We start from the raw sequence: 208133 nt of genomic DNA, 5'->3' as shown, positions 1-208133 counted from the left end.
ATTAGGGAGGGATGCCTTCAAAAAAAAAGTTACCTTATCTCAAGCCTATAAAGACAAATCCAAACAATTTGGCATTCAAAGTCCTCTACCAGCTAGTTTCTCCTTATCTATTTAGCAAGTGAATTTATTTACTATAGTGAACGTAGGCCTTTGTTCAAATTATTCACCTTCCTTGAAGGCATTTCCCCTTCTTTCTCTACTTTTTATAGTCATAAAGTTGTTTTTTCAGTCCTGTCTGACTCTCCATGACCCAGTTGGGATTTTGCAAAGATACCAGAATGGTTTGCAATTTCCTTCTCCCCTTCATTTTACAGATGAGGAACTGAGACAAACTGGGTTAAGTGACTTGTCTAGGGGTCACACAACTAGTAATTGTCTGAAGCTAGATTTGAATTCATGAACCTGATTCCAAGCCCGGTGCTCTATGCGCTTTGACACCTAACTTACTCCACTAGTCCAAATCATATACTTCTTTCCAGGCCCAGAAAAAATTTCACTTCAAAGTGACAAAGCATAAAGCTAGAAAGGAATTTAAGAGATTTTTTAATACAACCTCTTCCAGAGACCACAGAGAGCCCCACCTTCAAGAGTTCTGGTTGAATTTTTAATCTGTACCTCACAATCTAGCAGCTTTGTGACCGACTGCATATTTGTGTTTGATACCTGCTTTAGCGTTACAATGTGCCCATTGACTGGGCTCCTCCACGAATACTTCTCCAACCTCATCATGTCCCTTTACTCCCTAACATGTCCTCAAATAGTCTTCCTTAACATCTCTTGCAAAAATCTTGCTTTAATATAAAGTGAAGTTTTACACAAAATCTTATTGCTCCCATCACTTGATATGGGATACTCTCGCTTGGTTTCAAAACCTCAGTCAAAGCTCATCATACAGAAAGCTTGACTCGTTCCCTATTACTTGGAACACTTTTACTATATGTATGCTCAGCTCTAACCTAATGTAAATGCCATTTTATATTGCTCACAGTACCTATATAAATGAGAGTTATTGCATCATACGATGCTTTACAATTCTCAGAAATATGACTGTGCAAATTTGTATATTGCTTTATGGGTTACAAAATGCTTTCTGCAGAACAACAACCAGATGAATTTAGGTAATTTAATAAGCACTATCTTCATTTTAATAGAACCATAGAATTAAAGTGCAAATTTGTATATTGCTTTAAGGGTTACAAAATACTTTCCTCAGAACGACAACCAGATGAGTTTAGGTAATTTAATAAGCACTGTCTTCATTTTAGTAGAACCATAGAATTAAAGTTGAAAGACCTTAGTGACCATCTAATTCAACTCTCCAGCCCTCCCTCACCCCCCTTCCCAAGACCCCACTACGACATACCTAACAAGTGGTCACCAAACCTTTTAGACAGGAACCCATTAACACATCCGGTAGTCTATTTTACTTTTGGACAGCTTTACTCACTAGGCCATTGAATGACATTAGGCCTCTTTGAAACTCCCACCTATTTTGAGGACAAAAGAACAAATCTAATCCCTGTTCCACATACTTCCATTTCTTAAGAAACAGTTATCTTGTACCCTTCTCTTTACCTACCCTTAGTCTTCTCTAGGCTAAAGTGAGTACCTCCTAAAGCAGCCCATTTCATTTGTTAGATACCTAAGTCTAGAAGTTTTCTTTGACATCAAGCCTAAATTTCCTTCAACCAGTCCTTGAATGGGTATGGACACAATGCCCTTCACCAGCTTGGCTGCCCTCTTCTGGTTGTTTTCCAGCTATTCAATGTCTTTTTCAAATTATGGTACCCAAAATGAATACATCACTCCAGATGTGTTCTGACCAAGGAAAAGTACAAAGGGGCTACTATCTCCTTGTTCTTGGAATACTATATATCTCAATGCAATTGAAGATTAATTGGCTTTTTTGGCTACCATATTAAACTGTTGACTCATATTGGTCTTACAATCTTGTGTGGAGAACCTGTGGCCTCAAGGCCATACATGGCCCTCCAGGTCTTCAAGGGTGGCCCTTTGACCAAATCCGAACTTCATGCCTCAAGGCCACAGGTTCCCCATCCCTGGTACTAAGACTCCCAGATCTTTTTCAAATTACTGTCTAACCACACTTCCTCCATCTTTTTTGAATGTAAATATAATTCCCTATTGAATTTAATCTTAGACTCAGTGTAATGTTTTAGCCTATCAAGTTCTTTTTTGGATCCTGTTTTCCAATGTTAGCAATGCCTCAAAGTTTTGTGTCTTCTGTAAATTTGATAAGAATTCCAGCTAGGCCTTTATACGTGTCCTTGATAAAAATCTTTAGTAGCAGAAATTCTGGCACAGATCCCTGTGCTTTCTTTTTTTGTTTCTTTTTTACATTTTATAGATGAAGAAAGAGACTTAGAGAGGTACAGTGATGCCCAAAATCACCCAGCTTGTAAATATTAGGGTCAAGATTCAAACCCAGGTCTTCCTGACTCAAAGTCCAGGGCTACAATGAACATTTCCCCAAGCTGCCTCCCCAAATTATAGATGACACAAATAGCAGTGAAGATTTGCACATGCTTTACATACGTTCCCTTATTTTCTGCTCACAACAATCCTGTGAAGTTCCTAGTATAATTGTCTCCCCTCTTCTCTAGCTCTCTAGTTACACTCATGGCCTTGTTTCATGACTGTTAGTTTTTCTCCAAGGTGATTGTAAGCTCCTTGAGAACTGGGATTATATTTCCGTACCCCATTAAAAAAAGAGGAGCCCCTGAACTTATGGGGTTTACAACATAGTTAAGGAGCTAAAATATAGTAAAAATTCAAGTGATCAAGCCCTCACTTATGATGTAGTCACTTTGAAATGAATTTTTTTGTGCCTGGAAAAAATTATATGATTTGGACTGGTGGAGAAAGAAGGGGAAATCACTTCAAGGAAGGTGAATAACTTGAACAAAGGCATGGGTTCAGTAAAGTAAGGAAATTCACCAGCTAACTAGATAAGGGACTAGCCAGTGGAGGACTTTGAACGCCAGATTAAAAAGTTTGTATTTGGGGCAGCTAGGTGGTGCAGTGAGTAGAGCACCAGCCCTAGAATCAGGAGGACCTGAATTCAAATCCGGCCTCAGACACTTGACACACTTACTAGCTGTGTGACCTTGGGCAAGTCACTTAACCCCAATCGCCCTGCCTTTCCCCCCTCCAAACCCCGCCCCCCCAAAAAAAGAAAAAAAAGTTTGTATTTGACTTTATTGGCTGGAGATAAGGCAACTATTTTTGATGGCATCCCACTCCTATCCTTGAAAAGAAAAAACAACTGGAGTAAGCGTAATTCAAGGTATTAAAAAATATAAATATTTCATTTATATTGTTATGTTAAGAACAAGGAGCATAAAACTCAAGTGTAAAACAAATATACTTAAATTCTGTATTATGATTAGATTAAGGGAATGGGGATAAAAAGGGAAAATGGAAAGATGGGTGAAAGGCAAGAATAAAAAAAGTCAAATGGAAACGCTGATATAGGCTGGCAAAAACAAATGCAGAGACTTTCATGGTACACGGTGGTCACTTTTCAATTTATTTTTTGTACTATCATCATATAACAAAGGAAATAAATCATCTCTCATTATATTCAGATCAAATGAAGGTAAGGAAAGGGCAGGAACTCACCTACATGCCAGAGGTTGGTCATTAAGGGTGTGTGTGTGTGTGTGTGTGTGTGTGTGTGTGTGTGTGTAGCAAGGAAAAGAAACAAGGAAAATGTGTGTATGTGAGAGACAAAATAACATGTAACAGCCATTGACAAAAATCACTTTTTAAACTGTGAAGCAATATATAAATGAACTGTTACTGTTTTGAAAAGAGAATCAACAGGTGAGTGGTTGTGGGGATTAAAAGAGTCAAAGACTTCAGGGCAAATAGTCAATTATTTATTTTTTTTTTTACACTGATTTTGACATAGCTCTGCTGCACCTCTAGCTTTTAGAGGAGAAAATGATGAAAATCCGTTTCAGACCAGATTAATGGCATGGAATGTTTTCTTTTGTCAGGCTTCCTCCATATTATCATTTTATTTTAATTACAGGTATATCATCATGTATTTTAATTACAGGTATATGTATGTATATTACAGATATATGTATACAGGTTATATATATGCACATACACATATATGTGTGTATATATATATGTATATACACACACATACATACACCTGTGTATTTATACCAAATGTATACTAGGGTTTGGGGCATTTGGGAAGTAGAATTCCTGGATTATTGTCTTAGTTTGGTATTTTTCCTCCAAAAATGAAATTCTGAATTCATAAATTCAATGAATATGCCTTCAATTTTAGATTGTAGTAATAATCCCAGGAGTGCAGAGGGGATAAATTGGAAGCCTTCAACATCTCGATGTTAAATATTACTACAAGGATACCAGGTAAAGGTGAGGCAGCTAGGTGGTGCAGGGGACACTGCATGGCACTTAAGAGTCAGGAGGACCTGAGTTCAGATTTGACCTCAAACACTAACTAGTTACATGACCCTGGGCAAGTTGCTAAACTATTACCTGCCTCAGTTTCCTCATCTGTAAAATGTGGATAGTAATAGCACCTACATTCTAGAGTCATTGTGAGAATAAAAATAAGATGTTTGTAAAGCAATTTTAAAAGCACTATATAAATCCTAGCTATTATTATTAAAGGTGTGACAGGTAGATACAAGGTACTACACCATGACTGTTAGAACTAGGAAGAGCCTTGGAGATCATGTAATGTAACCTCCTTCATTTTATGAATGAGAAATCTAGACCCAAGAAGGTTAAGGCACTTGACTAAGATCACACTCAGTGGTAGAGCTGAAAATTAGAATCCCGTTGTTTTGCTCTTAGAGCCAGCTCCACTCCAAGATTCCAGCTGTTGCTTCACCAGCCAGGAGGCAACGAGGTTACTTTTAACTCATGGAGATAAGGAAGAGAGCTTTTACCTTGCCCAGAGAAAGAAGAGCTCATTCTCATCTTCACAGTTTCTTATATTAATTTCAGAGAAGGATGGGATCAAGAGTCGCTACGGTACTATGACCATATTTTTTAGGGTTCACATTAGTATAGTGCGATGAGCACAGAGTGTCTTTTCTTAAAATATATGAAAATATGAAACTAAAAAAATTGATGGTGATTAGTCAGTAATCAATAGCCGATAAATGCCAGGCACTGTGCTAAGCACTGATGATACAAATGAGAAACATGGGCCCTGCTTTCAATCTAATGGAGGAAGACAATGTACAGAAGGAAGCTGAAAAATTTAGGGTGTGGGAAGTGGGGCATAGGGTACCTGATGGAAAGGGAGGCTTGGTAGTTCACTGCTCTGCCTCCTATCAGAGGGGAGACTCAACTCAGTGTGCTGAGGAGGTGTAAAGAATTAAAGAGGAATCAATCCCTATAATGAGGAGATTTCAGGTGATGAGTTTATCCAGGCAGAGGCATGATTCATCATTTACTTTACGACTCATTTATGATTATTCATCTTATAAGAATTTACCACAAAATTCCTTTACATATTAAGATTCTCTCATGCATTTTAGGTGATCCCATTTCTCCAAATTCATTTTTCCTCTAGCTTTTCAGGATCACAGTTATTGCATAAAGGGTTACCTATATAATACTTAGGATCACAGATTTAGAGCTGAAAGGAGCCCTGAAGTGCAAGGTCATTGTTTTACAAATAAGGAAACTGAGATCCAGAGAGATGAAATAACTTGTCCCAAGGTCACATCGGTAGAGATGAGATTTAGACCTGAGACTTTTTGGTCTATATCTAGAACCCTTTTCCAATGAACTACATTTTTCGGTTTGTTTTAAACTACCCTATGGATATTTTCATTAATAAATTAAGTCAGTATTATGTAGTAGCAAGAACACTACTGATTTTTCAGATGTACAATCCAAATCCAGTCCAACACAATAAGCATCTGTGAAGGTCATAAAGGTCCTTTGTTAAGGACACTGGGTGAGGCACAATGCTAGGTGATAAGGATAGAAAAGCAAAATAAAAAGCAATCCCTGATCTCGCGTTTACATTCTAATGGGGAGAAAGGCAGAAACACATAAACAGGTAAGTATATACATCATAGTTTTAGGAGGAAGAACTAGAAATTACGATGAGGAAAGGGTTCCTATAGGAAGTAGTACTGTGGCATACTGGAGAGAGTACAGAGTTGGATTCAGGGAACCCTGAGTTCAAGTTTCATCTCAGACACTTACTGGCTGTATGACCCTGAGCAAGTCACCTAATTTCTCTATGCTTTAGTTTCCTAACAGCAAATGATTTCAATTTGTCTGAAATGTGGCGTGAAAGAAGAGTAGGTTGCAATGTTCCTGAAGATATGGGAGTCAGATTGTAAAGGGAATTAAATGACAAGTTATTCGTATTTTATTCTAGAGGCTATAGGGAGACACTGAAGGCTCTTCAGCAAGGAGACTTGGTCCATAGGATCATAGATTTAGAACCAGAAGGGGCCTTCGAATCCATCTAGTTCCTTCCCTTCATTTTGCAGATGAGGAAACTGAGGTCCAGAAAGGTTAAATGACATGCCCAAGGTCACACAAGTTGTAAGTGACAGACAGGATCTGAACTCAAATACTCAAGACTCCAAAGCCAGTGTTCTTTCTACTTCTCCAGAATTGTGCTTTATAGGAAGGTTGTTTTGGAAACTTGGGTAGTATGGCTTTGAGATGGGAGAAATTGGAAATTAGGGAGTCAAACTAAGCTACTTATTGCAGGAAGAGGTAATGAAGCCTTGAACTAGGGTGTTGGTTGTGTGAGTGGAGAGAAGGGGATGATTTGATAGATATTGTAGAGGTAGAATTGACATGGATTGGTTAGGGGTAGGTGAGAGAAGAGGGAAAAATCAGATGACTTAGATTTCAACTGGGTAAGAAGGATGATGGTACCTTCAACAGTAGGGTTCAAAAGCAAGAGCAGGAACATTGGTAGAACACAGCTTAGAGCCTAGGTCTGCTGAGAACAGGGCACTTCCTTCTATGGTGTGCTGCAATCCCAGAACCTTAATTCAGATCCAATTTAACAGGTCCCTTCTGAGGGCCACACAATCTGCTATCAAGGCCTTTCTGAACAAACATGATATTCAGGCCCCTAATCAGAAAAGGTACCCAAAGGAGAGTTACCTTGAGTCTGGAAATTAATTTTCTGCAGCCTTTTCCAAGGTGGACTGGGCAGTGGATTGCTGCCCTCCAGTGGCAGAGAAGGTGTGTAGGCAGCACCATTTGAGGGAAGAAATTAGGGATGCAACCACAGCCATTGTTCTAACTTTGACGGGCACTCAGGGTAAACAATACCCCACCCCCAAGAACCCCACAGATGGCCTCCTTTCTCCCATTTGCCCTACCCTACTGAATCTGAAGATGATGGTAATCATGAAGTTATATTTCATATAAGTAGGTTTAGGCCATTTGGTGATGTGATAGATCAAGGCATTAAAGGGTATATCTATACGGCAAAAGAAAGATTAGGACAGAGGTGGTGGAGTATTCAAAGGAGGATTTTAGGCCTCTGGGGAGAATTAATGTACCCAGGCAAATAAAGTCACACTTCCTAAATGGGAGAATGGAAGGAAGAAAACCATTGAAGAGAGTTAATAATCACACACCATACAATGTAGTTACCAATATAAATAATTTTTTTTACTAATCAAAAAAGCAGCTTCTATTCCAGGCATTCAGTGATTAGCCAGGCAGCAGCTTGATTAGACATCTAGGTTCAGTCAGTCAGCAGGGATCAGACATCATCTCAGCTTTCCTCAGTATGGCACTGCATGCCACTGATATGAAGATTCCAAGGGCCTTCTTTCCTCATGGAGCAGCAAGGCAGGCAGTGACCACTCAGCAAGTTGGCTGTGGTATGAATCTCCACTGTAACTGACCTTGGCTTAATGCACTGACGACCTGTCAAGGCATGCTGTTCTCCTCAGGTTCCAAAGGCAGTTTACAGATTGCTATCTGAACAGTGAGACACTAGGTTGTTTCTCTCCAGGCAAACCCTGTTACTCAATGTTGTCATAGACTCGAATCACATCCTCATAGCTATTAAGTGCTTCAATTAGCTGGGCAGCTGCCTCCATGTCCCCATCTGACAGCTTCACCTTCACGTTAGGGATGAATTCTAGGACACAGGACACAGAACACAAGCCCAGGGAGTCCAATTTTGTCCTCACTTCATGAAGTGAGGGGATATCACATATAAACTGGAAAAAGCAATATGCCAGAAATTAGATTTAGATCAATCAACATCTTATACCATAAATCATAAGAAGCTCAAAATGGAAACATGACCAGAATATCAAAAGTCATAACTTTAAAAAACAATTCTAACTATGCCCAAAGAGCTATAAAACCATGCATACCCTTTGACCCAGAAATACCAATACTAGGTCTATATCCCAAAGACAGAAAAGGCAAAAAAGGACCTATATGTATAAAAATATTTATAGCAGTTCTTTTAGTGGTGGCAAAGAATTGGAAATTGATGGGATACCCCTCAATGGGGGAATGGCTGAACAAGTTGTGGTATATGATTGTGATGGAATACTACTGTGCTATAAGAAATGATGAGCAAGATGCTCTCAGTAAAACCTAAAAAAACTTACATGATGCAAAGTGAAATGAGCAGAACCAGGGGAACATTGTACACAGAAACAGCAATACAATGACCCAAGACAACTCTGAAGGAGTTATGATGAAAGATGCTACTCATCTCCAGAGAAAGAACTGGTGGAGTCAGAATGCAGATCAAAGCATACTTTTTAAAATTCTTTCACAACATGACTAACATGTAAACATGTTTTGCATGACTACATGTATAACACATCAAACTGCTTGCCTTCTCAACGAGGGGGGAGGGAAGAGAGAATTTGGAACTCAAAATTTCAAGAAGAATGTTAAAAATTGTTTTTATATGTAATAAGGGAAAAAGTAAAATGTTAAGTAAATATAGGAACAGTAACAACAACAAAAAACCTCCCAACAACCCTAGAAGTAATTCAGGTAACTTTCATAGCTATAGCTAAGGGCAAGGGATTTTTATTTATATCTTTGGTTATTATACTGACTAGACTTCCCCCTTTGTATCTATACTCTACCAATTCCAGAGAACCTCCTTTAGAATAAGGAATTTTTTTAAAGGAAGATTTTTGTTTCTATTTTTTTGTATTTATTATTTAATTTTTCCCCAATTACATGTAAAAACAATTTTTAACATTTCTTTTTAAAACTTTGCGTTCCAAATTCTCTCCCTTACCGCGCCACCCCCCCCCCCCCCGCCCCGCAATGAAAAGGCAAGCAATTCCATAGAGGTTATATATGTGTAGTCATGCAAAACATCTCCATAATAATCACATGAAAAAAAAACATAGACCAAAAAAACTGAAGAAAAATAAAGTTTAAAAAAAGTACTTTTCAATCTGTATTTAGACATCAGCTCTTTCTCTGGGGATGGACAGCATTTTTCATCCTAAGTACTTCAGAGTTGTCATGGATCATTGTACTGCTGAGAATAACTGTCGTTCATAGCTGATCCTCTTATAATATTGCTGTTACTTTGTACCCGGTACATTTCACTTTGCATCAGCCCATGCAAGTCTTTCCAGGTTTTTCTGAGAGCATCCTGCTCATCATTTCTTATAGTACAATAGTATTCCATCATAATTACATACCACAACTTGTTCAGCCATTGCTCAACTGATGTGCATCTCCTCAGTTTCTAATTCTTTACTCCCAGAAAAGAGCTGCTATAAATATTTTTGTACATATAGGTCCTTTTCCTTTTTGTTTTTTAATCTCTTTTGGGATACAGACCTAGTAGTGGTATTGCTATGGCATAGTTTCGAATTGCTCTATAGAATGGTTTAATCAATTCACAACTCTGACAACAGTACATTAATGTCTCACTTTTCCCACATCACCTCCAACATTTGTCATTTACCTTTTCTGTCCTATTAGCTGATCTAATAGGTATTTTACCTTTTCTGTCCTATTAGCTGATCTAATAGGTATAAGGTAGTACCTCAGAATTGTTTTAATTTGCATTTCTCCAATAAATATTATGTTAGAATATTTTTTCATATGGCTATAGATAGCTTTAATTGCTTCATCTGAAAACTGATTATATCTTTTGATCATTTATCAATTGGGGAATGACTCTTATTTTTATAAATTTGACACAGTTCTCTATGTTAGAGAAAGGAGGACTTTATCAGAGAAACTTGCTTCAAAATTTTTTTTTCACAGTTACTATTGCTAACTGTATTTCCCTCCATCCACATTTATTCTATTCTCTCTCTCTCCTTTCACCCTGAACCTCCTCAAAAGTATTTTGCTTCTGACTACTCCTTCCCCCAACCTGCCCTTCTTTCTATCACTACCCTCCCCCCCTTCTCTTATCCCCTTCCCCTTCTATTTTCCTGTAGGGTAACATAGATTTCTATACCCCACTGCCTGTGTATCTTATTTCCCAGTTACATGTAAAAACAATTTTTAACATTCATTTTTAAAACTCTTAGTTCCAAATTCTCTCCCTTCCTCCCTCCCCACCCCTCTGGAAATTTTTTTTAAGGGAAAAGAAAGAAGATGGGAAAATACAGCAAAACTGATCAAACTATCAAAAAAAATCTGATGTTATATGCAATGCTCCACACACAACCTCTGCAAAAGGAGGTGGAGGAAAGAAGGAGGTGCCTTCTCATATCTCTTCTTTGCAGTCAAGGTTGTTTATAATCTTGCAATATTCTATTTCTTTTTTTGTGTGTTTTTTTTGGCAGGGCAATTGGGGTTAAGTAAGCAATATTCTATTTCTATAGTTTTACAATTGTTTTTTCCATTTCTGTTGTTGTAGCCAATGTTTATGTTGTCTTCCTGGCTCTGCTTACTTCACTCTGCATTATTTCATATAAATCTTTACATGTTCTTCTGTATTCATCTTGTTTGCCATTTCTTACAGGACAATAATATTCCATTACATTTATGTACCACAATTTGTTCAGCTATTCCTCAATTAATGGGCATCCATTTTGTTTCCAGTTATTTGCTATTTTGAAGAGTGACATTACAAATATTTTGGCAAATAAGGATTTTTTTTTTGTCAATGATCTCCTTAGAATATAAACCTAACAGTGGAATATCTGAGTCAAAGGGTTTGGGCATTTTTGTCACTTTATTCTCCAATTCATAACTCCATGAACAATACATCACAAAAGATAAAATAGATAACTTTGACTACATGAAATTGAAAAGCTTTAGAACTAACAAAATCAACGCAACTAGGATAAGGAAGTGATAAACTGGAAAAAAATTCCATCAAATATCTTTGATAAGTGTCTAATTTCCAAAATTTATAAGTAATTAATAGAAATATATGACCAAGAACCATTGCTCAATAAGTGATCAAAGGGTATAAACAAATAGTTCTCAAAAGGAAAATTACAAACTATGGATAAGCATATGAAAGATTCCAAATCTCCAAATAATAACAGAAGCTTAAAGTAAGATTTCTCTGAGGTTCCACTCAAAGATGACAAAAAATGGGAAGAGTTAATGATGAAGGAACTGTGGAAAGGCAGGCACACATTTAATATATTGCTGGTGGAGCTATGAATATCCAACCCTTTCTGAAAGAAATCTGGGATTACATTAAGAAAGTGATTAAAATGTTTATGCTTGTTGGCCCATATATCCCACTACTATGCATATGGCCAAGGACGTTAAAGGCAGAAAGAAAGGTCTCATATATACCAACATATTCAGAGCAGTACTTATTGTACTAGCAAAAAGCTGGAAACAAAGGAAATGCCCATTGACTGAGGAATGGTTAAGCAAATGTGGTACACAAATGTAATATTATTGCACAGTAAGAACGAAGGAATATGAAGAATTCAAATAAGATGGATTTATATAAACTTGTACAGAGGGGAGAAAACCAACAAAACAATATATACAACGACTACAACAACATAAATGCAAAGAAAGACAGAAACCACTAAACTGAATGTCTTGTAATTACAATGACCAAGCTTGACCAGAAGAAGTAGGAAAATGTGCCACTATCTTTTCTTTGAAGAGGTGAGGTGCATGCATAAGGAATGACATTATACATTGCTTGCCTCAGTCAACCTGTTGATTTTGCTGAACTCCTTTTTTTCTTCTCCCCTCACCCCTTTTTAGTCTTTGTTCCAAGGGATGCCTTGCTGGTACATAATCAGAAATGAAGGAGATGTAAAATCAAAAAATACCAATAAAAATTTAAAAATTGTTGTTTAAAATAGAAATGAGTGCTAGAGATACAAAAGCCAACTTTATCTAATAACATCCAAGTTATTGTAGGGGCAATGGGAAATGACAAAATGTGTTTTAAGCCTCCTGGAAGTCAGGCAGAATGGGTTATAGAAAAACGATAGCTGCTAGGAAACTGGTCCTAGAGCTCATTATGAGGCAAAGATATAGGTGATCCTTTCAGAGACAAGCAGCTAGATGTAGGGTCCATTTTATCGCCCTAACATTTTATAACAGTCCAGCAGCAAGAATGAAAATAAGGATTTTTTAAAAGGTTAAGTGGAAAATGCCAAATATAGAAACAGATATATTTTTACTATAGCACTTTAAAAAGTGTAATAATACAATCTATATAATGGTATGTACGCATAATGGAATGATAAATTACCAGAAAGGGGTACAAAGGTCCTTACCAACTCTTATGTTTTGATTTTATTTTGTGTTAAAGTTGCAGAAATATGTATTCTCATTCAGTATAAGGACAAACTCCCTAACAATGAGAGGTGTCCAAAAGTTGAACAGGCTGCCACATCAGCTTGTAGTTTCTTATCACTGGAGGTCTTCAAGTAAAAACTGATAACTTACCAAGGACTTTGTAGAGAGGATACCTACTCTGGGAGGATAACCTCTGAGGTCCCTTCCAACTTAAAGTATATGATTCTAGGATCCTCATACAATGTGGGAAGAGGGGAGCCTCTAGACCATATATAATTTAGAGCAAAGCCTATAAGAGTAACATAGCAAAAGATCGAAAAATAATAATAGATATGATAATAATAATAATAGATTTTTTAAAATGCTGTACCAAAAAGTTTTTTTAAAAAAAGGCATATGTTGAACTAATTTTCCAGAATCTTTTCTGGAAGTCTTTTCAAAAGAAGCAACTTAGCATTTCTCCTTCAAACTTACTTTAAGCATATGTTTCTCATCATCATTCTCAGATTCCTGTACATCTTCAGCTCCAGCCTCGAATGCCAACTCTAGGGCTCGCTCCAGATTCACGGTCTTCTTCTCTTTGTCTTCTGTGCCAACCATGACAACCCCCTTTTTGTCAAAGGAGTACCTAGCCCCATCAGTCATCACTCCCCTGTATGAGAACAAAGAGGGGTCCATAATCACTGCTTTAGGTCACTAAGTATCCATAAAATGCCCTCCATTGACCTCACCTCGCCCCACCAAAAGCCATGAAGTGGTTCTTTACCAGAGGAAAACAAGGAAGCCACTACCAAGCAGGATAATAATCCTAGAGTAGGGGTGGGAAACCTGAGGCCTTGAGGTCACATGTGGCCTTCTAGGTCCTCAAGTACAGCCCTTTGACTGAAACCAAACTTCACAGAACAAATCCCCTCAAAAAAAGGATTCGCTCTGTAAAACTTGGACTTAGTCAAAGGGCCACACTTGAGGACCTAGAGGGCAACATGTGGCCTCAAAGCCGAAGGTTCCCCACTCCTGTCCTAGAGTTTCTCTTCAAAATCACTTCAATATTTTTCCCCCTTATCCTAACTGCTTGTTTTCATCTCAGACTGGGGTTTGCAGGATGAAGAGAGACATCTTTCTACAATCCCTCCAGAAATTCTGTATAATCTATTCCCCGAGTACTTTGTTTCAAGATCAGGATACTTTATTATTGGGGATTGAAAAAGAACTTGAGACAAACTAAATGAAAAAGACTTTCCGAAGCCTCTAGTCAGGAAATCAAAAGTAGAAAGGTGTTGGACCCTAGGCTCCAAGAAGGCCTAGGGGGATCGAAACTGAAACAGTAACAGACACTGCTTGAACTGAGATAAGTTCCCTCAGAACTAGCATTGCTAGAGAAAGCAAACAACTTTCCCAGGAGAGAATCAGAAATTAGGCTCCAGGCTCCTCCATCTACCACCACTCTAACCCCACTCCCACCCCCACCCCCCCCGCCCAACCAAGTCCGACCACACACCCGTTTTTGTTCAGGATGTGCTTGATGGCTGCATGGCACCTGGAACCGCTGTCAGAAAGTACCTCAATCAGTAGAGAAGAGCCTCCGGGGCCTCGTCCTTCATAGAGAAGATAGATGTCCTTGTTCTTCTGCAACAAGTAATAACAAAAGAGCTGGGATTTATCCATCATATCCTCATCCACTCCATACTATATCTAACTTGGGCTGGAGCCTGGGTCCTCAAAACTTGAAATTATTTCTAACATTTATGGACAAGGCCTTAGTGACCCTTCATCTCACCTATGATCAAGTATGGTTGGGGTGAGTAGCTAGAGGTCCTTTTCCCAAGCTGGAATATTTGTTTCTGTGTTCTTTGTGCTGCTTCAGAGATCACCAAGCATCAAAAATCTGCAGTCTCTCCTTCCTTAAGGCTATCAATGGCCTAAGAGCTGCAGGGCTAGTGGAGGCACACTACAAAATCCACTTAAAGGTTTGGCATACAAGAGCCCTGTTGCTGCTTAAGAAAGAAAGCACAAAGGACCTCTGCATTCCTCAGAGTAGACATTCTGGCATAAAACATGCTTAGTGACTGTCTTTCAATCCTACCCAAAAAAACCTGTTTCCTGGGGATTCCCTTCCTTTGCTGGCTCCACTGTATTGCTTTTTGGTAGCTGCTTTAATATATCTAAAATTTCTCTGACATCCTAATCTCCCAGCTTCCTCACTGTTTACTGACTTCCCAGAATCCTACAGAACAGACACTTCCTCTCCAGTTGGGAGTACTCCTTTCTAACTCTCTTTCTCCCCCGGTCCTAGGCCCAGCTGTTGTACTAAATGACAAGGTGATGGCTTTTCTCAGTGATTTTAAGAATTCAACTTCTGGTTCTTCTTCACCCTCGCTTGTGACATATCCCTGTGATGGATGATTTGCGGTCAAGTTTCTCCCCAGTACATTTCGTTCTAGTGCAAACCCACTGTTTCTCATCTCTGCTATAATCTCTGAGGGGTGCATCGATGGCCCTGACCCATCACTGGAAACTGAACTTACATTGATTCCAGAAAGACCAAACAAAGGACACTCTCTATCAGTGTTGACGCGACCCCATTTGTGACACTTAATGCATCTCACATTCTGCACCTGAATACCAAATGGCTGGTCTCTGAAATTCATGTCATCCTTTGCATATTTTTCTCATGGGGCTCCTTTCTGCCATTCGAATTTGTATTCAGTCTCTCCTTTTGCATCTTCTTGCTCTTTGTTTTCTTTTTTAGCTCCTGGTGGGACCTCACACATAAAATTAAGGACATTCTTTACACATTCATCACCCACAAGCAACCTGTTATCGTGGGATTCTTGTTCCTTAAGGTATTGTTGCATTAATTCCTCATTTCTTCTTATCATATGATATTTTCTGTTCAGCCATTCATACTTTCTTGATGTTGGACTTGGATGCTGGATGAAGTTAGCAAATGATTTCCCCATGTTTGAGCTGAACGCAGAGATCGGGCAGCTCCCAACATCAACAACCTTCCACTATTGAACCGGAACTTGGTAGTGGCTTTTCTCATAACGAGTCACCAAGAATGTATGCTGGCATCTCCCAATCTTACCCTCAACCCACTATATTGCAGGCTCCCATACTATCTATGCTGGACTTCCCTAACTACTCTTTTCCTGCTCCCTCTGGGGAATAACGGAGTTAAGGACCTTCAGGAATGGTTAGAGATTGGAACAATGAAGATCTGGGTAGAATATAAACTAAGTACCATAACTACTGCAGTTCAAAGCTGTTAGCCTAAGGGGCAGTCTTTTTCCAAGACAATATAAGGAGCTTCCTTTAAGCATCCAAACCCAAGTGGTGCAAGAAATAGCAGAGAAGGTAAGGTAAATAGAAGGTAAGTACCTCACTTTTCAGTGCTGCCTCAATAGTTGACTTTGGCATGTTCTTGCTTCGACACAATTTCAGGAGGTTGGCCAGATTGCTGTTTAACTCGGGGTTGGGGCCTCCTTCTGTGGAAGAAGACAGATGTAAGTGAGATTATGGTTTCTCTCATTCTTGGTTTCCCTCACATCTAAAAACCACATATAGTTAAAATGGGCTAAAAAGGTTTTTTCTTCTTTTCCCAATAACTTCTTTGATTAATATCCAGGTAGGCTAAAACAGCCTTATAGCAGCTGGCTTCATATCTAAAAATCCTTACACATTCTCCTTGTTAACTGTGGATAAATTAGGAAACATGACACTTTCATATTCTTATCCCCTCAATAAAGTACTGCACTTAAAGATCCCAAAGCATAGATCTGAAAGTAGAGAGAGCAGAAAACAGAACCCAGAGTGGGGTGGGGAGGAGGAAGAGGAAGAGGAAGGGGAAGGGGAAGGGGAAGACTCTCTAACACATGTCAGACAGGGAAATTTTTTTTAAACAAAAAGGGAAAACAAGGAAGCCATATTTGGAGCCGCCATCACACTGTCCCAACTCCAATGTGGATTCGGAGGACTGCAGTATCCTACCCCCTTCTCCAACCCTCCTGAGATCTTAGCTGGCTATATAGGATATACCAAAATATATCTTTTTAGAGAGGACACTTTAGTCTCATGTGTGGTTTCCTTTTCCCATACCCAGTGTAGACACCGGGTTGCCACACATCATTCATTTTAGAACAATTTGCCACAAAATGAAGTAACTGAAATGGGGTAAGAGAAGCAACTGATCAAGATTCCTCATTTTCAAACTCCTTGAACTTATGGGGCCCTCATTCTTTTTTTTTTTCTTTCTGGCAGGGCAATTGGGGTTAAGTGACTTGCCCAAGGTCACACAGCTAGTAAATGTGTCAAGTGTCTGGGGCTGGATTTGAACTCAGGTGCTCCTGACTCCAGGGCCAGTGCTCTACTCACTGTGCCACCTAGCTGCCCCCCCTCGGGGGCCTCATTCTAATTGCTGCAGTAGGAGACCCTAATTTAACAGAACCATTTTCCATGGAAAACAAGGGTAAAAACTCACAAAAGTCAAGAAAGTTAGTTCATAGAATTTAAACAAACTTCACCTCTAGAAAGCAGAGTACACGGGTATGTTTATGATACAAAGGGGAGGAAGTCTGGAAGGAGGGAACAATACTAAATGAGACCAACTAAGCTAAAAGGATTTTACTGTTTTTAGAGGGAAGAAATGAAGAGGAATTTCAAACTGGAGAAAGATATCAATCCCAACTAAGTTTCAGGAAGGTGAATATGTGCTAGTAAGTTTAGAAGAGAGATAAGGATTGAGATGGATTAGAAGTTATGATGATAAAATGAACACCATGAAAAGTAAGATCAGAATTACATCAAGTACCTTTCATAGCTATAGCTAGGAGGAGAGATCTTAATTTTTAAAAAAGGGAACTGAGCCAATCACAAAAGATAAAGTAGATAATTTTGATTACATGAAATCAAAAAACTTTTGCACTAATAAAATCAATACAACTAGGACAAGGAAATGGTCAATTAGGAAAAAAATTTCTGTATCAAGTATCTCAGATAGAGGTTTAACCTCCAAGATTAATAGGGAACAAATACAAATATATAAGACCAAAAAGAACCATTCCTCAATGGATATGCGGCCAAAAGAATATGAACGAAGTTTTCAAATGGAGAATTGAAAGCTATTAACTATATGAAAGACTGTTCCAAATCACTAATAGTGAGACAAATGAATACTAAAATAACTCTGGGATTTCACCTTACATGCAAACAAATTAGCAAAGATGACAAAAGATTAGCATAGCTGATGTTGGGACAAGCACAACAATATAATGTTGGTGGAGCTATGATTTGCTTTAACTGTTCTGGAATGCAACTTGGAATTACGGTAAGAAAGTGACTGTCCAATCCTTTTGACCCAGATACTCAACCCTTGGCATATATCCTAAGGGGGTCAGAGGTCCTATATAGTCCACAGCAATGCTTTTTGTAGTAGTAAAGGATTGGAAACAAAGTAAATGTCCTTCAGCTGGGGAATGGCTTAAATAATTGATAATGGAATGATTGTGGAGTAAGAAATGAGGACTATAGGGGCAGCTAGGTGGTGCAGTGAGTAGAGAACCAGCCCTGGAGTCAGGAGGATCTGAGTTCAAATCTGACCTCAGACACTTGACACACTTATTAGCTGTGTGACCTTGGGCAAGTCACTTAACTCCAAATGCCCTGCCTCCCTCCCTGAAAAAAACCCCAACCAACCAAACAAAAAAAACCAACCAAACAAAAAAAATGAGGAATATAAAACATTCAGAAAAGCACAGAAAAACATATACGAATTCATACAGAATGAAATAAAAAGAACCAGGAAAACAATATGCACAACGACTATTACTGACAGTATAATAGAAAAAAATGAAACTTAATGCTGTGTAATTATAATGACCAAAAAACTTTGCCCTAGAGAGTTGCATTAAATGCACACGTAGGGCTTGTGGGTATAGAATACTGCATTTACTGTCTGACTCAGTAGATGGGTTCTTTTGCTATAGAACTCTTTCCCTCCTTTCTTAATTCTTTGTTCCAACGAAGCTGGTTAAGGGTAGGGGTTGGGGGAGGAGGTAGAGAGACATTCAGGAACGAGGGTAACATAAAACAAAAGCTAAAATCCCACATTCTACAGTAAGCCTTCTCCATCCCCCTTAATTCTAGCGCCTTCCTTCTGTTGATTATGTCCGATGTATCCTGTATATATAGCTTATCTGTCGTTTGCACTTTGTCTTCCCCATTAAAGACTGTGACCTCCCAGAGCGCAGAGATTGTCTTCTGTCTATCTCTGTATCTCCAGCGTTGAGCACATTGCCTGGCACATAGTAGACGATTAATAAATGTTTACTGACTAAAGATGACCATTTAAAAAGAAGACAAGGAAACGAAGTTCCTCAACAGATATAAACCACAGAAAAGATGTCATACTGACGGGTGGGGCAGTTTGGGTGGGTGTGGAAAAGAGGAGGAAAAAGGGAAAACCCTTGGAAATCTGTGGGCTAAAGCGCGGGGTCGGTCCCTGTCATCCATGCAACGTCGCCCTGTCCCGCTGAGCTAGGTGGGTGGCCAAGGCGAGGTCCCGAAGGAGCAGCGGAGCTCGGGTTCAGTCCACCTTCTCCCCTCCTTCCCCGCCCCCGCCCCAAGCCGATCCCACTCTCACCTTTGACAGCAAAACGGATGAGCCTCGAGAGCTTGGTGAAGACCTGGCTCCTGGCCGTGTCCTTGGGGCCCTTAACGTGCCTGACTTTGGACCACTTGTTGTGCCCGGCCGGGTTCGCCGCGGACAAGCGGAGGGCCCGGCTCGGCCCTGGCCAGAAAGGCGGGGTCGAGGGCCCGACCTGCAGCGTCTGCCCCCACCCGGCCGGCCCAACGGTCGCGAGAGGCCTCAGACTGCGGACAGCAGCTCCCCAAAGACCGGCCGCCGCCATCAGCCCCGCCTGCCCCTCAGGGACGCCCCGAGCCCCGGCCTCCAGACCCCCTCCCCACCGGCACTCGTCAAGGAACGCCGCCGCCCGCGACTTTGACCTGAGTCCTTCCCTGAAACTCATCCGTCCGCTTCCTCAGTACTGCAAACTTTGGTTCCTACGTCAGAGAGTTCCTGTCTCTGAACCTGAGGGGGCGCTCTGCTTAGGTAGAAGTTAAGCTTGTGTGCCCATAGTAAGCGCTTAATAAATGATTTTTTCCCATTCATTCATTCACTTGTTCGTTCGTCTATCACTAATTCTTCCTCCCAAACTGTACTCCCCTATAATATTTTATTGGAAAAAGAACAAGATCCTAATAATAGACTTTTTCTAGAACCTCATAGTTGAGAGAAGCCTTGGAGATCGTCTAGTTCACAAGTCAAATTTTTGTCATGAACCTCTCTGGCTGTCTGGTGAAGCCAATGGGCCTCTTCTCGGAATAATGCTTTCAAATGCATAAAATAAAACAATTACAAAGGAAACCAATTATATTGAAATACAGAAATAAATTTAAAAAAATTTCATGGGCCCTAAGAACCCTTGACCACTTTGTAAGCCTTTTAATATTTAAGAATTATAGTCTACTTAACATCTAGCACCAGTGCCTGAATACATGTCTTTTTAAGTGCTTGTTGATTAGTGCGTTTGTCTTACATTACTGTCATTTCAACCACAATCCCCTAAAAATTTAATTTTCCAAAGAAATATACACTAAAGATGCATATCTTATTTGATCCTACTACTGCTCCATCTTTGCCATAAGAGATAGGTATGTTTCATTATCTGTTCTCCAGTACACTTGATTACCCAGTTACATTTACTTTTGGTGATCTTTTAAAAAAACTTTTTAATTAGCAAGCTTTTTCTTTTCCTCTTCCTTTTTCTTCCTCCCACTTCCCTAAAACTTACTGGGGGAAAAATTTTTAAAAATATGCAAAGTGAAGCAAAACAAATTCCTGTATTAACTACATTCAAAACTGCTTGTCTCATTCAGTATTTTGAGCCAATTACCACCGTCAGGAGCTGGATAGGCATGCGCAAAGGTCTTCTGGAATCATAATTGGTTGGTTGCATTGATTGGAGTTGTCTTTCAAAGTTATGTCTTTAGAATATATTATATAAATCGTTTTGATTCTGCTCACTTCACTCTGTATCATTTGTGTTCCAACTGTGAAGAGAAACTCTCCAGGTAGTCATTTCTTACAGCACAGTGGTGTTCTAAAACCCTTTGTTTGCAGTTCTTTACTACTACTACTACAAAAAAAAGCTGCTATATTTTTGTACATATGGGTTGTTTTCCTCTATATCTTGTTAAGATATGTCTAGGAATTATGTAGCTGATTCAAAAAGAATATGGTTTAGTGACTTTTTAGGCACAGTTCCAAATTGAGGCTGTCTGGACCAATTCACCAAGATGCATTAGTGTGCCTGTTTCTCCAAAATTCAGTTCCACCAACAGTGTAATAGTATGCCTATTTTCCTGAAGCCCTTCCATGCCATTTGCCATTTCCCCTTTTGTCATCTGTGCCAATCTGTTGGATGTGAAGTGGAACCTCAGTTATTTTAGTTTGAATTTCTCTAGCTATTAGTGATTCGGAGAATTTTTTTTTCACGTGGCTGTTGATAGTCAGAATTTCTTCCTTTGTAAACTATTCGTATCCTTTGACGGGTTACCAATGGGAAAGATTTTTGTTGTTGCACTTGGTTCTATTCCCTACAGCTTCAGTTCATATCAATCTTATCATATTTCTTTGAATCCTTTAGTCATTACTTATTGCATAGTAGTACTTCATTATATTCCTGTATCATGGGTTTTTTTCCTTTGCTTTTTAGCCACTCTCCAAATAATGGGTATACTCGTTTGGTTGCTAGTTTTTTACTACCACAGAGTACTGCTATATTTTGGTTATCTATTGCCATTTATTTCTGTCTTTGACTTCCTTGGGGTATGCCCCATAGTGGGATCAAAGGGCAGCTTAGTCACTGACCAATGACAGTCCAGTCCTTTGAGCATAGGCATATTTGCTCTTCCTGTCAGTAATACAGAGCATATACAGTATCTCCTTCCCGGTTTCAAGCCTGAAGATATGGAAGCTTGATAAGACTATTTCAGGCCTTAAGTGACTTTGAGGATTGGTTGCTATATGGGGACAAGTGACTGGGCCAGAATTCACATTCAAAAGAACTGATATACACTTAACCCCAATTGCCCTGCCAAAAACCAAACCAACAAAAAAACCAAAAGAATGTATATATCCTTTCCTTGGCCCTTTTTGCTTTTCCTTCCTTGCAGGAAGAGAACTGTTGTGAGCCTCCAGGTGAGTGGAAAGGCAGTGACTTTGGCTGCCTTGCTTCCCCACCTGGCCACCACGTGTCTCTGATCCCATGGTGCATTTTTGGTGTTTTCATTCTTTCCTGATCTCGTGGGAAGGAGTATCCAGAGATGTGGGTATCCAGTCAAACAGTGAGACCTGCAGATCCATCAAAGCCAAGGTTGCACCAATAACTGAAGTCTGAATAGCCGGCAAACCCAGTGCAGAGTCAGCCAATGGGTGACTTGTTCACCAAGCCTATCAGTGGATTGACCCAAGTCCTATAAGGAGCTAGACCAGCTGAGGAAGGCGTAACTCATCTATATTGGGCTATAACACACCAAGAAATAAAGCTGGCAAGAACCCCTCAAAAGGGAGAAAATGACTCCAAGGCCCTAGAGATACTCCTTGGTCATGTATGGTCCCTATGTGGATGACTCAATTTCTTTATGCTTTCATGTTAAGGGTCATTCTCTCCAGAGATCTAGTATTTGCAGATGGGGAGAATGGACCCTGGTTTGGGGCTGTCTGTACTTGGATACGCCACATCCTCAGTAACTATCCCTTTGTAAAAGCTAATTGATAGCAAGCGGTTAATCAATATTGGGAAGAACATACTAGATATATTAGAAACTTCAATACCTGAGGGTTACCCCTATAATCTTAGGGTGGATAAGTTGCCCAATACGGGTACCCAATGGGGCAGTATGAATTGGGGTTGAGAATCTGGCCCAGAGGCACTGCTGTATTTGCCCAGTCGCAAACTGATATCCAGGACAGCTAGTTCACTTCAGTCCCACCAAAAATGTGCACCAGTATGTCTGTCTGCCTCCAACATTGAGTTTCCATCTTCAGTCATTTTTGACAATTCGCATGTGAAAACAAATGCCAAATTTGCTTTAATTTGCATTTCATGAATTACTGATATTGTGCAAAAATTAAATGTGGTCATTTAAAGTTTGTAATTCTTTTGAAAGCTGTTTATATCTTTTGTTCATTTATTTTTTGGCAAATGGCTCTTGATGCCATATATCTGTTAGTTCCCTATAATAATAGCTATAGTTCTGTGTGTCAGGCACTCAGTAGAGTGCTTTACAATTAATTTATTTGATCCTCACAACCACCCTTGGAGGCAGGTGCTATTATCCCCATTTTATAAATGAGGAAGCTGAGGCCAACAGAGGTGATTTGTCCAAGGTCACACAGCTGGGGAGTGTCTGAGGCTGGGTTAGTCTGTTCCTGAGTCCTGGCCCAACTCGAAACATTGCATCACCTAGCTGCACCATCCACCCTGCCCAGTGATTGTATTTTTAAAAAATTTATCTTGTGTGTGTATGTACATGTTGACTTCTCCAATCGAATGTAGGCTTCTTGGGGGGAGGGAGAATTTTATTTTTGTCATTGCATCTTCATTGTCTAATATAGTGCTAATAGGTACTTAATAAAAGCTTGTTGATTGACTCATTTCCTTTGTGAAGCATTCATCCCTGAGAAAGCTCTTATCTTCTGATACCTGTTCGTTTTTTCTTAGTCAGCTTTTGACTCAGTAACTGCTGATATTTCTATAGTGTCCTTGCTGAAAACAGCCAATCCTTTCCTTTCTTAAGGACAGTTCTCTGTTCTCTCAAACCAGCAGGGTTGGATGAAGGCTCTTTCCCTCAGAGAGGAAGGCTGACCAGCTGGGACACTGTTTAGGAGAAATGTAGACAGGCCTACTCTCCTTCAGTAGCCCCACTCTTACGGCTCTGCTTTCTTCTCTGCAACTGACTTCTTCAGTTCCTAGGCTAGCCCGGGGGTGGGGGTGGGGGTGTTTTGGAAGAAGTTGGGAGAGATGATTACTATGAGAGGGGCTTTGATAAGCCTTCGCAATTGGGTCTCTTTACCTTTCTCTTGCTCCTTTAGGTTGTTTCCTGCTGTACTGTATTAGTTCTAATCAGCACTAAATTTCTGATCTCTTCCCTTCTCTTATGAACCAGCTTCTATACTCTTCCACAGATAACCCTCTCCCACCTCCTACCCCTTTCTTGAGTCTGATACGATTAATGAGTCACACCTCTACCTAGTAGTAGAGGTCCCCTTGTAGCACTGCAACTGATTTAACTCCAAAAGTCAGGTCTTTAAAACTTGCCCCAGCCATGTTGGTCAAAGGACTAATCTAGGGGGCTCTGGGCTATGGGAGAGGTATGAAGCATCCAGAGCAATGGGTCTGACACCCCCCTGCCTGAGATTGAGAATCTCTTTAGTACATTACCAAGGGGTTAACCTCAAAAGATGTTAACTAAAATTGGAGAAGGAGAGGGGCAGAAGTGACAGGCTGGTGATTTGGTCTGCAGAGTGACTGTGTGGCAGATTTTCACTTCCCATCATTACTAAGTTTTCTGTATTTGAGGTGCTCTTTTTAGTATTTTATTATTTGGTGGGGTGAGGGTAGAGCTCTTCCTAGAGATACTATCCTCCAGCATCTTCATAGCATTCCTCCAAAAACTTTCATTGTACAGAAGAAGAAATAGAGGCATAAAGGAACTAGGTCCTATCACAGAGGTGGTCATTTAGCTAGCCTTCAGAAGCAGAAAGTCTGTTAGTGGGTTTTCTGCAATAAAATTAGGATAATAAAATTTGCCCCCCTTAATTCACAGCCAATGAGGAAACAAAATAAGCATAAAGGAATTAATCACAGAATTTTACAGTTGAGACTCAGCAGTCATGTAGTGGTCCAACCCATACCTAAAATAATCCCACTACAACATACCCAACAAATGATCATCCAGACTTTCCAAAGAGTGAGACCAGTATGTCCTCAGACAGTTCATTCTACTTAAAGATCAATCCAATTGCTAGGAAAATTTCCCCTTTATCAAGCCTAAATTCACTTCTTTGCAACTTTCACTAATTCCTCCTGGTTACACCTAATGATGCTGAACAAATCTAATTCCTCTTCTACTTGAGAGCACTTCTATACTATACTATTCTAGACAGCTACCACGTCCTCCTTGAGGCTTCTCTTCTGTGGGCTATACATCTGTAATTCCTTCAACTCATCCTCATAAGATGAGCTTAAGGACCATCGCCACCTTTGCATTGTTCATGAGCTTATCAACCTTCTTCTCAAATTTTGCTATCTAGAATTGAATACAATACTCCACACGTGGTCTAAGGCAGAGTACCAAGGAACTATCAACTTCTCGATCCTGGAAGTATGCCTCTCAATGAAGTCCAAGAGGGCATTAACTTTTTTGGATGCTTTATCACATTACTAACTCATACTAAAGTTACAGCCCAATAAAATACTCAAATCTTTTTAAACTGCTCTCATCACATTTGTGCACTATTTTACCCAAATATAAGACTTCTTAATTTACTCCTATCAAATTTCAATTTACTAGATTGGGTGGAATGTTTTGTGCTAAAGTGCGATATAATGGAAACAATGCTGAACTTGGTTGGAGTCACAAGAAATGAGTTTTATATTATTATTTTTTATATTGTTTATTTAACAGCTCTACCCCTGACTACCTATGTGACTTCGGTTAAGTAACTGAACTTCTTTGAGCTTCAGCTTCATCTGTAAAATGAGGGATTAGGTCTAGCTAGAACCTCTAAGGTCTCATCCAGTTCAAGATCCGTGATCTTGCTAGATCCTGACTTGGTCACCCACTGTATTGATATAATTAGATAGCCAGAATCTTTCTTTATATTTCTCTGGCTTCTTCCGAGAATGATTTACTCAACAAATGAATGAAAGCAGACATAGGAAGTGTTTTGAAAGAAAATGTTTCAAAATGTTGGGGTTTTTTAAAAAAAGAAAACCAGAAGACACACTCAGAAAAGGAGGGAAGGAGAGAAGATGAATGGAGCAAAACAGGAGAAACAAAAAACAACCTAACAAACAAAATGCCAACACACTATCAGGTTTAGGAGCCAGTCTGGGTGAAGAGGCTTACAGATCACAAATGTAGACTTTGCCCTAGCTTCTTCCTATTTACTAGGCCCACTGAAGAACAGGTATGAATTGCTAAGGAGAGACTATGACACTCTGGGTAGCAGCATCTTGGCCAGTATGCCTAAAGTAGGAGTTTGCAGAGGAACATGCTGAAGCAGCTTGAAACGGCTCAGAAGAGCCAACTGTTCAACTTTTAGTATGAGGATTTACACTTCAGAAATCAGCAAACCTAACAAATTAAGGGCTTGGTTTTTCTTTTTGACGCTGACCATCTAGACTTAAGAAAGTGATGGAGAAAAATGTTAATAATTAAAATTAACCTTAAAAGTGTGACGTGCATACATTTCGTTTTCTGGAGAACCAGTTGTTGAGATAACATAGCCACATCCCTGGTATGCAGGACATCAGAATGTGAAGTCAAAGATCTGACGTGCTCTTCAGCCTTCAGTGTTCACTTGTCAGTCAACCAGAGATTGTTACTTGCATCTTTAATAGCGGAATGAGGCACACTTGCATCCTATAGATGAGAGTAGTATTTGGGAGAATAGACAATTTTGCAAAGGCTTCCTTGGCTACCTGGAAAGGAGTTCAGACTGACTTACGCCACAGGTTTTCCCGGGAAGAATAAATAGGTAAATTCAAACATTAAAATCACTGTTGTTGGTAGCCCCTGGCTCTTTTACCCAAGCAATAGACATCTACTTAGGAGGTTCAATGATATGTTTAGTATCTCTACTTCTCATAGTAAATCTATGTAATGTATAATAACATTTTCTTTTTGAGCCATGCAGCACAATGGGGAAGGAGGAAAGAGAAGCATCTTGATGGGAAATGAGACACAAGCTCTACTAAGACAAATTTTGGAAATTTGTTTGCAATAAAATTTCATGTGTGGGCTTCATAACAAGGAGTTTTGTTCTATTTATGAAATACTGTATAAGAAACCATAGTCCTACCCTAGAGGCATTGGAATGTAGGGAAGAAGACATTGACTATAGTTATTAACGATTCTACTAAAAAGGTGGATCAAATTTTCTACTTCTACCTACCTTTAGTGATAAAATACTTCTTTTCATCAGGAGCCCTACATTCTCAGCACGTGTGTGTGATTTCCATTTCCATCTTTATCTCTACATTAGCTATCCCTTTCAGTTTTGTGTTGAGTGCAAATTTGATAAAATGTATCTTCTATACTAATTTATCCAAGTCATTGATGTAAACAGTCTAGTAGCATAGGGCCCAGACTACTCTAAATCCCACCATTCAACGAATTCTGAATCCATCTAAATTTACCATCATCCATTCACCACTTTTTAAAATTTCACTGTCCAGTTATATGAGACTCCATGCCGTCTTGGGGAGGGAGGGGGGAGGGAGGGGAGAAAAACTGGAACTCAAAACTATGTAGAACCGTGTGTGGTAAACTAAAAATAAATAAAGAAATTTATTAAAAAAAAAAATTTCACTGTCATTCTCTTCTTTATGTCACTATGACTTTCCACTGACTCTTAAGAGAACTTTTCCTTGTAAAAACCTATCAACAAATTGGCCACGTCTGAAAATGTCTTATTTCACAATTCTAGTCCACCATCTCTCTGGCAAGAGGCAGCACAATTATCCTTCTGAAGTTATTAGTTCACATATCTCCAACTTTTCCATTAAAAACCCTGACTTTATCAAAAGCTTTGCTATATAATCTGGGTAAACTACACTTATATCTACCAACATAACCCTTTAGAAAAAAAGGAATTAAGTTTAGTCTGGCATGATTGCTCTTGAAGTCTCTTTGTGATCACCACTTCTTTTTCTAAGTGTTCTTTTTAGTAATGATATCTTTAGTAACATGTTTAGAATTCTGCTAGAAAACTAACTTAAGCTCACTCTTTTCCTTTTGAAACTTAGGGCATTTAGCCCATCTCTATTCTAGCAGCATCTCTCCTGTCCTCCATGACCTTTTGAATAACACTAACAATAGCTTAGAATTCACATCCACACGTCCTTTAAATACTCAAGGATGTAGTTCAGCTTGGCCAACTAACTTGACTTCATCACACTTTGAATAGGCACTCTCTTACTAGATCCTTACTTACCCTGGGTATCAAGCCCTTATAAGCCAGTTTTCTGGTCCAAAGATCTCTGTCCTTGGCAGAGAAAAAAGAAGCAAAATTAAAATTGAGCAGCTCAGTTTTCTCTGTTACCAGTTACCTCATCTACCTTCTACATTATCACTTTCTTTCCCCTGCCACTACTGCCATAGTGCCATTACACTGTTTGTATTCATCCTCTGCGATTTGTTCTTGTCTTCATCTTCTGTATGTATTTCTTTCAAGTCTAAGTTGAGTTCTCAGTGTGCCCACATCAGTCTCTTCAAACGAGGTCCATTTTTACCTCATCAGAATGGTTTCCTTTGTCTCTTCAGAATTTCATTCTTGAGAGTTTCCTATCCCTCCTGGGTTGACTTCCCCTGTAATCAATCAATAAGCATTTTAATTATGGGAACCTACCTAGTCCTTAGAACCTTTTGAAATTTGTTCTCCCAGAATCTAGATGCGATGTCAGACTTCACTTCCCCTATAATGTTCTCATCATTTTCCAGCAACCAGTTTCTCCTTACTAGTAAGAATCACATTCAGAACAGAATTTCCCGATTGATTCTTTCATCTTCCTTTTCCTTTCTTCCATATTTTTTGAGACTGGGTCTCCCTTTCTCACCCAGGCTGGAGATGCAAGGGCTACTCCCATTACAAGGGCCTTATCTCATTATTGATCAGCACGGGATGTTTGACCTGCTCTATTTCTGACCATGGCTGTTTCACCCCTCCTCAGACAACCTGATAGCCCTCCCACTCCTGGGGACTCACCATACTGAAACCGGATCTAGTGTGGACATCCCACTGTAGTTCAGAACTCTTGAGCTCAAGTGATCCACCAGCCTCAGTCTCCCTGGTAGCAGGGATTACAAGCACCATCATGCCTATTTCCTCCACCTTATGAAGGATAAAATTATCATTAAGGCAAGTCTAGAAGTTATACACTGTTTCCTCTCCACCATGCTTTCTCCCTCTGATTCCTAGAAATTTACACCTAAGAATATCTTAGTAAGAGCAATGAGAGAGAGCTAGTATAGCCATTGATATTTTACAAAAACCAGAGAATAGTTCTGTTTCCTTTCCACAGTGTCTCTCAATCCCTTTTTTCATTTAAGGAAATAGAGCCTGGGGGAGATTTACTTAAGAATTAAAATGAGTTTCTAACCAAAAGTTAAATGACATTTGAACTGAGAGTTCCAGGCAAAGTAGTTAAGTTCAGAGAGTTTAGCATTCAGCAGTTAACAGAAAAAATCAGAAGAGAAGCAATTAAAAAGTTCTCTGGCTAAATCTGATCTCAACCATTAATTGAGAGGAATGTGATGCGAAGATCGTAGAAACTAATATGTTGGCTGAAAATGCTAATTGTAGACAATGACAACCCTCCTGCTTGCCAATCATAGCACTTCCAGTAAACCCATATCAGAGCTGCAGGTGGCTCTTGAGATAGTACCTCAACAAGGGACTATAGTTGAGGGGCAAGAGAAAGCTTAAAGAACAAGCACACAGAGCAGACTGAAAGAGCTATAGCCTCTTCTCAGCAGGGGAGGGGCTTGTTTACCACAGCACTCCCAGTTCCAAAGCCTAGGGACGGTGGAAGTGTATGAAAAAGACATAAGCACAGCATTATTAATGGAAGTTGTTTGAGGGTACTAGGAGACGCAGAAAATGGCGAGGGTTAATGAACAGCTGAAATAGAAAGCAACATCTAGTGTGGAACAACAAAGAGCAAACATCTGGCAGAAAAGAGCATCTGGCAGAGAAGATCCAGCTTTTCAGTACTGGAGGTGTGAGTTGCCCTCATTACACCCCCTCACATCTGAATGCCATGGAGTGGGGTGGTTTTTTAGGCATTAGTGAGAGCTCAGAGGTCAAATTTGCCCCCCTGCTTTAGGACCCCTAATTCATCTTGTTTGTATGCCTAAACTTGGTGAATCTGTGTATAGCATAGGTACATTAGGCCCTTGTTTTACTAAAAGTTCCTTTTTTGTATTCTGTCTGTGAAAAAATGAGAAGAAATGAAAGCATACATAAAGACAAGCTATTATTACAATGGCTAAACCTCTATCAGTTCTGGGGGAAAGTCAGCCGGGGCAGGTCACGGGGGACCAAGAGACCACCATTTAAGGGGCTTTCACAGAATAATATATAAAACTTCCATTTAAGGAGGTTTCCACAACAGGGTCTTAGGGAAACTTACCTTACTTTGGCCATTCTACTCATTTAATTGGCTACAAAATGCTATGAATGAGTTCCCTCTCCTTAAGTCCTTACTCACAAACCCTACACAGCACATACCCCACACAGGCTTATTCCCACAAGGCTTGCTGGAAAGAGCCCATTATTCAGCAGTTGCTCCCCAATTATGCCTACCAGCTTCAGGTGTCCTCTTAATTCAGCAATGCTCTCCAGCTCCATCTTTTAGACAGAAAGGCATTTTTATTTAAGGTACATAAAGTTAATTCATATTTGTACTGGGGCAGTTGTAGTCACTGTAGGGAAAGTCAGATGTGAGCATAAAGGTGTAGATATATGCTTATATTACTGTCACAGATAAAGAAAGATGGACTGCCCAGTTCCATCCATAATCAGAAAATGGATAATCCCCCACCCCTTAACATTTTGCTTTCAACTTTATTAGCACCAATGGCCAAAACTGTATGCCTATCAGAAAAGAAACATCCTTAAAAATCATAATCTAGCAACATTTAGATGTGCTCAAGAAAGGTATGAAGTCAAAGAAGGCCCATCAAAGGACAACATTATCACAAGGATAAAGAGAAATTAACTTGGAAGGGCAGTCTCTAGGAATGTGTTTGGCTTTGTCTTATTTAACATTTTTATCAAAGGCTTAAATAAAGGCATAGCTTACCAAATTTAGAGATGAAATAAAGCTTATAAATATAGTTAACACCCTGGAGCCCAAGGATCATGATTCAAAAAGCCCTTGACAAACTAGAATATTGGGTCAAATCTAGTAACATGGAATATTGGGTCAAATCTAGTAACATGAAACTCAATAGGGATAAATGTAAAGTCCTACACTGGGTTTAAAATTTTTGCTTTTGCCAGGGTGGTGGCATATGCCTTTAAATCCTTTCTCCTGGAGGAGGCTGAGCATCCAAATTAAGTCCAGCACCTATATAGTGAGCCCCTAGGAGTGGGGAGCCAGCAGGCTGCCTAAGCAATGGCTTGGGTCAAAAACAGCCGGTCAAAGCTTTTATGTCAATCAGTTATGAGTGGCCCTCACTACAAGCCCGGACAAGGCAAGAAGACCTAGTTTCAAAAAAAAAAAATTACTTCAAGTACAAAATGGGTAAGGCATATTAGGCAGAAGTATGTATGAAAAAGAAAATCTGTGGTTTTAGTGGACTACAATGTATTAACAGTGTGATGTGGCAACTAAAAAGGCTAATAATCTTGGGCTACACTGAGAGGAATAGTTTCTAGGAATAAGGAATTATAGTCCCCCCCATACTGTAGCATTTGATAGAGCTGGGAAGGTCCTCTTCTGGACTTGTAATTCTTAATTACATCACCATATCCAATCTATTAGAGCAGATTATTGCCAGGTCTAGAAGACTGAGACCTAATACAAACTTGCCCCCTCAGACTAAGGCTTCATGAGTTAGTAATCTCCCAAAGAATGGCTTCAGTGTCAAAGAAAGAGAGCTTGAATGCAGGTATGAATTGATCACAAGAAGAAATGCAATTAATCTACAAATGTTCAAGTTTTATTACAAAGTATGAAAGGCAGATAATACTGTACTTCTTACAGAGGCGGCTGAAACTTAGAATAAAAAGGTTAGAAATCTGAATAACCTACTGAAGATACAGAAAATTATAAAGTTAGAGGTGTAACACTGCACTGTAAGTTACCTTCAAAACTGCCTAAAATGTATGGAACTTCAGTAATGTGGTTCCACTGTGGAGTGTTAAAATTGGTTATCACAAAATTCTATATATGATCAATTCCTGTAAAAAAATAATGTATTGGTAAATGAACATTATAGGGGGAGATGAAGCAAACTTCCTTTCTACCTGACCACAGGGTGCCACAAAACTACACTATAGTTTAAACTGTAAAATATAAACACATAAAAAAAGTATGCAGACAAACTAGACTAAAAGGGAGAGAAGTCCAGTCACTATTGCTTAGCCTACTTTAGAGAACAGGAAATCTGCATCTTCTGTGAAGAGGTTTGTACAGTCATGCTCCATATTCACTCTGGGAAAATGGAAAGGATCATCTCACAAAAGGGTTATATGGCAGAAAAGGATACAAGGAAACCAAAGTAAATGTCTCCTCGACTAAAATAATTCAAAGCTTCAGCTCAGCAATTTCAATCAATATACTTTACATGCTAGCAACTCAAGCAGAAAAGTTCCTTTTAAATAATGTATCATGAGTTCATATTCACCAGGTTTTCCCAAAGGATGTTCTATTCATCACTTCCGTTTTGCCCACTATAACAGCTTTTCTCTTTGTTTTTTAGTGTCTTCTCATTCTGGTGTCATGCATCAGTCTAAGCCTCTCTCTCAGAGGTCACCTGTATGTTTTCTTATTTAAAGACCACACCCAGGAAACAACCTAAAGGCCCATAATCCCTTCCCTTGTGGCTGCAATGACCAACCATCAAACTTTATAGCAGCTAGGGGAAAAGGGAAAGTATGGGGATATAGGGAGGCTGATCAAGCAAAGGATATCATTGGGTTATTTTCACCGCAGAAAGACAACAATTTGGACTGGTCACAGTCAGCTAAGGAGGTAGCTGGGCAAGGGAAGGCAAACAGCCTCTTGTGTTTCACTGACTATTGTTCAAAACAGGCTTTCTCCTGGGGAAAATCCACTTTTAAGTACCTACCCCCTCAACACTCCCCTCCCCCCAATACCAAAGAGTCAATGCAGAGAAGATCAGCTCTGCTTTCTAAACTTTCTCCAAAGGTCCTTCAAATTAGACATCCCTAGAAAAAGATGCCACATGCTATACTTTCAAAGTAACAGGGCAGAAGACTAAAGGGGAAGTGGTATTAGACTGGTGTCTCCAGTGTGTGCTTAACACTACAATGACCACTCGTTAATTCATCTCTTCCCAGACAAACAAGGAAGAAGTTATTAAGTGAACACAGAAATTCAAAGTTTAAGTTAAAATAGAGGATCCTAGAGAAGGAAACGGTATATATGTACAGGGAAGGGTTGACAGCGGAAGGGCTAGAAAGGAAGACATGAATCATGCAACAGTGTGCAATCTCTCCTCCCCATGACAGAGGGAAGCCATGGTTTGGGGAAAAGTAAATAGAAGTTTACCCACTAAATGTCACCTCTAAGTCAGCATATTCTACCCAAAGGCAAGGCTCCCAAAAGCTAAAGGTCAGTGAAGACTGACTAGAACAGTAGGAGTGGAATACTCATCACCTCCATCTAAACATGAAAATATCTGGAGGATAAAAAAAAAACTCACCGAACACCTGAAAACTTGTCCATTCTAGCCATTTTTTCCCTTAAATTCCCCTCATATCAACATACACACACACACACACAAACACACACACACACACATGTATTCTGGCAGTCTCTAATACTCTGAAGACCCCTTACAATAATTAAAACAACCACAATTTCTGGGACTATTCTACTCTGTTCCTTCCTAAGGTCTGTTCCCAAGCCCTTTGAAAACTAAGAATTTAATGGAACAAATTGCCACCAAGACAGGACATATATATCCCTTGAAGCCCTATGCTTGAAGGAAAGTTACTCTGAATAAAAATGATTAGATTCTCTACCTAATTTCTAAACTAGTAGAAACATTCAAAAACCTTTAAAGATTTGTGTTTGTTTCTATTCACTACCTGCTTCTCTTGCCAGATCTGAGAACTTTGTACAGTAACGGACCAGGAGTAACATAAAAAAACCTCAGCTCAGAGCTGATTTCATTCCTTATCATAACAATCTAGAAGGATTAGACTTCAGACAACATATTTCAAAACTGGGTGAGCCCAAAGCTAACTAGCTCATTTTTCCCAGTTGACAACTATCAACTTGTGTGGCCAAATGAAGTCAATATGAATTTGTTTATTCTGATATTGCAGAAAGCCAGTCTTTCTCATTGTCTTTCCTAAGAACAAAACATTGGCCTAATCCTGTTCATAGAACATGTTAACTAAAAAAATAAGAAATAGTATTTCTAAGATTAGAGGTTATAAAAAGTCCTAGATTTTACTAGCAATAGCATCAGATCTTTGAGACCATGATGTACTACAACAATGCAGTGGAAAATCTAGGGGGAAGTAGAGTAAAAACTTGAACATGTAAGAGTGCAAACCTACTGAGCTAAGCTAACTTTAGACCCTGGAGGTGTCATTAAATAAATTCTAGAGTTTCTGTTGTACAGATACACAAAGGAGTAGAGAAAAAAAAAATCAGCCGTTGAAGGAAAGGTCCAACTTGATTGAGTTAGGAGGGAAACACGAGGATAGGATGTAATTGAGGGACCTACTGATTTTGGCAGGGTGGGGTGATGTAAAGCTTTAAATTTGAATTGCAAAGTCAAAGCAGATTTCTGGAGGTCAGGAAGAGCAAATCCATCTACCTAGTTACAATATCTGTGACTTGTATCTTTCCCAGGTAGTTTAATATTGGCTGCTGTCAGGAGTTCATTGGGAAATCTGATGGAAGACATTTTGAAAACAGAGTTAACAGGCTGTATGGAAAAGGTTGCTTGGATTCCAGCAAAAATAGCATCACCACTGTTAGAGTAAGGTTTGGTCTACTTACTGGCTGATAATTGCTTCATAGAACTGAATAAAGGGATTGAGATGAGGCACAGGAAAAGTGATGAAACTTTTTTAGTCTGTACCAGGCTCTAACTGAAATTAATCCACACTAGGGATACACAGCTTTTAGGCAAACAGTGGCTTTCCACACTGCCAAAAATAAATAAAATAGTGCTTTAAGGCCTACCCTCCCTGGCAAAAAGTCTCTGACCTTTACGTTTTGCTTATTTGGAAAAAAAAAAAGGATGTTCTCATTATTATACAGGATGTTCCAAAAGTCTTCATGCGTTTCTAAGATACTGAAGCTTTTTAAATGAACTAAGTCTTTTGGGACACTGTATTTTGGGGATAGGAGAGAAGGGATAGAAAAAGAGAGAAGAAAAGTGTTCTTCTGAACAGAAGGGAAGGAAACCAGACCTGAGAGAGGCATGTTTGTAAAGCCAAGAGAGACTCCCAAATACCAGCCAAATGGTGGTACACTGTAGCAAGAAGGAACCTGGGGTGGTGTAGAAATAGTGGGCCACAATGGTAGGAAGACTAGAAGGACTGCTAAAATGGAATAATGATATCCTGGGTTTGGCGCAAGAATGAGTATGGAGGACAGAATATCAATTAAAAAAATAGTTCTTGGCTTTAAAAAGTGTAACCACCTTTGTTCAAATATATTCCTTGTTATTCACTTTTAACCTGTGTTTCTTTTGGCTTCTAGTTACCACCAAATCTTCTCATCAACAATTCTAGGTATAAGTTGAGGTAGGGTAAGGAATCTTAATCCAGAGCTCAGCTAAGTCAGGTACCTTCTTTCCTTGTATTTAGCACAATCACGCAGCAGACACCTGCAACACTGGGTTCCATTTTAGTCACATTCCCATTGGAAGGTACTGACTACCTCCAAGACTGGGCAACACAAAGCAAACAAGATCAATCAGAATTCAAGGTCTTAAGTAAAATCTGACTTCCTCCTCATCATTATCATCACCATCAAAATATTACAAGTTAGATGTAAAGAGGATTTTGGAAAGAATTGTTTATCCCAAACTCAGGTGATCTGAACACAAACCTAGGAATGAATGTGGAAGAGAATTTTATGTATAAGGAGCCAGAAAATCAGGAATTAAATATGACCTTAGGGAGAGTAGTACTGTACAATTCCCAGAACTCAAAGGAATCTTTCTTTTAACAAGTCTATCTGTAGTAAAGAAAATCAACTATGCCCTTTACATTATATCCACAACTGCCTCTGAATATGAAGGTTCTATCAAGAGTCTCTAAATGTCCTATAGAGCAAAGTGAGCTGTTTAATTTTTTCAGTAGCAAATGATGACAGAAAAGCAGGAGTGAACGAGAACTCAAAAGTTCAAATACTGACTGCTATTTCCAGACGGCAGTCTGTGGGTAACTCCTCAAACTCTTCTCTGAAGTTCTCCAAAACTGTAAAACAAATCCATCCTCCCCCCTCCCCCCGGAATCTTTCAACAGGAGAGTCCCACATAATCCTCATTCTGTGGTACAAACTCCATGACTAGAAACCAATACTTGCAGCTTACAAACCATAATACTTCCCAGATGCTCAGTAGGGTGGGGGAGGATACTGGTGTCTAAGATTCTACTAACTACTGATTTTCTTAGTGGATTGGGACTTCAAGTGAAGTGTGGATTAACTAATTAGACTATCTCTCATAGAAGACCTTATTAATGGATTAAAGTGCAGGACCATGTTATTTTCAATAAGGAACTTCATCTCCTGTAGGATTCAGTCTCCAAAGCTGCCAACACAGCACATTATATGCCACATTAAATTAAACGGAAAGAAAGAATTAAGTCTGACTTAAGAGATTATTCTTGTCAATCAAACAAGATAGAAAATGGAAAGCTTTGGGGTATGTATCCCAGCAGGAAACAACATTATGACACTATTGGAATTCATGGAATTTTCCAAACTGGAAATCTACCTTGAACTTAGTTTTTCTTTTTTTTGTTGTTGTTGTTTTACTGACAACATTCCCCTGACAGCAGAGGTGTCAAACACACGGCCTAGATGGCTTAGATGGCCTAGATGGCCCAAACCAAATTAAAATGTAATTGAGAAATATCTAACAAATAAAAATACAACAAAACACAGATAACATTACATTTTAAAACTACATACACACTGTCCATACACACAGCCCACAGGGATCCTTATGCAGATCAGTAGCCCCTATTTCTATTTAAATTTGACACCACTGCCTTAGGGGCTGGGCTCCGACAGACAGCCTATCTGCCCAAGCCCTAGTACCATTTTCTTAGGTACCAGGTAAGACAGCATGAAGGTACTACTTCAATTTGGAACACAAAACCTCATGTCATCTTTTTTGGAGGCAGGTATCCCTTGCTTGGGCAGAACCAAGTTAAGACAAAGGTGTGACAAATCAGATCAATAAGTTCATTCAGGCCAGATTCATATAGCTCAGGCAATAACCCAACAAAGGATGGAAGCTGTCCAATAAGCTCAGCAGACCAGGCCCAGTTGTGGACCCTGCAAGGCAGAGGGCAGAGCAGAAACAGAAAGGACTCAATAACAAAGGAAGAATTAGGAAGAGAAAATTCATTTCATAAAAACTCAGTCAACAGATTAAAAAAAATACAAACTTGAAATGTATTAAAGACAGCAAATGACAAAAGGAGAGACTCCTTCAAAAATCGATATTTTCTTTCCATTTAAGAGCTAACAAGTGAACTGGATTTGCTGCTTCAGGCAGCTGACAGATACAGATATATGCAGTAGATTAACACAAACACAGCTAGTGCTTATAATGCTCATTAACACAACAGCTGACAAACAAATATACAGAAATTTTTAATCGAGAAAACAAGGGAGAATAGGGGAGAAGAAGAAACCCAACCTCAGAGGCCAAGGAGGCTCCACACATCACTGTGTTCTGAGTCCAGCACAGGCAACGGGGAGACTGGCAAGAAACTCCTAGAGCAGCTTCTGGGAACAGTGGATGCAAAGCAACAAAAGACATACTGGCCACTGGAAACTTGTTCTTACTTTGGGGATAGGGATAGGGCAGAAAACATAGCTCCTGCCTCTTCGGCATGGACTCCCAACAGCATTAAACTCTCAGTATCTCCAGACAGTTGTTGTAGCAGATGGCTATCCAGTCAGGCTGAGTTGATGCCCACTGTACATTGTTGATTTCACCTTCTGCCGTGTAGGCTAAGATAGGGTCCTCAATGGCTCGGGGCATTTGCTGGATATCCCAGATGAGAGCCTGATGGTCATCCGCTAAGACAAGTAAAAACAATAAACTGGGTCAAAACTCAGGCAAGACACAAAGATATTATAGCCATCATTTCCCAAAGAATTAGAATGGGTTCCTTCCAGACCAATTTCAGGAACTCAAGGCAAAGACATTAGTATCAAGCTCCTTCTCAGAAAAGACCTATGAACTTCAGAGCTACTGGCTTCCTAAATTTCACCAGAGCATATCAAATTGGGAAACTTGTTTAGATCCAAGGATGACCTAAGAAAACTCTAACTAAAACTTTAACTAAAGTGCTAACTGTAGCTAATACTGAACTTTTTGCCAAGGCAGTGAGTGTGACAGATTTACCTCTTTGAGTATAAGAAAAATCTGAGGGCTCTAAAATATAATAGTTGGATTTTTTCGCAACAACAGACTAAATATTTCTGTCAGTCAAGCAAATTTTTTATTATTCTTATCTCACCAAAGGACCATACTGACAAGTTGCTCCAAGGGGTAAAGGCCCATAGATTTGAAAGAGAAAAGCTCCCTTCCCAGTCACAGTAAAGAAGAGACATTCCTTGGGACCTTTTATTCTCCAAGAATACTCTCTACCTCCCTACCTCATTCCAATTTTTTTTTTTATAAAAGATACAACTACTGTAGACAACTCAAATCATTTGCTACCTAATTTTGAAGCCAAAAGTTAAAACACAAATCCTTTAGTGAGAGCAAAAAAATTGCTCCTAAGGATGTAAAGGAAAAGATTACTGAAACGCAGTCAAGCTCTAAGAAACTGAAAAACCCAGTGACAGTTCTGGAGAATAGACAAAGAAAAATACTTTCCTTCTCTGAATAGGAAGGCAAGAGCCCACCAGGGCAGTCTGTTTTCTACACTGTCAGACTCAGTCACTATATCAGGTATTTTTGCTTAATTATTTTCTTTGGGTTCATTTTGGCAGAGGGAGTATTTCTGGAAATATATAAAAACAAATGGAAGCAATACATTTCAATTGCTCCTATGCCCTGTATGGTTCACATAAATACGAGCTAACATTCTCTTAGAAGCTAGTAACAGAGGGGGACAAAGTTTAATGAACTTTCTCATTGCTGAAAATTCCACATAAAACATTACAGTAACCTCTGTTACTTGGTAACTGAAGTGATGAGTTCTCTACTACTGATGAGGAGAGACTATGTCAGAAAGGAAAATGATGGGCAAAAAAAATCCAGAAGTTAAAACTCCTGTATTCTGTAGTCAATATGTCCCCCCAAACAACTCATTGGTAAGCTAAAAAGTTAGCATTTTTAAAAAGGTCATCCTTCTGGCTTGGTAAATACCAAAGTAAGAATTAAAAAGTGTATTCTACTACCCATCTAAGTGTATTCTGGACCACAGTTAACATTCAGAGCTCCACAGTGGGTCAAACCTAAGGAGATACTTTAGTTTGGTAGGGTCCCAAGTCAGTTCTTACATAGCCCCAAAGGAACCTCTTTCCTACCCTGACAGATGTGAAGGCCCAGGACAAAATACCTGCTACCTGCGTGGACTTGGGCAAGTGACTAACCTTTCTGGGCCTCAGTTTCCTACACTATGAAATGAGAGTGCTAGACTAGATGCCCCTGAAGTCTCTATCAATTCTAAATCTATGTTCTTATATTACATGCTGAAGTGGTTCACTCTAAATGTATGACTCTGAAAAGAAGGCTTAGCCCCATTTTACAAGTGAGAGGAAAGTCCTGGTTAAGTCACTTTATGTAACTTATGTGACTGAAACTCACTGTTTTACTAGAAAGATTACAGTTCCAAGGGAAAGAAAGACAGAAACTCTCTCTTGCCCCATCTTGCTTTCTCCCTATACGCTTACCTGCAGTACAGATGTGGCAAGATGAATGTGGGGCCCAGGCAATGCCATTGACACATGCTCGGTGGTTGTTTAACCTGGCAACAGGAGTGCAGGGAACTCGTACATCCAAAATTACCACCTGTAGGAAAGGGCAAATAAATGATAGCATTAAGTTCAGTGTGAGGAAGAAATAATATAGAATACAAAAGGAAGTATTTCTTTTTAAAACATTTTTTCTACATATTTTTCTATATATATTTAAAAGATACTAAGTGTTTATGGGCTTCTAACCACTTAAAAAGGCTTCCAGAAGTGGCTGGAATGACAAGGGAAGAAGCACTGAGCAGGGGAAACAAGCAGCATACAGTTCATACAGTTTTCACTTCATGTAAATTCACATTATGCAAATTCAACTTTATGTAAAGAATTCAGAAGGAAACTCACATTCCAAAATAAATCTCCATTATCTTTACCATACAGTGCTGTGTGTGCTCTCTCTCTCTGTTCCTGCTGAGTGCTCCATGGCCTCCTACCAGCCCCCCCCCAAATAAAACCAAACCCGCCCCCCCACCCCAAAAAACCAAAAGCCCCTCAAAAAACAAACTTCCAAGTGAAAGCAGAACAGATGCATGGAGAGACTACCTCTGGATTGGTACCTTGGTTTGAGACCTTTAGTGCAGAGAGAACAGACCTTTGCCCCACTCCACCCACCTGCCCAAGTGTCTGGCCCCTGCATGTCTGTCTGTGTCTATCCCTGGCCTCTGCATGTTGCCCATTTTCTCCTGCCTGTGTCCATTTCTGGTTCCTATGTGTCCATCCCCTGTGATGACATCAACATTGTGCTATACACAGCTGTTACTGCTTTATCTCATCCCTATCTGTAACTCATTTCTTTTTTCAAAGGAAAGGATGCAGAAAGGAATGGTCATGTCTTTTTCAGCTGGGCGAACAAAGAAGAAGGTGCCTGGATTAAAAAAAAGAAAAATCTTTCCCAAGTGACCACAAGCGTACTTATCAGAATTATAGTGGAGGACTAGAAGTAGTATTTTTTGGCTGTAATTTCTAGTCTACAAAACCAAGGGGCAATGGATTACATTCTGAGAAGAATGTAAAATGAATTAGTGGAACAGAACCTCTGCCAACCTAACAGACTTAGTAAGTTTCCACAAGGAAGAAGAACTCACCTCCATTCCATCCATGGCCATTGTGGCTAGATAGTTAGGGTCCTGCTTGTTCCAGCAGAGACGCAGCAGGGGGTGATGCTGTGGGTCTTCATAAATGATGGTACTGTGTTCCAGGTGGCGGAGATCAAACATCCGCACAGAACCATCTGCACCCACTGAAGCAAACATGTCCCTGCCGCCCCCGGCCCGACTAAATGCAATGTCATAGACCTGCTCAGGGATAAGAAAAAACTGTCAGAATCAAGACTAGCTCTCTTTTTCTTCCAGCAGGGAAATCTGTAATCTCCAGGTCATCCAAGTACCAGTGAATCAATTCTGCTAGACTTTAACACAATAGAGGTAAACACAGTGGCAAATGGAGAGTGTGAAATAAGCTCTCCTGCTGTATGAGACACAGAGCCTAAGACTAATGACAGTCTACAGGCCACAGACCATTCCACTAGCACATTCCTTCCTACCTCCCCCCTCAACCAAGGGCAGAGAGTCTGCTCTCCTATGTAGCAGAAACATTTTAAGCATTATTCTTCATACTTGGAACATAGTGGAAGCTAGGGCACGTAACCAATCTCTGCCTTGCTGTTAGATTAACAAGCTTATACTATCTGAGAACTAAAATCCCTTAATGGGTCTCACTTGTTTGGGCTCAGAAAAATAGTCCCAGAGAGTCTATGACTAAAATATCAGTAACAATATAAATACTGAGGATCACAGAATGAGATGTCATCAGCTTAACAGCAGAAAAATTGAAAAATGAGAGTAATGAAGACTAATAACCATCCTACTTCTCCTGTGAAATCTCTAAGAAAGAATCATTAATATGGAGGTGAAAGAAGCAGGTTCAAATCATCATTTTATTTTTTAGGTATTTCTATATTTGCAAATGTATTTAAGCATTTCATCTTTTCCTATGACACAGAATCCTTTATTTTAAATTATGTCCATTATTCTTATTTTATGCTTATTCCACTTCCTGGAGGTGGAGGGGAGGGGGAGCACCTGAGTGATATCCTTAGAAAACATTAAGAAGTCAGAAGCATTAGTAACCTGAATCAGGAAAAGCTTCATCAGTCATTGGTTTAGCACTTAATAGTCATCTCTGCTATGTACATGAGCTGAGAGTTGGAAGTTGTCTCTAAGATCAGGAATAGGAAATTAGTGGGTGGCCCAAAAGAGAGTACATATGGACTTTGAAATAAGAAGAAACAAAGAATCTTCTTATGGTTATCTAGAAGACCTGATGTGATGCATATAGACCAAGGGTAAAAGGTTGCAACTCACCCACCACAGAGGCCACATGGCCACTTGAGGGAACAAAGCCAACATGCTAACTTAGAACGATGCTATGAAGAAGTTTAGCTTTGCTAAAGGGTAGAACTGGCCTAAATAAGTAGATTGTGAATGTGATTCAGACAAACCAAAAAAGAAAGCAACATAGCACAAGGGTTAAAAATTTCAGGTGTCCTAAGCCAGATAACCCCCAAAAAGTGTGAATACATATCCAAAGCCAATAAAGGATGGCCTAAGGTACAGGACAGGAATCTTTGGGAACACATCGCGCAGTGTCATAATTAAGGAAGCCAAGAGGAAAATGAGCAAAAGCCAGGAAAGATGAGGAGTTAAAGTACAGCTTAAAGCCACAATGTGGGGAGATCTTATGTCTTTTAGTTAAAATTAGGAAACGGATACTCAGAGGAACTGAGGATGCTACCATACCTGGAAATAGGCTCTGGGAAGAAATGAGGATATCTGATCTGAAATTTCAGTTGGTGCTAACCTAAACTATCCTGGACTAAAAGTTTGCAGATCCCTTTCATCCAGCCAGACAGAAATAAGGGATAAGATCTTTGACACTGCACGAATCACACAGATCTTTAGCTAGATTACAGGTTCTCACCCTTTTTTGTGTTGTAACAGCTAGCATTTATATAGTACTTTAAGATTTCCAAGTGCTTTACCAATATTGTCCCATTTTATCCTTTCAACAACTCTGTGAAGTAGGTGCTATTATTATCTCCATTGTACAGATGAGAAAACTAGGGTGGATGAGAGGTTAAGTGACTTGCCGAGGGTCAAACAGCTACTAAGTGTCTGAGGCGGGATTTGAACTCAGATCTTCCTGACTCCAAGTCCTGCACTCTATCCACTGTACAATCTAGTTACCATGACTCCAAGTCCTGCACTCTATCCACTGTACAATCTAGTTACCATGGACTGTTTTGGTAGTTTGGTGAACCCATGGATTCTTCAGCATAATGTTATTACATGCATAAAGTAAAATGCACCATACAAAGGAAATCAACTTTACTGAAATACAGTTATCAAAATATTTTGAAAGTCAGCTTATGGACTCCAGGTTCAGAACTTCTGGGCTAGCTGTTAAAGACAGGATAAGGACTGGATCTAGAATTCACTGGTATGAACAAGTCCTAGGTGAGGGAATTCCCTGGACTAATGCAGGCTGACAACTTCTCTGCAACTTCTATGTCTTAGGAAATTGCCAAGGGCACTGGGAAGTTAAGTGACTTGCCAGAATCACAGTCAGTAAGTGTCAGAGGTAAGACTTGAACTTGGGTCTCCTGAGATCTGGGGAGTCCCACTGTTCACTTTCCCACATTCCTTTCAGATGTTAAAAGTTAGGGATTATAAATGTGCACTCTATAAACTAGCTCTATTTTTGTATATATGTATTTTTAGTTTGCTTTGCCTTTACTTCCTAGTATAATACTTGTAAAAAAACTTTGTCCCAGCTCCACGAAAAGGAAAACACTGATTTTACAACAATTTAATCGGGATGGAGGTCATGGGATTCAGTGTGCCACTAAAAGTTTGAAGTAGATGTGATGGCAGCAAAGAGAGCAGTTTCAGAGTCTGTGGAAAGTGAGAGGAGCTGAGATGTTAACAGCGGAAAGAACTAGAAAGGAAATCTAGGAAATAGCTGTGGAAGAGCATGGAGCAAAAAGAGGAGGAGGGAGGAGACCAGAAATGCAGCACTGAGTACAACTATGTCATCCAGGAGAGGAAGAAACAGCCAGCTACATTCCAAAATGTTAGAGGAAGAGGAATAGCTAAGGAAGTTATAAAATCAGCTATCAATTATGAGAACTGCAAAATTACTGAAATAGTCGTTAATGCTAACAGTTCAGCATCTGGATAAAATACACTAGCTAGTAGGAGAATGCAAACGCAGAAGCTCTAGATTACGACACATGATGGCGCTCATCCCAAGTGTTCGCCTAAGGCCAATGGCAAGAGAAGCTTGGTCCACTGTAAGTTACTTCAACACTGTGTTTGCCACAGTCACAAGAGAAGACCTTCCAGTACAGGCATCAGCCCTGTGACTAGCTGGGAAGCACTTTCACAAAGATCCAGTTGGTAAGACAGAGCCCCAAAACCAAGACAGGAAGAGACTCAAAGTTCCCTGATTTTAGCACAGGGGAAAAATAACAGCCCAAAAACTACCAGGAGGCTCAGATCATTTTCTGCAGAGCAGCTGTGCTCTAGTGTAGCTTATTCTAGACCAGCATTCCAAAGAGATCACTGCTATTGCTACATGATCAAGATAAAGAAACCTTTGCCCAGAGGCCCAGGACCTTCTCCTCAGTCTTCTCAGCTGGGCAGACTTCTTTCATTTAACCCCTGGGTAACCTGATAAAAGTTGAATCATCTTATAACAAAAATCCTACTATTAGAAGTCAGAGAGAGGTATGGACCAGGGGAAAGAACAATGCATTCGAAATCGAAGACGACTTCCAGCTCATCCACTTACATGACCTCAGGTAAGTCATATCACTTTTGTGAGCCTCTCATTTCCACATCTGTAAAATGAGGGGGACAGAGTCCATAATCTCTAAGGTCCTTCCAACTCTTTCGATTAACTACAGAAAAATGAAAGGCTGGCCTTTTATTAGTAGTCAACCCCCCACAGTAACCAACAACCTAAAGTCTCTGCTCCAAGATTTAAAGCACAGCTCTTCAGAAGAGACATTTAACACCATCTTTTGGCAGCTTAAGATAAAATGAGAAAGAAGAGCAAATGCTGTATAAGGAAATCAGAGAAGGCAAGTGAGTATTCACAAGAGTAAACATTTAAGATAGCCTCTAAACTAACACAGAAAAATGCTTGGATGTAAACAATTACATTTGTCAAAAAGCGTTATCCATGTCTCTACTCATATTGACACAGAAATGTCAAAATGGATTTAAGTCTGAATAGGAATGACAATAGCTATTAAGTAAACAGAATATCTATAAAAACTTATCTAGAACGAAAAAAAAATTAATGGTTAAGGCTGGTCTGCCAGAAAATTATTTTTTGTCCAAATACCAGGTTTCACTAAGTTGATTATTTCTATACCAAAGTTGCTGAAGAATGCTGCTTACAATAATGTTTTAGTCATAAGAGGTCCCCAACCTGACTTTAACATAACAAAAAAAGCCAGTCTCAAAAAAAAGTTACAACTTCCTGCTTAAAGCAGCTACTTCAAAAGTTGTAGTTTTTTTGGTTAATACGTTTAAGAAATTTATCTGTGGGACAAAGTGCCAAGGCCCCTCTATATAGGACTACAGAAATGAGGGTTGGGGGAGCATAAATGAGACTTTCCTATAATTTACTACAAAAAGGGTCAAAGTGAAAGAACAATGCTGGGGATGAGATGTTATTCTATATATGCAGTGATGGGAAAGAGGAAAGGGATATGCTCACTGTATTCAATAGTGTTTTTCTGGTTTAAATTAAATGAGTTTTTTGGTTGGTGGATATATTTATATTTTACATTAAATGTTTCCAAACTATTTTTTGATTTACCATTAAGAGCAAAGGTTGATAAAGTATGCCCAGTCCCTGCACCTGCTTTCCTATGGCTTATGAACTAAGAATCTGTACATTTTTAAAGAAAGTTTTATTATATTATAAAATGTAAAAACCATTCTTAGCTCTTAGGTTATATAAAAAAGGGAGGGCTCTGATCAAGAGCAATAAAATGAATCTTTTTTTAAAATGGGTCAACTTATTTTCAATTGAATCACGAAGGTAAAGAGTATAATATAATTCCCACAAGATGTAAAACACAGTGGAAGAAGTTTGACATGCACAACAAAGCAAATACAAAGCTACAGAGAACAGAAAAAAGAAAGACAATTATCACCTCTTTGTCATGTGCTATCAGCTGAGTCTTCACATGGCCAGATACTAGATTCACTCTCCCTAGAACCTGACCAGTCTCCAGACCCCAGATAGTGCAGGTTGTATCAATGCTTGAGGTACCTGAAACAACCAATAGAAATGAGCTACTTGAAGTGAGACTATTTCATTCCAAGTTTTCTTTTCTTTACCTGATTAGCCTTGTAACAGCATTCATTCAAATATTTCTTGAGCTCCTCCTCAGTACAAATTAATTTGCTAGGCACTGAGAGGGATAAAGTATAATACAGTACATGATAAAAATACCAACTCTCATTTATATAGCACTTTAAAGTTTGCAAAACACTTTTCTCACAATCACTCTGAGTAAGATGTTGCAAGTATTTTTGGACCAGACCTGTGAATTCATTGGCATAAGGAGCTTCCAGTGAAAGGAAACTCTCTACCAATATAGATCAAACTACCTTATTATCCCTAGCAGCTAGGTAGGTGGTATAGTGGATAGAGTGCTGGCCTGGAGTCAGGAAGCCCTGAGTTCAAATCTCACCTCAGAAAGTTACTAGCTGTGTGACCCTGGCCAAGTTCTTAACTTCTGCCTGCTTCAGTGTCCTCAACTCTAAAATATGTTTAATAATGTCACCTACTTCACAAGCTCGTTTTGATGATCAAATGAGAAAATATAGCATAGTATCTTAGCTGCTCATCCTCCTATTGCTATACTGTAAAGGACTTAGCAGTGTCTGGCACACAGTAGGTGGTTATAGGTACTTGCACTTAGCAGAATGGCTGGCACATAGTAAGTAGTTATAGGTGCTTTCCCTCCCCGGTACTGAGGTGCATCTCAGGCCCACAGTTAGAAAGAGGATTGGTTTTACAATTCAGAACCCAAGTTCCTCCTTTTCCTGTCACAGGTGCTATAACATCTTCCTTCTCTTACCTAAGAGATAAGGATCTACCTCATTCCAGTCAAAGGAGGTCAAGGGAGCACAGAAGTCAGAGTTCTTGTTATTGTTTAGCAAACACTCTAGTCTGGTCTCTGTTTCACCAACCTGCAGGCAATAGAAAAAATTGCTAATAATAACCATTCACAGTGTCACTTAACAGATGTGTTAATTTTTTTAATTAAGTTTTTTTAAAATGAAAATTCACCTTTCTGTTCCACTTTCCTTCTCCCACCCCCACTGAGAAAGCAAGAAAAACAAAAACCCTGTTACAAGTCATGCATAGTCAAGCAAAACAAATCCCTACATTGATGTCAAAAAAAAAAAAAAAGAAAGAAAGAAAGAAAAAGAAGAAATTTCTAAATCTGCACTGTGAGTCCACCACCTCTATATCAAGAAATGGGAGAGCACATTTTCTCAAATCCTCTGGAATCACAGTGGGTCACAATGTTGATTGGAGTTGCTATATCTGTCAAGGTTATTTGTCTTTACAATATTTTTGTTATTCATAGAGTTCTATAAACTTTATATCTCACTAATAAACAACATGGAAAAATACGTCAAAGAAGGCAGTAATAAAACCCAAAGCTCCCAAGTCTCTTTCCAAAAAGCTTCCTCTTTCTCAGTTTACCTAACGACTACTTAATCTTTTAAAATCCTATCCCCAATTTCCTCTAGAACAGTAAGAGGTGAAAAGATTTTCCCATAATCCCCAAACCAAAAATATCCTGCCTGTAACTCATCTACTTAGTTGCCCTCTCTGCTGTTCTGATGGCACAAGCTCTGGTAGGTGTGATTCTATGCTGTGTATATACACTAAAAGAGACATAGTATTTTGTTAAACTTACTAAAATCAATTTGGTGGTAAAGAGGAATAAAGAGCTCCAGACACACAAATATATTGAAGATTTTTACACAGTAACTGTCATTTTTATACAAGGTTACTCAAATCTGTAATTGTCACAGCTATATAAAACCAACACTTCAGATAGTGGAGTCTAGATTGCTTAGAAATCTCCTTGCCTTCTAATTTTTACCCTAAGTCATATTATGTGAACAGAGAGTCTTTGTTTCTCTGTTCACAGGAACACTAGGGAAGCTACACAAAGACTTAGATAGTACTAGAAATGTATGTGTAAAATAAATTTAAAATAAACCTTTAATTTGAATTTTGAAACTTCCTGGGCTAGAGAAACTAAGCTATTCATTTATTTCAGGTTATACTGACAAAGAAAACTGACAGCCTCATATCTATGGGAAACCATGTTGCTGTAATGTCCAATAGGCTAGCTGTTAATCAACACCATACTTACCCTCCACACACGGAGATAGTCACCACTGGTTGCCAACAGATCTGGGTAGACTCCTTTCGTGTCAGGGATCCACATCAACTTTGTGGTGGGGTAAGGATGGTCAAAAGTATTTCTGCAAATAAATTCGGAACTCTCCTCATCTAAACCTACAAGTTGGACCTGGAATACACAAAATTGAATAATATAATAATGTATTTGAATAATATAATAATGTTGGTTTTTTTCCCCATGAAGTAAATCAGTCAGATGATGGTAGAGGACTGATATAAGAAATCACTGGTCAGTGACAGAGGTCCTGACAACCTTACTACTAATCGAGACTTGTAGAGAAAGTTATCTGTTATACAGATATCTATATAGTTTTACAGATGTTTCTTTTAAAATGGAGCTTTTTATCCATCATTCCATTTAAAGTTGAAAGTGGACAGTGAAGGTAAGAAATGAGAAATTGCCTCTGGTTTTGGTTACTTACTTTTCCTTGGAATGGATTTTGGTCACCACTCATTTACATGCTTATCTGTCAACCACTAAATTGGCTCCAGAGGGTTCTGTGACTTTGAACTGCTGAGAAACTGGTGTTTTACTGACCCTGTCCAATGGAATGGTGGTACTTCTTAGTAAGCAGCTATTAGGAGACCGTAAGTCCTTACTCTACAAATGTTTTTGTTCTTAATTTCCTTTCTTCCCTCTAAAACTCCTATCAACTGAGCCACAAAAACATTGTTCTTTCTCCCCATTTCCAATTTTGTATTCATTTGGTGAGCTCAGGTAGGACCAAATCCAATCAAAACAAAAAATATTTATTGAGTTCTTACAGTGGGGGGAATGGGGATACAAAGATGTCTAAGACCCAGTTCCTGTCCTCAAAGACTTTGTAACTGAAAAGCTATAACAGTGAAGTTAAATAATGATAAAACATTTAAATCACACAGTTCAATAAAAGGGAAGAGTTGTCACAAGGAACGATACAGGCTTGACTGCCAAATGATAAAAGCAGTGAGTTTCAAAGACGTAGAGGTCACTTTAGAATGGGTGATCAAGAAGAGTAATTATTTCTTGATTCTTTAGATTGCAGGAAAGACTTCAGAGGTCACTTAGCTCAACCCATCTCTCCTCCAGTCACCCCCAATTTAAAGATGAAGAAAGAGAGGGAAAGTGACTTGGCCAAGATCAAACAGGTCGTAATGTAACAGTAATGTAAGAAGAGAGTCCTGATGCCAAAACTAACTGTTCTCTCTATTATAAGGAAGTATGATTTGGATAGGAGGACATAAAAGAGGAAGGTTCTGAAAGTAGGTGGAACAACATGTACAAAAGTAGATATGGAAAAATTCAAAATGTATTGAAGGTGAATAAACCTGTCTGGAAGATATTTCATGTAAGAGATACAGCTGGATAGGCAGGCTAGGGCCAGACTGTAGGGGCCTTGAATGCCAAGTTAAGGAGTCCAGACTTTACCTAGAGTCAAGTTGAATCAACAAGTATTTACATTAAGTGCTCACTATGTTCAGAGCACTGTGAAGCCACCAAAGATTATTTTAATCTCCTCAAGGGATATGACCAAAGACAGGTTTTTGGAATATTATTCTGCAGTGGCATGCAGAATGAATTGGAAGGGGAGACACTAAAGGAAAGTAAAGCATTCAGATTATTATAATAGTCCAGAAATAAGGTAATAAGGGCATGAACTAGGAACTCAGTAGTGGGAATATAAAGAGATACTGAAAAAGAAAAATTGTCAAGATCTGATGAACCAAAGAACCAAATCAGTATCCTCTGTAATAAAACAGGAAAAAATTCATACCTAATATAGAGAAAATAAAAATGAAGCAGGGGAAGTAGGGAAGCAAGGGCTCAGGCAGAGCAGGGGCAGGACTCAGCTGGTCCTCAGACACAGATTTAATGGACATACAAGTTTCTAGCACTAAGTCACGATACCAGTTTCACAGGTTGGCACCAGTACAAAGAGAACAGTGTGGGGGAAAAAAAGTTTATAAAGCAAATGCTCAATTCCAGCAAATATTTTTTTTTAAATCAATTTCAACAAGGACTAGTTTCTTAGCAATATATCAAAGAGATACATCAATAGCTCCCCATTTCAAATTCCTTAGTCTGGCATTCAAGGCTTTCCACAAATAATCTCAGTCTCATCTCCCACTCCAGCTTCAGTCAAGTTGATCTTCTAACTGCTCCCCTTCAAAGCATTCTCCTTTTCACCATCTCAACATATTTTCATGATTATTGTATCTGAACTTATCTAAATTCTACTCATCCTTTAAGCTCAAGTCTAACCTTTTCTATTTAAATATTCCAAAAATACGACAGCAGGTAACTCTCCCTACTGAACCCATAATATTGAAATATTTGGTAATTATTTGGTAATTTGGTAATTAATCATATACTATTTTGTGAAGTCTCTTGGAGTCATTTCCCCCTCTCCCCCCATATTTGTGACTTGTCTTCCTAACTTTATAATAAGCTCCTTGAGAGGAACGAAAACATCTTTTTTGGGTTGTTTCTATCATCTATTGCACCTAGCAAGTACTCTGAAAATAACTGTTATTTTATACTTGGAAAAGTCCTCTAGGCATTTAGCTGCTTCATCAGGAGAGAATTAATTGCTTCATGTACTGGATAATTTAAGAACTAAGAAATCCTTTAAATTTGGAAAAGGCTGAGGAAATTGAAGTTTCAATTTGGTAGGATCAACACGTGGAGCTTAAATATTCCACCTGAATTTACTGCTTTTATACAAATTTTCTTTACAAACGCTGACTTAAGGCCCAGGATTAACTGGATCATACTTTTAGTTCCTCCTATTCATTGGTTAGCTAGCCTGTTTTTCATTTGGTACCTAAAGAGTAAGAAACAGTAAAAAGAAAAAAAAAAAAAGACATCTTGAGACAAGACAATGAAAGCCACATGGCACTTCCTAAGATATTTGGGAACCAGTCCATTGAACGGGGAAGATGAAGAATACCTAGAACACTCTAAAATTGGGGAAAAAGATGACACTATAAGAGAATGTCATAAATGATGAGTTTGGAAATTGTACTGACTCCCTGGCACTTTTTGCTCATTGGTTGTTCTCCATGGCTGGAATGCACTCTCTCCTCCCCTTTGCTTCCTAGAATCCCTTAGTTTCCCTCAAGATTCTCAGGCACTACTTTCTACATAAGCCTTTCCTGCTCACACCAAATAAACAGGCCCTCTCTGCCAAGCTTACCATATATCTGGTTTGTATGTAATTGTACACACCTACATATGTCCAGGTTTTCTCTTTCATTGGATTGTAAGCTCCCTGCAGTTAGGGACTGTTTTACCTTTATCTTTGTATCCTCATCACTTCATAGCTGGATTACTGGCAAATAATTAGTAATAAAATTTGTGTCCTATAGAGTTTTATAAATGTTGAATAACGGTCGGGAAGATCTGGGTTCATGTTCAGTCTTTGACACTGGCTGAACGACCCTGGGCCAGTAACATGATCTCTCAGGGCTCCAGGGAGAGAGACTCACATCTTTAAGGGCAGAGAGGAGTTTGTCACCGGGGAGGTCCCTCTACCGGAGAAATCTCTAGTACGGTTCTTCTAACCACCCATCTAAAAGACCTTGTCTCCCTTTCTCAGAAAAGCAACCAATCCACAGCACATAGAAGAGAACTGAGGTTGCCCTCAACAAAACAAACTCAAATAAACATCAGTTTACTTTGAAGAGAATGTTTGCAAAAATGAACAGTATAACAGCCAGTTTCCCACAAGAGAATGACCTTGATTTTCAAAGGATTTTCAAAGTCTTGACTTTGAAAAAGACAGAAAATTCTCAAGGAAATCTAAAACACATTAACCTTTGCCCCAGGTTTAGCCCTTAGACTTTTGTAGCAAGAGGAAAGTGTGTCACAGCTGGAAGCCTGGGAGAAGCTGGCAATTCCACTGTAGACTAACTACAAACACATTTGCAAGGGACTAGTAGGAGTTAAAGCACATTCATTCAGCTCTATCCAAATAAAACCCAGACTAGTGAACTCCCTGTGACCAATACTTCCCAGGAAGCAGGAATCTTCCCAGACAGCTATGTCCCTGCCCCCAAAACACTCCAGGAGTATGAAAATTTTACATGTGACCCTGGAGATTTTTGTTCTCATTCCCAGAACCCTAAAGCATCCAAGAGCAGAATAGCAGGTCTTACAAAGGAGATTCAAACAATGTTAACTTCTAAGGGTTTATCAGAATAACTAAAGGTGAAGATACCACAGAGACAAGAAAAACAAACAAAAAGGATTAAAAAGTTCAATAACCCAAACAAAGACTGCACCTCTGTACAACATATTCAGTAATCAGCTCCCCTGGATTCAATAGCCATCTTTACGCAAACGATTCTTGGATCTAACCTCTTTCCTTACCTCCAGTTTTGCATCCCCAACTGCCTATTTGAGATCTCCAACGGATGTCTCATGGACATCTTAAACTCAGTAACTCTTAAACTTAATTCATCTTTCCTTCAAACCCTACTCTCTTTCTAACTTCCCTATTAGAGTACCATCATGCTCCAGTCACCCAGGCTGGCAACCTGGGTGTCATCCTCTATGCCTCACACTCACTTCCCATATCCAATCTATTGCCCAAGCACTGTCGATTTTTACCTTAACATTTCTCTTATGTGTTTCTTTCTCTGCTCTGATAATGGCACCACCCTGATGGCAAGCCCCCATCATCTCATACCTGGACTACTGTAATAACCTTCTAGTTGATCTTCCTCCCCCAACTGTATCTCCACGCCAGTCCATCTGACTCCAATCATGACAAATTCAGGTTTGATCATGTCACTTTTCTATTCAATAAACTCTAGCAGCTCCTTATCACTTCTTGGATCAAATATAAAAATCCTGTGTTTGGCTTTTAAAGCCCTTCATAATCTGATCCCTTCTTAGACCTTTCCAGTCTTTTAAAAACTATTTCCTACTATCTACTCCATGGCCCAGTGACACTGGTATACTTGTTCTTACTCCATTTTCCAACATCCCATGTTTGGAACTCTCTCCCCCCTTTCAAGTAGTCTCACCTTCTGCAAGAAGCTTTTCCCAGTTCTCCTTAATGTTAGTGCCTTCCCTATATACTTATGTCCAATTTATTCTGTATATATTGTTCCTGTACATAATTGCTGTATGTTCTCTCTCCCGCAAGACTGAACTCCTTGAATGTAAGGTCTGGTTTTTGCCTTTCTTTGGGTCCCCAGCACTTACAACAGTACCTGGCACAAAGTAGATACTTAAAAATGCTTCTTGACTCGATTTGACATTAAAGAAAATTAAGGTCTTTTCTAGAAAAGTTCAAGTCAGATCCCACAATTTTCCCACATAAAAGAGGACCTTGATATAAGGCATGAGGGATTTCTCTTATTAGTAATAATAATGGTGATGATGATAGCTAGCATTTGTAAGACACATGATTATACGGCACACATATCATTTGACTATTTATAGCTAGAAGGTGTCTAAGGCAGTATTTGAACTCGGGTCTTACTGACTTCTAAGTCTAGCGATCTACTACACCACCTTTGTTTCCTGAGAATTCTGACTTTGTAGGTACCTCCTGAATTGTGGATGCTTCTTAAAAATTTACTAAGGCTTCACATTCTCTGAAGCTAGAATAAGGAAACAGATGTAGGTGGTTTGATGACAGATAGTTGCCTACCCTCACAGGGACAGGTTATGTTCTACTCCCTCTTACCTGCTGAAGCTTCAAATGATTTTAGAGTCTAAGGATGGATGTCAGAAACCTGACATTTTTCATGTGCAACAAATTAAAGCAGAGCAAAACAGATTAGTAAATCCATTAGAGTAAGTGAAACTTGTTCAATTAGAATCCTTTGCAAACTTCTTAAGACAGAGACTGGAAATAAGTACCTACACATATATTACACATTCTGCCTTACAAAATATAAATTATAAATTCTGCCCCATTTTGGCAAATCTTCCTAATACAACACACTTTAAACTTTGCTTTTGCTTGCCTTAAGAGGATCAATCAGCATTTATCAAACAGCACCTATTATGTGCTAAGTGCCCAGGGCAAAGACAAAACTGAAGCAATCCCAGCACTTGAGGATTTAGCCAGGAAGTATGGAGGCTGGGACGTTGGGTGGGCTTCTACAATCACCTTATGGGAGGACATGAAGTAGAGCTGCACAACATTATCGGGTATGAACTGATCACAATTTATATCAATGGAAAGACTCCCCACATCAAGGAGATCACAGATCCTTATAAATATTTGAGACATCGATGGAGAAATTACACTTGAGCTACTTGACTCCAGGGGGCAGACTGAAGACCAATGGAAGCAAGTTGCAAAAAGGCGGACATCAGGAAAAACTTTCGTACAGTTAGAGCTGTCTAAAGAAGGGGTAGGTTTAATTAAATCCATCAAATATTTATTAAGTGTCTCCTGTGTTACAGGCCTGGAAGTCAATGCTGGGACTATGAAGCCAAAACAAAACAGTGCCTTCCATCAAGAAACTTTACTTCTACTGGAAATCTTCAGGCAAAGACTGTGTATCTACTAGTCAGGCATATTGCAGAAGGGATTTATGAAGCATTTATAGGCCTACTATGTGCCAGGCTAAGAGCTTTTACAAATATCAGACCAGGCTTTTTAGGCCTGATATCTTCTCATTTCCTGAGCGAATTCCTGTTATAGGAGACAAATGGAACAAATGCAAGGAGTATCATGTAGGAAAACAATAAGACCACTAGTGTGGCTAGACCAACAGTGTGGGTGAAGAGAAGTCTATGTAATAAGGTTGGAAAAATAAGATGAAGCCAAGTTGTAAATAGCTTTAAATATCCAATAGAGTAGTTTTTTATTCCAGAGGCATGAGGGAATCACCTGACTTTACCGAGTAGAACGGTGACTGGGTTGTATCTATGCTTTAGGAAAATCACTCTGGCAGTTGGGTGAAGGATAGTTTAGAATGGAGATAGACTGTTGGGAGGACCAATGAGGAGGCTACTAAAATAATCCAGGAGAGTGATGAAAAGGACCTGAACAATGGTGATAGCTGAATGGAAAGAACAGAGGAAGCGAGGTAGAAATGTTGTTGAGGTAGAAATTACAAGATTTGACAACTAACTTGATATGTGGGGTGAGAGTGAGTAGTCAAGACTAAGACTAGGATTGTGAACTTGAGTTACAAGGATAATGGTCCCCTTGACAAAAACAGAGAAGTGTGGAAGGTTCTACTTGTTAAATTTGAGATGTCTAAGAATGATTAACCTGATGAACAGAAGGACTCTTGCATTTGACTCAGATCTCACTATAAAATGGATGCCATCAACATAGTAAGCTCCATATTTGCAAGTGATGAAAAAATGGAAGTCCACAGTGGTTCCACAGACACAAGGCTTTTCTTTTCCTCCATCTCCAGCCTCCAAATGTCCCAATTTCCTCCTGTTCCCTCTTTTTTCTAGTCAGTTAAGCAAATATATAGTTTATCTATTTGAGGGCTCACATTAAATTAACAATATCTTTCCACGTCCTCAAAGAAAGGAAGTTCTTGGAAACATCTAATCCTTTTTTTTTTTTTTTTTACTAAATTACATTATTTGTAATTAAAATTTTTAAAAGCACTAAAGAAATTCATAGTTTGCCAAGCTATTACTTAGTATAAAGTAATTATTAAAAGTTTAAAACTAAAACAACCTGGCATTAGCACACCAGGATCCACCCTGTCTTCAGAGGTTAAAAAACCAAACCAAAACCAAACAAAACAACACGAAAAAAGGCACATGATACTGACACAAAGACACCTCCTTCCACTAAATTTACTTTCTCAGAAATAACTATTTATTTTAGTACTCTCGCCTCAGCTAAATACTCTCTAATCCTCACAATTCTGCAATATAGTATCATTTTTCAAATATTTCATGTCTATACAAAGATGTATTTCATTCTTACCCAAACAGATTTTAGTAAGTTTAAATACTGAAATCAGGATGTCAAAGTGTTCACTTAGTGCTCACTGCTCCTCAATTTTTAAACCAAGAAAACACTCTCGAAAGAAAAAATTTATTTTCATAAGTACATGAAATCTGAGGCACCTTGGGGCCACCCAAGCTATGCTTTTTATCTATGGGATTCCAAGGTCAAATTTATGCCAACAGAACTGTGCTATATTAAATCTATTTGGAAGTAACTACATCTTCATCCACAACATTCTAAGTAGACATTCCGGACAAGAGCTGTGAAGTATCAACTAGAAGCGAGATCAGGACAGTGCTAGGGGCAGTATATAGAAGATACCAACAAAATTTTAATCAATTTTATCATCTCTGCTTCTATCTTTACGCTGTTGTTCTTCTTCCCTTGCTCTCTCCTCCTTCTGCAATCCAATTTTTGTTCAGTCTAACATTATACATCCTTTGATCTGTCTCCAGATCCATGTTCTTCTCTATAAACTTTATTTCACAATTATTTAATATTCCAGAAGAGTGGAAAAAAAGGCTTCCAAAACAAAAAATTTCCATAAAAACAATTTTTTATTTATTTAAAAATGTGTACACATATTAGATATTAGTTTGAGGAATAATTAATGTTTGTCTAATGACCAAAAATTGACTTAAAAATGTGATGTCTGGATGTGGTAAATTTCTCAAAGTTTCATTTTTCTTTTTCCTAAACTGACTGTGCAGATTTAAGACACTCAATCCAATTCAACAAACATACATTTCTTAACAGCCTATTATGAGCACAGCATCACGCTAAATGGTAAGGGAGATACAAGGTGTGCGTGTGTGTGTACATGCACATATATATGTATATACATACACATACAATGTGTATGTATATACATAAAAATGACCATAATATCAAACAGCATAGGACATAAAAAATGTACAAAGTGCTAAGTGAAGTCAAACGTAAGTATCTCAACTATATTTTCTTGCAAACTAGAAAAAGAATATCTCTCTCTATCCTGTTAACGGGATTCCAGTTTGATCATACACAATGCTAACATGTAGGTTCTTAAATACATAAATTATAAATATATCCCAAAGAAATTAAAATAGATATAACCTAAATTCAGTGGGGGGATTCCAGAATATAACTATTACATTTAAGACATCTTTTAAAAACCTCTTTTCACTCTCTTCTAGCAGAGAATCACTCTAATTTTCACTACTGTCACGAACTCTAACTCAAAACCTCAACTATAAAATTATGAGACTAATCATGAGCTTCAAAATCTTACTGACTTAACTGTGGAATTGACCAGACTATCTAGAGATGTGTCAGCTACCACAGTGGCAAAAAGCACCCCTCCAATGCACTTTGGATGATTCTACTCAGGAATAAATTTCAGCACATCACACCTCTGTCCTGGCTCAGAGGCTCTGGTAGTGTTACCTTATGGCATGCCAGACAATATTAAAGATTCATTTCTTGCTCAAATCACAGTATATCTGTCCACATGAACAAAGGTAAACTGGGGGAAAAAAAAACAAAGAAATTAGAAGTTTACCCACAGGCCCCTGGGGCATATTATTCCTCTTTCCTCAGTCAACCATAGGAGGAACTGTTATAAGAACCATCATGTTTGTAACCTAAAATTTGGCTCCATCTTCCACTGACTTTCCAGGGAAATCTTTCTAAGTTTATCATAATAAAGTCCCAAACACCTGAAAAAGGCCCAAATGTACTAAAAGACTTTCACCAGAGAAATTTTTAAAACTCAAATATATGCATACTTGCTCGCCAATTTCTCAGCAAGTGTCTAAATGCATGGAACACCATAAAGATCAAGGTGAAACGCTCAAATATTAGGAAATAAAATATCATAAAGCAGAGTAAAAAAACAACAACAAAACTATGTGCTGCATATGTAAAGTATTTGTTCATTAAAATCCTTAAGAGGTAACAGGTAACTATACAACAAAAGACAAAAGCTTAACTAGATTCACTGTCACATTTTTTGTTATAAAAGCCTTGGTTCACAAACCACAACACCTCTCACCTCAACTTTTCTTTTAAATTTTTAACTATAAAATTAATATTTAAAAAAAAATCATACATAAAGTCATAAAATCCAAATCACCTCAGCATTTCAGAAATCTCTAAAAATCCTAAACTTGGAAGTTCATGGAAAATGGATGTTTTTCTATACTGAGAGAAAATAAAACTCAATTACCTTATTAAAAATGCCTTAAAATATAATTATAGAGCATCCTTTTTGGGATACCACTCTGGAGGATTGTAACAACTCCTAAATTCCAGAGTACTTTGTGAGTCTGTTACTCCTAAAAACTAGAGTTCATGAGCCCCCACTCAGGAACTTCCTTTTAACAGTCAGTCAGTAGACAAAATTAGATCAAAGGCATTTACTATAGCTACCAAATAGTCACTCCCCTAGTAAACCTAAGACAATCTCCCCCACAAATACAGTCTTTTGAGGAAGTATGGGCACAAATTCAGAATATATGATAATTAAGGCACACAAGATAGAGAACACAGATGGCAAAGGCAACTCAATCTTAAGGTATTACAGGGCCTGAAGTTATTTTGTCTCCTTGTATGTGTACGCTGATGCTTCCCATGGATTTGATTTTCTCAGTGGCTTGACTCAATTGCCAGGCCTATTTTTCTCCCTCTAATGAGTTGTTTCTTGTTGCCTCTATCTTTATAGAGAGTGGGTACCTCTATTCCCTATCTTTAGTGGTTACCTATGTGTGGGTCAGAGACCACTACTTTGGAATTTAATAAATACATGTTGAGTTATTCAAGCTCCTATCACTGCCTTTGCACTAAACAGACATCAGACACAAGAGATAATATTTACAGCAAGTCCAAAAAGTCTTAGTGAAGGCTTAAGTTCTAAACACTATCTTAAGCTTTAATACCTTAATCAGAACTTAATCTATAAGCTATTAGAGCTTAACACTTCACTAAGACTTTTGGGACGCCCTATATAAACTTAGGCTAATATCAAGTACAGAATGAATTTCACCCTTCTCTGCCTAGACAAGACCCTCTTCAGGAAGCAATTACGTTAAAAGGTTACCTTTGCCCTGTCATCTATCATGTTTCCTTTGTGATCAGGAGAGTAATTTCCTAAAGTTGTTTTCTATTTTCATTTTTTGCACATGATTAAAGAGACATTTTCTAAATGAAAAGAACTAGGAATTGATGCCTCAACAATCTGGGTCCTACATTCAAGTGTATCATGTCTCTACATTATACTTGACCTTAGTATGCTGGTCTCAGTTTCCTTATCTGAGACAACACTTTCCTTCAAAGAGATTTGTAAAGATAAAGATCTAAAAATCTCAAAGCTCAAAATCCCTTGTCAATATTTTTCTTACATTCACTCCTACAATGGATCTAGTTTCAGCATAAAAGATATTGGTCTAATTTAGGATCAGCAAAAGAGTTATCAAATTCATTCTTTTTCCAAAATCACAATTCAATGTAGTCTCATAAGAAATAAAGTTGCACTAAGCAGAGGAGAAGTACTATCACTCTAATGCAATTAATGTTTCTGAAAAGTTGTATGTAAACTGATTTTTTTCCCCTGACAAATCAAGTAATATCAAGTGGTGAGAGCTCAACTTTTAAAGAAACCCTGTGTAAAATCTTTTATAAAGCAAACTGAAGCCCAGAAAAGTTTGCCCAAAGGCATAAAGGTCTCCTTCTTAGGACAACATCCAGTAAAGTTGGTATTTGAGGGACTCCCCAGAGGTTGACTTTCATACAGTCATATAAAGCAGCCGAACAAGGTTTACCATCTACTACATCATGTGGCCATTCTAGGTAACACTATTTTTTACATCTTGTTTCCCTGAAATCATGTTGTAAAGCCAGGCCAATGTCTTTCACCAACAAGACAACAAAAGTTTTTAGTTAACCAGCTAAGTCATGCTCAATCAGAACTTTTCATAGGATAAAGGATCTGAAGGTTGCCTTAAAGGTATTTCTTTTTTCTACTGATGTATGAAACTCTCCTTTTTCATTAAAAAAAAAGCCTAAAATTTACACTATAACTGCAAATGAAAATCTTTTCATAGTATATATGGATTCCACTAGCAATGAACCTTTTTTTCAAAAAAGGTATAATGGTATAAAGCCTAAGGCAAAAGGAAGAGTAACTTTAATCAGCAAACAATAGCTAGTTTGTGGCTGAAGATCCTGGGTCTACTACCAAGCCTCAGTTTCTGCACCTGTTAAATAAGGTATTATATTATCTAAAGTCTCTCTAGGCTAATATTCAATAATTTTAAATCCCCCCCCGAAAGGGATGTGGGTAATTAGCTAGAAGTTTCACAAGTGAGGAGTCTTGAATAGCTTCATATAATAGAAATACTGAACCCTGCTCCTGCCAGTCGAACTGGAAGGCAATTCGTCAAGTAGCACTAAAATGAAAAAAAAAAAAAAAAAAGATTACTGTGCAATAGCCTTAGAATAGAATCAACAGGAGTAAGCGGTGAATTTCTAACTGAAGCAAATATTGTATTGACTCTGTGATCTGTGATTTCCATTACACAAACACTAAGAGTCAGACAGGCACAAAAGACAAAGTCCAAGACAAAACAATCCCTGGTCTCATGAAGCTTACCTTCTATTTGGAAGGGACTCAACATGTACACTGACCAAAATTCATGAAGGTAAGGAGTCTGAGATAAGGCTGGAAACAACTTCTGGGTAGAGCCATACTGTGAAGAACCTCAAATGCCAGGCTGAGGAAAGCCTCTTCTACCTGAGACACAACGATCGAGGAGACACTGAAGGTTTTAAGGAAGGCAGTGCTTTGGGAAGATGATGTTGGCAGTTGTCTGGACGATGGATTGGAGGAAAGACTGGAAGCAGGGAGACCATCAGGATGCTATTACACTAGCCCAGGCAAGAGGTGATCAGGGTCTGAACTAGGCTGGTGGCCTTATGAGTTTAAAAGAGATACATGAAACTGATGATGTGGAGATGAAATCTGCAAAGGAGGACTGGATAGGAGAAATAAAATATGTCTTCAGAGGTTTTAAGTTACAAACATAGTGTGATTAGATTCACAGTGGTGCCTTCAAGAGAAAAAGGTTGATAACAAGTTTTCTTTTGATCAAAATAATATACTTCAAAGCTTAAAAAAATTTACAAAGCACTGAACTCATATTATCTTACTTTGTGAGTTAAATACTACAGGTATTATCTACTCCCATGAGCCTCAGTTTCCCCATCTATAAAATGGTATAGGATATAGAGAGCTAGTCTTGAAACCAGGAAGATGGGTTCCAGTACTGCCTCTGACACACTAACTAGCTGTGTGACCATGGGCAAGTCATTTAGCTTGTCATGCCCCAGAGAACTCTCAGGTTATAAATTACAGATGACTTGCTAATCTGCTTCCGTGGAAAGAGTTTCCATAATGGACCATAAATCACAGAAATAGACCAAAAAATCTGATGGGAGTAAATGACCTCATGATTACACAACTACCAAGTATTAGAGGCAGAATATTTATTCTCAGGTTTCCCCTAAGAACTCTTTTTAATTACACCACACTTTGACCAGTTGAGCTTGATATGCCTGTAGAATATATGGGAAAGTTGCTGACACGAAGTGGTTCAGAGGAAAAGTTAGGTCTGCATAGTTGTATGAATCTTCTTAATCAAGAAAACACTTGAAGCCATAGAAGCACGGCCATCACGAAGAAAATATAGCTTAGAGACAATGTTACAGGATAGGGGTAGATACCTAAGCCAAGAAGAGCAGAGTTGGATGATGATCTAGCAAAAGAGACTGAGAAGTAAACAAAGTAAAAGAGCAATGTTTAAGTGCTCTGAACAAGGGGAAGAGTTAAAGTCAAAAATATACACAGGACAAGGAGTGAGAAAAGGTCAATCAAAAGTTACCCTGGAGAGAACACTGGGGTCATTAATAAGTCAGATTACAGTAGGATGGTGAAGAAACTAAGGTAAGGAATGTGGAGGGTCCTTCCTAGCCTTTCCACAATGAAAGCAAAATGTATGTGTGCGTATACACTGTGTTCCAAAAGTTGAATTGCACGTGTGTGCATGACTGATACTCGTCTCTTGCCCAGCAACCATCAGTGGGTACAGCAGCAACTCGTCTTTGACCTGTGACTTCACTGGTTCGGAGAACTCTGATGTACAGAGAGACTCCCCCCTCAGATGCTACAGATACATACGGCCTGGGGCACGGAGAGGTTGAGAGCCTTGCCCACGAGCTCGTGAAGCTCCCTCCACTGATGCTGCTCTGATTTACAGCCTTTCGGAGGGAGCTACGTGGGGCACTTTAAGATTAAGTGACTTGCCCTTGACCACACGGCAGTAGGCCGGGAATGGAACACCGTTTTCCCACTGTCTCTCTCTATTCACTCCTCCCCTTCGCAGAGCACTTATTAAGAGGTCGTTGCAATAAAGGCTCACCTCCCTGAGGCTCCTCTTCTACAGAGACGTTGAGGAGGGAGCCCCTAGTGACATCCAGAGTGGAGGAAGCCAGAGAGGGAGTAAGTGGCCTTTACACAAAGCAAGTAATTTTACACGGTCTTGTTCGAATCGCACAATAACAACGAGAAGTGGCTACTACAGATATCATCCCCGGTTTACAAAGAGGAAAGGAAGGTGGGGAACTCAGGAGAGGCGGAAAACTGAGTTAGGAAAACAGGAAGAAGTGGGAAACTGAGAAAGGAGAAGAAAACTCAAGGAGAGACAACGTAAATCAGCTCGTTTTTCATTCTCGAACACAGCTCCCCGCCCCTCCCCGCCCACTTCCCAGCCACCTTCCCCAGGGGACCCCCGGGGCAGTCCCAGGGAAGGGGGACCCCCACGGCGCGGCAGGGGTGCGAGGCTCGAGGGGAGGTGCCAGCGCCGGTCAGTTCCCTTCCCTCCCCTCCCCTCCCCCAACCCCTAGGTCTCGCGGCGCCGGGCCCCGCCCCCACCTTGTTGTTGTACTCCTCCACAAAACTGCCCAGCGCCAGACGGAAGCGCTTGTCGGGCCGCACGCTCCAGTTCATGGCGTAGACCGTCCATGGTGCCTCATACTTGTAGATCTCCTTCCGCTTTCCGTGCAGGGACATGGCGGCGGCAGCAGGGCCGCCCTCCGGGCCCGAAAAGCCGGAGCGGAGGACAGAGGCCGGGCCGGACCCAGCCGAGAGACTCCAGCGGGTGGTCTGGGGTGGGGGGCGGGGTGGGGATGGGGGTTGGGAGGTGGGACGGGAGGGCGGAGGGTGGGGTCAGCAGGGACCGGTAGCGGGGGGGGGAGGGGGAGAGCCCCGCAGCTACAGACAACGGCTGTGGTGCCCGACCCCCAGTTTCAAACCTGAGGCACTGACAACAACCACCTTCCGTTTGGGACGCTCCCCCGCCCTCAAGGAGCGGAAACCACGCGACCCTGTAATAGCAGTAGCCGTTGGCGGTCTCACACGTCGTTTAGAACGGTCCTTTACTTCTATTGGCTGTTAGTCTCATCGTTCCCGAGGTTCTTCTTCCCATTGGGTATACTCTTTGTCATTCCACCGAGTCTCTCCGCCTCCTTGGAGGAAGGGGGGGGGAAACAGAATTCCCTGAAAATCCATTGGCTGATGGAGATGTCAATCAAAGAGATCCCCGAGCCTTCCCGGCTAGACTGGAGGGGGGTGGGGTCGGAGGTAGATGGACCAGCGTTCTCGAGACGTGCTAGTGCGGTTTAGATCTCCACGCTCGAGCGGACACAGAGACCTGTTCTCGGGAGAGGGGTCTCTAAGTGACTTTGACCTTCTGTGTCTCTCTCTACCAGTAGACGGCAGGTTCTGATATGGAGTCACCGACGGTGTACCACGCGCAGATCTCCGCTACTTTTGTCTCACTCACACTGCCTCCTTCTTTTTTAGGGCATGTGTGCCCTCCTCCCCGCCCCCGCCCCCGCCCCTTCCATTGCACATCTATTCCCTCTTTGCACAGCATTTCCCAGCCCTCGAAGACGTTCTGCTTCCGTGAGCATGACAGGTCAGCATTGTGTATTCTGGAAATGGTTGGAGAAGCTTAGTTGGGACCATATCCATTGTCTGAAAAATAAGGGATAGATTAAATAATTGGTATGGGAATATTGGACATGTATGGGAATTACCTCTGCCCATCAAATAGTAATCACAAGCTGTCGGTAACTTACAGTTTCGGAGAACTTAAGCTCGGGGAGCTTAACTGCCTTGTCTATCTGTGGTCACACTGCTAACAAGTATCAGACTCTAAGGTCTCAGTTTCTTCCTCTGTAAAATCGAGGCAGGGGAGGGAGCACGGAAATAAGTATATAGCACCTACTGTGTGCCAGGCACTGTGCTTAGAGCTTTACAAATATTAGGTCATTTGATCCGCTCAATAACCCTGCAAGGTACGTGTTATATCCATTTTACAATTGAGGAAACCGAGGCAAACAGACTTGCCCAGGATGACCCAGCTAGTGTTTGAGGCTTCATTCTAACTCAGTCCTTTTTGAGTACAAGCCCAATCCACTTTGCTATCTAGCTTTTGGGCGGGGGAGGGGCGGGGGCGGGGGGGGGGCGGGGAGGAGGAACCACTCAGAGAAAGGGGAGGGGATGGGCAAGGTCAAGGTTTCATAACCTGGGGTCCGCCGGGAACTTTTTTTTTTCCTTTGAGACTTTGATAGAAGTATTTCAATATAATTGGTTTACTTTGTAATTTTCCTCTTTGTGCATTTAAAAACATTTTTCTTAGAAGTAATCCATAGTCTTCCCCAGGCTGCCAAAGGCATCGGTGCACAAAAAGCATTAAGAACCCCGTGGGCTTGTCTGCAAAGGCCTAAGTCTTGTGACTTTTGGCTTTAACAAATGATTCACAGTTGGATTCCCTTGAAAATGACAACACCCTTTGTCCTGAATCTGTTTATTTGATAAAGAGATTTGGGGTGGGTTAAGATGGGGATTGACCCAGAGTGTTAGAAGCCAATGCTAATAGAAGACCAATCAAGAGACGAGACAAGGTACCTCTGAAAGGACGTGCTTAATAGCACTTATTAACTGTGACATGATGGGCAAATTACTTACCTCTCCTTGAACCTGAGGTAATTCTAAGAGGCTGTAAAGTTATTGAGAGCTTATAATTGCCATTGATGGGAGGCTTCCCTTACCAGTGAATTCACAGGTCTCGCAGTCTATTGACCCTTTTTTGTATAAAGATGAGACAGACTGAAATTGTGTGCGCTTTCTTAATTTTAGTTCAAACGTGATGATGCAGAAATACCTTGCCTCTTTTATTTTAAAATAAAAATTTCATTATGAACTTGATAGCCATCCAGCACGAACATTTCCATTTACAAATGACAAAAAACAGTTGTGTATGATACCGAATCTACCATGTAAAGCTTGTCTTTTTTAAAGTATACACAGACTTTAGCATGGTAGTATCAAAACTGCCCCTGTCGTTTGAGTCCTCTTTTGAATTTCGTTCTGTGTACTTTTTACATATTTCATTGAAGTTTTTCTTCCTTCCTATCCTTTTTTCCTTCTTTCTTGCCTCAACATACTCCCAACATCCCCCACCCAAAAAGCTATCCTTTGTAATAAATAAGTGTATCCCATCAAAATAAATGAGTGATATTGATTCTGTCTGAAGATATCTCATTTTGTACATATAGTCCATCACCTGTCTACCAGAAAGTGCTGAAGACATGCTTCATTATTAATTTTCTGGAATAAGATTGGCCCCTGCATTATCACAGTTCTTAAAGTCTTTTAAAATTATTGTCCTTTACACTGTTAAAATTATTTTTTAATTATTAAGATTATAAGAGCATAATAGTCAAAGTAGGGTTTCACTTTAAAATTTGTGTTTGTTTCTTCACTAAACCTCAGCAAAAGCACAGCAAGACAATAGGCAAAATGTCTAGTGTGACCTTTTCCATTATACCTATACCTCTTTTTTCCATTAGAAGTCATGATTCATCTCTTCATATATCAAAAGCCTTGGTCTCTTAGGTTTACATCCAAGTTATTAGACACACAATTTATTAACAGGATGATAAATAATAATATGGATACAAATGATTACTTATATTATTTTAGCTCTTAGAAAGATCACCTCTAACAACTCTTTCAGCGGAAGATCTTGCTTCATACCTTGCGAATAAACTTGGGACTACCTCTTTGCATTGCCCCTTGACATCATACCCTCCCTGTCTCTTCCTTTATTCCAGTTTCTGATAATTAGGCAGTTCTCATCACCAATGCCAACCTTGCCCCTATCTCTTCCTGTCTTCTCCGGCAGATTGCCCCCATTATCATCCCCTTCCTCTCTCTAATCTTTCATTTCTCCCTCCCAATAACAATTGGTTACTTCCCTGCTGCTCATATCCTTCTTGTATGCTCATTCTTGAAAAACCCTCAACTAGACCCTGCCATACCCTATCATCATCCTTTATCTCTCCTCCCTTCCACAACCAGACTCTGAAAAAGTTGTCTGCGTCTCCATTTTCTCTTTTCTCACATGCTGGTCAAACCTTTGCAGATTAGTTTCCTACTTTATCTTTCAAATGAAATTCTCCATTCCAAGTTGCCGATGATCTTAATGGCCAAACCCAGCGGACACTTCTCCATCCTTATTCTTTGTGCCTTTTCTGCAGCATTCAACTCTATAGGATGACCCTTTCTTCCCCCTCTGTGTTTCGTGACTTTTTTACTATTGTAATCCTCTTACCTGCCTGACATGAAACAGCCTTTTTCCATAGCCTCTTCTAGAGCACAATTCATGTCATGCCCTCTAATTCTGGAGATTATCCACATAACTGTCCTGGACCCTCTTTTCTTTCTTTCTCTATACTCTTAAAAATTAATTTATGGAATAAAATAAGCATTTCTGTAACATAGCATAATAAAATACTGCACATGAAACTGATAGTCTATTATATACAACTTGCTATTCCTTTTAAATATGATAACTATATAAATTTCTTTTTCTCTATACTCTTTCACTTGGTGACCTCATCTACTCCTACAGATGTAATGTTTTTAGTTAAAATTTTATTGACATCTTTTGTTTTTATGTTATCTACATAACATATGATTCATCTCTTCATATATCAAAAGCCTTGGTCTCTTAGGTTTACATCCACTCCCCACACCCTCAATATCTGGTTGGTGAGAGCCATCCCCTATAATAACGAAGAAGAAAAAAAGAGGAAAAAAATTCAACAAAACTAACCAGCATTTCAGAAACGTTTGACATTATAAAATGTTACACACTCTGTTGAAGGTTTAATTGTCATCTCTATCCTAGTCTGTCTCCTGGACTACAGTCTTGCATCATCAACTGACTGTTGACCATTTCACAATGGATGTCCTCTGGCCACCTCAAACTGAACATGTCTATACTCATTTTCTTTTCTCCCTAAACCCACCTGTCTTCTGAGCTTCCCTGTTTCTGTCAAGGGCACCATCATCCATCCTTCCAGTATATCAATTTATTAACCTTGGTGTTGGCCTTGACCGCTCTCACTCATCCCTCTTATCCAATAAGCTGCCACATTTTGTCATTTCTTTCTCCACAATACTCTACAGCCTAGCCAAACTGTCCTTCTTATGGATACATGGTATATTATCTCCCTTCCCTAGAAATGCCCTCCTTTCTCATCTCAGCCTGTTGAAGTTCCTGGTTTCCTTCAAGACCCATCTCACACTGCAACTTCTGCATAAAGCCATTCCTGATCATCCTGATTCCTAGTGTCTTCTCTCACAAGGCTACCCCTTACCAGGTGTGAATATACCTATAAATTTGCATGTTGTTCTCCACCCCCATGCCACTTTTAGAATGCAAACTTCTTTAATAAAAGGGACTATGCCACTTTTGTTTTTATATCTCCAGCATCTAGCACAGTGCCTGGCACATAGTAGGCACTTTATGAATGGGATTGATTTCCTGTTCCTCTGCCAGTACTGAAGGAAACTTAGTGTGTGTGGGGGGGAGGGGAAGGGTGGAGAAGGTGAGGGAGTTGAGGAGGGAGAGAAATCCCCAAAAGAGAAAATTCTGCAAGAGCCTCATTCCTACACAGAATTTATGTTTCCCCAATCTCCTAGTCTTTGGAAGGAATGTATGAGTTAAATTATTTTAATATATTATATTATATAATCTTAATTTTAGTACCCTAGATGGGCCAGCTAGGTAGTGAAGTGAGTAGAGCACCCGCCCTGGAGTCAGGAGGACCTGAGTTCAAGTCCAGCCTCAGACACTTGACACACTAGCTGTGTGACCTTGGGCAAGTCACTTAACCCCAATTGCCCTGCCTTCCCCCCTCAAAAAAATTTAGTACCCTAGAGACAGAGCTCTAGTTGCTCCAACCCTAGTTACAGCATCGCTGTACAACTAGATGGTTCTTTTCCCTACGATGCGACTGCCCATCATATGAATCTATTACTACCTATCTAAGCTTACCCTTCCCTCCACACTCTTGGGTTTTTTTTTTAAGATGATCACAACTGATATAACTGTGGGGCTGAGTGGGTGACTAAGCTGGACCACTGACAGCTATATCACACATACAACCCAGTATGAGTTTTGATGGATTTATTAGCTGGCTGAATGCCACAACTTCCCCAAAGGGGCCCAAGTGGCATTGCAGATCTATTAGATAAGTCACTTTGGGACAAATATCAGAGGAGTGGAAGCTATGCCTTTCCAGGGAAGTGATAACCACAGAAGGCAGCCTGAGTTTTCTAACCAGAGACACTTTTTTTCTTGGTAGAAGTCGCTCAGAACATGTACAATTAGTTCTAGTTGTGGGGGAAGGGTGGTGACCTTGTCCCTCTTTCTAGATTCTGGATATCTATCAGTGAGGACCAGAGATCTTTTCTCTTCATCCCAGTGATCCTCAAAAGCCTGGCCCTGAGCAACTAGGTGGTTCTTTTCTCTATCACGTGGCAATGTCTTTCTTTCCCCACACTGCAGGAAGACTATCCTTCTACGATAGCATGATTTATGAAGATGGCCATGGAAAATCTAGGAAAGATGTTGAGTGCCTGCCTTACTGTCATGAGGCAAAGTTTCTTTGGGGTCATCTTAGAGGGTACTTGGAAGCTATTATTCTAGGGAAAATGTCTTTAGAGACCAAATACGTACATATACACACACAGAGCAAGGGTTTCAGTTGTTGTGGGAATCAGTGAGTCAGATTCCTAGATAGACTAGTCGTGTTGCTGAGACAAATCTGAGTGGTACTTCTGGGAAGTCTAGCTCTTTGGGGGAGGGTCAGAGGTATTCAAGGAGTGAGGGGAAGTGAGGACAACATCTGAATCCCTATACTCAATGCAATTCCAGAGGGAGTGGCCAAGGGGACAGAAGTTGGTCAGGATGCAGCTGCTTGTAAGAGAAGGTCAGGATGTCATTTGATGCCACCAGAAAATAAATATCACTGGATGAAGATTCTCTTCATTTCTGGATATATTTTTCCAGGTCACTGTAGCTTGGAGTCTGGAAAGGGGGGAGAAAGAAAGTGTGAATGGTAGGTGTCCTTCAGGCCATTTTAAGGAACAACAGGATTGGGTCTTCTTGCTTTTGAAAGGACTTCCTGCTCCTACTTAAAGATGTCTCTCAGAAATCCATGTCTCCACATTCAATCCACATTACAGATGGCAAGAGTTGGCAGAAGTGTCAAGAGATAATCTGGTAAAAACCCTTTATCTTTATTTTTAAAATGAATTTTTTCCCCAATAAACAAAAATACCTTTTTTTTTCTCCCACTCCTTTCTACTGACTAAAAAAAAGGAAAACAAAACCCTTGTAACAATTATGCATAATCAGGCAAAATAAATTCTAGCTTTGGCCATATCTACCAAAAATGTCTCATTTTGCACCCTGAGTCCATCACAGCTCTTTGAAGAGGTGGGTGGCTGGTTTCATCACTGATAAAATCCTCCATCTTTAGGCTAGAGAATGTTAAACTAAGAATTCTTAACCTCAATTTTGTAACACTTCAGGATTTCTCTAATTATTTCAAAGACTATTATAAAATTCCCTCTTCTCCCATGAGTTATGAGGAACTTTTATTTAAAAATAAATATGTATAACACCCTCCTTACCTTACCAGACCTCTAAGTCTTTTCCTGCCCTAGGAAGTAGGAAGAAATATATCAATGTATAAATCAAGGTTTCAGTCTTTGTTGACCTCAAAACCCCAACTTATCCCAAATTGTTTCCTATTAAGTGAAATGCCTGTCCAGTCACTGGACACACAAGATACCTGAGGTGACCTCTCCCTGCCCCAACCCTATATTCAAAAGACAAGAAAAATACATTAATAGACACAACTTGGAAGACATCTAGGACCTTTTCCTGTGAGATCGTGTTTGTTTCCTCAATCTCCCAGAATTAAAAAGTTCATTTAATGAAGTGTTAGAAAGTCTTATTTCCACAGTCCTGCCTCTTTCCTATTCATATATACTGGCTCAAGGAAGCCTCTGCATGAGTGGGAGGCTGGGTATTCCTCAGCAGCTTCCTTCCACCCACCCTCCAGCTGCTCTGTCCTTGCTGTTCTAACAATAGGACTTTTACATGGGGAAGAATATGTTACAGAAGCAAACCCACGAGATGGAATAGAGGTGTGCCAAATGAGACAAACTTTTTTAGACATGGCCGACGTGTTGATGTGTTTTGCTTAACTATATTTAGTTGTTCTAAGGGAAGGTCTTCTATGGGAGAGTGTGTGTGTGTGCCCATGAATTAGTGGGTAGTGAAAGAAATGAAATAAAAGAACATCAATAAAATACTTAAAACATACAAGAAAACGAACAATAGGTCAGACAGAGATACAAATGGGGAAGTTTCATTACCACCTCATTTAAAAATAAACCTGTAACATAATCAGAACAAGTTAGTGGTTTCATATACAACCTTTTTTTTTCTGTATTCAATTCTGTCAGCTCCTTGCCAACAAGGTCTGTCTTTTGCTTTTCTTGTAATCTCAGCATTTAACACAGTGCTGGGCACATAGTAGGTACTTACTAAATAGTAGTTGACTGACTATTGAAATATTGTTTATTGATGATCGTTAGTTTCATAATGAATAAATACAAAAAAGAAGAAAGAATCCAGTAAAAAATTGGGAAATGCTGATTTGCGTCCTGGAGATATTCAGGTTTTGATCTCTTTTGCTAAAGCATGTCCTAGAAGTATTCAATTTAGAGAATCTTTGGTCTTCTACTACGTGTTTTGTTAACACCCTAAACCATCTCCCCTGGACCTCTTTTTAACACTCTCTGCCTTGAAGAGGTTTGTTGTTCAGTCATTTCTGACCCTTTGTGACACCATTTGGGGTTTTCTTGGTGAAGATACTGGAGTGGTTTGCTATTTCCTTCTCCAGGTCATTTTATAGATGAGGCAGCTGAGGCAAACAGGGTTAAAGAACTTTCCCAGGGTCACACAGTTAGTAAAATATCTGAGGATGGATTTGAATGGAAGTCTTCCTCACTTGAGGCCCAGCGCTCCATCCACTGGGTCACCTAGAAGAGGGTATCTCTATGCTAATAGGCTGCTGGTTCTATTGGGGTGGGGGCAGAGAAAGGAGCTAAGGGGAAGTTAACCTTGGAGCTGGGAGAGGCAAGAGTCCTATCAAGTCTGCCACGGATGAAGATAAGGACTTATCAATAGCAAAAGACTTATCTGACAGGCTTCCCCAACAGCCTACATTAGTAACTGATGTTTAATAAGGTAGGACTTGAGGTGAGCAAAGTGCCAAGGGGCTGCTGAACTCAGTAATTCCTACAATTTGACACTGCACTAATAGATCTTTTTGTTAATAATCTGTAACTTCCCACCTGGACTAGGATTTGAACTGTCCTCAACTTCATTTGTTACCTTGTGAAAGGAGTCATCTACCTAGGATAAACTCCTCTTTCCTAAAAACACTGGTGTATGTGTGTGTGTGTGTATGTGTGTGTGTGTGTGTGTGTGTGTGTGTGTGTGTGTGTGTGTGTGGGGTGGGACTTAACTTCTTGACATATGACCCCAGGGGTATTTACCTTGTCCTCTGGCTCTCTAGTCTACAGACATTTGCTCCTCAGATGATCTGAGATTTACTCCTTCTTCCATCCCCCACCATGGAATATCACTGGTTCCTCACTGGCAAGTCCCACCTCTGGCTCCAGTTCGGGGTTCCCATATTCCTCAGTGGAAAAGAATAAGAAGTCCTGAGTTTCTCTGGCCACAGTGACCAGCATCCAAGCTCTGGGACCCTGAACTAGTTGAGAAATGTTCTTTGCAACCCCTTCTGAATAATACTTGAGCTCCTGAGCTCTTGCCCTAGTTATTATATTAGTAGAATCTAGGACAGAGGGTAGAGCAAGAATCAATGTCCTGGCCCTAGTTGTTTTTGGCTGCATGTATATTAGTGTCACTGTAAATGGATCCTGATCGTGAGAGATCGGTGTCTGTGCTGCCAAGGTCACTGAGGAGGGGAAAAGCTCTGCTCTGCTTACCTGTCCAGGGGGTGTGGCATCCTCTCTAGACAAAGAACCCTGCAGCTTCATGGGACCAGGGCTCTGAACACCACCACCAGCAGCGACAGTAGCAAGAGGAGGAGGAGGAAACAAGTCCACGGACTCTGAGGCTGGAGAGACAGGGTCATAGGCAGGGGGCCCTTGGGACAAATGGCGGTGCAGAAGCCTCAGGATGATGCTGAGATCTGAAGACATCTGAGATTCTAGCCTACCGGAGAGATCCTGGAGGTCAGGGTTGGATGGAGACACCAGGGAGCAAAGCAGATTGGGGAGGATGGCTCTCTCTTCTCTGCCTTGAAGGCTATTCATGACAGAGTTTTGCCTCTTACCCTCTTCTCACTACTTTGCTATGCCTTCAGCAGAAACCAACAAGCTGGACCTGCTTTTACTCCATCAAAGGCTGTGAGGCTGACCATTCTCCTGGCCCACTTTGGGGCTCTACTGAGTAAAATCATTTAGCTAATTATATTTTAAGGCGTTTGGGTTGGGAAATAGGCAAAGGAGAGGTATATACATTTAAGCCATAATCTCTACTCCCTCCCCACCTGAGAGTGGGACTCTGTCCTTAGAGCCACCTTGGGCTTCAATGGACCATGATATTTTTAGCCCAACTGCTGCATTTAACCCATACCTGCTCTTCCCTGGTTCCTCTTTTTGTTTTGTTGTCTGAAGCTACTGGGGTCTAAGGGCAGGACTGTCTTGTTGGCTTTTATATTGATAGCACTTGGCAGAGCACAGGTGCATGAATGTATGTACCTAGCTATTATTCTGTTTAATCCAAGGGTTCTTAACCCAATATCCGTAGACTCCTTAGATTTCAGGGGATCAGGGAACTCGGGAAAAAAATGACAGCTTTATTTTTACTAACTTTTTGTTTTCTTCGTAAGCCTACATATTTTGTTTTTATTTTTTAAATATTTATTTAATTTAAATTTAATTTCATTTAAAAGCATTCTATGATTGGGTCTCAAGGTTTTCCAGACTCAGGAATCCATGACAAAAAAAGGTTAAAACCCATTATTTAATCTATATATCTACACAATCGCATAGTTCTAATAGCTAGGAAATGTAATAACATATAAAAGATTGCTGCACTGGGAGGGACTAGATGCCTTCTGAAGTCCCATTTTCGAGTCAATAAAGTGGTCGTTAATCCACCAGCCTTGCTGTGTCCCTAATTGACCAATAGGAGGAGCTCTTGAAGCACCAATTCCAAGGCCTGCCTTTGAACCTCTTGCTCCTCCCCACTCAAAACGTCTCGAAGCCAGCATCTCACCTGTTCAGCTGGGTCCTGAGACACTCCAACCTGGAGCCCAGATCTCTGGGCCAGCCATCCTGGCCTCCATCCTGGGGACTGTGCACCAGGGGCGTGTGCTGGGAAGGCATCCGATGGGGAGCTGCAGGACGGTCGGCCCAGAATTCAAAGACGTCTTGGGTGCCTGGGAGCCTGGCTCTGGCTGTAAATGAGGAGAGGAAGCCAGGGGAGGGAAGGAGGCAGGGTCTGGCTTGATCTGACGCATCAAGGCCAGTTTCTGCCTATCTAACCATCTTCCTTTTTCCTCCATTTTCCTCCCTCCCCTGCCATGATAGAGCCAGTCTGGGGGAGGGGAGAAGAGCTACTCACCTGAGTACTTCCGGCTACTGCTGCCTGCTTGAGCGTGGGAATCAGCTTTGGGACTGATGAGGTTAAAGCTGGCCGAGGAGAACTCTTCCTGGGAGCGAGGGTGGACCCTGGGTCTGGGGGAGTTGGAAGGGCTGGGAGGTCTGGTCTCAGGCTCACTGCTTAGGGAGCTGGTCAAGGAACTGCTACAGAACTCATCCCGTGGGGCCTTGGCAGGGGACCCCTGCAGGTGGGTCAGAGGTGACTTCCGCAATGATTTCATGCCATCCAGCCCTGGAGAGATACCTAGAGAGGAAGGGGTTAAGGGAGAGGGCCATGGAGGTCCAAAGGAAATAAAAGATTCGAAAATATACTTATTTCCAAAGTGAGTTTCCAACCCAGAGGGAAAAGGTTTCCCCACCTTTACCCCAGGGTTGTTATTAATGGAAAATAAGAATTAGGGGTTGAGGGACCAGGCTTTTAGAGGCCCTTCCTCATGCTGGTTCCTTCAGGGTCAGGAGCATGAAGGAACAGAGATTCTCATTCACTAAGGGAGAGAGAACCTTGCCGATATCTGTTCAGTGTAACCCTCCCCCAAAAGAGAGAATGAGGTTGAAAAACTCCTGGGAAGGGGAAGGGACTGGGGAACAGTACTGAGAGAGGCTGGGGGTTGGGAGAAGGGAGGGACTGGCTCTGCTTACCAAGCTTGCAACGTTTTAGAACAGATTGAGGAGGCCTGGCCCAGTGGTAGGGGACCTCCTGGTCCTGGCTGGGTGGTGATCGGGAAATCCTGTCTACCTTGGGGGAACAAGAGCTTTGTGTAACAGGTAGCCAGGTCACTTCCTCTCTGAAGTCTTCCCTGATTGCACTCCCACTGCCTTGTTAGGGTTCTTGAGGTTCTCCAGTTTCCTTGCAATTACCTGTCTTTGTATGTTTCATTCCCCTACCCCTTCCCCTAACTTCCGGTGCAGTGCACTTGAGGGCAGGGATTGTCTACCTTTTGTCTTTGTACCCCTAACTCTGATTACAATGCCTTATACATAGTACTCAATAAATGTTTCGATTATGCTCATTCCCTTCCTGTTCCTTTCATGATTCCCATCAGAAACTGATTCTAAGCGGGAGAGATAGAGTTCAGGGGCAGCTAGGTGGTGCAGTGAAGACCTGAGTTCAAATGTGACCTCAGACACTTGACACACTAGTTGTGTGACCTTGGGCAAGTCACTTAACCCCAATGCCCTGCCTTCCTCCCTCCAAAAAACAACAACAACAACAACAAAAAACCCAAAGAGATATAGAGTTCAGAAGCCAAGAGTAGTGATTTCCAAAATGGAGGACCCTAACTCGAACTCAAGTGTCTAAACCAGTGAGAGGGTGGGAAGATAGATCTCTCCTTCACCTCCCCTCAATAATCAGTCAAAGATCTTATCTCCAACACAACCACACTGTCCCCTCTATACACCAGTGTGAACCTTGAGTATTCTAAGCAGGGGTATGCTAGTAAACGTTTAACAACTAGCTCTCCTTAAAAATGGTATGTCGTGACACCGCTTCTAAATATGCCAGACACACTTTTAAATTTAATCAGAATTATTATGGGAAGGAAACAAACATTCGCATAACACCTTCTATGTGCCGGGCCTTTGCTAAGGGATTTCACAAATATTATCTCATTTGACCTTAAAACAACCTTGCAAGGTATTATCCCTATTTTACAGTTGAGGAAACTGAGGCAAATAGAAGTTAAGTGACTTGTAAGGGTCACATGGTTAGCAAGCTTCCTTTGGAGACCTCTGTGATATGTGTCATGGGATCCTGGGTCTCTCATCTCTATCTAATAGTCTTTCTGATGATTTACTGAAAAATTCAGCTCTTTATAGAGAGCCTCTTGCAGAGACAGGAAACTCTGCTGGGCTCAGGGCTTTTAAGGACTTTAGAGAGGAATGCTAGTTCTAGCCTGTTTCTTCTCTTACTCTGACTGGGAGAACAGATCTAGTAGCATATGAGATCTTGAAGGTGGTGGCTGGTGGGGCACTAGTTTTCATAGCAATGGACAAGGAAGTCTAGTTTCCATACCAAGGGCAACATCAGGACTGGTCAAGCCAGTGGGCTGGAGAGGCCCTACAATCAACATTCCACCCTGGCATGTGTCTTAGGGTGCTCGCTACCCCAGAGCTGACCATTCTCCCAGGCAGCTGGGTCCAGAAGTATGGTTCTTACCAAGTGTCTGGTATGTATATATATATACATATGTATGTATGTATACATACATATGTATATGTTTATCGATCTATCTATCTATCTATCCAGCTTTTGTGACTATAGAGCTGGCAATGGGTCTGGGCTTGATGTCACCAGACATGGTTTTGAAGAAAGCCAGACAAGAATTTCAACATGGGGAGGTGGGGCGGTTGGGAGGTTGGTGGCAGAGTGGAGAACAGTCAAGCCCTCCAGGATGCAAACTCATAAAGAAGGCCCTGTCTCATTAGCACTGGCAGGTAGCCAGTCCAGAGGTATGAGAGCCAAATTCTCCCAACCTTTTGGTTCTAAAAGATTTGAGAGTGTGTGTTTGGGGGAGAGGGGTGGGCAGCAGAGAAAACAGGAAGGAACTGAATCCCTTAGAAGCAGTGTTACTATCCCTCAATCACACAGCTAGAGATAGAAGTAGAAACTGAACTCAGGGGTCCCGGCACCACCACTACTTTGCCAGAATGCCAAATAGCCAGTGGAGGAGGTTCCCCCTAGCTCCACCAATAGGACTTTATGGTAGGGACCTTAGGGATCATCTAGCTTAGGGGTCCTTAATCGTTTTATGTCTTAGATCCCTTTGGCAACCTTTTCAGAATAGGGGGTTGGTTTTTTTTTTGTGGTTTTTTGTTGTTTGTTTTTGAGGCAGGTGGGGTTAAGAGACTTGCCCAGGGATACACAGGTAGTATTTAGGCCAGATTTGAACTGAGGTCCTCCTGACTGCAGGGCTGGTGCTCTATTCGCTGGACCACCAAGCTGCACTCATAAAAAGTTTTTAAGTTAAAAAAAACTTTTAAAACGTTTTAAAAACTTTTAAAAAGTTAAAAAAACTTAAAAAAGTTTTAAAAGATGCATATGATTACAAAGGAAGCTGATTATATTAAAATACAATTATCCAAGTGTGTGTATATATATATGTATATATATACATATATATATATATATATTTTAAAACAGGTTTGTGGACCCCAGGTTTAGAATCCCAGATCTAGTCCAGCTTCCTCATTTTACAGATGAGGAAGTGAAGGTCCAGGAAGGAATTAGAGGACAGTGGTTCATATATCTGCTTATGCATAGGCCTGATATTTAGGGACCCCCCTTATACTATATTAAATTTGCTCTCATCTGCACCATAAAACCCATGTGAATTTCTTCTTGGCCAATTCAGAATGTGTGAGCATTCAGACCCATTGATAACTGCTTGGCAAGTCTCTGAATGCCTGGGCTTTAGTTTTCTCATCTCTAAAACGCATGGGGTGTGCTAGAATTGAAGCTTCTTAAACCATGGGTCTCAACCGGTTGTGACCCAAAGTTTAAGAAGTGCTGAGGGGGCAGCTAGGTGGCATAGTCAGTAGACCACAGGCCTTGGAGTCAGGAGGACCTGAGTTCAAATCCAGCCTCAGACACTTGACACACTTACTAGCTGTGTGACCTTGGGCAAGTCACTTAACCCCAATTGCCTTGCCTTCCCCCCTCCAAAAAAAAAAAAAGAAGTGCTGAAGGGGTCAGGGAGTGGAAAAAAGTTTAGAAGACCCCTCAGATCCCTTTCAGTTCAAGATATATGATCATAAGAAGTGATTAGTCTCAAGTCACACAAGAAGTAAGTAACAGGGCCAGGATTTGAATGCATATCAGATTCAGTGTCCTTTCCACTATATTTCATGGCTTTCACACTGGACTGAATTTTCTTATCCTCTTGGACCCCCGGGGTCGTGGGGGTGGGGTGTCACTTTTCGGAAGCCCTAGCTTGGGAGTTTTTAGTGTGCCATAACAGCATTAGTGGCCATGTGAACCACACCATCTCAAACACTTGGTGGCTCCTAAACCAAACCAGAGAAACTCAGGCTCTCTGACATTATCTCCCCCTTTTAAGCCCCTGCTTGGTAGGTAGATGGTCATCAACAAAGATCTTCTGAGATGAGTGCTCTAGGCCCATTTCAAAGGTGGTAGGTGGGCTATGGGAGGGGTAAACAGCCTGCCTGATGTGGTACCCATAACGAGGGTGGGGATACTAAAGTTTTGGTACAGCGTTAATTTAGGGACTACTGATAACATTTATTCTCTTTCAGCAGGTAGAAACAACTGAGCTTACTTAGTACTTGGCTAGCAAGAATTTTAAGTTAATATAGAAGGCTACCAGAATGTACCCCTGCCCTACTTCCTCATTTGGTAGGGGTTTCCCTTGAAATCATCTCATGTTACTCCACGGTCTTTGTGTTTCTTCCCCTCCCCCCCCCGCCCCCACTCACTCCTCTCCACCCCACTGATGCACGGGTTTCTATTCACCATATGTAGCTGGGTCTTAAAGTCTGAGGCCTTTCCTCCTGCCATACTCAAGTGCATTTGTCTTAAAAAGTTGACTTGAATGTGTGTTTCATGCTTCTTGTCCCTGGACACTTTTTTGTAGTGTTTGTTCTGGATGATGGAATTGTTAGTTAGGGGGATTGTCCTGATGGGGCTGCTATGCTGACGCGCTTTCTTAATGCCCCTGCCTTGTGGTGTGCCTCCTGGGCAGTCCCCTTGACTCACATCATGCAGGTTGAAGGTGATTTCCAGTTTGCTCCAAAAGCTCTCAGAGAAGGCAGGATACATTTCTAGCACCTCCAGCAGGTCTTCCCGTTGGATCTTGTGCAAGTCACAGTAGGTCAGTGCCCGCACATCTGCATTGGACTTTCCTGGCTGGGTGTAGAGGCTGATGGGCTCCCCAAAGATGTCATTCTTCCCTGCTGGGCCGAGGTAAAAACACATGCTTGTGGGTAGGGACCTGGTGTAGGTGCTTCCACTTGCAAGATGTCACCCCCAGAGATAGATGGCCCTTCAAGTTATAAGCATTTCTTCCCAGATTTCCCTCCCAGGCCCTCTAACTTTTGATCCACCTTCTCCCAGGATTGCTTCTAGACTGGGGGACTTGGCCCAGGCCCAGTATTGCTCTCTTGGAGTGAATTCTGAGGAAATGCTGGCTGACTAGGGGGAAGATGCTTCTAAGCCCTCAGGGATCATAGAATCCTGAACACTTAGGGACAGAGCCTGTATCCCTCCTTTTTTCTCACCATGCATCCTTGTGTTGGCCCCTGGCTGCCCATAGTCCCTCAGTGAAGCCACCTGGACAATTCCCAACAATTCAAATTCCAACCCTTCAGTCCTATCAAGACCTACTCTTCTGTGTTCTCAGGGGTCTGCTCTTGGGGAAAATGGGTTGTAATAGACCCTCAACCCTTAAGGAATGGGTGATTAATGGTGAAAATTCCAGGTCCTGGGGCAGACCAATGGAGGAGCTATTTGGGGGGACAGGGAGGCCTTAGGAATCTACCAACTGTTCCCTCCTTGCATAGGCCTGGTGATTGAGAATACTCCTTATATCATATCAAATTTGCTCTTAGTTTCAAAATAGAATTATAGAATGATGGATTTAATGCTAAAAGGAACCCAGGAGGTCATCTAGTTCAACCTAGAGGAGGAAACAGAAACCCCAAAGAGAGAGGCAACTTGCTAAGAATCCACTATGGATTATTGTTTACCAATTCAGAATGTGTGAACATTCAAACACTGCCCAACCCCTTGGCTCCCTGTGCCTTTCCCACCCTAAGCCCAGTTTGCTATATCCTGTTCATTTCCTTCTTTCTTCTACTTAGGGGTCTAGAACAATCAACCTGCTCCAGGCCAGAACTGGTAGTACGTGAGTGAAAAATAGCGGTGGTAGTAAAGGGCCTGCTTCTTAATTTAAATGTCTGCGCATTTATTCCTCTTGAAAGAAAGCAGGGGTTCTAGGCTCGTTGTTGGGGTGAGCCCTGTGGGAGCAAGTTTCTGGCTTCATTAGCGCTCCCTCTTTTTCACACCTCCAGGGAACTTTGAGGGGATTCCTGCATTGAGCTGGAGGCTGGAACAAATGCTGTCTAAAGTCCCTCCTAACCTGGAAGATCCTGAATAAATTATTTTAAGGTACTATTTTAGGGTATTTAAATAAATGCTTTGGTTTAAATTGTTCCATATTTTGTGTTTGGACACATCATAGCCAGCATGTATATAATACTTTGAGGTTTGCAAAGCATTACCTCTATTATCCCATTTCTCATAACAAGCCTAGGATGTAGGTACTATTATTATTTTGCAGATAGGAAGTTGAGGCTGAGAGGTATAAAGTGCCTTATTCAGGGTCACACAACGAGTAAGTATCTGAGGTTGGATTTGACCTCAGGTCTTCCTGTTTCCAGCCCAGTGCTCTATCCACTGGGCCACCTAACTGCCCTATATATATATGTGAGTAGTCTTTCTCTCTACCTGATTTGTAAGTTTTCCTGTAGCAAAGAACTATGATATGTATAATATATGTATACACATAATACAATCACGAATATATAATACAGCCATATAAACATAATACAGTCAAGTATACATGTAGTCATACATACAGGCACACATACATACAGTCAGGCAACACAAGACAGTCATGCATGAATACATACAACCATGCATATATCATACAGTCATACCTACATACAAACAGTCATGAATACATAATACAGTCAGACATACATACAGTTATAGATGCATATAGGCATACAGCCAGGCATACATGCAGTCATAGATGCATACAGGCATACGGTCAGGCATAATACAGCCAAGCATATGTACGTGCATATACAATATAGTCACGAATATATAATACAGTCAGGTATATACCCAGTCATGCACACACATGCATAAATTTACACAGTCATACATGTACACACATAGTCATGCATACATATAGTCACACATACACATATAGTCAGGCACACATGCATAGTCATGCATACATAATATAGTCAGATACACATACAGTCATACATACACAACAGAGTCATGGAAAGAGTCATACATACATACATACGTACATACTTATAAACATATGAAAATGTGGTACAGGGGAAAAGGCACTGATTTGGGTTCAAAGCCTGCCTCTGCTGCTTACCCATGTGATTTTGGGAAAGGCACTTCACTTCCCCAAGCCCCAGTATACTCATTTGCTTAAAATGTGGGCATTGGATCATATGGCCTCTGAAGACCCTTCCTACTCTATATCAATGGTTTTCTGATCCTACATCTTCTTTATTTCCCTGCTTCCGTCCCTCCCCTCCCATTTCCAGTCCAGTGGAAAGAACACTGGACAGACAAGGAGTCAGGAATCTTGGTTCTAGTCTTGGCTCTCAAACAAGAAGAACTGTGTGACTGCTTAAGGCACTTCACCTCTCACCTTCCTTAACTGTTAAAAAAAACAAAAACAAAAGCCTTGAAACCTTCAGGGATCTGTGATTGCATCAGCGTGATCCCTTCCTCCATCAGTACGGACCACAACCCTTATGTGCCTCAGCCGATGGTCTTTGTAAGTGGCTGTGACCAAAAAACCCCCTATTTCTGGGCAACTAAACTTCTGGGGATGATCTTTCTCACTGGGAAAAAATATAATACTTTAAAGCACTCTATGAACAGGACCTGCGATTATGTGGGCAGCCTGGCAGAGTGATACAGTATGCTATTTGAGGTGAGGAAGAAGATCTGGACTCAAATCCCATCTTGGACATATACTATATACTGGGTTCAAATCCTATCTCTGACATATACTTGACTTGGGGGCAAGCTTCTTGTGTGACCTTGGACAAGTGACTTAACCTTTCTGAGTCTGTTAAATAACTGTCCTAGGACTTGCCTGTTAAGTCATAAATGCTGCCATTTGGTAGAGTACCATAGTGGTAGCATTTATGACTTAACAGGTAAGTCCTAGGAGAGTTCCCAATATTGACAAAGTCCCAGATTATTTGTGTATTGTTTTTATGCACAGTTTACTTACATATATATGTATATATGTGTATATATATATGCAGCATAATGTAATGGATAGAGAAGCCATAGAGCATGAGCTGACTGTGAATATAGGAACCCCTTCTGAGACATCTCCAACAAATGGACTTCTACCCTTTGTGTGAAGAGGGAGGACCCCCTAACTTCCGTCCCATTTTAGGGTTGGCTCTGATTTTGGGGAATTTTTCCCTTATGAAATCTGCAATTCCCACCCATTGTTTCTAGTTCTGGCCTCTCAGCCAAGCTAAACAAATCCAATTTCTCTTTCATATAATAGATCTTCAAATACTTGAAGATAGTTATCACATTCATACTTTCCTTCTCTCCCCACTCTTTTCTATTTTAGGCTAAACACTCCCAGTTCCCTCTATTAATCCTTATATGATATGATTTCAAGGATTTCAACCATGACGGGGGAAACCGCCCAATAAGACTCGTCTCTTCTCAGAGGAAGCCCCAACATTTTTGACATATGTGATGCTGCCCCGAATGACAGAGAGTTCTGGCCAGACATAGGCATGGGGCAGATGCCAGGACATGTTCTCTAGGAATGCAAGACCACACTGGGGGGGGGGTGGGAGACTAAAAGGGGCCACTCTTTCTCTTGGCCCACTGAGTTCCCTGTCTTGGGCTGCCTGGCCCACCCCACCTAGAATGGCCACAACAATGTCCTCACGCAGAATCTCAATGGAGCCTCTGGAAATGAAGTAGAGTGTGGTCAGCACATCCCCATAATGCACCAGTGTGTCCCCTGGAGGTGCATGTGTGGTCTTGAACCTCATGGCCAAGGCGCGAAGGCAGCCCTTGCTGGCACCCTGGAAAGCCTGGCAGTGTTGCAGCAGAGAACGGTTCAGATGCAAGCATATGTCGGCCTGCAAGCACTCAGGAAAACCCTTCAGCACCTGTGGAATAGGGTAAAGGGGGGCAGGGGAACAGGATCAGGGGTGACAGAAAAAGTGGGGTTAGGAAGGAGAGCCTGGTCTTTAGGGAAAAGTTCCCAGGAATGGATTTGGGCAATTTTTGGGGTCACTGCCGATCAGAGGAAGTCGTCAGTCCTGAGGGAACCCTAGGGAACGGTACATCAGTTTTAGAGTTTGGAGTGTTTTGGGGAAGAGACTAAACCAGAGCCCTCAAGAAAGGGAGGAGAGGGAAAGAAATTAGAAAAAAGAGGGAAGGGTAGTAGAAATCTCCAGGATTCCTTGGTCAAACTCTGAGCTTTATAGGCACCTACTACCCTCTACTTCCATCCCTGGGGGAAAAAAGGGCAAAAATATTAGGAATAGACACAGAATGGGAATTTTTTTTGTTGGAAGGGCTCTTCATGACCCCATTTGGGGCTTTCTTGGCAAAGATACTAGAGTGATTTGCCATTTTCTTCTCCACCTTATCTTGCAGCTGAGGAAACTGAGGCAAACAGTCACTTGCCCAGGGTCACACAGCTAGTAAGTGTCTGAGGCCAGATTTGAACTCAGGAAGATGAATCTTCCTAACTTCAAGCCCAGCACTCTATCTACTGCACCACCTAGCTGCCCCCAAACTGTGGAGTATCTTATCATAACTAGGAGCAAAGAAGAAATAGGAATAGTTCTCTCCCTCACACCTTAACTCCAGCTACTCACTTGCCTTCTCTTCTATCATATTCACTCATTCATTCATTTATTATGGACCTACTGTGTGTGCAGAACACTATAGAAGGTACCAGGGATGTGGGAGTGATATAAAGTTAAGATCTTAACACCTCACTCCTCTACCTCCTCCTCACTCACATTCATTTACTCATTCAAAGGAAGAAAACGCTTTGCCTATCTTAAAGAGCTAAGTGGCTGCCTTTTTTGCCCTTAATTAAATAGAATCAAAACATTTCAGACTTGCTAGCAAGTCCCCACTATGGTATTTCAAGGCATGTGACTCTAAAAGGAACCTCCCTTCTCTTTTAACTATAAAATCTACCATCATCAGTGCTAGCCTCTTTGCACCTTCTCTCAACTCCTAATCTTTAAATTTGATCAACAAAGAAAATGACCATTGGTGAAATAATTAGCTTGAGGTCATAGAGGTAATTAATAGCAGAGGTGATATTTGAACTCAGGTCCTTTGACTCCAAATCCATGAAGTATCTAAGACAGAGGACTCTGATGATGATGGTAATGCTTGATAGATCTCCTCCTTGCAGGGTACCTGCCCGGGTTTGGGGAGTAAAGAGATTATATCTTTAAACTTTCAAAAAGGAGAGTTCAAAGATTCTATTCTGCCTAAAGGAGGAAAGAAACTCTCAGAGATATGGGATACATCTCTAGTTACTAGACTGTCACAAAAAATGCTGTAAGCAAAATCTAGAGCCCTGGCTCCTGGGCTATGGCTTTTGCCGTAGTACTGTTATTTTTGTACCCACCAAGCTCTCCAAGAAAGTCCAAGTTGAAATTTCCTCAGTTCCCTTTGGTAAGTCATGGCTGGGCTGACTGGGCCATAAGCATAGCACTAAACAGGGTCAACATGTGGATTTGGTCAGAGCACACTACCAATATAGATAAGTAATGTAACTTATGGTCTCAGGGAGTTGTACTGAGAGGTGAATTGCCCACGGTCACACAGCCAGTATGTCAGAGGAAGGACTAGAACCCAGGTTTTCCTAAGGCCAGCTCTCGACTACATACCTCTCACTACGTCCATATCATAAATAAAACCCAACCTTCGATAATTTTCAAGGTGAAGAAAAATTTTCTTCCAGAGGGTAATAGTTTTTTTGGCGTGTTTTTATTTTCATACCAAGGCTCCTGGTTCAGCGAATGAACCATCATGTCTTAGTAGTACCGTCAAGGAGCATGAACAAACAAAAAACCATTTGAACAGATGGCTCAAGAAAAAATACTCAGTGTGTGCTTACTAATTGTTTTCACCTCATTTAGTTTAGACATTATCTGAAGCTTGTTTTTTTTTAGCTATCACCATTATATTATATACAGTCAGTATACCTTGCCCCACACCCCCACCTGAATACTTCCTTCACTTTCCTACCTTCTTACTGTACCTCGCTGTGTCCAGCTTCCCAACTTACCGCATTCATATCGATACCATTTGTGTAGGACCAAGCATGCTGAAAATACTCCTCAAGGCGCTGACGTAGTGGATTGGGGATCTGGTGGAATCGGATGAACTCCTTGACCCGAAGCATCTGGGTATGATAGCGAGCAGTACCCGAGTAGAGCCTCTGAATGATAGCGGACACGTTGCCAAAGATACTGGCATACATGAGGGCTGAGGGGAGAAGCAGAGGGTGAGCTCCCGATACTCAGCGGCCTCAACAGCCTGGGTTGTGGGGGGTCGAGGGTAAGCTCCTAGACCCACTGAAGCACTCTTCCTTCAGGCCCTCTGCAACTTCAAACAACTCCTCCATGGCAGCACCATAACTAGTTCATTTTGCACCCAAGGCAAAGAATATAATTTTGCCAACAGTTTGCCTCCGTAACCTAAAGGCATGTCTTACTTGGGACAAGTGTAGACTTTTTATCGGGAAGTGTTTTCCAACCCTTCTCTATTCTAGTGCCTTCCCTCTGTTAGTTATTTCCCATTACTTTGCTTTGTTTCTCTCTCCCCATTAGATTGTAAGCTCCTAAAAGGCAGGAATTGTTTTTTGCCTCTTTATGTATTCCTAGCAGAATTGAAATGGCTCAAAGGAAGTGCAGGATGCACAAATTTAGAGAATCTACCCCAAATATGCACTTGGACTATTTGTGCCCAACCTGTGGTAGACCCTTCTGAGCTTGTGTTGGTCTGATCAGCCACAGTCCGACACGTTGAAACTTGACTGTAGAGCACAGTGATGCCATTTTGGTCCTCTTCAATGAAGGACAATAACCACCATCACCATATCCCTAGCACTTAGGACGGTGCCTGGTACATAGTAGGCACTTTAAAAATGTTGTTTACTTGATTGATTTTTTTCTTTATTTTGTATGTTCCTCATCTTTGGGCATCTGAGACAAGTGCCTAAAGCCCTTGTAACAGTCTTGTTGCTCAGGTTTTCTGAGGCTATTTTTTTTAGGTTCCCAAAGAGTTTCCTTGGAGCCAGGTACCTTCAGGGCTCCATTCTTCCCAGGTTCCCACGGAGACTGAGGAACAAAAAGTCAGGGACTACTTTCAACCACTTTGGTGAAACAAAAGACCCTATGGATTCCTTAATGTAAGTTTCACTTCCACTTGTGACCTTTTAGCCCTCCAAAAATAACAAACAGAAAAAACCCTACCTTCCCCATAGCACACTAACTTTCCAATTCACTTGGAAAGTTTTTTGGCTGAAAATCACTATGAGTAATTGGTATTTCCTCTTCCTTCTCCTGTCCTCTCTCCTGGGATCTCCTGGTCTAGAAATACTTTGATTCAAGGAAAAAGGAAAACAAAAGGGGGAAAAATATTTTCTTCCGATTGTGTACATTTTGTTCTTAGCCTATTCAAAATCTCTTTTCCTGAAATTTTATCTTCAACTCTGCCAAACATGATATTGTAAATAAACCAAATTATACACAATAAGTTACAGGTGCTACATTTACAATTCAGGATTAGGGGTGGTGGTGGTGGTGGTGGTGGTGGTGGTGATGATGGTAGGGGTGGTGGTGGTGGTGGTGGTTGTGGTCGTGGAGGAACCAACAAACAAAATGATTTTTAAATATTTAAAGGGCACAAACAAAAAGTATTGAGAGATCACATGATATAGTGGACAGAAGGTTAGTCTTTGAGCTGGGAAGACCTAGATTCAAGCCCTATGTCAGTTATCTATTACCTGTTTGATTATGGACAAGTCCCTTACTTCTTGGAGTACTGATCAATTCTCTAAGACTTTAAGTTAAAGGTGAGTTGCTGATTTATATTGGTGGAAGTTATTTCTACATGCATCATATCAGAGGTCCAGACCAAAAAAATACATATACTTCAGTTCCCCCTTGTCCAACTTCCAATTCCCTCCCATATTTGTTGTTCCCCCTTCATTTGGGAAATGCTTTCATCTCTATCCCAGAAAACAGCACACCTTGAGTAGTACTTGGTAATATCTCACAGACCAGTTGGAGGCTTCCTGCCCCTTCTTAACCCTCATCATATGACTGCCAGGGAAATTTTTCCTACTCTCAGGTCACCTTGGTCAGAATAAAAGATCCCACAGAACACCCAGGACTATCATTTCAAACCCAAATAACCACAAAAGAAGAACTTGCCTGAATCAGTGGGAAGAATGAAGCTTTTTTTTTATGAGGACTCCATCTCAGAAACAAAGATATGGACACTGACATACTACCAGGGACCAGTTTCAAGGCTTTGCCTAACCACCATTGTGAGAACCATCCCCAAGGGAGTAAGTGGGGAGAGGGTGAGCAGAGAACAGGGAGGAACAGGAGGGAGGAAGTCTTTCCCCCACTGGGAGCCCTCACTCACAGCCAATGAGCATGACACAGATGGAGAAGATCTTCTCGGGGTTGGTGTTGGGGGATACGTTGCCGAAGCCCACGCTGGTGAGACTGCTGAAGGTGAAATAGAGAGCTGTGACATACTTGTCTTTGATGGAGGGGCCTGAACCGAGGTCACTGTCATTGTAGCGCTTGCCAATCTGGTCTCCCAGGTTGTCAAGCCATCCAATCTTGTGTTCCAGGTAGGGGCGCTCCACATTGCCAATAGCATACCAGATGCAGGCCAGCCAGTGGGCGATGAGGGCAAAGGTGCACATGAGGAGGAAGAGCACAGCTGCGCCATACTCTGAGTAGCGGTCTAGCTTCCGGGCCACTCGCACCAACCGCAGCAGCCTTGCTGTCTTTAGAAGCCCAATCAGTGTTGTAGTCTGGGGTAAAGGTAAAGGTGAAAGATAAAGGGGCTTGCTAAAGGCATTGGGCAAGCATCCCAGAGCAACAATACCTCAGTGCAATCACTCATTTCCTCCTTCACCCACTCACTCAATCGATTTCAACAACACATTGTTCAAACACCCGGTATATTTGCAAAGCCCTGTTTAGGGCATAGGGGATCCAGAGATGAAAACTGACCCAGTCTTTGTGCTCAAGTGTCTTACAATCTACTAGAGATAATAACATATCTACACAAATAAATAGGATACTAGGTAGAATATGATATGGGGATAAGGAAAGCTAGGAAAAGTGCCAAGAGAAATTTGAGGATGCAAAGGGAAGGGAGGGGAGGCGATCATAGACAGGTTGATGGAGGAGGTGAGAGATGAGTCAGGCCTTAAAGGAAGAGAGGTGGCATTCCACAGATGGAATTGGGCAGGAGAGTCTATCCTAGACAGAGGGACCTTCTTAACCAATGGACTGGGACGGGAGAGAGCAGGATGAGACTGAGGGATGGAGAGTATTTCACTGTGACTAGAATGTAGGCAATGTGAAGGGGAATGATGTGAGACAAGGCTGGACTGGTAGGTGGGAGCTAGACTGTGAAACACCTGAATGATGGGATAAGGAGTTTAAACTTTAGTTCATTAATTCATTTGCTGATTCATTCATTCACTCACTTATTCACTCGTTCAATAGCTGCCATCCACTGACTCAGTAAAGAAGAATTCAAGTGGCATATTTTATATACTCAACCCTGTACTAAGCTCATGGGAGGACATGAAAGAAGTAGAAGGCGGGGAAGGGAAAGGGAAGAGAACAAGCATTTATTAAGTGCCTACTATGTGCCAGTCACTGTACCAAGTGCTTTACAAATATTATCTCATTTGACAACCCTGGCAGGTAGGTGCTTATTAGTCTTCCCATTTTATGGTTGAGAAAACTGAGGCAGGCAGAGATTAAGTAACTTGCCCAGGGTCACTCGGCTCATAAGTGTCCGAGGTCAGATTTGATCTCAGATCTTCCAGGCCCCGAACGGGTCGAGGCCCAGCACCACCTAGCTGATATATCTTGTGGTCGTTGTTCAGTCGTTCAGTCATGTCTGACGCTCTGTTACCCTATATGGGGTTTTCTTAGCAAGTGGGTTAAGGTTAACAGAGATTAAATGAATTGCCCAGGGTCACACAGCCAGATTGTATCTGAAGCCAGATTTGAACTCAGGTCTTCCTGATTCCAGGCCCAGAGCCACCTAGCTGCCTCAGCTGCTGTATCTACCATTGAGGAAATTATAATCTAGTTGGGAGGAGATGAAACAGAAATGATAGAAAGTATTTCTTTTCAATCTTTTCAGTCTTAACCGATTCTTTGTGACCCCATGTGGGGTTTTCTTGGCAAAGATACTAGAGTGGTTTGCCATTTCCTTCTCCAGATAGAAACTATAAGAAAAGTTATAATGCAATAGGTGAGGCTGTAGATAATAATGTAAGCACTTACGTTAGTGCTGGGATGTAGCAAGACATAATAAATTAGAGGGGAAGACTTGAACTCCTGTATTCAAATCCTGCCTCAGACACTTATAGCTGTAAGGCCACATAAGCAAGACTCTTTACTTTGATGAGGTTCAGTCAAACATCTAAGACTCATCGACCAGGTTCTAGCTACGTTGTGATCCGAACAGCTTACACATAACTATGTTAGGGCTTAAGGGGCATAGGGTAGAAGTTTAATCAGAGTGGGGTAGTTTGGGAACACTTTTCAGAGGAAGTGAATTCAAAACTTACATTTTTCCTTCCTAGGTCATAGAGCGAGTGTGGTTTAAGAGGCTGAGAGCTGGGATGGTGGAAAACTAAGGGCCTTGCACCTTCTATATCCTGGAAATAGGAGCTTGGGGAAGGGGTGGGGGAGGGCAGGATAGAATTCTGGTCCCCTGCGCCTGCTGGAAACCTGCTGTTTGCCCTACCCCTGGAAGGAGGAGCACAGTCTTATAAAAATTGTTGTCAGTAGTACTGAAGCTGTCTGCAATAACTCCTAAGGAAAACAAAAAAGGGTATTGTTTAAATTATGTATGTTATGGATAATGTGCATGAGTTTTGTATGATGGGTATCGTATTTCTTGCCTTCTCAATTGGTGGGGGTGGGGAGTGGTAGGAGGGAGAGAACTTGAAACTGAGAATAACAATTAAAAATAAAATTTAAAAAAATGAACTATATGTGTTAGGGACAAGTGGAGGATCTTGCTCTAGGATCGGTGAGAATGACTAGTCAGCTCCATTTTGATTCTGTGTTGTCTTCTGAGGACAATGATCTTAGAACTGGGAAAGGATAGAATAAAAATGTTTAGCATGAGTGGAAGACTAAGATAAATGGGGAGGTGATTGGGAAACACCAATTTGAGATGTGTTTTTTAAAATTTTTTTTAACTTTCAAAAAAGTTTAGAAACCTGAGGCAACTCATAGATATGACTGATGAACTTTGAAACAGTTTGGGGAGCGAGAGAGTTGCTGAAAGACTGGAGAAAGGCAAATTTCCTAATTTTTGGAAAAAGGAAGAGGTTGTATGCTGCAAATTATAGACCAAGAATGCTGACTTCTGTGCCTGGAAAAATTAACCTGGGGTTAAGAAGGATTCTTAACTCAGGGTCTGTACTTGATTTTTAAGATATTTTGATAATATTATTGGTATTCTTTGTAATCTTTGGTATTTTATTTAATGCATTTAAAAACATTATTCTGAGAAGGGGTCCATAGACTTTACCAGACTACCAAAGGGGTCCAGGACACAAAAAGGTTAAGTATTCATGTTTTAGAATATATTATTAAGCGAATATGGGAGTATGGGAACAGGGGAGCACTTAGGGGCAGCCAGGTGGTGCAGTGGATAGAACACCAGGCCTGTAGTCAGGAAGACCTGAGTTCAGATCTGGCCTCAGACACTTACTAGCTACGTGACCCTAAGCAAGTCACTTAAGCTCGGTTTACCTCAATCCACTGGAGAAGGAAACGGCAAACCACTCCAGTGACTTTGCCCAAGAAAACAACAAAAAGGGGTCACAAAGAGTAGGACGCAACTGAAATGACTCATCAGCAACCACGACAACAAGCATTTGAAAGAGTTTCTCAGGCCATGTTTATGAATAAGATGGAAAGATACGAGAGCAGTTAAGTGGTTTCTTTTTTAAGCTGGGTGAATGACTGGACCCATATGGTCAACAATGAGCACATACGAACTTAGAGGGAGGTCTTAGTAGTGTGTCAGGGATCTATTCTTGACCTGTGCTTTTCAGTATTTTTATCAATAACTTGGATGAGTACACATACGCTTGTTGAATTTGTGGATGATGCAAAGTTTAGAGGGAAAGTTGACATATTGTCTGGATGACAGTGCCTGGTACATAGTAGGTGCTTAATAAATGCTTATAGATTGTTTGACAGATTCTAGGTCCAAAAAAGATTTTGACAAGCTAATATCATGAGCCAAATAAAATTTGGAAGGCAGCAGAGTATTACGAAAACTGTGCTTGATTGGAAGTTCATGTCCCCCCTTTGCCACTTATGGTCTATGTGAAATTCATTTCACATCCTTTGGTCTTAGTTTCCTTTTCTGAGAAATTAAGGGACTGGACTAGGTAGCCTCTGAGGTCCCTTCTAGCACTAAATCTATGATCATATGAATAAGATGAAATTTAATGGGGATAAATGCAAAGTACTGGCCTGAGTCCTTAAGTACTTTGTCCACTGGCCTAGAATCTGAAAACTATAGTTAATTGGCTTTGGAAAAGGTATAGAATCCTGCCAAATGTGGATTAACAACACTAAGCAACACGTGGGTGACAAAAAAAGGACCCTTAGAGATGTCTAGAGTGTTTGAAAGAAGGCATCATATTGTAGTGGAGAGGATATTAGATGAGAAATCAGGAGACCAGCACAGAAACTATGCTATTTACTTGCTTTATGAATTCATTTTCTGGACCTCAGTTCTCCTGTTTATAAAATGGGAATATTTTATGATCTCTAAGATACTTTATCAATTTAATATTTTATGAGCAGATTATGGAGGAAACCCTACGGAGGAAACCCTAGGAACATAATAGATGTGTCTCATGACAGCCAAGGGAGGTTGGTAACCTGGTATCTTTCCTGGGGCAGGTATCTCTCACCTCATCGGAACCAGTGTGGAAGATGAGAAGATCAAAGGGAATCGCAGCCACCATGTCGATGAGAAACCAGCCCTTGAAATAGTGCACAGCGATCTTGCCTGGGTGGCTGACCACTTCATCATTGGAATTGACATAAGTGGTTCGGAAGTTGATGACAATGTCCACGATGAACATAATATCCACGATGAGCTCCACCACGGTGAGGGGGTTACAGGAGTAGCCACAGTTCCAGTGTCTGGACTCCTCTTGATCATTGAGTAGGAAGGCAGCTGAATAGGGGGTGAAGACAGCTGTGTAGATGACCAAAAGCAGGATCAGCCAGTCCCACACAGCTTTGAAGGGACTGTAATGCAGGATGGTCCATCGGTGAATTCGGGGAGCCTGTAGCTTGTACTCAGGAAGCACATCCGCACCCAGGGACAAGACCTATGTGGGAAGAACAAAGGAACAGGGTCTGGATTGGAGTGGGTTCAATGAATGGCCTCTGTGGCAGAGAGGAAATCTATGAAAGGTGAGCGTGAGGAGAGAAAGCACGGGAAGGGAAGGAGTCTGTGAAGGGTAAGTGTGACGGGACAAAATCTAGGAGAGGATGGAGTCTAAGAGGAGTGAGTATTAGTGAGGAGCAAATGTGAAGGACGGGGTTGGTGAGTGGTGAGTGTGAAGGAATAATGATGATAATAGCATTTATGTGGTGCTTTAAATTTTGCAAAGTGCTTTCCAAATATTATTGCATTTTATCTTCTCAACAACCCCAGAAGGTAGGAGGTATTATTAGTCCCATTTTACAGGTGAGGAAACTGAGGCAGGCAGCATTGAAATGATTTGCCCAGGATCACATAGTAAATATCTGAGTCCAGATTTGAACTCAGGTCTTCCTAACTCCAGGTCCAGTGTTCTATCCACTGGACAGGGTCTATAAGAGACGAGGGAAGGAATCTCTGTCGGAGGATGGATATTAAAAGGAGTGAATATTAGTGTGGGGTTAATTCGAAGGGATGGTGTCTGTGAGGGATGAGGTCGATGTCGGGATAAGTCAATGAGGGGTTAAGTAGGTAGGGATAGGATCAGTGAGGCTTTAGTGTGAGGGTGGTCCTTTTGCTACACCCAGCCTTCTACCCAGATGAGTTAGAAGCAGAATTCAGTTGTGCCATCCCTTAAGAAAAGCTGACCTTTTCAATACCAAACTGATTTTAATAAACACAGATGAATGTTCACATTTATAAAAGGAGGCGTTGCTTTACAGGATTCACTAGACAGCTCCTTTAAATAGAGCATTTTAAATCAGGTGTGATAGATAGAAATTCAGTCTTCACCCTACTTTTCATAAACACTTCTGCTCTGTAAAGCAAGTCACTTAATCCATATGGATCAGCCTGTTAAAGTCATCCCACATATGCACGTATGTATGTACCTATGTGGGTGTGTGTTCGTGCACACATCAAATCTGAGCTTCATTCCTCTGCTCCCCACCTCTCATATTTCCCCCACCCCCGCCATCTCTTTCACAGCCCACACAAATCTGATGGAGAGAAATGGAAAAGACAGTTAGGATCAGGGAGTCAAACAGCGGGGGCTTGCCCTAGCTCTCCAAGCCAAGAAAGCTAGACAATGAACTACATGATGGTGGGCAAAGTGGCAGCTAGGGACAAACAATAGTTAGAGAGATGATGGTGATGCGTAGAATAATCCAGCTATAGGTACAGTCATTCAAGGAGAGGGGCAGCCTGTGCTCCAGACAGTCTGACCCTAGATTCCATGGAAGGTTGGGAGGGAAAATAGATCCCAGTAGAGGGACACCATATTTGTGGGCTATTGGGGATGGTGGATTACTATGTGGTGATGAGGGCCGGCATAGCCCGAAAGCTGAAGTATGGCTTTACAGGGGTGGAAGTTGCCAAGCTAAGGAAGCACAATGATTGGGGAAGAAGCATGCCCCTTTGGATGTCAACACCCTGTGCAAAGATCCCATTCGTGCTGTTATAGTTTTGGTTCTGAGGAAGGAACCAAACTTATTTATTTTTGTATCTCCCTTAGCACTATAACCAGAATTCTGAACAGGGCAGGCACTCAAAAAGTGACAGATAAATGAATGAATAAATGAATGAACAAAGAAGTAGCATCCCTAAAGAGGAAAAGAGAATGGTATTAGCTAACCAAAAGAAATGCCAGGGAAGAACGTGGAACTTATCTACCCTCCTGGGGAGAGGACAGAATAAGCTACCAGGACATTGCATTTAGTACTGTCCTTGGAGTCTAGATTCCAAGGTCCCTTTGTGACCTTAGTAACTAAACCCCATTGGATGGAGATCCAAAATAGACCTGCTTCATGCTAAATCCTGCCTTATATAAAATGGCACCTTCTTTATGTCCTATACCATGAGATGCTGGTGTAATAAGAAAACTGGTAATAATAAGCCTGGCATTTCATAGAATCACAGTATGTCAGAGCTGGGAGGCACCTTAGAACTCATGTAGTCCTACCCTTTCATTTTACAGAAGAAGAAACTGAGGCACAGAGACTTTAATCCAATTCTCTCCTTTTACAGATAAGGAAACTGAAGGGAAATGATTCCATAATGCTCAGAGAATCATGTTACCTGAAGTAGTACATTCAAGGTCAAAATGCCCAGAGAGGATTACCTGACATGAGTCAGAAATGGCCCCAACACACTGGGGCTCAGGAAGGAAGGGCAGGAATGAGAAACTCTGCCATGAAATATGCCTGAAAATTAGGTCCTTTGTCTCCCAAAGGTTCCCTTGATCACTCAGGTGCTGCCCCTAAAGCATAGATCCAACCATTTTACACGTACCCTGTGGGTTCCCCCTTGCTCCCCCTCTTGATGGCTCACTTTTACCTGCAGGATCAAATATAAAATCCTCTATTTGGATTTTAAAGCCCTTTATAAACTGACTCCTTCTTGCCCTTCCAGTCTTCTAACACCTTCCTCTCCTCCATGGATCCAGTGAAGTTAGCCTCCTTGCAGTTTCTTATTGTAAGACACTCCATCTCTCACCTCCGTGAATTTTCCTAGGCTGTGCCCCATGCCTGGAATGCTCTCCCTCTTTATCTTTGTCTCTTACCTACCCTGGCTATCTTCAGATCCCAGCTAAAATCTTACCTTCTGGGAGAAGTGTTCTTCTCCATCCCCTTTAATGCTAATACCTTCCCTCTTTTGCTCATCTCCAATTTCTCCTGTATCTTGTTTGCACACAGTTGTTTGCATGTTGTTTCCTCATGATGTTGTGGGCTCCTTTAGAGCAGGAACTCTCTTGTCCTGTGCCTTTTTTATATCTCCAGCATTTATCACAATGCCTGACACATGATAGGCACCGAATAAGTGCTTGTCAACTTGACTTGATTTGCACCCCCATTCCCTGAAGCCATCAGCATGCTCACGTCTGCCTTTGCCCTGATTGTTTGTAGAGCTGACAACCTGGAATTTTGCTCTAAAGAGAAATATTTTCCTCCCCCCAATTTCCACCCCCAACCTACTGGAGTAGGCATGTGCTCTGCTCACCCCATCTGGGCATCTTCCTAGCACTTGTTCTTTAAGCGTCACTGAGTGCTGAGTGCTTCTCCCTCCGTCCCACCTCAGCATGAGATGGGGGCAGTGGAAAGTGAAAGAGAGAGATTTGGTGGGTGTGAGGAATAGGGCTAAAGAGATGTGGGACTAGAAGAGAGCATCATGGTGTAGACATGGAACTAGGCTCTGGATGGATGGATACAGGGAAGGAACTGATTTTTCCACTGCCTGACATGGTGGCCTCCAGAGTTAGATGGGAGGAGCCCCAGGATGGGAAAGAAACAAAAAAGTCCTCATGCCCAGAGCAAGAGCTCATCAACATTTATCTAATCACCCCTGTCATCTCTCTCATCCACCAGTGACCCTTCATCCACAGAGAGGCGGCCACTGCCAACAGCACCAATGATGGAAGTAACCCTGTTGCCTAGCAACTGAGGGTGATCAACCTGGTTTGGGGGGGTTTGTCATTCATCCTTCATTCTCAAAGAGGACCAATGATATCAGGTGGGTGATGTCTTGACTTGCAAGTGAATTGGATTTAAGTGATACAGAGCTGTGCAAGGTCATCAGACTTACCCTCTCCTACCCTAGTTCCCCCTCTCTGGGAGTTAGGAGAGAAGTGAGAGTCCCACCTGCTGATTGTTGCATACAGCCCCTTAGCTATTGGGTCATGGGGAGGAGAGGGGAAATTACTTGCCTGGGTCATAGGGTCCTAGAACACAGGTCTATCTAACTTGACCAAATAGCAAAGGGGCAGGATTAGGGCAATTTCCAAGGGTGGGGAGCAGAAGGCATTCCAACATAGATTCAGTTTAGTAGAAAATGTCAAGTTGTCCTGAAAAGTAGCTGGATGGTACATGCTTCATCTTATCACCCCTCTGCCCCACTGGCTTCCAACTCTGAAGTCAGACATTTCCTATCCTAGAGCACCATGATGCTGGGGAGAGAAAGTGAGACTTGCCAGTAAGAAATAGCTTCAGATCCTGATTCCAGCACGCATGAGCCACTTAACCATGACAAGCTGTGAAATATCCCCAAAATATCCTCAGTTTCCTCGTCCAAACTTCTTGATGGAAAGGATGATTTCATTTCCCATGTATTCTCAGCACCTAGCATAGTGCTTGGTACACAGCAAGTGCATAATAAGTGCTTGTTGACTGATCTGTAAAATTTGGATAATCGTACTTGCACGACCTATCCCACAGGGTTGTCGTGAGGAAAGTTAGAGCAGTGAATGTGGGATTTGGAGCCAGAAGACCTGGGCTTACATCTGGTTCTGCCTCTTACTGTTTGTATGAACTTGGGCAAGCCCCTTGTCATCTCTGAGTCTCAGCTTCCTCATCTACAAAGTGAGAAGGTTGGCTTCAGCTACCTCCCAACTCCAAATCTACGATCCCACGATCTGAAAGTTGGTAAATTATTAGAGGTAGGGCCTGGAGTCAGGAAGATCTGAGTTCAAATCTGGCCTGACACTTAGTAACTGTGTGACCCTGGGCAAGTCACTTCACCTCTGTTTGCCTCAGTTTCCTCATCTGTAAAATGGGGATAATAATAGCACCTACCTTCTAGGATCAACTGAGATAATCATTGTAAAATGTTGAGTACAGTGGCTGGCATACAGTAGGTGCTATATAAATGTCATCATTATGATTTATTATGACTATTATCTTCTCAGCACTCATTTGGAATTGCACTTGGCAGCCTCTAAGGTCTCTTCCAGCTCTAAATCGATGATCCTATTCTTTCCCAAAGACAAAGAGGATGGATCCAAGTTTGAAATCCGGGGGAAAAGGGGAGGCAGTTAAGGAGAGAACCCTGCCATTCCTTCCTCACCCTATTCCCCATTTCTCTTCTTACTTTCCCTGTTCCATCTCTTAGCTTCATCCTCACTCATTTCCATTGGAGGTGACAAGACGGTATCCCCTGGTCCCCTATATGATTCATTGTTTTCTCTATTCCTGAGAATAGCTCTTTCCTGGTAGTGGCCATGGCTGGCAGCCACCACCTTCTACTACCTTCCGACAGCCAAATGTTCCCTCCCATTTGATAACCTATTTGCTACCATCCTCTCCTTTTCCTTGTTCATCCCACTACCTCTGAAACCCAGAGATCAGGGTACTGGTGGTGGCCATATCCTGGAAGAGGGGCAGAAATTAAAATGTGGAGGCTTCAGATGAAGTTAACCCAAACTGGGTTAGTCCTGCAGAGTGTTCTCAGGAATAGAAACCCAGAAGATTGTCAGGGTGAATAAGGAAATGGCTCTTCTCCTCATCCCCCCTACCTTCATTCACACATACCATAGACTTATCCTATGTGAGACGATACTCTTCCCTTGGGGCCAGAGTTGAACATAGAACTGAGAACTGTCATGGGGATATTGGCTCAGCTGTCAAGATCAGTCCCTTGTGGGATTACTAGCATGGTACAATAGCCTTTGAGATACTTGAGACTGTCTCACATAATTACTGAATAGCCTGCAGAATCATGACTCCCCAGTTCCCCTTGATACAGACCATAGGCTGCAGTGGACTATAAATTGTTGTCACCAACATGTTGATTTGTTTTGCTTAACTTCTTTGTTACATGGAAGGGTTCTATTAGTGTGGTAGGTCAGGGATGGATGGTGTTGGGAAATGACAGCAGTGTGGACAAAAGAATTAATAAAAAAGAAAAAAAAGAGTGAAGAAAAGAAGACACTGCTCCCGGGTAACCCTTGGTATGCCAGCCCTTTCTCCCCTCCCCTTGGCCAGAGCATGAGTTGCTATGTAGATGCTTTACCTGGAATCCAGGGTGGGTTCTTTCATGTTTGCCCCCTCCCCCACCATCCTCTCCGACAAAGCCCAGACAATGCCTGCCCAGGCTGGCTCCATTACCTGAGTGACCTTCTCTGTGACGTTCTGGGTGCGTTCAACCACTTTGTGTGGGGCGATGATCTCGATCTCAGTGGTAGAACTGGATGGGTGCTTCTCCAGGTTAAACTCCACAAAGTTAAGTGTGAACTGGGGAATTTGGCTGATCGTGCGATATTTGAGCTGGTCGGCCTCAGTTGAAGAGCTTCTTCTACTTAGCTTGCCCCGGGAGCACTCTGAAAGCATTGTATCCATTAGAGCAGGCAATTTCATGGCCAGAAGGGCAGGGCCAGGAGGCTAAGATTCTCTACCCCTTTCCCCACCCCTACAAAAGAAGTTTGCTGGGGAATTTTGCTAGGGGGCTATCTGAGTTCAAGGGCATGGTAGAGTAGGGAAGTGGGACTGCCATGTGCAACATGGGCAGAACAAGGTCACAGGGTGAAGTCATCCCTGGTGTGTAGTGGTACCTCTGCCTCAGACATTCATCTTCCCCTTTACCTCCTCCCCTTGGCTATCTCACCAGAGTTTAGGAAGCCCTGGGACAATAAGTGCCGGGTCAGACTTCGGCTACTGCTCTTGGCCAGGAGCTGCGCCAGATCCTCAAAGTTGAGAATGTACATGATGACGGCTCCTTCTTCATTCTTTATGGGCACCACATCCACCAGGCAGCGGAAGCATGAAGCTGTGGACAACCAAGGAATACAAAGAAGCTGAGGTTACCAGTCCAGCTAGGCCTCCTAAACTTTGAAGCCAGATTCCCAACACAGGGGTTATCCCGGCCTCTGCCCTGCAGTGTGACAGAAAAAGCCAGCTCAGCTTCAGAACTGACATGGCCAGTAGTGGGAGCTCAGGAAGGTGGCTGAGCAAGGCACTCTGATCTCTCTGAGATTCTGGTCCTAACAAAGTCCTAAGGATGGGGATTGGAGAAAAGCAAGGGAACTTCCTTCCTCTCTTTACTCACTTACAAAAGAAGTTGACTTGGGGAATTTGGTCTGAGACAAGTTCAAGAGAGTAAGTAGAGCAGAGAAACAAGGCTATCATCTACAATATACATCCTACAGTCTGAAGTCTCTCAAGGATTGTGGGATCCTGGGCAGAATCCAGGGCCTGGAAGGATGGAAGGTGTATGTTGGGGGTAGGGCTGGGCCCCAGCTCCATGGGTAGTGACAGAGAGAGCCGCTAAGCTGGTCATTAGGGGGCTGAAGTGGCATCAGGGCTTGGGGGGACTGTGCTCAGCTCCAGTGGCTCAGAGCTTAATCTTCAAGGTTTGTTTCTGTTTTAATTAAAATTGAACAGATGGGGATTAGATTAATGCAGTTGGGTGGTTGGGGCAGGGGGAGATTTAGAGTCCCCTGGAACCTCTGGCTGTCCTTTGCTCTTCTCTGTCTCTGTCCTTTCCTTCATTTTCCACCCAAGCATCTCTCTAACCTCTTATCTTGGGTGGTATGCTCTGGAGGTACATATGTCACATTCCTGCTCAAAAATTTTCAAGGGCTCTCTCCTTTGCCTACAAGAGTGCAGATCCCTTATTCCGGCATTCAAGCCCCTCTACAATCTGCCTCTGGCCTACTTTTCCAGCTGTGTCCCTACCACTCCCTCTAACATACACAACAATTCATTTCACAGTTCTAGAGAGTTCCTATCCTCATGGGTCTACACATACCTTTATATAGAGTGGAAAAAGACCTTAGAAATCACCTAGCCTCATCCTCTTATTTTGAAGATGAAGAAACTGAGGCCCAGAGAGGTGTAGTTAAAGCTGAAGACCATATAGGTTGTAAGTAGCAAAGCTCGAACTCAAACTCTGGTCCTCTGACACTCAAACCAGGGCTCTATATCTTAGTATTTCAATGGATCAGCTCTCTTGTCTTCATGAGTACTCCCTTCAACTATATAGATTGCAGCCCCTTCTGTGCAACTATGTCCTCCCATAAAGCCTACACCAGGGTCCACCCAAAGTGCTGGAAGCCTCTAGGCCCTACCTTCTCAATTTATCTTCTTATATCTCTCCTCCCATTCACAACTACACTCTCACAAAAAGCCACCTCCACACATTACTTCCTTCCACTTCCTCTCTTCTCATTTGTTTCCTGACCTTTTGTACTTACTAAGTGCCAGGCATTGTGTTAAACGTTGAGGTTACAAATATAAGCCAAAGGAAGGACAGCCCCTTCCCTCAAAAAGCTTACATTTTAATGGGGGGAAGAAAACATAAAAGGGTGCTGAAAAATGAGAGGTGGGAGAGTAGAGAAGGTGAGCAAGGTGGCAAAATGTGGTGAATGAGAAGCACAGCTGGAGTGGGAATGGAGCATGGCTGGCAGGGCCCATTCCTAAAATGGAGGCCTCCAGAAGGAACTCAGCAATGGGGGAAGAGGATGGCATAGCAGAAGTACATTCCATGTGAAGGCATCCAGCGGCTGAGGAGCATTCCAGGGTAAGAAGGCAGCCGAGTCCTGATAGTGAAATGAGGGAGATCAGAAGGTAAGGCTTCCAAGGCCTCATCACTCAACTGATGCTGCTTTCTCCAAAGTTACCAGCGATTCCTTGGTTGTCAAAATCTGATAGTATTTTCTCAGTCCGTGACACCTCTGCGGTGTCTGATGCTATCGACCACCCTTTCCTCTCTCGGATACCCTCTCTTCTCTGGGTTTTTATGACACTGCTTTCTTGGCCATCTTTCTAATTTTCTGATTATTCCTCAGTTTTCTTTGCTGAATCACCATCCTCTCTATCATGCTCCTTAACTGTGACTGTCCTCCAAAGCTCCGCCCCTGTGCCCTCTCCCACTTGGTGATTTTATCAATGCTTCATTAGCTCTTATGGGATGAATGATCACCTCTGCACAGATAGGAGGCAAGTAGGTGGTAGAATCAATAGTGCCAGGCTTGGAGTCAGGAGGATCCAAGTTCAAATCTGGCCTCAAACATTTATCAGTTGGGTGACCCTGGGCAAGTCACTTAACCTCTGTTTGCCTCATTTTCCTCATCTGTAAAATGAGCTGGAGAAGGAAATGGTGAACTACTCCAGATCTTTGTAAAGAAAACTCCAGATGGGGTCACAAGGCATTGGACATGACTGCAACAACACAAAAACAATAATGTACAGATGATTTCTAATCTATATGTCCAACCCTAGTTTCTCTCCTGAGCTCCTGTCACCTATATTCAACTTTCTATTGGGTATTTCAAACGAGATGTCACATAGGCACCTCAAACTCATCACATCCCAAACAGAATTAATGATTTTCACCTCCCACCACCCCCAAACCCATTTGTCTTCTCAACCCCCCTATTTCTTTTGGGGGTGCTACCATCCTTTCCAGTCACCCAGGTTCCCAAACTTGATGTCATCCTTGACTCCTCACTCTACTTCACTCCACATATCCAGTCAGTTGCTAAACCTTGTTGCTCCTACCTCTACAACATCTCTCACCACTGTCCCCTTCTCTCTACTCATGTGGCAACCACTCTAGTTCAGATTCTCTTCACCTTTCTCCTGGACTACTGCCATAGCCTTTTAATTGGTCCCCTTGCCGCAAGTCTCTCTTGTCTATAATTTATATTCACCTAGCTCCCAAGGGGATTTTCCTAAAGTGCAGAACTGATCAAATCATTCCAGCACTCAATAAACTTCAGTGGCCCCCTACGTCCTCTAAGATTAAATACAATTTTATTATATTGTTTAACCCTTTTGCTATATGGTTTACTATATTTATTTTATGATAATATATATTATATTTATTTATTAGATCATTTAATCCTTAAAGCCTTTTACAACCTGGCCCCAACCTCAGTTTCCCACTTTATCATACATCATTCCCTTTTCTGCACTTTATTGTCCAGTCAGATTATTCTTGTTGCTGTTCCTCACACACAACTCTTCTCCGGTCAACCTGCCTTTCCACTGGATGGATCCCGTGCCCGGAATAGACTCCTCTCCTCTCTGCTCTTAGAATATCCGTTTCCTTCAAAATTCTGCGCGTGCGTTGCCTTCTACATGAAGCCTTTTCCTCATCTGTTCATCAAGAATTTGCCTTGTACTTATTGCATATATACCTATGTATGTTCGTGGTGTACAATAGAATGATAGAACACAAGCCTCCTTGATGGAATGTAAGCTTCTTGAGGGCATTTCTGTCTGTATTTCCCTCCTAACATCCGTGTACCCATGTACCTGGCACATGGTAGGTGCTTCCTAAAACTAGGGGCAGCTAGGTGGCCCCATAGTGCATAGAGAGCCAGCCCTGGAGTCAGGAAGACCCAAGTTCACATCTGGCCTTAGACACTTACTGGCTGTGTGACCCTGGGAAAGTCACTTAACCTCTATTTGCCTCAGTTTCCTCAACTGTAAGATAAAGACGATAACACCAACTACCTCAAGGTTGTAAGGATCAAAGGAGATAATATTTATGAAGTACCTAGCACAGTACCTGGGACATAGTTGGCACTTAATAAATGCTTCTTTCCTCTTTGTGTTCCCAGGAGCCATAGTGTCTGTAAGACTTGGCATCTCTCTAGTGCACACTCCTGCCATGACCTCAAGACACATTGGGCCACTTGGTTACATACAACTAATGTCTAAGGCAGGATTTGAACTCAGGTTTTCCTGACTCCAGGTTCAGTGCTCTATCCTTTGTGCCAGCTTTCTTCTTCCATCCCCAGCTCCCTGGTTCTGGCCAGTATAACTTCTACACATAGCCCAGTGCCTGATTGTGGGGTCTTCACATAGGACAAGCATTTCTTACAACTCAACCCACTTCTCCTTGTATCCTCCCCTACCCTTTCTGCCTGAGCTATATGGCCCTAAGGTATGAGGATGTGGTGCCCACTTGACTATAGAAATCCTCCACTGCATTTGGCTAATAAAATCAGCTATAGTACAGCTTAGTGGAACCATGCCTAGGGTCTGGCAGGAATGGCCAAGCTGCATGGATTTGAGCCATTCTTCTGAGATGCCTTGGTTTCTCCCCTTTTTACTTAGCCTCAGCCCATGGGCACTTGACCAAAGGAAGGGCAGATCCTAGTCCTCAGTTCCTTAGAGCCAACAGCAATGGGGACTCGGAGGTAGAGGGCAGGGCTGGTAGAGAGACAAGATGTATCTGCACTGTGCAGCTAAGCAAACCCAACAGAACAAACCCTTTCCTTTTCTCTCCTCCACTCCCCTTCATCTGACTCCTGTGAGCAATAATCCCTAAGGGCAGATTCCAGACTCCAAAGCCCCAGGTACTCATTCACCAGCTGCTGGGCTTGGCCCCACAGGGAGACATTCACACAAAAGAGCTCAGAGGCAGAATTTTCAGGTCTAAGTCAAAGGGGGCCACTTGCTGCCAGCTCCCTTGATAGCCCAGATCTCTGGGCCTGCCTTGTCTCCCCCGCAACTGGCCTTAGGATAAGCTTTCTGTGCCTACTTACAGTAATTTCATGGAACAGGAGCTGGACAGAGTCAGAACCTTTAAGAAAGTAACTCCCTGCCTCTGTATCATGGTTTCCCTATATGAAAATATGGCTTCCGAGGTCCCTTCTAAATTCTAAACCCCTAAAATTCTGTGATGAAGTTTCTTTTCTATTTTGATGGTCTCTGCTTCTGTGACACCCATTTCTTCAGACACTGAACAACCCGTAGCCAGGGTTAGAATTTTGCCTCTTTCTAAGACCTGTGATTCTGTCCCTTTCTAGTTAAGACAGTGTCAGTTGGGACTGCTTCCTAAGCTTGGGGTCCACAGGAAAAGGTGGAGGACCCTGCCCCAATAAGGAGGTGGTGGTGGAGAGAAGGTGGTTAACTCTATGGCAGTCCTCTTCCCTGGAGTGAGTCTCCTGTGTCTCTGTTGGTGAGTTATAGAATCTGAGAACATTAGCAGAAAGGGACATGAGGCCATTCTGTCACACCCCCTCTCCATTACCCATCTTACATGTGAAGAGACTCAGGCCAGAGAGGTGAAGCAGCTTTTACCTAGGAAAGGCAGCCTGGAATGGGGGGAAAGAGCAATGGTCGGGTTCAAGTTTTATTAATAAACTGGGTGACCTTGGACAAATCATGGCTCTTTCCTGAATTTTAGTTTAATCATCTGTAAAATGAGAGTGTGATTAGATAAAGGAGTTAATTAGTGTGTGAATTAGAATTCAGGCTTCCTGGACCCCAGGTCAGCGCTTTCCTCTCTGTGTTGTTTCTATAATACTCACTCATCAGCAGCAGATGGCAACACAAGCAAGTCCAGGGAGTATATAAATCCTACAGCATTCAACACTGCTCCCACCCCTCACCCCCCACCCCCGCCATTCCCCAACACCTAAGTGGTTCCTGAGAAATGCTCAAACCCAGTACACACAGAATGTATAACTATACGGACACATAGTCACACATATTCACTCCCATAAAGAGTTGCCCAAACAGACCTAGACCCCCAGTTGTATGAATCCGTATCCCAATAGGAAACAGACATGATCGGGATAGAGGGAGAGAGGGAACTTTATTCCAAACTCCTATGATGTTACTTTATCCATGTTTCACACCCCAGACTAACAAGCAACATGGAATTATAGCATATCTGAGCTATAAATAATTGTCCCCTTCATTTTTACAGGAGAGGAAACTGAGACCCAGAGAGAGGAAGGGACATAGTCTATAAGTAGCAGTCGGGATTCAAATACAGTATCTCCAGTATTCTTTCTATTACACCGCACTATCTCCATTTGACTCAAAGTCTGTTATTGCCACATTGGGCTGATCTTTGTCTCAGTTTTCCCAACTATGAAATTAAGCGGCCATCCACTTTAGCTGCAAGTCTTGGTAGCCCCAAGAAGGGACTTAGAGAGCCCTTAGCCCCTCGTCCCTCTCCATTTACCTGGCCTTATTCTTAGCCCTACTCTTGTTTCTCTGTCTGTTCCTGTTTCTCTCCCCAATTTTGGAATAACTCTCCAGGGGATATGGAACTAGCCCCTGACTTCTGCCCCTTCCATCCTCTAATGGGCAGGGGCTCCTTTCTCTTCAATCTAGAGTCAAAAAAATGGCTATCTCAAACCCATTTGCTCAAGCGCTTTCTTCTGTGCCTGCACATCTTCTGTTTTCTCTCTTCCTCTTGTCTTTCTCAGTTCCCTTTTTTCCCCTTTTCCCTCTGCCCCTCCCCTCTGTTGCTCACACCTTTTCCTCGTCCTCGCTCTGTTTTTCCCCCACCCACCTCACTCTGTCTCTCACCCTCTCCTCTCTCAGCCACCTTCCCAACTCTGTGCGAAATGCTCAGAGGTGGAGAAGGTAATAGAAAAACAGAAAAATTGCCACCTAGAAGATGGATTCTTCCCATCCTCCCCCACCTTTGACTTCCTCTGCCAGCTGTGGTACTGGGAGTATGTATTGGACAAAGTATTCTCTAGTATGAGGAGGGAGCCCCTGACTTTGAGAGGGAGATGGTTCTCTCAGAAAAGGACCCTGGTGTTTTTCCTTCCAGATACTCTGTGCCAAGCTAGTCTAGGCCAGGCTGACTGTACTTCCCCTTCTTCCTTCAGGGTTGTTCTGGGATTGTAGGCTCAGTCCATTCTTCTTAAAAGCACCTGGGCAATACAAACCTCTCTCTCTTCCAAATGGAGCTATGACTAATGAGCCTGAAATCTTAGCAGCCATCTGAGTTCTCCCTCTTCCTCCCTACGCCAGGAACAATGTTCTGTCTTCAGCATTGAAGTCCTACACTAGAGGATGACAGTACCCAAAATGCCTTAAAGTCAATAATTTACTCATAGAAGCTTAGGTCTGGAAGGGACCATAGAAGTCATTTTGTCTGACCTCCTCATTTTATAGATAAGGACTCTGAGGCCCAGAAAGAAGATTTCTTCAAGGTTATACAGGAAGTTCTAGAGATTGAGGATTAGAACCCTGACTCCAAGTCTAGTACAATTCTTATTGCAACTCATGAACATCTGAGACCAAATCTTTATCAATGTTTTTAAGATCCTCTAGCCCAAGAGCAAACCTCCCCTCTCTACCTCAGCCTTTCCATTTAGTCTATGACGGTGGTCATAATGGCCATGTCTTTGCTATGACCTTACCCCTTGGGCAGGCCCCAATCTGGACTTGTATCCTGTGGTGCACTGAGTCTTCTGGCAGAGGGGAGGCTTCTGAAGCCACAAACTTCCCTATACCAGGCATGTCTCGAGTAACAGAATTTATTGCCTTGAGTGGGAAAGATCATCTGGTAAGCCTGATTTCTCCCAGATTCCTCTTCTTTCCCCTTACTCTCATCCGGACACCTCTTACCTCCTGGCTTTCTCTCTCTCAATTACTCCACCAGCTTTTCATTAACCCTTTGAGCTTGACATTTTTCTTTTTGTTTCCCTGGGACTGGAAAAGACATGGCCACAGAAGGGTCTCTGAACTTTATCCTCATGCCAAGCTTTGTCAAACTGCCATCTCCTACTGCTTTTCTATGTTACATGGATAAATTTCTGGTTTGAGCCAAGAAAATGGATTGAGGACAAGGAAGGTAAGGATGGAATGCTTTGACCTTGCCTAAGCACTGGTGGAGGGTTCCTAGGAGAAAGGGCTGGCTGATCCCAACTCTTTCCAACAGAACCCCTTTGCATCTATTCCTTCTTCCATCCCCATACCACTCCGTGTCTCCCCACTCTCTATAGGGTTCCTCACTAGTCCTAGAGAGGGCCAAGTGCATGATAAGAGGAGAAGTCTAGGTTTAAAAGGAAAAGGCTGGAGACTAGATTTCCTGAGTCCAATTTTTGGCTTACTGTGTGACCTTTCTTTTACCTTCTGGGTCTTATTTTTTCTAGCTAAACAATGGGAAAGGCAACAAGGTTCTCTGGGAATTGTCAAGGGAACATTCATTTATCTGAAGCCCTAGGGAATGGGGCAGAAAAAAGAGGTTTGTTAATGGTAAATTAGTGTTCTAAACAGCATCATTTTTTCCTATCCCTAGGGTTCCTAGGGTCAAGCTATGAGGAGACATATGGAGGCAAGGTACTGGGGAAGAACACTTTGAACCATCACTATGATGGGGCAATAAATAAAAGGTAAAAGAAGATAGGCTGTATATGAATATGGTAGAAAAAGACCATGTGATCAGAGTAGACCATAAAGAGAATATTAGCTAGCAGAGCCTCAAAACTTTCCCCCTGGGTAATGCTCTAGACTCCATATCATAAACACTTAACTCAGAGCTAGACATCAAGATGCTTCAAGGATTAAAAAATGGAAGAGATCACTACGAGAACTGTGGGGCAGGAAAAGGTTTCGTAGGTACCCAGTTGTATGAGTAGTCGCCTCTTTCCACACCTGGAAAGTCTCCAGAATACCTGGAATGGATTTGGTACACATCTACCTTGAGGCAGAATGGTTAAGATGATATTGGATGTCTTTCTTCCCTCCCTGTTTCAATATTTCCTCAACTTCTTCCAGGTCAGGCTGAGTAGTCTTAGCTGAAAGCCACCATAATCTGTGGGAACATTCTAATTTTATGGAAACATTTATTTCTCACTGCCCTGGGATCTTTCTCATTTCTCTGAGACTCTTTTCATTCCCCCAAGACCCTTTTCACGTCCTCTTCTCCCTTCTTCCTTCCAATCCATGCCAGCTGTTCATTAAGGCAGCAAAAAGCAACTATTCAATCTGAGTCTTATATTTGGGAAAAACGGGCTTCTTATACATGGAGCATAAGTTTATATCATGTCCATAACTTATATTACATATATGGGCCATAGGATTTTATACCTATTATCCAATACACAAAAAACCCCAAAATTTTTCATCAGCAGAAAGAGGAAGTTCAGAGTCCCTTCCTTGAACACATTCCTTAGCCCCAACATATTTCTCCTATGTGCTCTACAGAAGAGGGATTGTGGTATAGTAGAAAGAATACAAGATTAGGAATCAAGAACCCTCAGTTCTAGTCCTGATTCACTATGTTTTCTTGAATGAGCCATTTCCCCTCTCTAGGCCTGTTTTCTCCCCTATAAGACAAGGGAGGTAACCTGGGACTATATGATCTTTAAGGTTCCCTTAAGGTCTGATAGTCTATTCTTCTAAGCTTTGACTCACTCTCAACTCCAACGGGGTAGCTGGGTCCAGGTAGGTGACTAATAGGGTGTGTCATGAAGAGTCTGACTCCCCTCTCCTATGCTGACCTTCTGTCCAAACTTCCTCTATCCCTTCTTGAAGTGCTGACCCCCCCCTTTTTACAGTAATCCACTTTGGGGGCTCTCTGGATCTTAGGGCAAGCAAAAATTAGTCCCCATAACCCTGTTGTGGAAAAGAAGGAAGGGTAAGGTTCTTGCTGGAGTCCCTGGCTTAAGAGTTGAAGCCCATCCCTATTTTATATGGCACCTTCCCAGTAATCCTAGGACACTGGGGATATGATGGAACTTCCAGTTCAGGATCCTAAATTTAGAGCTGAAATGGACCTTACAGACCATCTAGTCCAATTCCCTTACATTACAGGTGAAGAACCAAATCTGAGAGAGTTTTAAGTAACTTGCCCAAGGTCACACAGGTGGTAACTGAGGTGTGATTTGAAGCCAGGTCCTCTCACTAAATCCAGTACAGTTCCTGTCACATCAAACCCAGCTTCTCCTTCCCTCTGCCTGTCTGCACTTACTGAAGCTCTAGGACTGGTGGAGGAGAAGATGAGTGACCTGAGTTCCCTAATCCCTGCCCACGCAGAGGGAGATCAGGGAAAGTTAATTTCTATCCCAGCTGTCTGACATCTGGGGCTGATAGTGTCTGAGGAGAGCAGGCACTTCCTAGGCTTGTCAGTCAGTGGGTTAAAGTTTGATAGGTTGGGAAGTAAAGGCTAGCACCACAAAGAGCCCTGGGATACAGACCTTGAGTACTAGGCAGTCAAGCCCAAATCAGACCAGATGCTTGTGTAAGGTCTGGCCCCATTTCTGACCATGAGGTCTTTCAGCTCTACAGGAGTAGGAAATATATCCATAGATGGCTTGTAGGTTTTTTTTAAGAGCTTGAAAGGACCTTAAAGATCATCTAGCTCAACCCTCTGATTTAGAAGAGGAAGAAACTGAGTCCCATAGAAGGGAAGTAATTTTTCCACTGCCAATTAACTAGAAAGTAGCACAGCTGGGACTTGAACCCAGGTTTTCCAATTCTACATCCAGAGCTTTTTCCACTGTATCTCTATATCCCACAGAATTCATCATCTGGCTGACCCTAGATCTGTGCTCCAAGTCCTCCAACTTGAACATTGATTACCTGGCCCCATCACCCTAAACTCAGTGAAATCTAGAACTGGAGAGAGCCTTAGAGATGATCTAGTTTAATGCTCTCATTTTTACAGAACAGGAACTGAGGTTCAGCATGACCCTACCCTTTCCTCTTCTCCCCTTCACTCCAACCAGAGCCCTGACCTTACCATCTTTTCTGTAATAGAGGATCTCCAGCTTGCATTCCTCAGCACCCAGCAGAGCCTGTGCCAGTTGGGACACAGCACTTGGTAGGGTGTCAGGGCCAGTGAGGAAGTCACAGGTACAGGGTCGCTGCATCACTTCCACTCGGGAATAGCCGAAGAGCTGGCAAAACCCGTCATTGCAATAAATGATGGCGCAGTTCTCTATCTGGGCGTTGGCGATCAGGAACTTTCGACCTAAGAAGTAGGAAGAGGTCAGTGGTTGGGATTGAGGTTGGGGTTAATAAATGGAACATGGGCAAGGGAGTGGAGGATCAAAAATGGGGGGTTTGTGGGTATCAGCCAGGTTGGAATCAATAGGTAGTGAAGAGAAATAAGTGTCAGGGACTGATAGAAAGAGGGTGGGGAGCAGGAATGAAGAGTTTGTTAGGGAAGAGGAATGTGGAAGCGATAGGCTCCCTCAGAGGGGCTGATTCACAACAGGTTCTGAGAAAAGAAGAAAGCGGACGGGGACAGGACAAAGGTACTGTTCTTGTGCATGATGCCTGCTGAATAATAAATATTTGTTGAATTGAATTATAACAGATTAAATTTTGTTCAATGGAAAAAACAAAAAACAAAACACCAATTGAGCAGAGAAAGGAGAGTCCTGTTTATTTACTCTCCACACCTGGGGAAAGAGCTTAGGGATGATAGTGCATAGAGAAACAGGATAGGTTGCTGGTAGGTTGATGTGGGGGTTTCAGGAACCTGAAACAGGAAGCATCCCACCTGTGCCCCCTCCCACTCAGTTGGAAGAGTTGTAGAGAGCACCCCAGAACACAGAACAATCCTCTCCTGCTCTCCTCTTTTCACTGTTCTTCATCTTTTGGAACTTTCCCAGACTCTTTATCCTTTTTGATTCTTCCGGACCCCAAACCCTCCACCCTTCCAGAAGACCCATCTACCCTCGCAGGTTCACCTATTCTCACACACTTACTCTGGCCCTCGAATTTTCGAATGATTGTGTCCAAGTAAGTATTCTGGGGCGCCACATGCCCCCTTCGAATCGGCATCCTTTGACTGCATGGGCCCAGGAGCCCGGAATCCCGATCCTTCGACCCGTGGCTCTCAGACCGGCTGCTAGCTTTGCAGATTCCCGGAGTTTGGTGGATGCCGTCTCCGAGGGGAGAGCTCTCCCCACGCCCGTCAAGGCGCAGGGGAGCTGCGGGCTTTAACCTCCACCCGCAGCTCCCCTGAGATCCCTCTGGGTTAGTCCCACTTTACTACCCACACCAGAGGCTGAAGACGGAGAGGATACCAAGACCCCGGGAGCTGTCCCTATCACGGTGCTGAAAGGAGGAGCTTGGGTGGGAGAAGGGGCAGGATTTGTGGGCGGGGCTTTTTGGTGGGAGGCTATCGGGAAAGGGTTCAGGGTATGTATGTATTTCCTTCCCAGCCCCGCCCCATTAAGCATAATGCTTTTATGGTCCTTCTGGATCTGTGTCGACCAGTCTCTGATACTTCACCTCTCAGGACAGGTTTTTGAGCAAAATGGAGAAAGATAGGTTGGGGAAGGACCAGTAGCTCACAGAACCTTTGAATGTCAGAGTTGAAAGGGATCTTAGAGATAATCTAGTCTTCTCTCTTCATTTCAAAAGAAAGGAAATAGGCCTAGAAAATGATTTGCCCATGGTCAAACAACAGTCAGTAGTGAAGTTGGAATTGTAATAATAGTTCATCTAGTGCTTTTCTTCACAGCAACCCTGTATTTGTAAGTTAGTTTCTGTATCTATAAAATGATGTTGGTGGATTAAATGGTCTCTAAAGTTTCTTGTAGCTTGAAATTCTAGAGGTAGAGGGTGAGGTCCTTCCTCCTTTGTCCAGCAGCATTTCACCATCTAAGCTATGATCCTCTCCCACAAACCTACCCTTTGTTGAATACCTTGGGATTATTTGGGTGAAAGATGGAGTTCAATACATGCAAACAGAGCAAAGAGAGAGACAAAAGATTCAGATTATAGATAGTCCTGGGACTTCCATCCAACCCCCTCATTTTACAAACATGGAAATTAAATCTCAGAGAGATTGAGTGACTACTCACACAGGTGCCAAGTGGCAAAGCCAAAAATTAAATCCATGTTCATTGATTCTAAATTCAGTACTCTCACCACTTCTCCCAAAGGAACTTACATTCTTATTATATCAAAGCAAGAATAACATCAAATTAGCCTATGAAAAAGGCAAAATAATTTTTTAAAAAATTCAACAGACTGAAAACATAAGTGTTGAAGTATAAAGAAATTGTCAGAAGAGAGTAAGATTAATCTGAAAAAGATTTTTAGAAGCAATCAGTTTTTAGCACGGTAAAGTTTTGAGGGGAGATAAAAGATTCGGGGGTGGGCAGGCAAAAGGGGAATTTCTTGTGATGGGAATTACCCTAAGCAAAGGCATAGATACAAATGATGATGTTGTGGGCAGGCAATAGCAAGAAGATTGTTTAAAAAATGGAGGTGCTGGTCTGGAGAATTGGAGGTGATAATGGAGAGATAAAGGGTCACTTAATGGAGGATCCTGAATGTCAGTGTGACAGTTGTGCAATGTATATGCCACACTGGAGGCCATCTCCACTTATCCTGATCTAGTTCTTGTCACTGGACCCAGATGGCTCCAGGAGGAGAAAGTGAGACTGCTGACTTTGCACAGCCCTCCCTTACTTAAATCCAATTCAATTGCAAGTCATGGCGTCTCCTTCCTGATGTCATAATCCTCTTTGAGAATGAAGGACAAACAACAACATGTTGCCCCGCCATGAAACACTTAGGGCATTGTCATAGGAGCACTGCAGTACTGAGTGGTCCAAATTAGCTACTGTGCTGCCTTCCTTAACCCTATAGAAAGGCCCTGTGTGTTCTGCTAATTAGTCATAGAATGCAGTGTATGTAAATTCTTTACCAGGTAGTGCTCTCCTTGAGCTACCAGCCCAGTAGCCCCTTCAGTTCATTTTTGGTGAATGCATGTTAGTCTCCCAAGAGGCCCCCCATTGGCCACTAGAGAGCACTGAGCCTGCAATCACTTCTACTCACCTTGTTCCCTCCCTCTCTTTGTCTCCTTGCCCCCCTCCCCCGCATTTTCACAGCATTAAGTGGAATGCTAGCCAACTAAGTCATATAAACTAGGGGATTATTTGAAATATTTGCTTTCAATGATTAAAATGGGAAATTGATGGTTGTAACCCCATCTTACACCTGGAATCTTTTACCAAATTACCTCCCACATTTACATAAACAGTAGTCACATGGTTTATTGAGCAAAACACACATAAAAGGGAATATGTTAAGTACTCTTACACAAAGCCCCACAATCATCTCTTTTTTTTCCAGTTCCCTTTTTTCTTTTTTTTTAATTAATAAATTTATTTTTTATTTTTAGTTTACAACACTCAGTTCCACAAGTTTTTGGGTTCCAAATTTTTTCTCCCTCCCACTCCTCCCCTCACCCCCCCCAAGATGGCATGTAATCCAATGTAGGTTCTACATATACCTTTATACTGAACTTATTTGCATCATAGTCCAATTGTAATGAGGAATTATAACCAATGGAATGAATCATGAGAAAGGACAAATGAAACCAAGAAAGAAGGAAAAAGAAAGAAGAAAAGGAGAGAGCAAAAAGTTTGCCTCAATCTATATTCAGACTCCATAATTCTTTCTCTGTCTGTGCATAGCTTTTCCCATCATGAGTCTTTTGGAACTGCCTTTGAACCTTGCCTTGATGAGAGGAGTCAAGTCTATCAAAGTTAGTACTTTCAGAAACAGTGTGTCTGTAATCATGTATAATGATCTCCTGGTTCTGCTCCCCTCACTCAGCATCAGTTTGTATAAGTCATTCCAGGTTATAATGAATGTCTGCTCCTCATTCCTTATAGCACAATAGTATTCCATTACAACAATCATCTCTTGAAACTCCTCCCATATAGCCTCCTGCATCTTTGAGATTCTGGGGAAACAGACCCAAACTACAGGTCATGGAAACGATTAAGGAAGGGATTGCATGTCCGGGACCTTTTTTGGGGTCAGGGACTATACCAAAAGCAAGCAAGAGAAGCACAGTGGTAAAGAGCTGTCCTCCCCTCCATCTCAACAGTGCATAAGATTTTCAATAGCTGCCAGTTCTTGCTTTTCTAATTCAATCATTCAAAAAGCATTTATTAAGCACCTACTAAATACCAGGCACTGTGCTAAGTGCTAAGATTCTCCCAGACCTATATGCCTATGTACCAGGCACTGTGCTAAGTGCTAAGATTCTCCTAGACCTATATGCTTTTGCACAGATTACTTCCCTGTTCCCTCTCTGTCTTAGAGAAGATTGGGGCAATTTTACTTATTTTCGTCTCAGGATTCCGCTTCCCTTTGTGGGAATATTTCAGCTCACAACAGTTATGAAATAGTGCTGCAGAAACACCCACTACATCAGACTGCATTTAGAGTTGATATTATTAACAATAGGGAAGTATTGATTCTTAAGATAGGAAATAAAGTGATGAAGGGGGTGTTTGGGGAAAGACTATAGCAGCAATGGTGAGAGGGAAAGGAGGCAAGGATCCTCACATGTAAAGTGGGGTGGAGAGAGAATGGGCTAAATTATTTCTAAGGTCCCAACTCTAATAGTCTATCTATAAGACCAGATAGGCTTGCAGAAGTACAAGTTTGAAGGAATGAAGCTCTGGACTAGGGAAGCTAACTGGGAATGGAAAGTGAAGGGAAGGAGAGTAAGGAGTCTTTGGGAAGCCATAGACAAATATAGAGGAGTGGTATCCAACTCATGAGGATGGAATCACTAATTCATACATCTAGTTCCCTGTAGGATACATACTGACTATTTTAAAATGTAGTATTATCTAGGTTTTTTTAAAAAAATTATTTATTTTTAGTTTACAACATTCAGTTCTGCAAGCTTTTGAGTTTTAAATTTTCTCCCCCTCCGCCCTCCCCCTTCCCCAAGACATCATACAACCTGATATAGGCTTTACATATACATTCATATTAAACATATTTTCACATTAGTGAATTAGAAGAATTATAACCAATGGAATGAACCATGAAAAAGAAGGGACGTAACAAGACAAAAAAAGAGCAAATAGTATGCTTCAGTCTGCATTCAGATTCTGTAATTCTTTCTCTGGATGTGGATAGCATTTTCCATCACGAGCCTTTTGGAGTTGCCTTAGAACCTTGCATTGCTGAGAAGAGCCAAGTCTATCAAAGTCATCACACAATGTGGCTGTAACTGTGTACAATGTTCCCCTGGTTCTGCTCCCCCTCACTCAGCATCAGTTCATATAAGTCTTTCCAGGTTTTTCTGAAGTCTGTCTGCTCATCATTTCTCATAGCACAATATTCCATTCCATTCCTACACTACAACTTGTTCAGTATCTATGTTTTATTGTATTTTTATTTTAAATGTTTCTCAATTACGTTTTAATCTGGTTCAGCCCATGCTTGGGAGTGTGTTGGGCATCATGTAGCCTGCTAGTCACGTGTTTGTCACCTCTGATATAGAGAGCTACTTCACTCTGATTCAATCTCTGGACCTCAGTCCCTTTTCTTCTGCTGCCCACCCTCTTCCTCGTTGATAGGACAAATCATAGGAGCATAAGATTTAGAGCTGCAAAGGACCTCAGATATCAGATATCATATAGTCTAACCCACCTCATTTTGCAGACGAAGAAACTGAAGACTTGAAAGGTAAAATGACTTGCCAGAGGTAAAGAGGTAATAAAAACAGAGCCAAGATTCAAACTCAGGTCCTTTGACTCTGAACTTCAGTTCTTTTCAAATTACACTAGTAACAAGATGGTAGAAAAAATGTTTCTGGTGGACCTCAACCCCGTATCCCCTATTCCTGAAGTTCTCAAAGTGTGGTCCAAGAAACCCTGGGTTCCTGAGGCCTTTCCAGGACTTCTACAAGGTCAAAACTATTTTCATAATAATACTAAGACATATTTATATGACCCATATGAACAAAAGCTCTTTGTGGGGTTCTCAAGAATTTTTTGATAATGTAAATGAATCCTGAGACCAAAAATTTTGAGAACCTCTGCCTCCTTTGGGGAGGCATTCAGTCCTTTGGGACTGTTATTATCTGGTGACTGACAACCCAGTCCCTCTTCTTCCTAAGGGAAGGTATTGTGGTGGGGGGGTGGGGTGGGGGGGTGGGGCTAGGGGAAGGAGAAGCCATGGGAGGGGAGAGTGTAGAACCAAAGGTGAACAGATGCTGTCACTTACCTTTCTGTATGTCTGTTGTTAGAGAGGAGCAAAGTGGAGGGAATCTCACCTCCCATTCTGTCCTTGCATCAGCCACTAGGGATGAGGGTCAGAAGTGTATCTGACCCTTCACTTTTATACCGTAAATGACAGCTTCCTGTTATCCTGCCACTGTCCCTGTATTCTTAAACAGTAACAGTTAGCACTGTACCTCTTCAGGAGCCTGGCAAGACCCAGAGCCCTTCCATGCTTCCTAGCTATATGACCACATCTCCCGGCCTCAGTTTCCTCACCTGGAAAATGGGGGCACTAACGGCACCTATGCTTAGAGTCGCTGCTGTTGTTCAGTCCTTTCAGTCGCATCCTGTTCTTCCTGACCCCATCTGGGCTTCTCTTGGCAGAGATACTGGAAGGGTCTGCCATTTCCTTCTCCAGCTCACTTTACCAATGAGGAAACTGAGGCAAACAGGGTTCAGTGACTTGCCCAGGGTCCCATAGGTAGGAAGGCCAGGTTTGAACTTAAGAAGATGAGTCTTCCTTAACTCTAGGCTCCGCGCTTTATTGCCTGTACCACCTAGCTGCCCTGTTAGAATTGTGATGAAGATCAAATGATCTTATATATGTATATGTATACATATATATATATATATATATATATATATATATATCACTTGCAAACATTAAAGTGCTGTATAAATGCGAGTTACTAACTATATCATCATCGTATGCATATGTATCATCATCATCATCTTCATCATCGCCATCATCATCATCACCATCGTCATCATCCCTTTTTACCCAGAGACTCAAGAAACTCAGAGTAGCTCCTCCTGAAGACAAATGGGCGGGTGTGAGGGCAGAATGAAGTTTCATTTTTCTGTTTTGTTTGTTTTCTGTTTCATTTTTCTGCTTCGCAAAGGATGTCTGTGTTTGGAAGCATAGGGGATAGGTCAGGGGTTAGGACCACAGTGTCCTAGCAGAAAGAAGAAGCCATCCTAAGGGTCTCCAGATTCTTGAAGGTAAGTTTCCTTTTTGATTTTCTCAGCATGATATAGGAAGGTAGTAGGAAAAAGACTAGTCTGCTCCCGAGGAACATCTCCAAAGAACTTCCCTTTTAAGCTTCCTAAATGCCTTCATGAACTTCACCTCCCCTTCTTCTCCAATCCACACCTCCTCCTCCCCCCCACCCCGCCCCCACTCCCAATCTCCCTCACCTCAGGAAATTTTTATAAAAAGCCAGGAAAGATATTTACTTATCTTTCACTTTCCAGGACAACAGGGAATGTGTATGGGGGCCAGAGGAGGGGTGGGGAAGGTGTGCTTATCAGAGCCATCTCTTGACAGAAATGCCCACTCTATTTAAATATTAAGTAAGTCATTTATTATTTGGGCCTTGGGCCTAATTTCCTAGGCCTCCCCTGGTTTGGGTTTGGCTCTTTAATACTCAGAGGTCTGGGAGTTTGGAAGTTGAAAGGGACATGAACCCTACACATATATCTGGGTAAGACCTAACATGGAATTCTGCTATATTGCAGGGGCTTTCAAGCCAGGAAAAAGGAAAGGATATCTTTGGTGAGTGTACTATGACATTTATAATGCATGCAAATGTTAAATCAATAAAGTAAATGATATATTTACTTTTTTTTTAATAGAGGGCTATCAGCAATGTCCTTCCTGAGCTAGAACTACCCTCCTTCTCTCCCCTCCAGCCAATTTCCTGGGGTTCAAGAGAATACAAAGTATGACTGACTTGAAGACCCAAACCCTAGGGATTTGGAGGGTAGATGAGGTTGGGAGGTGGATAGAGCCATCAGGGGACTAGAACAGAGGTATCTGAGCTCCCGAAGAAGACTGGGGAGATAAAGCTTGGGGCCCCAGGCACATTTGAACACGCACACAAGCACACACAGTATCACAGTCATACACGTGCACATAGCTATATTGAGTCTCATATACACCCAGTCATATCTATCAGTCACTCACACACAAAATGGCACACACGGTCATGGGCCCCATAGTAATACATGAGCACACATAATCATAGCCATCCATAATCACCACTATACCCAGAGCTATACAGTCACAAATATAGATACAGCTATACAATCTGAAGTCAACCTCTACTCTTGGTCTTATATCTGCCTTCTCCCTGCCTCCCACCCCCTCCCCGCCAGTTTATCCTTTCACCTCTGACCTCCCCCCACCCAAATATAAATACAATCTGCATCACTGGGGCAACCCTTTGTTCCTGGTGTCTAAGATGAAGTCCTCTATGTTCTGTTTTGAACATTATAGAAATTGATCTCCCAGGGTTTCTTGGAACTGAGGATGAAGACATAGACAGATAGCATCAAAACAGATAGCAGTAGAAACAGAGTCAGGCTGAAGAGTAGGTACTGGCTCTTGATGACATTCTGGATCGTCATGGGGACTCCCAGAAATGTGCCTTCTTTGTATGTATCAGGCATGTTGCCCTCGGATAGAACCTTATAGAGTAGACCTACTATAATCAGGAATAGGACTAGACATAGGATCAGCAGTATCCACTGCCCAGCCATGGCATTAATGTTGTCTGTTTTCAGGGACAGGAAGCTCACTCTTCTTTTCCCTAGGGAAAACACAGCAAAGCCAGGATAAGTACTAAGGAAAAATCAACCCCTTCTCCCTCCTGCTCTAATTAGCCTCTGTGGGACATGGATGGGTTATAGCATGGGAGAGTTTCTGAGTACCTCTTAGGATACTTGCTGAAGGAGGATGCTATGGTCAGCAACTCCCCCAAGAATTTCTGCTTTCATTAGACTTATAGCTATTCAGCACCCATTCTTTATATGTATAAATATATACATATGTGTGTATACAAATATAAATAGATATTCTGATTTCATAATGGAACCAATCTATTGTATATGTGTATATATAATATTTGAATATACAGAATATGTTTTATTTAATATATAAATATATACTAAATATAGTAGTATATAGATAAATACTTATATATGTATCGTATGTGTATATGTATATATAAATAAATGTTCTAGTTTCAGACTGGTACCAACCTATTGTGCATGCATATGTATATATGTAAATGTATAAATATATTAAATACAAGAATATTTTAATTCATAAAGCATATTTATGTGTATTTAATACACAGTATGTATTAACTATAGAAACATTTAGTAGATAAAATATTTATATGTATTATATATGTATGCATGTGTATATATACCTATGTATATTTATGCATATTATATACATATTGTGTATGCATGTTGTTGTTCAGTCACGTCCAACTCTTTGTGACCCCATTTGGGCTTTTCTTGGCAAAGATATTGGAGTGGTTTGCCATTTTCTTCTCCAGCTCATTTTACAGATGTGGAAACTGAAATTATCAGGGCTAACTGACTTGCCTAGGGTCACATAACTAATAAGTGTCTGACATCATATTTGAACTCAGGATGATGAGTCTTCCTGAATACAGACCCAGCATTCTATCGATGGCATCCCCTAGTTGCCCCAGTGTATATGTAAATATATGTACGTAAACATATATTATGGAGTTGGAATTTGGTTGAGAATTGAAGCCCAAAATTAGGAGCAGGGTCTTGGCTGGGGCAAAGCCAAGCTGGAGTAGGATGATTTAGGTGGTAGAGTAGATAGCATGCTGGACCCAGAGTCAGGAAGATTCACTTTCCTAATTTCAAGTCAAACCTCAGACGCTAGCTGTGTGACCCTGGGCAAGTCACTTAACCTCTGTTTGCTTAAATTTCCTCATCGGTAAAAATGGAGATAATAGCACCTACTTCCCAGGGTTGTTGTGAGGACCCAATATGATAATATTTGTAAAATGCTTAGAACAGTGCCTGTCAAATAATAGGTACTATCTAAATGTTAACTAGTAGCGGTAGCAGTAGTAGTACCAATGGTAGTTTAGTAGTTGTAGCTATAGCAGCAGCAGTGGTAGTAGCAGTAGAAGTGGTAATAGTAGGAGCAGTAATTAATAGTAGTCATTGTAGTAACAGTAGTAGTACCACTATCAGAGATGCAGCAGCTAAACTCAGGCCAGCCCAGGACTTCTTCCTGACGCACATTCTCAGCAATGAGCCAGTCCAGGAGGGGCTTAAAGTACTTCATGAGGGGTTTTGCTGACATGTTATACTGCCCGGTGATCATCTTCATTGCTTCTGGCCATGGCTTGCTGAATCCAAGTTTCATGACATCCCTGGGGTGGAAGAGCCTTGTCATCAGTAAGGCCAGGGTGAGCAGCATGCACCCCACGCCACTTCACACCCTGCCCCGGATAGTCCTGGCCCCCAGCTTGCCAATGTCTCCTTTCCCCACCTCCCTGACTCTGACTCTGTCACCTGGTCTCCCCCTGAACCAAGGGGAGTGTCTAGCTCTCTGGACTGGAGGGTGGGAGGAAGAATGAGGAGGAGGAGGAGGCATAAAAGAACTGTTATCCTCATGACCAACATATTGCTGGGTGGAGTGAGTGGCAGAGTGTCCTTTTACCTTAGTAAATATGTGAAACCTTTCTTGAGCCCCTCAACTGCTTTTACTCATCTCAAACTATCTTATCTTTAACTACATTATATTTATTCTTCATCTCTATATTTTTTGAATATATACTTATCTAGGTACTCATTTTCTCCCTCCCCTACGCCAGAATGTAATCTCTTTAAGAGTAGATATTGGTTCATTCTTTGTATTTTTATCCTCATCCCTTAATAAGCATGGGCTTAATAAGTGTTTGTTGACTGATTGAATTAATTCCAAAAACACTTAAAGGGGCAGCTAGGTGGTGCAGTGAATAGAGCACCGGCCCTGGAGTCGGGAGGACCTGAGTTCAAATTCGGCCTCAGACACTTGACACACTTACTAATTGTGTGACCTTGGGCAAGTCACTTAACCCCAATTGCCCTGCCTTTTCCCCTCCAGAGAAAATAATCCTAAAACAAAAACACTTAAAAAGTGCTTAGAATATGTAAGGTCCTAGGCTCAGATTTCTTCATGTATAAGAGTTCACAAGGACAACAAAAGAAACTTTAACGTTTTTTTTTTTCCTGCACCCACCCTGACGACTCTCAATGTACAATCATCCCTTCCTTCTGCATCAAGACTTTGCCCATCAAGGTTTTGATATATTGCAGGTTGGCATAAGAAATTAAATGGGAATATTTTGGGAGTCTTGCAGAAGCTACAGACAACATGCGAAAGCCAGCAGATGACACAGAAAAAGTATTTTTACTTAACATTACTTAACATTTACTTAACATATAGCCTATGAGCCATATTTTACAATAAGGTTACTATGGACACCCCATGAAAGAAAAAGAAAAATTCAGACTTCTTCTCTGTAGAGCAGGGAAGGCCAAAATTTTTACTCGGATTTTCCAGATCACAGAGGAGCATGTGCCCTTAACCCCTGTGATGTAGAAGGGATAACTGTACTTCCACGACAGCCCCAGGCAGGATGTAAATTTAACATTGGGAATCCTTTCTATTGTTGGAAGTAGAATTGACAGATATGAAATGTCCTTCTCAGCTTGACTCTTATTAATAGGAAAGAATTCATTGAGGATCAAAACAATTATTTTCAAGATTAATTTGCAAGATGGTATGGTGGGGAGAGTCCTGGACTTGAAGTCGAGAATTCTAGGCCTTTGTTCCAGCTACTAGCTGCTAGGTGACTTTGCTCGAGTCACTCTCCCTTTGGGAGCCTTTGCTTCCTCATTTATAAAACGAGGGATTTTCCAGCCATAAAAAGATTCTATAATTCTGTGCCACTTTTAAAATTCTATGGTCTGAAGGGAAAAGAGGCAAATTAGTAAAGGAAGAAATATTAGTAACCTTAGGCAAGAGAAATTTGCCAGAATTAGGTAGGTAAGATGGGAGATAATTTGTTTGAAGAGAGCCTTTAAAGAGGTGCTTTGGCCTACTGAATCAAATGTGTTATGATCAATAAGTACAGAAGTATCTTGTATTATTGATGTCTTTCATCATTATCATTATCATGCCATCATTACTATCATACCATCAATTGAATGAGGGCAAAAGTGTGGTCTCCTATAGAATAGGACTTGTGAAAGTTTGCCTGTTCTTTACCACCATTACTGAGGACTTCCACGATCATGGTGATTATCATAAAACTGCAAAATTCCTTTAATCCCTTCTCCCAGAAACATATTTAATACTAAATATTTATTTAAAAAATTTATTTGAAATATTTATTTGAAATATTTAATACTAATATTTTGCTATTGCAATTAGATGGCTGCCAAATAAGGGAATGCGAGTATTTGGAGTCAGAGGACTTGAGTTCAAAACTTCCTGACAGTTACTACTGCATGACCTTGGACAAGTCACATAGGCTCTCTAGGCCCTACGTTCCTTTAGATCTATAATCCTATAATTGTAATCTCTGAGGAATTAAAAAGGGGTTTATCACACAGAGGGCAAGGAGAGATACTTAGCAGACAGAGCAATTGACAACATATAACAAATAAGGAACTTATTTGAAGAAGACTTAGAGTAAGGTGGTCATGAGAGAAACATATGATCCAAAAAGATGGGATGGTAAGTATGAGGTCTAACAAGTGAGCAGCCTGAGTACCTCACTGGTGTCTTCCAGATGTCAAGAGAAAGAGAGGAAGGCCCCCAGGTTGTCGGGTGGACCCACTGTGGCAAATTTATGGAAGAACATGAACAAGATGATGAGAAGTCACAGAGAGGTTGGAGGGAATTTCCAGGTCTATAGGATTACATACCCCTTCTTGAATTTTAAATGTTTAAGGGAGTAAGGACCCAATGGGAATAAGAAGGTAGGCAGTCCAAGTATCAGTCTCCTTATTTGGTAAATAGAGAAAATGAGTCTCTGAGACAATATATGACTCACTCACATCCACCTGCCTTATAAGTATCAAAGTTAGAACTTGAGTCCAGATCAATTCCAGTGATCCTTCCTTTTTTTCTTTTTAAAAATATCTTCATTGCTATTATTTTTGGTTACATCTGAGTTCCAAGCTGCTTCCCTCCCAACCTCCCAGCCCCACACTGGAGAAGGCAATATTTAACACAAATATATATGTTAGACTATACAATACATAGTCCTACAAGTCAGTTCTTTCTCTGGAGGTGGCTAGCATCTTCCTTCCTAGGTCCTTTGTGGTTGATTGGATGTTCACATAACTCAGAATAGTATAGTCATTCACATTTACTCTTTGAACAATATTGCTGTCCATGTATATAATATTCTCTTGGGTTTGCTCATTTTTGCTCTTCTTTATTTCTCGCAAGTCTTTCTACGTTTTCCTAAAAATCAACCTGCTGATCTTTTCCTACAGCATAGTAGTCTTCCATCATAAGCATATACCACACCTTATTCAGCCATCCTTTCAATTTCCAGTTCTTCTAATGTGCCACAAGAAGCACAGGGGACTAAGAAAACTAGCTGTTCAAAGATAAAGTCCTGCAGGACCACAAATAACCTACAGGAAAGGCCAGAAGGTCTCCACAGGCCAAGCTAACTAAACTTATACTGTTTAGTGCTTAACTCACTCAACAGTGAATTAAGGACAAATGGAAAAAGACAAAAAAGTTCAGAAATGAGGCTCAATCCTTAAAGGAATGACTTGATTGTCTAGGGACAAGCATAGAGATGCCTGCCAGCACTAGAAAGAAGATGCAATAGGACACTTTGTGACATAAAATATAGAAAATTATTTAAATATAATTTATTATTATTTAAATATATTTGATAAAACAGAAGCCACGAACTTCAACCTTCCGATAGGCAGAGAGAGCTCATTTTTTTTCTATAGTACTTCAAGGTTTGTCAGATGCCTCATAGACATTAGCTCATTTGTTCCTCACAACCAATGTGTGAGGTGCTGCTAGTATTATCCCTGTTTTACACCCTCCCTGGCTGCTGATTTATCAGTAAGAGAAACATACTTGGTAACAGTGAAAAGGCAGAGCAAAAATACTGTTTTCTTTATTTCTGTAATGTCAGAGAAGCTCAGCTGGGAACTGTTGGTTAGAACAAGCAAAAATAGGGTGATAAGGATGGAAAAAGAGTAGAGGATGATGAAATAATGAACTCAGGCATCATCCATTGGTCCTGGGGTTTGAGTCTACTGAGCCCGGAAATAATGATAGACTGTTGGAGGGGGAAGAAGCCTTTGATACAATCTGGTCTAAACTGTTCATTTTAGAGAGAAGAAACTGAGGTGCAGAGAAGGAAAGAGAATTCAATTGCATCTAATAAACATGTTTAGTAAGTACTTGCTACTTTCAAGGTGCTGGTGCTGGAGATGCAAACACACACAAAAAATAATTATAGCTAGCATTTATATATTTATATAGCACGTTACAAATATTATATCCTTTATGTATCATTTATTTATATCATTATATTATCGAAACAACCACAAGAGATACGTGATATTATTATCTCTATTTTGTGGATAAGAAATTGAGGCTAGAAGACTTGCCTAGGGTCACACAGTTAGTAAGTTTTTACGGCAGGATTTGAACTCAACTCTTCCTGATACCAGGGTTGGTGCTGTAACCACTGTGCCACCTAGCTGCCTCTAACAATCAAAACGGTCTCTGCCTTCAAGGGTCTTGCATTCTACTCGGGAGGTGGGATACAACATGTACACAAATACGTAAGGATAATACAAAATAAATTGTGGGAGAGATACAGACAATAGACAGAGCTGAACACACTAAAATCGGAGGTATTAGGGAGGCTTTACAGCGGAGGTAACATGACTTGAACTTTCAAAGAAGACAAGTTTTTTGATAGGAGGAGTTGTGTGTTGTTCAGTCATTTTAGTCATGTCTGACTCTTTGTGACCTCATCCGGGGTTTTCTTGGCAGAAGTACTAGAGTAGTTTGCCACTTCCTTCTTCAGCTCATTTTACAGATGAGGAAATGGAGGCAAACAGGGTTAAGTGACTTGTCCAGGGTCGCTCAGCTAGTAAGTATCTAAGACTGGATTTGAATTCAGTTCTTTCTGACTCCAGGCCAGGTGCTCTACCCACTACACCACCTAGGGTCTCAGACTAGCTGTGTGACCCTGGGCAAGGCAACCCCATTTGCCTCAGTTTTCTCATCTGTAAAATGAACCAGAGAAGGAAATGGCAAACCATTCTAGTATCTTTGCCAAGAAAACCCCAAATAGGGTCATGAAGAGTCAGAGTTAAGCAGGGAGTGCATTTTAGGCATGGGGGATAGCCTATGAGTGCACAGAGGTAGGAGATGGAAGTGTTGCATTCAGGGAACAGCCTATTTTGGCTGAGATACAGAGTTCATGAAGCAGAGTAATAGGAAACATGATGGAACCACATTGTAAAGGGGTTTAAGAAGTTTGTGTTCAATCCTTGAAGCATCGGGGAGCCTTCGAAGGTTTTTGAGTGACATCATTAGACTTGTGCCTTAGGAAAATTGTTTTGGAAGCTTCTTGGACAAAGAATTTGAAAAGAGAAATAGAAATAGGGAGATCAATTGTAAGAGAAGAGGTCCAGGGAGAAGAGGATGTCTGCAAGTGAGGTTAAAGTGGTACTATCAACAAAATATGGTAATTGATTGGACGTGAGGAGGAAGAGTCAAGTAGGACTCTGAGAATGCAAATATGGGTGACTGGAAGGATAGTGGACCTGGACGGGGTGATCTAGACACACTCAGTGAACTTCAGAGGAGGAAGGTGATGGTGACGGAAAGGAAATCTGGAGGTGTCAAAGAGGAGCAAAGACCTAGTGTGTTTTGGGTGGGGGGCATAAGAGAAACAACAAACACTAGAGAGATCCAGAGTCTTACAGAGAAAGTACAAATCCTTTGAATAGGAGGACGAAGGGAATAAACATTTATAAAGCACCTACTATGTGCCAGGCACTCTACAAATATTGTCTCATTTGAGCCTCACAACAACTCTAGGAGGTAGGTGCTATTATAATCCTCACTTACATTTGAAGAAGCTGAGAGAGACAGAGGTTAGATGACTTGCCTGAGGTCACGCAGCTGGTTAAGTGTCTGAGGCCATATTTGAATTTAGGTCTTCCTCACTCCACCCCAGTGCTCTATTCACTATACCACATCAGTTAGAGCAAAGAAAGAGTATGAAAAGAAAATGCCATCCGTCTACAGAGAAAGAACGGATGGCGAATGAATACAGATTGAAGAATACTTAAAAAAACTGCATTATTCTTTTTTTTTTTGGTCTGTGTTTTCTTTTGCAACATGCCTAATATGGAAATGTTTTGTATGACTGCACCTTTATAATCTATATCAAATTGCTTGCCTTCCCCAGAGGGAAGGAAAGAATTTTTGGAACTTAAAATTAAAAAAAAACCAAAATTTTTTTGTTTTCATGTAATTAAGAATAAAATAAAATAAAATAAAAATGGAAAAAAATAAAAAAGAAAGAGTATAAAAGGTAGAGATCTAGGATGAAGGGGAGTTTGTAATGATAAAGCAGAGCTCCAGACCAGTGAAAAGGAAAGGCAGAGCGGCGAGTTTGAGCAGGATAAACAGGGATCAGTAACAAAAGATATTCTTCACCTTGGGAGATGGCAACTTTGAATCAAAGAGACTGGGGGATCAAGAGATCTGAATTTACTAACCTTAAGATTAGGGAAGTACTAGTACTAGAAAATACTAGCCTTCCTCCCTTCCTGCCATAAGGGAGGATAGTTTTAGTTTAATGTTTACTCTCAAACATCAGACACTTGTCCAAGGTCATGCAGTTAGTCAAGGATTCCCAGAACAGAACTCTTTTTCATTCATTCTTGATAACCCACGTGAAGCAAGCTAGACTTTGTCATCAAATTGCAGATGACACAATTAGGCATGGTTACTACCACCACTATGCCCTCATGATAAGAATGAAATTCAAAGCCACCTTTATAAATTGGGAAAAAGAAATTTTTTACCCAAAGCAAGAGAAAATTCAATAGCAATAAGATAGTAAGTAGTAAGTAGTAAGATCAGTAATTAAGAATAACAAAAAAATTCAACTCTGAAATAACAGGATGGGAGAGCTTGGGTTAGGGACAAACAAAACAGAAGAGAATCTGAAGATTGTCATTGACCAGGAACTAACTATACTCAATTTCCTTTTTTTTTCACCCCTAAAATTTCCTTGTGAAGAAAAGGTGGTGGTATGATTTTAGGGTATATTAAAAGGTGTTTTACATGCAAATACCATTTAGGGAGATAGGGAAGGACCCTGCTCTGGCATCCAGTAGACCTGAGTTTATGTCCTAACTATACCAATTAGCTGCTCAAGGTGATGACTAATGAGTGATAATGTGATTTCCCTCACCCTGTTGACTCAGTTTCCTGGACTACAAGATGAGAAGTTGGACTAGATACTCTGAAGGGCCCTTTCAGTTCACATCCGATGGTTCTTGGGAGATTACAAGGTGAATAAATTCCTTCCACCAGCCCAAGGTTGGGACAGCTCTTTCAGAGAATGTCTTGGAGCTTCTTGAGGATCAATATAGGCAGGTGGTCACACTCACCCTAGGAGTTTCCCTGCCTCTTGGGAGTTGTAGATGTTACATTTGTGCAAGGGACCTGTGTGGCCTGAGGCTCGACACAGGGCCTCATGGAACTGGAACTGGATCACAAAGCTGATAAAGTACCTAAGCAGAGGAGAGAGAAGAAGGTGGGGAAAAGGTAAGAAGGAGCTCTGGAGACTGGGACCAGCCTGAAGCTGCCTTGGAAAACTCCTCGGGGATTGAGTAGGCCTGGAAACTCCATCATGGCCTCCATTTAACCCAGGCCCATCAGAAGTGTCTGGGTAAGCTTCTTAGGCCTGCTGCCTCTAGTTTGGGCTACACCTCTATGGGGCCCTCTGGCTCCAGGACCAGCCTGGCCTGAGAAGTAGTGAGGAAGTATGGGGAATTTTCCCTAGCTAGTATATTGAAGAAGCTGCTCCTCTTTCCCTGAGGCGAGATGACGTTGGCCTTAATGAATAATCACCTTTCTGAAGCTTGATAACTAGCTTTGAATGTGATATCCTTTTGTGGTTCTGGTTGCTTTATACAATGTCTTTTTCTGGTGCAGACATTGTCCCCTCCTCTGATTCTTGGTCACATATTTTTCCTCTACCTCCCTGACCTCTTCCCAGCAGCAAAGAAAGGCTTGGCAAAATTCCGAAGCAGGAAAAGCCATTTTTAGTTTACTTCAGGGTTTCTTCTTGAGCCCCTTTCCTGTTTTGGGGCCCATCTGATGCCCTCAGCTCTCTGCCCATCTAAGGGGAAATTGGATCTCAGCGACAGGATTTAGTTGCAAGGGGCAGATGAGGTTCCATGGAGGACCTCTCCCAGAAGGCATTTGCATCCAATAGAAAAAGTGGGAACTTGGGGTAGCTAGGTGGCACAGTGAATAGAGCACTGGCCCTGGAGTCAGGAGGACCTGAGTTCAAATCTGGCCTCAGACACTTGACATATGTACTAGCTGTGTGACCTTGGGCAAGTCACTTAACCCCAATTACCCTGCCAAAAAGAAAAAGTGGGAAGTGGCAGTCCTGGTATCCTTGAACCACATGGGAGTTTGCCTAATCAAAAGGTTTGATTTATGGGCACTGTGTGCAGTGCCCAAAACCTTACCTGATATAAGGTACATTGCCAGGAATGTGGAACTTAGAACCTGGGTCAAAGTCTTCCTCTGACCTTGGCACTGGTGGGCATAGTCCCTGATATTTTAACCTGGCAAGGGACAATATGACAAATGATCATGTTGACAGCAGCAACTTTTGACTTTGCAAAGTAATTTCTTATCTATTGTTTCATTTTTAAATTTTTTTTCAATGTTATGCTTCCATTGGTATAGAGAATTCCTTATTGGGAAAATTCCATTCTCAATGAAGATCAACTATAGCTCTACAATTTATAGAGCCAGAGAACTAAAAGATCACTCAGGACGCTGAAAAGTTAATAATAACAAGACCTAGCACTTACAGAATGCTTTAAGGTTTGCAAAACACTTTACATACTTTATCTCATTTGATCATCACAATGACAACCCTGTGAGGTAGGTGCTGTGACTGTCGTTTTATAGATGAAGAAATTGGGACTAAGAAAAGTTAAGTAACTCACCGAGGGTCACATAGCCAGTGTGTGTCAGAAGTGGCATGTGAACATTTTCCTGTGAGTCTTTATCTCTATTCACTGCCCTCTTTATTATTTCATCTGATCCCCCAAACAGTAGGTATTATTCTCCCCCACCTAACAGATGGGAATACTGAGGCGTGAGGAACTCTCCCAGGGTTGGTGGCAGAAACAGAGGTAGAATCCTGATTATCCCAACTTAGCAATCAAGGATCTTTCAGTTGGAGTAACCTAGAGGTTACATAGGATCATATATTTAGAGTGGAAGAGGATGCCCATTCCCCTCCTTTTATACCTGAGGAATCCAAAGCCTAGGCATGGGAAATAATTCATTTAAAATCACATAGGTGAGGGGCAGCTAGGTGGCCCACTGGCCCTGAAGTCAGGAGGACCTGGCACTTACTAGCAGTGTGACCCTGGGCAAGTCACTTAAAGCCAGTTGCTTCAAAAAAAATCACATAAAGGCAGAACCAGAATTTGAACCCAGTTCCTTTGACTCCAAATCTAATGCTCTTTCCAGTAGATCAAGTGTAGGGGGAGGTGTGTGGTGGGCAGAGAAAAAAGGGACATAGGAGGCCACGTTCTGAAATGAATGCATAATATTTGCTGCCTTATTGCTGATGTTAATGTTTTATATTCAATTATAAAATACAAGCTAATAATAAAAACTCACATTTATATAACTAACAACTTATAATGACATAAACTTGAAGGTTTCCAAGTAGAAGCTTTGGAGCTTAGTGGATCATTTTCTCAAAATGTGGTCCAGGGACTTTCCAGGGTCCCCAAGAACCTTTGAGGGAGTCTGTGAGGTCAAAACTATTTTCATAACAATACCAAGACATTTTAACGCCTAATATGGTAAGCATTAATAGATATAATCCACATAAACAAAAATTCTTGTGGGGGGGAACCCTTAATAATTTTTTAAAGTGTAAAAGTGTCCTGAGATAAAAAAGTTTCAGAATTGTCTGCTTAGTAGATAGAATGCTGGATTTGGAATCAGAAAGACCACCCAAAGCTCACTTCTGACACTTACTAGCTGGCTAACAAGTGATTTAATCTCTGTTCCTCAGGGAACTCCCTAAAACTTAGCCATTAAATCATAGAAAGTTCAGTCTACAGGTAGATCTATACCAGGAGTTCCCTGAGCTGAAGAAATCATAGTTTTTTTTTTGTTTTTTTTGTTTGTTTTTACTATGTGTCTTGTTTACAAAATGCTTTCTCTCTCCTGCCCCCAATAAACCTATGTGATTGATAGTACGAGATCGATTGTACAGATGAGGAAACTGAGGTTCAGAGAGGTTTAAGTGTATCTCTCCAACCTCATCTGCCACTAACACACTACCCCTTCCCTCCCAAACCTTCTGCTCTAGCCAAAGTGATTTATTCAATAGTGCACCTTGAACTTTCTTACCCCTATACCCTTGCTTCGATCATTTCCCATTTGGAACGCCCTCAGTGCAGCTAATATCAGAGCCAGCTCTCTGGATTCCCACCAAATGCAGTGTTTTTCCCATTCCACTCATATCAATTGTATTATTTTTGTGGTTTGAAGACTTAAGGAAGGTAGGGACATATTCTCTTTGGCTTACTATTTGTCCACGGTTGGAACATGGCCCTAGAGCCTGCTACTTAGGCCAGGCCTTACTGGCAGAATAACTTGGGATGGCATGGGAAGAAATTTCAGGTGCCCTTCAGATGAGTGCTGATGGCCAAGGAATAGCAGAACAGATTTAATGGGCCATGAGTCCTCTGTTGCCACAGGCCATCTCTTCCTTATATTGTTGCATAGTCTAACAGACAGCCTTAGGCAGAAAATGGGGCCCTATTCATGCAGAAGGGTCCCAGTGCAGACTGGATTCTTAGAAGGAGGCTCGGGGTAGCTAGGTGGCACAGTGAGGAGAGCACTGATCCTGGAGTCAGGAGGACCTGAGTTCAAATCCAGACTCAGACACTCAACACACTTACTAGCTGTGTGACTTTGGGCAAGTCACTTAACCCCAATTCCTTTGTTTTCCACCCTCCAAAAAAAAAACAAACAAAGAGGGTCACAAGGCAAGACTTGGACAACAAATAGAGAAGAACAGTAGGAAATGGAAGGAGCCTCAGAAACCATTGAGTCTAACCCCTTCATTTATAGGTGAGGAAAATGAGATCCACTAAAATGAAATGATTTGCCCAAAGTTACACCGTTGGTGCAGAGAATAAAAATCACAGGGTCAGGAAGACCTGAGTTCAAATTCTGCCTTAAACACTTAACTGGCTGTGTGACCCTGGGCAAGTCACTTAGCCTCTCTCTACTTCAATTTCTTCAACTATAAAAAGGAGATTAGAATAGCACCTAACTTGTATTAGGACTACTCCGGACTGAGAATGGGGGCACACCAGTCAGTAGTATTAAGGCAATCGACCATACCCCCGAGGAAACCTTGAGAGGCTTCTCTATCACCACCCCCACAGGAGAAGCCCCTGAGGTACAAAAAGTCAAAATAGTGCCAGACCTCAGGCTCCACCATTCTTGATTGTAAAATTCCTTGCTGATTCGGCCATCAAAGACCTTCCATCGAAACTGCTCCACCAGGTAGCTGAAGGGGATGAAGGCAATCTTATCCAATGCTATGCTCATAAGGAAATTGATCTCGCTTTCTGTAGGTAGAGAGCAGAGCTTAGACATTTTAGCAGCTCTATAAGTCTTAGAACCTTTCCTCCTCCAGTCATAGGACCACAAACTGTTAGTGTCAAAAGGGACAGCTCGATATCATCTTTGTCTTCTAGTTTCTCCTTTCAGTACTTTGACTTTTCAGAGAGGCATTGAGAGCTCAAATGCCCTAGCAGGGACTCCCAGATCAAGTGTCTGAGCTGCCATACCCTATCTAACATCTCACCTTCTACAGGAAGCCTTCCCTAACTCTTCTTACTTCTCTTACTTTCCCTCTTTTAATTATTCCCTACATATCCTGTATATAGCTTGCATATGTGTGTGTGTATGTATGTGTGTGTATGTATACATTATATATTACATATATAGATATGTAGAGAGATACATATATGTGTGCATATCTATCTATCTTTACATGTTGTCTCTCTCCATTAGGTTGTAAGCTCCTTGAGGGTAGAAATTGTCTTTTGCCTCCTTTTGTGTCCCCAGTGGTTAGTATCGTGTATACACATAGTAGGAACTTGATTGAAAGATTGATCTCCCTTTGCCCATCTAGGAAGCCTTTGAGTCCATCTTGTCTTCCACCCAAGACCCACAGCCTCCATTCTCCACAAGCTTCCCTTCCCAGACCTCCTCCTGAGGAGCCATCCCACCCACAAGCTCCAGTCACCGTAGTCCTCTACTTCATTGACCAGCAACTCTGAGTTGTGAAGGTACATGGGGGTGGAGACGGAGAGGCCCACCACATCCCCTATTGCCTCATGGAAGCCTGGGTTGGCACCTTCTCGTAGTACTAAGGGCAGATTCTTGTACTGCATGAAATATTGGATATGGCCCATCTCATGGAAGACGGTCATTAGATCTTCCATGTCCACCTTGGTGCACTGCTTCACCCTGAGGCAAAAGGGAAAGGGAGAGAGGAAAGTAAGCATTAAATTGGAGATGAGGGAGGCCAAGGAAATCTTTCTCATATAAAGAAAGTTAGAATGGCTAGGATTGATTAGACCATAGAAGAGAAGTACTGGATTTGTAATCAGGAGATCTGAGTTGGAATCTTGACTTTGAGTTTTACCACCCAGGTGACTTGAGTGAATTTATTCCCAGTAAGGGATGGAACCAAAAGGCTTTAAAGCCTCTTCCAGCTATAAGTCTTAAATGTAAGTGAGTAACTTCATTGTTCCCTTTAAGACTTTGTTGTTGTTGTTGAGTCATTTTCAGTCATGTCCAACTCTTCATGACCCCATTTGGAGTTTTCTTGGCAAAGATACTGAAGTAGTTGCAATTTCCTTCTCCAGCTCATTTTCCAGGAACTGAGGTTGAGTAACTTGCCCAGGGTCACACAGCTAGTAAGTGTCTGAAGCTGGATTTGAATTCAGGTCTTCCTGACTCCAGGCCTGGCATTCTATCCACTGCATCACCTTCCTGCCCCAAAAAGCATTTTTTGTTATTCATTTGCTTTTGACTCTTTGTGACCCCATTTGAGGTTTTCTTGGCAAAGATAACTGAAATGGTTTGCTGTTTCCTTATCCAGCTCATTTTGCAGACTAGAAGACTGAGGCAAACAGAGTTAAGTGACTTGTCTAAGGTCACCCAGCTATTGAGTGTCTGAGGCCGGATTTAAACTCAGGAAGATGAGTCTTCCTGATTCCAGAATCCACTGTACCACCTAGAGACTTGAGCTCTACTCACCCTTTAAGATCTAGCTCAAGCCCTCCTCCTCCATGAAGCCTCCTATGAATAGTCCAAGCCAGGGATCCCTCTCTCCTCTAATCTCGTGGCATTCACTATGCCTCTAAACTCATGGCACTCATCTGACAATTCACCACATACTGTCTTGTAATGCCTCTTAAATGAATAACTGCAGTGGCAAAGACTTTCATGTCCTTATATCTCACTTCCTCAAATTGGCTGTAAACTCAATGATCATATCTTACACTTCTTTGTATTCTCCACTGGGCTCTGCACACAGTTAATGCTAAAAAGTGTTTCTTGCATTCACTTAATCTATGGAGAGTTTTTATGAGGGGAATGCCAATTAGTTCCCCCTGGAATGGCAATGCCTTGACAAAAGTAAATGACGTTTTATTAAAGCAGGAGAGATTTCCATTCTTCAGAGAGAAAAGCTTCTCACTCGTCAAGATACTAAAATGTTAGGTTGGAACCTAATAAATGCTAAAGGACTAAATAAAGACGTGGAGTCTCTGTCCCTGATGTCACATAATCATAGATTATTAAGGCTGGGAGATATGGTAGAGCTCACCCAGCCTATTTTTTATGTTATAGATGGGAAAATGAGGTTTCAAAAGGGGAAGTGACTTGCTTAAGGTCACAGGGTGAACTAGAACCCAAATCTCTTGACTATAAGCCCAATGTTTTTGCCTCTGCACTGAACTGCCTTTCATTGTTTAGATGATTGAATTCAATTATCAAAAAGATGAGAGAGATAGAGAGAGACAAAGAAATAGAAAGAGAGAAAGAGACAGAGAGAGAGAGAGAAAAAGAGACAGAGAGAGAGAGGCGGGGGGGACAAAGAGAGAGAGAGAGACAGAGAGACGGGGGGGGGGAGGTGAAAGAGAGAAAAAGAAAGAGGAACAGAGAGAAAGAGACAAAGAGAGACAGAGAGAGAGAGGCAGAGAGAGACAGAGACCTTTCTGATGCCAGAACCAGGCTGGCACACACATCACTGTTCTTTAACCTCTAAGTACCACCCTCTTTCATGAGCACCTGAAGTCCTTGCCGTTGTAGAAGTCCCAGGCAGAGGCTTGGCATGCCACATCTCTTCTGTCCCATGGCTTCTCCAGCATTGATTTGAGCCAGAATTCAGGGAGAACAGGGAGCAGCCCCAGAGACTGGAAGAATTTGTCTGCCTCCTCAAACATCTTATACGGTGTCCAACGCTACAAGGCCAAGAAGGGAATATAGATTACTGCTCTCTCCGGCTTGCCAGGGCAACAAGGAACTCATTCCCTCCTCCATTCACTGGGATCGGCTAGAAAAGGGGGAGTGTGAGAGGTAACATAATAGAGTTAGAGATCAAAGCAGGGGGGACAAGGTCAGATTAGATACTGACCTGGCTCTTCATGGCCATGGTGGCATCCATTTTGGTGGATGAAGGAAAAGGTATGACGAGGTCAATGATGTTGGTCCAGGACTGAGCCCACATGTTCCCTAGGAGGTGCAGAAGCAGGGCCAAAGATAACACGGAAGGGGAAAGGAAGGAAATAAGAAGGAATGGGAAGAGAAATGTGTTTCTATTTACCCTGAGGGAAAGAAAAGGAGCACAAGGTCCTTTCTCTCCCCCACTGCTACCCATTCCTTCTGGTCACTCTTACCTGGTCTTTTTTTCTTTCTTTCTTTTTCTTTGAAATATTTTATTTTTTTCCAATTACAGGTAAAAAATTTTTAAATTTTTTCCCTCCCCTCCCTCCTCATTAAGAAGACAAGCAACATAATATAGATTACACATGTACAGGCATGAAAAACATATTTCCATGTTAGTCATGTTGTGAAAGAAAACACAGAACCCCAAAAAAACACCCAAGAAAAATAAAGAAACTTTTAAAAAAAGGTATGTTTTGACCTGCATCCAGACTCCACCAGTTCTTTCTCTGGAGATGGATAACATTTTTCATTGTTAAGTCCTTTGTAATTGTCTTGGATCAACATATTGGTGAGAATAGCTAAGACATTCACAGTTGATCATTGTACAATATTGCTGTTACTGTGTATGATGTTCTCCTGGTTCTGCTCACTTCACTTTGCATCAGTTCATTTAAGTCTTTCCAGGTTTTTCTGAAACCATCCTGCTCATCATTTCTCATAGCACAATAGTATTCCATCACAATCATACCATAACTTGTTCAGCCATTCCCCAATTGATGGGCATCCCCTCAGTTTCCATTACCTGGTCTTTCTGACCCTCCTCACCACCAGTTCTGATCCCCAAGATCTGATATAGGATCAGAGAATATCAGAGCTGGAAGGATCCTTAGAGTCATTTACCAGGAGTCCTTAGCTTGGGGTCCAGGAACTTGTTTTAAAAAATATTTTTCTAACTGTATTTCAATATAATTGGTTTCATTTGTAATCCTATGTATTTTATTTTATGTGTTTAAAAGCATCATTCTGAAAAGGGGCCCATAAGCTTCGCCAGATTCCTAGAGGGGTACATGAGACAAAAATGTTTTATGTTAGAACCTCTGATCTAGTACAACTCCTTCATTTTAAAGATGGGGAAACTGAGGTACAGATAAGTGACTTGCCCAAGGTCACAAATGGAGTAAGTAATGGAGTCAGATTTCAAACCCAGAATCATTGATGTCAAATCCAGTATTCTTTTCACTATACCACACTGTTTATCTTCTCTCTCATAACCTCCATTTATTCATCAGGCTTAGGCCCTCGTTCCTGTTATTCTCCATCCCAGTATCCTGGCAGCACTCCCTCTCTTTTCAAATTCCTCTGACTCCTTCAGATTCTTTTGCTCTTGCTCCTATCCTCAACTTACCCAATAGGTGGGCAGGAATGGGGCCTTTTAGGTTAATGTATTGAGACCCATAGTAATTGTAAAGAGCTCGGCGCACATAAGCATGAAGGTTTAGGTAGAGTGGCTCCATTTCATAGTAGAGCTGCTCAAGGTCTTTCTCCAAGGTGGGTGACTCATATACTGCTCTCCATGAGGCCCCTGTATCTGTGTGACCTGGGATGGAAAAGATGCGAAGAGAAAAAGGAAGCTCAGGTCAAAAGTTCCTGACATTTCCTCTAGGCTTCTACCTTCCATCTTCCCAGCTCCAGCATGTGCCAGTGGGAAGAGAACAGCATTAGAAATCAGTAGAGTTAGATTATAATCCTACACTGCTAACTAGCTGTATAACCTTGGTCTAGTAATTTAATCTCTCACAGGCTAGGTTACTCATATGAAAAATCGGGACAACTGCCCTGATGACCTCACAGGATTGCTGTAACTGTAGGTGATGAGTACGTAGGTAATGTAGGTAATATGACCTAAATAATGTCCCTCATGAATATGAAGTGGAGGTGATGAATAGATTTCAGGGATTAGATCTGGTAGAAAGAGTGTCTGAAGAACTCTGGAGAGAGGGTCACAATATTATACAGGAGGCAGCAACAACAAACATTCCAAAGAAATAGAAGAGCAAGAAAGCAAAATGGCTGTCCAATGTGGATTTACAAATAGCTGAAGAAAGAAGGAAAGTAAAAGGGAAAGGAGGAAAAAAACATACTTAACTGAATGCAGAATTCCAGAGAATAGCAAGGAAAGATAAGGTAACTTTCTTAAATGAACAATGCAAAGAAATAGAAGAAAACAATAGAATGGGAAAGACAAGAGACGTCTTCAAGAAAATTAGAGAGATTAAGGGAAAGTTTCATGATAAAAAACCAAAATGATAGATTTAACAGAAGCAGAAGAGCTTAAAATACACAAAAGAATTATACAAGAAAGATGTTAACATCACTGATAACCAATAACCACAATGGTATGGTTACTGATCTGGAGCCAGATGTCTTGGAGAATGCAGTCAAGTGGGCCTTAGGAAGCATTGCTAACAATAAGGCTAGTTACTGAGTTACTTAAAACCCTAAAAGATGATGTTGTCAAAGTCTTGCACTCAATATGTCAACAAATTTGGAAAACACAACTGTGGCCACTAGATTGGAAAAGACCAGTTTATGTTCCAATCCTAAAGAAGGGCAATGCCAAGGAATGTTCAAATTACCAAACAATTGCATTCATTTCACATTCCAGCAAGGTTATGCTTAAGATTCTACAAGCTAAGTTCTAGCAACACGTGAATTGAGAATTACCATAAGAGCAGGCTAGTTTTCAAAGAGGCAGAGGAGCTAGAGACCAAATTGCCAACATTGTCTGGATTATGGAGAAAGTAAAGAAGTTCCAGAAAAAAAAAACAAAAACATCTGCTTCACTAAATCTTTTGCTTGTGTGGATCACAACAAAATGTGACAAGTCTTCAAAGAGATAGGAGTAATAGATCATCTTACTTGTCTCCTGAGGAATCTGTATGTGGGCCAAGAACCAATAGTTAGAACTGAACATGGAACAATTGATTGGTTTAAGATTGGAAAGGGAGTACAACAAGGCTGTATATGTCACCATATTTACTTTACTTATATGCAGAGTATATCATGCAAAATGCCAGGCTGAATCAGTCAAAAGCTGGAATTAGGATTGCTGGGAGAAATGCCAACAATATCAGATATGCAGATGATACCACTTAGACGGCAGAAAGTGAAGTATTAAGAAGCCTCTTGATGATTGCGAAAGAAGAGAGTGTAAAAGCTGGCTTGAAGCTTAACATAAAAAAAAAAAACCAAACAAACCTAAGATCTTGGCAAATGGTCCCATAACTTCTTGGCAAATAGAGGGAGGAGAAATGGAAGTAGTGTCAGATTTTATATTCTTGGGCTCAAAGATCACTGCTGACAGTGACTGCAGCCATGACATTAAAAGATCCTCGATTCTTGGAAGGAAAGCTATGGCAAATCTGGACAGCATACTAAAAAGCTGAGACATCATTTTGTCAACAAAGGTCTATATTAGTCAAAGCTATGGTTTTCCAGTAGCAAATGTATGGCTTTTAGAGTTGGACCATAATGAAAGCTGAGTGCCACAGAATTGACACTTTTGAATTGTGGTGCTGGAGAAGACTAAGGAAAGTCCCTTGGACAGCATGGAGATAAAATCAGTCAACACTTAAACTAATTCAGGCCATTTACTGGAAGGTCAAAAACTGAAGCTGAAGCTTAAATACTTCAGCCATCTAACGAAAAGACGGAATCCACTGGAAAAGACCTTGATGTTGGGAAAGATTGAAGGCCAAAGGAAAAGGGGATGGCAGGGAATGAGATGGATGGATAATGTCAGACTTTGAGAGATAATGGAGCATAGAAAGGCCTGGTGCGTGATGGTCCATGGGGTCATGAAGAGTTGGACCCAATGACTGAACAACAATGGGAAAGAGCTTTGAAAAGTATCAAGTAGTATAAATGCATATTATAATCCTCATCTTCTTTCCTGCCTGAGCTCTAGGACCTGGGGAAAGGAGATCAGGAAATTTAGAATTCTCTCCTGAGGGTTCTTTCCCCCTCTGGTCACCCCACCCTCTTCTAGGACATATCTCTAAGCTTTCTTTCCCTTTTATGGAATCAATGTCCTCGGTGAGCAGGGGACTGACCATTAAGGAGCTGCATCCTCAATGAGCTAGGAATTTTTGAGGAGACTTAGGGGAGTATTGAATCCAAGGGGTCACTGGAGAACTGTGGGGGATTTGGGTTCCCTTTGCCTTACCATTGAGCCTGGCAGCCTTGTTGCTGAGCTCCACATATCGACTGTAGATGGGGCGGAGCTGCCGGCCCACAGAAATCCGCCAACCTTTCCAGGCCCAAAGTAGTTCATCATAGTTCCGAGAGGAGGCCATCACCTTTGTAAGGTCTGAGCCCAGGGAGGAAGAGATTGTGACAGAAATCCAGGTTCTACAGCCCTAGGACTCTTACCCCCCCCCCCCATTTCCCATGCCCTCTTCCCACCTCAACCTCACTAACCTTCTCTGGCAAAGCCTTTTGGGAAGGAATGGCCCCCTAGTCCTCATTCCCATTTTTTGCTCTGCTATGCCTTGCCCTCAAGTCTCCAAAGAATTTCCATAGTTTCTCATAGTCTCCCTCTAGGATGAGGGAAAAAACTAGAAGCCCGATAAAGGTAGAGTCAGGGTAGTAAGCAAATGCACATTCTAGAGCAGGGGGTCTTAACCTGGAGTTCATGGAATTCCCCAAGGGTCTTGTCAATCGATTTCAGAGGGTCCATGAGCTTGGACAGGAAAAATTATTTTCACTAACCTTTGTAATTCTATGAGTTTCATTTTATGCATTTAAAAGCATTATTCTGAGGAGTCCATATGTTTCACTAATTTGCCAAAGGGGTCCATGGGACAAAAAAGGTTAAGAACTAGAGGGTAAGGAAGAAAGCCTCCAGAGGTTTTTCCTCTCTAGTCCCAATCATGTCATGGATACTTGGGCTCTCTATCAACAATGCCCTCTTCCTACCCCTTTCTTTCCTTATTCTTCTAGACTCTGGCTGTTAAGGTGGGACCAGTGATACCTCTCAGGCAGAGTCTAGACCTCCCCCATCTACCCCATTAGGAAGTAGAAGAGTAAGAAGATGGAAGAGTGTGTATTGACAGGGACCCAGTGGAGGGTAGAAGAGTTGTGCCTTTCTCTGCCTTTGTCTCTGGGCTCACCAGGCTCTAGGAACAGGCAAGGTCCCTTTTCTAAGCACACATCAGCCACATTGTAGATTGTCTCCATATTTGCTAGAAGTTCACTGTACTGGAGGTGGGAGGAATAGGACAGATGTTACCCCTAAGCAGGGTTCACCTTGCTCTTCACTTCTATCTCACACTCCCCACCCTCAAATATATGTGCCTTCAACTCCTCCAACTTCCAGTCTTCCCCTATGTCCCATCAAGAAGAATGCACTCATGATCACTTGAACTCTTTATGCTATCTTCCTCCTTATGTCACCCCTCACCTCAGTTCAGAGGAAAGGTACAGTTTCCTACTTTGCTGCCTCCACCCAGCCAGTGACAACTGAAGGCATTGAGGGGAGGGTATTAGTCACAGATATCACCTGCACATCTATTCCTTCTTATCCCTAGTCAGGAGACCAGCATGAATAATATCAGAAATTGAATCACTCTTCATAGTCCTATAATTTCTCAATTTTCTCTGGATTCCCAATTTCCTGTCCCTTTTCCTAGATCCTTCACTCTGGCTCCCTCAACTTGTCTGTTTCCAAAGAGCCAGTCATCAACAGATGTATCACTGAGCCCTGTTCATTTTTCTATTGGTCAGGGAGGGATCATCAACAGGGTCTGAGCCCCACAGTAGCCTGGCATTGAAGGGACCGGCCCAGAAAGAATTTGGGGATAGTGGCCCTTGCCCTGGGCCTATTACCTCCTTAAGGTCAGCCTGGGGTAGGCTGGCCCTCTCCATTTCCCTCAGCTTCCACAGGATGCGTTTCAGTAGTGGGTTCCTGAAGTTGGTGATGTTAAAGCGGCGAGCCTTTGTGCCATAGTACGATGTATGCTGAGCCATCATGAAGTCCTTTTCCAGCTGGGGAGGGTCCAGGAAGGAGGAGGTCATAGGGTGTCTCATGGGAGAGAAGAAAGGGGAACTCCCTGGGAGCTTCGAAGGGAGGAAGGGGTCTTGGAGTGCCCATATTTAGCTCTAGAGATACTTCCTCCTCTCTGCCCCACCCTCACTTCTCCTAGCTTTTCCCTTATTCCTGCCCTCCTAATGCCTGGATTCTCTCAGCTTTGGGAGGATGCCAGTCTAGGAATATTATGGGCCGAATAAGAAAGGGGACCTGGGAACTCAGATGCAGGATGCACAGGTAGATGGAAAAAAGCTACAAGTTCTGGTCTCAGAGTCTTGAGAGGCACTGAGAAACTTGAGTTTTGCCCTCATTTGAGTACTTATTCCTAAAGTGAGAGACCACATCACCCAGGATGCTCTGTTGCCTAGATTTAGCATTGGAAGGAACCTTAGAGGTCATGAGTCCAACCCCAACACTCTACATATAAAGAAACTGATTGAAGCCCAGGGATGCTAAGTGGCCAGAGTCACACAGCTATTAAGTATCTGAGGGTGATCACATTTGAACCCACATCTTCCTGACTCCAAGTCCAGTCTGCTCTACCACACTAGACTTGCTGTCAAAAAAATCTGGGAGTGGGGGCGGGGGCAGCTAGGTGGTGCAGTGAGTAGAGCACTGGCCCCGGAGTCAAAGGACCTGAGTTCAAATCCAACTTCAGACACTTGACATACTTATTAGCTGCATGACCTTGGGCAAGTCATTTAACCCCAAATACCTTGCCTTCCCCCTTCCAAAAAAAAAGAATCTGGGCCCTGCATCTGTGTCCCACTGCCTTTAGATTTCTCTTTTTATCCATCCCAGTCCCACGGAAAGTCTCAAAGAACTGGGGGCATTTGAACCTGGATAAGAGAAAACCTAGCAGGGCATCATCCTAGGGGATTTTCTTTCCCTCATACCCTGGGGCAAGTGGTGTATGGGACCCAAAGACTTATGGGGACATTGGTATTAAGGGTAAAAATAGAGGGCAGACCCTTGGGAGTGGATGCCACAAAGAGGAGAGAAGGGAAGAGCCTGGGTTCGTGGAAGGGAAGGATTAAAGGGACCCACCATCTGCTGGCGGTTGTACTCAGTGATGTTGGTGTTGTAATTCCAAACGGCCACCACGTACTTATTCCACACAGCTTGAGCTGTCTCATCATACTCTTCCAGGAATTTACTTGCTGCTGACTCACTCCCTGAATCTTTTTTGAGGGAGGTGAGGTGACTTCGGGCATAATTTCCTAGGAAAGAATGATAGAATCATAGGTCAGAACAGAAAGGGTCCTTTGAGATCATCTAGTCCAATCTTATTTTGTTGTTGTTCAGTCACATCTGACTCTTTGTGACTCCATTTAGGGTTTCCTTGGCAGAGATACTGGAGTGGTTGTGCCATTTCCTTCTCCAGCTCATTTTACAGATGAGGAAACTGAGGTAAACAGGATGAAGTGACTTGCCCAGGGTCACGTAGCTAATAAGTGTCTGAGGCCATATTTGAACTAAGGAAGATGAGTCTTCCCGACACTCTACCCCCTGTGCTACCTAGCTGCTAATTTTACAAAGACAGAAACCGAGGCCCAGGAAATGGATGTGGTTTGCTTAAAGTTATCCATCAAGTTAGTGGCAGTATAAGACTAGAACCTAAAACTTCTGACTAGTAGTGCCTCTGAGGATAGTGCGGATCAGACCTTCCCTTATACCCCATATCCAGCCCTCCTGGTCCTAAGTCCTACTTGAATTCTCAGTCCTCCCCATCCTGAGCAGTGAGACGAACTGCCCATAACAGCAAAATAGAAATATGAAAGACCCAAGGGGGATAATCCAATGTCTGTCCATAGCCAAGGGACATCCTCGCTGGGAGGCTGCATGCCTCCTGGCCAATCAGAACACACTCCATCAGTGTGACCTCACAGGCATAAGTCAGGTAAGAACCTGGAACTCACAGGGAAGAAATTTCTGAGACAGCTCACTGCCCATGTTGGGATCGAAACAGAAAATGGCGAGCTTTTGCTTAGGGGCTATAAGAGATGGCCGGAGTAGCCGTGTGTCCGATCCCTGCTCAGATTCCCAGGAAATAAAAGAGGTTCTGGAGTTAGGACTGTGTTAGAAACTTGGGAGGTAGTGAGCCCTGTATCTATATCCTATTCTCTTTAAATCTCTCTTTTCATCCATCCCGGCCCCATGGGAAGTTTCAAAGAATTGGAAGTGTTTAACCCGGATGAGAGAAAACTGAGGGAGAAGAAGAAGAGCCGTAAAAGCTGTCTTCAGAGTGTTGGACTTGAAGTCGAGGAGATCTGAGTTCACATACTGCCTCAGATACTAGATTATGTGACCCTGAACAAATTACTTTCTCTCAGCCTCAGCATCAACATCTACCTCACAGGGGTTTTGTGGGGATTGGATAAGATCATACTTATAAAGCACTTTGCAAACCTTAAAGGGCTATATAAATGGCTACCTCTTATTATTATCATTACTATTTTTAAGTATTTGAAGGTCTGTCATATTGGAAGGGAAATTGAGCTTCATCTAGTTGGCCTCAGAGAGCAAAGGATGGACGCTGTAGAAAGGCAGATTTGACCTTAATTACAAGAAAAAAACTTTCTGACAAGTGGTGCTACCCAAAGTGGAACGGGTTTCCTTAGCAGATCTCTATCTCTGGAGGTCTTAAAATGAAAACTAGGTGATCAATTGTCAGGGAGACTAAGGGGATTTTTGCTCAGTTACAGGTTGGATTCATTGACCTTAGAATGTTCTTCTGAAATTCTAAAGGACTCTAGCCAAATGACAATGATCACAGCAATTCAATTCAGCAGACATTTATTAAGCATCTATTCATTCATTCATTCATTCATTCATTCATTCATTTGTTTATTTATTTGTTTGTTCATTTTTAGCATCATCCTTCCAGGCACCCAGTTTGGGGCCTTGGTATCATCCTCAATTTCTCACTCGCAATCACTCTACATATCCAATCAGTTGTCAAATCTCATTTCTACCTTTGAAACATTCCCTGCACTGCCACCAGCGGCTGTGGCACTGAATGGCCGGAGATGGCTGAATGCTGCAGAGAGTGAAAAGAATACACGGGCCAGGTGGAAAAGTACAGCACAGCTCCGTTTATTAAGCTGAAGAAAAGGGCTTACATACCTTTTTAGGCAAGCAGATCAACAAGTGCACGTGTGAGACGTTTGTTACATTGTATGACTTCCTCGTGCTTTGTTCCCTTTTTGCCATGACAATATTGTGTTAATCAGCTCACAGGTGGTGTTTAGCACATGTATGCCATGGGGGTTTTGGAGAGCCTACATCCTGGGCAGCATGTGTGTGCTGAGGGAGCTTTGGAGAGAGCACGTGTATGCCGAGGAGGGGTTTGGAGAGCCTACATGCTGAGTTATTAGCCCGAGGGCAAGAACAGCCTTCAGGGAAAACCTGGCCTGTATCTTATCCCAGAATGGACTTTCTCAGAGCTGGCCCTCTGCACTGCACCTGTCTTCTTTCTACTCATCTTTCCATGACCTTAGGTCCTCATCACCTCTCGCCCGGACTATTGCAATGGCCTTCTAATTGACCTTTCTGATCATTCCAATCCGTTCTCTACACATTTTGCAAAGTGACTTTTCTAGAGTTCATGTCTGACTACGTCAGACAACTCGATAAACTCAGATGACTATCTAATCTCGAGGATCAAATATAAACTCCTCTGTTTGGCATTTAAGACCCTCGGCCCTGTCATGCCTTTCCAAGCATACTATAAATGAATCTTCTTCATGAACTGGAAGTCAAGTTGAACTGACCTTTATGTTTCTCATACATGGTACTCCATCTCCCATCTTTGTTTCTTTACACAAATGTGGCGGCTCGGTGGTGCCATAGTACACAGATCACGGGGCCTAGAGTCAGGAACACCTAAGGAAAAGTCCAACCTCAGATGCTTACTAGCTGTAGGACCCTGGACAAGACTTTTAACCTCTCAGCCTCAGTTTCCCCAACTGGAAAGTGGGTATAATAATAGCACCTAATTCCTAGGGTTGTTGAGAGTATCAAATGAGATAATATTTGTAAAGTCCTTAGCATAATGCCTGGCACATAGTAGGTGCTTAATAAATGCTTCTTCTTTTCCTTTCCCTTTATATTGGCTGTACCCTATATATTTATAATGCCTCCTCACCACTGCCTATTAGAACACTTAGCTTCCTTCAAGACTGAGCTCAAGCATCACTTTCTCTTGAAGTTCCAGACCCCCCCTCCCAACTTGCCCCATCTCCCCAGCTGCTAGTGCCTGAATCATCTTCTATCTATCTATCTATCATCTATCTGTCTATTATCTATCTATGTATCTATCGATCTGTCTATCTATGTATCTATCATCTATCCAGGGAATCTATCTATCTATTGTCTATCCAGGGAATCTGTCTATCTATCTATCTATCTATCTATCTATCTATCTATCTATCTATCTACAGTCTATCCATGGAATCTATCTGTATCTGTCTAGATATCTATCCATCCATCTATCTATCTATCTATCTATTCATCTATAGTCTATCCAGGGAATCTATCTATCTATCTATCTATCATCTATCTGTCTGTCTATCTATCTGTCTATCTATCCATCTATCTATCATCTATCTGTCTGTCTATCTATCTGTCTATCTATCTATCTATCTATCTATCTATCTATCCATCTATAGTCTATCCAGGGAATCTATCTATCTATCTATCTATCTATCTATCTATCTATCTTTGTTGCTAGATTGTAACCTTTGTGAGGACAGGAACGATTTTACTTTTGCCTTTCAGTTTTCTGAATCCCCAGTATCTACTACTGTGTCTGGTATATAGTAGGTGGTTAATAAATGCTTCTTAATTGATTAATTGCTAGTGACTGGGGATGAATTACGTTATTGAGGTGTAGGTGGCACAGTGCTAAGTGTTGGGCTTGGAATCAGGAAAGCCTGAGTTCGAATGTCATCTCAAATATGTACCAGCTGTGTGACCCTGGACAAGTCCTTTAACTTCTCTCAGACTCAGTTTCCTCATCTATAAAATGGGGATAATAATAGCACCTACCTTTCTGGGTCGTTGTAAAGACTGACAGAGATAACGCGTGTAGAGCACTTGCAACCCTTAAAGGACTAGATAGATGCCAGCTTGTATTAGCTGGGTATTTGCTGGCACTTTTACTCTGATAAAAATAATACATTTTTGTTTTGCCTTAATGATAGTTTCATCCTTCTAAAAGTGGAGGAAGCAACTCAGGCACCTCTTATTCTAAGCCTCACTTGGACCAACAAGGAAGGACTGGTTGCTGAAATAGAGATGATGGGAGTCTTCTGGGGTGGTGACCACTCTTATCTTAGTGTAACCACTAGGGGGTGCTATCTTAAAGAAAAAAAAATGAAAGGAAGTGATGCTTGCTTTCTCCTCCTCACCTCCACCTTTGAATATGGATAACCACCCCTTCCCAGCTCCTCCCTAGGCTGGCATCAAGGGCTAGTCAATCCATGCTTCCATTTGGACTCTCACTCTACTGAAAGCCTTTGAATTGCCTAGGAAAGGACTATGGAGGAGAGGGAGAAGTAGAGAGTGAACTCTGTCTACAGGCTTCCTGCCTCCAAAAATTAAAAAAAAATCCTGCTTAAATTTTTTTTTTTAATTAAGTCTTTCATAGCACCCAAGTCCATTTACCCATGACTCAATAACTTAGAGTAGATGGTCCTTTGCTATTTAGGAGTCTATAAAAGTTATTTAAAATTGTAAGACTCTCTCACCATTACAATCTCAGATCTCCTTCTCTCCAGAGGCATGATGAAACCTCAGTTATTATAGATGCAGATTCAAACCTCTGTCCTGTCTAAGTGTATGTATTCCAAACTATCCACTGCCGTCCTCTATTGCAATCACACTATATGCAATTAATATACAAACGGGAATATGCTGGTAAATGTTTAACAACTGGCCTTCTGGGGAAAAATAGTATAAGCATATACTTTTAAATTTAATCTTCATTATTAACATTTTCTCCTCCATTTTGTTAAGTCCACACAATCAACAAAACAATAAATCAAGCCCTGATTTGTAGTATTTCCAATTTCCAAATTATAAATGCTCACATTGAAAATTTAACAATTGGCTCTTGAAAGCCAGTTTGAGCTGGTCCCAGCACACTTCTGTAGAATATAGATATCAACCGGGGTAGCTATAGCTGGTCAGAGTTTTATATGAAAAAAAAATCAGGAATTAGAGACAATTTAAAGAGTTTTTTTTAATAAAAGTTTAAAGAAAGTTTAAACTGTGTAGGAAAGGCCTGCCAGCTGTAAGCTGGAAAAGGGGAAAGAAATTTAATTTTCTCTGTCCTTTTGTTGATCTCAGGGAGCAATAACAGACAATAGCTTCAGTCTGTTCACACACCCTTTCTAAGGGATTAGAATAGATGGAATGGCTAGCAGAGGAGAGATCTAGACAATCCAAACCTTCCATTTTCATTTTCATTTATAGCACCCACTCGGGCATGTTTACCTCCCCAGTCATCAGACTGTTGTCTTTCACTGTACTGCTGCCTTCTACTCTTCTCTAAACAATGTACTAGTGGCCCTGTTTCCCATAGCCCCTCCAACATTTGTCACTTCCGTCTTTTGTCATTTTTGCAAGTTTGATAGTGGAACCTCTGAATTCCTTTCATTTGCATTTCTCTAATAATCAGCTCACAGTGGAGCTGTGACCTGGTCCAGTCATTCTGGAAAGCAATTTGGAATGGCTCCCAGAAGGTTACCAAACTGTGAGTTCTCTTTGGTCCAACTATACCACTACTTGGCCTATGCCCCCAAAGAAATCAAAGAAAGAGGAAAAGAATCTATATGTGCAAAAATATTTATAGTAGCCTTTTTCTTCCATGGTAGCTACAAATTGGAAACTAAGGGGTATCCCTCATTGGGAAATGGCTAAACAAATTTTGGTATGTGAATTAATGGAATATTATCATGCCATTAAGAAATGATGAAATGGACAATTTCATAGGAAACTGGAAAGAACTTCATGAAATGATGCAGAGTGAATTGAGCAGAAACAGAACAATTTATACAATGATAACATTATAGAGAAAACCAACTTGGAAATTCTTTAGAAAGCTGATTAATACAATGTTAAATGAGTCCAAAAGGATGAAGATGAAACATGAACACTTACCTCTTGACAGGGAGGTAATCAACTTAAAACGTCTGGATGTGGGTTAATGTGGGAATTTGTTGTGCCAGACTATGCAACAATTGAGGGATTTGGTTTTCAGGTTAAAAAAATTTGCTCATTTGGGGGAGGAGGAGTAATAAGAGGGACAAATTAATTTTAAAAAATACTTGTTACTTGAAAAATTAAACTAATAAACTATTTAAAACCCAAAGATTATGGAGAGCATGAAAAAATGAGAGTAAAGTGAGCAGAACCAGATGAACATTTATACAATAGTGACATTAACAAGAAAAGCAACTTGGAAAGATTCAGGAACTCTCATCAATGCAATGACCAATTATGATTCCAAAGACTTAGATGAAGCATGATACCTGCCTCCTGAAAGAGGGGTGATGGACTCAGGGTGCAAGAGAAGAATAGATTTTCAGAGACGCCCAATGTGTTTTGTTTTGCCTGACTATACATATTTGTTACACAGGCTTTGTTTGTTTTTTCCAGTTAGGGGATGGATGGGAGGGAGTAGAGGGTAAGGATAGAGAAGCCAGAAACACCCAACCAAACAAAAATAATGGAGTCATATGCAGAAGAGAATACAAGGAAAGCCGGAAAGAATCACAGATACGTAGGAAAGCTTTGAAAGTTACATGTTGAATTTATGTTATATGTATTATAATATATTTTAAAAGAAAATCAAGGGGCAGCTAGGTGGTACAGTGGATAGCATGACTGGCCCTGGAGTCAGAAGGACCTGAGTTCAAATAGGACCTCAGACACTCACTAGCTGTGTGACCCTGGGCAAGTCACAAACTCTAATTACCTCCAAAAGAAAAGCAAGCTGTTCATAATAGAGACCCACAATTTCATGAACAATCTCCTTTTTTCTGCTCTACTATGTTTATTGAAATGCACATTTTACTCTGTATTTACTAAGTTCAGAATAAAAAAAATATATAGAAAAGCCACGAAGATTGGGAGGAATCTCAGAAGGATCAGAAAAGAACAAATATCTCAATTTTCAAAATAGGGAAGAAAGTGGAGTCTGAAAACCATGGGCCAGTGACCTTGATTCCCATTGCCAGGAAAATTCTAGAGCATAAAAAGGAATGGCTTGTGGATTGAGAAAAGGAAGGAAAGATCACAAACAGCCAAATGGGTTTCTTCAAGAACAGGTCATGACAGATGATCCTCATTTCCATTTTTGACAGTGTTAACAAGAGACTGGCAGATCAGGAGAATGCTATAAATAGAGCTTACCTAGATTTTTAGCAAATCATTTGACAAAGACACTCATGCTATCATTGTGGAAAAGACGGAGAGATTTAAGATAGACAATAATCCAATTCCATGGATTTGAACATAGTTGAATAGATGTCCCCAAGAGTATTCATTATTGATTGGATGTCATCTTGGGATGAAGTCTCCAGTGGAATGTCCCAGGGATCTGTTCATGTCCTCTGGTCTTGCCTGAAAACTCAAGTGGCAAGTTTATTAAATTTGTAGATGCTCTAAAACCTAGCAGGAATAGTTAATACTTTAGATTACAGAGATCTGGACAGAGTAGAGATTTCATCTAAGAAGATGAAATTCAATATGGACAAATAGTTATATTTGGGAGTTAGACTTGAGGACCTTGAAGGCCCAAATCTCTTCCATATATTTCTTATATTCTGCCTTGTATAGTTATTCAAATTTGTGCCTTGAGAAGACAGTGATATAATAGAAAGACCATAGAATTGAGACTCAAGAGCTGGGTTTGAGTTCTGGCTATGGTTTTTTAGTACTACTGAAAAAACTGGAGGTTAAACTTTTAGGCAGTGAAGATAGAGTTCTTGATAGAGAGGTGGGGGACTATGGGATCAGAATGTTGCACCCCCTTTCAGATTCTGTTGTCTTATCGTTTGGTTTTCCTTAAGTGCTTTTCTTTCTTATTACTAAAGATTCAATGGGGTGAGGGGGAGTCTCTCCTAAAATGAGGAAATGAATTGAGTGGAAAAAATGCATCAGTAAAACTTTAATAAAAAGTGCTGGACAGTCAGCTAATCTGGATTTGAATCCTTCACCTGATGCTTACTATCTGTGTGACTCTGGGCAAGCTACTTTACCCCTCCGAGTTTCTCCAACAGTAAAATAGTACTCTGTACCTCACAGGGGTGTCTAAGGAGAGTGCTTTGAGTTGGGAGTGGTGGTGCTTGCCTGTGATCCCTGCTATAAGGAGGCTGAGGCTGGTGGATTGCTTGAGCCTGGGAGTTCTGAGCTACAGAACTGGTGTCCACATTAAGTCTGACATTCATATGGTGAGCCTGGGATCAGGGAGGGCCTCCAGCTTGCATAAAGAGAGATGAATCAGCCCAGATCAGAAACTGAGCAGGTTGAAGCTTCTGTGCTAATCACTGAACTGAGGAGTAGCCCTTGCATTTCCAGACTAGGTGACATGGGAAGACTCAGTCTTTAAAAAAATGGTTTGTATAAGTTAAAGTGTTCTAGGAGCATAAATTCTTACGACTCTTCCTTTTTACTCGCCTCTCATATCCAGTTACCAAGTGCTGTTCATTCTTTACCACTATATCTCTTAGATCTGCCCCTTCTTCTCTATTCACACTGGCTTCCACACTAACAAAGGCCCTCATTACCACATACCTGGACTGTTGCGATAGCATCCTAACAGGGCTTCTTTCTTCTACTATCTCTGCTTCAATCTATCCTTCACTCCAGAGCTGTCAAACTTGGAGGCCATGGCTGCAAGTGGCCCAGAACTCCTGAGTGTAGCCTGACCCAGATTAATGTTGGGTTAATTGATTAACAGTTAATGGATTAATTAATAAATTGGAAATGTAAAAGCTAACTGAGTGGGAGGAGCACAATGAATGTGGGCTCGTGAACAATACAGCAACTCAAGTTTGTTGTTTTCCCATTTGGTTTTCCTTAGGGTTACTCCCTGGAATCCAAACGAGGAGTTGTCAACTGTCTTTTGGGGACTCAGCCTACTAGGTCAAAAGAGACTTGGGGAGGTGGCTTCTGAAGAGATGAGACATTGGATTACTCTGTTTCTAAACAGGTACTTTGCACATCCCAGGCACTAACTAGGCTTGGAATGTCTTCCTTCTCACTCTTTTCCTGTTAAATTCTTATACATCCTTTAAAATCCAAGCCAAATACCACTACTTTCGTGGAGCCTTCCCTAATTCCCCCAGGTCAAGAAAAACTTTCTTCCTTGGACATCACAAAACATTTGTTTTGCACCTCCCTAATACACTTACAATGTAATATTGTATTTCATATTCGTTTGTGTTGGTGTCATCTCCCTGTAATAGACTGCACCAATAGAAAGCAAAGGTCATGTCTTTTCATCTCCTTTCTCTGCCTGTGATCCAGAAAATCTGGAGGAGTCATTGCATGGGGGCTTACACAACAAATGAGTTTCCAAATTCTATTTCAAATTTTGGAGATTAACCACAAATTCTGTCTATTAATATTAAAGGAGCACAACCCAGAAATATCCTTCCTATTGTCTTTGGTAGCATACACTGAGACTATTACCTATTACCACCTCAAAGTCTTATTCCCATTATAATTACCCTTACTCCTCCCCAGGCCCACTTCTGTCCTGCTTGCCCAAAGTCCCACCCAATCCACTTTGTCTTATGGATCCTCTATTCTCCTACTAAAAAGTTCCCCTACACCCTTGAAATTTTCAACCAACATTCTTTCCATCTCTTTGGCTTAATAGAAACCTAATTTTCCCCTAACAACACCACATCTTTTACAGCCCTCTCCACCAGGGGTCACTCATTCTCCCATTCACTTCCTATGATGCAGCAGGGTGCACAGTGGATGGATCACTGGGTCTGGAGTCAAGAAGACTTCAAGTTTAAATCTGGCCTTAGACACTTACTGGCTGTGTGTCCCTGGGCAAGTCACTTAATTCTGTTTTCCCTAGCTACCTCAACCATAAAATGGGGATAATAATGGCACCTATCTTACAGGATTGTTGAGAGGATCAAATGAGTTACTATTTGTAAAACTGCCTGGCACATATTAGGCACTACATTAATGTTAAATTAAATAAAGGTTTCTGATAGATTAGACTAAACAACAGATTGCATTACTGCACTAATACCTTTTCTTTGACAATACAAATACAAGGAGGCAAGACAGTTCTTTTCCTCAAACAGTTTATATTCTAATGGGGGAAGATTACAAATAAAGGGGAGATAGAAAAGGGAGGCACTGTAATACATGGTACTTGGGTAAAATCAATTTATTGCTACATATTCTTATTAGGGCGGATGGTACAGTAACAAGACACACTTATCAATGCATGAAACCAATCTTTATTGACTATCCAATAATATGAACATCAAACCCTCCAGGAACAAACCAACGACCGGACTCCTAAATGTTCCAGTAAGTATGTCTCATCCTAGTGCTTGTGACAAGGTTCGGTCCTTGCCCATCCAGAAACTGTGTGTCTCCCTCTGAAGCGGCGTTCTGGCACATCTCTGTCAATCAGTACTTCCCTCAACTGAACAGAGGATGTTCACACTGCCAAATGTGAGGAATGCAGGAGAGTTTGTCCTAGTCTCTACCCATGATAAATTCTCTGCCTAAGGATGATTATAAATGGCGTCTAAGCTTTGGTTGTCAATAGGTTATCTAAGCTTATAATGAAAGGAAACTATCAATAAAAGCTTCAGTTTCCTAAATTAGCAAGTATTTATCAATTATCTACCAGATTTGGTACAGATGCACACATGCATACATTATTGGCAGTTGTTTACCAAGTCATACACACACACATACACACATGTCATTAGTACTTGTATACCAAATTTGGGGAAAACATACATCATTGCCAAACTATACCACTTAGGTCTTTATTTCATTTTATTACAGAAAAACGAAAAGGCAATATGTGTCATGTGGCATGGTTTGGGAATTATGGCTTGGGGGTGATTTTGAGACGTCGTTCCAGCAGTGATATGGTGAAAGCTCAGCTATCAAAGCCTATGTCCGAAGGGCAGAGTTCCAGGTCTTGGTTTTGGGAGAAGACAATGATGCTGGAGTGTGTATTACCCACTGGGGGAAATGGTGACTTGGCATAGTGGATAGAAGTTTGGCCTTGGGGTTAGAAAACCTCAGGTCAAATCCTGTGTCTGGCACATTCTGAGTGGCCATGGGCGAGTCACTTAGCCACCCAGTGTTCTGGGCAGCGCTTAACTACAAGTAGATTTGCAATTTGCATTGGTGGAGGAAGTTTTCATACTCACAACACTCATGAAATCCCAGATCCAAACCTTCCCCATTATCTACAAGTGTTCTACATGTGGCAGGCACTTGATGCTCACTGAATAAATGAATCCATCTTTTACTAAGTGTAGTTAGCTAAGTCATTTAGCCAAGAGTCAGCATAGTGCAGAATGATACAGAGGAAAACTTTGGAGTCAGAGGGCCTGGGTTCAAATCCTTTGGAGTTTTTGGCAAAATACTTCATCTTTAGTTTCCTTATTCGTGAAGAAAGGGGGGTTCAACTAGTTGACCCTTGGAATTTCTTCTCACTGTAGATCACTTATCGCTATCTAATGAGCTATAATTTTGTATATTTGGGTACTCCTTCCACTGAAATAAATTTTAAACATGATGCAACTTAAGTCAATGGACTTTAAGAGTTACTATGGCTTGAAAAATTCACCCTCTGTGGCCAACCTGGTTGATGGACTTCTCCAAACTTAGCCAAGTTGGTCCTTAGGTAACAGAATAAAGGCCTGTACTTGAAACCTTCCTGCTTCATAGAACCTACCAAAGCTTACTCTCTGCCTGTATAGCTTTCAAGCTCATTAAAGACTTTTTTTTTCATATCCTTGGTACCTACAGCAGTGCCTGACATGTGCTTACTAAATGCTTGTTGAATGAATGGATTAACAGAAGCAGTTAATTAGTCATTCAACAAACATTTATGAAGTGTCTGCTATGTGCCAGGCACCATGCTAAATGCTAAGGATACAAAAGAAAGGCAAAAGATAGACCCTGCTCTTAATAAAGTAGCTCGTGGTTTAATGGGGGAGATAACATGTACACAACTATGTACAAATTAGGTATGTACAGGATAAATTGGAGATAATCAAGAGGGAAAGTGCTAGAATTAAAGGGGAATGGGAAAAGCTTCCTGTAGGTGAAATTTTAGCTAGGATTTGAAGAAGCCTGGAGGTAGCAATAGAGAGGGGAAAGAGTTACGGGAATGGGGCAAAACCTGGACTTGTTAGATTGCGTGTCTTGTGCAAGGAATGGCAAAGAGACCCGTGTCACTGGATGGCAAAGGATGTATGGAGAAAATTAGAAAGATTGGGGGGAGGCAGGTTGACGAAGTTTGGGGGTGCTGGGGCCCTGAAAATGCCAAGGCAGAGTGGCCTGGAATGAATTCACACACTCAAGCTTTCTCTTAGTCAAGTGGCAAAAAGTTTATTGTAATGCTTTAGCAAAAGGAGGCAAGGGTCCTTGTGGAACCTGTGAGAAAGTGAGGATGGTGCTGGGGCTTATATGGAAAAGGGGCATGGGAAGGGAATGCCAGGGATGCTAATTAGATAATCTAGGGGTCCAGGTGTCTTTGGGAGTTATGGATGGGAAAGTATAGGGAGTATACCAGACATTGAAGGAGTTGTCAGAGCCATGGACCTTGGGGATCTGGCTCAAAGGAGAACTTGGGCTGGCCAGGGACAAAAATCCTTGGGCCAGGTACTCCTCTGTCTGTTCTGATAAGACAATGTGTTCTGCAACAAGAGAGGATTTTCTCACGGGACAGGGGCCTACTGAGAAACTGGGAGGCTTCCAGAGACATGATCTTAGGGCTGGGGCATTAACACCTCATCATTCCCCCCTCAAACAAATGGGACCCAAAGTCTTTTGGGGTAAAGAGGTGAAGTTCCTGACTTCTGAAATTGCTTCCTGCTGGCAAGGGGCATAGAACCGTCTCTGCCTTACAGGGATCCCTTTCAAGGGGCCAGACTTTAGAATGTGGCTGATGCCAGGTCCAGTGGGTTGGGGGCCTTTGACTCAGGCAAAGGTTGGTATGCAGCCTGAGCAGTCATTTGGAAGTTGATGGCCTGGAGCCTAGGGGAGACAAATCTGGCAAGGAGGTTAAGCAAACAACTTACTTTGTTTACTCCAAATAGGAGTAAAAGGAATATGATCAGGAGAAGAATACGTATGGGGGGGTTAGTAGAAAAAGGATCCAGGATCTCCTTGAAGAAGATGGCTTAGGCGGCATTGAGGTTATCATGAATTTATTGCATCCAATTAGCCTTTTCCAAAATACATTCTGTATGAATCTCCACCTGCCAAGAGTTGTTGATGTACATATAGCAAGAGGTGTTTGCCAGGGGCACATACACCCCTGCTGGAGACAAGCAAGTAGTCGAGGGCAATTCTGTTATCTAGTACCACACTTTCTAGGGAATCCAAAGATTGGTGGATTTCCCAGAGACTATAAGCTGTTTCATTTGCCAACTGGTAAATGGTCTCTGTAAGGTTAGAGAGAATAAGTCCATGTTGTAGGTGACCATACCAGGGCATGAGATACTCTTCTCCCTTTTTAAGGAATCAGAGAACATTTTCCCAGAATCCATGCTTTGCCTTTTTCAACGTGGAGGTCCTGGGCTTTGTGACATTGGAAATAGCAAGGAAGGGGAGTGCTAAAAATCCAAGGGTGCACACCCCAAAATCCTTGTAAGGTGTTAAGCTCTGGGTGGCCAAAGTGGCAGTTCTGGGGTCTTGCCACATGGTGGCATTTTGTTTCACTTTCTTCCCAGAATTTTGCCACCTGGCCCACCCATCCCACCAAGGACAGGGAAAACAGGGGCAGGGGAAAGGGAAAGGGGTGGTGTAGATGCTCTAGGGGCCGAAGCCCTGGAGGCCACAAGAAGGGGATCATCTAAGATATTGAGTTGGTTCTTGTGGGGTACATTTAGCTATGAGCATCTTGCAGTCTTGTCGCAGTGTGGGATCCTGTGAGAGGGCCATAAAAGCTTGAATGTAAGGGACCTCAGTCTGTTTCCCCAATTGATGACAGTGTAGATCTAGCTGTAAGATAGTATGGTATTGCAAAGATCTGAAAACGGGCCAGGTCCCTCAGTCCTCCAGGTGATACTGAGGCCAAGCTGTATTACAAAAGAACACAAGCTATTTCTTTTGGAGGTCTGGGAGAAATCGGAACTTTTCCCAGTTCTTTTAGAGACAACCCAGGGACAAATTTTGGGTGATTGAAAAAGACTGGAAGATGGCAGCTGGAAAGCAGGGACTAGTGTGAGCTCTCTGCCGAGTCCCTCCAAAAACCTATAAAAATGGCTCTGAACCAATTCTAGAACCGCAGAACCCACAAAAATAGCAGAGGGAAGCAGGGCTCCAGCCCAGGACAGCCTGGATGGTCTCTGGGTGAGGTCTATCCCGTAGGGAGCTGGGAGCGGAGCAGTGCAGAGCCCAGCGTGGGCCGCGCGGACCAACCAGACCAGGAGCCGGGCGGAGTGTGCCCTAGCGCCCCAAATCAGTGAGCTGCAGCAGTTACCAGACTTCTCAACCCACAAACACCAAAGACAACAGAGAAGGTTAGTGGGAAAAGCTGCTGGGGACAGAGTGAAAAAAGGAGTTTGTGGTTTGGCCACTGCCCCGGGGGCAGTGGAGGTGGGGCAGCTACAGAACTACAGCTGCAGTTGCTTCTGGCCCCAGGCCCACCTGGTGGGAGGAATTAAGTGGCAGATCAGAGCAGGACTGAAGAGCCTGCCGAAGATCTAAGTCCAGTCCAGGCTGGGGGTTCTTGGGGAAGGAGGAGTGCTGGTGTGGCAGAGTTGGTGCATCCCCCCAAGCTTGGAACATAGTTCTCTTAACTCTACAAGCAGTCATACCCTGCTGAAAAACTCAAGGGTCAAGTTAGCTGGCTGGGAATATGGCCAGGCAGCGAAAACGCACTCAGATTCAGTCTCAGACTTTGGAATCTTTCTTTGGTGACAAAGAAGACCAAAACATACAGCCAGAAGAAGTCAACAAAGTCAAAGAGCCTACAACAAAAGCCTCCAAGAAAAACATGAACTGGTCTCAGGCCATGGAAGAGCTCAAAAAGGATTTGGAAAAGCAAGTTAGAGAAGTAGAAGAAAAATTGGGAAGAGAAATGAGAAGGATGTGAGAAAACCATGAAAAACAAGTCAATGACTTGCTAAAGGAAACCCCCCAAAATACTGAAAAATATACTGAAGAAAACGACACCTTAAAAAATAGACTAACTCAAATGGCAAAAGAGCTCCAAAAAGTCAAAGAGGAGAAGAATGCCTTGAAAGGCAGAATTAGCCAAATGGAAAAGGAGGTCCAAAAGACCACTGAAGAACATACTACCTTAAAAATTAGATTGGAGCAAGTGGAAGCTAGTGACTTGATGAGAAATCAAGATATTATAAAACAGAACCAAAGGAATGAAAAATGGAAGACAATGTCAAATATCTCATTGGAAAAACCACTGACCTGGAAAATAGATCCAGGAGAGATAACTTAAAAATTATTGGACTACCTGAAAGCCATGATCAAAAAAAAGAGCCTAGATATCATCTTTCAAGAAATTATCAAGGAGAACTGCCTTGATATTCTAGAGCCACAGGGCAAAATAGAAATTGAAAGAATCCATCGATTGCCTCCTCAAATAGATCCCAAAAAGAAATCTCCTAGGAATATTGTCGCCAAATTCCAGAGCTCTCAGATCAAGGAGAAAATACTGCAAGCAGCCAGAAAGAAACAATTTGAGTATTGTGGAAACACAATCAGAATAATCCAAGATCTAGCAGCTTCTACATTAAGAGATTGAAGGGATTAGAATGCGATATTCCAGAGGTCAATGGAGCTAGGATTAAAACCAAGAAATCACCTACCCAGCAAAACTGAGTATCATGCTCCAAGGCAAAATATGGATTTTCAATATAATAGAGGACTTTCAAGTTTTCTCAGTGAGAAGACCAGAGCTGAATAGAAAATTTGACTTTCAAAGCAAGAATCAAGAGAAGCATGAAAAGGTAATCAAGAAAAAAACAAGAAAATGAAATTGCAAGGGATTTACTAAAGTTGAACTGTTTTGTTTACATTCTTACATGGAAAGATGATGTGTATGATTCATGAGACTGCAGTATTAGGGTAGCTGAAGGGAATATGCATATATGTATGTGTATATATATATATATATATGTTTATGTATATATATGTACATGTGAGTGCATATGTATGTGTATATATATATATATACATATATATATATATATATATATATATATATATAGAGAGAGAGAGAGAGAGAGAGAGAGAGAGAGAGAGAGAGACAGCAGGCACAGGGTGAGTTGAAGATGAGGGGAAGATATCTAAAAGAAATAAAATCAAATTAAGGGATGAGAGAGGAATATATTGAGAGAGGGAGATAGGGAGAGATAGAATGGAGTAAATTATCTCACATAAAAGTGGCAAGAAAAAGCAGTTCTGTAGGAAGAGAAGAGAAGGCAGGTGAGGGGGAATGAATGAATCTTGCTCTCATCAGATTTGACCTGAGGAGGGAATACCATACATACTCAATTGGGTATCTTACCCCACAGGAAAGGAGCAGGAAGAAGACAAAAAAAGGGGGGGATGATAGAAGGGAGGGCAGATGGGGGTAGAGGTAATCAAAAACAAACACTTTCGAAAGGGGACAGGGTCAAGGGAAAAAATTCAATAAAGGGGGATAGGTTAGGAAGGAGCAAAATATAGTTAGTCTTTCACAACATGAGTATTGTGGAAGGGTTATACATAATGATACGCATGTGGCCTATGTTGAATTGCTTGGCTTCTTAGGGAGGGTGGGTGGGAAGGGAAGAGGGGAGAGAATTTGGAACTCAAAGTTTTAAAAACAGATGTTCAAAAACAAAAAAAAAAATGTTTTTGCATGCAACTAGAAAATAAGATACACAGGCAATGGGGCGTAGAAATTTATCTTGCCCTACAAGAAAGGATGGGAAAAGGGGGTGGGAGGGGAGTGGGGAGACAGAAGGGAAGGCTGACTGGGGAACAGGGCAACCAGAATATATGCCATCTTGGAGTAGGGGGGAGGGTAGAAATGGGGAGAAAATTTGTAATTCAAACTCTTGTGAAAATCAATGCTGAAAACTAAATATATTAAATAAAAATAAAAAGAAAAAGACTGCCCCATTTCTTTGCTAGTAAACCTGTGAAACCAAAAGGCACCTGCAGCCACTGAAGTTCCCCAGCATCCCAGAGAAATGAGAGAAATGGGCATATACTTCCAGATAGGGCATCTCCTATGAGATGGGATGTGTGCCCAGGCCCATGGCCTGGAACCACCCGACCTGAGAGCCTGAGAGCATCAGGCTCGAAAAGCACCTCCAAGCCTTCCTAGGTGCTAGGAGAGTGATCCCTGACTGTAGGGCAAAAAGGGGTGAGAGAGAGGAGGCTTATGTATCATCGGATCTTGACAGAAGGAGGGCATAAGAGTCCGGGTAGGTCTGCACTAGGCCACCAGGTTTGGGGGTGCTGGGACCCTGAGAATGCCAAGGCAGAGTTGCCTGGAATGAATTCACACACTCAAGACTTCTCTTAGTCAAGTAGCAAAAAGTTTATTGTTAACACTTTAACAAAAACCAGGCAAGGGTCCTTGTGGAACCTGTGTAAAAGTGCGGGTTGTGTTTATATGGAAAAGGGGCATGGGAAAGGAATGCCAGGTATGCTAATTAGGTAATCTAGGGGTCCAGGTGTCTTTGGGAGCTATGGATGGGAAAGTGTAGGGAGGATACCAGACATTGATGGAGTTGTCAAAGGCATGGACCTTGGGAATCTGGCTCGAAGAAGTCCTTGGGCCAGCCAGGGACAAAAATCCTGGGGCCAGGTACCCCTTTGTCTGTTCTGGTAAGAGAATGTGTTCTGCAACAAGAGAAGATTTTCTCACTGGACAGGGGCCTGCTGAGAAATTGGAAGGCTTCCAGAGACATGATCTTAGGGCTGGGGCCCGAGCACCCCATCAAGTTTATGTAGGGCTCTGAACTTCAAACGGAGGATTTTATATTCGATCCTGGAGGTGATAGGGAGTCAGTGGAGTTTATTAAGTAGGAGAGTAACATGGTCAGACCTGCGCTTTAGGAAGATCTCTTAGGCAGCTGAGTGGAGAATAGACTGTGATGAGGAGACTTGGGGCAGGGAGAACAAACAGAAGACTCATGCAATAGTGCAGGGGTATTATTTGCCCAGGTAAAATAGATGAGGTTTGGCAACTAATTGGATATAGAAGGGTGAGAGTGAGGGATCAAGCATGACGTCTAAGTTGTGAGCCTGGCTGTCTGGGAGGATGAGAGTACTCTTGTGAGGAAGAAAACAGGGTTTCTCCCTTTTCTTCCTGGGGAGAAAGATAATGACTCCAGTTTTGGACATAACTGAGTTCAAGATATTTATAGGAATCCAGTTTGATTTGTGCAATAGGCAGTTGGAGATGTAAGACTAAAGGTCAGCAGAGAGGTTAGGTCTGGATAAGTAGATTTGAGAATCATCAGTGCAGAGATGATAAGCGAATCCATGAGAGCTGATGGGACCACCAGATAAAACATAGACAGTGAAGAAGGCCCAGGACAGAGCTCTTTGGGACACCCATGGTTAGCGGGCATGACTGGATGAAGATCCAGCAAAGGAGGCTGAGGAGTGGTCTGATAGGTAGGAGACCCAGGGGAGAGTAGTGTCCCAAAAACCTAGAGGAAAGAGTATCAAGGAGAAGAGGGTGATTGACAGTGTAAAAAACTGAACAAGTGGTCAAGAAGGATGAGGACTGAGAAAAGGTCATTAGATTTGGCAACTGAGAGGTCACTGGTAACATTGGAGAGAGAGAGTTTTGGTTGAATAATGAGGTCAGAAGCCATGTCATAGAGAATATAGAAGAAAGTGAGAGAAGAAAGCGAGCTTTTTGAGGATGAGAGAAATTGGGCATGTTTGTAGATGTTAGGCCACTAGCCAGTAGATAAGGAGAGATTGAAAAGATAAGTGAGGGAGTACAGGTGACAGAAGGGGCAATTTGCTATAGGCCATGGGATGGAATGGGATCACCTGTGCAAATAGAGGCCTCCTGAAGTGGCCTGGACAACTTCATTTTGTGAGACAGGGATCAAGGTCGAAATGGTGGCTGAGAACATTTGTGAGTTAAGTAGAGGAGGAGGGTAGAATTCTTGGTGAATACTCTCAATTTTTTTCAGGGAAATATGAGGCAGGGTATGGTGATCTACGAGAATTTTGAAGAGGGATGAAGAGGTTGAAAAGCTACTCTGGTGAGTGGGAAAATGACTCAATTAGAGAAGTGTAAACAACTGCCTTGCTGCAGTGAGGGCCCAGTTAAGATTAAGTAGTATAAATTTGTAGTGGATTGTCAGCATAGCTTTTACCTCCAGCTTTGTTTAGCTGTATGTGAGCAGGAGTTAAGGCAGTGGCTTATAGGGTTAATCCAGGGTTGAGACTTGGAAAGGCTAGAATAGCAATGGGTAAGGGGACAAGCTAGGCACTGGTAGGTGGTGTGATTGATAGAGCTCTGGGCCTGGAGTCAGAAAGACCGAGTTCAAATCTGGCCTCAGACAGTTAATACCTATGTGACCCTGGGCAAGTCTCTTAACCTTGTTTGCCTCAGCTTTCTCATCTATAAAATGAGCTAGAGAAGGAAATGGCAAACCACTCCAGTATCTTTCCCAAGAAAACCCCAAATGGGGTCACAAAGATTTGGACCCTACTGAAATAACTGAATAAGAGGACGGGAGATTGAGAGGTTAGTGTAGAGTTGAACTGGTTCACCAAAGATGGACAGAGGTGAGTGCAAGGGTAATGGCCTGGTTAAGAACTAAGCAGCTGAGAGATTGGAGGTTGTGATGATGATGAAGACCAAGGTTTGGGGTTGCAAGGCAAGATGGAATGACAACAGATTGCAAACAGGTAAGAGAGTTTCAGTATGAATGTGGAAGTGGTATGTTTTGGAGTGACGGCAAAGTGTATGAACACTAACTCAGTTTTACTTTTATAGGAAAAAAATTGAGTCAACAACATATTTTAGTTTCTCATCAGTGTCAGTTATCCATATATGGGATGTAGAGTCTGAAAAACAGTGAGCGGAACTGGGGCTCATGACCTGGAGGTAGGTGGGAAAGTTGTAGATGTAGCCAACTGTACCCAACTGAGCTCACTAGACCAGAACTAGAGCAGAGTGGAGGTGACCTAGAGCTCTGGACTTCAGAAAACTTGTTGGGTAGTTCTTATCTGGATGGCCCTGAGCTAGAAGAAAACAAGGCATTGGCTGGGGAGTTTTAAATATATTTATTGCAAAATTTATCTAGATCCTGAAAAAGAGTCGGAATCGAATACAAAGACTTTTATCCTCAAAGCGCTTCCAAACCCACTGGGAAAGTCTTAGAAACCTGACGGAGTCATTGACTGGCTCTTGAAGACAGAGAAATGGCTAATCCTCAGAGTGCCCAGGTTGTATGGGATGTGGGCAATGAAAGGCGAAGGTCCATATGTCCATTTCACTCCTTTGACCATTATCTTACCAACCGCTGGTTGCCTAGGACAGACACTACCTGGAGGAATTCCACCCCTCCCCCCCAAACTCCTGCCCTGGGCCCCACTGTCTTCCTCCGTGGCTGCTTAAGCTAACCATTCCAGCTATGTTTCACCTCACTTCCCAGGCCATCTTCTTACCAAAAAATCACAATCATAGCTGCCATACTTGAACCATAATCATATCAATTCTATCATTGCTCCTAGAATGATTGTGTTCATCTTTTCTATCTGCTTCCTCCTATTCCTGTAATTAACTAAACCAAAATGCCCCTCTTTTGTCACTTTTCATATTAGAATCTAATCTGAGGGCAGGGACTCCCTTTGCCTTTGTGTTTGTATGCCCGGTGCATAGCATGGGGCTTGGAAAATGGTGTTTAAATAATTTAGTCTTCCATTCATCTATTCACAGGGGGAGGAGCAAAGGATAGTAAATGAGCAGCTATCCTTCAGCACGAGCCTGGGCATCACAGCAACTGGAGCCGAGGAAAGACCCCTGCATCACTTCAAAGGATCATTTTATGAGGTCTAGGGTTGAGTAGTGGAAGTGGGAAATGAAGCCACAGACAGGGACGTCAGCAACATCCCTGGTACTTGTTTATAAAGGCCTTGAGTAAATCTCAGGCATTTTGGAGTAAACTATAGTTAGCATCCCACGGCCTGGAGCAGACTATACCACCTGAACTTTATGTCTCCTGTGCCCCCTACATCTTGACAGCGTGCTCTGCTCACTAAATGTTTGTTGTTCTCGTTTAATTACAATCTGTTGGGCACAGAACTACAAGGGATCAAAATAAGAACTGACGCCAGGAAGTCAGATCGATCTCACACTTATCAGTCTCATTCACATCTTGGGTTGTCTCCCTCCCCTGGCAATCTCCTTCCCCTAAGAAGTCAGGAGACAATGACATCCTCCTCAGGTGGACCCTGGGACCACCCCCACCCCCATCCCTACCCCATCTAGGCCACAGACTTGGGTTGGATTGAGCAGTGGGACAGATTAAGCCCCAGGGGAGTGAGGGCCAAGTACTTGACTTGAGGCCAATGGGGGACCTTCCACAAAGGGTATACAGAGCATGTAAATTCACTACTCGTCACAATTTGGGCACTTTTCAGAACAGGACAGGGACAGTGACAAGGCACTTTCAATTTCAGCAGGAAGCAGAGACTCACCTAGCTGTTTCTGTGTCTCAGGTGAGTTGCACAATGCTTTCCCTCAATTCAGTTGAGGGGTTGTAGTAAAAATACCAGGACATCACAAGGCCACTGCTGGGGAAGAGATTGCCGTGGATGGTGGCAAGGCTAGGCTAATGAAAAGATCACTTGAAATGTGGCTGCCTGGGTAGAAGAAGCTTCCAGCTTGTATCTTCCTGTTTTAATTACTTTTTTTCCTGGCAGGTTAGCTACTAAGCTCAATTGTTTCTGTTACTGAAGGACATAAAGCGCTGTCAGTGTTCTATTTTTTAGCCACTCCTCCCACCCCCAGTCACCCGGACCTAGTTATGGCTTTCCAGGAAGTCTGTATCTAAGAGCCTCCCTACTCAGTTTGACCCGGATATCTCCCCAAATTCTCCTCCTGGAGGTCACAGTCAGGATGTGTAATACTTCTTCTGGGTAGACAGTGTACAGCTGGGGCCTCTGGTAGTAGGGGGTAAGGGAGTCCCCCATTTTCTCTCGACCTTTATAACAGAGAGATAAGAGGGTCTGGAGAGAAGGCTGGCTAGAGGGAAAGTAGTGGTTTCAATACAGCATGCTAAATGGGTGCCAGGTTGGGAGGGGGGCTGGGGCTGGAAGACTATTTTTTTTCTCTGTAGTACTTCCTGTGTTCTTCTGTAGGAGGATGTCTCAGCATTGGGTGTAGATGCTTGGGAAAATGGAATATGAATAGAAGACTGGACCTCAGTGCTTGCTGCCTTCAGGTGTTACAAGTCCCAATCTCCCAAGCTAGTGTTTACTATTTTGGGGGCAAGAGGGCTTAGGGAATGGTTTACAGCTTAAGAAAATGAAATAGAACCTTTAACTTCATTCATATAGGTTCTTGGTAGTGGGATTCTTTGAAGGGGGAGAGGCTAGTTAGCTCCTACTGAGCATATCATACCTGACCTACGGAGGTTTCGATAATAAGCTGCAGGAAAACAAACAAGCTCTCTCTCCCAATTCCAGCTCCGTCCCCCTTCAGATGTCCACCATGGAAGGAGTGTTTGGGGATGTGTTGCCTGTTGAGATGGAATGGTCCTATAGCATCTTGCATAGTTAGGAGAGCTTGACTTAATCGGAGAAGCCAGAAAAAAAGAGGAAATACAGGAGGAAGGGAAGAAAGTGAGAAGGAAAAAAGGAGAGGAGAGTGGTAATAAGATGGAGGTGGGGCAGTGTAGAAACAGAATGAGGTCCAGAGTCCAGTGGATTGAGCTCCCTGGTCCTTAACAGCCAAAGCTCTGTCCTCAGCATGTCTTCCATTTCTCCCCTCCACCATTCCCCCGCCCCTTCTCTCCACATGGTTTTCCATTTCTTTTCAGTCCTGGCTTAGTCTCAGGAGTGTCTCAGTTCCACCTCAGAGCCAAAATAAGTCTCCTGTTGTCGTCTGAGGTCATATATCTTATAGGCCAAGCCCAATATAGCCACGAGCAACACCAGGCCCAGGAAAAGCAGTACCCACTGCCCTGCTTTGGCTTGCCCAGGCGCCAGCTCCATTCCCAAGAAGCTGACTTTGCCACTGTTGGGGGCACTGGAGGCACCTAGGGGGTAGGGAAGAAAAACACATGAGAAGAGGAAGATGGGAAGAGGGGAGAATGGGGTTCTGGTCCACATGTGTGGGTATCAGGGCAAGGAAAAAAGGAGTGGGGCTCCTGGCCATCTCACTCTCGGATCTAGAGCCAGCCCTTAGGAGAAATGGCCATATCTGGGTACTGGTCTCTAGCCTACCTCCCAGCCCCAGATGCAGGCTCTTTGCCAATGCCCAGGTGAGGGACTCATATAAGCCTTGGGCCTAGTATTCGTAGAAAGTTAGAAGCAGAAGGAACCTTGGAGATCTTTTAATACAACTCCCTTATTTTATCATTAATATTATGCCTCCTTTAGGGATGGGAGTAGAAATCAGGGAAATTTTCATGGAGGAGGTGGTGCCTGAGCTAAGCCTTAAAGAAAGACAAGGATTTTGAGAGGTGGAGAGGAGAAAGGTTTTAGGAAATTAATCTAGCAGTGGTGGGGAGGATGGATGGGGAGGTGACATATGCTGAAGCACAAAGGCAGTAAGCAGCATGGAGGAGTGAAAAGAAGACTGGACATAGGAGGCAGAGAACCTGGGTCAAAATTCCAGTTCTGCTACTCATTATCCATATAACCTTCTTGTATCTGGACCTCAGTTTCCCAGTCTGTCAAACAAAGCTCCTTCATTTCACAGGTCCAAGATGAAAAGAGACTTTGCCTATGGTCCCAGAGGGAGTGAGCAACAGACTTTGAATCTTATTGGTTAAGCTCTGACCAGAGATCATTGCCTAGGGGAGGGAGGGCAGATAGGGTACCACCTCTCCTCCCAAATGGAGTGCATATCTGCTATACTGATAGTAGTTGGGGGCTGGGAGTCAGGTTTGTAACAGTTAGAAAACTCCTTGCTCTGCATTTGCTTGGGCCCAAGCCTGTGTCTAGGTGTAGAAAACTATGGCCTTGGGTGAGATGTAGGGATTGAGGCCGGAGCAGGGATGGGAGCAGTACCAGAATACGGAGTCCAGTCATACTGAGGCCAGCCCAGTGTCTCTTCCTGTTCCTTGTTCTTGGTGATGAGCCAGTCCAGCAGGGGCTGGAAGTAGTTCACAATAGCTGTGGCTGACATGTTGGACTGCCCTGTGAGTAGCATCATAGCCTCTGGCCAGGGCTTACTGGATCCCAGTTTCATAGCATCCCTGGGTAGGGTTTGAGGTTTGGGGAAGATGAAAAGAAAGGGGAAATAGACAGTTAGGCCCCCTGCCCTGCAGCTGCAATCCCCATACAGTGATCCCTTCCTCTGGCTGAGATTTTTCCATTGAGAGGTGACTGGGTCTAGGTCCTATAGGATCGGCTTTAGAACTGGAGGTCACTCAGTATAAACCCCTTATTTTACAGATTATGAAAATGAGTATTCAGGCAGTAAGGCAGATTCTAGCATATTTAAGTAAGATTTAGGATACTCAGTTTAAACTATAAGCAAAGGAATTAAGCTAATTCCTTAAAGAAATACAATTTTTAAATGCTCTAAGAGAGCATTTTTTAAAGAAAGCAAGCATCTGGCCCTAAGGATCCTTTATTTCCCCTGCCCAGAAAAGGGATCATTGTCCTTATCTTACGCAGAGACACACTGAGGCACACAGCTGGCTTAGTTTAGGTGTGAGGTGGTGAGAGGACCAGGGAAGAAGGTAATTTTCCAGGTCCATGTCCATAATCCCAGTGTCACATGATTCAGCAATACCCAGTGTAGCTTCCCCAGAGGCTACATATTCTACGACTGGAGGTTGGGTCGGAGGGTGGAATTTTAGCCAAAGGACAAACTTTGAGAACTCACGACAAGAGGTTCCCTGCCTCCTTTGATTGATAGATATCACACTTGTGCAGTGCACCTGTGTGGCCAGCAGCTTGGCACAGGGCCTCGTGGAACTGGAACTGGATCACAAAACTGATAAAGTATCTGGGAAGAGAAGACAGAACAGGGGTGAGACCAAGCCAAGGAGTCCAAAAGCCCCTCTTCACAGTGCTACCTATGCAGTCTTGTGGTCTGAATCATGGCAGCTCTTCCCTATCTACAGGGTCCTAAATATTCTGTGGGAAGTTAGGTGGCGCAGTGGATACAGCTAAGAGCCTGGAGTCAGGAATACTCATCTTCCTGAGTTCAAATCTGTCCTCAGACACTTACTAGCTGTGTGACCCTGGGCAAGTCACTTAACTATTTGCTTCATTTTCCTCATCTGTAAAATGACCTGGAGAAGGAAATGGCAAACCACTCCAGTGTCTCAGCCAAGAAAACCCCAAATGGAGTCATGAGGAGTCAGACACGACTGAAAACGACTGAACAATAAAATGTTCTGCTATGGTTTAAAAGTATGATGTGGGTGAACTAGCTTAGAGATTCCATTCCTGGGACCATGTCCAGATATTCCCTTCCTAGTTCCAGTCTGCTATGCGGAAACTTGGAGGGACTTTACTTCTGGCCACATGTGGAGCCTTGTGTTGATAGATGATCAAATGTTCTGGCTGCCAAGTTGAAACCCAATACAAGTAAAACCTCCACCTCAGGCATGTCTGGTTCTTTGGTAAAGGACAGTTATTAGGATGCTGTGTGTATGTGTGTGTGTGTGTGTGTGTGTGTGTGTGTGTGTGTATAGACATGAATTCCTGACTGGGTGACAGACTCTCTGAGTCTGTGATGATGCATATGGCGTTATGAGGTGACATGAATCCTGATTAGCAAAGGGACTCAGAGAAGAGAAGGCACACTTTGGAATGGCTGATTGGAGCCCCTGGAGGTGTAGACATGTAGGGAAAGCTGACCCCAACACCCAAGAGATCCTTCAGTTCCTAGTATCTATATTCCTAGGGACTGCTTAGGGAGGACTTCTTTAGTGAATTCATTTCATTCTTGGGTGAGCTGAGAATTTATCTTACTCTTGCTTTGTGATAGGGTGGTGGGACCTGGACCTCAAAAAGCCCTAAGACCATGTCCCAGCCCCAACCCCCGATGAAAAAATTATCTCCTTGTTATAGGCATAAATGGAGTTGACCTTGTAAACTTCTCAAATAAAAGCTATCTCAGGGTGCCTGCCCAAGGACCAAGCTGTGGAAGCTAAACAAAAAACTGTCTTTTTCTCCTCTAGGTCTAGCAGTCTGTCTGCTAAACCACCAAGATAGGTAATAGATAAATTGATAAGCTAAATGGTATACTACAAAGAGCTGGAGGTGGCATGGCACAGGACCTGGAGTCAAGAAGACCTGAGTTCAAATTCTGCCTCAAATACTTACTAGCTGTGTGACCCTGAGGAAGTCACTTAATCTCTCTCAGCCTCAGTTTCATCATCTGTAAAAAAATGGGGATCCTAATAGTGCCTATCTCTGAGGCTGATTGTGAGGATCAAACGAGATGACATTTATGAAGTGCCTTGCCAATCTTAAGGTGCCATATAAATGCTAGTTTATTATTATTAAATATGTTTTTCTGGCTCTTTGAGAATGTCGCTTTTGTAACAAGTGTTTAGAGGGAGCCAAAAATAGCACTTTAGAGGGACTAGGGAAGGTAGATTTTTATTCCGAATTCCTAAAAGCAAAATCTAAACCCTTAAATCTAAACCCCTGAATTGCAAATATCTAATGTGTGGTAGATATAATTCTAACTCCATAACCTTCTCGGAAACAAGAGTCTGGAAGAGCGAGTGCCCAGCCATGGCCCTCCTCCTGCTCTAGCCAGTCTCCCTTAGAGAAAGAGAAGGAACAGACCCAGATCTTATCTAGTTAAATATCCCTGTAATTCAGAGTACTTTGGGTCTCCGTCTGCTTGTTTAACTCATTCCATACAAGAGCAGCAACCTGCCTCTCCAATGATCTGTTCATTCCTGGTGGCAAGTGAAACAAGACTGCTTTGAGCCCAGCAGGGGAGGGGTTAACTGGCCCTATTTAGTCACCTGCACAGGGTGTCTTTGAGCAAGCACAGGGCTGCCTGTCTCTTTTGTATTATTTGTTCTTTCCCGACCTTAGGCTGACCAGGATCCTGAGTTGGAACATGCAGGTGACCTTTTGGGTTCTGACAAGTCTGAACATCCTGGGAGGTGCACAAGGCAGCAGTTACTTCCTCCTTGGAGCTGCTGTAGCAGATAGCAGGAGGAGGAAGACGAGGAGGAGGAGGAGGAGGAGGAAGATGATGATGATGAGGAGGAGGAGGAGGAGGAACATGAGGAGGAGGAGGAGGAGGATCACACTGGGGTTTTTAGAAATCACAAGCTGGCTACTCCTCCTTTATCCAGCTCCTGGAAGGCAGCTCAGACGGAGCCCCGCTTCACTGGACACTGAAGAGAGAAATGAGCAGTGGAGCGGCAGGCTGTTGCTTGGCTTTCATGTATGTGCTGAGTTCGATCTCAGTAACTAGGTAAAGGCACTCATCATCATCACACCACAGCAAGCCTGCGTGGCTGGTAGCAAACAGACTCACCCCAAGCTTCCACATGGCAGATTAGAACCAGGCCAAGAAAATCTGTGTAAACTCCTAGGGATGGCTTCACCACCACCACCACCACAACTACTATCATTATTGCTATTAGCTGACATTTATATAAGGTGTCCCAAAAGTATTAACGCAGTTTAGCTTATTAAAGCTTAAAGTTAATGAAAACTTATTAAAGCTTAAACTGCTCTAAGACTTATGGGACGCCTTGACTGTTTGCAAAGCACTCTACATACAATGTTTTGTTTGATCCTCAAACCAATTCTGTGATGTAAGTAATACAGGTGTGATTTTACAGATGTGAAAATCAGGGCTCGGTAAGGTTAAGCAACTTGTCCACTGTCATACAACTACTAAGTGTCAGAGGCGGGATATGAATCCAGATATCTTACTTTCTTACAATTATCGTAACAATACCAATTAACATTTATATAGCACTTTTTAAGTTTTACAAATATTACCTCATTTGATTCTCACAGCAGCCCTGCTATTATTATCCCTATTTTATAGAAGGGGAAACTGAGGCAGGCCTTGATCTTGCCTTCAGTGACTTGCCCCAAGTCCCACAGCTAGTAGCAAAACATACACTTTAAGATATATATATATCTATCTATATATCTATATATCTATATATATCTATCTATATCTATATCTATATCTATATCTATATCTATATCTATATATATATATAGACTTCCTTCTTTAAATGATCCTGTCTGAGTCTGAAGAACCATTTAGTGATGTTTAACAACTTAAGTATAAAACACATTGAAAAAGATGTTTTTAAAACCAGAACAACATCAACTATGGGCAGGCACTGAGAACTTGGTTCTGTTGTCTTTGAAAGGCAATACAACTACTTTCGACTTGGACAAGTGTATGTTCATTCTGCTTAGCTCTAGTCAGTTATCTGCATTGGTTTTAATTAGCCCTAGGTGGCCTTCTGATTTTGGGCACAGGTAAGTAGGGTTGGTTTAATATTGTGAAAACTATAAATGTAACAGACTATATTAATAACAAAAGTAATTTTAAAATCCCATGATTATATCAAAAGATACAGAAAAGACATGACAAAACACAATACTCACATGAAACATTGAAACACGGGAATAAATAGATTTTCCCTTGATGTGATAAAATAGTATCTATCTAAAACTAAGAACCAGCATTATTTGTATAATGGAGAAACACTAGAGTCCTTTTCAATAAGATTAGCAACGAAGCATGGATGTCCATTATCACTACTATTATTTTATATAGTACTAGAAATGCCAACCATCACAACAAGAAAAGGAAAATAAATGGAGAGAAGTACAGGTGAAGAGGAAACTAAATTATTGCTTCTTAAAGATGTAATATAATGGTCTACTTAGAAAACCCTAAAGATTCAACTAAAATAAATTAAAACAACAGCGTCACTAAAGTAACAAGATACAAAATATACCCACAGTCATCAGCTTGCCTGCATATTGCCAACAAAACCCAACAAGAACAGATACAAAGAGAAATCCCATTTAAAGTAACTACAGATTTCAACAAAATGTTTTGGAGTCCCCTTACTAAGATCCATATAGGAGTTACATGAATATAACTATAAAATATCCTTTACAGAAATAAAAGAAATAATTGGGGAGATATTAATTGGTCATGGATGAACCACGCTAACATAATAAACTCAGTAATTTTATTATGACTTTTATTGATATATAAATTAAGTTAGTTAAATTTATTTACTTATTCAGTGTCACAGGGATCAAACTATGAAAGGATTACTTCATAGAGCTAAGAATGCATCTGGAGTAATAAAAGATTAAGAATTAAGGGAAATAATGAAAAAAATGTTGGAAAGATGGGAGCCTAGCAATACCGTATGTCAAATTATATTGCAAAGCAATAATCATTAAAATTATTTGACACTAGCTCAAAACTCCCAGAAAATTTGTTCATTGGGACAGATTAGGAACACAGATTTAGAAGCAAATGAATATAGTAACATAGTGACTACTATGGTAAGGACAAACTATTCCACAAAAACTGCTGGGAAAAGCATTCAGGCAGAAATTAGGTTTAGGCCAACATCTCCTATCATATGTAGCCTTAAGCTCCAAGTGGCTATGACCTAGATACAGGAGATCACACTAACACATAAGTTATGAATTAGTATAACCGTTCTGGAAAACAATATGGAATGTCAAAAGTTATTAAAGTCTGCATACTCTTTTGCCCAAAAATATCACAGCTAGACATATCAACCAAAGAGATCAAAAAAGGAGGAAAAAGATCCAAACGTGTGAAAACATTCTTAATAGCACTAAAATATCTGGAAATTAAAGAGATGCTTATCAATCAAGAAATAGCTGAACAAACTGTATTTATGTAGGGAACTATTATTGTGTATTAATAACTGATGAAAAGAACAGATTCACAGAAATCTTGTAAGATTTATATGAACTGAAGCTAAGGGAAGTGAGCAGAAGGAGGAGAAGAATTTATACGACTGTGTAAAAATACTGTGGAAGAAAAATACATTGAAAAATTTGAGAATTCAGATCAAAGCAACCAGTAACCATAATTACAGAGGATGAAGCATATTTTCTGAACAGAGAGGTAATGGACTAGAGATACACATGGACAATTTTTGGGTCTGTTTTTTTATGAGAATGCAAAATTATTCTAGGGTTTTTTGTATTTTGTTTTTGAGAGGGGAGAACTGGGGGTAAGGAAAGTGGTAGTTATAACAATGCAAAATAAGAAGGAAAAAGTTAATAAAGTTGTGGTTTTGTTTTAAAGAAATTCACTGAAGAAAACAGAGATTTAGAGGGGAACAGACAAGTGCAATGGCATTTGGAACCAGTGTGCTCAGTTTTGTATATGCTTCAAAAACACACAAAAAACAAACAAAAGCCAAGTTGTACATATGTGATTCCTCAATATCTCTTGACTAGTCTCTCAGGGTCATTATAGACACTGAACAAAGTCTCAGAGAGGAAGGGGCTACTAAAAAAAGTAGGTCTACGAATGTTAAAGAATAGACCTAACTAGAGTAGAGGGGCCCTTCAGAGTCTCCTTGTAGTAGCATCCCAACTGGTCACTGTCACCCCTTGAGAGCCACAGATTTCATTAAAAAATTAGTAGTCTGAGAGAACAGGGACATTGAGTACTAGGAGAGGGATACAGCAATACTCGGCCTACAGAAGGGAAAAGACTGGCAATAATAAGCCCATTGACAGCAACACCATGGAATAATCAGCAGAGTGATTTAGATATATAGACAAAACATAAATAAATGGAGAGGCTAACTCAACATAATAGCCACCTCAGCAGACAAGCACTTTACAACAAAGGACAAATCTAATCCCTTCAGGAAATTGACAGTATTATACCAAACTTACAGTTCCTTGAAATCATCATGAAGACTCCAATAACTTCCAGAATGTTATAGAAGAACTTACAAAGAATTAAATAAAAAATGTCAAAGAAATAACAATGGAAATTAGAACTCTTAAAAAGCCACATCAAGTGTAAGCAGAGCCTAGAGAATTTAGAACACAAGACAGTTATGCCATATAACAGTAGGTTCTCTGAAAAGGAGAATCACAGAATTGGAATGGAAAAATTCAGAAGCAGAAGAAAAATTAATGGAATAAAGTAACAACAATGAAACAAACAATCAAATTGGATTAACACATAACTCTACAAGAATACTTGAAAATAGGAAGTGAAGAGATAATATAAGGACTTCCAGAAAGGCTCCTTGAAAAAACCAACCTGAGTACTTCAAGAAACCATACAGAAAAATTGCTAAGAAATATTGTAAGCCAATGGCAAAGTAGAGCTCAAGAGAATCTACAGAGGACCAACAGAAATTTAAAGTTTGATTCATTGAGGAACATTTTAATCAGGATCCAAACACATTTTGGAAGTAGCAAGGCAAAAAACCTTTTACATTCCAAGGAGAATTGATAAAAATAGCACAGGATTACTCCATGTTTATAAGAAGTCAAAGGAAAAATTGGAATTAAAAAAGCAGGGTAATAGGAGGGAGAGAAGCTAGGAGAAGAGACCCCAGTGAGTTTAGTGTAATTAAAATAAATTGCAGGGACAAAGTAGAGTCTTAAAAGGGGACAGGAGAGTATATATGCATATTTAATATACATATATGTAAATAGTACATGTGTATGCATAATATAAATGTGTATATATGTATGTATGTATATACATATGTGTGTGTATATGTGTGTGTGTGTGTATACACACGTAGACAGATACATGTAGCCTTTCCTCTGGGATAATTCCCAACAGGGTACTTACTACCTTGAAAATTTAGAAGTGAGTACCAGCTCCTAAACTATAAAGTTCACAAGCCTCTACTGATGTGCTTCTCATTAACAGTCAGCCAGTAGATATAATTAGCTCTAAGGAAAGGTGTTTGCTAAACTGGCATAGTAAAAAAAATCTACAAAACATCATCCTCACAAGCCTAGGGCACACTCTCCTATATATATATATATATATATATATATATATATATATATATATATATATATATATATATATATATATATATATATACACACACACAAGCATGGCAAGAGTGGGATCAAATTTAGAGTACAATGAATGGTAGTGAGGCTACACTATATATGTGTGGCAATGGCAACTCACAACTCCTGGTACTGCAAAGCCTGTAAGGACTTTCTTTCTTTGTAGAATCATCATACAGCTCCTATTGCTTGGAGCATCTCTGCTATATAGGTTGCTCAGCTGAATTGCCAGGGTCTGCTCATCTCCATAGCTGGCTCTCTTCTTTGCTGCCAGCAGCCTCATTCTTTGAAGCTGCTTCTTTCCTTGAGCAACACCCTTTTTGTATCCTTGTCTGTCTGGAATGTGTGTCTGCTTCCTAATGTATGTTGAATTCTCTCAAACCAAAAAAACTCTAGAACTGCTAGATCAGGTGTCTCTCTCTCTGTTGCTAGATAACATGACTAATGGGGGAGGGGGAGAAGACAGAAATCCTTCCCCGGCCAATTTCTTTCAGGAATCTTCTCTACCAAGTACTCCTGAGCCTTCACTTCTATTAACTCCCCAGCTCTTAGCTATTTTAAGTCCTCAGGGATGCATGACTAATTTGTTTGCTCAGGCAATGAGGTTGTTCCCTTTAGTTCACTCAAGGGACCTATTCACACCTCATAAAAGGACTTAACAGCGCTAAGCACCTTATTAACACATAGCACTCCATATATTCTGTTATTATATCTACCGAGCTAGGGTGGGGGAGATCAAATCCCCCCTTACATATTTAATGGAGGAAAACACAAGCTTATAACCAAAGGCTTCCAGTTAAGATGAGGACGTGAATACTGAGAAGCCCCAGCCCAGCTAGAATATATCTAAAAATGACTCCATAAAATCCAATGATAAAGGAAACCAAAAATGATACAAAACAGAAACAGAAACAAACCCTTTTATCCAGTCCAGAACTGCACAAAAAGAAAAGACAGACAGAAGCCACCAGAGGTGTGGAGGGGGTTCAATCAGGGATGTCAGCCAGGGATGTCTAAGGAAGGGCTGACAGTTGGCAGAGGTGGGAAAAGGAGCCATGCCAAGGAAACCAGCTCCAGCTCTAGAAATTGGACCTAAACCTGCCAATGTTCTGACCAGGGTAGTTTCAGGTAAGCTCGAACTCCAGTAATCAAGGACTTAACTGAAGCAGGGGGACAGATACAGCACCTTCGTAGACCACTGTGCTGGGATAGGGGGGTCTGGCTATACTCCTCAGGGCACTGGAAGCTTCAGCAAGAGACCAGAGACCAGAGGAAAACGGGAACAATAATCCCATCGATATTACCATAGTTACTACAATCCGTTGCTCCTTGACTCCACAGTGACTTCTTAGACCAGATGTCTTAAAGGGGTAGAATGGGGGAACCCTACAAACTTGATTTTTTTTAATGTTTTGATAACTGTTGCAACATAATTGGCTTCCTTTGTGATCCTAAGTATTTTAATTTGTGTATTTTAAAACATTCCGATGATGAGGTCCACAAGTTTCCTTTGTAGTCCTAAGTATTTTAGCTTATTTATTTTAAAACCTGATAAGGAGCCCAGACTGCCAAAGGGATCTATGGTACAAAAAAAGTTAAGAACCCCTGGCCTAAACCAAACCTATCTTTTGGCAGTTGCTTTCCAATATTCCCCTAGTAGAACATAAGTTCCTCGAGGGCAGAAACTGTCAGTCTTACTTTTGTATTTTTAGCACCTATCACAGTGCTTGGCATACAGTAGTAACTTAATACGCCCTTTGTTGATTGTTTGATTGAGTACTGTCATCTCTCTCTCTCTCTCTTTCTCTCCCTTTTGGCAAGGCAATCGGGGTTAAGTGACTTGCCCAGGGTCACCCAGCTAGTAAGTATCAAGTGTCTGAGGTCAAATTTGAACTCAGGCCTTCCTGACCCCAGGGCTGTGCTCTATTTACTGCACCACCTAGTTGCCCCCACTGTCATCTCTTTTTACATACATTTACATTAGCTTCTCCCCATTAGCTTCTCCTCTTAATAGTTCTCTTGTTTTCCCAGATGGCCCCTGTTCCTTTCTTTACCTGAGATAGGGCACATTTCCAGGTATGTGGTACTTGGCACCTGGATCGAAGTCTTCCTGTGTTCTGGGCACTGGTGGACATAGACCTTGGTACTTTAGCCTGTGAAAAGGAAAAAAGAGTTGTAGAGAGGGCAAGAGTGGGTGCCATCCTATTGTCTTGGTAAATAAGGCGTGTGAGTTTATGAGACAGTGTACGTGTGCTTGTATATGTATGATGAAAGTTGATTGGCACGGCTAGCTTAGAGGTGGGTCTCTTGTACTTCTGAGATCCCACACCTACCACCTGGGATTGCCCCAGGTCCTTCAGGTGGGGTCAGGAACCTGACACAAGGCTGCCTAGGTCCCAGCCTCCAGAGGGTTCTGTCCCTTAACCTTGACCTCTTCTCATATAGCCCCTCCATCCATAAGTACCAACAGAGCCTTGCCCATGCAGACCTGAGGTTCCACCACTCCTGGTTGTAATCTTTCTTGGTGATGCTCCCATCGAACACCCGCCAGCGCCACTGGTCAATGAGGTAACCAAAAGGGAGGAAGGCAATCTTGTCCAGTGCAACACTCATTAAGTAGTTGATCTCACTCTCTGGTAAAGAGAACACACGTAATCAGTTCAGAAACCCCTCTCCCTATCCGTTTCTGATTTCTCCAATTTATTCTCAATGGCCTTCCTCCCAGCAGAACTAGAACCAAGAATTTGTGCACTATGCACAAAGTTTGGAAATTGTGTCACCATTTCCTAAAGGCTTTGAACTTCTGCTGTAATGCATGTGGATTGACTTAAATCATCAATCCTACATTTGTGAAGAGTGGGATTTTTGGTATTAAAAAGGTGCATTTCCAAAAGGTGACATTAAAAAGTATTTCCCTTCACTCCTTAATGCACAGGCAGCTTCTGATCTTGCCTGCTTAAGCCTTGTCCCAATTCTGCTCCCTACGTTCACCTGATATTTGCTCCCATCCCTGCACCCTGGCCCCCAAGACTCTCCCTGAACTTCTGCTGCCCCTCTTTGACTTTTTATTCTACCCTATCCCCTAGCTTACCATAGCCCTGGCCCTCATTATCCAGCAGCCCAATACTGTATAAGTGCTTGGGGGTGGAGACAGAGAGTGCCAGCACATCTCCGATGGCCTCGTGGAAACCTGGGTTAGCACCATCTCGGAAGGTCAGAGGCTGATCTTTGTATTGCATGAAATACTGCACGTGGCCCATCTCATGGTGGATGACGATGAGGTCCTCCATGTTCACCGTCGTGCACTGTTTGATCCTGGGTGCAAAAGAGACAGAATAGGGGTGGGGAGAAAGGAGGATGAGAGCTTGCTAGGCAAGGGGAGTCAGGAAGAGGGACAGATTGACAGACCAACAAAGATGGCTGGTTGGACTGTACATGGAAAGGACTTTCTCTTCTCTGCTGCTATACCAGAAACATGATGTGATTAGAAAGCAAGGGAAGAAAATGAAAGGCCACAAGAGTGAGAATTCTGGGGTTGGAACCATTTAAAGAAGTTAGCTAATCCCCTAACTGCTCTTATTACATTTGCTTTCTCTATAAACACCTTGGTATTAGACGAAACTAAATATTATATCTGATATTATTCAATTGTTTCATAATTCTATAATTTGTATGAGCTATGTCTCTCTGACATGACTGAATTCCCTGAAAGGATGAGCAGTGTCATATCCTTCCTTTGTCTCCTTTCACAGTGCCAAGCCAGGTATTATAAGAGGCTTCTGTGGAATCAGAGTGATATTAACTGCCTTTATGTTAGTGATAAATTATACATAAGGATCCCTTGACCATATGCATCCTGATTTAGAAAACTACATATTAACATTATCTATGTTCTATTACATTTTTTAATTATTCTGTTAAATATTTCTCAATTACGTTCTAATATGGTTGAAGCCCTACTTGCAGGCCAATGTTTGACACCCCTGCTTTAAGTCACCCAAGTTAGAAGGTTGTCTACTACTCTCTTATTGAGATATCCTTATCCTCCTCTGGGAACCAAGTCCAATTCTTCCTTGAATCCCCCTTGTTTCAGGGTGACAAGGTCTATTTCTATTTAATTATTATCCTCAGGAGAGAGATAGTAAAGCAGCTTGGCACAAGGAGGCTAAGTTTCTATCTATCTTCTCTCCTGATTCAGCTAAGGGTACACAAAGAGCCCCCGCTCTAACCCTCTGGGAAATACTGAGCCACAAACATTATCAGATGGGGCAAAATTAAAAACAAAACAAAATAAAACAAGCAAGTTCTGGATTAGATTTGTAAAGGGTTTGAATCCTGGTCGTGATAGGAAGGAAACAAGCATTTGTTAAGCCACGTGCTTTATAAATATTATCTCATTTGATTCTCACAATAAACCTGGCAAATAGAGGACATTGGAGTCAGATTAAGTGACAAGTGAAATGACTTGCCCAGGGCCATCCAGCTAACTGAGGCTGCAACTCAGCTCTTTTGGACTCTAGGCTTAGTGCTCTATCCATTGTGGTACCTAGCTGCCAATGTTCCCCCTTCCTCCATCCCCAATGTGAGTTAAGCTAGTTTTTCCTTAAAAAAAGCTATTCCTGGGACTTCCTTGATTGGGAGACAGGGCTGGTAAGGGGGAGATAAGGGAAGGATCGGGCAGCTTCTGCCTTGACACAGCTTCCTTGTAGACTACACTGACATGGTTTCCTGGCCAGTTAAGGACATTAAGTTAAGTCAGGGCCCTTTTTATATATCCTTAGGTAACCAGAAAGCCTTGGCCCTCTAGGCCAGTCATGTTCTGGTGTGTGTGTGTGTGTGTGTGTGTGTGTGTGTGTGTGTGTGTGTGTGGTGATGGTGGTAGTGGTGGGTAGCTTTGTTGATTTTTAGGGAAAAACTAGCCTAATTCATGTTGGAAGGGAAACCCTGGTAGATATTGGTCCTATCACACTGGCTTTGCTACTTATTACTTGTGTGACCTTGGCAAAATGAGAGGACTATACTATAAATGACATTTAAGGTCCCTTCCAGCACTGAAATAATTATTTGTATTATATAGTAAGTAATATATAAATATATATCAATATTACATATGTCCTATTAGGGGCAGCTAGGTGGCACAGTGAATAGAGAGCTGGCCCTGGAGTCAGGAGGACCCGAGTTCAAACGCAGCCTCAGACACTTGACACACTTACCAGCTGTGTAACTTAGGGCAAGTCACTTAACCCCAATTGCCCTGCCTTCCCCCCTCCCAGATCTATCCTACTCCAGTTCTTTGAGATTACAATCAGGCCTTTGCAATAGTAGACTCAAGAGGCTAACCACAAGCCTTCCTTCTTTAAATTTTCCGTTCAATCACCAGGGTCTTTCTTCCTGCTCTCTCAAAGTAGGATGTGCTACTATTTTGTGTGTGCCTGTGTACGTGAGTGTGTGTATGTGTGTGTGTATGTTTGTGTGTATGCATGTGTGCATGCATGTATGTGTAGGCATATATTATATAGGCATACATACATATGTATGTGCGTGTAGTACTTCTGACCCAATGTTGGTCGGATCTTTGTTCCATGTGCCACACTCGTTTCATGAAAAACTTTTCATGAAGGGTAGCATGTATTTGTGACCAAGCAGGCCTAGACCAAACAGAGTTAGAAATGTTGTTTGTAGTCCTGGAATGGAGGGATGCCAAGTACTGGTACAGTGAAATCGGAAGGGCCTAGAGTCAGGAAGACCTGAGTTCAAATCTAGCCTCAGATATTTACTGTCTGGGCCCTGGGCAAGTCGCTTAACTAACTCTGCTCACCTCCATTTCTTCAACTGTAAAATGAGACTCAGAACAGCGCCTACCTCAAAGGCTTATTGTGAGGGTCAAATGAGATATTTGTAAAGTACTTAGCATAGCTCCAGGCACACAGTAGGCACTTAATAAATGCTTGCTCCTTAACATGCTGATCAAACCATCAACATGGTGTCCTAACCCTTATCCTTGATGGTGGAGGGGGGGAGTGGGATCATCACCACTTTCTCTAGGCTCCTTTCCCCTTCTCCAAAGGGATCTGAAGGGATATCATCCCTTTCTGCCCCACCTGAAGTCTTTGCCATTGTAGAAATCCCAGGCAGAAGCATGGCACACTACTTCTCGCCCATCATTTGGCTTTTCCAGCATTGACTTGTTCCAGAACTCAGGGGTCACCGGCAGCAGACCCAGGGACTGGAAGAATTTATCTGCCTCTTCAAACATCCTCCGGGGGGTCCAGCCCTGAAGGCAAAAGACCAAAGAATCATAGGATCATAGCTGGAGAGCTGGAAGGTATTTCAGTGGTTGTCAAAGTCCAACCCCCTCAGAAGTAAACTGAGTCCCAGAGAAGGGAAGTGATTTGTCCAAGGTCCAAGCTCCAGAGGAGCTGCCAATACAGAGTACTGGCCAAGGGACAAAGTTTAGAGTGCAGGGTAGTGGAAGGGGTGCAGTGTGGGGAACTTCTCTAAGCAGCAGAGAATTCCCCTCATCCCAACTAAATCCTTCCTTTCCTCCTGCTTACTGAGGATCATGGAATCAAGAGTGGAGGAACATCACCAGGCACAGGATATTGGGGGAGGAAGGGCTGTGTAAGGAGCAGAGAGCAGGGCAGACAGATCACTGACCTGGCTTTTCATAGCTGGAGTGGCATCCACCTGGTTGGCAGAAGGGAAAGGTACCACCAGTTCATAGATATTGGACCAGCTCTGAGCCCACATGTTGCCTGGAGGAAGGTTCAGAGGAAAAGGAGAGAGAAAGAGGTTAAACACAGAGATACCTATCACCACCCAAGAAGAGAGAGAACCATCCTGGTTGTGAAAAGTTGTGAAAAGAATCCTGGCTCCCTTCCTTCTTTATACAGGGTGTTCCTAAAGTCTGGAAACATAGGCAAAAATGCATATTTCCAAGAAATGAAATGAATGAAATTTTCAACAACATTTTATTTAATTGGAATATTAACAAATAACATCTTCAATATGACTTCCACCATTTGTGATGCAAAGGTTGATGTGCTTTGCAAGATTCACGTGATCTGGCTGCAATAACTCCACATTGCTGTCAATTTTAGCACATTCACTCTTTATGTGCTCAATCAAGTGTGTTGCATCTGTGATTTTCATTGAGTACACCTTCTCCTTTAGCATATCCCAGAAAAAGAAGGCAAGGGGGCTATGGTCTGTTAATATTCCATTGTGTCCAGACTTTAGGGACACCCTGTAGAGGTGTAGGATTATAGCTGTGGACTATTGAACATTGTCAGACATAGCTGATTTATTGGGTTTTTTTTCCATTTTAATCTTTGTTACTTGATAAAAGAAGGCTATGGGATATATTCGGAAATGAAGGTGAAATAAAAACAAACAGTACTGGTAATAATTGTGAGTGGAATGGATGAAAGTCTCTCATTTAAGGAAAAGGATACTTAATATTTTAGCTTCCATAACGCCTGAACTATATCTTTGAGTTTAAAAATTAAACCCCACCCCCCACTTAAACTTGCACATACACCACATATATCCACATCCTGCATCCACATAGGGTGAGCATGCCTGTGACTGCTGTCTGTTAGTTTGAGGTTAAGGTGTTAGATTAAGAATCTTCCCTTGTTTCAAGAATGTCAGGCCAACTACCCCCACAGATGGGGATAGAGGTCCAGGGGCTTTTGGGGGCTTCTTAGAATTGTTTTGTAAGGGGGCTTGGGGTGGGGCCTTTAAGGGGTATATAAATTGCAAGTCTGCCTTCTGAAACTTGCCTCCCTACCCCAGACCACTCTGGAGTGGGCGATGCCCAATTCTCATGCGAGACTTGCAAATAAAGCCTCTGTCTTTACCTTGAGAAACCTTTGATTGTTATTTCATTTGGGGGATTATTGTCTCACACAATTGTAAAGTCTTACAAATAGCAAAAGTAAAACCAGTTAAAAACTCAAAATCTAAAAAGAAAGAGAAAAGAGAATTATACACAAATTTTAAAAACCCTATAAATAGCAAAAAAAAAAAAACCAATTAAAACTCAAATTCTAAAAAGAAAAAGAGAGAGAAAGTGAAACGAAAGTGTGAGATATAAAGTCAGGAGGGTTTGTGCTCTGTCTCCAACACTCATTAGCTGTATCCTTATTTGATAGGATATTTATGTTACCCTACCCTCCAGTGTTTTCATGAGGAAAAGTACTTTGTAAACTTTAAATCACTACATAAATGTGAGATATTAATAACAATTACAATATTAAGAATAATTAAATATTGATGATGATTATTAATACTAATAATACTACCTGCGGTCTTGCTTTCTCCCCAGTCCCAGGCATACAAGCTGAGTTCCCTGGATCTTCTGACCATCCTGAGAACAGAATCTACTTATGCCTTACTCTGTGAAATCTTTTTACATTCATGTGACTTGTATCTCATCTGTGCACAACCAGCAAGTTAGCTAACTGTGGCTATGAGCACACAGGGGTGGGCCCTCTTCTTCAGGACAGATGAGATGGTTCTGGGATTCAGACCAGAACAAAGGAGAGAGACTGACCTGATGCTGAAGAGCATTAAGTAAGAGAGAGGAAATTGGTAATTAATGGGAAAAAAAAAGTCAGACTAACCAAGGAAGACCACAGGCTCTCTGGGAGCTACCCCTCCTTGTTCCATCTTTTGTGCTTTAGGGTTTACAAACCTGGTGAGTATTATCATCTCATTTTACAAATAAGTAAACCGAAGCTCCACAAGGTTACATGTACTGGCCAAGGTCGTAGTTACTAGCTATGATTCTGTAACAGCCAGGACTCAAACCCCTTTAAACAGCTCTAGTGGACCTACATGTCTTACATGGACACACATGTATCTTAACACATCTTAATCTATACAACATGAATTTAGATTTGGGTTCTTAACATGGGGTCCATGAACCTTAAAAAAAGTATTATGATAACTGTATTGCAATATAATTGGTTTCCTTTGTAATCATATATGTATATATGTGTGTGTGTGTGTGTATATATAAAATTTTATGGCTTTAAAAACATTTTAGGTGGGGTTTATAGGCTTCAATAGACTTCCCAAAGAGTCCATGCTTTAGATTAAGAGAGCTTTGTAGATCTGAAAGACTTCTCTAAACTCAACAAGGAATCCTATGGGAGCTGTCTGCAAAGCTGGATTTTTTTCTTTTTCTTGACTACATGGCAGTATGTTGTTCATTTGTTTCAGTTGTGCCTGACTCTTCATGAACCTATTCAAGGTTTTCTTGGCAAAGATACTGAAGTGGTTTGTCATTTCCTTCTCCAGCTCATTTTACAGATGAGGAAATTGAAGCAAACAGAGTGAAGTGACTTGTCCAGGGTCACTTCACTAATAGGTCAGACACTAATAGCGTCTGAGGCCAGATTTGAACTAATGAAGATGAGCCTTCCTGATTCCAAGCCCAGTGCTCTATCCACTGAGCCACCAGAGTGGGAAAGACTTTTGGCCTTGAAGCTAGAAGACTTGGGTTTGTTTCCTTCCTCTGACAGGGGTAGGTCCCTTAAACTCTCAGAGACTCAGCTTTATCACCTATAACACAAGGATGATAATGCTGGTATGACCTAACCTCATAGGCCTATGACTTACCCATGTAAGTCATAAAGTATCATAAAGAGGGGGCTATTTTTATTGTGTCCTGCCTCTCCCCCATCTCTCCTCTGTGCTTACAATAAAGGTATCACTATAACACTCAAAAAGCAAGGGCTGGCCCGAGCGTGAGGCAGGCCATTAGTGATAGAGCAGCCTTGGCAATATCATAGTCTCAAGCCTTCTAATTCTTCTAAACATGGAAATGTTTCTTGGTCAAAAGAGTCCACAATCCCTTCCGATGGCAGTCCCTTTCCTCCTTGCCACCTACACCCACACTTTCCCCCACCATCTATTCTAATGCTTATGCTGACCCTCATCAGAGGCTCCTCATAGCTCTCTGGTCCCATTCTGCCTGTTCTTCATTCCCAGCCCCAGGCCTCTTTTCTATCACCTAGTCCTGTCCCCATACCTCCTAGGCCCACCTCTACCAGCAAGCTTTCACCATTCCCTTCCCACCACTAACCCTTGGCCTCAGTCCTTCATCTCCTTCTCACCTAACAGATGAGCAGGAATGGGCCCTTGAAGGTTGATGTAATTGGCTCCATAGTGACGGTATAGGGCACGACGGACATAAGCATGGAGGTTCAGGTACAGCGGCTGCAGTTCCAGGTAGATTTTCTCCAGGTCCTGCTCCAGGGAAGGTGTTTCATACTGGGCTCTCCAGGAGGCTCCAGAATCAGCATGGCCTGGGGCACAGGGGAGAAGGAGGCCCTGCTCTTACCGATTCCCCTGATCGCCTAGCATGGGCTCCCCAGCTCATCTCACTCATGGGATCTGTTCCTCCCCCAATGTCAGGGCCTCAGAGGATAAACTGTAAGGTCTGTTGGTTCCCAGGGCAGTCTGCAGACCAGGGCACCAGCAAGGACAAGGACGATGGGGGGGACACTCACCATTGAGCTGGGCAGCCTTGTTGCTAAGCTCCACATACTCCTCGAAGTCGGGAAGGATAGCTCGTCCTGCCTCATCCCTCCAACCCTTCCATGCCCAGAGCAGTTTGTCATAGTCTCGAGATGAGGCCATCAACTCCGTCAAATCTGAGTGCATTTAATATAAATTGAATATGAGGTCCCCAAGTACACACACGCACACACACACACACACACACACACACACACATGATCCCAGAGCTAGAATGGACCTTAATGGGGTCATGTAGGAATGGATTGGAGAGGCAATATGGAACAATGGATTTTAGCCCTGGCTCTTCCATTAATTCACTGCATTATTTCAGGTCAGGCATTTCATCTCTATAAGATTCTCCTTATCTTTAAAATGGGGATATCTGCCCAGGTTACCTCCTAACACTGGGAGATTCAAATATGACGGACATAAAGGCCACTGGAAAAACCGAATATAACCACTGAAGATAAGATGGTGCTGTCTGAGCTGAGTGTTACTAGAAGAAGTTGTAAAACCACACTGATTTCACTCATTAGAAATTTATGCTGAATGATCTTAACTGGGTTTCCCTTCCAGCTCCCCAACTGTTCAGCAATCTCTTTATTCTATCCTTGTTGATCCCTAATCACATTCCTCACATCAATGGTTCTAAACCGGAGATGTTCCCACAAGGGCCCGATCCCACTCCTACCCTTACAAACTTTACCTCTCAAACTTAAGTCAATGACTCAGGACAGCTAGGTGTTGTAATGGATAAAGCAGTGGGCCTAGAGCTAGGAAGACCTGAGTTCAAATCCAGCCTCTAACATTTACTCAGTGTGTCTTCCTTCAGCAAATCACTTAACCTCTGTTTGCCTTAGTTTTCTCAACTGTAAAATGGGGTGATAATAATAGCACCTTTCTCCCGTCTCTGATACTAACTAGTTACGTGGCCTTAGTTTTTCACCTATAAAACTGATATGATACCACCTAGGAGGCTAGATGACATATAGTGGACAAAGAGAACAAAGAAAAGGGAAAATAATGTATTTGTACAAAAATATTTATAGCATACATTTTCTGTGGTGGCAAAGAACTGGAAAACTGAGGGAATGTCCAACAACTGGGGAATTGGCTGAACAAGTTGTGGTATATTCTGCTATAAGAAATTATGAGCAGGATGGCTTCAGAAAAAACCTAGGAAGACTTATATGAACTGATGCAAAGTGAAGTGAGAAGAACCAGAAGAATACTGTATACAGTAACAGCAATATTTTAAGGATAATCAACTATGAAAGACTTAGCTACTCTGATCAAGACAATATCCAAGACAATTCCAAAGGACTCATGAAAAATGTTTTCTACTTCCAGAGAGAGAAAACTGATGAACTCTGGGTGCAGATTAAAGCATACTTTTTTAACTTTCTTTTTTTGTCCAAGTTTTCTTTTGTAACATGGCTAATATGGAAGTATATTTTGCATTACTTCACATGTATAATTGATAACATATTGTTTGCATTCTTAAGGAATAGGGAAGGGGTAGAAGGGAGGGAGGGAATTTGGAACTCAAAATTTTAAAAAAAGAATGTTAAAATTTTTGAAAAACATCATTGAGAAATATTTCATGAAATAAAAAATATTTTTTAAGAATATAAAAGATAAGAGTTCTGGGTCTGGAATCGGGAAGATGAGTCCAAATCTAGCCTCAGACACTTGCGGGCTATGTGACCCTGGGCAAGTCACTTAACTTCTGTCTGTTCCAGTATCCCCAATTGTAGAATGGTGATCATAATAACATCTACCTCCCAGAGTTGCTATAAGGATCAAATAAAATATTTGTAAAGCACTTAGCACAGTGCCTGGAACATAGCAGATACTTAGTAAATGCCTGTTTCCCTCCCTCCTTCCTACTTATGCCACATACCTTCTGGGATTGCGATAAGCAAAGTGTTTTGTAAACTTTAAAGTATAGGTCAGAGATGCGAGATATTCTATTATACCAATAAGCCTTCCCCCGTAGGACCCAGTTTCCACCCTTCAATCTTCTCTGGACCTTCTCCAGGTTTTTCCATATCCTTTTGATAGCCCACATGGGATGAAACACTTAAAATGGGGCATGACTAATGGCAAATCTGGCAGAATCATTGATTCATGATTTCTGGATGTTACCCTCCTTTTCATATATTCTATCCTGTGTATATACACATATCTTCTCCCATGCACGAACATACACACTCACATGCCTAGCCTTGTCCAGGGTATAGTGGGCGGCGGGGAGAGGGCTTTTTGTCTTCTGTGTTTGTTTTCTCTTTCCCCCATTCCTATTCACTGTTATTCTGATGGAGAAACTGGGCAGTAAAGGCCACTATGGACAAGGATTGACCAGGGAGGAATGTCTCCCCAAGTCTACCAATCCATGGAAGCTTCTTAGAAGAAGAGGGACTGAGAGGGAGGGAGAGAAAATTTGGAAGTCAAAAACTTGTGGAACTGAGTGTTGTAAACTAAAACTAAAAAAATAAATTTATAAAAAAAAAGAAGAAGAGGGACTGAATGGGTTTGCAATGAGAGGTGCATGGCAAAATCCTTTTGGGCATATGGAATGCTAAGAAAAGAGCTAGGTAATGCAATGGATAGTGATGCGCCTAGAGTGGGGAAGTTCTGAGTTCAAATTTAGCCTCTCACTAGCTGTGTGACCCTGGACAAATCACCTCTGTCTGCTTTAGTTTTCTTATCTATAAAATGGGAGTAATACCAGCACCTACCTCCCAAGGTGGTGGTGATGATCAAATGAGATAATAATTGTCAAAGCACTTTGCAAAGCCATAAAACATTATCTAAATGCTAATTATTATTATTAAGAGGCTAATTGCAAGAGTTGCTTAGGACTGGTACGCTTCTGCAAGTCAAATGGAAGCAGAGGTAGAAGGAGAGTGAAGGAGAAAGAGCTATGAGCCAGAGACTAGAAGACACGTGTGAAAGTAAAGAGGAAGAAAGGGAGAGAGATGGGTTGCTCAAATACAAACAAGATGTACTCTCTGCAGGAACGGCCTGCCGGTGAAGTCTTAATAGGAAACTCAATAGGCCTAGAATATCTGAATACTGAGGGTGGGAATGAAGAAATGGTGTGGATCCAGGGCAAGGTGGTGAATCAAGGCAAAGGGTGAGGTAGATGCTGGCCTTGTGATGTAGTCAGGAAAAGGATAAGGGACCCAAGATCTCAAGGGAGTGCTTTAGAGTTTACAAAATGCTTTCTTCTTGACAACTCAATGAAAGGATCATTATCCCCATTTTACAGATGACTTAGGTTCAAGTGACTTGCCCAAGGTCATCCAGCTCACAAGTATAAAAGCTGGCACTCCAACCCAAGCCCAGCACACTTCAACTTCATGACCCAATCAGTAAAATAAGGGAAGGGGTCTCATGGCTCTGTCTCCACTGCAGCTAGCCTTATCTGTTCCTCCTCGCCTCCTCCACCCCTGTTTCCTTAAGAAACACACATCCATACTCACCAGGATCCAGGGGTAAGCAGGAACCACTCTGCTGGCACACTTTGGCTGTACTGTAAGCTGATTCCATCTTCACCAGTAACTTGTTGTACTAGGGAAAGCAGCAAGGGGGTGGGGGGCAGATGGTATTACCTAGGAAGTGCCACGGTACTGCCTCTTCCTTTTCAGAGACCTTTAACCCTTTTCAGCTCTTATCTCCCTAGGCAACTCTTCCTCCCTCTTAGTCTGTTGTTCTCTATTGGGATTCTCCCAAACAATGGGGGCCCCCTTATCCTCAGCCATAATCATACCTTATCCAAATCCGTAGTGGACAGGGCTGCCTGACCTAGATCTTGAAGCTTTTCCAGGAGCCGTTTCACCGATGACTTCTGGAAACTGCTGGTGTCAAACTGGCGAGCACGGGTGCCATATTGTAGTGTGTGAGAAGATAACTCCAGGTTCTTTTGCAACTAGAAGGGCAGAATCATAAGGGCTGGGCTATCCAAATGACCCAATTCACAAAAGGCAAAGAAGTCTTAGGTTCTACAATTCATTCCCACCTCTAGTCCCAACGTTTAGGTTAGGATAGGACTCTCTCGTGGAAGCAGGGAAGCAGGGATAGCAAACCAAAGGTGTTTCATCCAGCTGCATTGGTTGTACTAGTCTAGTTACACCTCTGAAAGCAAACCCTAGAGCAGGGAACTGTGTTCTCCGTACAGAGACCCCCAATCTGTTCCTTCTGATAAACAGGCCATCTCTTCTCTCAAGATCTATGGATGGAGCCTGAGGCTTAGGGTCAGCCCCTGAAGGAACATATTGGCAAATTTGCTACCTTCATTTGTTCAAAGCTTATGGCACTGGACGAGGAGTCTGCAAACTTAGGTATGAATCTTGATTCTGCTGCTCACTCTTTTTATAGATAAGGAAACTAAATTCCACAGAGGTTCCAAAGTACCTTTGTGACTTTGGAACCTCTATGGAATTTAGTTTCCTTATCTATAAAAACGAGGGGGTTGGCCTAGGGGACCTCTAAATTTCTTTCAGCTCTAAATCTGATTCGTATGAATAGTATTACACTTGTGATTTCACTGACATAGGGAACTCTCAGGTGAGGAAACTCCCCTCCGCCATTTAAGGTCCGCACATTCTCTGCAATTTATAATCTTAGAGCACGAGGAAGTTAAAATTTCTTGCCCAGGATCACATAGTCAGCATGTATCAGAGGCACATCCTGAGCTCACATTCCTCCTGGCTTTGAAGCCAAATGTTCATCCACAGAGCCTTAGTACTTGTCCTAATTTAATTGGAATTTCAGGTAACAACACACAAATCACTTGTGGCAGAGCTGGAAGCAATTGTAAAGATTGCCTAGTCCAATCTGGTACCAATCTCTAAAAGACAGATGTTCAGGATCTAGGGAAGCATCTAACAGTTTTGCATTTGAAATTGGACTAGAACCTGGAGGAAGAAAGTGAAACCAAGAGAGAAATGATTTGTCTAAGAGCACACAGGGAACCTCTAGGGTGTGGCACATATGTCTTTACGGGGCAAATGCAATGCTAACCCGAAAGAAAGTTAAGTGTTGACAGAGACAGAATTGAGGAGCCCAACTTTACAAGTGCAATTAACATTTGGCATGTTGGGCTAAAATCTACCTCTACGTGCTCTAGGCTAGGAAAATAAACAGAAGGAAGGCCAAGATCAGACTATTTAACTTGCTTCAGAGTACTGGCAAATAAATAATTTCTATCGATTTTAAATGTGCTTGAATAGAGCTACCATTTAAATTTAGCTTGGTAGCATCATTTTCATACAAGTAATAATCATCAGCATTTACATAGCACTTTCAAGTTTTGCAACATGAAAGTAATTTGTGTGTTAACTGCAAAGGATTTTTTAACCTAGTCAGTGTGAGGCAGTAAGATCTGGGTTTGAGCCCTGCCCTGGCATGAATTGACTGTGTGACCCTGGTCAAGTCATCTCTCAGCACTCTAGGCCAGTGGTGTCAAACTCAAATAGAGATGAAGGTCATTAATAAATACATAAGGATCCCTCAGGGCCGCATGTTTATTTGGTTTTAAAATGTAACATTATCTATATTTTATTTTTTTATTTATTTTATTAAGTATTTCCCAATTATGTATTAACCTGGCTTGCAAGGGCAATGGAGACAGTACCAATCTGCCCTGTAACAGTTTCTCTACCTGGTAGAGTTTCCCTGCGTGGTAGAGTTTGTCATGCCAGTGAACTATCACAGGCCAGGTCCCTATCCTTATCCTACTTATTTCAATATTATCAGGATCCACAATAGTATTGGTAAAGATCCTTCTCCACTCCCTCTCTCTATCCCCACCCCAAACACTAGATCACACATGTTCTACGTCTGTCTCACTCTAGTCTTCATGACTTGGTATGGCCAAAATGATTCACCATCTGGAGACTAACCCTCTGGGGAGAAGTTGCTCAGAACTTAGAACAGCTGGTCCTTGAAGGCAGCAGGAGTGTGCTGGAGCCAGCTAATACCAGCTCCCCAACTGTGAAATTGGAAATTGGCAAATGCTATAAATCAGGGCTTTATTTATTTATTTATTTTTGTTTGGACTTAAAGTGATGAAGAAAATAGCAATAGCATAAATTAATCTTTTTTTGGAGGGAGGAAGGCAGGGCAATTGGGGTTAAGCGACTTGCCCAAGGTCACACAGCTAGTAAGTGTGTCATGTGTCTGAGGCTGGATTTGAACTCCAGGGCTGGTGCTCTACTCACCGCACCACCTAGCTGCCCCCAGTACAAATTAATCTTAAAAGCATGTTGCAAGAACAGATTTTTTTTTCCTTTGGAGAGTTGGTTGTTAAGCATTTACCAGCATACCCCTGAATGGCTGGTACTGCCTGCTGCTGGACTAATACTAGAAGCTTTTGTGGCTTGGGAGGGCTTGATAAGGCATCCCTAAAGATTTAAGTACTACCATTAAGAGAGAAAAACAACTCACCCTGACTTGAACAAAACTGCATTTGTTTTAAAAAAAATCTGTAGTTTAAAATTTTTGTGAATTCTGACTGTTCTTCCTCTTCCGACCCTCTTTACTTTGAATTAGTAATGCTCTACTACAGCTCTATTTATCCCTATTATGAAGGTGGGATAAGGGCCCCAACTACTAAACCTCTCTCCCCCAACAGACCAAGCAGCTCCCCTTCCTGTTTCTTAGGGATTAAGAGCAGAAAAAGGGGGTGGAGCCAAGATGGTGGCTGGAAAGCAGGGACTTGCATGAGCTCCTACCCAGGTCCCTCCAAACACCTATAAAAATGTCTCTGAACAAATTCTAGAACTGCAGAACCCACAAAATAGCAGAGGGAATCAGGGCTCCAGCCCAGGACAGCCTGGATGGTTGCAGGGTAAGGTCTATCACACAGAGCTGGGAGTGGAGCGGAGAAGAGACCAGTGTGGGTTGCACCCCGACCAATCAGACCGGGAGCCAGGCGGAACAGGCCCTAGTGCCCTGAATCAGTGAGCTGTGGCAGTTACCAGACTTCTCAACCCACAAACACCAAAGACAACAGAGAAGGTTAGTGGGAAAAGCTGCGGGGGACAGAGTGAAAGGAGTTTGAGGGTTGGCCACCACCCCAGGGGCAGCAGAGGTGGTGTAGCTACAGAACTACAGCTGCCGTTGCTTCCAGCTCCAGGCCCACTTGGTGGGAGGAATTAAGTGGCGGATCAGAGCAGGAATGCAGAGCCAGCTTAGATCTGAGTCTAGTCCAGGTTGGCGGTTCTTGGGGGAGGAGGAGCGCTGGTGTGGCAGAGCTTGCAGTGTAGCTCTGAAAACAACAGTGCAGCCCCCTCAAGCTTGGGAGAAAGTACTCTATACTCTACAAGCAGTCATACCCCGCTGAAAAACTCAAGGGTCAAGTAAGTTGAGTGGGAACATGGCCAGGCAGCGAAAACGGACTCAGATTCAGACTCAGACTTTGGAATCTTTTTTTTTTTTGGTGACAAAGAAGACCAAAACATACAGCCAGAAGAAGTCAACAAAGTCAAAGAGCCTGCATCAAAAGCTTCCAAGAAAAACATGAACTGGTCTCAGGCCATGGAAGAGCTCAAAAAGGATTTGGAAAAGCAAGTAAGAGAAGTAGAGGAAAAATTGAGAAGAGAAATGAGAGAGATGCAAGAAAACCATGAAAAACAAGTCAATGACTGGCTAAAGGAGATCCCCAAAAATACTGAAGAAAACAACACCTTAAAAAATAGACTAACTCAAATGGCAAAAGAGCTCCAAAAAGCCAATGAGGAGAAGAATGCCTTGAAAGGCAGAATTACCCAAATGGAAAAGGAGGTCCAAAAGACCACTGAAGAAAATACTACCTTAAAAATTAGATTGGAGCAAGTGGAAGCTAGTGACTTGATGAGAAATCAAGATATTATAAAACAGAACCAAAGGGATGAAAAAAATGGAAGACAATGTGAAATATCTCATTGGAAAAACCACTAACCTGGAAAATAGATCCAGGAGAGATAATTTAAAAATTATTGGACTAGCTAAAAGCCATGATCAAAAAAGAGCCTAGACATCATCTTTCGAGAAATTATCAAGGAGAACTGCCCTAATATTCTAGAGCCAGAGGTTAAAATAGAAATAGAAAGAATCCATTGATCACCTCCTGACAAAAATACCCAAAAGAAAACTCCTAGAAATATTGTCGCCAAATTCCAGAGCTCCCAGATTAAGATAAAAATACTGCAAGCAGCCAGAAAGAAACAATTTGAGTATTGTGGAAACACAATCAGGATAACACAAGATCTAGCAGCTTCTACATTAAAGGATAGAAGGGCTTGGAATACGATATTCCGGAGGTCAATGGAGCTAGGATTAAAACCAAGAATCACCTACCCAGCAAAACTGAGCATCATGCTCCAAGGCAAGATATGGATTTTCAATGAAATAGAGGACTTTCAAGCTTTCTCAGTGAAAGGACCAGAGCTAAATAGAAAATTTGACTTTCAAAGAAAAGAATCAAGAGAAGCATGAAAAAGTAAACAAGAAAGAGAAATCATAAGGGACTTACTAAAGTTGAACTGTTTTGTTTACATTCCTACATGGAAAGATGATGTGTATAATACATGAGACCTCAGTGTTAGGGTAGCTGAAGGGAATATACATCTATAGAGAGACAGAAGGCACAGGGTGAGTTGAATATGAAGGGATGATATCTAAGAAAACAAAATAAAATTAAGAGGTGAGAGAGGATTATATTGGGAGAGGGAGAAAGGGAGAGATAGAATGGGGTAAATTATCTCCCATAAAAGTGGCAAGAAAAAGCAGTTCTGTAGGAAGGGAAGAGTGGGCAGGTGAGGGGGAATGAGTGAATCTTGCTCTCATTGGATTTGACCTGAGGAGGGAATAACATACACACTCAATTGGGTATCTTACCCCACAGGAAAGAAGGAGGAAGGAGATAAAAAAGGGGGGACAATAGAAGGGAGGGCAGATGGGGGAGGAGGTAATCAAAAACACTTTCGAAAAGGGACAGGGTCAAGGGAGAAAACTGAATAAAAGGGGATAGGATAGGAAGAAGCAAAATATAGTTAGTCTTTCACAACATGAGTATTGTGGAAGGGTTTTACATAATGATACACATGTGGCCTACATGGAATTGCTTGCCTTCTTAGGGAGGGTGGGTTGGGAGGGAATAGGGGAGAGAATTTGGAACTCAAAGTTATAAAAACAGATGTTCAAAAAAAAAGTTTATGCATGCAACTAGGAAATAAGATATACAGGTAATGGGGCATAGAAATCTATCTTGCCCTAAAAGAAAGTAAGGGAAAAGAGGATGGGGGGAGTGGGGTGACAGAAGGGAAGGCTGACTGGGGAACGGGGCAACCAGAATATATGCCATCTTGGAGTGGGGGGAGGGTAGAAATGGGGAGAAAATTTATAAATCAAACTGTTGTGAAAATGAATGCTGAAAACTAAAAATATTAAATAAATAAATAAATGATTAAAAAAAAGTGGGAAAAGGGGGTGGGGGTGGGGAAAGAGAGACCCTGAGAGAAGGAATGAGGCTTTCTCTTAGACAAATTTAAGAATAGAGAGGAGGCAGCCCCAGAGATGGGGCTAATAGGAGAGGAGCCTGTGGGGGTACTCTACCATAATCTTGCTATTTTCTTCGGTGATGTTTGTGTTGTAAGTCCAGCTTGACTCGACATATGCATTCGTTAAGACTTGCCCCGACTGGTCATAGTCCTCAAGGAACTCCTCAGCTTCTGCTTCATCAGTAAGCTTGTCTGTTGAAGGGAGGAGGGGGAAGACATAAACCAGGCTCTCAAGGTAGTCCTCTTCTTTCTTCTCCAACCCAGACTCTTCTCCTCTCCCTATCTTATCATCCCTTTTCTCCGCATTTCCTTTTCTCTTTGTCTTTGAAACCCAGTGCTCAGCACAGGTGCCTAGCATGCATAACTAACGATAAATGCTCATCTGAGGGATTGATTCCCCTTTCCCACCCTTTCCCTTCTCTGAGGCTAACAATTCCCTCTCTTCTCCCTTCCCTTTTCTTCAAGCCTGACCTCTACCCAGGCTCTGAATTGTTCCTAAACTGAAAAGCCATAAGATCTGCCCACAATAGAGGAATGGGAGTGTTTCCTGAAGCACCCAACCTTGACCCATGATCACCAGAACCAAGCAACTTAAGAACTCAGAACCTATGGATCAGCTTGGAATCTGAAAGGATTTTTGAGTTTATAAAGTAGCTCCAAGGTAATAATAAGCTGGTAAGGTACCTTCCAATCCCACAGTCACTTCTGAAGGGCTCACAGAGTTGTCTGAAGTGTGTGGGATGGGAGATCTCACACACATTCTGACTATCTAGTGACAGGAGTAACATAAGGTTTTTGCTAGAAATGGAGTGAGCTCAAGCACCAGGAATTTGGGGCCTGTCTCTATTTTCCCCTGCAGACATTACCGATGCCCTCTGGATAGCCGTCTGGCACTGGGGGACGCCACTCAAATTCAGGCCAGCCTAGGACCTCGCCGTTGATCTGGTTCTGTTGTTTCAGCCAATTGGTGAGAGGCTCAAAGTATTCAAGAAGTGCTCCTGCATCCAGGGTCTCTGAGCCCGTCATCTCCTTAAGCACCTCCTGCCAGTGCCGAGAAGCACCTGCCTGCAACACCTCCCTACAACGGGTACAGGGGGCTTAGGAGAGATCTTCAACATAGTCCATCTGCTGTGTCTCTCAAATTGGGGTTCTCTATATTTCTGATTGATTCTGTGTAAGTCAGACCATGAGAACCATGGAAACCCATGGGCTCTTTAATTTAAGGGATGAAGAAAATTATGAATGGCAAGTTAACCATTATCTGTGTAGTAGTAGCCACACAGCCAGTTAGTATAGGGGATAGAGTACTGGGCCTGGAGTCAGGAAGACCTAAGTTCAAATCTAACCTTACTAGCTGTGTGACCCTGGGCAAGTCACAACTTCTGTCTACCTCAGTTTCCTCAATTGTAAAACAGAGATAATAGCACCTACCTCACAGGGTTGTTACAAGAATCCAAATGAGAGAGTATTTGTAATAGGTTTAGCACAGAGTCAGCACTACATAAATGCTTATTCTCTTCCCTTCCTTTCCCCCTAGACTTTCCCAGTCTAGTTACAGCTCTAATGGTGGACTACAGGGTAGAAAGGGGGCCTCCCTACACATATATCACAATCTGCCATTCCTCTTTCCATTTGTATAGAGTACCATGCTATCCACTCGATTCTCGCTCTTTCCTTCCATGACTTTCCCCCAGCCAAAGCTTACCTGAGTTTGGCACCAGCCTGTTGAGATTGGTAGATGTCACAGTGGTACAGGGGCCCGGTGTAGCCCGCCTCAGCACAGAGGGCTTTGTGGAACTGGAACTGAAGGACATAACTCACAAAATACCTGTGGGCACATTCCTTTGCATCATTGGAAATGCTCAAGCTCTGCTTCCACTTCCTGTCTGTCTGGTAGGGTTCAGAGAGAACTCAGGAGAATGGAGGAAGAACATGGATCTCATCATCCCTTCTTCCCTTAAACTCTGGGGCCAGTCCCTAGGTTCTGTAACCGCCCAGATACTAGTTCTGAGGAGGATTCATTGGGAACTCAGTTGCCTAGAAAACGCGGTCGGGATAGGAGGCGTGAAGGAGAGAGGATGGAGCAAGATTGCTGTACCTGATGTATGGTGTCACAGATGGGACATGAAACTTTGCCCCTGCATCAAAGTGGGTTTCATTCCGGGCAATGGGAGGACAGATGCCCTGATATTTGGTCCTAGAAGAAGAAAAACAGTGACTCATTACCCAAGAGCATAGTTTAGGCATAGGTCTGGATACAGGCAGCCTGATTAGTGTAAGGCAGGTAGGTGGTACCATAGTGCACAGAGTGCTGGTCCTGGATCCGGGAAGCCCTGATTTCAAATATGACTTCAGATACTTCTTAGCTGTGTGAACCTGATCAAGTCACTTCACTTTTGTCTTCCTCAATTTATATATGTAAACTATAAAACAAGGATAATATTAGCACTTCCCTCCCAGGGTTGTTATGAGGATCCAGTGGGATATCTGTGAAGCACTTTGCGAATCTCAAATCACTCTACAATAAATGCTTTGCTGCTATTTATTATTATTATCAGTTTGACTGAGACAGCGTGGTCTGATGTCAGGTGACACCTGAATTGGAATCCCAGTTGTAACACTTTACTATGTGGCCAGGGGCCAGTGCTTTGAACTCTCTGAGCTATAGTTTCTTCATCTGTAAAATGAAGACGCTGATAATAAGCTACTCATCTCACAGTGCTAAAGTGAAGAAAAAGCTTTATAAACCGAAATCATGAGATTTAGAGATGGAAAAGGTAACCCGGACCAACCCTTTGACTATGTAAATGAGTTGCTATCATGGAGGATGGGGGTCAGTCATGGAACAACTGATTTTTATACAGCATGTCCCAGAAGTCTTAGTGCAACTTTAAGCTTTAATAGCGGTTCACCTTTAAAGTCTTAAGCTTAAGTGGCTTAAAACAGCACTAGGACTTTTGGGACACTGTATAGAACCCTTTAAAGTCTGCCAAGTACTTTACATAGGTTATTTCCTTCAAACCACACAACTACCCTTTTAAATTAGGCACTTCAGGAATTATCGTTTCCATTTTACAGATGAAGAGATCGAGACTCAGAGAGAGTTAGTGATTTACTTGCCCAGGGTCCCAGAGCTGGTAAACAGAGGAGGAATTTGAATGCAGACCTGACTGATTTTTACATGCAGTACTTGATCTATTATGCCAACAGCGCGGAAAAATTAAAAGTTTTCTGGTGGAGGTGGGGCTAGAAGGCCAGGGAGGAAGAGGCATGGTGGAAGGTGACACTGGAAGGGCTGCAAATGGGGCGAATTGGTGGTTTCTTGGCTACCCAGAGTTTCTTTGCCAGGGAGGAAGCAAACAAAGATAAAGGAGTCATTTTCCCTAGGTATTCACTTACCGAAGGTACCACCAATCATAGTTGTACTGAGATGGAGTTGTGAGCCCACTGAAGACCTTCCAACGCCACAGGTCCACCAGGTAGCCAAAGGGCAAGAAGGCAATCTTATCTAGCGCCATCTTTAACAGGTAGTTGATGTCACTTTCTGAAAGACAGTTGTAGGACAAGTGAGAGTGAGAAGGAAGAAAAAGACAGGATTTATTCTGGAAAGTTGGCCTCAGGAGAGGAAAGAGTTAAGAAGAGGTTTGGGAGAAGGAGAAGAAATTGGAGTTTAAGACCTAGGAGAAGAATGTAGAAAAAGGACCGTAACATTTACAACTGGAAGGGAGGGATGTTAGGGACCATCTAATCTAACTGTTACATTTTAAAAGTGACAAAAGAAAGGACCAGAGAGATTAGGTGATTTACCCAAAGTCACACTTGGTGGTAAGGGGCAGGGTGGTCTTCAGATTCTTTTCTTTTCTTCTGTGCCACATTTAGGATACTCCTTCCAATCCTAGCCCTACCTTGGGCTGTACTACCTGATGACCATTTCCCTTCTTTCTCCTCATTCTCACGCCCAGCTCTCTCTGAGATTCACTTTTTCTACCAGGGCACAAAGGGGTTTGGAGTGGGGGGTCGGGTAGAAAGAGCAGGAAGAACAGCCATCAGGACTATGCATGAAGGGGGAGTGGAGATCTCTGGTCATCCCTCTTACCCCATACCATTGTCATTAGTAATATTGTCCAGTAGGCCGATTTTCTGTAGATGACCAGGTGTGGAGACAGATAGGGCTAGCACGTCCCCAATGGCCTCGTGGAAGCCAGGATTGGCACCACTTCGCAGGGAAACAGGCAGATGTTTGTACTGAAGGTAATACTGCACATGGCCCATCTCGTGATGCACGGTGGACAGCTGGTCCATGGTCACCCTCGTGCACTGCTTAATCCTGGAGCAGAAGAAGTGAGATGAGGAGGGGTGGGCTAAGTAGAGAGGGGCCTAGTTAGGATGGAACTGAATGACAAGGCTGAGAAGCGAGGACCACACAAGCTACCAAGGAGAGGAGAATGAAATGTGATGTTCCTCTAGCCCAGGGGTTCTTAACCCTCAAAGAGTCATGGATATATTTTAGGAGGCCCATGAATTTTAAAAAATGTTATAACTCTATTTCAATATAATTGGTTTCCTTTATAATCCTATGTACTTTATTTTATGCATTTAAAAATAGTATTCTGAGAAGCAGTGATCCATTGACTTCACCAGATTATGACACCAGGTCTATAATATCAAAAAACAGTTAAAAATTCCTGCTTTATTCTCAGAGTGGAAAGTAGTAAAAGCTGCATGTACTAATGGGTCCCAGCCCTTTCTGTCATGTTCCCAGGAACATGTTAGGACTTCCCAAGGACTCCCTGAATATACACACCATCCTGGCTAATGGTAACCTCAGTAGGTAGGAGGTGGCTAGTGTATCTGTCTGGTGAATCTTTTATTCTTCCCAAATGCCAAAGAATCTCTGCACCTTGTAGGGGAAATTGCACCTGAAATCCTTCCTGTTGTAGAAGTCCCAGGCAGAGGCGTGGCATACCACTTCTCGCCCATCATCCGGTTTCTCCAGCATGGACTCAGCCCAGAATTCTGGAGGCATAGGCAGTAGCCCCAGGGATGTGAAAAATTCTTCTGCAACCTGGAACATGTATGTGACATTCCAGCCCTGGGGGTAGTGGGGGTGAGAAATTAACAAGAGGCAGGGGTCAACCGCAGCATCCCCTACCTCTAGCATTCCCAGGGTAGAAAGACAATCTGATCTCTCTCCATCCTTTTCTCTAATCTCACTTCATGATTCTTCTCAACTCCCATAACAAAGCTGAATCTCCTCTAGCCAAGAGGCAGCCTAGAGAGTGTCAGCAGTACCCTAGACTGAAGCAGGGCATGGGGCAGGGCTCAGTTCTGGGGCTGCAGGGCTGTCCAAAATGCGGGGATTTATGAGGACTACCTACAAACACAGAGATTTACATAAATGCTTTCGCAGAGCTCTCACTAAAATGGCAAATCAAAATATATTGTCTATTGTTTCAATAAAAACCTAAGGTTGGACAGCCCTGATTTATTGGACAAAGAAATAGACAAGAGGGGGCAGAATTTGCTAATAGCAAGGGCTTTCTTCCACCCTCAAATTGGGGAATGGAGAAGAAAGTGGAGGTGGCACTGAGGGCCTCACCGAGGGCAGAAGGCCACTAGCCTACTAATCTCAGGATTTACCAAGACCAAAAACTTGCCCACTTATTCCCTAGGTCTCCAGTTAAGGAAGGACCTCACATCCCTTACTTGTTTTCTTCTCTTTGCTCTTGATTCACTCCCTTTCTCTGCCTTTATCCCTTATCCCCAGGCCTGCCCTTCTGCCCATTTCTGAGTTCATCCTTGCTCTTCTTTCCTTGTCCCTGCTGCCCACCATGACCACAGAGCTTTCAGTGGAGGTGGTCTCCCAGGCATTTCGGATCACGTAGTTTAGGAAGAACCAAAATGAATCAGCCAGAGGAAAAGCATCCTCCATCTCTGAGATGTATGCCCACCTTCTGCACCATGGTGTCGGTGACATCTAAGTTGGGCTTGTCCGGGAAGGGAACCACCATGTCATAGATGTTTTCCCAACTCTGTGCCCACATGTTTCCTGCAGAAGCAAGCAGAGTAGATACAAAATCTTACACCCAGTGTCCACATTTCCAAGGGCAGGTAAGACCACCCGTGACTAGCAAGTATCATGGCTGTCTGGGTTAGGGGCATAGTAGAGGAATGGGTCCAACCTGGTATGTTGGGAATGGAGAAAGGAAGAGAACTCAGAGAATCTGGGGACTACTCTTATATTCCCCTGAATATCCTAGGATTCTCAGGCTTAGCAGGAGGCTACTCTATGTTCAGGTAGAAAATGCTAGTTTCTTTTAGGAATAGGGCAGGGTCCTTCCCTTGACACCCTGAGGACACTAGCAGAAGGCCAAAGTCTGCAGGATGCCTACTATAACTGCTTTCCCTACCCCTGACGTCCTGTCTATTCATTCTGTTCTCCCTCTCTTACCCAGACCTTCTCCAGCCACATTCCATGTGGAAGGTGGGAAGACAGTTGGTCCTTACCCAGTAGATGAGCAGGGATGGGACCCTGGAGATTGATGTACTTGTCCCCATAGCGGCGGTGCAAGCCACGGCGCACAAAGGCATGGAGATTCAGGTAGAGAGGCTCCAGCTGTTGGTACAGTTGCTCTAGGTCGTTCACGAATGTAGATGACTCATACCAAGAACGCCAGTATGCTCCTGTGTCCTCAAAGCCTGCCAAGGAAATGGCTCCAGTCTAAGGGTCTTCCTGCCTCTCTATTCCCATTCCCAGGTGATACACGAACAATCCCCATTAGAAGTTGCCTGCCCTTCGCAGGAAGGGAAGCATGGGTCTCATGACCCATGTCACGTGGGACATATGACAAATTCATTTCCCAGGGCTCAAGGTGAGGGTGGAAGGAGCAGAAAGAAAGAATCCAGCTAAAGGCTAGATGCACGAGGAGATGGAATCTAACCAGTATCTGCCTGAACCAGGTGTAACAGTGTCTGTGAGGAGCCAAATCTTCTGCAGGCAGAAGGGAAGGTATCTAGCCCTAGCCAGTGATCCTGGAATCTGTAGTTCTGAGAGGAAACAGCATCCTCCTCCTACCCTGGAAGAGTCTGGGAATCTGTCACTGATTGAGCTGGAGGGCAGAGTTTTTGGCTTCTATGCGGGAGAGTAGGGAGGGGAAAGGGAGAAAAGGGGGAAGGGAATAAGCATTTATAGAGTACCTACTATGTTCCAGGCACTGCGCTAAGTGGTTTGCAGATATTATTTCATTTGAGGTAGACAATGAAATAGATACCTAATGGCAGAGTTGTAGGGGAAGGGTATTAATCAAGCCAGAGTGGCCAGCATCTTATCTCTCAGGGGCAGACAGAACAGAAGTGACCAGAGTGTGGGACCCACCTAATTATTAGTAAATCCAAGTGGTAGTGAATTGCCTTTTCCTTTTTTTCCTCCTCATTTTTCCACGCTAAAGGACAGATACTTAAATCCAGAAGTTTCTGTTCTTTTAAAGTTATTTGCTGATTTAAATAATACTTTAAAAAGCAGACTTCCCCTTGACGGGGATGGGAATGGTTTTATTTGCTTCTGATTTCTGTTACGTCTGTTATTGTATACCCTGAGTGCAAATGAGAAGGATGCCAGTGGCTAGCTTGAATACACAAAGTACAAAGATCTAGATCTTTGGTCAAACATCACAAGTTTCTTTGACTGTGGACTATGTAGTAGTGTGAGAGGTTCTTATAATTATGATTTTATTAATAAGTTTTGTTTTAGAAACTTCCTAAAAAAGCAGGGGAAGAGATCCCTATGGAAGAAGAGTATACAGTAATAGAGACAGGATCATGGCATTTTAGGGCTGGGAAGGGTCTTGGGCTAAAACCATTGTCTCTTTGTAGGCGAGTCAAATCATTTAAAATACAAGTGCTTTAAAATACAGGTGTCAAACTCAAATAGAATCTGAAGCCATTACTCCATACATAAGGATCCCTGCAGCCCCACATTGACTTAGTTTTTAAATGTAATGTTATCTATGTTTTATTGCATTTTTTATTTTGTTAAACATTTCCCTGTTACATTTTAATCTGCAGCAGGGGCCTATATTTGATTCCTCTGCCTTAGAGTATCTCCAGTTTCTGATGCAAAGGGGAGGAGGGCGTGGTGACCAAAGGGGAGGTTATATCCCTATGCTGGTTCAGTGGGATGAGATAAGCATGTTCTGGGAGGATCAACTCCTCCTCTTTACAGCTGGGAGGACAGAAAGCTTTCTTTACCCAAACTCTGCTAGTTACAAAGAAAAAAAAATTTAACTTGGACAGAAGTTGAGTGATTTCTTCTCTAGGAATCACGGCATTTAAGAGTTTTCATTTCACCATCAGAATCTGTATTATCTCGTATAACCTATCTGTTTTGCATGTATTTGTGTTGTATCCCTATTAGTATTATAAACTCCATGAGGCAGAGAATATCTTATGTATCTTTGTCTCTGCCCATTCTCTGGTGCCCCAGCCACCTCAGTGATAAGCCAAGGAAGTGGCATTGATCCTAGTGGTAGAAGGTTGGGTGATGGTGGTGAGGAGACAAGAAAAAAGTCCACAAGGTTACCAGAGATTTAGGAGTTTCTTTGAGGGTTGAAGACAGACTGAAGGAAGAGGAAGGATGGGAGAGGGGGACCTTGGGAAAAATGGAAAGGATATACTCACCATCCAACTCATAGGCCTCATTGCTGAGAGCGACATAAGTTTGATAGTCAGATTTCATAGGAATACCTACAGTATTGTGCCAGCCCTCCCAGGCAAACAGCAGCTTAGCATAGTTTCTTGATGAGGCCAAGATTTCTGTAAGGTCTGAAACACAGATAAAAGTGGGTGGTACAGGATACTCCAGCACAAGTACTCAGGGCACCTTATCAGCCCCAATTTGGGTGATGGGGCTGACACCTAGCCCTCAGAGGCATCCACTACTGCCACTATCACATTCAAAATTTCCAACTACAAGTTGTGCTGTACCAGTGCTACAAATCAGGCTACACAGACTTGGTCCCTACCCTTGGGGGAACTTAAAGAGATGTAGAGAACATACAGAAAGGCAGATAGACACACACACACACATACACACTGCACGAAAGGAGTTGCCCGTTGGAACCTCTCCAACACTTGATGTGAGCCTGGCAAGGCTTTACCTCCTTGACCCTCAGTTTTATCAATTGCAAAGTGAGGGTGAGAGGCTCCATGGCTTGGTAGATAGAGATCTAGCTTCAGAGTCAAGAAAACCTGGAGTCAAATCATGCCTCTCATGCACACTATCTGCAGGCTCTGATAAATCAATTTACCCCTCAGCAAGTAATTCCAAGACCCTAAATTGACAATTTGCGTTAGCAAAAGTTTCTTCACTGGGAGTTTCCTTTACACTGATGAAATCACAGGTCAAGACAAAAAGAAAGTGGGGGGAGTGGGAAGGATTTTATCTGCATTCCCTACATTGGACTGTTGTGAAGAAAGTATTGTGGAACCTGCAAGGTTTGCTAAAAATGATTTATTGTTATTAATTCAGAAGCAAGGTTGCAAATATCTAGCATGTGGGACACAATAGCATGTGGAAAGCAGTGGAAGGAAAAGGTTAATCAGGATCAGATAACTGAGTAAATCAAGAGAACAAATCTATAGGAATTATTCAAATGAGGGTGTTATGAGGGACCTGGAGAGCTAGGAGAGTGAAAACAAAAGATGCATCCACCATATTAGCCCTGGGAAAGAGCAGGAAAGTGGGGAGAGAACATAAAAAAGGGGTGGGAGGGTGGATGAATTAGTCTGCCTGAGACAGTGGAGAAGGGGGGAACTAACTGCTACCCCTACCAATACCTCCCCTAGCCCATAACCCCATGGGGGCACTGGAGATGTGCTGGTTTTGTCTATCTCCACCCTTTAGGGGCATACACACTACCCAACACCCCTCAGTTCTCACACAGAGAAAGTAGCCCCATGGGAGTTGTCTTCCTGTTGGCTCTGCCAAGACCAGAGCTGGGGGGAGGGGGTCCTCGGAGAGGAACAGGTACCTGGATCCAGGGCCCAGCAGGTGGCAGTCTTGTTGGGAAAGCAGACCTTGGCTGAAGAATATATGCCGGTCATTTTGCTCAGCAAGGTATTGTACTGGCAAGGATGGCGGAAGGGAGGTGATAAGTCAAACCAGTACTCCTTTCCCCCTCCCATCAGAAGAAGGTACATACAGACCCATAAGCCCTCCCCCCCTCTTTTCCCTCAGTCTTTACACACTATCTACACTCACCTCCTGACGCTGTCCTATGGGCAGGTTGGCTGGGCCCAGGATTCGCACAGAACTGATGATCCTTCGAAGTATGGAATCAGTGAAGTTCTCCCAGATGGGGTCATACAGCTGCTTGGCCTTCAGGCCCCATGCCTCAGTGAACTCCTGAGACAGTAGGTCCCCTTCCTCCTGTAGTGGACAGGAGCGTCAGGGGTGGAGGATTAAAGTAGAGGGTTGGATAGTGGGGAGTGGTTGAAGTTTATAGAGAAATAAGCCCTTAGTGGTCAACCTAATTCAACTACCTAATTTCACAGTTGAGGCAACTAAGAACTTGGGAAAGAGTGAGAGATAAGATGTGCAATGAGGACTTTTCACCTGGTAGAGGCTTAAATTTTCTTGGTCAATTATTCCAGGAGAGAAATGGATTAAGATATTGCAGGGCTTCTAGGTTTGAGCAGAAAGGACACATTCCTCTGGTCTGAGAAGGGTGGGGTCAAGGATTTAGAGTCGGAAGGGATCTTGGAGGCCATCTAGTCCAACATTTTGCAGATAAGGAAACTGAGACCCAACAAGCTAAAAGATTTACTCAGTATGCTTGAGGAGTTTATGCTCTAAAACTGACAACAGAGACAAAGAGAGCATTTAAAACTAGGTCTTTTTGACACAAAACTCAACACTCTCTCCACTTCTATCCACTACACAGGAGAGTGGAAATGAGAGAATAGAGAAGAAAGAGAGAGAGCAGGAGAAAGAGAGCGAGCCAGAGAGACAGACAGAGAGAGAGAGCCAGCAAGAGAGAGAGATGGAGGGGGAGGGAGGGAAGGAGGGAGAGAGGGGGAGAGAGGGAGAGAGAGGGAGAGAGAGGGAGAGAGAGAGAGAGACTGTCAGTGGGAAGGAGACTTAGAAGACCCCCCAGGGCCTTTCTCTCGGGGAAAAGCCGGGTAAACTCCCCTGGGGGGAGGGGTGACAGGTAGTGCCTGTTGCCCTGTTCTCTCTCGGGATGCCTGGACAACTACCTTGAGGTTTCCCACCCCCCACTCGCTATCTGTGTCTGGGAGGCCGCTAACTCCGGGTCAAGGAGCTGAGGGCAGAGGGTCACTTTTGGGAGGAGTGGGCCGGCCGGCTAGCGGTCGCAACCCGAGGACAGCAGTCCAGGTTCTCAGCGAGGCTAAGAAGTGTCCGGCGGAGACAGAGCCTGGAGCTCACAAGTGGCTGGGCATGTCACAGGTCAGACGCAACCTGGGCTCCTCTCCTGGGGCAGCGATCTCGGGCCCACAGCAAGCGCTGCGTGCGGGCCAGCGATTGGCTGCTCTGAACCTCCTCCCAGCCCCCCACTGCGGCCCCCCGAAGCAAACCTCCCGACCCTCCTCCACCACCTGCCCTAAGCAACCCTCACCTGCCGCTGAGCGTTCTCTTGGGTGACGTTGACGTTGTAAGCCCAGCTGGCTGCAGTGCTCTGGTACAGGACGATCTCCGCTGAGGAGTTGTAGCTCTGGGCGAAGAGTGTCGCCCCGGCCTCGTCTTTGGCAAAATCCTCGGGCAGCAGCTCGGTGGGCAGGGCCTGGGCGGGCGGCAGAAGCAGTCCGGCCGGCAGTAGCAGCAGGAGGAGCTGCCGCACGAGCGGCCCAGGGCAGCCCCGGGCGGAGAAGACCATGGTCCCAGCTGCGCTGAGCCTCTCTGCCGCTCCGCTGCTTTGGGCGCGCACTGGGGCTGCCGCCTCTCGCCTCTTCAAGTTACTGGACGGATTATAAAGCCAACCACTCCTGCCCCTCGGCACACCCCCACCTCTCTGCCCTGCTGCCCTTCCTACCCAGCTCCAAAGTCCCCCTCGGCCTCGGGTTGATTTGGGAAGAGGAGGAGAGGGCGGGATGAGGGGGCCCGGCAGAGGCCTGACCCCTTTCATGCCCCGCCCCTCCATAGGGCTAAGGGCAAGGGGGGGGGGAGATCTGAGGAGGGGCGGGGATCACTAGGTGAGATTAAGATTTAGATTAGAAATAGGCCCACAAGACATCCTTCTTTGAGCTCGTTTGACTACCTAAACCTCTCTGTTCCAGGGGCAGAGTTAGCTGGCTACGGGGGTTGGGGAGTGGGAGGAACCTCTGAAGAGGGAGAGAAGCAACGTGCAGTGACAGATACTCCCTGTCCTGCCCGTGCCTTCTCTCTCTCTCTCTCTCTCCTTGCACTGGTACTGTTGGATTCCAGTGGCCCAAATCCTTCAAGGCCCAGATTAGGTCCAGTTTCCTCCAGGAAGCCCCCGGCGGACCCCGGCCATAGTAGCCTCTCTCACTGGCACAGGCTTGCTCTGATGAGCTTTTGGAGTTTAGGGTTGGACTTCTGTTGAGTATTATAAGCACTTCAGTTGGGTTCAGTATTTTAGAAGCTGAGAGCGTTTATCCAAGAGTCCACCTGAAGAAACTGAGGCCGAGTAGGGAAGTAACTTTGCCAAATTTATATAATAACTCGTTCTGCAATTCTAGCCCAGATCTTCTTTCCAATCCAGTGCACTTTCCATTGTGCCGGTCTTAATTTTATGTTCCGTTTATTTGTACATATTGTCTGTAGGGATAGGGTGAACAGGAAGTGTGGGCAGGAGGGTGGATCTGGACTTGTGATTTCATTAAGGTAGAGAACTCTCTGTGAAGAAATTTCCTCCACCAGTGCCCAACAATAATTGCTCCACAATTTATAAACTGAGAGTTGCCTGGGATGTGGAGAGATTAAGTGACTTGACCAGGATCACCCGGTCAGTGCCAGGAATAGAAGGATTTGACTTCCAGACTCCAAGGCAG

At 42.1% G+C, this 208133-nt stretch overlaps 5 protein-coding genes across 5 annotated transcripts; all 5 read right to left on the bottom strand.

Moving 5' to 3' along the window:
• Window positions 1–7652: 7652 nt before the first annotated feature.
• On the bottom strand, window positions 7653–19760 carry LOC118845584 (translational activator of cytochrome c oxidase 1). Its single transcript, XM_036753565.1, has 5 exons — window positions 19388–19760; window positions 16129–16235; window positions 14246–14373; window positions 13222–13399; window positions 7653–8234 (listed from the first exon to the last, which is right to left on the bottom strand). The coding sequence occupies exons 1-5, from the start codon at window positions 19653–19655 to the stop codon at window positions 8034–8036; spliced, it is 882 nt and encodes a 293-aa protein (XP_036609460.1). The 5' UTR covers window positions 19656–19760; the 3' UTR covers window positions 7653–8033.
• Window positions 19761–31737: 11977 nt separating this feature from the next.
• Window positions 31738–63838, bottom strand: DCAF7 (DDB1 and CUL4 associated factor 7). Its single transcript, XM_036754186.1, has 7 exons — window positions 63402–63838; window positions 48460–48618; window positions 47143–47254; window positions 46210–46328; window positions 41066–41275; window positions 39903–40020; window positions 31738–38075 (listed from the first exon to the last, which is right to left on the bottom strand). Exons 1-7 carry the CDS (start codon window positions 63537–63539, stop codon window positions 37903–37905), a joined length of 1029 nt encoding a protein of 342 aa, XP_036610081.1. The 5' UTR covers window positions 63540–63838; the 3' UTR covers window positions 31738–37902.
• A 6035-nt stretch (window positions 63839–69873) lies between these two features.
• On the bottom strand, window positions 69874–111392 carry KCNH6 (potassium voltage-gated channel subfamily H member 6). The gene is made up of 14 exons (XM_036757135.1): window positions 111317–111392; window positions 110344–110574; window positions 99502–99663; window positions 99006–99217; window positions 92609–93034; window positions 88048–88447; window positions 85679–85878; window positions 83300–83525; window positions 79315–79508; window positions 75240–75336; window positions 74563–74844; window positions 74215–74395; window positions 72918–73146; window positions 69874–69915 (listed from the first exon to the last, which is right to left on the bottom strand). The coding sequence occupies exons 1-14, from the start codon at window positions 111390–111392 to the stop codon at window positions 69874–69876; spliced, it is 2958 nt and encodes a 985-aa protein (XP_036613030.1).
• A 9123-nt stretch (window positions 111393–120515) lies between these two features.
• On the bottom strand, window positions 120516–151346 carry LOC118846989 (angiotensin-converting enzyme-like). Its single transcript, XM_036755643.1, has 12 exons — window positions 151220–151346; window positions 142603–142775; window positions 141354–141512; window positions 140639–140726; window positions 139693–139836; window positions 136873–137064; window positions 135436–135533; window positions 135090–135262; window positions 133036–133259; window positions 132208–132352; window positions 129203–129301; window positions 120516–120807 (listed from the first exon to the last, which is right to left on the bottom strand). Exons 1-12 carry the CDS (start codon window positions 151344–151346, stop codon window positions 120516–120518), a joined length of 1914 nt encoding a protein of 637 aa, XP_036611538.1.
• Window positions 151347–163053: 11707 nt separating this feature from the next.
• LOC118847427 (angiotensin-converting enzyme-like) lies at window positions 163054–207060 on the bottom strand. The gene is made up of 25 exons (XM_036755888.1): window positions 206741–207060; window positions 205366–205533; window positions 205136–205229; window positions 203784–203927; window positions 201615–201806; window positions 201059–201156; window positions 200027–200199; window positions 199211–199434; window positions 198507–198651; window positions 197206–197304; window positions 196813–196935; window positions 195974–196185; window positions 195163–195299; window positions 189335–189493; window positions 189048–189135; window positions 185550–185693; window positions 185154–185345; window positions 181687–181784; window positions 181131–181303; window positions 178121–178344; window positions 177518–177662; window positions 177084–177182; window positions 167843–167965; window positions 167020–167207; window positions 163054–166043 (listed from the first exon to the last, which is right to left on the bottom strand). Exons 1-25 carry the CDS (start codon window positions 206996–206998, stop codon window positions 165838–165840), a joined length of 3906 nt encoding a protein of 1301 aa, XP_036611783.1. The 5' UTR covers window positions 206999–207060; the 3' UTR covers window positions 163054–165837.
• Window positions 207061–208133: the final 1073 nt, after the last annotated feature.

This window comes from Trichosurus vulpecula, chromosome 4, assembly GCF_011100635.1.
Source record: "Trichosurus vulpecula isolate mTriVul1 chromosome 4, mTriVul1.pri, whole genome shotgun sequence".
Classification (NCBI taxonomy): domain Eukaryota; kingdom Metazoa; phylum Chordata; class Mammalia; order Diprotodontia; family Phalangeridae; genus Trichosurus; species Trichosurus vulpecula.
Note: the sequence above shows the minus strand (reverse complement) of the source record. Positions and strands in the feature narration are given on the sequence as shown.

Bases quoted from the DNA above. Each gene is read 5' to 3' on its own strand.
- LOC118845584 (XM_036753565.1), bottom strand. From the start codon at position 19,655: ATGGCGGCGGCCGGTCTTTGGGGAGCTGCTGTCCGCAGTCTGAGGCCT. The intron at 16,236-19,387 runs GTGAGAGTGGGA...CTTCTTCCACAG, and splicing joins CATCCGTTTTGCTGTCAAAG to AAGGAGGCCCCAACCCCGAG. The intron at 13,400-14,245 runs GTGTGTGGTCGG...GTTCTCATACAG, and splicing joins CACATCCTGAACAAAAACGG to GGGAGTGATGACTGATGGGG.
- DCAF7 (XM_036754186.1), bottom strand. From the start codon at position 63,539: ATGTCCCTGCACGGAAAGCGGAAGGAGATCTACAAGTATGAGGCACCA. The intron at 47,255-48,459 runs GTAAGTATGGTG...TATTGCCTGCAG, and splicing joins ACTATCTCCGTGTGTGGAGG to GTTGGTGAAACAGAGACCAG. The intron at 46,329-47,142 runs GTAAGAGAAGGA...TGGTTGTTTCAG, and splicing joins GGTAGATCCTTATCTCTTAG to GTACCTCAAGCATTGATACA.
- KCNH6 (XM_036757135.1), bottom strand. From the start codon at position 111,392: ATGCCGATTCGAAGGGGGCATGTGGCGCCCCAGAATACTTACTTGGAC. The intron at 99,664-110,343 runs GTAAGGTCAGGG...GGTTGTCCACAG, and splicing joins CCTCTATTACAGAAAAGATG to CTTCATGCTTCCGCTGCCTG. The intron at 93,035-99,005 runs GTAATGGAGCCA...CTTCCCACATAG, and splicing joins TCACAGAGAAGGTCACTCAG to GTCTTGTCCCTGGGTGCGGA.
- LOC118846989 (XM_036755643.1), bottom strand. From the start codon at position 151,346: ATGAGGGCCTTTGTTAGTGTGGAAGCCAGTGTGAATAGAGAAGAAGGG. The intron at 137,065-139,692 runs GTAAGGCAAAGG...TTTCCATCCCAG, and splicing joins CAAGGCTGCCAGGCTCAATG to GTCACACAGATACAGGGGCC. The intron at 120,808-129,202 runs GTAAGGTTTTGG...CTTCCACCCCAG, and splicing joins GGCAATGTACCTTATATCAG to GGATGTCATGAAACTTGGAT.
- LOC118847427 (XM_036755888.1), bottom strand. From the start codon at position 206,998: ATGGTCTTCTCCGCCCGGGGCTGCCCTGGGCCGCTCGTGCGGCAGCTC. The intron at 203,928-205,135 runs GTACCTGTTCCT...TCTGTGTTTCAG, and splicing joins CTGCTGGGCCCTGGATCCAG to ACCTTACAGAAATCTTGGCC. The intron at 201,157-201,614 runs GTAAGGACCAAC...TTGCTTCTGCAG, and splicing joins CATCCCTGCTCATCTACTGG to GAAACATGTGGGCACAGAGT.